Genomic DNA, 207020 nt, shown 5'->3' with positions numbered 1-207020 from the left:
TAAATGCCTATCTACAGATGATTTAAACAAGTAGTTGCAAATAGTAGTGTAGTAGTGTAACAAATAAAACGCTTCCCTGTCTGGTTTACCAAGGGCCCTTAGAATAGATTAGAAACCGAGACAAAGATTTAGAGCAGAGCAGATGCTGCTAAACAAGGATTTTCATTGAAGCAAGATAAACCTGAAATACACCTGCTCTTTGTTTGGGGCCCATTCCAAAAATTCTAAGCACACATAAACACTCAAGAACCTGTTAGAGTCGTATGTAACTCACTCAAACAAACAATGACTTGAGTGTCTTAAAACAGTAATCTGTAACAGAAAAAAATACAAACAGACACATTTTTATTTTTCAACACAGAAAATAATTACACACTGAGGTAAATTGAATAATCCAGCTTCAGAAAGATCTCTGTCCTGCAGTGGCACAGAATGACCAAGTATGTCCAATATTTCACATAATGTTTGCAGAAGCTGTGTATAAAAAAAAAAAGGTTTCATGAAGAGGTAAATCCATGTTGTCATCTTCTGTGGTCCATTACAGACCCACTCTCCTATTTAGCACAGTAGCAAATTCAGCACTTTAACAAATATTTGACCTATTTTTCTGACAATAAAATAAAAATATACACCCCTGCAGGTAAACACTCTGGTGTTTCTTTATTTTTAATGTTTTAATCTTTTTTAAACATATGACAGAGAGCATCAACTCCATGTTATCCCTGTTTTTTTTTAGTTTTTTTTTTTGTCCTTTTTTTTTCAAGCGCTACAGTTTTCTGCTGATGAGGACTTAGCCTTGGCACATATTCAGAGGATTATGAGGAAAAGGATGTTTGTAGTCTGGAGGGTCAAAGTGTAGTTTCTCTGCATACACTGATGAGGCTTTGAGGCTGATGATCCGGGGGAGCAGGGGCATCTGTCTGACTGGATCCTCTGGGTGGATGGCGCAAGGATGAGGACGGGGAACTCAAAGCCCCACAGCTCTGTAAATGCAGGTCTTCGTAAGCATGCTTCTTCCGGCTGCCCATGATCTTCTGTGACTGTGTCATCAACTATGTGAAGAATATGAGGAAAAACAAACACCCCCAATGTAATTCAGTTCAGTGATTTTTCACTTTCAACTAAGCATTAGTAAAACTGTGTAAATGTATTTATTTCAGATCATAGGGTGAATACTGTTTTCTACACAAACATATACCAAAATTCACCTGATCAATGATACTGGCACTGAAAATGGCCTCCTCCATGTGTTTCTCATCAGATTTAATAACACATTTAATGCTGTTGACCACCTGCTGGACCTCCGGAGGTAGACTGCAGCTCGAGTGCTCCAGGAACTTTGCCACCAGCACTTTGGTGTCTTTGTAAGTTTTGAGGTCTGCGAGAGACTGCGGCCTTTCTGTAGACATTGAGTGAGGGATGTGAGGTTTGAGTTGGATGTCCTCCTTTCCACAGTCCTTCTGCTTCTTGCCCCCTTGGCTGCTTTGTTTGGCAGAAGGGTGTTGGGTGCTCTCAGAGAGCTCCATACATGCTGTTAAAAGCAATGCATTAGTGTGTTTATTCTAATAACCATAAGTTTACTTGAGATGAATAACTGTGAAATGGAAAACAGAAAAGAGGTGCAACCTTGATCACAGGGAGTCTGTGGGGAGTCCTCTGGTGGATGGTTAGAAGCAGGAGCACAACGGTCACCTGCAAGTCAAGTCACATGCTCAGTTCTCCAGATTGCTTATGGGTTATTAAGGATTTAATATGAGGCTGCTTTGCAAAGATCATATTTTTCCTTTACCTACTACAAAGCAATGATTATATAAACTGTATGAACAAGTTACATGATATATGTGGTTCTCATAATGAGCTTAATCTGGTTTATTGTATTTTTAAACAAAATTTCCCACTTGTAGTTTTGAGTTTAAGTTATGAAACCATGCACTGAAGAAGCTTCAGTCCTACTTTTGTGGCATTAAGCCTGCATTGCAAAAGGTGTACCGTGTGAAATTATATAGTGTTAGAAATTAATGGCCAGTCCAACCAATAATAAACTGAATAGCACTTGCCTCATTAAATATTTATGCACTTATTCAGTCACAGAAACTTTTGAGAGTTGCATTTTGTTTCAGCATTTGGGGGAAAAATCAAAATGTCAAACAGTGACAGAACAAATCAATTAAATCATTATGGTGCCATTATGTGCCATTATGGTCCAAAAAGTCTACATATTACAAATACAGTCAGGAATACACTGAGTAAAAACAGTAATATTGTGAAATATTGTACTTAAAAATAATAACTAACTAATACTTTTATTTATGTGATGGCAAAGCTGATCCTTTAATGAATAAATCAGAAAAGTTCAAAAGATCAGCATTTATTTGAAATCATTTACTAAACTTGGGGTTTACAAATATACAGTGTGAAACAGAAAAAGCTAAGCTAGGATTCTGTTAACCTAGGGTTTAGAATGAATGAAGTAAAAAAAAATATATATATAGAGCCACTGAGAGAAAAAAGACTCACGTACTTCTAGATATGGAAGTACAGGATATGGGTTCACTAGTGGAACGCACAATCCTCGCCAGCTTCCGATACCCTTTGGTGGCACGGAGTGTGCGGGGCCGCTCACGTTGACTGGGGTTGCTGAGGGCAGAGGTAGCATGGGGCTGAGAGGAAGAGGAGGATGGGGACCAGACACTGAAGCATAGCCGGGTTCCCCGCAGTTGAGCGGTGGGTGACGGAGAGGTGCAGGCGGAGGGGGTCAGAGCAGAAGCTGTGGCGGCAGTGGAAGTCACTGCTGAGTTGGAAGCACACTGGGATGGTGTGCTTGGAGGGAAAAGAAGGATAAGCTTCTTATTGGTTCGTTCTCTGTGTTGCGTGCGAGATGTGGGTTTAACTCCTGTAATCTCCTCCTTCTCAGGCACGTTAACAGCATCGGGGGACAGCTGAGGAGAGTGGGGCTTGGGATCCTGCGTGACAGAGGACTCGCTGTGGTCCAGTCGAGCAAGGGTCTGCCGCCTCAGAGAGGAGTGGGTGCTGTGATCCAGACTTGTGCAGCTACCATCAGTAGGTACGATGCGTAAAGTGCCATATGGAGAGGAATCAGAGCCTTGTACTTCTAGAGAACACAGGTCTTCAGAGGAACAGCTGTGATCAGGGATGTCTGCAGTCTCAGACACCATAAGGGAAGCACTATCAACAGAGGCTATGGAACAAAGACCATATTATTGTCATATACCTATAATGACCGTTTTGTCTGTAGATGTATGAAATAATGTATAAAGAACAACAATCTATGTATGCAACAACACTACCATTCAAAAGTTTGAGGTCTGTCAGATTTTTAGTGTTTTGAAAGAAGCCTCTTACAGTATGCTCTCAAAAGATGTATTTAATGTTTCAAAAACACAGTAATATTATGGAATAGTTTAAATATGAATCAATATGTTAGGCTAGTTAATCTCACTTGTGTTGCAGTTTGTGCATTTACAAAATTGTAAATTTTCCTATTCAGTCACATTACCCAATACCAAAATCTATTACTAAATACTAACATATATTTCCATAGCAAAACCTGGGTCCTGAAGCTTTTATTCCATCAAACATTACAGATTCATTATGCTAGTGTTGAAGGAATAGAAGATTTGAACAAAAATGTCTTTCAATCTATATGCACTACAGAACGGAAAAACCTCTGACTTTGTATTTGTTAACAAATATGATTTGCATCCTCCTCACCCTGAGTGCTAAGGCCAGCTGTGGTGTTTCTTTCACACAGACTGGACTCTGTGACCTGTTGCTCAAGACTGGTGGTAATCTGGATGAGAGAGAGAGAGAAAAAACATTTGAATTAAATTTCTAACAAGCTCCCACCCCCCTTTCTTAGTTTTACTTAAATTAACCATTTCTGAAACATAACTTGTTGTATTGCCATGTATACATGTTTTATATTTTCAACTTCTCTTATTGTGTTACTATCAGAAATAACCTTCATTATATATTTTTTTCATTATATATTTTTATGTTGTCTTTGTTAATGTTTTTCATATGTAAAAGAGATGCAAGTACAATATTGTTGTACTGCACTGTTATATATTGTTACATCTCAATAAACAGTTTAGAAATGCTTTTGAGTGTAACCTTCTGGAGAGGATGGTGATTGAAAACGGTCTTACACCCGAGGATGATAACAAACAAATGCAAAAGGCGGAGAATCAGACATCAGAACATCTGGCACTGAGGAGTCTGCTGCAGCCTGACATCTGGCACCACAGCGGTGCTTTAAAACGACTGTGCCATCTTGTGACCTGCAGGGGGCTCTCTAAGATCACATTTGCACTTTAAACTTCTGCATTGTTGTGACTGCACACTGTGCGGTTTCCATAAAAAAAAAAAAAAAATCCCTCATAACATGATTGATCCAAAACACATAAACGACTATACAGAGAATTTATCCTGTATACAGAGAACTTATTTCACAGCACAGATCGATTTTATAAAATGTGGGAAATAAGCTGCAGGCTACAGTCTATAAATAGCTATAAATAAAGCTGACTATATCAATTTAAAAATATTTCTTCCTGTCTCTTTCTAGTATTGCTGCTTCCAAATCTTCTCAGGCTTGTGCTTCAGGTAAGAAACGGCTCTACTGATTGAAATGCCCCTGCTTTGTTAGCAGATGGTTATCAGTAGCTTCACATGAGAAAGGTCTAAAATCAAGGAAACCTCTTGGGATTTTATCCTTTTTTAATCACAGACTCCTTTAGGTAGCAAACAAATCTTCAAAATAACACGTCATCACGAGCCCAGTCGCTGGAATTGAAAGGTTTTGGTGGTTCTTTGTGCATCTTTTTGCAAAGAGGAGAGCTCTTGTTCCCTTTCATCAGGTGAAGAAGTGAAATTTGATGGGAAATCATTGTTCAAAAACAGGCCCTGCTCTCACTGTAAGAAAGTCAATTTCTTTTAAATGGAATGAAATTCCTGCCTATATTGCTGATGTGTTCCAGAGAAAATTATAATCCATTATACGAAGGCACTTGCATTAATTCCTTTCAGCCCCTCAAGTGCATCGAAGGACCTTTTGACTGTCGAGCTTTACACAGACAAATGAGTGTAACTGAAGAGAAGGAACATTGCTGAATTGGTGGTATGCTAACACATAGAGTCTGCATTCCTTTAAGACTAAAATTCCCCCAAACTACTCGTACAATCTACAATAAACCAGGAACTAACAAAACAGATAAAGGAACAATGATGTGATGCTCATCTATTCATTTATTCAAAATTGTGCAAAACAATGACTTAAATACACCTTGTTTATGATGCGCATGTTTACATTTCTGATTTAAAATTAATTGTGGTGAGAACAAAATTAAATACTTCTCTATCTCTGGAGCTGTGGTGTGCCTACTTTGATGTTTTGTTCTTATTTTTGTGTGATAGAGCAGCCATATTGAGCTTTTATGGCCTAATTGATGTGCACTCTTGGACTGTTTTTTTATTTTATTTAAAATGAATGAAAAATAATTTTTGGAGGGGGGTGGGGTGATTGGGGTGTTAATTGAGACCATTCCCCAGATGACTCCCCAAAATGACTTTAAAGATGCTCACTTTGAAAAAAATCACCTGATATTGTTTTAAATTAAATAGTCATGCAACATCATGCAATAATACAGTAGTATGTAGAAAAGGTGTCAGCTCTTACCTGGCTGGCAGGTGTCTGTCCCACGACAGATTCATAGGGTGGTGGCAGCTCAGATGGATATAAAGCTCCAGGGCTGTTTATAGGCACCCCATAAATAGCACTGAAGGGAGAGTGTGGAAAGTCCAGATGCAACCCTCTAATGGAAAGAGATGATAGTAAAACATGATTACAACACTGAATCAATGCTTCAACAAATTTGGCTGTATTATATTGGTGGGGATGATAGCTGCAAAAAAATATGTGAGGCCATTTAGGAACTGTGGAAAATGAAACCATTTCCTCTTTATCTCAGCCAGTTATACAGCCCATTCTTTTAATTAACCAGACTCCCTCTGTCATAGAGGAATCTATGTTTTTTCATATGTTTCTTTGTGTATTACCACATCCTGACATTGATTGTGCTTTGAAGCAGCCAGTGTATGTTGGACTGCTCTTGCTCTCTATGTATTTACTGCTTTGTTGACACATTAGTGTGGCCGCGGGCTAAACAGCCTCATAAGCACGTTTTTTATGATGGGATGGTGGGCAGAGTGTCTCACAGTGCAAGACAGAGAAATCAATGGTGGATTTACACCAGGCCATGGACACTGGTGCTCCATAATGAGGATTGTCAGAGCAGTTTACATTAAGACCTGCACTTAAACAACATGGCGGTGGATAGGCCTGAATTCCCATAAAAAAAGAAAAAAAAGAATGGATGTTTTGCATAATCATTCCTCAGGGCAAATTCATAAATCTCTGCGAATCAATTTATCTACAAGTGCACCTTTTTCTCAGAGCACAGCAATCTGGGATCAAACTGTTTCTCAGATATAGTGCAAATATTAGGTCATTTCATGTCAGCTGGGATGTGAGCTGTGTGTCTATGTGCGGGTTTACCTCTGGCCCTCCATCACAGGTGTGCAGGTGTACTCTGGGGGGTAGTAGGGAGGAGGGGGGATGGGTGGGATGAACTCGTCGAAATCCAGCGTCTGGTGTAAGATGGTACCATGAGGGGTCATACAGTCCGCGCTCAAGGCACGTGCTCTGTGTGGCATGAACTGATAAAAAGATTTTTAAAAAGTGAGCTTTAAAAAAAAATAAAATAGAAAACACACAACCGTTCAAAAGTTAAGGGTCGGTAAAACTTAAATTTTTTATATTTACTTTTTTTTTCTTTTTTCAAAAGAAGGTTCACCAAGATGCATTCTATTTTATCAAAACTATAGTAAACACAGTAATATTATGAAATATTATTACAATTAAAAATAAAAATTTTATAGCTTAATATATTTTAAAATGTAATTTATTCCTGGGATGCAAAGCTGATTTTCAGCAGCTATTACTCCAGTCTTCACTGTCACATGATCTTTTAGAAATAATTCTAATTTGCTGATTTGAATGGTATTGTATTTGATTACCCTCTAATGATGAACCCATTCACCATATAATTCTGTTCTTTGAAGTCACAGTTACATAATTTTCATTGTGTTTAAATAAGGCAATCTATGCAAATCATTGTGTCCAAAACCAGAAGACTAAAAGTAGGATGTCAGCTGGGTAATAATGTTTTGTAGGTCTGGATCCTTTGCAAGGATATGAGTAAAGTGAAGATAGTTGGGGCCCTTTCTCACCCTGCTGAGACCCTTTGGCTAAAGAGTTTCATTTTATGCAATTTAACCCTCTAATGCATGAATTATTAAAGGGAAAGGAGGATTTTACTTCAAAGCAAAGGATATAATCATTCCAAATCTTCCTTGTCCTTTTTTGATGCATTGAGAGAGTTACATAATGGTCATTATCACTTTCATCAGCCATGTAGAATTTAGGTTATCAGAAAGAGAAAAACATATGATATTAAGAAAAAAGTCATATAGAATGATGAGGAAGGCTCAAAGGTTAGGGATAGTTTACCTGCAAATGAAAGTTCTGTCATCATTTTCTCTCCCTAATGTCATTCCAAAGACATTTTGAAGAATGTGATCACTCACTTCCATTGTATAGACAAAAATGGCTTTTCTCAATATACCCTTATGTTCCACAAAATAAAAAAAAAATTATACAGTTTGGGACGACATGAGTGTGAGTAAATGATGACAGCATTTTCTGGGTGAACTATTCCTTTAAAACTGCTTTTAACGTTCTGTCCATGAATCAGTCGGTGAAAAGTTCAGGTTGGAAGAGTAACTCAGTTTTTGCCATTATTGTGAGTTCAAGGGTAGGTTTAGAGCGTTTTTATGATGACAATGAACTTTCCTGTTGATGTCATTTTAGACTATGTGAAAACACATCACTCAGAAGACATTGAAATCATCCTTGAATAGATCAATCTGATCCTTAAGCTTCATTAAGAGAGGCAGTGACAGTAAATGACAGATCAGTACAGCTAGCACATAAAGGCATTACATCACAAAGCCAAAATCCTGATTCAAAATAACAACATAACACAGAGATAAGATATAAATGATCAGGCTGTGGTGAAATCACTTGATACAGTTGCAAAGGGAAAAGCTCCATGCAGTGCTTCACCTCATCCCTGCCTTCGGGCCTCTGTTGTCTTTGTGCATGGTCTGTGCAGCTGGTAACAGTGCTGATTTCTCGCTTTACCTCTCTGTGCCCCGAGTTGAAACTAATCCCACAACTGCTCCAGCAATTCACATGCTAATATAACTCATCTCAATTCATCTCCCTGTGCCCATGCCTCTGCTGCAGCCATCCATAATGTTGTGCAATTTACTGCAGCGCCCATAAACCGCACAAAGCCCACTCTTAAAGAATATTAAAACTTTATGTTCCACAAGTTTATTTTCTCTCACATAAAACAGGCTGGCTGAAAAAGACAGATCCACCAAAAGGGAGTGATGACAGATCCACGGTTCTCTCCCACTGAGTATTGTAATGTCTGTGGTCTGATCCTCATGTAATCTCACGCTAAAGAAAGGAATAGTATTTCTGAAATATATGCTTGTTGTACAGTCAAATGAGATGAGGACTCTTGTCATAGCATCACTGGCTCAGAGAAAGCTGTTTTATTCTGCATAAAAGAAAAGGTGAAGTCTTTGGATGCAAATTAATCTTGGGTGACAAATGTGCCTGCAAATAGGTTTTTATTATGCCAGTGATAACGTTAGATTTTGTGTGATGTCATTTCCAGGCTGATACAGTAGGTATCAGAACAATGAAAAATTTAATTGACTTTACTTAACCCATAACGTAAGGAAGTCTGTAAGTATACTTAAAGGCCACACAAAAATATAAATCAATTTTATCATCATTTACTCACCCTAGTGTTGTTCCAATCCTGTATGACTTTTTTTTCTCGATGGAATATAAAAGAAGATATTCTGAAGAATGTTGGAAACCAAACAGTTTTGTTTTCATGACTTCCATTATATTGACAAACAGTACAGTGGAAGTCAATGGGAACTGAAACTGTCTGGCTGACAACATTATTCAAAATATCTTGATTTGTGTTCCGCAATAAAAAGAAATTCATACAAGTTTGGAATGACAAGAGGGTTAGAAAACAAAACAGAATTTTCATTTTTGGTTGAGCTATTTCTTTAACTATAGTGAAAATATATCTTCATATTACTTTGAACTGAGGTCTCTGTAACTCAGATACTTCAGATATGCCTGACAAATATTTTCCAGTTTAGCTTATTTACTGTCATATTACAAAAGCAATGGTTTTCCTTACTATAATTAAAGTCAACTTATTTTACAAATACTACATGACTCTCATTGAAGAGAAAGAAACAAAAGAATAGGAAGATCCAAAAATTAACATTCATTTCTAAACTGATTATCTGAAGTAAATCAGGTTTCTCTTGGGAAAGGGTATGAAAATCCATTCGCAATTCATGTCTGAAGACTAAGTCAAAGGATATATTTAATGGTTTGTTCATATTCCTCTGAATTGTGCTTAATGAAAACCATTATTTAGGCCAATATAAGATGCACTTAGTGAAATCTGATTAAATTGCCTTTTCTCTTGATGGTTGTAAGTATATACTATAGACTATTTCTCTGGCATTTCGCTAATTATATTATTACATTTTCACATATCTTGTTCGTCTGATCTTTTCTCTATGATGTAATGTGCATTAACACACTCAGAAAGACGCACACACATTGTGGTATGGATCACACTTACCATCTGTAGTAAATCAGTAGAAACCATTTGCATACAGCACACGGCCGTGGCCAGAGCACACACAATGGTGGAGATAACATTCATTGCACACACGCTGAAAAGCAGCTCCTGGGAGATAGAGAGACAGGGATAAGAAGAGAGAGGACAAGAAGGTGTGAATCAAAGAGAAAGAGACACAGAGGGACAGAAGGAGAGTGAGAGAAAGACAGGAAATAAACACGAGTGGTATTTGTTTCTTTGCAAAAACCTCAGCCTGGCACGAACATTTATTGTTCTGTTTGTCAAAGTGAGAAAGCCATGTAAAAACGGCAGTCAGGAAAGAACAAATGTGTGGAAGAGGGAGAGTGGCTATGACATAATGGATAAGATGGATAATGGTGTCACAAAAGTGGGACTTTTGCATGGCATTATCATTCTGCAAAAGATAACCACAAAAACTGAACTAAGAGGTGGAATGAGGAAAGACTTTGTGCAGCCTTAAAAATCCATTCCCATTCAATGACTGATTTAATTCCCACATTCTGATTCAGTTTGACTTGATCCTGATTCATTTGATCTGATTTGATTCTGTACATTTCAGTTACAATGTCTATTGTTACTTTTCTTTTGATGTACATTTTTACAGGAACTTTCTAACTTAGTACAAAAATATTTATTTAAAAAAATGACAAACTAAATTAAATTTCAAGTGTAAAAATGTTCTATTAAAATGTATGAAAATGTAATAAAATTACACATAACCTTATGAACACTTTGCTTATAAACTAAATATAACATTCCAACTCTTCCACCCATATATAATATATAAGAGCAAAAAATGAGGAATTTGTACATGAATCAGACTACACTGCTTGTGATTTGGTACTGTGTGCAGTCCACAAGGAACTATTACAAGGTGTATTGCAAGAAAACACAGGTACAGAGTAAAAGTAAATCAGTCTTGGGATTTTAAGAATATCAATCCTTAACATATATGTGACAAAAAAAGGTCTTAAGTGTAAAAATTTCGAAATTTAGATTTATACATCGTCAGAAAGCTGAATAAATAAGCTTTCCATTGATGTATGGTTTATTAGGATTGGCCGAGATACAATTACTTGAAAATCTGGAATCTGAGGGTGCAAAAAAATCTAAATACTGAGAAAATCGCCTTTGAATTTGTCCAAATGAATTCTTAACAGTGCATATTACTAATTAAAAATTAACTTTTTATATATTTACGGATACAATATCTTCATGGAACATGATCTTTACTTAATATCCTAATGATTTTTGGCATAAAAGAAAAATCTATAATTTTGACACATACAATGTTTTTTTGGCTATTGCTAAGAATATACCCCAGCGACTTAAGACTGGTTTTGTGGTCCAGGGTCACATATCATATAGCATAACACATTAAAGGGATAGTTCACCCAAAAATGAAAATTCTGTCATTAGCTACTCACCCTCATGTTGTTCCAAACCCATAAGACCTTCGTTCATCTTCGGGACACAAATTAAGATAATTTTGATGAAATCTGAGAGCTCCCTGACCCTTCATAGACATCAAGGGTACTACCACGATCAAGGCACAGAAATATAGTAAGGACATTGTTAAAATGGTCCATGTGACATCAAATGGTCCATGTGACAATTTTATGATGCTACGTGAATACTTTTTGTGCGCAAAGAAAACAAAAATAACGGCATTATTCAACAAGTCTTCTCTCATGAGTTACCGTCTTCCACCATTATTGAGAGTATCATGATGCATACATGTGCTTTCCTGCACATAAACATTCAAGTATTGCTGGACATAAAACACGCATGCGCTGCGCCTTGTTTAAGTGCAAAGGGAAACACATGCATGCATCACGCATTCTGAAGATGAATGAAGGTCTAAACGATTTGGAATGACATGAGGGTGAGTGACAGATTTTCATTTTTGAGTGAACTATCCCTTTAACCTAAGCAGAAGCAGTTGAGGAAAGCAATGACACTAACATAATACAACATGTAGCCACTATGGATAGTGACTCATTAGGAGAAAGAGATCATTGAAACAAGGAATTCACTGGCAATGTTTGAAATTCTACCAGACTGAGTACATTCAGTTTATACGACAGCCCATCACACACACCTGTTATCAGAGCTCTGTCTGATCTCTCGTTGTGACAAGATGGGATGTATGTGACCCAGTGATGTCCTCAAGGAAAAAGTTGAATTCCTAAACATGCACAAGCCCTTAGGTGAAAGGAGCCCATCCTAAGAGGACTGGACAGGCCTAACCACTTCTACATGACTGTACAGTCATCTAACCCTCCCGAAAAGGCCAAGACCCCCTCTTTGGGGGTGAAGGATGTGTTTATACAAATGCACACAAAAATCTCTGGAAAGAAGTTACTGTAATGCATTTTTGTAGTTTTATAATCTAATTTAAATCTTTTTTTATATAATTATTAAAATTCACAGTGTTTTTATCTCACTATATTCTATACAGACATTAAACTCACACTGGGTAAAATATGATTTTTGTTGTTGTGCTGTAGATTCAGTGGCAGTGGCAAAAAGCGGTAAACAAACAGATCAAGGCAATACCTATGAATCTAGACAACAAGCTAATGTTATGACTGGACTAACTCTAGTAGGACGCAGAACTAGCCCGTGTGGTTGTGTTCCAGCAAATCTAACAGAGGTACTAGGTCAGCTCCACCGAGAAACACCTGCTCTTCTCATTTTGAGCCAGCAGTGCTAACACTTGTCTCCCTGACGACAAGCAGAACAAAAAAGAGCGATGAAAGCGCATGCCTGCACCACACCAACTTCATTTTGATAATACATTCCTCCAGTTCTTAAAGCTGATGGGACATGGAACCATTTTTTGCATTCTCGTAATATTGATGAGGGTCTAAACCAGTTACCTGAGTGGTTGCTGTACTGCAAACCGACATGATAGTGACACTGACAAACACCTTAAGGTATTATACCTCAAATGAGCCCTGAAGGAAACAAGTGTGTCATTATGAAACTCACCAGTGGGATATAATAGCCCATACAGTGAGGGAGCCACATGATGTGATATGCCAATGAGTCATAACATTAATTCTACTGATGGTCTTTATAGGCATCTCAGTTGACCTAACTGGCCATGAGAAGACAGGAAACCTTCAGACATCAATAAGAGCATTAAAATGTATAAATCTTATTGATGCTTCACAACTCTATCTGAGTAAGCACTATAGATATCATATAGATCATCAAAAGTCAAATAATACGGGTTTGCCATTTTCTCTGTGTGTGATATTTTTATAATTTGACAATGTTAAAGGCTGGATGAGGAAATCAATTTATATCCTCCAGTGTTGCTATTGTTAATTAAAACTTATGGTTTTAGTAATTAAAATAAAGAAGAAAAACTAACTTAAATGAAAATTAGGAATGTTGCATTGGCAACTGAAAGAAATATGTTTAAGCTGAAGTAGTAAAATAACTAAAATTAAAAGTAAAACAAAAAGAGCTTCATAGAAATATATATATAAAAACTAATAAAAATGACAAAAGCACAACAAAATTATTAAAACTTAAGCTAAATTGAAAGATTATAATAGTATATAATTCTACTGAAATAACACAGATATAATCTCTTTTTACTTTCAATTCATGCAGGAAATTGTGTGTAACCAACTATTTTCACTCTCAGCAAGGTAAAGCTAGTTTCACTGTAATTTACACTGTAGAATTAATCAGCACACTTAAAGAAATACAAATGATCTGAACTGAGACATTAAGTTTATGAAGGCACAAAAACACAAAGACTTACATATACACCATCTGTATAGAAAAAGATGTTTTTCTAAATAAGAAATGATGAAAACATGTAAAGAAGCATTTATAAGCAAGTATTTACAAGCAAGTGTTTTTCTTGATTTCATAAAGAGTGGTAATTGCTTTGTATACGCAAATTTGTGGAAGCCTCATATTACCACAAACCGTTTCAAAAGCTGCCAAATGCGCCGGGATCATGGCTAGCATGAGTGAATTGCTTAGACACTGGAAAGGGAACCAGCGGCGAGCGCTAATTGAAGATGCATAACTAATGATGACTGAGTCTCATCTGCATATTAGAGAGAGACCTACAGTGCAACACGAAGAGATGTGTCCAATAAGGCAGACGTTTGCGGGAAAAGCATGTAATTCTTGCTCTGCTAAATGGTTCAAATACTCTCTGAAAGTCAAACGAAAAAGTGTTTGAAAATGGAGAAATCCCTGGAGGAACCCAGCAAATGTGCAAGGGAGTAGAGCCAAAAAATACTTCTCCAGGCTATGAGTATGATATTTTACAAATGCATTTCTTAAAAATATAATGCAAAAATTCTTAGTTGCTCAAAAAAAACAGTACCAAGGTACAATCCCAAAACCATTAAAAGGTCTCTGTATATACTATAAGAATACCACAATCCCAGAAAAAACTAAATACAAAAACATAATCAAAAACTGTAGGATCGCAATGCGAGCTATGTTAATTTACTAAATGAACACTACATATTCATAGCACTGAAGGCACTTCATCCAAGGTGACTTACAGTGCTGTTTCTGCAGGGACAGTATCATTGGAGTGACTTGGGGTTAAGTGCTTGCCCATAGGTATAATGGTGCCAGAGAAGATTGAGGTCTTAAGATCTCTTTTAGTTTTATATCATCCCTACCTCGGTCTGAACCTGCAGATTTTTACTATAAACACAGATTACTACCAAATCTCCTCTTTTACTCTACAGTGCAATCCATTCCGTTTCTGCTCTCTGTTATTTAGAGTGTGTATACAGTCCTTAATTATACACAGTGTACACTACCATTCAAACACTTGGGGTCAGTCAGAAAATACTTTTATTGTATTAAACTGATCAATTGTGACAGTATATATATATAATTTTACAAAAGATTTCCATTTCAAATAAACACTGTTCTTTGGGACTTTCTATTTATAAAGTACTTTTTTTTTTATTATGTAGCATGGTTTCAACAAAAATATTGATCAGCAGAATTTTCAACATTGATAATAATAAGAAATGTCTCTTATTATTATTAAAGTTTTAATAATATTTCACCAAATTATTGTTGTTACCATATTTTTTCAGCAAATAAATGCAGCCCTGATGAGAATAATGATAATAATAATAATAATAATAATAATTAAAAAAAAAACACACTTACCCCAACCTTTTGAATGGTAATGTACAGTACAGTCCCTAAGAAGGCCCCTTAATTATCAAGATGTTGTCTATATACAGTAAACTTCTCCTTTTAAGGAATATAACTGAGGGGTACTAGACTGTTTTCTCAAGTACACTACCATTTGATTTATTCTTAAATACTTTTTATTGATAATGAGAGTCTTTAATCTGATTTATTAAATAAGATTAGATATTTACACAACAACATATGCATGCTTTCAAATCTAATGAAAATGCTAAAACATTGTGTATCATCAAAATGATGAAATAATCATCATTTACATGTCTAATGTATTTAATTGTCCTCATTTACTTGTCTAATCAAATATTCATTAACTGAGGCAAAATAGAAAAAAAGTCTAATTAGAATGTTAAAAAAAAATCTTAATACTGGAATATCAAATTGATAGAAGAGGCTATTAAAGAATGTACAGAAAATTAGCTGGCTATTTTGAAATCAATTCCAAACATTATATCTCATCTCATTTTCTTTGTTAAAAGATACAGATACCAGGATTTAACAAACACACACAATGATACCTTCAGGCGGAGACGTATGGTGTTGCAGTCCCGCAGCGGGTTAAGTTTAAGCGTATCTCCCAGATTATTACAGGTGGATCTCAGGTGCTCGAGCTCACAGCACACACACACACCATCACTGTCAAATTTGATCTGCAGAAGGACAGAAACAAACTGATTTCAGTTTCATGCAAGTCAAATGTTTATTTCTGCATAAAATGGACAATAAATTGTGTGAATGCTCAAGGAAAAATCAAACACATAGACAGGGCAGGCCAGGGACAATTGTAACATACTAAATCCCTTCCATCACAAGAATGATACAGTGATGACACTTGTTCAGCAGACGTGAAATAGTGTTCCCTGTCTGCCTGAGAGAAACAGGATCATATTACCCCTTCAGAAATTGTCAACAAAAACTAATTTTGTGGCATGTCCAAATTCTTCGGCTGTCTTTGATGCCACTGAATTTAAACATGATGGTTAAAAGTTATCATAGATGACAGACAGCTGGCAGCTAGCAGACAGGGTCATATTTATAAAATACACAAATTAAATTCAAATCTTTTTCGATGTGAACACTTTTAACAATTTTTTTCCAAACAACTATTTTTACACAAAGTAGCTGCATATTGTGATAGCTTAATGTATTAAAAAAGAAAGAGAAATTACTCAAGTCTTCCACATTAATAAGTTTCGTATATTCTTAAACCTAACAGCATTATCCCAGTCAAACTAATGTTTGTTAAGAAAGGACTTAATTAATAAATCCCATACATGGTGGTCCAGCATTATAAATGCTTTTTGTGTTAGACTGAAACGAAGTCGCCATTTGACCTATATTGCACAAAAGCAATGTGTGAACTTCGCAAGCAGGGGTTAATTGAATCGGGGAAACAACTTCATTAATATTTCAGTCATGGCAGGATCATGTCTCTGAGGAGGCGAACGTTCAGTAGGCAGAGAGGAGAAATGCTTAATCCAACATGCTAATCCCTATATCAGGTGGAGAAGAGAGTGTTGGAGACAGAAGTCTGTCTTTAGCCTGGCCTGAACCTGTAGACAAAGAGAGGGATAATTCCGTGACCTGTTTTTGCACAACGGCACCAGGTGAGAAATGCCATTGGGTTCTCAATGTCATGTTTCCATGACGACAGGTGATTAAGACAGTGTTTTGTTTCTGTTTAATTATGGAGAATTACTGGAGGATTATGAAGGGCCTGTTTAAGAAGAGGACAATAGAAAGATCTCCATGTTATTAATTCTTATTATTTTTTTTAAATTAGTATCTTTTGAGACAAACTCCCCACTGTAGATTGAGTGAGACTTCAAATCTAATCACCACTGGCTTCCGCTTGCTTAAAGAGAAAAGAAAAGAGTCATAAAATCAATATATAAATAAATAAATAAAATAAATTGGATAAAAACTGGACCATTTCCCACTGATTCCACATACCACAAAATGTCACAACTAAAGCTTCTTTTCATTGCTAGAAGAAAAAGAGCGATCATTTATATTTGATTACATGAATGTATGATTTCATATCAACCACAGTGAGTTCTTCACAGTAGATAAAATGATTGAAATCACCTGAATATTTCATCTGTACGACATATTCAGTCTACTGAGCTCATGCCACATTGTGATGTGTGTGCTCACTCCTTTGTAAGATGAATCATTACAGCATTTCAGGTTCAGTTTCAAAGAGCCATCAACACTTTCACTGTGCATTCATTTCAAAAACATCTGATCATTATTTATAAAGCAAGGTTTCTTTTTATTTATTTATTTTATTATGAAAGTGTGTTCCAACTGACTGCCCACTACACAAGACAGTTTCTAATTACCTCTAAACTGAATAGACATTATTTAACTCACTGTTGAATCACTCAATTCAAAAATTTAATATAGCTTTGCCATTAAGCTGGATTTCCGTGTTTTAATAAATATAAACATAGACTGCTTTCAGAACAAATTTAAAGCCTCCATCCATAAACTGAAAACCAGTCATGCATTTAATTGTGTTTGAAACAAACAAATAAGAATTACCTGGTGATTAATGTACTGTGTGCAGAAATATGGATGTGGAATAATTAATAACTGTAAGATCTTCAGCTAAACTCCATCAAATGTTCCAGATACAGTGGATTTAGTCCTATGTTTATTTACAAAATCCTAAGAATGTAATGTTCATTTGCCACCAGTTCTAAAACTGTGACTCATCTGATCATTTAGTTATTTATTGCTTCCACACCAGGCAGATAAATGGTCTCAGAGCTGGAGAGGGGTGTCCAGTTCTGGGGGAAGCCGTGCTGAGCTGTTATGCTGCGCTGGGCCAGCACTGAACCCACTGTAGAGTTGATAAATCAACCCCAATAGAAAACACAACAAAGACTGACTGCTGTATTAATCTCTTTTATAAGCCTTCGTTCAAAGAGCACAATGGGCAGTACACAAACATACTGTGCCATTCATTGAGGATATCCTTCAGTATCAAAAACAACAATTTAGAGATATTATGATTTGCCATAAAAAAATGGCTTTTTAGATTTCATATTTTAGCTTTACAATTTACAGTCAATTTACAGCGTTCATATTGATAACTGTACCACAGTAAGAACACAGAATAAACTCAGTCCACGATACTGTACACTCAGTATGTATTCTCATATTCTAAAAACATTTTAAGAATTTGTTCCTCTCTTGCAAAGCCAAAAGTGACCTCATGACAGGGCCTCGTGGCTAATATATGTGATGCTCACCCACTCCCATTCACTCAGCTGCTGCACTTTCAATCACAGGAGGACAGAATCTCTCCCCAGACAATTGATGATTATGATTTTTTTTCCTAGAAAACCCCTGTGAGCTTCGGTAGCCGATCAGACAGCCATTTTATTGAGGACAAAGGTGGTGGGTGTTAATATTTATTTCTGCTCCAACAGAATATTACAGGACGTACAAAATGGGTCCCGACAGACATTCTCATTTTCTCGGCCTTAGCGACTGGTTGTTGAGCTAATTTACTGAGATCTTGACAAGGGCATCGTGTTAATGAATGATGCTCCTGGGAGCTATAATTGCCCAATGGATTGATTCTTTAGTGACATGCTAGTTTTGAGTGACTGATAAAACGACACAGGTTTAGGACTAAGCTATTTTCACTAAGCTATTTTGGACATAAGAATTTATTTGAGGTTTCCTTTACAACAAAGAAGTGATTTCAGACATGGCTCTCTCACCAGCTGACAGTCCTCCAGAGAGTTGACCAACTGGGCATTCTGACAGGAAAGGATGGCTCCTGCGAGGTTCAGCATCACACACACAGCAGACAACAGCATGAAGAAAGTTATCTGTGGAGAAAGGAATGGAATAGACTGTCAGTTTATGTTGGTATATTAAGCCTACTAATAAACAAAAAAACAGTAGGATGCAATTTTTCATCTCATTAAAAAGGCTTCGCACAAAGATTCCACATAAAGGGTTCCCACATATTTTGGCCAACAAAAGTCCATGAATTCAAATATTTTTTGGAAACTGTGATGTTTCAGTATTCTTTGATGAATAGAAAACACTAAAGTACAGCATATATTTTAAATAATTTATAATGGTCTTAATTGTCTTTTGTCTGAAAGAATTGTCCTTACTGTCACTTTTGAACAATTTAATGCATGCTTTCTAAAAAAAAAAAACTTATCTCCAAAATTTTGAACAGTTTTGTATACATGTATGCAAAATAATAAATTTTAAAATTCCCTTATTTTTTCAGGTTTTCCATGTACACGATATCTCTGCAAGATCTCTCTCTTTTACATGTTCACTATGTGATTTGTAAGACATTTTACAAAGTCTTGTTTTTTCAAACTTAACCATTGTGCAGAATGGAAATATCATTACCTGAGTCTGTTTAGATTATCAGACCAAAAATAAACCAATTGTGGTCTATGGGACTTGAAATAGGAGCGTGAAAGATCGAATGTGATTGATCCGAACTATTCATCCATGGGGAAAGCGAAAGGAACAGATGTGACTAATAATTAAAGCACTCAATAATCAATGACTTCAACCAAAACAATTAACGTTGATCTCACCATCTGAGCCCAGACTCATTACTGTGAGAGACGGCCCCTAACAGCTCACATGAATAAATGAATAAAACAAGCGCACTTCAGAGCATCGGGCTATTTTTCTCAGGGTGTTGATATACTACCTCTTCCACAATTCCTTGGTAGACCACGCTGATACATGGCCAGTGACATATGGTCAGCTAGAGAAACCAATCTTTGCGTAATTCCCCCAACCCACATCCTATCAATGTGGCCCCATGCAGCTTGATAGATCTCAAGCGTGGTCATTTTTTCTCTTTTTGCACCACTGGCAGAACCACAACTTCTGGTTCCTCTCCCCCAACTCGCTATTAAAAACAATTCTCTTTATTTCTCAGCTAACACTTCTGGGATTTCAGTCCTGAAGGATGAAATATGTTAAAAATTCCGGCTGCTTTAAATCAAAGTTTGTGCGTGAGAGAATGAAGTTAAAGCTGTCAGGTCTACCCTGGGTTACAGACTAGGACACTGAGCCATATATCAAAAGTAGCCTTACTTCCCCAACACAGTGGTTTACTAATGAGACCCTCCACCTGACGGGACATTAACCTTGCAATACCAGACATGTCAGCAAAGAGAGAGTGATTGGAGCTGAAAGTGAAAGTTGGACAGTCATTTCAAGTCTATCACACAGACACAGATTGACACTTACGATATGTGGGAGGGCTGGTGTGAGGGACGCTGGGAGATATGAATGTGATAAGTGTTTTTCAGGCTACCAGCAAACTGGAAGATTAAGAGACTGATGTACGAGGAGGTTCACAAGCATCCTAGGGCTGTGAAGGTCCTTGGCTCAGGCGCACAGGAAGCCTCACGCTTGATTTCCTCCATACTTAATAAAGTACGGACATTGTAGAGATGACAGTGGTGATCCATTGCAGCTGAATGACTGAACTAGGTTGCGTTCTGTCTTGTGGACCAAAGGACACGGAAAGTTTACGAGCTCAGAGAGGAAACGATGCAAATCTATCTCTCAAAGATGGTATGATAAAAATGCGATTTGAACAGAGCATCACATTTGTTGTTGCTTGCTGTGGGAAACAGACTTCTCTGATTTTCATAATTAATCACTGACAACAACATTCATGTCAGACTGTTTTTCTTGTGCAGGATGACAAATATGAAACCAAACCCGAGCTTCAGGCGGAGAGATGACATCTCTATCACTTTACAGAGAGAAAACACATTATAGCACAAATGATGGCTGAGGACCAGGTTAAAACGCAGGAAATAATGAGTCTGATTTTGTAAAGCAAAAACTGAAAAGATGTTATTCAGAACACGAGTGATAAGGGAAAGCTTAATGGGCCACTCTTCAGCTGTCCTTTCAATGCAAGCTGAGCGTAGCCAATAAAACACACAATTCCTGTTTTCTCTAATTTACTCTGCTGGTAGTACAGAGGAGGGAAAATGGTCCCTTTCAGCAAATGCTTTATAGTTTGCAGTGAGCAATATCAAAAGACAAATTCAGCTGGAGCACTTCAAATCTACAACTGCGACTCAAATTCAATCTTTAACTTTAATTGCAACATGCTGTCTTCACCGATTGCTTCACAGGCTCTCTGTAGGTTGTCTGGGCTTTTGTTTTAGCAGCAGCTTTCTACAACTGTATAAACATGAAATCTGAACCATTTTGCTTTCAATCATGAAGAACAATATTTTTTTATTTTTTATTTTTTTACAGCATTTTAACCTATATGTTAATGTTAACTTCCACACATGCTATAAATACTACAGTTCAAAAGTTTGGGCATGATTTTTAAAAATAAATTAGTACTTTTATTCAGCTATGATGGATTAAAATGATTAACAGTAACAGTGAAAATATTTATAAAGTGACAAAAGAATCAATGAATCCTGAAAACAATGCACCACATTGCCCACAAAATTATTAAGCAGTTTTCAGGACAAATTTAGCATGCACAGGAATAAATTACATTTCAAAATATTATAACAGAAAAGATATGTTTTAAATTGTAAAAATATTTCACAGTATTACTGTTTTTATTGTATTTTTGATCAAAAACAACAACAACAAAAAAATCTTACTGACCAAAAACATTTAAATGGTAGTATTTGAAACATTAAAAAAGTATAATAATAATACTGTACTTTAAAAATCATACTACACTTTTATTTTATATATAAAAAGAGTACAATATGATTCATATTTAAATCTATATTTTACAAATAATAAAATAAAACTGCATTACTATAAATGAACATAAAAAATGAACATAAACCTCAATTAATGCTATAAATACTGTTGTTCATTCTTAGTTTATAATGCGTAAAAAACAGAACCTTACAGACCTTAGCAAGAGACTGTAAGTCCTTCCCTCGCAGCCTCGTTTTCATCCATGTCAAATTCCTAAGGTCTATTCTAAACTGTTAGCATTAAAGCTATATAATAGGTGGTTGTGTCATTCAGCAATCTTAATAAGCATGATGTATGTTAGTTGTCTCTGTCTGGCTAAAATCTCCTTTAGGAGGGTTGACTCCTGAGAGCCCCGGCCCTGACGGACTAATTACTCTGCCTGGCTCCATGCTGCTGTTTTCTAATTAGCGTGTGGGATCACATATCACTGTTTAACAGGTTCTTATTAATTACAGCCCATCTGCCACCTGCATGCCAAGCAGTACGATGAGTCGCCTGGCACGTGCCACTCACCGGCGCCAGCGCTGGGCACGAACGATCATCAGCCATGAAACAATTCACACCTATTGTTAAGCAGTAATTGCTGACAGGTTCCCTATCGAGAAGAACTACTGGAAAGACCACAGTAAGAAAATGGGAGACATTCAATTTAAAAGAGAACAAACTGAAGATCCAGTGTGGGCTGACTAACTGCAGACATATTTATCAATGTTCTCTGACCACCTGGTGGAGATACAAACACATGGACGATTGTGCTCACAGTGACAATAGAACCACCTACCATCCAATCAACACCACCCGCCCCTCATATCAGCAGCTCACACGCAGCCTGGGAGCCAAAGAAATATGGTGTAAACAAGAGGAGGGGCATTAAAACAGAATATCACTGGCAGATTGTGATGAGATACAGCCGGTGCTTATTATAGTTTGCCATCGTCACCATTAATTCAGTGTTGTGTATCTAGGGACACTATTTTATTACGTAAATGGGACAAATACCAAGTTAAGAGAGCAAAGACACTGTATTATCACATATCACAAGCAACAACATCACTACGCCTTATTGACATAAGCAATGTTTTGCCACTGGCACTTCTCTGGATGACTTTTACTACATTACGTTTTTCTTAGAACAACATCTGAGATGTATCACTGTGAACTGCTGAGTTCCTATCTTCAAAAACATGTGCACTCCATATGTGGTGTGAAAATGTACTTCTTACTTACAGGTTGAAAACAGGTGTGAATCGTAATACAGCACCCAGCTTCTCTATTCAGGATCAGTTAAGATTATCCAACTCACTGTTCAGAAGCAGAGCAGTCAAGCATCAACCGCTCAATAAGCTCCCAATAGTTCAGCTTCCTTGAACATAGGTTGATGCAATCTCACAAATAAGACAAACTTACACTCAACCCATTTAACAGTGCGCTATTTCTCCTTAGGGGATATGGGACCTTTTATACTTATTAAACTTTTCAAACAGCAACATTTATCAGGGAAGCAATTTTAAATTCAAAACACTATTAGCTTTAGTCCATGTGTATAGATTTGGGTTTCAAGGCTAGAGAAATGTTCTTACTAAACCAATAGACTACTGAAAAATTCCTACCAAAATATCTAAGGATTAAATAGTGACTGAATGTAATATAAATATTACATGCAATTTACCTAAGTGCAAAATTAGTATATTGCATTTCCTTTTACAAAATAAATGAACAGTTAACTGTCTAAGGGCACTGTATGAGCTTAACATTGTGCATGTGCACCTTAGATAAAATCAAAATGCTTTAAAAACACATTAAAATGTTTTTATACTGTATAAAATGTATTTTCACCAAACTCCAGTGCATTGTTAGGATATTTTTATTTAGTGTATAAAAGGTAGTAGACAAATATATGTATTTAAAAAATCAGACATGAACAGCTGATCAGCAGTGGAGATGTTTGTTTGCTTATTTTACATAGATGAGTGGGTACTGTGTAATTGTGTTAGGCAAATTTGTGATGTGTAAATAAGGAAATTAGTAAAATGTTGTTTGAATTCTGAATTGAAGCCTGTGTTTTGCTAATGTGCTTTTTATTACTTCTTTTTGAGTCATGACATCAAAAAGGAAACTAAATCACAACCAAGAACAGAAAAACATTATTATTGTTTCTAATGGTTCAAGTTCAATTGACACAGTGACAACCAAGATTATACATATATACTGTATATATTTATATTATACACATGTGCACATATACATGGGATAGTTCATCAAAAATTATATTTAAAAAATCCTGTCATCATTGTTCCAAACCTACATCTTTCCACACAAAAGAACCCACTGGGTGGGTGAAAAAAATACTTTCTTTTGTGTTCTGGAGAGAGAAAGTTATAGTACTGTATGAGTGCATATGTTTATACTCCTGAATACTGAATAAAATGTCCCTACCAATGTTAAAACCCAACTGACACCTACACATCGTGACTACAAAACTAACATCACTTGCTAGTTAAGAAAAGACTTGAAGCAGGGACATTTAGCAAAAAGGAAACCCTTCATCATTGACTTCAAAGATGTCTAAACAAAGCCCCAAGAGACACATTCCTAAACAAAATCCACATGCTTCACCAAACTGTAAACACACTGGGTCCTTAGCTACCTCTCTGTCCCATGACTCAATTTATCAATGTCAAATACCTAAGAAAGAAAAAAATCTCACCCTAATCAATCTACAGACAGGGTGATGACTCACACTAAGCACATCTCTGCCTCTCTGTTTGATAGACAGAGATTTTCGGGCAGGTCTCAGACCCCGTCACTGCTCTCAGCTCAGACTAATGTCGGCTGCTAATTGCCCTACTGATGGAGGATTACCTTTCATCGTACCAATCATCTGTCTTTGTCCATCCGGCTCCTCATTACGCTCATTAGCTATGGTGGCTGAGGGAGCGTGTAGCATCAAGAGCACATCACTGAACACTGAAGAAAATGTGAACGTGTCCGTCACAGTCTGTGTACACCGGGTGTGTGAAGAAGATTGGAGGTGTTTCTGCTGTGTAAGATATCGGTGAAATTGATTTTTTAAGTTTATACTAAAAATATTGCAGGTATGTCATGAATATCAAGCGGTCAAGGTTAGCTAGTTAGCATGGGCCAAGTATAGCATCTGCTGAAAGATACTTGGCTTGCTTAGTTGGGCTTTAAAAATCACTTAATATCCAGTAATATTATGGATTTGACTGCACTGAAACTATTGAAAAAGAATAAAACTTGAGAACTGAATTGATGACACTATTGTCTTCCATAGAGCCGCTATATAATGGATCCAGATTTGTTCTATAATTGATTAATTTTGCAACATCGATGACTATTGAACTGTACTTGATAAACATTGAACTGACTTGAGCTGACAATGTCAATGTTGACTTTTGTATCCTGGCTTACAGCTGAATTGAATGAACTTTACACAGTTATTGAACCAAAAACAAAAAACAACAAAATGAAATGAAAAAAAACAATAAACAAATTAAAATTTAAAAGCTAAATTAAAGTGACGAAAGTGAAAGTGAAAAGTGAAAGTGACGTGACATTCAGCCAAGTATGGTGACCCATACTCAGAATTCGTGCTCTGCATTTAACCCATCCGAAGTGCACACACACAGAGCAGTGAACACACACACACACTGTGAACACACACCCGGAGCAGTGGGCAGCCATTTTTATGCTGCGGCGCCCGGGGAGCAGTTGGGGGTTCGATGCCTTGCTCAAGGGCACCTAAGTCATGGTATTGAAGGTGGAGAGAGAACTGTACATGCACTCCCCCCACCCACAATTCCTGCCGGCCCGAGACTCGAACTCACAACCCTTCGATTGGGAGTCCGACTCTCTAACCATTAGGCCACGACTTCCCCAATAAAGCAGAAATTCAATTTGTCTTATATGTGTATTTCTGATTCTGTTTATTACTGTGAAACGGCTCTGAAACAAAGAATCTGTATTGTATAAAGAGCTATATAAATAAAAGGGACTTACTATTCTCATGGGGAAAAAATAATATAAAATCAAAACCATTTAAATATATTAAAAATAGATCATAGTATTTTTATACTGACCATTTTTGGATGGCTGTTAAATGCATGAAATTAACTTGGGGCCTCATAGTGATCATAACTCAATGAGAAAATATGGCAGAAGACTCCTGAGGCCAAGGAGCTGGCACTAAGGTAAACAGGAATGCTCCCTACCAATAGCTTTGTCCATGGATTCTAGACCCCCTGATTACGTTTGATAAGAAAAGTTCATTCTCAGAAAAACTTCTACAATTTAAACACAACCTTCTGACCCTACACCAACTCAAAAAAAACCTCCATTTGACTTGTGACTTTTTGATAAGAGGAAGGAAGAAAGGATAAATAAGCAATTTGGCAGAGCTAACATGTATGGACTCTGAGCTAGCTTAATCTGTGAAATCCGCAAACATCTAAATTGGCCTCGCTGAATTAATGGATAAAAAAAAAAAAAAAAAAAAAAAAAAGATTAGATGGCCAACTCTGAGAAGGCAAGAGGTTAGAGCCTGTTCACATTGCTGACATGCTGGTTTAGCATCCTGCCCGCCTCTGCGGCACAAATTAGTATTTAGTCTGCAGCACCTCTGCGACAACACATCATTTATTTTCAATTATCTCTGCCCGGATGAGATCGGGACAGCGTTGTTTTGATGCGGTCTTTCTCTCTGTCTTCCTTGGAGTTTGTTTACTTCTAGGACATCCATTTTGTTTTGGTTCCTGCCACATCACTTGTACACACCCTGGAATACTCACCTTAAGGGCAGAGAAACATCAATCTACTGACAGTCTAAGGTGGATCCATTTACCTTTGTATCTCTCTCCTCTTTCTCAAACGTTGTCTCTATTTTGCATCACCATTTCTGTCAGTGTTTCCATTCTTGAAAGAAAAAAGGTCTGGACCTCTACTGTCTTCCTCATTTTCTCTCTTGCATTCTGCCTCATGGCATTTTTATGGCTTGTTAAACTAAAAGTAAAAATGACAGGACAATTGCCCAATGACAGCCCATAAATGCACGATAGAATTAACATTCAGTCTGGGTTTGTTAGTCTTCAGAAAAACAAAAGCATGGTGTTTGTTTTGTATTTCGGGTCTTGACTTTCTGCTCTTTTCTCCAAGCAGCTTTGATAAACAGAAAAGAGGAAGGTTAGAGGTTGCTTTACAGCCAGGTGATTTACGGGGGATCTACGGACCACAGAGGGTGATTTACGTATCAGAAGAAAACCCTTCCCTGTCAGCCAGCACAATATGCACAGCCACAGCCGTATCTGATTAAAACCGCACAGCGCCCATTTGTCCTGTCTCGGCACGAATATCTCATAAGTGACTTCTCCACCCTGACCAGACGCTTTGCTCGCACCATCCAAACAAACCCTTGAGGTGTTATTGTTGAGGCTCCAAGGGCAGAGGCAGTCACGGCAATCCCTGTATTCTGTTATTCACAGACGGTGGATCTATTCAGGGGAAAATTTCTTAAACACCAGGAGTAGGTATCACTTACACGTTCATTTGTTACTGTTAGCTGCTAATCCCTGAGAGGATCATAATAAACACACTGATCTACTGTATAGGCCTCGACCGCTGAGGGCAGGCAAGGTTTCTGTCAGAGAATCAAGACAAAGAAAGGCCAATTAGAGAGTTTCCAAAGAGTCACAATCTAAATCCAGCAGCTGTTTCTGGGTAAAATCTTAATAATAAGCTCTTTTTTTTTCCTGAAAAACTTATCTTTAAAGGCCTTTAAAATAAAGTTGTAGAATATAATTGATTATAATAGACTAAAAAACACAAAAAGTACAGTATTATTGGCAACTAGTTGCAGCTTTCACAGTCAACAGATACTGAGTAGGCATGCAAAATAAAGTATTTTATCATAAAATACATACATTTTACAGACTGCATTACAACCAAATACCACAAAAGAAAACACTACAAAAACTTCAAAACACTAGACTACAGTACAGCAAAACACTACAATACCAAACATCAGAAAACACTACAACACAAAACAACACTACTGACTATGCATGCAATGAGTATTTTATCAAATTAGCATTTTTTTTATTTTGTTTCTTTCAGTTAATCTGTTACTTTGTAAAATTTGTTGATTTTTTTTATAGTCTGCATTACAACAAAATACTACAAAACAAAACACTACAAATCAAATCAAACCAAACCAAACCAACATACTACAAAACAACAAAAGAAAACAAACACTACTGATTAGGCATGCAATGAGTATTTCATCAAATTAATGTATTTTAATGTTAATGTTTCCTTGAAATTTTTTAAAAACATTTACAGTCTGCATTACAACAAAACAAAACAAAACAAAACAAAACAAAACAAAACAAAACAAAACAAAACAAAACAAAACAAAACAAAACAAAACAAAACAAAACAAAACAAATCATCACTAAGTTTGAAAATGTTTGTTTAGTTTATAAGATTATGCATGGTTTAGCTCCTCCTCCTCTGTTTGATTTTATTAAATTTAAATCTATTGAAAACAGAGTAACTAGAGGTGCAGCTAAAGCTGACTGCATAATTCCACACAGAAGAACCTCGTTTGGTCAAGCTGTTTTTTCATTCAGAGCATCACATCAGTGGAATTCAATTCCACAACAGAATTCAATAGAAAATGTACATCATTTAAGCATCATTTTAAGAAATGGCTTCTTCATAACCAACAATGTAAACTTTAATATCTTAATAATCAGCTTTCTATTTAATTTTTTAACACATATTTCTTAACTTTCTTATTGTCAGTTTGTATAACTTGTTGTTTAATTTTCGTTGTTATTGTTTTTTTCTTTTTCTTTCTTTTTCTTTTTTTTTGCCCTAATAACATCTGGCAAAGGGACTATCAATGAAAACTAGTCTTTGGGCTAATTTGGGTACATTTACATTCAAAAATGTTGATTAATGTACACTGTGTTTTGTAAAAAAAATTATAAATAAATTGGAAACAGGCAGGGAGGTGTCTGCACTGTGGGCGGAGTAGTCTACTGCACCATCTTAAAGACGCATTGATTAAAATGGACTGAGGGCCACAACAGCTCCCAGCAGGTCAGTCAGTGATTAACCCACACTTTTCAACTTTTAATCAGTCACTGACCTCTAAAGACCAAAACAAAAGGCCCTGGATGGAGCTCCAGCAGAGCAGCCTGTAATGAGGTTCCACTATTATGCCTTTTTTCTTCTTGTAGGTTTGCACCATGATGCTGACATCCAGGGTTGAAAGAGAGAGAAAGAATAAGGTACAGCAAGGTAGAAACCACCACATGACAGAGGAGATCAGAGCATCCTTTGTTAGAGCATTTCAATCAGGTGGCTCGGAAATGGCCATCAGAGGACCCACCGTGCTGCAGCCTGCTCATGAAGGCCACTAGGGCTCGACATCTACATCTACATCTACAGGAGCTTTTCTTTTCTCTCACCCACAACTGCATCACGTCAGATAATTAATCCAGCCATATCAGAGAAAGCTAGCACAAATGACATAGTCTAGGTTGAGGTTTGCCTGCCATTGCATGGTTCCCGTTCAGGAGAGGATGATGTGATTCAAGGCTGTAAGATATATGACACAGACATTAACACATCATGACTTTTATAGGGGCTTCAGTTAAGCTTGTTCTTTACAATTGCTCAGAACACACTAAGACGTCAAACACTAAAAGGACACACACTATAATATAACCCAGCTACTGAATGAAATGAGCAAAAGAAAGCGTTTACTTGCACATGATGGATGCCTCTCATTCTGCTCTGACAGTTACTGTGAACGAATAGTGTCTGCCTGAGCCAGTCACATGACTCTGCTCTTGAACACAGGGCAGAGGCCGGCAGAAAGAGGACGTTCTTTCTCTCTCAAGTAAATGAGGAGAAAACAGCAGGCTGAAAATAGTTGTTTAATATTGTTTGACATTAGCTTCACAATTGGCAAAGAGACCTTGAGTACAAATCATCACGAGGCATCAGATAAGCAGTATAATTCACATTCTAATTAATATGGAAGCATAGCCGAGACTCAGAGGGTCTCCAAAGGGAGGGCACTGCTCATCAGCCTTATCTGAAAATGGGGAAATATCCAAAGCATCATCCCTATGGAATATTACTTCCCATCTCTCTTTCACTTATTCATTCTTGAGTCGCTTTCTCTTGCATGCACACACGCACACAGCCCTAAAAAAGGCAGTTAGTAGGATGCTCCAGGGAAAATGTTCCAACAATAAGGGTTAATGATGGATAAAAGCACATCATAAGCTCTTTTGACCCCTTTTCTAAATTCGCTGCTGTCTTTCATATATTCATAACAACAATAAGCTCATCGTTGCCAAGAAAACAAAGACAATGTCACCTCTTCTGGACGTCTACTACCAACATCCTGGTTTGGAAGTTCTACTACTATTCAAAAGTCTGGGGCCAGAAATAATTTTTTGTTGTTGTTTAAATAGGCTATACATATTTGAAAGTATCACCTTAAGCTCATCAATGCTGCATTTACTGAATAAAGTATAAAAAACATGAATATTGTCATAAAAAAATATCATTACTATTTAAAATAGCTGATTTCTGTTTGTATTTCTGTATTTTTAGCAGATATTTCTTATTATTATCAAAACAGGGTAACACTTTAGTATAGGGACCAGTTCTTACTAATTAGCATGCCTATTATTAACATGTTGGTTGTTTATTAGTACATATAAAGCACATATTCTGCATGATCAAATCCTACATCCCTAACCCAATACCTAAACTTAACAATTACCGCACTAACTATTAATAAGCAGACAATTAGTAGTTTATTGACAAAAAAGTCATAATTAATGGTTTGTTAATAGTGAGAATTGGACCTTACAATAAAGTGTGACTGAAAACGGTTGTGCTTTAATAATTTATATAATTTATAGATTCTTTGATGAATTGAAAATTTAAAATAACAGCATTTATTTAAAACATATCTTTTGCAAAAATGTAAAAGTAATTTAATGAGTTTAATGTGTCCCTACTGAATAAAAGTATTAATTAAAAATAATTACTGACACAAACTATACATTCAGGACTTCAGAGAGAACAGGGAACTCTACAAAACTACATCAGGGAGTGATTATGAGGTCAGGTGACACTGCATTAATAGAACAGCATTTCTTTTGAGTGCATGTGTACAAACCACTAGGCCATTGATCCATTTAAAAAAAAAAAAATGTTGCCATGGATTCGTTTGGTTGACCACAGATGACAGCGTTCTGTCTGTTGTGGGGGCTGATGAAACTGGCAGAAAACACTGTTGTTGGATGCTCAAGGAACAGACTGTAAAAATGTTTTGTTTTGTTGCTTCATTTGAATGTCTAAATAAACTGATTTTATTCAACTCAAAAATATGATTTTACATGACTGAATCAAATCACCAGTGGTGGACAGTAACGGAGTAGCTTTACTTCGTTACTGTACTTAAGTACATTTTTCAAGTATCTGTACTTTACTGGAGTAGTTTTATTTTTAGTAACTTTTACTTTTACTTCACTACATTCCAAAGCATAAGATCGTACTTTTTACTTAACTACATTTCATAAAACATATCGTTACTCCTTATAATAGGCTATATCATATCTTTTGCTATATCTTTTATGGCAAAAATTATTAGGATATTAAGTAAAGATTATGTTCCATGAAGATATTTCTACCATAAATATATCAAAACTTAATTTTTGATTAGTAATATGCATTGCTAAGAACTACATTTAGACAAATTTAAAAGTGATTTTCTCAATGTTTAGATTTTTTTGCACCCTTAGATTCCAGATTTTCAAATAGTTGTATCTCAGCCAAATATCATCCTTTCCTAACAGCTTATTTATTCAGCTTTTGGATGATGCATAAATCTCAATTCGAAAAACTGACCCTTATGACTGGTTTTGTGGTCCAGGGTCACAAATCTGTTTTCTCTCAGGTACATCGCAGTGTATCTTCACAGTGAACATTACTACATCACTCTCATTAGCCTAGTCCATATCAACAACAAAAATATATTTTGACTCCATATATTGGTTATTTTGAGAAAATTCCAGGTATTTTGAGCAGTAGGATTATAAAAAAAATATGTGCTTATATAAAATTAATTTAAGTAAGACTTTCAATAAAATTGCTCAATAAATCTATCTATCACTACTTTTTTACTTAAGTACATAAAAAATCAAGTACTTTTGTACTTTCACTTGAGTTAAATTGAAAAAGGAGTACTTTTACTTTTACTGGAGTATTATTTTATTATACGTATCTGTACTTTTACTCAAGTACATGATTTGTGTACTTCGTCCACCACTGCAAATCACACAGAAATAGCTCTTTAAGGTTGCAACACTGCATTTGCTTTTTCAGTGCAACTGAAACAACCAATTTCTTCACCAATGCAACTTACAAAACCAGAGCTTTTCAAAACATCCAAAATAAAACTGATGTTGCTTCTTGGGGTTTATAAGGTGCACTGTTGAGTCTGAAATGTAAAAGGGATCTTAAAAATGCTGGATTGTTGGAGTGGAAGAACAGGTCTGAGGTCAGTGGATTTAGTCTAGTACAGTTCTAAGCTCAAGAACATATCAAATGTTCTGCATTCAACTAATGTACCCCTAGCCATGCCTCTGACACAGATAAAACTAACCTGACGTGTGCTCAGAGATCAGTACATGCTAAGTTCAGCTCTGACGTAGAAGTGATTTCTTACCAGACCCACTTAGAGGATTTTAGAGTGTCCTGAAGATTAAAGGCAGAGGAACCTCTGGGTTTGTGCATGGATTATTAACATGGATCTTTTTTTTCCTTTTCTTCCTGTGCTTATTTTGCAATGAAATAAACCACAGGAACAGTGAGAGCTCCTCTGACTGATGCTGGGATAATGCACATTGGAATACAAACTGGAAACTTTGACACAAATGTTTATATACAACGAAAAGTAAACAGGGCCAGCCTGTGGGTTTGTGGGGCCCAGAGCGAGATCACGAAAATGGGCCCCGTCAGTATAAAAGTGTCATAAGATAAAAATGTCCACAGAACCACTGCAATACAAAATGTGGTTTCTTTTAAACCGTACATGTCCACTGGCATGCAGTGAGTGGAGCATGAGCGAACAATTCCAATTCATTCTTTATGAGAGTTGAGTGGCAGGCTTGCACCGGGGACTGTGGGATTGACAGCGGAACAAAGCAAGTAGTGAGAGAGTCACAAAAATTGAGAAGTGCTAAATTCGCAAATGAGAGGCGAAAAACCCCTGGTGGCATCCAATCTTTGTGAAGCCAAGGTCTGTCATAAACATTTCAAAATCTGTTTCTGGTGGATTTGGTGCTGTAATCACATTGTAACATATTACTTTATTTAATTTGTATTTCAAATGAAATTTGGATGTTCTCATTGTGGCTTGATTGTGGTCGCATATACACTTTAGGCATACAGAAATACAGTGTGCATTTTTCCAACAACAACAACACATGATAATGTAACTTGGTCAGACACTGAAATCTATAAAAAACTGTGCTAAACTGTAATAAATTTATGCAATAAATAAATAAACCACTGTTAGAATAAGCTAAATGTATAAAATAAGGCTTATGTGTAGATGCAATATCAACAGATGTTTCCCAGCAAAGCACCACAACATGAATAAATTATGCAGATTACAGTTACTGTTTAATGTTTAAATGATTGCTGCTTTTATATATGCTAATTCTTTTGTCTGTTGTCACTTTCAGTACTTTTAAAGGAATTCAGAGGTCGTCTTGTACTTTCATCCGAAGGTGATATCGCTTTTTCCTATCACATCTTGTAGAGAAAATTTTGCTGTTATTTGAGCATCCTAAGCAGGCTGAAACAATAACGTTGGCTCATGGAGTAAGTTTAGAGCGAGACTTTTTTTGACCATCCTTTGTGAAAACAGTTTCTTCAATTCAGTTTGATGACACTAGTGTTAAAATGAAACTATTTATTTAAACATTTAAGTTGCGCAGGCCAAATTAGGACATGTGATGCACAAAATCAGTCAATTACAGAAGATAAAAACAACATTAGATGTAATATGTTGATTTTATGCCCTATATTTCACTCGGTTCTCCTGTACTCTTAAACCACTCAGAGATCACTACGTGCTTCAGTCTGATTCAGCTGATCACAGAGGACTGTTTTCCCTCTTCTCCTTCTCGTCTTGACAGCGACCCCTCAGAGATTCATCTCCAGTCTGAGAAGAGTGGCAGTACTCTCTCCTGTCTCGCCAAACAGCTTTGCTCCAAACAATAACACTATTTAATAGAGGAAAAGGGTGGGGAAAGTGTAGGACACTAGTGTAGCCCCAGAACACCAGGGCTGTCAAAAAGACAGATGTATGTGTGTGCTGGTGAAGAGAGTGTGCTGCAGTCTGAGAAAAAGAGAGAGCGCAATGAAGAGAAGGAGAAAAGTGAGAGAGTGAGTGAAGGAGAGAGTCATTTGTTGGTCTTATGACATTATAAAACCTATAAGACAAGAGCTCTGAGGCATAATAAATAGCTCCTTTCACAGCTCTTTCATTAATGAAAATGACAGAGAGTGGAAGCATCATTTACAGGATTCTAATACCCCAAATGCCTCGTTCACTCAAGCTCCCACAATCCCCTTTGTCAGAATGGATGAACAGAACCATTACTATGACTGTACTTCATGAGCAGAAAAAAAAATGTGAGCCTGTATGACTACATTAAGTAACCGTACATAATGGTTCCTTTGAGAAAGAACAAAACATATGAACATGGAGACTAATTTAAGTGTTTGCTTGGCTTTCCAAGGACTGAACTGTGTTTGGAGGTCATGTTTTCATGTTTCAGATCATTACAGCCTTAATGGATTTGATCTGTATAGTATTTTTAGCTTGATTAGTCTCAATATATATATATATATATATATATATATATATATATATATATATATATATATATATATATATATATATATATATATATATATATATATATATATATATTATACAGAATAAATGTATATATGTGCATCCAGTAAAAATAGTATATTGGCAACTGTAAACTGTAACTTGGTAGAAGTTGCCAAATAAGGCAGATGCCAATATGTACTCATCCTCAAAAACTATGAACAAAACCACACAAGGTAAAAGAAATATTTGGATGAACATGGATTTACTTCATCATGTCCAATATGAAATGTGGGTTCTGAAGCTAAAACCAGATGAGAAGTACTGCACTAAATAATACAGGCGGCAATACAAGTGTGCCAGGATTCCTCCCATGAGATTCTGTCTGCGAGAGAAAGGGGGCAATCCATTATAGAGGGCATTCACACAGTTACACACACACACGGAAATCCATGAGTGACAATGTACCGCGAAACAGCAGTGAAAGCAGCACAGGACCATCTGCCAAGTATGTAATGACACACAACATGACATGAAAACACTGTGGAGACTATGTTTAATGACAAGAAGATGAGTCTCAGTGTCTAAGGATCCTGGGGTTGTGTGCCAGTGTGGTGGCAGCATTAAGCTTTAAGTACACACTAAAATGGATTCAAAATAACTACATCCTTTAAAGGCTCACTGCTTTGTTTGAAATGAACCTCCGGTAGAATAAACACCATCACTGAGACCAAACTCAGCTTGAGTCAGAGACAGAAGAAAGACAGAAAATAGCTGTAGTGAAATGAGTGCTTCTCTGTTTTCTGACTGTATATACTGAGCCTCTAACCCAGGGCTAAATGTTTATGTTGAGGAGACTCACACACTGAAGTAATGTATGGCTCACTGTTACTGAATCCATGTGAGAAACATGTCCAACCCTTATCCATGTCTATCTTATGATGATGAGTAACAGAAGTCAGCTGGGTTATAAACAGCAGGGTGTTGGAACATTAATATTGCAAACAGTAATGAACAATAATACAGCTGGTATTTCAGAGACATGCTCTACTGAATGACACAATAGATTCTGAGTTATTATAACATGGAATCAGAACTGACTTGATTTACTTTCTTAATCAAATATCTCTGGTCTTAATGTGCATGACTCAACATTCTTTGTTATAGAGGATGGAAACTGTTTTTGTTTTGTTTTTTCAAAATCTTTCAATAAACAAAACAATTTTCTGAGCCTCTGAAATTACATTTCTTTTCTGTTGATGAATCCAAGGCAAGATAAGAAGGGGAAGAATCTTACTTATCCTACCAACTTATCCTACCAGTTTTGTTTTGGGTTGTATAAAAATGCCCATACACTAAAAAAAATTGTTCAAAATAAAAATTACAAAAACATGATATATATTATAAATTAAAACACTGTAGAAAATAGAAATGCAATTAAAAAATCTGTTAAATATGTGGTTTAAAAAAAAAAAACAGCTGTGGTTGCCAGGAGTTTACCATAAGAAATATGGAAGCAACATTTTAGATTTTATGGATCTGAACTTCAGTTTAAGAGTTAAAAAAGAAGTACATTTCATTAACCGATATAATGTTAAAATACCAACCTACTAAAGTAGTTTTATAGTACTAAGTACTAAAATCTTTTTTGTACCTTACGTACTGACAACCACCAAAAAGCAGAGGTGGCAATGAGAAAGTCACATAATGAAATCAAAGCTCATCACAAGTAGCTTTTATGCAAGCTGAGATAAATACTAATACTATATTTTAGGAAGAAAAAAAAATCATGGTATACACTACACTAAATAAAATAAAAAAAATAAAATAAAAATAAAAACCTAAAATAAAAACCCACCAAAAAAAAAAAAAAAAAAACTAATAAGAAACGGTTATTTCAATGAAGAAAAAAAAAACATAAAATGTGAGGTATAACGCAAAGAATTCTGGGAATGTTAATTTATGGTTGTTCACTGCAAACTGACTGGTTCTTTTTCACTTCCAGAAACTACTTTAAAATGATTTATTACAGTTTTACCATGCATTTCAGTGCACTTTACTTACTCTTTCACCTACTTCCCAGCTCCCTCACTCATTCTCTCAGTGCTCACTTGAAGTAATGAGTCAGTGAACCGTTATGACCTACCTTCTGACCCCAAAACAGATTTAGTTCAGGGGTCCCTGCTATGATCAATACACCAATCTGGTTCATGTCTTCATGATTGCCTGTGAGATCAATATGCATTGTTTAGGACTTCACGTCTATCCACCTGCCTTTTCTTACCAGTATGTGTGTCTGAGAACAAGAAGTGAGGTTTATATCTGATTTTGACATAAACATGCTTTGATCATATTGACCAAAGGGCTTTTCTGGGTGTTCATAATGATCGATATAACCATAAACACTAAGTATCAGTTGTTGATGGACAGGTATGTCAATGAGCACCAGTGGATGTTTCTGCTGTGTATTCTACATTCTTTCTTTCATAGGTAAATAAAAATTTCCTTTTATCTTTATCTGAAAAAGAAGTAAAAACTGAACTAAAATAACTCCAATGAATAACTTATCAGAAGGACAATCTAGAGGTTATTTGTGAGTTGAGTTTAAAACACAGTGCTGCATTATGTAGCCTACGGGTGTCTTGCAGTGCAAGGTTCTAATCCTATAAGAAATCACATTGTGAATGCTGATCGTCCTCTGGGCTGTTTGCCTTTGACTCTCTGTGATTATAACGCTTTAACACAGCCACTGTAATCAGAACCGCCAGGCTGCCCTCCTCCACCTCCCTCTGCTTAATCAATCTGACCCAGCCCAGATTAGCTAGATCATAATCAACAACCTGCTGTGGCAAAAAAAACTACCGCCCACTCCCTCCGGCACACTGGACACCTTGCGGTCACAGTGACATATGCGGACTGTCCTGCTATCAGGGCCTTCACACACAAACTGTTCACTGAGCTGCAGGGAAATTAAGCTTTATTCACCTTGCATGTAATCAGAGTGGACCAGATACTAATTGCAGCTGTTATGCTGGATGTAAGAGAGCGAGCGGATAGTACAGCACTCTGTTCCAGAGAGGAAACTTGAGGAGGATCTAAAGCCCTTCAGGGTTTTATTTCTCTCTCTGAGTGTTCTAATTAATTTTCTTGGCACTTAAGACAGCGACTTCAGAATATAGCTGTGTGCCAAAAGGTGAACCATCACTTTCTGTGTGTGTGTATACAGTAGAAATGAGAAGTAGTGAGAAACACGAGTGTCTGTGAATGTTTCATGTTACTAATTTAATTTGCAGAATGCACACTGCAAAAGATCATAAGCCATAAATGTATTGTTTATCCAATAATGAACATCATTAAGCTGCTGAAAACCTTCTCAGACAGTGCAGTGCATTCGATCTGATACCAAAATCTTTTCAAGTAATGCTTCTATCTATCTATCTATCTATCTATCTATCTATCTATCTATCTATCTATCTATCTATCTATCTATCTATCTATCTATCTATCTATCTATCTATCCTTAATATCAATAAGTTTTGAATATAGTATATTGTAACATACAGTATTTTATACTATAATGTTAAAGGTGAATTGTTGTTGAATATATATATATTTCATTGCAAAGACACTCGAACGAGCTGTGTTCAACCAGCTCTCTATGTTTCTTGTACAGAACAACCTCCTGGACAGCAACCAATCTGGCTTCAAAAGTGGCCACTCAACTGAGACTGCCCTGCTCTCGGTTACTGAAGCCCTGCGACTGGCAAGAGCAGCTTCAAAATCCTCAGTACTCATTTTGCTGGACCTGTCTGCTGCTTTTGACACCGTTAATCACCAGAAAGGTGGGCATCTCTGGAACCGCACTCCAGTGGCTTAACTCCTACCTTTCTGATAGATCTTTCATGGTGTCTTGGAGGGGTGAAGTTTCTAAGTCACAACAACTTGCTACTGGGGTTCCTCAAGGCCTCAGTACTTGGACCGCTTCTCTTCTCCATCTACATGACGTCATTAGGATCTGTCATTCAGAAGCATGGCTTTTTCCTATCACTGCTACACTGATGACACTCAACTCTACTTCTCATTCCAACCAGATGACCCGACGGTAGTTGCTCGCATTTCAGCCTGTCTGAGTGACATTTCTAGCTGGATGAATGACCATCACCTTCAGCTCAACCTTACTAAGACTGAACTGCTGGTGGTTCCAGCTAACCCATCGTTTCATCACAACTTCTCTATACAGCTGGGTTCGTCAACCATAACTCCTTCCAGGACAGCCAGAAACCTAGGAGTTGTGATGGATCATCAGTTAAGCTTCACAGACCATATCGCTACAACCACCCGGTCCTGCAGATTTGCCTTATACAACATTAGGAAGATTAGACCCTTCCTGTCAGAGCAAGCCACTCAACTTCTTGTCCAAGCTCTTGTTCTCTCCAGACTGGACTATTGCAATGCTCTCCTGGCGGGCCTTCCTGCATGTACTATCAAGCCTCTACAACTGATCCAGAATGCAGCAGTGAGGGTTGTCTTCAATGAGCCAAAAACAGCCCATGTTACTCCTCTCCTCATCAGGTTACACTGGCTACCAGTAGCCGCTCGCATCAAATTCAAGGTACTGATGCTTGCCTACAAGACGAACACTGGCACGGCGCCAACTTACCTAAACTCACTAGTTCATCTTATGCACCCTCCAGAAGTTTGCGCTCTGCAAGTGTGAACGACGCCTTGTGTTGCCATCCCAAAGAGGTTCAAAATCACTCTCACAGACTTTTTCCTGGACTGCTCCCAGCTGGTGGAATGACCTCCCGATCTCAATTCGAACAGCTGAGTCTTTACTCATTTTCAAAAAACCATCTAAAGACTCATCTTTTTCGCCTGCACTTAACCAACTAATACTAGTACTTACCTTTTTCTTTTTCTTGTCTATCATATTCAAAAAAAAAAAAAAAAACCCTGGCTACGTGTTCTGTACTAGACTAACTGAGACTTGTCATAGCACTTGTATACCATTGTTGTTTTCTCGTTGATCTGATTGTTTCTACTGTTCTCATTTGTAAGTCGCTTTGGATAAAAGCGGCTGCTAAATGATTAAATGTAAATGTAAATGTAAATATATATATACACAGTAAGTGACAATGTTAAGATTTACATCAAAGAATCCTGAAAAATATCAGGTTTTCACAAATATATATACCTCTGTTATATAAACACACACACACATACACACACACACAGAATTTAAATATGAAAAAGCAATTTAAACATATAAGATGCTAATACAACTCTCTGTTATAGCTCTTTTTTTTCCTCTCTGGGGCATATGACTCAGGTAGCAGCATGGAGACAGAAAAGCCTTCATGCAAGTGGACGACTTACAAACACCCCACTGTCAGCGTGCTACTTCATTCGTGACAAGTGTCAAAGCACAATGTGGAAGGGCCACCTGCTGCATGAAGATCACATCACTCCATGCCAGGCGGACAGGTGAGAGAGGAGAGTAAAAAAAACTCTTTGTTATCTGTTCTCGTTTAGTAGAACAAAAAGATGAATGACGCTCCCATAAATACAAAAAAAAAAAAGCCTCATTACTGCAATATTCACAAACAAATGATTACCCTAAAGAATGGATAACAAACCTACACTGGTTTAGTATTCAGTTACCAACTACAAATAAATAAGAAGAGAGAAGCAGATAATTGGAGTTTTTAACAGCATACGCAAACCATCATCTGTTATTCTCATTTATAAAAGTCATAATTTGAAGAGGGATTCCAGGAGGCGGAGGAAACGAGCATAAATGAGACAGTATTCCCAGAAGGCTTAGGATGAGCTGTAGTGTTTGGGTAATTATCCAAAGGAGTCTGCTGTTTTTGTTAACAGTTATGAGTGTCTGCTAGCTGCTGTCACATGGAGCAAGAGAGAGACATATTTGACAATAAAGATTTTGACAGTTCATATCCAAACAAGCCAAGCTGAGAGACACCTGACAGTTCTGTAAATATCTATAGGATCACACTACCTCTTATTGTTATGTGTTGTTTACACCGCAAATGCATTCACACTTAGACCAGAAGCATTTGCTTTAATTCAGACGGGCATATGTACACACACACATGAACACACACGCAGGCACAAATAACTTCTCATGTCATGTCAGAAACGTTTACCGACGTGCCATGCACACTGTAATCAGATGCGGATGAGAGGGCTTCCTGTCAGTTTATTTGTGAAGGAGTGAAAGAGTGACGGGTTGAGGTGGAGCGTGAGAAAGAGAGATGGAAGAGGAAAAAAATGAAAAGTCAGAATGAGGCTACGACACGTGTGTCAAACTTTGTCACAGACGAGCTGTGATTGAGGCTTCGAAGCTGCCCTAGATATCCAAACATTCATTTTCAGTGAGCAGCAGAAAGCTGAGGAGTGCAAGCACACACAAGCACATCCAGCACAGTGTTTTTCCAGGTGCTTCAAGCTGATGATCAACCCTTTGCAAGACACTTTGCAAGTGCAAAATGCACTAAAATAGGCATAATTATAATGTAACATTTTCATTTGTTAGCTTTTAGTTTTGATTTTTTAAACAAATTGTTTAAAATAAAATAAACAGAAAAAAATAATGGGAGACATGTTTTAGTCATTTAGAATAGGCCTAGCCTTTCTGCCTCTAAATCATTTTGTGCATCCTTGTTTGATGATATTGGTTGCTAAACATTGCTAAGTTGCTAAGAACCAAGGGTGTGGTTAGCAAAATGGCAGAAGTCAGAAAATGTTTGAAAACTGCTTTAAGCACTATTAAGTGTGTGTATTTGCTGTAGTAGACTATAAAACTGAGTGTGACCATAATGAATCTGAATTAAGGTTCTGTGGTTGGAAGATTCACGACTGCGGTGGGTCCCATCTGGTCTGGGGCTCTCCTGAGACACTAGAACCAGAGAGGAGGACTGAGGTTACACCGCTGTACCGTAAATACAGCTGACACACTCATTTACTGCAGCCATCACTGCTGTTCTCTGTTGGCAATCAGACACACATGCCTCTCAGTGACAATGTTATTTGTTAATGAAAAAAATCCTTCCGGGCTTTGTTCTTTCACTGAAAGAAAACACCAGATATAACTCTCGACCCTCAGAGAAAAACACAAAGGACAATAATTAAATCAATGCTAGTGCAATTTCATCTGTCTCTTAAAAGGGATCCATTTTCAGCCATTTAATAAGCATATTAGATTTAACAAACAGCCAAATGGTCTAAAGTCCAAAGCCAGGCCCGAGGTTTCCTCTTTTATATGGGAGCTCGACCAAACAATAGCTAATGAATGCAGCTTAGCTTACAGACACTTTGCTTGACTGCAGAACAAGGCCACCCTACTGTGCTGCCACACTGAGGCAGGTCTAATACACACGCACAGCCAGCCAAAAGTCCTGGAGTTATGACACAATAAATCTAATGAGAACAGTGAAACACAAACTACACTTCAGTTCCAACAGGAAACACCCAGCACTATTCACCTGTCAATCTCCCACCCAAACTCCTCCCCCCGTGTCCAAGGGCAGCTGGGGGAGAGAGAGGCCTCTGTGACTGTCATCTGTACTGCTCGTTCAAACTGCTAATTACTTCATTTTACTAGTAGTTAGCTGATTAAAATAGGCATTTAAGACCAGTGTCAGGGCTTCCGGAAACCACACGTTATAGAGGCAGGAAGACAGCTGCCGGCTGTAAAAGACACAGGGAAAGACTGTGATTGAAGCAGAGCAGAATGCCAGCAATGTGCTTTTTACGCTACAGAGTGGTAAGATCCGGGGTAATTGACTGTTCAATTATAAAAATTGGATCCCACTGTGAGTTAGATGTCTTAAATAATTCATGAAATACATACACGCCTCCTCATCTGTTCTGTATAAAGAGGTGAGAATTTCAACAATGCTGCAAAATGCTGAACTGAAAGGGGTTTCCAAAGATGTTGCTATTCAGAATACTACAATTAAACAAATCTACCATTTAGGTGATGAATGAAAAAAAAAATAGGAACAGGTGCTTTTAGGTCTTTGATTGAATCACTTTTACAATGACGAGTATCTGGAGCCCCACATATAATATACAGGATTGTTCTGAAATAAAAATTATTTGTTAGGATGGTTTTGCATTAATACTACTGCTGCACTAATGTGTATGTTGCATTTTACTTCTGAATATGTTCAAGGTTATTAAATTTAAAGTTGCCTGCTACATATACTGTTGTGTACTTTAATCTACAACAATGCATTATGTTGTAAAAGACCATATTTTTTATAGCGTTGCTGTCCTGTGAAAAAAAAAAGAAAACTTAGTACTTCATATTTATACCTGTACGAGTATACTTAACTAATGTACTTCCTTACAGTCCACCTCTAATTATTTTGAAAATAAAAAGTATTAACATTTTGTCAGATTATTAAAAATATTTTGCTTACTATATCAAAGGCTGCATCTGAAGAACTCGGACTGGTCAAACAGAGCACTGTTCAGCTGTGACAGCTGCCACTGAACATTGAGCTGTACAATGCTCAAATTAAAAAAAAACCTGGCCTCGGTCTTGGCTAAGCCAACAATGCATTATGTACATCACAGTCTCCTCCATTATGACATAAAACATAAAAACAAAAATGAGCAATTCTGGATGCATCTATCCTGGCAAGATGGCAGCTCTCCTCTAGCAGCGTTGCTATGCGACAGAGCACTAATCGGGAACCTCTGGTGGATCAATTAGGAAATCCTGCGAAGGCGGAGCGTCCTTCATGCACTTTGGAGGCGTGGCCTTTGAAGTGTGTGCACTTTAGTTTGGGACACAGCTTTTGAGAATTAGTGCACTAAAGTATATTTGATTGTGCTGAAGTGGAACTATTGCAAGGATACTTCAGGCACACTTTAAATATCTTGCATTTAAAGACTGACATTATACCTTATATATAGTGACATTAAAACACATATAAGGAATACTGTTAATAAATGTGCATTGTGCAATAAAGAAACTCTCCAAATCTAAAAATAAATAAATATGAATAAATAAATAAATAAAATTACAAATAAAATTTAAAAAATTAAATAATTTGTCTCAAGTGAAATGTCAATGTTAAAGGGGTCATATGACGTTGCTAGAAACATTATTTGGTGTAATGCGATGCGTTTATGTGGTTTAAGGTAAAAAAAAAACATTATTTTCCATATAATGTACATTATTGTATCTCCTCCATGCCCCGCCTTTCTGAAACGCATAGATTTTTACAAGGTGCATTGGGATTGGCTGAATGCCTCAAGCGTGTGACGGAAATGTTACGCGCCTTATCATACTGTGACCGTGTACCTCAGTGTGTGAGCATCCGTCGGTCCCTTTTAGCAGTTCAGTCAATGACGAGGAGTAACCTCAGTTCCAGAGGGAGTGTAAGGCACTGGAGTAATTTCCAGAGACGCGAACCGTTTCAAATGATTCAGTTCGATTTGGTGAACTGGTTCGACCAATTTACTAAGAAGATCCGAGACCAAACCAATAAAACCTATTACAAACAAGGCATTTTTTGCATCCAGTGGGGATATAATTACTGAATATAATGACTTACAGTACACTGTCTTTTTACGCGTTGTGTACCATGCTGCGTAAACATAAAACTATGTCTGCATTAGTGATCGGAGAAACAACAAACAACAAGCGCTACTCTACACTGCTCAAAACTCGCATTTGAATCATCATTGGCAAATTATTTAAATATAAAAAATGTACTTACAGGCTGTGAGTCAGAAGTGTCAGACTGTCCTTGCAAAGTTTGAACTGCCCAACTTCATAGAAACAGCCTTTGTGCCACAGACGCATTGTAGGCTACTGTCAGGAAACAGTCCTCATCCTCCATATAATGTGCTGCACACATCTGAATATTTGGGTTGAACTGTTCTGGAACAGTGTGGTAAATACAACTTAACCTTTTGGAAGGCCAAACAAAGTAGTTTCGTTTTCACAACGAAACACAGCATCTCCATAACATGGCGCTGGCAGCAACAGCCAGAATAAAAGTTATGCCTTCTTTCTTTGCGTGAACATTTGGGCGGCGTGGAGTGGTTGACTCTTAACTTTTACAAAGAATATCTCTTTGGATTTGAGACTTTAGTCTTTGCAACTTAACAGATCTTCTTTATGCACCAAGAGCTCGTAACACTCCAAAGAGAAAGGAAAACTTGAAATCACATCATATGACCCTTTTAATGTTAATTAATTTGAAGTATACTTAGTATGAAATAAATGTATTTTAAATAAATTATGGCATAGTTCTTTTTTTTACTAGGGTCGAACAGTTCCAATACAAGTTATGATGGTAAATGTTCATATGTTCACACTGCTGTCTTAGTGTGATAAGAGAATCTCATCAAACTGACATCCTTCTAACATAACATTAATGGAGGCTCAGGTCAGGTCCTCCACTTGGCCTGGTTATCACACCCTCCTCACCTCCCCATGTTACCCCCTGTGCTTTCACTGGTCACTGCTTCTCAAAAGGCCCCTGAGGTGCTTCTGTGCTAAACCAACCCTGACAAAGCTTCACACTCTACCGTGATAGATGATGCTCGGAGCATTTATCTCAAAATCACAATTTTGAGGCATTTCTCAGCTGCTTCTGAATCCCAGCTGCCAGCTTGACCGTTAGAGAGGCAAAGATACGCTAAAGCCCCATAAGCTCTTGCCTCCAGCTGGACTCTACATTATAAATGCTCTTGACTTCCTGCTGCAGGGTTGCCTTGGAGACGAGGACAAATCTGCACTGGGCACACAGCGATATTCAAATGCTCCCTCTGAAGCAGAAAAAGAGAAACGACTAAATTGTTTCTCTTGACACTCTCACGTTCACGTGTTGCACTTGTGTGAATGGGGTGGAAGGAGAGAGGCACTTTATTCCTGGTTAAGAGGAATAAACAAAGAACAGGAAACATGTTGGCAGATTCCATCACCGCTGTGTTCCATCAAACGAGTGTTCAGCCCAAAACTGTGGTAAACATTCATTGTTTAAACTGCAGAACAGTACTAAGAAAGATATTAGAGTGATACATATGTCATCATGCACCACCATCAAATCATATCAGAACAACCAAATACTATACCACCTAGTTATCAATGTTCACTCTACAGTATATGTTTTCAGCACTGGGCAGACAGCAGTGTCTTTGACTGCAAGCTTGTGGGTTACATAACAATACTATATTTTGAATAAAATATAAATTTTCCTGTTTGAGATAAATCATGCTGCTGCAAGAGCCTCAAAAGTCCCTTGATAGGCCTTTTGCAGATATGAGTATAAACCCTAAAACCCAATATATACACCATAGTAACATTTAGAGGTTTTGTAATCCAGTTCAAAAATCATTTTGCCTTTATTGGTATTTATTTAAAAATATATATTTCTTTAAAAACTAAACTAATACATAAAAAGACGTATAAATAAAGTATATATACTCAACAGCCACTTTATTAGGTCCACCTGTTCAATTGCTTTGTAACACAAATTGCTAATCAGCCAATCACATGGCGACAACTCAATGCATTTAGGCATCTAGATGTGGTGAAGACGTCTTACTGAAGTTCAAACCGAGCATCAGAATGGGGAAGAAAGGGGATTTAAGTGACTTTGAACGTGGAATGGTTGTTGGTGCCAGACGGGCTGGTCTGAGTATTTCAAAAACTGCTGATCTACTGGGATTTTTATGCACAGCCATCTCTAGGGTTTACAGAGAATGGTTCAAAAAAAATATCCGGTGAGTGGCAGTTGTGTGGACGAAAATGCCTTATTGATGTCAGAGGTCAGAGGAGAATGGGCAGACTGGTTAGATGATAGAAAGGCAACAATAACTCAAATAACCACTTGTTACAACCAAGGTATGCAGAATACCTTCTCTGAATGCAAAAAACATTGAACCCTGAAGCAGATGGGCTACAGCAGCAGAAGACCACACCGGGTGACACTTCTGTCAGCTAAGAACAGGAAATGGAGGCTACAATTTGCACAGGCTCACCAAAATTGGACAATAGAAGATTTGAAAAACGTTGCCTGGTCTGATGAGTCTCAATTTCTGCTGCGACATTCAGATGGTAGGGTCAGAGTTTGGCATAAAGAACATGAAAGCATGGATCCATCCTGCCTGGTATCAAAGGTTCAGGCTGCTGGTGGTGGTGTAATGGTGTGGGGGATATTTTCTTGGCACACTTTGGGTCCCTTAGTACCAACTGAGCATCGTTTAAACACCACAGCCTACCTGAGTATTGTTGCTGACCATGTCCATCCCTTTATGACTACAGTGTACCCATCTTCTGATGGCTACTTCCAGCAGGATAATGCACCATGTCACAAAGCTCAAATCATCTCAGACTGGTTTCTGACAATGAGTTCACTTTACTCAAATGTCCTCCACAGTCACCAGATCAATCCAACAGAGCAGCTTTGGGATGTGGTGGAATGGGAGATTCGCATCATGGATGTGCAGCCGACAAATCTGCAGCAACTGCGTGATGCTATCATGTCTATATGGACCAAAATCTCTGAGGAAGGTTTCCAACACCTTGTTGAAAATTCAGCTTAGCCATCTCAGGATTTTTTAAATATATTTGAATAGTACAGAGTTCTTTTAAAGTGTAATAATATTTTAAAATACTATTCATTTTACTGTATTTTTATAAATAAATGCAGCCTGGCTTAGCATGATAGATTCATTGCAAATTAGATATGAATTTGAATATCATTTATATTTTTGTAAATTTCTAGGGTTCTCTTGCCTACAACAGTTTGAAAACTACAGTTGTACACAGTCAATAATGGGATACACTTTAGGGCACTCGTTCTCCTCCCTCAGGATAACACAATCCTGAACTCCAGCAATACACTGACAGAGCGAAGCCAGAGAAAGAGTAGCTCAGAAACTGAACAAACTCAGTCTACCAGGAAACACTCCACTCCTGGGACATATATGCAAACAAAACACACACTCTCTGGCAACGCTCCATAGAACTCATCCTTACAACAACCCCAAACACTATAAAATATTAATCCAGGACCTCAGGTTCAGTTCTCAAAACATCTGAAACAATATCAGACTGAAATATAAAAGAGCTTATTGAATCCCCAAGTCTCACACTGACAGGTAATTCTCCAAACAAAAGACAGGAACTCAGGTGAACAGTCAGAAAAAGCAAACAATTTTCAACCTAGTCAACTGGACCGGCGGGAGGGAGGCAGCTAAAACACCACGCATGGCCTTGAGGAAGATTTAGGGAAATATTAAAGGAATGTTTAGGAGTACAGCATATGTGTGGTGCAGGGTAAATATCACAAGGGTCATGAGGAGTTGAGAGCGGTTGAGGCCGTTCTGAAAGTAATATCACGGCAGTCTCAGAGCAGCCCATAGGCATCAGATTAATCACATGGTTCTCAGAAAGACGCACGTATGTGGCTGGAATCTGTCAGTGGAAAGGTTAATGAATGCAAAAGCAGAGAGGAACATGGGAAAACAGCAAGGAAAAGTCATTTCACAACATGCTTGCTTCATGTTCCTCCCAGCAGTCAGTTTATGAGGTCTATATACATACATACATTCAATTTCATTGACCTCACATAATTGGCCTCACATAAACTTTCATGGCTTCTTGAAGATATCAGTCTATACTGCATTGCATCAGATGGAGACTAGATTTATTACTTCCTATAATCCTACATTAGGAAATCCATGCTTTGAATTATCTAAAGCACATTTGTGTGCACCTGCTTCTATTCTCATATTAGCAAAAAAGCAGAGTGAAGATGATTTACACATTACTTTTAAACCCTCGCAATTCTTCAAAAAATAAACATAAAATTGCTTTTTTATATTAAACAGTGATTTACTGAACAAACTGCTCTTTAAATAAATGTAATTACAATTAGAATTTTCTTAGGGACAAAAATCTACCTCAGCATCTGCTCTATTTTACATTACTATAAGGTTACAATTAACAACACAACCCAAATTTGAATTCAATTAGGCCTACTTTTTATTTTTATATAATAATGAACACTCAAATTAAAATTTTATGCAAACATGTAAATTGCACAAAATTCAGTTTTTAAATTAACTTCTAAATGATAAAATTACTATTAAATTACTATTTGTTGCTGACTATATTCATTTACATGATGGCTGTCATAACTTGTTTCATAACCGATTTATACATACATTAAATAATTAAGACATGACTAACATTTAAAGTTTTAAACATTTAAATATAATGAGTAAAGTCTAATATTTCGCGAAATGCTCTTCATTTTTCTAGTGAACTAATTGCAGCTGTGGACAATGACGACTTGCCTGAAGTAAATGAAATGCTACATGACATTTTGTTTACAAAATGTTTTACTGACGTCTTTTTTCATGGTTAAAACACTGATTGAGATGTTCATTAATGTTTATTTCATGTTAAAACTACAGTCAAGAGAAGGGGGTGATTGTGCTCACTCTGAGGCATTTATACAGTGATCTGTGGCACCACATCAAAGAGGACAGATATACAAGTTATACCATTATATATATTTTCAGTTGTAAAAATCCACCAAATCCAGATATTTCTGATGTAGATGCATTTAAATAGTGTACATTTTGTCCCTCCATTATTATTTTTTTTTTTTCAGCATACTTTGAAAAATGAACCATACCAAAGAAATCAAATTTAATCTAATTACGGCCAAATTTTACAATTCACTAAGACATTTAGAGAAAAAAGCACATATTTACAGCCCTAATGAAAACTAATAATTGATGAGGAGCAGAGTTGGGCCTCTCTACATGCTTTCAGTCCCACTAGTGCGTCATTCTTACCCTCCAAACACACAAAACAAATCTAAATCAATTCAGACGAACAGGACACAAACAAGCTTTAATAATTCATGAACCGGGATCCGGGTTCACTTGAACCACAGTTTTATGGAGATCATTATTGTTGCACATCTGTGCAAAGTCATAGATCCATTCAAGGGCTGTTTTGCTGTTTTCATGGCTCTGTATGTCATTTAGCCGGCATTTCTCTGTAGATTATTTAGAAAATATTGGTTTAATGCCACTATATCTTAAATACTCTTTCAGATAACAAAGACTTGTCAACGCAGACTACAGGGCTGCACACATGAGAATGAATCTCAATCAATGTCCTTTCAAGTTCATTCATCCTGTTTTTTTATTCAAGGTCATCTTTTCATTGGTGTGAGAAATCTCTGACTAGCTGCTGTCCTGCTGCGCCATACTGTGTTGAAGACGAGACAGTAAACCTCAGTCAATATGAATACTGCGTTCTCCTGCCATTTTCATTTCCGCAATAAATTAATGTGGCTACTCACCTGCTCCCTCCCTCTCTGTCAGACACCTTTAAAAGCTGATTAATTCCCCCTCTGCTAGGTACGCAGGAGGAGAGCCTCATCAATCTTTCTCTACCTTGACGGCGTTGGACTGTGCCACGCTTTCCCATGTTACGGGACTGAACGGACAGAGCCCTATTGATGACTCAATCATCATCGCTGGCCCATGTGAATGGAGACACTTGCCACCTCGAGGAAAGACTGTGGAATTCACAGGCTGATCAGTGATCCCCTGAGATCAAGTTCAATGACATTCCCTGAAGTCAAGAGAAAACATTCCAGATGGCACACTTGTCAGTCCTGTACACTTCTTTGCTTTCACTGCTGTAATATGCTACAGCTGGGAGGGATTCCTCTGGATGTCAGCCAGTCTTAATCCCTTTACAAGACCTGTCCGTCAGACCACTTCTACATTTCCTGGACTGCAAGATAGCATTTGTGTGCAAAATGTTTAGCTACATTAACAGCAGAGGCAATGTAGTCAAATAACCAGGCATTCTGAAGTAAAGCCTGGAATTTGAGGATGATTTCCAGAGGATTCCATGCATGTGCACAGTGAGTGTGAGGAAATCATTTGTGCAGATGAACAACAAACTTCTCAAGCGTCCGTTCCCTCGTAAATATGGAGTCTGGGGTCTGCTGCTGAACTACAATACTATATCTCAGCCATAAAATGCCGTGTTTACCTGAATCCCACAGAGAGACATCTCATGCTGTAACTCATCTCATTCTTTGATCTAGACTTGTGTACTACATCTAAGAGTGAGAGAGCCAGAGAGATAAAGGGGATCATACAGAGAAAGAGAGAAAAAGAGACTGATAGAGTGAGAGACAGATAGCGAGAGAGAGAACGATAATCATCTAATGAGATCTTGATCTCCCCAGAGTGATAGTCAAGAGATGAGGAGAAATATGACACTATGTGACTACTATACAAATAATACAACAGAGGAAATAAGTTAAAATAAGTTAAAATATAAAGGGCATAATCATCAGGCTTAGAAGAACAAGTCAGGACAACAGCAAAACATGCCACATCCAAATAGTAAAAACACCAATATTGGTATATTTCTCAGATGGTTTAAAATAATAATGCATCACATCTGAGCAGAGTTAATATGTTGCTCCAACCCTTTGTAAACACTTCTTTGATTTCTAGAGGCAGACGAGAATGTTTAGTCTGAAACAGAGCAGTGCTGGCAATGTTGATGATATGGTGAAAAAAAGTCGTTCAATGGTTAGTTAAAGGTATAGTTCACCACAAAATAAAACTGTGACGAGTGGGGCGGGGCCGAGAGCCGTGGGAACGGAGCGAGGCCGGTGGAGTGATTGGGAAATGAGCGACACCTGCTCCACTCACCGGTCTCTTTTACATAAAATGCACACCATCTTATTCTTTTCCATATAACATTGTTAATGACATGACATTTGAGATCTACAAAAAAAAAAAATACATTCAATGAATAACTAAAAAAAAAATAAAATACACAACACAAATCAAACACACCTATGTTTTTTTATTTTTTATGTTTTGGAGCTTGACACCCCCAGGTCACCATTCACTTTCACTGAAAGGAAAAGAGCAGCATGAACATCCCACTTAACATCTTCTTTTGTGGTCTATGGAACACAGAAAATAATTTCTAATGACATGATGGTGAGTAAAAGATTATTTTCGGCTGAACTATCCTTTTAACATACAGAGCTGTGTCTGCCATTGCGTGAACCGCTGAGAGCATTGTCTGTGTGTGTATGCATTTGTCTTACGTGTGTGATTTTGTGTCAGGGTATGGATTTAACAACATCCCACCCATTTTGCAATCTGTAAACTTGTACGTTGTCTGTTAATGCTCCCTCCGGAGCCAGCCTATCCCACAGAACAAGAGGCATGAAAAATTCAACCAGCGTGCCCAATCCCTGCTGCAATTATGCATGAACAGAACGGCTGGCTGAACAGAGCAAAACCCAATGCATATACTTTACATCCCATTCCCATTCCACTGACTGCCAGGCTGGATCTGTGCATGCTCAGCTCAGACGTTCACACTGTCTACAGAGCACTACATGACAGGCAATCAGAAGCCCTCCAGCTACTTCCTGATAGTGCTCACTGTGATAATTCCTTAGCATCACACAACCGAACAAATCCACTAGAAGATTCAGACAGGACAGAGGGCAAAGACGAAAATTTGCCTATATAAGTCAAACATACATGTGCATGTCACATACTGGTAATGGTATAATACAAATGGAAGAAACAAATCGCTAAAGACCTTATAAAATTTAACATAGAAATGGTTTATGAATCCCAAAAGATGTAACAATATATTCACATCTAGAGGGTTGCTAAATATTATAATTTAAGATTGAACTGGGGATGCACAATATATTTATCACAGTATTGGCCGATATTAGATATATTAGATTTGTTACGGTATTTGATTGCACATGATAATTTCCTCTATTTTTACATTTAGAATTCCTTTGCCATCATGTAATGCTGAGTTAAGGTTTAAATATCTTTAAAAACACTAATAATTTAACAACACTGTTTAATCTAATCTTTAGCAAATCTCAAAATTATTATCCATTCTTCATACTGTAAAATGAATTTTCAGTTTTTTAGCAGTTTAATAATTTATTTAGACAAACTAATTTTAATAAATATTAAAATGATTTCTAAAGGATCATGTGACACTGAAGACCCATCACAGGAATAAATTGCATTGCACCAGAATTTTTATATTTTGCATGGGTAGAATAAACCAGACGTCCAGACGTACATGAAAAAAACACCACATGCTTATTAGTAAACTATACTTCATTTCTTACCACCAAAGAAAGGGGCCTTTTCCATGACACCACTCCGATCAGTCCAGACAAAAGCACCTGAAACAGAAGGAAAACATTTTTTTAGACTAAAGAACAGAGCTGCATGTCTCACTGGGCCAGTTCAATGCCAACAACACTGCCAAACAAAATCACATCTCAAGCATTACAGGAGACAGAAAGAACTGAGCTCCATCACAGGTGAATTTATCAATATTTAATGTGCAAGGAATAATGCGGTCATCAGGATGGCAGGGGGAATTCTGCTGATATAGAGATGTTAAAAAAATTGCGATATCACTTTTATATTCTCTGCAGTACTTGTTCTTTCTTTCTGTTCTGACTTTTTCTCCTTCACCCTTCATTAACCAGCAGCACTCCACTCTGAGGCAGTCTCTCTCTCTCATGCTCCTTCACCCTTTAACCTCTCAAGTCCAGCAGGCCTCTCTCCCTCATTCACACTTTTTACCCATGGGACCTCAACGCTGTGCTACAATCACAGTGCCATCTCGCATAAACCAACAGGAGCAGAGCATTAAATGCAATATGCAGTAAGAATGAAATGTTAGCAATGAAGCTGATGCTGTCAGCAGTTTAGAATGTAAATTCAGGTTATGAATAATGCTCCAGATGGAATTAAAACGCTTAGGTACATATAGTGCTTAATATGTAGAAGGAGGTGAATGCTGAGTAGAGCACATGCTGATTATTTCTCAGTCACTGAAAGGTGTTTGCTGGCAAAAGAGAAAAAGAGATCAGTGAGACTGAGGAGTCGATCGATCTGAAGATTATAGGATTATGCCATCGTGTGCAATCACACACAGCTATGGGATTAACAAGCACCAAGATAAAGGAAAAGTGCAGTAAAACAAAGAAACAGGATCAATGTGTGATTCAAAAAGAAAATAAAAGCAATGAAAAAAAATTAAAGAGAAAGCTTTTGCAAGGTCTTGTTAAACATGATTTGGTCTGCTAATTGATCTGTCCAGGTCTAAATAAATAAAATAAAAAAAATCACCAAAATAACTAACATCATATTAGTGCAGCAACGATAGCAAAACACACTACATACATTAAATACACTGCATTTATAGAAATTATGCATGGGCCATTATTAAGACATTACTTCAACACAAATACATTTCTGTAACAAGTATGACATAAGATTATATTTTATGAGAGAGAGAGAGAGAGAGAGAGAGAGAGTATATGAGAGAGAGATTGAGAGAGAGGAGAGAGAGAGAGAGAGAGAGGAGAGAGAGAGAGAGAGAGAGAGAGAGAGTATATGACATGTTCAGAGAGATGATGTGAGAAACGGTTCACATTGTATTTGCTCTCTTGAATTATTGATCCTCTTTCAGTAGCAATTGAGAGGGAGAAAGACATGGAGCAAACTAAACCAAGAGTGGGGAAAAAAAGATGCTGAGAAAGAGTCAGTTAAAGATAAGATTGAAAGGGAGGAAAGGCCTGGCTGGTGTGTGTGTGTGTGTGGAAAGATCAGCAGCACAAAAGAGCTCACTGAAAGGAATATTCAGTCGTTGTGCAAAATCCTATTCCCTGGCAAAATCACATCCCCCTTTGGGGACCTAAATGATTCTATTGGCTGAAAGATCTTTTGGGGCTTTTCTATTCAGTGTCTGATTAAAAATGACACAATATTGCCTGCTGATGTATATACACTTAAAGTCAAATTAAATTGAAATTAATCATCTATTTTATGAATGCATCTCAATGAACTTAATGCAAACAATTTATCGATGATTTGTTTGAGCCTGTAAATGTCTATTTTTATAAATCTATTTTTGTAAACATCCATTTCATAAAATATATTTTATGAATATTTTGTAAACAATATTGCTTTTTTTGACTATGTAATTTTTAATCAAAATGGCATAACTCAATCTTCGGGCGAAATAACAGACTTCTCTGGGTGATGTACTGTATGCCAGACTTTTTCAATCACATATTCCAGTTTAATTTTGTCCCTTTCTTACAATCGATTGTAAGCTTACTTTCAGATCTGCCTCCATCCAATCAACAACCAACTGATTAAACCAAGTCACCACCCTACAATTATTTTCTTTTTCAATAACAGTGGAGATCAATAACAATAACATCACAACTTCAATCATTTTTTGTTTTTTAAATAAATTAATAAATAAATGGACATTCTAAATATTATCAAGTCACAATGTCCTATCTCATCATGTAATGGAAGTTAAGGTCTAATTTAAAGGGGTGAATTCATACTAATTTTTTTATTATATCGTATATATTAATATATAATGGTAGTAAAGTTTTTGAGGGTGATTTTTGCTGCTGTTCTTCTGATAGTTACATTTACATTTATGCATTTTGCAGATGCTTTTATCCAAAGGTGACTTACATTAAATTCAATGTACACATTTGATCAGTTCTTGGGATTCGAACTAATGACCTGCTAGAGCCATGCTCTATAGTTTGAGCTACAGGAATGCGTATTATAAATAATACAGGCCCTCTATCATCCAAATGTGTTTACCTTTATCTGACTCAGGGTTTTTAAAATGTAAATATATGTACCGAGGGATGAGTCAGAATGTTTGTCTGTTGTAAATAACAGCATGCCACAGATACTGTCAGGCACACAAAAAAAAAAAAAAAAAAAAAAAAAAAAAAAAAAATTCAAACTCACGCACAATGCCTACATTAACACCTGCTACCGTTTGAACCCTCCATGTAATATGAATCCCCATTGACAACTATGCCTTATTATTTTTAATTCTTAGCTCCCTACTGACTCTCAGTACCTTTATAGCACATAGGTTAATAACCCGCTGTAGAGCAAGTTGTACTGCAGAGGGTCAAACTATAGTACTCCATAGGTTTGTTGGACAATGGAGGAGAATTATATAATGGAGTTTAGGATAGAAGTTATGCTGCTCAACCTTTTCTGGCTTTATTTGAAGATGTGTGTGTATGACAGGCATAAAACATCTGCAACCATCAATCCTATATTCCCTACTTTTCCAGAGGTGCATCAGAGCACACATTATGCCCTGGGTGGGAAGTCTTGCCGGTGATTTCCTGCCTGTGCGGTTGAGTCTGCGGAGAAATTGTTTTCTGGAAAGAGGCAACGATAGCAAGCAATAATCAAAGAAGGATTTCACCCTCGGCTGCGCTCTCAACAGGATTAAGACGCACCACTCACTGACATTAGCCACTAAAGCCTTTTAGCTCAGTCAGCAGTGCTATGAGCCCTTCAGTCAATTACCAGGGTACAGCTGCTCCGTCTAATATATGTACATATATACAGCCCATATCGCAAACACCACAAATGACAACTAGACTCTAAGGACCAGATTCAGTTCAAGTCCAGTCTGCTGAAACTGGACTATTAAGAAAAATCTGAGGGAACAAAACTGTCAAACAGTGCGGGATCAAACACAGTGCGCTTTGAGAAATTGCTCTTGGCTGTCAAAATCAAGACTAAACTTGTAGTGGTTTGCATATTGAGTGTGGTCTGCAGAGTGTGAGGGTGCAGTGGGCGACTGCTCTTTAATCACACTCAACTGTTTGCACAGCAGTGATATACAGCCACCCTCCTCCCCAAACACACAGAGAGAGAGAGGCTGAGAGAGAGAGACACAGCATTTCAGCTGAAAACTATAGGAAGAGCCCAGGCAACAAATTTGGGATAAAGAAAATTTGTGTTTTGAAATGTTTCTAAAACACTGAAATGTCCAGTTTTCTTGCTGTAATTATAATGATATTTAAAGGTTACACATGTTTCTTACAGTGTTCTGCTACCTTTATTTTCACCTAAAATATAATGTTATTTGAAGGTTCATTTTTAATATTATAAGAACATTAAAATGCCCAGTTTTCTTGTAATGATTAGAAAGTTATTTAAAGTTACAAACAAAAGTTTCTTAAAATGTTCAAGTACAAATAAAATCAATAAGACATTCTGAGAATGTTGATTTCAGAACTTTTTTTACTCACTGTTATATAAATTAATAAATTATCAGAACTTTCCATAAACATTACTTTAAAAAATTTTGTCCTAACATTTAAATATCTTTAAAAAAGCTGGGAGAGAATTAGTATTTAAGGGCCACCTGGAGAATTGTCCTAAAACAAATAATAATATGCATGTTTGTGTTGAAAAAATAAAAAAATAAAAAAATAAATTATATATATATATATATATATATATATATATATATATATATAGTATATATATGTATATGTATTGTTTGGATCATTAAAAAGAACACACTCAAGAGTAATTTGCTTGGAATAGGTTGGATTATAGATCATGCTGCATGGTTCTGATACACAACAAATGACTGATTTATAAGAGTCATCCATTCAGGAATCAAAATACACTGCTTGTGCTGTATGGTTTTGAATCACTAAAAAGAACCGTCTCACAAGAGTCATTCATTCAGCAGTTGCTCTATAGATTTAGTAGAAGTTTTGGCATCCGATTGAACAGCAGTGCAGAAAACACTCTCACAGAGATTTAGTATTGGCAGAAGAATGCACACACTTTATTTTAAGGTCCAATTCTTGCTATTAACAAACCATTAACTACATTAACTTAACTAAGCAACTAGTCAATAGTAAGAACTTGTCCCTATACTAAAGTGTTACCAAAAGTGTGCAATATTGCGAAGCACACATTTTCAAAAATGATAATAATGAGAAATGTCACTGTACTTGAGCACTAAATCAACATATTAAAATGATTTGTGAAGAATCATGACACTTGAAGACTGGAGTAATGACTGCTAAAAAATCAGCTTTGGCATTACATAAATTACATTTATAATATATTAAAATGGAAAACAGTAATATCTGATTAAATAAATGTATCCTTTGTGAGCAGAAGAGACTTCTTTCAAAATCTTTAAAATATCTTACCAACCCCAAATTTTTTGGAAAAAAATAATAAATTGTGATCGTGTGTGCAAAATGTAAATAAATCAATACACAGACCCACATAATAATTCACTGAGTACACCAAAGTTTAAACAGTCTAATATCAGCAATAAAAAACTGCTACACTGTTCAACATGCCCTTGACGGAAAGACTGAACAAGCAAAACTAGCTAATGCAATCAGATGATCTTCTCGTCTCAGCTCTTTACCGATAATCTGCATGGTCTTCTATTCTCTCAGACTGATGTTTTCTTTTTACGTGATACCCCGGGGGGACAACAAAACTATTCAGAAGCTGAGCATCCAGCACAAGAAAAGACAGAGAGAAGACAGAAGGCCAATGATCAAAACAAAATCAGAAAATACAAGAACACGCACCAGAATCTGTCAAATCACTTCTGCTCGACAGACTCCACTACCCACATCTGTTTAGACAGCTGCTGCTTACTAGTATTGTTCCGGTTGCAGGAAGGACATCAGCAGGCCTCTGGTGATGGCAGCAGCATGGTCAAGAGAGTGAGAAGATTTCAATGGGGTTCAAATATGGCTGAACTGATGTCCATGTTTTGTGTTTGGAGAGAGTCCAAGATTTCTCATTTTTTTCTCCTGACATCCTCATGGAGAACGTAGGGTCCAGTTGCCTCAATTAAGAAGGAAACTGTGATTATGTGCTATTAGATATAAATAGAACGCACTCCCACTGCCCGCTGCAATGCCTGCAAATGACTTCAAGGCATATTTCTCAAGCATAGCTTCCCTCACACACATACTAATGAAGGTGTGTGGCCTATCATCTTGATTTACATACATATTTATGAAGGTGCCTGCATGCTTATGAAAGCATAAAGCGTCATTCATACTCACATATACACTTATGAAGGTTTATGGCTCATCACCTTTATATGAGACTCGAATTCAATATGTGAAACATTTGGATGTATCCATAAACGTGATGATGATGATCATCAAGGCTACGTGAGTGACTGAACGAAGGTCCTGGAATGAGGACACGACACACTTACACATCACTCCCTAAAAGGGAGGGAAAGAAAGAGAGAGATGGAGAGGGACGGATGGGAATGGTGCTTCTGTTGCCTTGGAAACCCCTTTCTGGACACTTTCCAAGCTTTGTAATGATTTCCCATTTACCCCTCAGAGAGGAAGAGAGCGAAGTGACTCCTTCAGTATCAACATGCAACACACACTACGCTGAACAGAGCTTCACTGCAAACCCCTGAAGATACAAACATAAGAACATGTGATGTAAAAAAAAAATGCTACATTCGCAATTTTCACAGGAGGAATTTCTCCATTCATTCTTGAACTTGAACCAAGCGGCAACCTCTCGCTCTCTCTCATGAAGCCAACAAGAAAGTGACTAAAACTGCAATTCATGGACTGGCCGTTAGAGGCTGGCTCCAAAAGGGAGTCAATCCCATAGATTCGTTTTCAATGATAAGAGAGTGACGCGCTGCCAAGATGGTGACAACCTGTTCCGCCCATTTTGAGCTTCAAAAACGCTCTTCAGAAAACTACGGGTGACGTCACGGACACTACGTCCATGTTTTTATACAGTCTATGACTTGAATGTGTAGTAAATTGATTCTGCTCACACTCACTCCAGCGCCAGAGAACTGAAGTCAACCACTGACGTTATCATTGAGCTCCAGATGGTATTCTGAAGCTGAACTCGTGCTGTTTCCCATTTAAAGTGATGACCTGCACCTTGCTGCAGATTGGCTTCTGTCTAATAAAATTACAGAACCATCACTGTCCTTGTCATAGCTATAATCGTGTTACGGGGGCACTCTTATCAGGTTGAACACATCTCTCTGGAACAGCTAGCACATGTCCTAAAAAGGCGTCTTTGTGCAGGTTACAGGGAAGCTCGACTCGGGTCGTGTGTCTGCATGTGTGGGTGCCCACAGTGAGGAATATTATGAAGTCTTATGGCACACATAAATAGAGCTGGGAATAGTGATACATATTTTCGGATTCAATTTTGATTCACTAGCTCTGGATTTGATTGTTCTCATTTTGATTAGTTTGAATTGACTTATTTCTGTTAAAATGTCCATTTCGCATATATGAAAGAAGCACATTCTCAGCAAACACTATACATTATACATTGATGCATTATGAAAATATTTCATTTAGATATTAACAATAGTTATTTTTCGAAATAATCTGATTCTTTTATTCAGTAAGGATGCATTAAAGGGATCATGAACTGAGAAATCTAAATTATTCTGTTTCATAACTCAAAACTTTCTCGTTAGTCTAAAAACAGCTTTTGTTGAAGCCAAATGACAGCTTGTGGAATGTGCCACTTTATGATGTAATAGTGTGGATAAGCACCGCCTCCGCAGAAGAAGATCAATGCCTGCTTCTACGCCCACCGATTCATACACAAGAGCGGGAGAATAAACCTTTTTTTATGAACTTATTTTTAATGAAGTGCCAAACTACGTCAGTAACAACTCATTTGATATGTACTGAGTATTTATTTGCTTCTAAATTATGTTTTTTGGTGTAAAAACATTATAAGTGGACCTCAGGGAACAGAACAAAATAAAAAACAAAGGCAGTTCATGACCCCTTTAAAGTGATCAAAAATGACAGTAAAGACATTTGTAATGTTACAAAACATTGCTGAAATTAATGCTGTTTACTCACAGACTGTTCCTCAAAAAAGCCTGAGGAAAAAAAAAACTCTTTGGCAGTTTCCATTAAGCAGCTTTATTAAGCAGCACAACCATTTGAGCACCAAATCTGCATATTAGAATTATTTCTGAAGAATCATGTGACACTGAAGAGAGGAGTAATGGCCACTAAAAATTAAGCTTTGGCATCACATGAATATGAATGTAAAACTGACATTTTAAATGGTAATAATATTTCACAATATTATTCTTTTAATGCATTTTTGATCATATAAATACAAGAGACTACTTAAAAAAATAATAATAATTACTGACTGCAATTCTAACCAACTCTTCTCATAGGAATAGCAGTTTTTCAGAAAGTACAGTAGTAATTTTGCACAACAGTGCTTTTTTTCTTAAACTCTTTTAGTATCGATCCCTAGAACACCAGTCTACAAATCCAAACCTGAGTGTTTATGGAGGACACACATCCAACTTTGGGACACATCAGGGAGAAACGTGTGCTCCTTCTTAATTAAATTGAACAATCCGGGGATTAAAAGAGTGTCAGTGTAAATCCGCTCCTGAAGACGGTGACATTCGGCAACTCCAGATTTATCACATGGAAAAACTGGCAGCCGAGAAATCCTTCTGGATTGTTTCAAAGCAACCAGATCACATGACTCGCTGTGTTCAATTTAGAAATTGCATTCTGCCATTGCAGGCACACCTCACAAATGAATAAAGCTGTACCTGTACAAACAGTCCCGTGCCAACAGCAGAACATTGCCTGAATTAATTAGAGTCAAGAGTCAACAGCGCTGAAATAAATTTTTTGGACTCAAAATGTGGGATGAGAAAACTAGAGGAATACGGGAATCTTTTGTTGGCTGGGTTGAGCATGTGTCTGTAAGTATAAGACGGAGAGAGAGCGCTTGTGTTTACACCGTGACCTCTCCATCACGTTGGCTTCAGCTCCTTTTGGGCTCTTGAGACACAGATGAGAGCTTCTCTCAAATTAGACTCCACCACCCTCAAACAGCTCTTAAGCTGCAGTTTATTCCAGCACTGACAATGGAGCTCACAGGAGAAGGTCAAGGCCACTGTAATCGGCTGACTTCTTTTAGCTCATTCAAAATGCAATACACACAGACTCATGGTTGCTCTCGTCTGGTCGCTCTACCTCCGTCATTCACCTCCTCTTCCTCACGTTCTCTCATTCCACAAATCATTATTCCCTGTCTAACATCTCACGCGGTTCTGAGCTTAGAACAAACAGCTCATCCTCATCGCCATGGAAACAGTGGGACAACAGCATGTTCCCTGGCGTTACTGGGGGTTGGGCATCTCAATCTTTCCCTCTCTCTCTCTTTCTCTTTCTCTCATGCTGTTATTCACGTTCATCCACTTTCTGCACACAGATCCCCTCTGGAGACCCTGCCAGTATGCACACACTGAGCTCCTCTGATAACTACAACACCGCAATAACCACAGAAACTCTTTGGAGCCTCTGATCTGACCACACCGATTGACTTTAAAGGGGTGATCGGATGCTACATGCACTTTTACAAGATGTTTGAACTGAAATGTGTTTGCAGTGTGTGTACACAACCACCCTATAATGATAAAAATCCACCCAGTGTTTTTTTTTTTATCTACTAAAATCTTTACCCCTTTCTCAAATCGAGCCAATCTTAGATGACCGTCTTTGTGACGTCACACAGACAGGCCCCTCCCACAATAGTTTGATTGACAGTAGCATTTCAGCACAGACTGGACTGGCATCTACCTTAAACCCACCCTGAGTGAGCTGTCATCAGTCCACCAAGGCAGCTAAAGTAAACAGTCCCTCAGAGAGCGGCTCGAAGAGAGGGGCGGGGTCAGCAGAGCTCATTAACATTTAAAGGAGAATGCTACCAAACGGCTTGCACTGAAAAGAGCTGTTTTTGACGGGGTAAAAAATGTGTTTTTAAAAACTACCATTGAGAAATTTAAATTTCTGTGGAGAAAAAAGGCAAAATCTCATAATATTGTTCTTACATCAGCTGGAATGAATATTTTCGGACTTTTCATTTTAAGAAAGGAAAGAAAAGAAAAAGTTAATCACAATCAACGAAAAGCAATGACTTTTTTTGAGGAAAACTTTCCAGGATTTTTCTCCATATAGTGGACTTCGATGGGACTCAAGGGGTTGAAGGTAAAAATTGCAGTTTCAATGTAGCTTCAAAGGGCTTTACACGATTCCAGCTGAGGAATAAGTGTCTTGTCTAGTGAAACAATCTGTAATTTAAACAAAATAAATAAATAAAAATGTGTATACTTTTTTTACCACAAATGCTTGTCCTGCACTATAGCTCTGTGATGTACATCCACAAACAATGCATTATGTAGTCACGGAGAACATTTGTAGTTAAAAAGTATATAATTTATTTATTTTTTTTAGAAAATAACCGATCATTTCACTAGATAAGAACCTTATTCCTTGGCAGGGATCATGTAGAACCCTTTGAAGATAAACTGAAACTGCAATTTGGACCTTCAACCCACTGGTCCACATTGTATTCGGGAACTAATTCTTAAAAAGAAGCAACTGTAGTCTAATTACGAGTATTTTTAAAATGTAATTTTATCTAATTACAAGTACATCATTTTTGAAATCTGATTAATAATCCAGATTCGATGTAATCAGTTACTAATAGAGCTGGGTAATAACTGATTACATGGAATCTAGATTTTTTAATCTGATTCCAAAATTGAAGTACTTGTAATTAGATTAAATTTGTTTTAAATTTGCTTTGTTGTTAAACTTTAGAAGAGTAGGAAGATGTGATTTTAATATTTCAATACCACTATTTTAATATGTTATACACCCACACAAAGGCTGCTGAGCAGAGGAACATATCTGGTGACATTCTCTCAGTGGACAGTGCTGTCCCTCCTCTAATAGGCCTCTCTTGTCCAGCTCTTTGAATAATTGCAGAGCAACAGAAATTGAGACAGCGTTAGATAAACAAAGCCAGCCGAAGCATCCCCCATTACTCCACGTCTCACACTATTACAGCGTAATAGTCAAAACTACACAGTGACATGCCGCGGACTACAGTGGCATTAAGAGAGAAAAAGAGCTTTTCATCAGAGCACTACCTTACATTCAAAACACAGCCACTAATCCTTTTTACATGGTACGAGAAATATGGATCATGAAGCTGATGATGATGGAGGGCGTGAGGAGGAGAACGAGAAAGATGACAAACAAAGACTAATTAGGGAAGTTAAAGGGGGAGAGAGAAAGACTGAGCGAGAGAGATCCTGTGCAGCAGGGACTTTTCCTCAGTAATTGAGATGGATTGTAGTGGGCAGAGAGGCCAGATGTGAAAAGAAGAGACTCTCACTGCTGGAACTATTCCCCCTCTCTCTCTGTCTCATACATTTTGTGCTTTAGAGATGACTTTAGCCAGTTTAATCACTAATGACTTCTAAATTGAATTTAGCTCAAATTAAAAAAGCAAAATCAAATAGGAGACGGAGCGTGCTGTAAGCACTCCTGTGGATCGCTCTCTTAAAACAGCTGAAGCTGGCTTTCTCATTTTTTTTTTTTTTTTAACTAATAAGATGGATTATTGCAGCCTCTTGAAAGGAGGCCATGACAAACAATCTCTATGTAAATTTAAATTACAATTTGATTCATGTTGTATTGCCAAGCTTGAAAGTGCTGATACGCAGAAGTGCCATTTTCAGTCCCAATAGCCCCTTACAGCCTCAGTGTTTCCCAAAAAACAGTCGGCGTTTGATTCAAATGACAGCTAGCGGAAACTTCCCTCAAAAAAATAAATGAAACTGTGTCACTGGCAAAGTCAGTTTAACCTCACAATGGCCACAATGAAGCGATTTCACACAGAGGAAACTCTCTTCTTTTCTTAAAACGCTGAATTATTTCAGGTTGCTTTAAAGCTTAATTAAAAGAAATACATCACATCAACCATGATGTGAACATCTAAAAATTACAATTAGGGCTCATGTGCTTCCATAATGTAATTATCTCGAAATGGCAATGGGTTTCGTCAACACAATATAACGTGAAGACATCTAAACACTGTTTAAAAAAGGCCTCCCAATGACAATGGTGCTCTATTATTCCTAAATTATATCACTGTCCCGTAGGGCAATTTATTGGACCTAATCTACAAAGATGAATACTTACTGGTGGAACAAAACAAGGTATCAAAGCATGTGTTTGTTTGAATATTTACAAGGCAGGATGTTCACATGGCACAGAACAAACATGCGTAAAGGCTCCCATCACAGCTGGCAACCAGAGATGTGCATGGCTACCATTGAAGTTGATGTGCCAGGCTTTAATTCATACACTGGTGGCCAATCAGAGAGCACTGGCCCAGCTTAACCACACACACACACACAGTCAGGATCACAGGAGCCAGTAAGACTCCCTGCAGGCTGGTTAGATCAATGGCAATATAAATACCATTGCTGATTGTTGTAAGACTGAATAAGTGTAAATCCTATTTGAAAATCAATACAGAAAAAGAGCTACAACTGCAAAAATTTCATTGAGATACTTAAACCTGAAACCTGAATAAACCTGAAACTATAAAACACCCAGCTCTAAATTTAAAGGCTACATAAAAATGAAATAACAAAAAACTGTGTTTTCAAACGTGTCATATGTAATTTGAAATCTGGTTATTTATAAAATCCATGGCTAGTTTTGAAACTTTTTAGTCATTCAGTAAATACTACAGTCTATTTTATAGCACAAACCGTTAATTTTTGCTCACTTTTTATTTTTAGAGTTAAATATGTGGCATTCAGTGTGTAGTGACTGGTGACTGCAAGTTCTACAGATTGGATATGAAAACCAAAATTTAGATTTGTGTGTGAACAGCTCCTGTGCCAAAGTATACTGATAGAACCAGGACTGTACTGGCATTGTGTTTTTATTGGCATTGCTTGTCCTAGCACTTGATTGTTATGCACACTCTGGCTATCTGCTGCTCAAAATAAAATGTACACATTTTCTTGGCAGTCAGTTCAATACCAAAGTATCTTCCAAGAAAAAAAAAATACTGAATGTTAATCAGGGAATTGTTCTAGTAAGTAGAGCATTAGTGGATGGAAATGATCAGTAATATGATGGTTATATTCTCTCTTACACATCTGGTTGGATCGCTGGGAGTGCAGTGAGAGAGAGCAGGGCCTTGTGCATCAGGGACTGGAGAAGAAGAGACAGCCCCAGTCACCCACAGGCAGAACCCATCTGAGATAAAGCAGAGCTCTAATGTCTGCTCACAAACACACATTCCACTAACCCATACTGGTTTTAATATATTAGATGCAATGGTTTGAATGATAGGGTTTGGGTTTAGAAAATGAATGTGAATGATTTCATTTTATAACTCAAACCCATAAATCAACCCCCCAAACCTGTTGATATCTTTATATTTAATGCAGAGCAACTGATCAGCCTTTCACATGCCCTCACAAGTAGGTTCCTGACAATATTTTGTTTCATATTATTTGTGAGGATATAAAAAATGGCCCTCAAAAGTATTGCTAAACTGGTCTAGAAAAATTATTGCTTTCAATTCTTACAAGCCATACAAGATTTAATTTCATGAATCGAAACACACACACACACACAAACAGAGAGTGAGAATGTGTGTGAGAGAGAGGGGTCCACTTATTTTTATATATACATATACACACTCATTTATATTTCAACATGCATTTCGGGTTTTTTTTTTAGGTCAGGTATACTTAATGAAAACAAAAACACCTCAGGAACTGACATTGGGTCTTCCATGCAATTTAAATGCAAATCACACACATTAAACAGGAATAAAAAAAAGTGCTACACATAACCCAAAATAAGCACCTGCAGAAAACTGTAGCAATCAAGAACATCACTCTGAGTGTGTGTAGTGATCATTTACAGTTGGAGACACTGGGGCAAGCTGTCATGTCAGTTATTTATCAGTAACTATAATATTCTGTATCCAATATGCTGACAAGCATGAATCTTATGTTCATCAGACTCAAAAGAACTTTTCAAAACAGCATCTACAAATGAATGCATTCTTCCTGTCATTAGTGACTCTGTAGCGAATCCATCTCATCCTGACACTTCAACTACAGACTGATGAAGAGGAGTAACAACCCGTACACACAGAGCATCTGATGATGATATAGTTTGTAATGCTTAATCGCAAGTGTCTTTGGCAGAGGCAGATATGCAGGTAATTAGTAGAAAAAGTCAAATTATGTTCATGCAAATTTCTCTTTTATTTACCACTGTGAAATTCAGGATGATCAGGCTCACACAAAAATGATTGTTTTGGTCTTTAATGAAAACGGTGTAATATTTGTGCTTGATGAAAAATTCATTTTTGATTTTGCAACATTTATTCTTCTCAAGCAATGGAGGAGATGGATGTCTGAATTTGAAATTTTGTCTCTTGTTTAACTAGAACAGAAATAATGACTGCTGGTCTAGCCCAGGTTATTATTTTATGAGGCGCCTTTACTGCACATCATCAAATCTATGAGCTTCTTAACTTGAACTTGCTCCTCTTAAGAAAGGGTATGTATGTGAGACTCCAAGAGAAGCATGAGAAACATGAAGAAGGAGTGTGGGCTTTATGAGTGTTCATCTGGCAGTAGCACTAAGGGCCATATTTCACCTCTCTCTCCCCAGAGGATTATTAATAGAACTATAACAACCCACCTCCTTCCCTGCTGTTAATCTAAAAGCCAACATGTGTTACATACACAAATGCATGATTATACACATCAAAAATCAGTAAGAAATGCGTCTACATTGAAGTGGCTTTCCATTTAGTTTATTGGCAGACACTTCCTGACCAAAGCAAACAACAGCAAACAGAAAATTGGCACTTATTACTTCAGCATATAAAGCCTATACAATATTGGTCAAATGATTTTCATTTAAAAAAAGAAGACATGATTGCCCTTTTGAGATAAGATTGTAATTTTGTTCTATCGATCAGGATTCTGGAAAGATCTGAAATAATCTATGGCACTGTAGATGTAACTTTACAGTGAAATACTGCCAACTGATTATTTTTACCAAGAAAAAAAAAATAGATCTATAATATTTGCCAGATGGTCATTGTTGGAAATGTGTTATTTCTAAACGTTAGAATGTCTGTTTTTATGTCATCTATGGCAGGGTTTGTTCTAAACCTGTTTGTAAGAAAATCACGATTTAGAAAAATCATGATTGAAAATCATACCATGAAAACAGAGAGAGAGTGTTTCAATTAAGGGTCAGCATTTCAGTTTAAGTTTATTATCTACATAATTTATTTACAGGCTTATTACTATTCATTTTGCCTATAATGAAACATCAAAATAAATTGTTTTCCATGAGCAAACAAACCCACATTCATTAAATCTAAATAAGCATTCAATTTCTTTCCAATAAATAATAATTATCCATGTGACACAAACATAAAAAAAAAGAAAAAAGAAAATTAATATGTGGAGGAAACAGAGCTGTGCATAACGCTGGTCTGGAGAAATAAATAAATAAATAAATAAATCTTGTTCAAGGGTTCAAAAGTCCAAAAGGAAATGTGGGGTGTCAGTCAGCATGCACTTTTTCCCCCCAGCTGACCACATAAAAAAAGCTCCAGGTTTCATTTTGCAAAGTTGAGTTCAATTACTTGTGTAATGGGACACATGACCCCTAATTTCACAGATCAAAGGAGGAGTATGCATACGTCAGCATACAAACTGAGTGAGTGAGCAGTCTTTCAATCCTCTCTAAGCCACTTTAAAGACCTTTAAAGAGGCAGTTTGCCATGAAATGCTGCATTGCGAATCAGTTCTAGGCTCACGAGTAAGAAAGTGACAGAATGGCATTAATATTATCTCAGTAAAAAAGGATGAGATAACTGAAAGATCAACCGGAGTAATTCCAAGTCATTACAAACTGTGGGTTTATCTTATAATAATGCAAAAACCCACAAGCAAACGCAGACATGTGGCACAAAGAGCAGTGCTAAAACCCTCTTAACTACAGTAAAATAAGTAAATACTATAAATAAAATAAACCACTATAATTACTACAGCCTCTTGTAGATTATTTATTTTATAAAATTGTGACAACATAAAAAAATTCAATAAACAGTTAAAGGGATAGTTCTTCTCAAACAGACAATTCATTTTGTCAACAATGTCTTTCTTCTGTTGAACACAAAAGAAGATATTTTGACGAATGCTGTTAACTAGTTTCTGGCTCCCATTGATTTCAAATAGCATTTTTCCCATGCTGTGGAAGTCAATGGGGACCAGCTACTGTTTGGTTACCCACATTTTTCAGAATATCTGCTTTTGTATTCAGCAAAATAAAAAACTACACATTTGGCACAACTTAAGGCTGAATAAATGATGACAGAATGTTAATTTTTTTGGGTGAACCATCCCTATACATATTAATATGGTCTGAAAAAAAAAAAAAACGCTTCCAAGACGAGAAAAAAAAATTCTACAACTGAACTGGTTAAAAAATGCAATTAAAAACCAAACAAAAGTGAGCTGGACTACACTATGGCAGCTTTTGTTTCCATCCGGTATTCTTAAAAAGCCATTCAGATGATACATATTGAATATTTTCCATCGTTCTGTCATTTATTCACACTGAATGCAGGATATATGACAAGCAATATTACATTTTGCTATTCAGCCAAACGGCTTTTCTGGATGGATGCCAATGATACTCTCCAGCACCTTCATTTAACGGGAGGATGAGGGAGCATAAAAATAGTCATGTCAAGTTGAAACTCCTCATTGTCACCACCATTAATCAATGGCTACATTTACAAATGGTGTTTACTGTTATCATAGCATTAAGAATCCATTACTACATTTGTTAATGCCGCATGTGTAATCAGCTGTCAACTTCTCCTCTCTCTGCTTTTCTCTATGGCCCTGAGTGCTTCTGGATATCAGCTGGTCTTCATCGCTGCCCCAACGTGGGTGCTAAAGATTTCACAAAGCACAGACACTTTCTGTAAGAAAGAACAGAATCAAAAACTCTACAATAAACCATGACATGTCATTTCCAAAAACAGCACGTTAATGATGCGTCACCACCTCAACAGACCCTAAATCCATCCAAGGACCTTCACAATACAGAGACACTTTCACACAAACAGGCCTATTTGAAGATATTAAAAGACTTTCAAAGAGAATGTCTCTTTTTCATAATACGCAAGCAGACTGTACTTCAACCTGGCAGTATAACAGCACACTTAACACCCTGCTCTGGGTGAAATATATTGTAATTATACACACACCGCATTACTTTAGTTGGCCATTTATCAAAGAGATTTTGCAGGTCCGCAGAATTATTAACGCATTTTGAAGATATAGATATGTCATATATGTGACTCAAGGTAGAATGGACTATATTTACTGCATTTTGAAATAGATACATTGTATCATGTCTGTCAGGACGTATTTTCAAAGAGAAAGCTAGAAAGTTCTGAAAATCCTTGAACAGAAGCCTCTCTTATAGTCTCAGTTACCTAAAGGTTTCATGTTAGAACATGCAGTGGTATAAACTCTCCCCATTTATCTCAACACCAGCCATCCAACATTATCACCATGGCTCCACATGTGGGAAGCACTAAATTGCCAAAAAAGTATTTTTCTCTTGATTTTGCCTCACTAAAAATATCTAAACCTCATTAAAACAAGATAGATTTAATTGAGAAGCAAAATTGTGGTTTAAAAAGAGAAGTCTTGTGTATATCTTAAATGAAGGATGTTTTGGATGCTCTGGATCGGTATATACGACAGCGTGTTCCAGTTCCTGCCAATATCCATCAACTTTGCACAGTCATTGAAGAGGAGTGGACCAACATTCCACAGGTCACAATCAACAACCTGATCAACTCTATGTGAAGGAGATGTGTTGCATTGCGTGAGGAAAATGGTGGTCACACCAGATAATGAGTGGTTTTCGGACCCCCCTGGATCCCCCAATTCAATAAAACTGCACATTGTAGAGTGGCCTTTTATTGTGGCCAGCCTAAGGCACACCTGTGCAATAATCATGCTGTCTAATCAGCATCTTGATATGCCACACCTTTGAGGTGGATGGATTATCTCAGCAAAGGAGAAGTGCTCACTAACACAGATTTAGACAGATTTGTGAACAATATTTGAGAGAAATAAGCCTTTTCTGTACATAGAAAAAGTATTAGATCTTTGAGTTCAGCTCATGAAAAATGGGGGTAAAAACAAAAGAATGAATGGCCAAAACATACACATCTTATGTATGCGGATATGTTGTTTATGTTCAGATCAAAGTGTAAACAAGCTAAACAATATGTTGTTTACGTATGTGATACTCTCCAAAATGGCAGCTATAGGCTGACGCGGAGGAAATGAATTGTTGAATAAAGTCGTTATTTTTGTTTTCTTTGCACACAAAAAGTATTCTCATAGCTTTATAACATTACGGTTGAACCACTGATGTCACATGTTACCGATCTCCTTGCTAAGTTTCTGAGCCTTGATTGTGTAAGGATCTGTCTGTGGAGGGTCAGAGAGCTCTCGGAATGCATAAAAATGATCTTAATTTGTGTTCCGAAGATGAACGGAGGTCTTACGGCTTTGGAACAACATGAGGGTGAGTAATTAATGACAGAATTTTCATTTTTGGGTGAACTAACGCCTTAAACCTTCCCATCCCACCAAACCTGTCCTTAACCTTACCTGTATCCCAACTCAATTGCAGCAAAAGTGTAAAGAATAATTGGTAACACAATGTGTATGTAGGGATTCAGAATATAGAAAATATGAGAAAAGTCTCTACAGTAGCCACAGAAATGGGAAGGATCATTTGCGCAGTTTCAGCACACAGCTTTACCCTGCCAATGACAAGCAAGGAGAGATACATCTCAGGAGAAAAATACAACAGAGAAAGTGGTAGAATGAGATCCATAGAATGGGAGTGTGCACGGGGGTCAATGTGAATGCTAGGACAAACCTTTTTCCTCCCCACAACAGAATAAATGACAGGAGGATGGATGCAGGCTCCAAATAAAGCACAATATTGAGGTATCCATCATCACAGGGCTTCTGTGAACCTCATATATCTGGTGCTACTTCAGGACATACGCTTCTTACCGTATGCTGTGCTACAACAACAAACACTGTTTTTTCCTCATGCCTTTATATAGATTCATTTAGGGGACCCCATCAAAGGCAAAACGCACCATCCTAACTCATCCACTCCCCCTAGCTGGTATAAAACCGCTGTACCTTTGGTGTCCCTTCAGAAGATGCTTCAAGGGAAGCTTTGATGTGTTTTGATGCTATGTGTTTCACATCAAAAGAAATAGCAGCAGATGTGATCAGCAACACTGTGTTGAGAGGACCGTTTACTTGCACTCCCTCTAACGCCAAAAAACACACGAGATAACAGGGATATCTCACTGAGAGACTGGAAGAAAGAGAAGATGGAGAGTCGGCGGTGAGTCTTGCATCACGATAGCAGACACAGTGCTCACACTTTAAATTGTCTAGACTGCGTAATTGAAAATGACTAAAAATGGCTTTTTTGAAGTCAGGCCGCCTTTGGGGATCTCAAATCAAGATATAAATGAATCTTGCTATCCATGCTAACAGAATTACAGCAGTCTTCATGAAGCCGTGGCCACATTGCAGCTGATGAAGGGGATGTGATGGTGTCTGGAAATATACAAATCATTAGTGCCGGATGCAGCTGGATCTGTGGCCTTATGCACACCTGTGCATTTTGTGTGTGTCAGTAATTGAGTTTTTCCCTCTTTCCTTCCTGTGTGGCCATCCTCTCTTCTTCTCCACCATATCTGAATGCTACACACTCTGCTTTCACAGTTATTTGGCATCTCAGGGTTCCCTTGGGCCTCTGCGCTGATCTGCAGTGAGTCCTGTGTTAAGAGCGCAGGGACCCAGGCATTTTCCCATTTTCAAACCAGCAGCTGTCAGGGAGCATATGAGTAACAGCTGAATGACGCACGTCACGAGTGCTGAAGCAGGCCGCTCCTCAGAAGAATTACAATTAGACTCTGGGTGAGTCAACGAGAGAACAAAACACAACCCACAAGAGTATAATGACAAACACCTTGAAATTTTTATTTTTGGGGTTGTTGAGGATACATATATAATAACCAAAGTTATTTTTGTGTTGAAAATGCTTTACCAGAGGGCCTAATTTCTTTTTGAAAGAAAAAAAAAAACTTTTTTTACATAATAAAATTTTCTATCCTAAAAATGTTTAATAATGAAAAGTAAGCTGAATCTTTCAAATGAGGAAAAAAAACAACAACTGACAATATTAGCAGTAATGTTATTGTAGTTAGGTTACCGCAAACTTAAATGAATGTATATTCATTTAACCCACCTGGGGGGTTTGGGGATTTTTCAACTTGTTCAACTTGAAAGAAAAACAAGTTTAGGTAAATCAATGTGAGAAATCCATTGTGTAACTGTAGGGTTCGACCAATAAATTAGCCAAGCACAATTTCCCCGGTATTCATCTTCTGATTGACGGGGCGAGTCCTCCATTAACATTCACAGTTGTGCGTACTCCTGACTCAACTGAAGCACCGCTTGCCCGGTGCTATTAATCAGGCATTAGAAGCAGCAGCACCATCAGCCTCGTCCTCACAGGACAGACAGTGTGAGAGCTCAAGGATGCGAGCTACATGCAGCTCAGCCTCGGGTTAGGAGAAGCAGGTGAGAGTGACAAGCAGACATCAGAGCAGACACATCAGCTGACATCAGAGAGAGGCGACACAGAGACAGGGTCATGCAAGTTACAGGGGAATAAAAATAGTGTTTTATGCTCAATTTACATATGAGGAGGCCCAGACAATGTCTGCAACATCTTCTGTACTGATTTTGAAGGAAATATGGTATATGATGAAATGTTATAGGCAACTGGAATCATTATCAAATTAGTCAAAATATTTCATAAACAAAACAGTGATGGACGGCTGATGTGCAAAACCTTGTGAATGACAGGCCAATTTCAATTCTGTGGAAATCTGCTGAGCTTTCTCTGTTTTTTGGCACAGATGCCGTGTGGGCCTGCTTGTTGTCATTTACAAGGTAATAGAAAATGTGTCCTTTTAAACGCCTTCCTCTCCCATTTTTGCTCCTGTTCCCATTATATCTCTCTCTCACACACACTCCTCTTAGTCTCTTTCCGCCCTCATCTATCTTAATCTCTCCTCCTCATCATTCATCAGACACCCTCAGCAGTTTCCCACTGGTGATTTGGACAGGAAAGGTTTTGGCCAGGTGGTTGGTGCTGTAAAAGGTCAGGGCCGGTGAGGACAGTCCTCTCTTCTAGTTCCTGGCAGTACTGTACGTCCGTGTTTTCAGCCAAGAGACAAAGACCAACAGCATATCTCTGTAGTGCCAGGACCAACTACTCTGTATCATATGTTTTCTTCTCTTTCATGATGAATCTCTTACTTAACTTCTTTATTTAAGATCTCTATGTTTTTTTCTGCATTTATAGAACAACATCCATTATGGATGTGAAATAGAGATTTTAAAACATCCTTACAGTGATGGACAAAGTGTATTGGCAAGATCAAGCACATTTAAAAACAGGTATTGCTAACTAAACTAAAACCTTTAAATAATAATAATAATAATAATAAACATTTTATTTCAGCTAAATGCTGACAACATTTTTTTTAGTTTAATTTGAAGTGCAAATAAATAAACTAAAACTCGTTAAAAATACTATACACATTAAAAACAAACAAACAAAAAAAACTAATAAAAACAGAACAAGAAAAACTTTAAATGGGTCATATGATGCGATTTCAAGTTTTCCTTTCTCTTTGGAGTGTTACAAGCTCTTGGTGCATAAAGAAGATCTGTAAAGTTGCAAAGACTAAAGTCTCAAATCCAAAGAGATATTCTTTATGAAAAGTTAAGAGTCAACCACACCCCCCTGAAATGCCTTGTTTAAACATGCATCCACATGTCTACGTCACGATGGGTGAAGATTTGCATATTGCCACCCAAATGTTCACGCAAAGAAAGAAGGCGTAACTTTTATTCTCTCTGTTGCGGCCGCTGCCATGTTGTGGAGTCGCTATGTATTTTGTTGTTAAAGTGAAACTACTTTGTTTGGCCTTCCAAAAGAGGACACAACTAGAAATCAGTGGTTAAGTTATATTTACCACACTGTTCCAGAACAGTTCAACCCAAATATTCAGATGTGTGCAGCACATTATATGGAGGATGAGGACTGTTTCCTGACAGTAGCCTATAATGCGTCTGTGGCACAAAGGCTGTTTCTATAATGTGAGGCAGTTCAAACTTTGCAAGGACAGTCTGGCATTTCTGACTCACAGCCTGTAAGTACATTTTTTATATTTAAATAATTTGCCAATGATGATTCAAACGTGAGTTCTGAACAGTGTAGAGTAGGCTTGTTGTTTGTTGTTTCTCCGATCACAAATGCAGACATAGTTTTATGTTTACGCAGTGTGATACGCAACGCAACGTGTAAAAAAACAGTATAAGTCATTATAATCAGTAATTATGTCCCCACTGGATGCAGCAAATGCATCGTTTGTAATGGGTTTTATTGTTTTTGTCTCGTCTAGTGATGTCCGGATTGCGAACAAATCTTTCTATTTAACCATATCTTCTTAATGAACCAGTCGAACCAGTTCACCAAATTGAACTGAATGATTTAAAACAGTTACTCCTCCAGTACGCACTAATCCAAATATTACTTACGTTACTTGGTTTATAAACATGCCTGACACTCCCTCTGACGCGAAATAAACCAATATCCCGAGTTATTCAGTTACTCCTAACAGTATATTGACTGAACTGCTAAAAGAGAACCGATGATGGGATGCTCACAAGCAGAGCAGCTGGACTGAGGCTCGTCCTGCTGGGAGACGGCATCACAGTATGGTAAGGCGTTACATTTCCGTCACACGCTTGAGGCATTCGGCCAATCACAACACTGAATAGCTGGCCAATCAGAGCACAACTCGCTTTTTTAGAACGATGAGCTTTGTAAAAAACTACGTGTTTCAGAAAGGCGGGGCATAGAGGAGAAACAATAATGTACATTATGGAAAATGTGTTTTTTGAACCTTAAACCGCATAAACACTTTGCATTACACCAAATAATGTTCTTTTTAGCAATGTCGTATGACCCCTTTAAAACTGAAGTGAAAACAAGAAATATAAATATAAAATCTAATTCAAAATATTAACAAAAACTATAATGTAGATCAATATTTCTAAAATAACCACTGAAAAGCCTCAATTTCATGAATATTAAATCTGAAAGCTTGTTTTTTGTTTGTTTTCTATAAGCAAAAAGTACATTTGGGAAAAAAAAATGACAGTGAAAGCAACAAAGCGTCTTGTCAGCAGAATCTCTTGAACTTTTCTCCTGAAATTAGCATCACTTTTTCTGTCACTTCTGCATTGTAACATTTAATTTTCTTTGCCAGTGCTTTGATGTTGGCATAAAGACGAGGCTTCTTTGATTTTCATGCGAGCATGAGATGTGGAAGGGAAGGCCATGAAAAACATAAAATTGCCACATCAGTCTGATTAATTATACACCACTCCAGAAAATACACTTGAATCACGCTAACTCTAATATAGCTGCCCATCTCCCTGCCAAGCCAAATTTATGGGTGAAATGTGGGAAAAGAAGAGAGAGGTGAGAAGTGCAGAGAGTGGCAGATGCATAATTTGAAAAAAAAGAAGAAAAAAAAAACACCTTAAGCCGATGAGGTTATGCAGAGGATTCCCTGGTGACCTTTTCTTTTTAAATTTAATGTTTTTGCCACATTACTGAAAAAAAAGTAAAGCAGAGATGGAAGAGAGGGGATAGACATGAAGCCTGGTGTTTGACATGTGGAGCACGTATGCTTAGCACTAGACCACAGCTCTGACCCGGGACCTTTTTCTTATTAGGAAGCAATAATGTGTCCGGTCTGTTCCTCCCACCCCATGCTGATGCCACACAGAGCCTTTAATGGGACATCCATCTTGTCTTGTCACATCATTTCCTTCCGCTCTTCCCACCCTGGAGCTAATCTCTTCTTTAGAGAAATTTGAGAAACATGGGTTACCTAAACTGAGTTCACTACAAAACTAAAAAAATCTCTGTTCTTGTTTGTTTGTTTATTACAAATTAATTATGAATGCAGGACATGTGTGCCTCTACAGTCTTCAAGAAGTCATTATTCATCAAAAAAAAAAAACTGTCAATAACCTCAAGTTTAGAATAATTGAAAAGTTGTGATGGCCATTGACCCCTCTTCTCTATATTATTAATGGATAAGTGTTTGACCTCTTGACCCACAGTATGTATCTCCTCAGCCTTTAGGGCTTGAATGCATTCAATGTGTACAATCACTCTCCCCTACTTGACAATCTTTCTCCATCTCTTTCATTACAGCAATCTTTGAATGCTTAAGATGGACTATCCTGCTACAATTTGAATGTTTAGTGCAATGTAAATATTTAAAAAAAAATCAGACACTCACAAAACCGAACAGCTTTGTATTGTGTATCTTTACTTAATTTTCACCACTGTTGTTCTGACATGGCCATACCTCAGTGCACTGCTGGTATTCAGACCACAGGTCACACCCTTTCCCCAACAAGCCCATTTTACTAATCAGAGCACAAAAGAGCGGCATTGATCTGCCTTTGTAAAGGGCCACGCTTGGCTCATAAAGCTTCTTTGTGTCAGAAGGAAGTGGAGTGAAAGTATGGTGGCAGCATATGGAAGGACATCTGATTGTTCACTCATTTGGGATAAATACAGAACACCAGCTGACCCAGGACAGTCCGTTTATGTGGCGTAGGTTACGCTCGCACACAGCACTGACCTATTGACCAGGCCCTGTTCCAGGAGTATCAGCTGTCTAAATGAAGGGATGTCTATTTTGCTGCAAGAATGCCATGTACTTACTGCCAACATATCTATGGCTCAAAAAAAATTATACTAGAAAATATTCTGCTTGTTTAACAAATACACTTCAATACACAAATACACTTTCTAAACTAGACATCATTTACTTGACCTCATTCACCATTTCTAAGCCTATTCTGTTGAGCACATAGTACGATATTGTGAAGAACACTGCACTGTGCAATAGTTTTCATATACTGAAAGCATACTGAACACGGGCTGTCAAGCTCCAAAAGAACAAAAGAGCACCATAAAAGTATCATAAAAATAGTTCATACCTGTACAGTATGACTCATGCATTGCAAGTCTTTTGAAACTATAAGACAGCTTTTTGTGAGGAAAAATTTCAATCTTGCCATTTTCTGTAGACTTAGATCGAATTTACTTATTTAAACTTGGTGTGATGTGCCCGGCTACAAGACCACATAAATCTATCCACCTTATTTTTTATGTAAGAACAGACAAGGCCAATTTTACCTTAAGTGTGTGAAGCTTTGAGTGTCAGCCACTTCCAGTTTTCCAATTTTAGCTGTACAAAAATAGTCTATTATGCTGCTTGGAATTGTAAATTGGTATCAGATTATTTTAATTTATTATCAAAATAACTGGACTGGACTGGACTGGACTGGACTGGTTGGTTTGGACTAGACTGTACTGCAGTGCAAATAGTTTTACCATTTCCTGCACTTCTTCTAAATATTTACTCACAGCAGCTAATGAATCGGAAGTCTTGCACATTGACAGGAAAAATCTTGCTTCCACATTGAAAAATGCCAAGCATTTGGCATCACTGACATCAATCCTGGTGGGACACAAATTTATGGGCTAAGTTTAAATATGCAAAAGCACAAATGAGATTTGAGAGCTGTGGGGGACAAGATCTCCTTTTGTGTTATACAGTTATACAGTCATAATGAATTCAACTCTGCACTAAACTATTGCATAGAATTCCTTTACATAAATAAGAAAAGGAGATGCACCTATACTGTGAAGCATGAACAGACAGAGGAACAATATAACACTCCATCATATTTATATAAAACTTCATGGCACCTTTTCTATGGTGTGAGAGCTAATGGTGTGTAAAAGCTCTCTGACATACACGCAGTCACTCTGACATTTTGTGAACATTTGTTTCCGTATTGCTCATACACCCAACTGCACTCAAATCCCCTTTTTATTTGAAAAAAGAAGTAGTTTTTAAGAACAGCAGCATTTATACTGCAAAAAAATAAAGGTGTATGTCGGTACACTGCTTTTCAAAAGTTTAGGGTCAGTAAGATTGACAAAAAAAATCAATATAAAATAAAAATATATAAATCTAGTTTGACAAGTCAAAGACACTGAAGACTTAGCAATGGCTGCTAAAATTCTGTTTTACTATCACAGGAATAAATTACAATTTAAGATATTGAAATAGAAAACAATAATTTAAAACTGTCATTTATTTTTTTATTTTTTTACAATATAACTGTTTTACTGTATTTTTGCACAAATAAATGCAGAATTGGTATTTCACTTTCAACAATGAGTTTAAGTATTCTTTGTCATCAAAAATCATTGTTCCATTTTTGCCATCCACAGAAAGAGTATGAGACACCAAATACAAAAGGGTGAACACAAGTGGTCATCTTGAAATTCAAATGCACAAATCGTTCACAAACACTGTATGTGTGAGGTCTGCGTTGTGTGCATCTGTGGGGTTTAAGGAGCAGGAGAAAGGGGAGTGTACTCATTAACACATCTGCAGTCCACGACGGGAAAATGTCTTTTATAGCCTACGAGATTTATCACTGCGAAGCTGCAGCACACTACTGCCTCATAACAGCTCTGACTCATCCCCTGAGCTCACATACACACACAATACACAACTCTTTAGATGCTTAGCTTCAATCTTTAACTGCACTGGGAGCAACAAAAGTTTGAAATGGCTTTCCACAACAACAGAATAATGTGTCTGTATTGGCTTTTTTAGAGCAATATTTCTCTTTCTTTGTCTTCAAACACTCCGTTATCTCCAATAAAAGTCTGAGTGTGTGTATGTAAAAGAGATTTCCACACTAATTACAAGTAGTACCTTTCATCACGTCACTCAAGGTCAATATTCAAAGCCACCAGTGATGTAAAAGGAGTGCTGTATGTTGCGTTTGATCATCAGAACCCCAGTGCAGGTGCGCTAGCCAGATCCAAACATGTCTTAATGATGCACGACAGCCTCGGGAACAGATCACTTTGACAGCAGACACTGGATACAATCCTTTAACTCAGATCTGAGAGGCAGTAGGCGTCTGCAAAGAGATCTGAGGTGCATTATCCAAGGCGCAGGCATCCAAAGCACCCACTGCAGACGGTGACGAGCAGCAGATCCTAGCCCTTGGCCTGGTTTTTTGACGGACAGCTCACCAAATGGAAGCTAATACCTCCGGAGTAAGGCTAACCGTAGGAGTTGATCTTATTATGCCAACTTCTCGGTTACGCCTTGGCTGGAGCTCAAGCTTTTTCATGCTAAAGCTCATTAGATTTATATTTATGCCCTTCTGCGTAGATCAGAACACTGTATATCTCTTATTTGTGATCAATATGTCTTATATGGTTTCCAGAGCGAGGTGGGAAGCTTGTAAAATTGTTAATCCTCTTTTTGCCTGCAGGTTTCCTTGCATAAAAATAATATTTTGCCGTTTGTTGGAAATTTATTCAGCATATAATTGAGACTTGCTTGCTTAGATTTTCATCAGTAACACAATAAGGTTCAGTAATTGAACAATGAATAATACTTTTTCAACATTTATTAATCTAGGTTCTAAATGTTAACTTCTACAAACTTTTTTTGGATGACAGAATTTAAATTTTTGGGAAAACTGATCCTTATTGGAAACTATTACACTGTAAAGGAGTGTCTGACAAGCAGGGGCAAGAGTCATGATGGGATGGACAGTCTATGTTACTTTAAGTGACAGAGAGAAAGTAACATAAGCAGATGAGCAATGAGAGACGAATATTAGTGCAGCAAGGATAATCTGAATCCCTGGAGATGAGATGCTCAAATGATAGGAAAAATGAGCCTCCTTATAATAAAGAATTGCACAATGAAAATGAATTACTACTGACCGCCGACACCTGAACAGCTTGCAGGCTCACAGGGGAGCTCGTAACGTGCAGTGATTTCTGGGAGTGCACAAAAAATGAGGTCACCGCAAAAGATTAATGACTAAGGCAGACATTACAAAGCTGCACGATACCCTCAAACAAAATGAAAAAAAAAAAACATGCAAATCCAATCATTGATCGGAATCCATCTAATTAACTGATCTAGCACACTTTGTCAGAGATGGGTAATTTAACTGTGAGTGACGTGAGAGCAAATTCAGTAATGGAGTCTCCAGAGGAAAGTGATTGATCCAAGGAGTGTCCAGTGAATGCAGACATGAGACCAACAACCATGGACCCTTAAGCTCCTGAATGAACTCATCCTTGATCCTTCATACCAAATATGTGACCATGGATCACAAAACCAGTCATAAGGGTCAATTTTTGGAAATTGAGACTTATGCATCATTTGATGGACAATATTTGGCCGAGATACAACTATTTGAAAATCTGAAATCTGAGGGTACAAAAATCAAAATATTGAGAAAAATTGCATTTAAAGTTGTCCAAATGAAGTTCTTAGCAATGCATATTACTAATCCAAAATTAAGTTTTGATGTATTTATGGTAGGAAATTTACAAAATATCTTCATGGAACATGATCTTTACTTAATATCCTAATGATTTTTGGCATAAAAGAAAAGTCGATCATTTTGACCCATACAATGTATTGTTGACTACAAATACACCTGTGACTGGTTTTGTGGTCCATCCCATCCCCCAAAGATTACAGGTTTACGGTTACTGACAATGCAGATTTGTTATCTTTTGTATTCATTTACCCGTTCTGTTCTTTAAAAATGCATTTTATTGGCATTCTGGTTGATCGAATAAAATTATAATAAAAACTATACAGTATTTTTGACTTGAATAATACCATTTACTTCAGAAGTTCATTTTGTTTTACAGAACGAGATTGAAATTTTACTGAAGCAAGCACTTGTGTCAACATTATCCTACACAACATCAAATAAACAAACCCAATACAACAGACATAAATATAAGCTGGGACATTTTGTAAAATGCAATAAAATCAAGAATCTGTGATTTGTTCTTTCTCTTAAACTTTTATGTAATTGACAAAAGTACAAAGAAAAGTTTTCACTGACCAACATAAATATATTTTGTAAATATGAACAAATTTTGATGGCTGCAATACACTCCAAACTCCACTGCCAAAGTTAGGAGAGAGGCATGTTTACCATGGTGTCACATCAACCTTCCTTTTAACTACGTTTCATTGTTTGGGAATTGAGGATACTAACTGTTACATTTTTGTCCAGTCTCGCTTTATAAGACTTTATAAGAAGCTCAGCAGTATGTGATCGTCATTGTCTGATTCTCCTTTTCATGACTAGACATACATTTTCAATTGGAGACAGATCTGGACTGCAAGCAGGCCAGTCTAACACATTCACTCTGCCTTTACGAAACCGTGCTGTTGTAGCATATGCAGAATGAGAGCTGGCATTTCATAAAAACAATAACCATGGACTTCCCATGAAAGACATCATCTTGATGGCAGTATATATCTCAATATATGCCTGCATGTCAATAGTACCTTCGCACATACGCCAGTCACCCATGCCGTTTGCTCTGCTGCACCCCCATACCAAGACAAATGTTTGCTTCTGTTGTTAATGAAAGTCTGGATGGTCCCTTTGGTCTTTGGGACTGAGAACTCAAAATCCATTTTTCCCTGAAACAAGTTGAAATGTGGACTCATCTGAGAACAGCACACATTGTCTTTTTGACTATCTGAAATGAGCTCTGGCCCAAGAACCCAGCAACATTGCTGCATAGAACTGATGTATAGCTTTCTCCTAGAGTAACAGATATTCAAGTTGCACTTCTTGATGCAGCAGCAGACTGTGGAAAAAATCCTGAGCTCACGTTGCTAACACCGCAGCATGACGGTTTCTTATGCAATGCCAACTAAGGGCTCAAGGTCTCCTGCCTTGACCCTCATGTACTGTGCATTCCCTGAATCTTTTCACAATATTATGTATGGTACCTTGTGAAAGACCTAATTTTTTTTTTTTTTTTTTTTCAGTTTTGCATTGCAAAGTGTGATTTTTGCTTTGTTTGACACTTCTCTCATGAAATTTGGCACAAAGTGATGAGCCAGGATCCAGCTTTGCTGGCAAAGACTGAGATGCTCCTTTTATACCCAAACATGAAACCCTGACCTATTACCAATTCACCTGCTTACTGTGAACTGTTTCAAAACAGTTTAAAGTGAATATTCAATAACCTTTTCACTTTTATTTTGCCTTTGTCCCAACTTTTTTGGAATGTGTTGCAGCCGTCAAAAACAATATTTGTTCATATTTACAAAATACATTTACATTGGTCAGTGAAAACTTTGGAAATCTTTTCTTTGTACTTTTGTCACTTAAATAAAAGTAAAAGAGAATGAACAAATCACAGATTCTTGATTTTATTGCATTTTACAAAATGTCCCAGCTTCTCTGGAATTGGGGTTGTATATTCAACAACAAAAACATTGGTCTTATTCCGTGCATCATGCGTCATTACGATTGTTCTACATCATTGCACATTTAAGTTTCGATTTGCAGTTTCGGTTTTCAATCCAATCACATGTTTACATCCTATCTTACTGGTAGGTCTGTCAGGATGGTTTGGGGGGGGGGGTTTCCAAAGCACATCAACTTGTCACTGGGGTTCCTCAGGGATCAGTTCTTGGACCCCTCCTCTTCTCCATATACATGACATACTTCTCCTACCATTGCCATGCTGATGGCACACAGCTCTATCTTTCATTTCAACCAGATGACCCAACAGTAGCTGCACGGATCTCAAGCTGCCTGGTGGACATCTCGGCATGGATGAAAGAATATCACCTACAGCTCAACCTGGCAAAGGCTGAGCTTCTTGTCTTCCCTGCCACTCTACAGTATGATTTCTCCATCCAGCTAGGATCTTCTACAATTTCCCCATCAACTTTGGTCAGAAATCTTGGTGTAACCTTTGATGACCAGCTGACCTTCAAAGACCACATTGCAAAGACTGCTCGATCTTGCAGGTTTGCATTGCACAACATCAGAAAAATCTGGGGTTTCATTGATAAATGTTGCGTACACACAAAATAGGCATAGAAATTGAGTACACAATTTTCCACGCACATATCGGGAGTTATAAATAATAAACTTTAAAATATGTATGCACCTTACGGACATTCTAGACCATGCGTACGCACTCTTTTTTCCTGGTGTAAAAAAAGAAATGAAGTAAACAACGATTTTAAAATCTGTTTTCATTTCGATATACACATTTACATTAAATATTCCACTCTCATTAATGGAGATATGCACTGAAAATACATAAAGTCATTATGCAGAAGTTAAACAAAAATTATATGAATTTAGACATATTTATTGGAATGCGCTTGATCACTTTTCCGGTGGCATTCTGTTTTAATGAGTGCTATAGGTGCCCAAAAATTCATCTTTAAACTAAACTGCAGATCTCATGCTATGCGAAAATATTTTAGTGAGAACAATGATCAATGATGCGCACTTACTTCGATATTATGGCAGACACTGCTGGATTCAGTGGTCGAATGGTCCATTGTCCGATTTGAATAGGTCCAATGATAATAGCTTACTGTACAACCGCAGCTGCATGGAGGTGTCTCCACAACATTATGAAAAATACCACTATATTTGAAGGATACAACTTGAAGAAAATGGTAATTTGGATGTTTTCTTTTTTTTATAAATAGGCTACATTGTCTGTGACGCGCCGAGTCAGACAATTCTATTTACACTGCAATAAATATAGGCTAAAAATAGCTAAAAGGTGTTTGCCTTATCAGCAAAACTGCATAAATTAAATTAGATTTGAATTGTTTAAAAAAACTGAAATACTATTTGGCCAGTGGAAAAGAATGAGACCAACTCTATTCTAAAATATTTATCTGAGAACTATTTTAAACAGTTTTGTCTTTATGGATTATTATTTTTATGTATTTATGCTAAAACATAATAAGGATACTGGATGATTTTAGCAATAAAAATTGTGTATGGCACAAATGGCATTTATAGTCCATATCTCATATTTCCTTAATGTCTTGTACCTTTAACTGTGTTAAATATGGTGTCACATGGATGGGAATGATATGCAGATGAGGTTATGCATACACCTCTCTTTATCTCCTTCCACTGGCTAACGGTTACAGCTCGCATCAAGTTCAAGACATTGATGCTTGCTTATAGAACAGCCACAGGCTCAGCAGACGCATACTTCCACTCACTACTATGAATCTACATCCCCTCCAGAAGTCTCAAATCCGCTAGTGAGCAACGCCTCGTGGTACCATCGCAGAGAGGCACAAAATCACTTTCCAGAACATTCTCGTTCACCATTCCTGGCTGGTGGAATGATCTTCTCATCCCTGTCCGGAATGCGTAATCCCTGACAATTTACAAGCAACAGCTGAAAACTCATTTCTTTCAAAGCTACTTGACTTCATTAGAAAAGAAAAAAAAACTGTCTTTCTCTTTATATATTCCTTTTCTTTAAGAAGAATCGCTCTATGTATCCCCCAATTGTAAGTCACTTTGGACAAAAGCGTCTGCAAAATGACAATCTAAATGTCTAAATGCTACATGTTATATCGAACGGATTAGAAAAGGTTTATCCCACCCATCTTGATTGAAATTTCAATCAGTTTGGATATTTTTATTCTGTTTTAGATGCTTACATGGAGCATTTTCATTCAGATTGGCCTTTTAAACCGACTGTAATGGGAATACAATACTCCATGTAAACACACCTAGTGATGCATTGAAACACTGAAACAAAAATGAAAGTTAAATAAAGTTAAATTTTAAAAAGTTTAAAAAGTTCAAAATAAAGCTAAATTGAGCTACAGTAATGGGATAACTGAACTCGGTACGGTTCAGATTGCAGTGTTTTCAAATGAAAAAAAAAAGTTACAGTAAAGTTCTTGCAACGAGCCATCTTTTGTTATTTTAGACAAACAAATTTTACATATTGCTGTTGTAGCTTGTGTGCATCAGTGCATGTGGAAAAGAAGGCGTTTAACCCCTTAACTGTCACTCACATTTTTGAACATAGACATGAAAGTGCATTGTCCAAACATAAATTTTTATAATTCATGAAAGAAAACATTTTGTAACATGAGTTTGATGTACCATTTTCACGGTACTGCAATGTCTGATTTTAAAATGGTTTTCAAAGGATGAATTTTGAGATTTTAAGTTTTCAATTGATATATAATTTCTGATGATTTCTAAATTGTGATAGAGAAAATGGCAATAAAGAAGACATTTTTTTAACAAAGGTCAAAACTCCTGTTATTATGATGTAGATTTTTGAGGTGCACTCTTGTCATAAATTATTCTATTACTTTTCCAAAAAATTTTTTTAACAAAACATAGTGGTAAAATATCTATTTAAGAGTCTTAGACCTTTCCAACAATATATAGTTTGTCATGATTAGATTAAGATTTAATTGTAAAATAGTGAAGTAAACTGACAGTTAAGAGGTTAAAAAGTACCAGTTTGATATAATGACAACATGTCCTGAAAAACCATTTAAAAACAAAATGAACTGTGGTGACTCGTGTTACACGTCAGTCAAACATCCTCTTACTTCTAAGTGGGCATTTCTACGACAGAAGAAGCTCAAAATGAACTGGTAACATACAGCAGTTAGGTTCCATTCCCTGAAAAAAAGAGATGATCATAGATACAGTCACTGTCTGAACTCACAAGTAACTATCTAATTAGTATTAGTTAGCCTTCTACAGTGAGAATTATTGATGTGTTGGTAGACGTGAGCAAGGAAGCATTATTCTTTCAAGGTTTCGGTTATTGCACTTCCTTTAATGGGCTGCCATTTGCAGGAATTATGGATAACACATGGACTGCCCATGGAAATCTAGTCTAAATATGGCCACCTGCGCCTGAGAAGTTTCATTAAATGAGATCCATCCCACCTCCTCAGTCTTTAATCATGTTTCATATTCAGAAACAATTACGCAAGGCAATTTAGCCAACTCAGGAAATGAACAACTCCCATCCAGGCCTTTTCTCTCAGGCAAACTTGTAATTTACCAATTAGTATGCAAAGAGATTTTAATTCTGCCAGCTCCACACACAAACCACAAAGGCGATTTTTTTCTCTTTAACTCCATGTCTGGACCATTAATCACTAATCAAAGCTTTTAATGACGCAGAGACAGACACTTAAATATGTACACAAGGTTCTACTGCTGGAATTACACTCTTTTAATGTTAAATCCTTATGGATGGAAAAACAACAGCATTGCTATTGCATTATCAAAAGAAGTCCAGATTCAAGAAGAGTGAAATATTTTCCAGTTAGGGCAGAAAATGCAATCTTGAAGTAATGTAACTGCTAAAAATCTACAGACCTTTATTCTGGAACTATGATTTAAAATTAAATAATAGTTCAAATTTGATTGGAATATGAATTCATTTTCCAGTTTTAGCCATAAAATACAACCTGCTAAAGAGAACAAAATCTATCCCATTAAAAGCACTATCACACTGCAAATACAGTGTGTTTCACCCATTTTTTATGTCCACCTCTCTCTTCCTTTCTCATCACATTGTTTCAATGAAACAAGACGATAAGTATGATGTATTGAATGCAATGCATGGGCAAGGATCCAAAATAGTGAGTTGAGACAGCAGAGGCTCCTCCTCTGCAAAGTATGTGATGAATTCTGGCACAGAGTAAACAGTGGTGACCACAATGAAATGAGCTGATTAAACTGAGCTCGGGAGAACTGACAGTGTTTTTATTTGCGGGTATGCTGGCATGAAGAGGAAGGGACAAGGATGGATTAAAAGAGCTGAAAGGAAAAGTTGAAGTTCAGAGCTGGGATGGGAGAGTTCACTCATTTGGGAATTCTGGAAATAAACCCAGTCTCGCACTCATTATCGAATGCTCACATTATTGCATGTAGACACTAAAAACTTAAGCCCTCCTACCCATCATGATTAGCAGTCTAATTTAAACCACACTTTTTTAGTGCCTCGCGAGTGAAACCACGATGCCCACACTACGTACTCACTGGTAAAGAAACATGGTAGAGAAAAGCTTAATGTTTGAAAACAGATCTTTAAATTATGAGCAGTTTTTTTCTAGAAGCAGGAGGCCAGAAGTTTGATGTTTTCCTCCTGTTCTAAGTCTCTACGGCTGTGTTACACAAGTCCGTTCCAATGCTTGACTAATGTGCAGCCCAGATAAGAAGCTGACATCAGACATTTGTGAATCTGGGTTTAATTAATAAAATTATGAACTTCTGTACAGAGCCCTACATGGTATTAGGGGCGAACAGATACTAAGCCAAATATTATGGTTGATGCTGATTCATATTCTGGCCAATAACCCATGAGTCATGTCTGGTGTAGAAACAGTGTTAAGATGACATGCGCTCTTCAAGTGAGTGTTCTTAAAAGTGGTACATTTTTACCAAAATTATAAATGCAACACTTTTGTTTTTGCCCCCATTTTTCATGAGCAGATCTCAAAGATCTAAGACTTTTTCTATGTACACAAAAGGCCTATTTCTCTCAAATATTGTTCACAAATCTGTCTAAATCTGTGTTAGTGAGCACTTCTCCTTTGACGAGATAATCCATCAACCTCACAGGTGTGGCATATCAAGATGCTGATTAGACAGCATGATTATTGGACAGGTGTGCCTTAGGCTGGCCACAATAAAAGGCCACTCTAAAATGTGCAGTTTTATCACACAGCACAATGCCACAGATGTCGCAAGACCACGTGTAACCACACCAGCCCAGGACCTCCACATCCAGCATCTTCACCTCCAGGATCATCTGAGACCAGCCACCTGGACAGCTGCTGCAACAATCGGTTTGCATAACCAAAGAATTTCTGCACAAACTGTCAGAAACCGTCTCAGGGAAGCTCATCTGTATGCTCGTCATCCTCATCGGGGTCTCGACCTGACTGCAGTTTGTCGTAACTGACTTGAGTGGGCAAATACTCGCATTCGATGGTGTCTGGCACTTTGGACAGGTGTTCTCTTTATGAATGAATCCCAGTTTTCACTCGGCAGATGGCAGACAGTGTGTATGGCGTCGTGTGGGTGAGTGGTTTGCTGATGTCAACGTTGTGGATCGGGTGGCCCATGGTGGCGGTGAGGTTATGGTACGGGCAGGCATATGTTATGGACAACGAACACAGGTGCAATTTATTGATGGCATTTTGAATGCACAGAGATATCATGACGAGATCCTGAGGCCCATTGTTGTGCCATTCATCCACGACCATCACCTCATGTTGCAGCTTGATAATGCACGGCTCCATGTTGCAAGGATCTGTACACAATTCCTGGAAGCTGAAAATGTCCCAGTTCTTGCATGGCCAGCATACTCACCTGACATGTCACCCATTGAGCATGTTTGGGATGCTCTGGATCGGCGTATGCGTGTTCCAGTTCCTGCCAATATCCAGCAACTTCGCACAGTCATTGAAGAGTAGTGGACCAACATTCCACAGGTCACAATCAACAACCTGATCAACTCTATGTGAAGGAGATGTGTTGCACTGCGTGAGGCAAATGGTGGTCACACCAGATACTGACTGGTTTAGCCCCCCCCCCCCACTTTTGTGTACATAGAAAAAGTCTTAGATCTTTGAGTTCAGCTCATGAAAAATGGGGGTAAAAACAAAAGTGTTGCGTTTATAATTTTTAGCGACAGATTTTTTTCTTCTGTATTGTGACATGCATCTGAGTGTAATGCTTTATCAAAATAGAAAAAAAGCAGGGCATGGACTTTGTTTTATGGATCAGTCCTTGATTGGGTTTTTTGAAAACAGATAAGATAAACTTGAGCTTGCAGAGACAGGGTCTGTGCGGACTAAATGACTGGAGAAGTAAAGCCCCAGGTGTTTATGAATCCTAGTTTCATGAATCCCACATCATCCTTTTTCTCAGCCTTCTCCTGTAATGCCTTCAGAAGGACTCAGATCTAAAAGTTCTCAGTGATCCAGGGCACATGAATGTGACGGAGGTGCATTCAGAGGACACATTAACACACTACTGCACCCACCTTTGCCAAACAGTAGTACATCTGTTTACACCAGTGTGCCTCTTGTGAGTGTTCATCCTTAACCGTATGCCATGTGTAACTGTCAGTCAGGTTTGCCCTTGTTGCCAACTCCTCTCCAAATGGAGCACTACAATGAATTTCATCCCAGAGTGGCCATCCAGAGCAGCAGGGCTACTTCAGATCGCCTCCACTCTGTGGGGGATAATGGGAAAAAGGGCACCTCTGGACAGCCCTGCCACAGGATTTCCTCTAAGCTGCTAACTGACTCAGGGTTTTTACAGAAAGTGAGGGAAGGTTTTCGGGATGCTTTGCTGGAAATTCACTAAATGCTGTTGCAAACACTACAAACTTCACACATTGAAAAATACAGTATACACTAAGAGACTTTTTACACCGAGTAACTGTTCAAGACACAGAGGCCAACTGCAGTCTGGTTAATGTGCATACATTACAGTTCAAAAGTCTCTTAAACATTCTCATAATCAAAAATATAATAAAAAAAACAGGATTTATTTGAAACAGAAATATTTTGCAACATTATACGTAAATTATATGTAAATGTCTTTAGTGTCACTTTTTTTTAGCAATTTCTTGCATCCTTTCTGAAAAAAATCTTGAAAAAAAAAAGAGATTCTCAATGACCCTAAACTTGTGAATAGTAGTGTACATGCTCAACAAAGCTGAGCTACAATCACATTCTCAAGGTACATTTATCAAGGTCCAAATTAAGGAAAAAAAAAAAAAAGGAGAGCTGACTGTTACCATTTCAGTTGAGCTACAGACTGTAAAGTCATCATGAAACCAAAGCTGTGACAGATTTCACAAACATATTGTGATGTACTTTCAAGTGAATAAAAATAATAAATTGTAGGGTGGCGCTTGATTTTAGCCATCGTTTGATGATTGGACGGCAGCAGAGTCCTTTCACAGGAAGAGCATGTTTTTATGAATTTTGATTAAATATTACAAGGTCAAATTTTTTTTAAATAAACATTAATTTTTAACAAAGACAAGTAGCATGCATTAAAGAAAGCAAGGTTGATTTTAATTTTGGTTTGAAAAAAAGTTTAGACTGACTGAAATTAAACTTTTCAAAGAACATACATACATAACTTACTTAATCAACAACAAACATTTCTTTTTTTTTTTTTTTAGTTCTAGTGTTGCTAGATTCAGCAGGAAACTGTTCAGGTCTGCGTGCAATGTGATATGACAGAGGGTCATTTCTTATAACCCTGTCAGGACTCATTTTTTACCCGAGTGACATGTCTGTTTATGGCTGTCAGAGTTTCAACAACCTTCTGCCATATTCTTACCAACACTGAAAATGTTCCCCTCTAGACCATGATGGGCCATGAATGCAAGGATCTGTGTTTCAACAAAATGGCTTGTTGCATAGCAAAAAGAGGAGAAGCACGAGTTAAATTCTCACATGAAGGTGGATTAACAAAATACTTCTGTGCAGTGTGCACACACACACACACAAATTCAGAGATCTCCTGCTGATCAGGCCTCCCTGCTGTGGTCAGAGACTTGATGCAGGCTCTCTGTGTCTTTCTGATGTTAAAGCAAAGAAAGAGGGATGAAAGATGAGGGGGAGGTGGGGGACATGAGGAGCAGAAAGCTGAGAGAAAAGATGTAGGGTTTCTTAACATGACCTCAACTGTTAACCTGAAGTCTTACCAGAAAAAAAAAAAAGATGTTTTTATCTTTTTCTGCCCCTTGTTCCTCAGCCTCTGCTCTATTCTCTTTTTTAAAAAAAAGTAAAAAAAAATGGACCTTTGCTCCGGTATGTGCTATGTTTAGGGAAAAACTATATTGTCAAATAAAAATAAAGAAAATAAGAATAATCTATCTAACTACAAGCAACAGCACAAATAAATACAATAGAGTTAAGATACAAATAATAAAAACATTTTTTGGTAGGTCATTAATTTTTAGGTACAAAAATTGTAATCAAATGTAAAATAGCATTGCATATTTTACTGTATAAATTAAAGATTAACCTTTATTAAAGTTACAAAAGCTAATTAATCAAGCAGTGAGTGATTTCCTTGTTTCTGTATGATTAATATTAAGAAAGTGCTGTTACTTTAAGAGAATACACTGATAAAGTACATTCAGCCGGCTATGTCTGCAAGGATACTTACCACAACGGGCATTTTGACATAATTTTTTTGTGTGAATTTGTCCATTCAAACACAAGTGCGTCCTCAGGCTCTAAAATGTTTAAACTGGCAAAGTTTAAATGAGTTTAGTTTAAACACAGATATCAGCATGTGCTGTTCAGGTCTAACCTGTGTGCATGCGATATTAGCATGTGATGGAATAAATGACTACTGCTCATATTCCAGCATACGGCATTCACATTTTTTCATCGCTGTTGTTGTAATGTACTGGAAAGCCAAAATGCGCATCCATCAACAGAAACATACATTAGCCAAACCCTGTTTGTTTTACATATTGTTATTTATAACAAACCATATTACAGGTGTGTTGTTAGATTTAAGTTGAACCACGGTAGTGCGTGACGAACCGTGTATGGAGAACCGTACAGTTCGATTTTTTACCGAGAACAGTTCCACCCCTAACCCATAAGATACTAATATGCACCATTTGGGGTTACAAAAAGATACCTTGAGGGTACTGCCCCAGTGCCAACTAGATACAGCTATCGTACATTTTTTTTCTGACTGAAGTTTCATGCCATTTCAAGCCGTGACAGCAATACCCTTACGGTTTAATGTGCTGAACTATACGTTATAAATTAAAACACATGCATTTTAAGACCTTATATTATTATAGAGACATATTATATTTGTACTTAATTATTTTAAAATACCTCAAATTATTTAAGGGAACTGCAAAAAAACAAAAGGTTTATTAAAAATTAAAAATAAAAAACACCGACAACCTGTAGTCTAAAGCTAAAACCTACAACTGACAAAACCATAAAAAAAAGCAAAAAACACGACTGGGCTAGTTTTGCATAGCAATTGGGCTATTTTTGTTCCACAAACCTGGCAACCCTGCAAAAGATAGATCGATATTTATTTTGAAAATAGCCTACTGAAAGCAATATTGGTAAAATAAATAAATAGTATCAGTATTGAAAATATACCAGTTACCAAATATACTAACATACTGGGCATCCTAAAAAGAAAAAGATTAGTGCAATATAATTAGTGCTGTCAAATGATTGATTGATCGCGATTAATCGCATCCAAAATCAAAGTTTTTGTTTTCATAATATATGTATGTGTACTGTGTATATTTATTATTTATATATAAATACACATACAGTATATATTTTGAAAATATTTACATGTACATACATTTATATATTTATATAACTATATTTGATATATATTATATATAAATATATTTAATATATAAACATAACATATTTTTCTTAAATATATACATGCATGTGATTGTATTTATATATACATCATAAATATACACAGTGTACACACATATACTGTATTATGTAAATAAAAACTTATTTTGGATGTGATTAATCGTTTGACAGCACTAAATATAATACATGCAAATAAACAGAAAACTAGTAACTAGTAGTAAAATTGGATAGGTTCTTTATTGGCATATATGGTTCTATAAAGAACATTTAACATCCATGGAACCTATCCAATGCACAAATGTTTCTTCATAGTGGAAAAAATGTTCCTTAAATTTTTAAAACGTTGCTGACACTAAGAAAAAAAAAAGAGCCGTTTATTGAAAGGTTCTCTACAGAACCCAAAATAATTCTTGTAAGGCATGAACCATGGAGTGTAGGAACGTGATGTAAAGAAATGGTGGCATAGTTACATTTCGAACATTTTAAATCATTACATTTCCCCCTTGCACAAGGACGAGCACACATGCTGTTCATCCCCCTGCCCAGCTCACTCAAGACCACACCATTAATCCAGACTCTGATTGGTAAGTAATTCTGCAGCGCTCCATTATGTCCCAGCTGCTCAGCCCACTCCTGTTCACCAGCTCTCTGGTGATATGACCTCAGGCCTGGACACGGTGATCTGCCCCCACCGCAACCCAAAGGTGCAAAATCTATCCCAACACCCTATTAGATATTTAAAACCAGCTAATCCTCCTGCACCTTCAGTATACATCTACATGAAAATCTATGAAACCATACTGTTACAAGAAGCAGCTGAGCTTTCTCACAGTCATCTTTCCTTATCTGCTGCATGCAATACATTTAGTGTCTGGAGAATGATCAGTGAGCCCTGATGTTTGACCTCTGACCCCAAGGCTGGTTATCTTTCCCAACACACGTCCCGTCCCATCTACAGTATATTACATTTTCACAACCATAATTAACACCACTGAGCTTTTACATACGCCTTCTATGGGAAGAAATAAAGAGTGTGTGGCTTCATAAATATTTACTGTACAGCATTACATTTTAAGGTGCTGAAAATACTGTTCTACAAGAGTTCCTTGTACAGTGTCCTGTAAAGATGAATCAGAAGGTTGTGCTTATACTGCTTTGTGAGGAGCAATGTAATTGTTACTGAACACACACATACACACACAATTAAATGTTATTTTGTGCTGAATGACATATGCACTGTAAAAAAAAAAAAAATGTTTACAGTGCATTTGTCATTCAGCACAGAAATAACACAATTTGAGGATGACAAAATGTGGTGTAGCCAAATGGACAAATCCAGACATTTCAGAAAATAACATAAAAAAGGAATTAAAATAATTGGGCTAATCTCCCAAATTTTAGAAGTTCTTTCTGAGTTTTTACTGTTACGATATTATCTCATTCTATTAATCAATAAAAATAAAGCATGCCAAGCACTTGAAATGCAATGAAAGAAGCAGCAGGGTAGAACAAACACATTAACAAAATGGGCAACATGTCTTATAGGTTAAAAATACAACATTTATATTTACATAAAATAAGACAACTAGATGAATTAAAGCTGCAAAGCCATTTCTAAAGTGTGTACTGCGGTCAGACACTGTGGAAAAGACGTGCTCTTATTGTGATTAATGAACAGAATTATTCCTGTCTGAAAATCTAACAAGGATGCATTAATCAATACTAGCCAGAAACGAACAGCCTGTTGAAATACTTTCACACAGAACATCAACAGGCATAAGTGAGGTGCAAATGAATGTGCCTGATCTTCTCAAAGCATCTGGCTTCATTCTGCTGCATTATAAGAGCCAATTCACCAACCCACACAGCATTTCATAGGTGAGCTACCTGAGCCCAAGCAATAAAGCAGCTTCAAAGAGTCCCTCTGCCCCCCGAATTATTTATAGGCTACTTAATTTCGCATTTGGTGAATATTGTACCGCTGGCTCTCGATGATGAGCTGGAGAATTGAATTATAAACTAAGAATGAGCCGCGCGTCATGTGCTTGCTGACTCTGCAGTTGCTGGGGGTCACAAATGGCGCGTAATATCAGCCCTCTGTTCAGGGGAAACTCACAAAAATACATTATCGTTTAACAATAAAGACAACTTACCGAGAATCCAGCCCAAAAGGGACACGAATGTCTCACCCTTGGAGATGTAGTGAGGGCCAAAGCGGCGAAACTGACAGCCAAAATCAGACTCCCGAGCACCATCTGTGAAACTCCCAGAGAAAGCATGATGCGAGTCCGGGTTCGAAACTCCCTCAGCCGCGAGAGGCTGCGGGACAGAGATACCGGGCTCAGAGACCGACCCCTCGGCATTGCGCTGACGGGCATGGTCACGACTAAACTGTTTAAACGAAACCAAAACTTGAGTTAAATCAGTGGGCTTCGGGTTTACAGGACACCTCTGGGTTCAGTCGCTCAGACATACACAGCGTAAAGACGAATTCATAGCGTGTAGTCAAGACGCGCAGACCGTCATCCCGTTACACGAGGAACCTCACGATGTCCTGCTCTCAGTGTAAGTGCGCTGTTTTCAAGCAGGTGTTTCAACTAGCGTTATCCAAAATCATTTAAGTAAGACAATGAGGTCAGCTCTGCGTAAACGCGCGCTGTATGGTCGGTCGCCAGCTTCGAGGAAACGCACGGGATAGGTGATCCATCAAATCCGTTCACAGCCGTGACAGTCCGTTAATGAAATCTCTCACGGCTCTGAACAGAGAACGTCTAAATAATAAAGCTCGTATTCAGAAGAACGAACTTCACATCGATCGCGCGAACGTGACGCGGTTTGAGGTTCCACGACGCGTTCCCAACGTTCGACTCCAGTGTAATAACGTTCGTTCGAATCTTGAACCGCCACAGCAGCAGCAGCCGCAGCCTCGCGCTAGTAGTCTGTCAGTTTGATGTGTGAGCAGGTGCTCGGGTAGAGGAGGAGATGGACTGACGTGCCGCCATATGTAGATTCAGATAGATGGATGCGGGCAATGAACTCAATCGTGGAGCCATAAAAGTCAGAGTCCGTGAATGGATATAATGAGCCTACTCAATCTTACTTATTATTCATATTGTTACTTTTCATTAAACTGGCTTTAAGACTGGGCCTTTGCGTTCGGTTAATATGCCATTTAAGCAATGTCACAAGAGAAAGAGTGCTGCTGTACTGAATGGCTCTTATCAGAATTTCAGTACTGCTGGACCATTGTGATGCTGGTTTTATAAAATTGCTAATTAGCATACGGCAACTTTCGTTTCAGATGAAAATTGGCTAATTTAGTAGGAATATTATTCGCTGCGTCAGAAAGCGCTAAAATGCTGCCTTCAACGGCAGCATTCCAAGACATCAAGGCACATCTGAATCCAAATTCTGCTTTACTTCGTGTCTCCGGAGGTACCTTCTGATCGAATTTTGGACGCAGATGTATCCTTCGCTGCCTTTGATATCCCAGAATCCTGTGCGTTCCATTCCGTGACTGTTGAGCTAAAAAATAAAGATGGCGTCTGAAAGTTGCGTTTGGTTGTCACTTTGTGTGTAAAATGTATATTTCTTACTAACTTCTTGCACTTTTGATGTTATTTCTAGGAATAAATCAGTATTATAGTAATTAAATATTAATTTAGTCATCACCAAAACTCGTTCTATTTTGTTGTAGATCATTAAATGCTGCCTCAGGAGCCTGTCCGAAATCAGTTTCATCAGTGCCTTCGTGCAAAACCGTTGCCTGCAAAGTCACAGCCTAGGCTTTCGGACGCAAGTCTTTGTCTAAAGTCAAAGCTTCTCGTTTCATGTGTCACGTAACGCACACAATGAAAGCCGGTCTGGAACCAAGTATGTGAATGGAACGGAGTGACAGAGATTCTCCCGCCCTAAATCAACTAATTCTTTACTGATTCCGCTGAAACTCCATTCCGGATTTTCATGTTCACTCTTCTAATCTAGAGAGAGAAACCCGTTCAGAGCTACCTGGAGCGAGAAAAAAGCCAACCATTTAACTTTTAAAAACGCGCTCCTCGATATAGTAACATCACCCCGCTTCGATTTGTTAGATAAAATAATTTTTCGACAGAAAAAAAGCAATTGAAAATTGAGTTCTGAGTTCTGAGTTTGTATAAAAAAAAAATAATGTAGGCTAATTTAAACGAGCTCTCTATACATTGAAATGCAGACTGTACTGATTTAATGTGAACATTTTTTTACACGCTAGGAGAAAAGTCACATGACCAGACCTGTTTAATTCCAGTTTGCCCTTCTGAAAGATGGTCTATGCCAAAGCTCCTTGAAAGAAAGGATGTTAAACATGTCCTAATATACGCAGATACAGCTAACATTACCATATTTGGTTCATGTAATGTTTACAAGGCCTATAGTTAATGTATTAAGATAGCTATGTCTCATAAATCATTACATATATAAACAGCAGTCACAGAGGAAAACCCAGAACCCCATTTTTAATAACTGATAAATAAAATTGTAGCTTTCAAAGTATAACGTCATGAAACAAAAGTTCGAAGAATACTACATTTATCATTCCCTTTCTCCCACAATTCCCTCAAAATAATAACACTTTGAAACTTTCTATAGTGTTAAGCAATTCTGACTGTAATGAAACACTTTACTAACTTTTTATTATTTATTGAAACAAGACATGCAGTTTCATTGGGTATTCAATGCGTATATGTTACCACTTAGCTAGGCCTGATTTAACCAATCGATTAAAGCTACAGTTACAGTATCTACTATTTTTTTTAATCGCCAAACGCAATGAACATTCTTTAGGAGTGTGCACAATAAAGCATTTGCTCCATCTGCAGGCCACAGAGTGTCACAACACATCATACTGCAGTGTGCTGTCGCAACGAGACACAATTTCAAAGTCACCTTGCTCCCATATAGCGGGACACTGTAACCTTTATGCAAATGCTTTTTTGTATTGCAGCTACAGCTACAAAAACCTCCAATAAAATAACAACACCGTGTATTTTAAAAATGATTTTTTAATACAGTGGCATACTGGAAATTGTGTTGAAAAGGGAACAACTCTGCCACATGTGAATAGCTAATGACCAGTCAAAGCTGTGTTATATTGTCTAAAGAAAAAGAAATAAAAGTCTTCCGGTGTGCCATAATAAATCGTCTATTAGTACAAAAATACATTTCAGGACACCCAATATAGCATCCAGTATCACAAACAAATGCGTGGGACACATTTCAAGCACACTGTTGAAAAGAAACAGGTTTTGAGAATAGTTTACATCAAGCACTTTCTTTTGTAAATAAAGAATAAAAAGAAGGTTATCATTAAAAACGCATATACTTATTGTGAATCTGTAGAAAATGTGATATTATGACTGCCAAGTACACGTTCCAAGGCTCAAGTGTAGAACCAGAATACAAAGACGATCGTTTTCATTTCATTCATCCTCTTTTATAAATGTCCCCCCCCCCCTTAAGTTTTATACAAAATAAAGACATACAAAAAAAGTCATTTACAAACCAATAATGAAGGCAATATGTCAGCTTTATGTACAGCCAATTGATCTCCTCCCATCTTTTATTTGTATTTCTCTTCAAAGGTCATGTGCATAGCAGATAAAAAGAGAAAACCTGTTCTTATCCTTTACGCTGTTACGCTTGTGTGCAACACCCAGGTTTATTTGTACAGCGGGTTGACAAAAATGGCAGAAAGACAACTTCAGTTTCTTCATAATTTATCATTACAACAACTTAGCAAAAAGAAACCACAAAGGTTTTTGTGTTATTGAAAAAAGTGCCGTTTCAGATAAGGCATCACTGCTTTAGATGGAGAGAGAGAGAGAGAGAGAGAGAGAGAGAGAGAGAGGGGGGAAGAATCTGGGAGAGAAAGAGGGGAAAGGAGAGAGCAGCGTTCTTCACACCTGAGTCAAAGCACGTGCATAGATCTCGACACAGCAGGAATGTTCCAGTGCTCAAGTTCACAGGTCTGTGAGGAGGCTAGTGGTGTCTACAAAGGAGCTATTTAAAAAAGGTGAGCCTTAGGTGACACGTCCTTGGCTAGAAAACTTCATCCTGTATTATTCTTAAGATGCCGAGATTCTCTCTGACACTTACGCACGCAACTAGCACTGATCCTGCACCTTGACATGATAAAAGTCAGGAATTGTGTCAGATGTACACTTCAACTGCTCGATTGAAAAGCCTAGAACTGGAATTCGATGTTCTAGAAAAGTTGCACTATACATGAGAATCGTAACATTTGAGTGTGCATACTATATGAAGTTAAAATACACTTGCAGATTAAATATAGTCTATATGTTAAAGTAGCCTAGACTGAATGGAAGAACCTAATAAAATCCTTTAAAAAACAACTTAATGTGTTGCAAAATATTACAGTTGGCTTGCAGTGTGAGTATTAGTTGGTCAGTGGCACAGAGCATGCAGTCCATCGATGGTTAATGTCTGTTTTTGTTATCCTCGAAAGCCTTTAAAAGCACTTAAAAAAAAGAAGAGGAGGAAGAAGTAAAAATGAAGAGGATGAGGAGGAGATTAAAACAGCACTTCATTGAATGTAACCCTCCCTCCAGTCTCAGAGGTTACCGTAAACAAAGCCAGAGCACAGTCAGGAGACCCTTCATTTAGTGTCGCATATCGTGTGAGTGTGTGTTTATAAAGGGAAGGTCCTCTCTCCTTTAAACTGGTTCCACATTCACTAACGGGACCTGCTGTTGCCGTCCTCAGAAATGGTCAATAAGCACAGACACACAGTTGGCTCCAACCATGTAGTTGGGATCCCCAGGGAGAGATTTGTTCTGCCAACTCTTAGGATCACCTGGATATACAGAGAAAATGTAGATGAATATGATGGACGAATGGAGAGAAAAATTTGGGGGGTTTTTTGTTGTTGTTTTAGTAAGAAATGCATACTTTTATTCAGCAAGGATGCATTCAATTGATCAAAAGTGAATACAGCTTTAAATTTTTTTAAATAAAAGTTTCAACAAAAATATTACACAGAATAACTATTTTTTTCTTTGATAATAATAATAAATGTTCCTTAAGAACCAAATCAGCATATTAGAATGATTTCTGAAGGATCATGTCACACTGAGCACTACACTTTAAAATATATTAAAACAGAAAAAGTTATTTTAAATTGAAATAATATTTCACAATAATACTGTTTTTACTGTATTTTGATCAAATAAATGCAGCCTTGGTGAGCATATGTTCTTTCAAAAACACTTTTGAACAGTAGTGTATTATATGTTAGGTACATGCATAAATGACAGCAAAATGTATTTATTAAAAGTTGAAAAAGGCTGCATGCATGCTTGCTTTCTAGTCAGATCCACTAAAGCCAACAAAACACTACCATAAATCTAACATAAAACAAAACACACATTTAGTGAAACATCTTCATAAAAAATATATATATATTAAGTTACCTCAGATTATTTTATACCATATTTCAACAGCTGTAACAGCATTATATTGTGCTATTATTTTAGCCCTTGGTTTGCATGAGGAAAAGAGAGGAGCGTAGCGGGACGCTTAGATAAGACAGGCTTTCAGCATGCGTTGTTTGTTCTGACAGAGATAATCAACAGAGCCAGAGCAAGAACCAATAAGCTCATAGCCTAAGGTGCTGTAATGCATAAGAACAAAGTTGTTTTTCCATTCATCAAGGTGAAGTGTGTAATTTCAGCACCACCAGCGGCACTAAACAGAAGTGAAAGAAGGTTGGTTGTCAAACACTAACAAACACATTATAGTTCTGTATGGTTTTGTGGTACAGAAATGACACACCTAATTCCTAAGAATTAAAATAATGGTTTCACTTCAGTTGAGCACATACTTGGATGTTTTGTAGTTCATTTATAAATCTATGAGGACCTGAGGATTTCAGTGCCCTTTTATACTCCACCGTGAGCTCCATCAGAACAACATCTTTGTTAAATCAGTTAAGTAAACGCTCTCTTTCCAGGAAAGTGCAGGGAAATTCGCCTTAAGCTATGGATAAACAATAGCCTTGATTTAAAATATGCAGATTAGAGGCAAAGGCCTGGAATTGTTTTGGATGAGGCAGGATTCTCCCATCTCTCCACTGCACAATCAGAACGAGAGGTTCATTAGGAGGCTAATTCAGGGCAGTGCCAGGTTTACCAGTAAGAGTTATACAGAGACGAATGAATGGAAAGAGAGAGAGAGAGAAATTAAGACTTGGGGGAAAACATTTGCTGTTCTCCAAAAGTGGGACGAAGGCAATTCCAGCATCTCTGCATATTTAGACATTTGGGTGGCTGTGTGAGAATCAGTTTAAAGTACAAACAATGTGAGTGAATTATGATTAATAAGTGTGAATTCCCATTCATGAAATCATGAGACCCAAGTGAAGATGTAGTAATGTTCATCTGCAGATCTGTGATTATTCAACTAATCTCAAGGGAGAAATTGAGTGATTCAGTGACCGATCGAGAGAACACGGAGGCCTAAAACATAAATCTACTCAGTGAAAACAGCTTTAGGTTTACTCCAACAGAGCACAATGCGAAATGTGTTGGGCCCTGCAAAATACAAACCATCTGCCAAAACAAATGTACTTTCTTTAATGCAAAATGTCCATTCATTACACTGAAAATTACAATGGATATTTATTTTTTACATTTAGTTTAAAAAATTGTGTATTTATTCCCTAATATACAATACAATACCACTAAAAAGTTTAAAAAACTGTTTTTCAATTAATTTTTTAAAATTTAAAATATAATTAAAAAATGTCATTTATTCCTGTGATAGCAAAGCTTTATTTCCAGCAGCCATTACTCCAGTCTTTAGTGTCACATGATCCTTCAGAAATAGAAAGCTGATCAATAGAAAGTTCAAAAGAACAGCATTTACATGAAATAGAAATCTTTTGTAATATACAGTAAATGTCTTCACTGTCACTTTTGCTCAATTTAATGCATCCTTGCTAAAAACGTCTTACTGACCCCACATTTTTAACTGGTAGGAGAGCAGTTTTATTGTACTTTAAGAGTGATTTGTAACAAAAAAAAATTTTTATTTGATTGTCGAGCTAAAATTGACACTTGTTTTAAATATACCTTAAATAATCCACATAAATACATGAGCAGACTGGAGTGAGTGAGTCAGTGAAATATACTATATGAGTGGAAAATAAAAAGTATGTAAACCAAAATAATTGTGATATGGAGTCGTGAAAATAAGAAAATGCATAATGAAAAAAAGGCCCAAAAGCAAACAAGATGTCACAAAGCCATCCCAAACGACCCCAAAAAGGACAGAGAGAGGACAGCGTACCCGACGAGGAGTCGGAGGATTTTAGAGCAAAAGACCAACCATCAGGGGTCATAGACGCACAGTGAGGTAAGCGGAGCTCCACTGGCTTCAGGAACTTCAGGCCGTGGGGACCACACATCACCAGAGGACTCAGCAGTGTTTCACCTGGAAACAAAAACACTTTCCTTTAGCCTTTACACACAAACGTAACTACATATGAAGTAGAAAACGAACACAGAAACATCCCATCAAGCTATTAATTTAGTACTGATAATCTCACTTGCATTTTGAGTATGGGTTAACTGAAAAAAAGGTGGGGGGGGGGGGTCTGTAACAAACTCGAATCAGTTTAAAACTCTGTATTACCAAGCTTTTTTTCACAGACCAGAGGAGAAAGACAAAAATGTCCGAATCTTCTGACCCTCGAGTTAAAAGATGCGTGACTGACCTTTCTCTTTGTCCAGAGGTGGCAGGATGCTGTTATCCCGACACACTTTGAAGTAGATCTCTTGCTCCACACCGTCAGGAATGGCTCCCTGGGGGATAATGATGCTCACTCCCGTCTCAATGGAGCTCAGGACCCCGCCGTTAGTGTTGAAGATGCCCCGTGCCGTCGCCACCACTGTGTGGCTGTCATCATCATCGTCATCCTCTAAAGCACTCGGGCTGGAAAAAGAAAGAAAAAACAGATTAACCTTATTTTTTGTCTGATTTGCAATTTCAGATTTTCTTTGTTAGAGAAATCTAGCTATAGCAGAAATGTAATATCAGTAGACAAATATGTAGTTCTACTGATTGTGATAATGGATCTTTACAGTACTGGAACTACAGTACGGGTAAAATGTCTACTTACCAAAAAAAACATGTAAGCATGACAATTACGGAGCTAGTTTTTACTATACCTGACAGGTATTGCCTTGGGTACAGCGTTGATGTTGTTCTGCTGGTATTTGGGTTTCTGGTCCATGGTGCGGGTGAAGGTGTCCAGGCCGCTGTCATGGTCTATCGGCTGGGGTGAACTCTGTGGTTTGGTTGTGGTACTGATGGGAGCTTTCACATTATCGGTCTTATTTTGATAGTCATTGGGCAAGAGGTTGTGGTTGAACTTGGGGGTGTCAAACTTGCGCTCAAAGGGTCTTGCAGAGGTTGTGTACGGCTTGGGCACAAAACGGTTGTAGCTGGACGTGGTAGTGCTGTTGGTCTTTGGAGGTTCACCGGTGCCGTTAACAGGAGATTTCTCTGGGAAGCTTTTCTGAGGCAGGTAAGTGCTCTGGACTGTGTCTTCATGATTGGGAGGCTTCACTTTGGGAGATCCGTATGGCTCGAGAGGTGGAGTGACTGTGTGACAGAGTATGTGAAAAAATCTGGGTGAAGTTTCTTTACAGATAGAAAGACACAGAGTTCAGATTTGTTTTCGTCATTATATTCATCTTTTGATGACAATTTAGTCAATATTTCACTTAAAATATTTAAAATATTTTTAAAAACAAATTTATTCCATTACTCCAGTCTTGATTCTCCTTCAGAAATCACTACAATATGCTGATTTGTTGCTCAAGAAACAATTCTTATTTTCATCAAAGTTGAAAACAGTTGTGCTGCTTAATATTTTTTGTGGAAACAAGTATGTATTACGCTGTAGGAAGGAGCATATACAATCATTTTTCCATTAATCACATACCTGAGGGTTTGGGCAGGGTTGGGGGTGGGACAGCTGGGTTAGCTGGAGCAACAGGGTTGATCTTCTCCACTGACTCTGCCCTGTAGCACACAGCAGACAAGGAACAAACCACATACAAAAAAAAAAACACAAAATATTCCACCAAAAAAAATAATACAACAACAAAAAACAAGAAAAAAAAGTCTTATTTAATAAAACGTGACCGTTTACCTAAATGCAAATACACACATTTTACTAAAACCTTGTAAAACAAAAACATAAAGCAGAGTTGCACTAAGTATGATTAAGTATTTGAACACGTACCTGGGGTAGTACCCTGGTTGGGTCTGGGGTTGAGTTGGCTTGATGACAGGTGCCAGCTGTACAGAGGGTTTGCCGTCAAAGCTTCGGCGGTCAAAGTAAGACAGCTGTTTCCTGTAGTAATCCTCATCCTCATCAGGGTCACTGTTATTTGAACGAATGATATCATCTGTTGCTTTAGGCTGGGGCTGTTGTGGCTCTGGAGATCTGACAGAGGAAAGAAGTATGTGTACCTTAAAATGCTTTATGTATAGAATACTGTTGAGGTAATGGCAACCACTAGATGGAGATCTAGGACTAAGTTTATTACTATGGCTAATGGCACAGGGGTCAGTAAGATTTATTTTTTAAAGGTGCCATGTGTAAAAATTGAGGTAAAAATATCCAAAAAATTACCTACACGCATCAAAAGAATGAGAAGATATAAGGGCGATGATGTCATTAAAAAAATGTCAAGTTATAGTGCTGCAGAGATATCAACCTTAATTAGCATTAGCATTACTAGCCACGGCCCGACAGGTGTTGTAATACCAGTTTCGGCCATGGGAGGCGATATGCGGGCAACATAACCACCAGCCAACCTGCAATACACGAATAACTCGCACGGCTTGTGGGCGTACTTGAAGCTGATGTCAAGCAACCGCGCTCGGAATCACAAATCAAATCCGATAAGAAAAGGAGCCGAAACAGAGTAAACATCGGCACTGCTTTCCATCGCTTGAGACAACTGATGGACTTGAAAGAAATGAGCTTCGACTCCGAACTTGCAACATTTCTTTTGGATTGGTAAGTAAGATGCTGTTAGTATTTCGCTAGAAGTTTGTTTTATATGTTTGCGTATTTTTTTCGGAAAGTTATAACATAGAAATGTATCGAAGGCTGTTCGATAAACGTGCTAATGTTAGCGATGGCTAACCGTAGCTGCGTTTGATAGTAAGCTAGCTATAACTTACCCACAGATCCGATCCGGTTTTCACCTGTTATCTACCAAAGCCCGTCTCTACCAAGCTGATGCTAAAATGTAACATTACCTAAGAAGCTTGAAATGTCTTCGATGATAATGAACCTGAGAGAGAGAGAGAGCGCCCCGGCCGCGCGCGCACTCACTCACTATATTCAGAGCGGTCAAGTTTTTGAAAGCGTGTGAAAAGAGTCAATTGCGTGTGTCTCACGGTGAATGCTTGAGAGTTGGCAGCTCTGGTTACGTTGGTTGGTGCTAGCTTGGTCAACATCAGCTGTCTGATGTTGACCAATGATGTTGACAGAATGCTGTCTGTCAAATTAATTTAATTCAAAAAATGTGTATATACAATTCAAAATGTAATATGAACAAAACGAATATGAACATATTCACTGGTAAAGGTGAAGGGGAGTAGCTTGAAGATGTCATGTTTCAAAATCACTTGACATCACCCAACGTTCCTCTGGAGGCAAAACGTCCTTTAGGCTTCGGCTATGGCTCTAGGGTTGTTGTGAAGGTAGGGGCGGAGCATAGAGACTATGCCGTTTCTCGTTTGTTACTCTAGAGTAGACCAATTCACTTTATTGAGGCATACTGCCCCCATCTGGTATGGAATGTGGAGTATGACTTGATTTTTTTGCCAGACATTACACATGGCTCCTTTAACGTTTTTGCACAAAAAAAAGTATGTTATGCTCAGCAAAGCTAAATGTATTTGAGAAAAAAAATACAGTAAAAACAGTAATATTTTAAAAATATAACAATGTAAAATATCTTTACATATATTTTAAAATTAAATTTTTTCCTGTAATGGCAAAGCAGAATTTTCAGCAGTTTTTAAATAGAAATCTTTTGCAACATTACAAATGTATTAAGTCACTTTTGATCATACTGATGCATCCTTGCTGAATAAATTCAAATTCATAAATTTAAACAAAACAAAAAATCTTTAAACTTGTGAATGGTAGTGGGTTAAAAAATACTTTCTTTTTATAGATACAAATACACTGTGCTAATGGCTGGAGATTTGATTTATACTTTATGTGCTAGTTCATTACCTAAAGGCCTTCTCTTGGTCCAGGTTACTTAAAGAATTGGCTTTGGGCACGGAGGCAGCACCAGGTTTAGGCACCATGTCCACAGGCTAAAGAAAGCAGAAAGATTAACAATTAATTAACATGAATAATTCAGCCTGTAGAGTGTATATTTAGATAGTTGAAATACAGACTGTCAACTCACCCTAATACCAGAGTCTGCAGACTCTCTTGCTCTGTCCACAGACACAGATCGCTTGTTCTCAAACATTTTAACCCTCGTGAGCACGGACTGGGGCTTCATGGCTGGGTCATCCTCTGCCTCACCTGGAGGAGGAGGAGGAAGTGCAGGTTCCCCTGGTGGTGAGATGGACTCAGGTTTAGGAGGGGTCACAAAGGCCTCAGAGTTCATGTAGCCCCTCTGTGGAGGTTGAGTATAGGAAGGCCTCTGGGATGGGTCATAGTACTGTTGTTTGGGGGGTTCAGGAGAGCGGGAAGAGGCTTGAGTACGAGGGAGTGCTTCCTGGTCATACTGTGGGCGTGCAGGGGGCGGTTCATCATGTCGGATCGGTCCGGGGCTGGGTTTTCCATAGCGAGGTCGACTGGAGTCATAGCCTGTGTCATTTCGCATCTGAAGGTGACCGTACATGCGGTTCAGACCATCCTCATAGGGCATATGAGGGTCGTATCCAGAGGTTTGGTCATACGGGGCCCACTGCTCATCGTACGGAGGCACGCTGCTGTCAAAATGTAGGTGGGGGTCAAAATTACGAGCCTTTGGTTCCATGTAGCCCCCATCGTAGCGGTAGGGCTGGTGGTCGTAATCTCTGTATGGCTTGTCTTCCTGGTAGAGGGGCTGCTGGGGGTTGTAGTTGGGCTGCATAGGGTTCTGGTTCACCTGCACCGGCTCGTTGTTACGATAGATATCCTTCTTGTACATCTGTTGATAAAGCCAAAGAAGGATACTTATAAACGACTTGTACAAAGAATCATATATAATCTCTAAACCACAGCAATCAATTGAATTGTATGAAACGGCAGAAACCAGAAGTGATTAATATTCGGATTAAAAGTTGAAGAATGAAGCACAGAGTCAGCAGAGAGACCTGCAATAGAGGAAGACTCAGAGTGGGCAGTTATTGAACAGGTCAAAATGGAGGCAGCCATCACACAAATAGTTTCAGAGTTTAAGAGAGATTAAATGATTCATGACACGCCAAGCTGCAAAAACACTGGGGTAAAATCAGACAGAAAAATCCAACTGAAAAAGAAATAAACAAAAACAATTTGCTTTAAACAATAAAAAGTATTTTGAGACGTAGCCTTTCTAGGAACAATAATAGTCTAGTCTCTTAGATGCAGAATCACAACCAAAATCCAATCCAGAATCAATCATTAATTAAAAAAATAAAGTTTTTTTTTTTTTTTTTTTTGTCAATGATAATGAGAAAATAAACATGGCCACAATTAAACTAAAACGAAAGAATGAACTATAATAAAATGTGGCCAAAAAGTTGTGGAAACACATGTCCACAAAATGTAATTTTTTGCATGTCCATTTATTATTATTTTTTTTAATTTTGCACTTTCTTGTCAATGAAATGTTTTGTCAACTAAAATTAGATAGCCATTTTAATCAGAGCAAAACAAACAAACTAATAAAATATGAAAATTTTAATTTAAAGAATGTTTTCGTCAGAAAAAGTATGAATAAAAACTGTAAAAATGAAAACTGGTTAAGCTGTACACGTATGTTGTAAACAACAAGGCTACCTTTCAAAGTTGTAACAGGAGGGGGAAAAGATTCAAAGTTGTAAATATAAGTCAAAATAATTTTTTCGTCACATTCATTGCACCACTAATATTCACTAGCTCTACTTCAACAAGCAAAAACAGAAAATTTAACTCATGCAGAAGTAGGCAAGCAACAGTGGGGACCTGGGCTTGCCTGAAGTTTCATGAACTATGATCTGATGCAGCAGGCCTCTGTCGTACCCACTGTTGTTTATGAACACACGCACACATTCACAGAAGGAGAACGGACGCTCTCTTAAACAGGCACACAGCGCACATGCAAGAGCTAGAGGAAAGCACTGCAGCACACAGGCAGGCTAGACGACGATGAGAGAGGGCACCGGGCTCAGGCGTTAAGTGGGCCGGTTTCAGTCCAGAGCAGGGTGGCTAGCGAGGTACCTTGGACTCTGACCCGGGTTGTCTGGATTGGCTGGAGTCGGGAGACAGGGGTTGGGCTAGCTCAGGGGCAGGTGGGAAGAGAGAGCCAGCCTCTGGGCTGATATCCCCCTGAGTGAGGGTGACCGGGAGATCCTTGGCACTCAGGGCCCCTACATTTACATGAACAGCAGGGGGCGCTGTCTCTGCCAGCGGCTCAGGCTGCCTGGGAAGAGCAGCCTCTGCTTTCTGTGAAGGTGTTCAAAAATGTTTAATACATGTGGTCAAACCTCACCACTGCACTTCAGCTGAGCTTCATGATTCTCTTCTGTCTCACCTCACACCAGTACTTTTCTATTATTAAGGGAATGTTCCAGGCTCACGATGTTAAGCTGTATTGACAGCATTTGGGAAATAATGCTAAATGAAAATAAACATGCACAGTAGTGCAATTTCAGAAAATTCTGGAGGTTTTATTCTGCATTACGATGTACATCCGAGTGAAACTGATTATCAATAAGAAAAAATGTAGTCAGAAAGGGGTGGGGTTTTAACAGACTAAATGATTGAAATGATTATCACATGAGAGAAGATTGAGTTCTCGCATTTAAATTTTAAATTACAAGGTCAAAAAAGATGTACAATAAGATCAATAACAAGCATTTAGAAAACAATTTACATTTAACTGAATTGAATGCCCTTTCATTCGTAATAATAAAGAAATAAATACAATTTAAAAAATAACATTTAATCTAATAAAGTTCAATAAAATACATTGTTATTAATATAGTTTTGCATTTAATTGGCTTTTATATATTTTATATTTTTATGTATGGCTTATATACTTTATTGGCTGTTATTAAATATTTAATTGTGCATGCACATTTCTCCCATTTTTACATTTAAATGTTGCTTATCTAATAACAGCATATCTAAAACATTTACTACCTCTGTTAAACATAATCTTAAAATAATTATCCATTTTTTTTAGTACTGTATATTATGATACCAAAATTACCTTGTAGCATTTACAACAATTTTTAGATTTGGATGTTTAATGAATTGTAATGTCCATCCAATGTTCCCATTTAATATTTACCTATAATAACAATTTATCTTAATACTTAATACAAGCTAAACTGCAATCAGTGCATCTCTTGCGTCTATACTTTTCAAACATTTTAAGTCTTCCCACTTTTTTAAGTGCTTTAACTGCAATATTATACCACAAATGCTGTTCACTGAGCTTAACTTGTATTGAACTAGGAACATCCCACTAACATGCAGAATAGGTTGACTCTGGGAACCATGTCATATAATAATTTGCAGCTGGACAAGGTTCTGTTTTCACGTTAAGTCTGATGTCAGTTTAATTCTACAGTACAGTACAATGTTTTGGCTCTCTTGTAATACAAGAACTAAGACACTTTGGATATCATAGTGGCCACTGGACCCATATAGATAAATACATTCACAGTAATATATTTAACACTGTAAATCCATCATGCACATAATACTTTCTGGTAATGACAGCAAGAGGACAGCTAGACCACAAGGATGGGACAATCATTTCACATACTTAAAGATACAATGTTCTCACTTCCATCTCCACTGTGATCGTACTGAGATAAGAGTCACGGCATCTATGTGAAGTAGAACAGCCAAGCCATATTTGCCACATTCACACACACACACACACACACACACACACACACACACACACACACACAGACTTCCACACAACTACACGCTCACAAATACATATAATAAATACGTGGCAACAATTATAACTTGGTCATTGTCATTTCTCTAGTACTGCAATGATACGGTTTTAAAGCACTCGTCCTTCCACAGCGCCGCTAGAACACTTTTCTCACGCACACCACGGCCTCCAGACAACAGGGAAGGCGAATGGCTCGCAGAAACGCTACCTGCTGAGGTGCAGGGGCCTTGAACCCTGCGGGGTCGATGCGGTTCAGCGGTTCGGGCTGGTACCCTCCGTATCCAGGGGGTTCCTGGATGACGGGCGGGTCCTCACGGACGGGCTCTGAGGAGCGAGTGATGGCTGGTTCAATGGGCGGTCCAACCTCGTCGTTCAGGGTCTCGTCTAGTTCCTGGTCCGTGTAGGCTCCGCCCTCTGTGTCAGTGTCCTCGTAGTCTGAGGTGTGACGGCTGTCCGTGCTGTACATACTGTACTCACTACCAGGGGCAGATACATAGGACAGACGGTCATCGTGAAGATCCAGATCATCGTCAGGTGCGCCATCCGCCTGCAGAGATCGAGAGCACAAGATCCAAAGAATTCAATCAGAGAGAGAGGAAGAGGAGAGAACAACATGTAGAGAGAGATGAAAGGGTGAACAAATAGTGGATACTGGATAGACTCACAAAATTATATTTTGCATGAAAAATAAAGCCTACAATTGAGATTTTTCCACATTTTAACATAATATTCAGGATAACCAAAATTTACTTAGAATATATTTTAACCATCAATTATTAATGTTCTACTGTCTCTATTTATATTTTTTCATGTATGATTATTTCGTGATACTATTGTAATTTCTTACAATATTGGTAAAACAATACTGCTTTAAAAGTAAAGACAGTTCTCCAAATACTTTAATGATTTATAAGTACAATTTAAATCACAGTCTTTTTCTACATTACCATAATAAGAATATGAGAGAGTGTTAATATAGTATAAATAATATAAGTAAAAAAAAAATTTTAAATACTTTTAAATTATAGTTAGCTTTTATATTTTAAGATTATATTTAGCTTTTCAGTTTCAGCTTCAATCATTTTATTATTCTCTCTTTTTAGTAATGTCTTTTTTTCATCAAATATTTTTATTTCAAATAAAACATTAAAGCATTATTTCAATTAAGGCATTATTATAAAAGGATTATTTCAATTAATGGAAACCACTTTTAATAGATTTAGTTAACAGTAACATCACTGTTATATGAATGAGAATCTCTTTTATTTTTTGCTTTACACTATTAAGAATGTGAGACGTTTTTTCTCAATACGACATTAAGAATGGAGGGGGTGTGCTTCATTATTGTGAAAATCATTTTGCAAAAAGCGTCAACACCTAATTTTTTAGAGTGAAATATATCAGGTTTCTGGTAAATATTTCATGAGTTTAACCTCATTATGGTGAAAACTCAGTCCACTGGGAGGAAGAGAGGAAGAACAGATGTTGATCAAATGAACCATGCAGTGGTCAACATAAATGTTGTGACTACAAGAACAGATGCATGGCTAACAAATAATGCTCTGTAAATATAAACATGGAACCAAGAAACCAGACAACCACAAATGAATCCTGTCCCTGAAACCTCAAGCATCCGCTGTGGAAAAGTTTGCTGAAACTCACCTTGCCCTCTGAGACCCACACCAGCTGGTTCTGTTGCTGCTGAATGGTCTCCTTCAGTGCTCCATACCAGCCATCATTCATGTTGTTCATGTTAATGGTTGCTAGAGGACAGTCACAGGAAGGAAGACATCAAATCACTCAAGAGAATCCAGCTGAGTCAGGTTTTTGTAAAAACAACTTTTTCGCTAAAAAGGTAAACAAGTCCGCTGCACACAGCATGCAACATCATTCGTTTATGTGCTCATTAATTCATCAAAAGGTGGATCACTGTTGGATACTTTCACTTTACAACTGAGTGATCTTTCTGCCCTGTTACATTTACATTTATGAGAGGCCTTTATTCAAAGTGATTAACAAATGAGGAATGCTATAAAACAACAGCTATTATAGAGCTCAGCCAGATACAGTGTGCTCGTCTAAATACTTCCATAAAAGTTACGACTAAAACTTGAGATAGCAGCCAGGCTGCTAAATGTGACCCATCATGAAATTTAATGTGATGTATAAGTTATTACTGTGAACCACATTTTTAAATTCACATTAAAGTGGTCACAGTGTGTGTGTGTGTGTGTGTGTGTGTGTGTGTGATGTGGAGTAGTATGTGTTTGATTCATTTTAGCAAACTGGTTCATTTGGAACTCTGGATTCATTTTAACAGACACAAGACACTTCAATCAAAAGAGTTCCCAAAATGTCTTCAATTAAAAGAATGTGAGTGACATTTTAGGTGTTTTTTTATTTTTTATTATTATATTTAAAATAACTAGTTTAGGTATACTAACTAGTTTAACTATTTATCACTGTTCATAAGATACATAAATCATTTTTATGAAACAGATTATACAGTTTGTGTGTGTATATATGTTCTATTTTTCAAGTCACTTACAGTCTATTAATCTTACAAACTCTTTACATTGCTCTTTTGTTTAGCAGAATGTGGCTCATTCTGAGAGCGATTCATTCATGAATCGGACATCACTACTGTGTGTACATGTGCAGAAATGTTGCAAGATGTGGTCAGTGTTGCTGTGTTATTATAAACTGCCTCACTCCTTCATCTCTGGGTCTATAGGTACTATATTTATACCATCAAGCTTTGGGAACAAGGGTCTGCTTTTCATGTGAACCAATCCTCACTGTCTCTCAGTCTTTTCCAATTTTTTTTTTTACAATAAAGAAAACACAACCTTAAAACATCTGTGTTTACCTGTGAATAGGTGGTGGTTGTGCTTTCTCAGTTTAAGTGCACGCTCATGGAGTTTCCTGGCACTCTTCCTAGACTCAGGACACAGTCTGGTTCTCATGTTCTTCACACCCTGCTTACTGTCAGGATTCAGGAACACCACGATAGGATACCACTGAGCATAGTTCAGCCGATCCACTGCGTTAGGAGTAATGTCCAACACTGCATGTTTGTCCTGCAAAACACATACAAAGACACCTCTCAAGTGTCCAGCTATATAACATGCTGTACCACAATCCACCTGCAGGAGGCAGTAGTGCAATTCAGAGATAGTGCGTTCATGCATAGCATTTTGTGCTTTTGTATGTGTGAGTGAGATCTCACCCGGTCGATTATCTGTTTGATAGTGTGAAGGCGTATGATCCCCGAGCTGCGCTGGTCAGTGCCGGCATCTCTGGGTTCACTCTCTACACAAGAGAAAACATAATGCATAGTAGCGCCCTCATATACTTCCTGTGCCCCCTCTCATGCAGCACCTCAGCATCTTCACCCCTCAAAAGCATACAGTGAGGAGGCAATTCAACATGGATGTGCACATGCACCCGCATACACAATATATGAGCACCTGCAGACTGTTCCATATGTGTAACATCAATGTGGTGCGATGCATATTCATTTACTACAGATATCCAAATATGAATATTCATTAAATCAAGTGGAGGAGCATCTGTACACCACAGGTCTGGAATATCTGAAGAACATTTAACATTAAAGAGTGCAACTAGAAGAGGGTAAAGCTAGTGTGTTTTGAACTTTAGGAGCCACTGATGGCCCCTGACATCAATACATTATTGAGACAGTTCACCCAAAAATGAATATTCTAGCATCATTTATTTTTCCTTATATTATTCCAATCAAAAAGAAAATTTCTCTCCTTCTCTCTAAAATCTCTCTAAAGTCAATGGGGACCAATGGTGAGTAAATGATGATAATAGATATTTCATTTTTGGGTGAACGATTCCTGTAAGACAGGATCTGCCTGCATCTGTATCCTTTACTATATCGTGGTTCTAAAATAGCAGCAACTACAGGAAGTCTTTTCAGCAAAAAAGAAACACAAAAAAGCCCAAAGAATCACAAAGTAACACAGGAAGCAGGTGCTTGGGATGGGGGAAATCAATGAGCAATGTGCCTTCATCTCCTTTCAAGCATGACTGAAGGGTTGGGGGGTTGGAGCTGTCGATAGCATGAACACATCTTGGATTTTTTTCATCGTTAACATTCCAAGCCGTGTCGATTTGGTGTAACTAAAATAAGGGATGCCATAATAATGCACAGCCTCTAGTAACTATGGTTACTGATGGAGTGAGCTGATGTGACTACTGTATGCAACGTACTTTCCCTTCCATCTGGGTGCTGTGTCTCTGAAAAGCAAATACAGTCATACAGGAACAATGTTATGTAAATAAAGCCAGTGGCCACTCATGTAATCAGTTTACAAGCTGAATTTTAAATGCACTACTGAAACTGGAGAGCAGGACTGCTCAAGTGTGACTGTTCAAGTATGCTGCACAGGTAGGTGGATTAGAAAATTGAAGTGCTGAGTCTTATCAAGGCATGTGTGTTAACAAATGGACACTCACTTGCAAGCTCAAACAGGTCAGGCACCTCTCTCCCCAGTTTATCTCGTGCCACATCTGCGATCGGCCCGAAGATCACAACAGGTCTCAGGAACCCAGCTACAATGAGAAAAAGACAGCTCTGGTATAGTTTAAACAAAACAGAAATAGCTATTATCAGATTACTGAATGACCGATAGTTAAGTTCTAGGTTACAGTTTATTTTAAGGTGTCCTTGTTCCAGTGTAATTATACATTTAAGTACTGAGTTATATTAATTAATGAGTAATACATGTACTTAGGGTTTGGCTTAGGGTTACTTGCATGTAATAATGAATAATTTTTTGTTATTATAATAGTAAGTACACCTTAAAATGAAGTGTTGTCAAGTTCTATGCTATGTCTAAATAAATTAAAAATAAAACTAATTTAAATGCATTTTAAATATAATTGAATTTAGATGTCAGAATATTATTATATACAGCATGAAAAAATATATATTCTTTTTGAAATTTGTATTATTAAATTATTAGTGTTTTAAATGTAAATTTAAGTGCTCATTAGATAGAGGAAAAGGTCATTTAAATTGTAAAAAAAAGGGGGGAAATTAGCATAAACTATTACATTAACAATATCATTATCAATATGCATCCAATATTGATACCCATAAATTACAAAAAAGCAATAATAAATTAAATTCTCTAATATCGCCTAATAACTGATATATTGTGCATCCTTCTCTAAGATACAGACATACCTTCTCTAAGAACCACCCTCTCATACGCAGGGAACTTGGTCTGAACAGGCTGAGCTGACAGATCTTCTCTGCTCTTCCGCAGGTTCCTCTTTGAACTGCGCAGACCTCTGAACCTCCAGAAGTCAGCTCGGTCACCGCCTGTAGTTTTGGGGAGTGTATACTGTACGCTTGATAACTGCTCCGCCCTGACGAGAAGATGGCAGAACAAGCTTTAGTTAAAAATATATTTAATTTTGATTCTCTCAAGGATTATAGACCTGTATAGAGATAGCCATGCAATACAGAATATTAAAAAAAGGAACATTTATAGTAATCTATATACAGTATGATCTACTAATCTGTATACTCTGAATATAATGTCTACAGCAGGTGTTTGTGTACTGCTGGTGCTTGACTGAGTGATAACCTGTTCTTGTTGGGAATGATGCCTCTTTCCACCTCCTGGTGGTTTTTCCCAATGCGGATGGCCAGCCAGGAGCCCAGTTTGCCGTTGTAGAGGGTGTCTACCACTCTGAACACCTCTCCCTTATTAAAGCTCAGCCCATATGGAGACTCTTTCTCATACTCAAAGTGTGTTCTGATGTAGAAGGAGTCGCCCACATCAGACTCCACTATCCGCCGGTACACTAGAGAACATGGCATAAATTAGATGGTCAACAGGAAGTGATGAGGAATAGCTTTATAATAACATTTTTCTTAGAATGAAAGAATTTTACTTAACTAAACAACAAAGCAAGTTATATAAGAAAGGGATAACACAGTCAGGCTGAAATTATTAAAATAAAGACAGATAAGGTGATCGTGCCCCCAATGTGAAGCAGAAGGGTCTTATATCACCTTTAATAACTGGCGGATAGTGCATTATCCCACTTATTATAGAAGTACTTACCAAATAAATAAAGAAATGGACATAAAATGTCAATTCAAATTGAGGAGGCTGGAGCCCACTAAGGGGCCTCAGCAAAATTCCAAGGGGCCTAATAAAGCAACTGAAGATACACATAAAAACATAAAATAAGACATTAAAACATTCAAATATATAATACGATAAGAATCTTGGAATCAAAAAGAAAAAAATAAACATAGGCAAAAAACACAGGCAAAAAAGACCAATAGGTGAAAAGCGTATGCATCTGCTCACCATCTTTCTTCCTCTGAGCCAGGATGGTGACCTCTTCACCTCTGGGCAGATCGAGCAGGAACAGCACTGCTTCCTCACGAATGATGTTTGCAAAGTCAACATTGTTAACCTATTATCAGGAGGGCGTGCAAGAAGAAAACAGGCTTTAGATCTCTGCGGTGAAATACTTTTAACAATACACTGTTTATTGACAGTGGAAAGAGAAATAAAGAGAAGGAGAGAGAGAGAAAATCCACCTTTTCTGTTTCTACTTTATCTTAAAATCACAATCTAGAGTAGAGGTGAACATGCAGTCACCTCTGACAAAATGGAAAGGGAAAAACAATGAGCTGGGAGTCTCGCTGTGGGGCAGGGCCTGGAATCTGAGGAGTGTGTGTTTGTGCAGCAGGGGCGGGAACTTTCATACACGCGTGTGTACAGTACGCATACTGCTCTGGGACTTGTGTGGGAGAGAAACAAAACTATCCATGTATCATTAAAATGTGCTCAGTGGTAAACAACTCTAAATGAGCCTGACTTAGAGTCTCTGTATTACACATAGCAACTGACAATAGCATAAGACCACTGGAGGCTTGAGTTAAACAATGAACGCCATTGTGCGGCCGAAGGCTAAACAAAGGAAAGCTGGAAACAGAGGAGAGACAGGCACTGAGTCAGAGCAGGAGTGTGTCATGATTATTTTTGCCCACAGCCACAGGGGTCACACAGTGTCTGCATATTTTTCTGAGAAAAAGTGGGATGTTACACCGTGTTACAGCATGGAGATTAGTCAACAGCAGCTGTTCAGTAGAAAAAAAAATAAATAAATTAAAACACATGCTTTCTTAAGATTTCTTTGATATGATTAAGCATGCTACTGTATCTGCTGCAAATGTGATGTTTTCACACAATGAATGTCAATGATTTCAAAATGTAGATTTAAAGGCAACAAATAGAACTGAAAGAATGACAGTTTGGCTCCAAATTGTTTGAAATTTGAGTATATATTATAAAATAAAAGAAAAAAATATTTTTTTTAATGTTAGCTAAATTAATTTACTTTTATGACATTTTGTTATTTTTAACAAAATTCTACACATTTCAGCTTTAACTAGGCAAACACTAGCAGGACAAAATATTGATCCTTACAGGGGCAGTTCATCAAATTGAACACAAATTAATGATATTTTTTATCATAACACAAATTAAGATATTTTTTGATGAAATCCGAGAGCTTTCTGACTAGTGTTAATTTCATAAACAAAGACTATGACGATAAATGTTCGTTGACGAGTTTTTTCCCATGACATAAGACGAGACGAAGATGATAATAAGGTCAATAAATGATAACTAAGACTATATCAATGCAATTTAAATGCAATTCAAAAAGATAAAAACGTTACCAAAAAACAATTTTTTGGTCAAAAAAGGAGACAAAATGTTATTGCGGACTGCTCCCCATGCCTCTACTACGCTAGCGGTTGCCAGATATCAAGAGTTCTAATCCCCGAATCAGAGCTTCACTGTTAAATTGATACATTTTCTGCCCGGTGTTTTACTTATTTTAAGCAAATCTCATTGCGGAAGTGCCCCCGCTGATGATCTGAAAACACGTCAAACAAGCTGGAGTTTAGCGATCTAAATGACAGTGTCACTCAGCCAGTCTGTGTTCTGTCATGAGATCTTCACTGTATTGTTTGCGATTGTTATCACTGAATACATGCACTTACTCAACCACTGTTGTATTAACAGAGAAATTGGCTATTGCCATTTGGAATTACTAATTTCACTGTTATAATATTTTTCATTTGTTTTAGCTGTTTTCATAATGTAGACAGAGAGACTGCATAAGTCTTTGGTATTAAATTACATAATAAAAAGCCTAGCATAAATCAGTACAAAAGAACAATTAATGTGTCCATTGATTTGTGCTAACTTGTGAAAGTGCAATACCTGAAATGCAAAAGTAAATTTCTCAAATGACAAAACATTACGATTATAATTTTGCAATTGTTCTGATGAAACCTGGATGTGCTACACCTTGTTTACAAGCAAAGGAATGTGTTGTGGTACTCTTGAAAACGCACAATGAAGACAGGCATGGAAGAGAAGAAATAGTTGAATAAAGTCATTATTTTGGTTTTCTTAGTGCAAAAAATGTATTGTTGTAGCTTCATAAAATTATGGTTAAACCATTGATGTCACTTGGACTATTTTATCAATGTCTTTACTACCTCTCTGGGCCTTGAAAGAGTGCAGGCTGTGTTGCTGTTTATGCAGGGAAAGAAAGCTCTCAGATTTCATCAAAAATATCTGTGTTTTGAAGATGAACGTAGGTCTTACAGGTCTTAAAACTGATGCTAGATCCATATCGTAAGACCTCACTTTTAAAGCCTTTAAAGATGTTACTTGTATATAGTGGTGAATGTTAAAGACAGTCCTCACCCTGAGTATCTGGTCTCCCTCCTCCAGGCCTTCCTTTGCAGCAGGACTGTCTTCCAGCACACCAGCAACAAAGATCCCCACATCATTTCCTCCTGCCAGCCTCAATCCTACACTTTCACCTTTCTTAAATTTCACCAGCTTCATACTAGGCCTGGTAACAGAGAATAAAACTGGCTTAGTTTTTAATTATCTGTACACATGCATCTGTACAATAATACAGAAATTTTACTTTGCTAGTAAATTCAAGTCACTAGAAAAGGCACTTGGGAGCACAATGCGAGTACAGAATATACAACAACACTGACCGGAGGATGCTGTCATCATGAGTGACACTGGGCACAGGGGCGTCAGAGGGGCTGACTGGCAGGTCAACATCAGGTTGCCCAGGTTGTGCATACACTGGTTTCGGCTCTAAACACACATTTCGGTTAGACTCTGACCATGATGTAATAAACATATTTCAAGAAAAGGCTCTAAACAGGTGATAAATCAGCACAAAAAGAACACGCAGAACCAAACCGAAGTTAGGTCAGATTGAGGCATTCCAGAACAGAATGGAGTAAACAGCAGCACAGTACAGAGAGACAGCTAGAGGAGAGAAGAGGTCTGATTTTGATCAGTGGAAAGGTGGGAGTAGGAGTAGGAACAAGATGGGCGTTTTCCCCAAGGAGGTGAGGAAGAACATTGGCTTACACGCTGTTTTATATACACACAAATATTATGTAAATTACATTATTTTGCCTCACTGTAAAATATAGTTGAACAGTCACATTAAAGAGAGCATTGAATACTCTACCAAATCAAAAATACCTTTCTTTTATGTAAAAAAAAAAAGTCAATCAGTGGAAATTGATGGACATCACAAAAGTTTGTGGAGTTTGTAGTACTATATAAAAGAGGCAAAATTTGTGTCTAATACTGTTGCTATTATTTTATTAGAAATAGGGATGTTCATTTTGTTTATTTCTCCTAAACGAAACTCATTAACCGATTATTAACCGTTAACAGACAAGATTATTTTAAATTTAAATTTAAATAAATTAAAAAGGAAAAGTGTCTGTGACCCGTTAAAAATACTATCATGTGTTTTCCGGGGATTAAATTCACATGGTCATCATATCACATCACACACCTGCAGCGCTTCTGCGAGCAGAGAAAAACATAATAAAGCTAGGCTACATACAGTGCCCTCCACTAATATTGGCACCCTTGGTAAATATGAGCAAAGGCGACTGTGAAAATAAATCTGCATTGCTTATCCTTTTGATTTTTGATCACTTTAGAAACTGTTTAACCGATTGTATAAAATATTCAAAATTCTTATGGTCGGTTAATGGTTAACTGGTTAAAATGAGCATCCCTAATTAGAAGTCATCTAAAAATGTTTAGAAACATGAGAACATGACTTAAACTGTTAACTTAAACATGCAAAAATATTGTAGCATTGGTTGCTTGATCAATGTGCTCGATAAATTGTTTCATGTGCCAATTTAGTAAACAACTCATGGAAAAGAAACATGCATTTACATTGGACTCCAAAAAAAAAAAATAAAACAACAAGGTAAAATTGCCACATCATATAAAAAGTTGCCACACGCCACTGGACTAAGGGAGATGAGTCAAAAGGAGAGCAGAAGTAAAGACAGAAGGACAGTTGAAAGTCTGGAGGTGACAGTCCAACCTGGCAGTGGAGGGATCTGTTTGTCCCCGGGCTGTTCTGTGGGTGGAACCAGAAGGGCATCTTCCGTCATCTTAACTGGAGTGGATACCGCCGCTGGTTTGGAGATGCGCTCTTCCTCGCGACTCCTGTGGCTACAGAAACAAAACAAAAAAAGCACACAGTTACAAACTGAGCCTGGATTTGTCGTAAGTAGTTGACAAATAACATGGACATTAACTTTATTTTACAAAATCAAGATTTTAGGCTACACTGTATAAGGCAAAGATTATTTTTATGTGTGTATTAAATGACCACTTATTTGTAATCACCTTGTTACATGCATAAACAGCTAAAAGATAGGCTAGATACTGAAAAACACTATCAAACACATAAATATTATTTCCTGTTCGGCAAGTTACTAAAGACCTCAAAAACATTGGTTGATAAGATTTTGATCAGCACATATACAAGTTTCTGAGGACAAGTCAGACATTATATTTGTTCTATTTGAATATGAGCGCATCCTGAAGGAAGAGTGTGTAAAAAATAAATGCTGAATAGAAACAAAACAGAAGGATCATGAACACAACAATACTTGAAAACAGCAGAGATAAAGATTGCTCATTAGACAGCACCAGATGGCAGTGCTTTAGGTCAGACTGCTTAATTTTTCTCTTGCTAAAAATTAGGACAGATACTAGAGCTTCTTTTAAAACTGTAAACATGAACACAACTCACAGATATGTAAAATGCTTTGAGGCATCACAACTTCTCTCTGTTGCACATTCTAATTTCTGGATGTGTACAGACACAGAAAGCTGAAGAAGTGTATGATGAGTTTAGGATCAGGACTGCACTCTAGAATTATGGGCAGATTTTAGAGTCACATGGCTGGTACAGTATGACTCAGACAGGAAACAGACCGCACCTGAAATATTAATTTTTCTCTTCAATCAACAATTAGCATTATTGTGCTAGCTGAATCAGTAAAAACAAACAAATTTCTGCCGAGAAATTACATTTTGTCAGAACAAAAAAAAAAAGAGACCTTGTCCTTGTTGCCTAGCAGTGTACTTTATCTTAAATCTCTTATGTCCTGGACATGCGCAATAATACACTGCCGCACACAGACACACGCACACACACAAAGGCCTACATAAATCCCAGGCTCTCCTTTGCTCTGTTGGTTTTCTCTGTACTAACACATCAATCACACACAGGCTAAATCCTCCACTCACATTCTCCTGCGTTTGTTTCTCATGTGACCTGTTACAATCTCACTGAAATGCTTCTATGTGCATTTGTGCATTGAACCTCTATAAAAATAACCCCTTTTAATAGTGTGTATATAAATTATATATATTATGTGTATAAAAACACTTTTTTTCCGAAATGAACACTTTTCTTGTGACTATTTTCTTGAGATTATACAGCAAGAAAAGTCATTAAACTGGTATTTCTAATACAAGTAGGAAAATATTGTTTGTTTTACGTATAATTACAACAGGTGAAGTTATTTTGTAAATATGCAAAATAGAACAGGCTATAAATCTAGAAAACCTATTACATCACCACGTTTGAGTCTGCAAAAAATACAGACTGCTCACTGCAAACACAGTGGTTATTACGCCACACACAGCTGGATCCAGCTTCCAGAATATCTTAAGAACATAAAAAATGGGTTAATCTTTCATTTAAAATTATTCATTAACACATTATTTTAAAATTTAAAATATACACAAAATACTAACGCATACATATACACAAATTAATCCATTGTTTAATTAAAATTTGTCTTATTTTTAGTTTTTCTTTCCTTTTGTTTCTTCTTGATTTTAATTGATTTAATCCATTTAACCGATTCATATAGGTTAATCTTTCTTTCCCCAAGCAGTTTTAAATCATTGAATTTAAGCTGATTACTTCTTATTTTCTACATTACGCTTCTGTAGAGCACTCTGAATTACCATTGTGTATGGGATGTAAATCCAGGCTATATAAATAAACTTGCCTACCCTATAACCTAACACAGAAACAACACTGAATCAACACACTTAAGTACTCTTGAGAAACTTTATGTAGAGGAGATAGATTAAAAAGCTGACAGCTCAGACAGAGGAGAGAGAGTGCATCTCTGTAGCTTGTACAGTGCAGAAAAACTCATCTGGTGATGCAAATTTCAGAGGGAATTGTGTTGTCTCTTGTGTGCCAAGGTTAATGAACACACATGCAGGAAAATGAATTCAGGCCCATTTCTGCATAACAGCCTTGACACCCACTGGCAGTTTCCACAAACACACACACATACATACAGAGCTAGTTGCCTCTGCGCTACCAGCTCAACGTGACAGAATGCATGCTAATTTCACTACAAGCACATTGTAATGCACCACATCAAATGCATTAAAAGTGCATTTTACAAACTAAACTGTCCATATAGAACACAGGACCCACACATTAAAATGACTATGACAAAACTGTACAAAAAACACATTCACAAACAACAAATCAACCTAATATCCATGCACTCAGACTTAATCTACAAAAACTATCCACTGTGTACAGAGCACAGCACTTACAGCGGGAGCATTCTGGTGAGAAAAGAGCCCCTCAGCCTGTGTAGAGACAGAGCAGTTATTCAACAGCGAGTGAGTGATGCATGGCTCTGAGATATTAACCTGGCTCACTGACAAACAGGTTCATCATCCCCCAAAATGCCTCCAAATCCAGCAGTCCAAGTCCAGTAAAATACTTTTGAGACCATCCATTTTTGTAGTGGTGCTGAAGGAGGACCCTAGAGCATTCCCATGTTGCCCAGTCCTGTTAATCATCCAGATAGTGAAGAGAGACGAGCCAGTTTATGTTTATACAATGTGGCTTGATTAAATCAGTTCACATTAATAATTGTTTAGTAATAACTGTATTGCAAGGCTTTTATCAATAATACATTAAAAACAGCAATATTGTGAAATATTTAAACAATAACTTCTATTTAAATATATATTATGAATTGTCTTTGCTGAATTACCAGCCATTATTCCAGTCTTTAGTGTCACATGATCCGTTAGAAATCATTGCAGATTTCATGCTCAAGAAACATTAACATCAACATCAAGAAACATTATCAATGTTGAAAACCTGCAATACATTTTTCAGGATTTTTTGCAGAATAGAAAGCTCAGAAGAACAGCATTTATTTGAACTCTTTTGTACCATCATGAATGTCTTTACTTTCACTTTTGATCAATTTAATGCATCCATTAAAAAAAAATATGTTTAAATATGTGCAAGTCTTAGTTCCATCCAAGGTTTCATACTTATCTTAGGGAGTTTTCCTTGCCATTATCAAGTTTGACTTTACTGGGGGTCTTGCTAGGCACTGTAATCTTTTTTTGTAAATCTGCTTTGGAATTGGAACAATAAGAAATGTGCCATAAAATTAAACTGAAAAATTAAAATAAAAACTGAACTGACTTTAGCTCAAGCATCTTTATATTCAATATCATTCAGTGGAGATCAATGATTCTACAAATATTACAGACACTGTCCACATGTGCAAAGCAGACTATGTACACACTCACACACGCTAGAAATTGCTACAGCTGTGGCAGTTTTCTGAGACTTGAAAGGCATCAGTGTCTTGTTGAGGTGAGAGAGACGATAATGAGGTGTAATCTGAGTTCAGATATTAAGTGAGCTGCTGCTGTAGACAGACAGGTGGAGGATGTGTGGGGACGTGGGGTGTGAAATTTCATTAAAATACAGCCTGCGGCAGTGTGGGGATGTGGGATGTAGCGAGCAGCTGCTTTAATGCCATGAAAAATGGCGTATCCTCTGGGAAAGGACCGGCACCTTGTGACATTATCATCTTTTTCATCCTTGTCTCTTTACATACTCACAGTCTCCTGGAAACACCGTCTCGTGCTCTTTCTGTCTTACTTCCATCTTATCTACAAACATTTCCTTTGGCCCCCATCCACCACTTACAAAAATCAACAACTTAAAAAAAGTACCACGCCAAAAAAACATAACATAAAAAAAACAAAGACATAGTGGAGTAAATACAAAAATAAAACAAATAAAAATAAAGATAACATCCAGTTTTATTTAGGGCTGTCTATCCATTTTAAAATCACATGAATTATGTGAAACTCTGATTAATCAATCAACTTTTAATTGAACAATTAATCACATCAAAATGAAGATAAAGATATTACTGAGACTCAAATCATAAAACAGATAAAAAACAACAACTACTACATATTTTGGTAAAAACTGTGGTTACCACAATAATTTTTGGTAAAGGACTAGTGTTTATGTATGCATATACATTATATTTGTGATGCACCAAGCCAGTTTACCTTACTTCCAGTAAATAAACTTGCCATGTCATGTTCTCAGGTGATAAATTAAACTAGTCACAGTAAAGTTATTTGACAACAAGTTGCCTCTAGATTTTTTTTAACTTAACTAATTTGACACATTTGCTATGCTAAAATTACTCCGCACGCACACACATACATAAACTATATGGTATATGAGACAAGCTTCATATGTCCAAACCTTTGAGATTTTTACTAGTCTATAGCATCATACAACAGATATCCAAACACTGATTCTTGTACTTCATTGTCTCTTATACAAACATACACACAAAGAACACTGAAAGAAATCATCAGACCACTTGCTGTCAACACTTCTCACGTCTACAGTGCTAGAACACATCTACTACGTTAGTTAAGACAGCTACATGAGCTCAGCTCTACTGTTGTGTCAAACTGAGTTAGGGTCAGCCAGCTCACTGCACTATGACCAACACTTACACTCTCCTGTGACTGCAAGCAAAAGAAAACGAAGAGAAAAAAAAAATATATTTCACACAAATACAAATCAGTGACAGTAAGTGTAATATTTCTTAAAGCTGTAAGTGTGCAAATCAATCCTATCTGCTTCACTGATTATTCTGATTCATACGATTAATAATAACATTTAAAGCAGGCTCAGGAGTACCTTAAAATATCTCTTAGGACCAGTAATCAATCAGAGCACTCTTCTGTCATTAGGCAGATCGATGCAGCTTTACTGCTCTAGCTGACATCTGAACCTGCTAGTAGCTGAGATGTGACCAGCAGTGAGACAATCCATAGCGTGACGTTAACCATGGGTGTGAATTAAGGGGCACTAATGGAAAAGTGAAGGGATATTTGAAACTTGAGGAGGTTTTGTTTGGTTAAAGTAAGCATTTCTGATGTCTCTTACCTGCCGTTGCTCATCTGCTGTGGAGAGTGGCTGGAGATGTCGGAGGGCTCTGAGCGTTTGTCGGGGGAACGGGATCGACTGCGACGGGTGCGCTCATGGGAATGATCTGATGTCAGTGAATGAATTTCTGAAATGTCTGTTGAAACAAATCATGATCTCCAAGTTTGAATTTAGTCCAAGTTGACTTACTTTTAGAAAAAGACAAAAAAAGGAAAATAAAAAGGACAAGAAAGCTATGTAATGAACATGATGCAAAATATAAAGTCTTAAATTAATGTCTGACCTTAAATCTAATCTTAGATTCTTTTCAGATGTACATTTTTAACTAGGATTATCTCACCATCTCTGTCTGAATTAGCTGAGGGAATGCTATCGTCCATATCTGGAATGTTTAGGAGTGTCCCCCTCTCATCTCTCTGCACCACCATTTTCAGCTTGCCTTTCGATCGCTCTATAAGCTTCTTTGCGTCTATCAAAGACAGATTCTCAGTCACTGTGCCATTGATCTACATGAAGAGGAGAGGGAGAACAGAAAGAACACCATTTTGTGGATGCACTATGGATACATAAGCCTGCCATTTTGCATAATACATCTTAAAAATGACAAGGGTCTGATCAAATAATATAAGCCAGGTATAAATTATGTTCATAAATTAACCATTTTTAAATTATAATCTCTCCTAGCCCTCTGATTAACCCTGCAGACAGCAACATGCAAATAAACCAACAATATACACTACTGTTCAAAAGTTGTTAATGTCAGCATGATTTTTGTAATTTTTTGGAAAGAAGTCTCTTGTGACTCCTCACTAAGGCTAAATTTATTTTGATTTAAAACACACAAAACATTAATATTAGAAAACACTATTACTGTTTAAAACAAATGTGTTTTTTTTTTATATACTTTAAAATGTAATATAAAAGTGTTATTTATGTGATGCAAAGCTGAATTTTTACCAGCCATTCAGTATCACAGAATCCATCAGAAATCAATCTACTATGATGATTTGGTGCTTATCATTTGATTCTTATAATTATCAAAGATGAAAACAGTGGTGCTGGTGCTACAATGTGAAAACATTTTTTTCAGGATTCTGTGATGAACTGATAAACAAAGTTAAAAGGAATAGAACTGATTTGAAATGCCTCTTTTGAACAGTTTAATGTATCCTTGCTAAATAAAATAATTTCTTTAAAAAAAAAAAAAATGCATGGTACTATATATGCAGCAGCAAAAAAATAATAATAAATAAATAAATATAATAAAACTATGCTGTCCCTGATTTTCCATTTGCAGAGATTTGCAAAAAGTCTTCTGGCTTTGTGCTCTATGCCCTGCAGTCTCACTCCAGTGCTCTCTGGGATACGCTCTGTTCCACTCAGTAAGCTCTAGCCTCATTTAGCTGATGACGGCTCATAAACTCACATGGAAATGTCAAGTAATTTCCCTAATTAAACAATTAATAACTTGGTGTTAGAGATCTTATTCAGCCAAAACTAGTCGGTCAGTTAATACTTTTTATATTCTTTAGTAGAAATTAAACAGTAAATACATAAAGGTAGAAGCTGAAGTATATAATATAATAATATAATGTAAACATTAAAAATGAGGATGAAAGAGGTTTAACAAGTTTAATTTTGAGTGTGCTTAAAGTTACTGTACCTAAAGGTACTGTAAGTGCCTTTATGGAAATATCCCTGAAAGATATAAATACCTAAGCTGCGATATCACACTCATCTGACCTAGTCTTCATGAACAAACAGTGACCACAAGCAACTGTCAGATTCTTCATTCAGCCGATGAGAAGGCACATTCTGCCGGTCAATCATTTTGAACGTTCACAGTGGGCAGTCCATATATGGGAAGCCAAACGCTGAGAACATGATAGATTAACTTTGAGTGGTTTTCATTTAGTTTAGAGGGAGTCAAATGTCCACAATTTCTAATCTGTAAACAATGACTTAAACAGCCAAACATTTTTACAGAAATATCAAGACAAACAACGAAGGGGCAAAAAACACTGGTGAAGCTTTTCAGGCCAAGTAAGGGTACCAGCAACTACCGCTGGCACAGTTCAATCCAGTTCTCTTCTTTTCTTGAAACCATCTCTGATCCATCCCAGACACCACTTCTCATACCTTCAGGACGACGTCTCCCTCTTGTATGTTGCCATCACGGGCTGCAAGGCTCTCGGGAGAAATATCCTTTACAAATATGTGGCTGGCCAGACGCAGGCCGTATTCTGTGCACAACAGAAAGTACACACAAGAATGAACAATAACAGACATAATCCACTTGAATTAATGAGTGACTGATAAATCTGGCTACTGAGTAACTTACTACAGCTTTGTTCTTGTTAAAAGGACCCTGTGGGTATTTCTGCCAGTAGACTAATCATAGCTATTAGCTAATGTACAACAGCCTGCATTACACCTGTTTACACATTCTAATATGTTTGCCAAGCCCTCTTTTGAAGCCATCAGTAGTAATTAAGAGGTTTGTCCTCCAATTTTTAACAACTCCACCCACCTTCATTCTTGCGGGACTTGACAAGTGTGACTTTGGAAGGTCGTGGCGGGACGCTGGATGCAACTGATTGTCTGTCTGAGCGTGCATGTGCTGGTCCCTCATAATCCTCCTCCTCAGTGTCGTCCTCTTCCTCTCGCTCTGACATAGTCTCTCTGTCTCCCCCTCGACTTACAGGAATCTGCACCTTCCGCTTTCTGCGGATAGTCTGAACAGGCAATATATTGACATTTCAACCAGATGAATAAGATTTACATTCTAAAGGTAATAATAGAGTATATTAATATATAAACACACAAGGGCAATAGCCAATCATCTGATATATACCATTATTACACAGCTCTCTAGAATACTTCATTCTGATTGGTCAATGCATTTTGTGATCAAATGAGGCCATTAATTGCACTCAGAGTCCAAAATAAAAACATAATTAATTATATTACATATTCATATGTTTTGGGGGAACATCTGAGTGTGCATATTATTTTTTTCATGTATCTTCATTTAAAGTGTGGATTTATCAATTATGTCAGTATCAGCTGTGAATGTGTGTATCCATATCATTCGTATCACAGAAACCCTGAAGTACCGATCAAACTCTGTGCTAATAAAAATCTAGCTCTAAAGGTCATGCCTCTTCAGAGAGGACAAAAAAAACCAGAAGGTGTCTAGACACTGACTAACAGCTCCTGTACACTCACAAAGACAAATACTCTGCAGTACAGCAGTCTGGCTCCCAGCGTTCCTCATTGCTTAATGTAAAGCTCAGTCATGACTGATCACCTCCACGTCCTGCCTCCCTCAAGTTCTTCCATCCTCCATCACATCCCACTACTCACATCTGTAGCCCAGTTAAGACTCAAGGTTGTACAGGACTGATGCAACGTACGAGGGATGATGCTGTGTTGTTAACTTACAATTTTGGCATTCTTTCCACTTTTTCTCAGCTGCTGAACTGCGTAGGCATGCTCCACATTGTCCATGGAGACACCGTTTACCATCACCACTCTATCATTCTCTCTGCAGACAAACAATATATATTTTTGTGAAGAAAATAAAAATCTAAATGATTTCTTAACATAAATATTTTAACAAATATAGATTTTTTTAAAACTGTTAGTTTAAATCGGTTTAAAATGTTGAATATCCTAAATATTAAATATCTTACTGTAAAAGTCCTTCTGCTGGTCCCCCTTTGAGCACATCTGAGATCACTATAGAGGTCTCTCCACTCTGGAAATGAGGGTTGTCACGGCCCCCTGAGATGGCAATTCCAAACCCGAAACCTGGCGCCTGCAAAGGACATGAACATACACGGTGTAGAGTGAGCACATCTCTGAATAATTACATTACATTAGATGGAACAGAATGATGAAGACCAATATGTAGGTTACTCTGTGTGTGTGTGTGTGTGTGTGTGTGTGTGTGTGTGTGTGTGTGTGTGTGTGTGTGTGTGTGTGTGTGTGTGTGTGTGTGTGTGTGTGTGTGTGTGTGTGTGTTTGTGTGCGCGTGTGTGTTATGCGTTTGCAATGTCTGGCAGCTTTTCAGTCTCCCAGGTGTCTGAAGCTCTGAGCTCTCACTTTTGCACTCAAGCACAATAACAAAGCAATCACAAAGAAAGGAATATGAGACTGAAGATGTAGAGAGTGACAGACAGACTCCAGACAGATGGCCAGAGGGCAGAGCTCTGTTTAGAGCCTTTCCTGATGTCACTGGGCATCCTCACATACACACACTGGTCTGTTCTACCTCTCTCTGCCATCCAAACCATCTGGCCTTCCTTTAAACACAAACAGCTATAAATCATAATAAGAGCCTGAGTAGGTGAGGAGCACATATAATCACAGGGGGAAAGAATACAGCCTTGTTTATTTTGTGGATAGTAACAGAGGCAGCTATGTAATACTGTTAGCCAGGAGCGGTCTGACACAGCTAAAGAGATTCCCAAATAAAAAGCCCCCAGTAAAAGGCTTAGTGCTCGTACACCTGTTATCTTGTCTAGGCTGTTAGTACATCAAAAATCAGGTCACAAGTGGGACTGACTGAACTAAAGTGTTACACAGACATCAGGTTATGAAACCAATCCAAGATGTATGTGAGTGACCACAATACTCCAGCTCTTACAGAAGGAGGGGCTTAATAATACTGTGCCCAACTGACCGTTGCATAATCTCTGTCTCGTTTTCAGACTCTGGTTTTGATAGGTTTTAGCCTAGGAACATGCAGGAAGAGGAAAAGGAACAGGAAGTGGAGCAGAGCAGGCATTTTGTCCTCTCACACACTGCTTCCTGCCATCTGGGCGATCGGCTATTGTGTACACAATGACCACACATCCTGTAACTAGCCATCCCAAAAGAGAAGAGAGAAGAGGGAGGAAAGAAGGACAAATAGAAAGGGATGCACTAATATTAATATTCTGGTTATTACCCATAATACACATACGAGCGAATAATTTCCATGGCCAAAATCAACATAAGATACTACTTAGATGCTACGCATTAGATACAAAAAAACAAACTTATATATATCTCTCACTAAAAACTAAAAATGAATGAATATAGTCATCAGAACATTAGAATAGAAAAAAAGATATTCATTTCAAGATCTACTAAATATGACATTTAAAGCATTGGGTGTTACTAAAGCATTAGATGATGGCACACAATGGCACACAATCTACATGTAAAAAAGAAAACAAAATAAGCATGCACAATTGAATGCTAATATAAAAAAAATCAATATAATATTAAATACAATATATAATATATAAAAATAATAATATAAAAATAACACAAAATACTGTATAATAAAATACATACTATAATAATCAATAAATAATTCAAAGTATTTGTTGATAACTGATATCATACTGTTCCAATATGTTGTTTATCCAAGAAAGAAAGAAAGAAAGAAAGAAAGAAAGAAAGAAAGAAAGAAAGAAAAATAAAGAAAGAACGAACATTGTGGCTACTGGATGAGGAATGGTGACGTAGGAAAATGTAGAGGGGAAGAAAATTGAAGCACCAAGTGTGAAGATGAAAAAGAGACAATGTTGAACACTCACCCTGTGAAGAGTCACCGTGTGCTGTTCCCATATTACAGTTTCCTCCATTGTTGTACTCTGAGAGAGAGACAGAGAGAAAGTGTTCAGTTAGGACAAAGTCTAAGCACAGACGATGAGTTTGTATCAGCAGGTATTTCTCCTCTTTGTCAGGAGGTGATTTTACTCTGACCTCTATGAGCTGCAGGACTTAAGCATATTTACCAAACCAGCTCTCCATGGTAAATCTGTATGTGTGTGTTTGTGTTTGTGTGTGTGTGTGTGTGTGTGTGTGTGTGTGTGTGTGTTGGTCTGAGCAAAGTCTGCCAGAGGGCCAAACAGTACTGCAAAGCTGACTATGACCATGAGCGCCCAAACACACACACGCAGAACTGAAATAACAACACTACAATGACTAGAACAGCCATTATTAAAGGGGTCATATGATGCAATTTCCTTTCTCTTTGGAGTATTACAAGCTGTTTGTGCATAGATTAGATCCCTAAAATTGCAAAGACTAAAGTCTCAAACCCAAAGAGAAATTCTTTATAAAAGTTAAGACTAGTCCATGCCCTCCTAAAACGCCTTGTTTAAACAAGCCCCCACATGTCTACGTCACTGTATGGGAAGATTTGCATAACGCCGCCCAAATGTTCACGCAAAGAAAGGAAGTGTAACTTTGATTCTCGCTGTTGCCACCGGCACCATGTCGTGGAGACGCTGTTTAGTTGTGAAAGCGAAAATACTTTGTTTGGTCTTCCAAAAGCGGACACAACTATAAATCAGTGGTTACATTGTATTTACAACACTGTTCCATTTGAGTGTGTGCAGCGCATTTTACGGAGGACTGTTTCCTGAACCTGGGAGAGTAGCTTACAATGCGTCTGTGCACAAAGGCTGTTTCTATAAATTGGGGCAATTGCAACTTTGCAAGGACAGTCTGGCGCTTCTCACAGCCTGTTACTACATTTTCATATTTAAAGAAATATGAAATACGTGATTGTTTCTCCGAACAGAAATGCAGACATGGTTTTATGTTTACGCCAAGCTAAATGCAATGCAACACAACACGTAAAAATACAGAGTAAGTCATTATAATCAGTAATTATGTCCCCACTGGATGCAACAAATCCCTCGTTTGTAATGGGTTTTATTGTTTTTGTCTCGTCGTTTTGTCATTTTTGTGACCGGTCACACTGGCGCGACCAAAGCATTGTCCAACTCATAAGTGCTGCCATTTTTGTTGCATTTGAGAAACATTAAATGGCAAACGAAACGAAAGCGAAACTAAACCGCGCTACATTTCAGCTGCGCAGCACGGACCGTTTATCAGCTTGGACCGCGACGTAAACAAACTTGTCCGAGCTCAGAACAGCTTTACTCAGGAGCCAAAGTTGATTTTGCGACACTGTTACTGCACAGATGCAACAGTGCTGCGACATCCAGTGAGAAGCGTTTGAATTCGCCGCACAATGACATGGTTGCTGTGAGGTCTAGTGAGAATCATTCAAATTCTGCAAACAATTCTCTGTCATGAACAGCGTTGACATACGTCAGGAAACCAGAAGTGGTAACGCTAACTGTAACCATGGTGTTGTGGTAGAAATAGTCCAATGCATTACATCATTCATTTCAGTGTTTGTACAACCTTTTGAATGAGCAATTCAAGCATTTTTCAGTGACTTTCAAGCATTTGAAACTATAAAAACACCTGCCCAAAAATGCCCTGGGCTACTGAGACATTCAGCTTCTCTTGTCTGACCAATCAAGATGACAGCTGACCCACTCATGTGTCTCTGCTTTCAATGCACACATCATACAAACAAACTGCTACAACATGAACAAGCTGCGCTGGTATAAGTCAGAAGGGATAGATGCAGAGAAAGAGAGAGAGGAATGATCAGCCTTGACAAGGAGAGGAAGAGCAGATGGTATTTATAGCTCTAACCCTGAGCTGAGGTGAATGGTTTGTGCTTCTGCTCCTTCACCCCTGTACTGTAGATGCCAGGCTGGATAAATTATTACAGTAGATCTGAGTGTTTCAAAATAGACTCAAGCACTAATGGTGCACATATTGTGTATGTCTAATTACATGTTAAAAATATTTTTTGTTTTTTTTTCACTAAATGAACAAAGAAAACTATTTATATCTGTAAATGTAAGACTGCAATAAAACTTTTTAATGAGAAAACATTTTATTACACCAGCAAAATCATAAACAAATAAGCAATATTTCCTATACCACCCAGTGTAAACCACACTTAAACATCCAGCATATCTGCACTGAAAACACAGTTTAACCCTCTGACCTGTTTACCACGCTGCTTAGCAAGCATCTCATTCATAGTCCTAATTGGCACAGGGGCAATATTCAGTTCAAGCCCCCATTTCTACCCCTCTGTCTCATGGTCAGGCTTTATTGTGAGAGGATCTGACCTAGTTGAAAGGCATCCACCTCTCACAATCTCACCGTGCCTCGATCCCCTCCTCTGACCCTCATCCACACATTCCTTTAATGTGTCTGTAGGGTCAGAGGTGCTGGATTCATCGGACTGTAAGAGCCGACAGCAGGGGCCCAGACCATGAGAAAAATGCCCATGCAGTGAGCCATGTGACAGACAGAGAGAGAGAGGCCTAGGGGTTCTTGTCCTTGGTGGCGGAAGAACAGTAGACTGTTTAGGCTTCAGAAAAATGGCCCCGTTACGCCTACGTGAAAGCTGAGGCAAGGTCAGGAGTGGAACGATAAAGCAATATAAAACGATAAAAATACACTACATGACTTTTGCACAATTTTTTTTTAGATTTACAGTCTAGATAAGTCAACGCTTAGATGCCAAAAATCAGTGCCAGTTTGAAGATCTGAGTTGACATTTCACAGAAAATTATGTAGTGTAAGATGGGCACAGAGTCCTATTTTTAGCTTCAGACTGTGAATCCATCCAGTTAGAGGATATTTAACATGTTTGATATTTTGAGCTAATTTTAGAACACGTGTTGTTATTTGCCATTCATCTCCTAGCAATGAGGTGCATGTTTCTGCAGGAGTTTGTTCTGAACAACTTGAAAGTCTGGTAGTGTGTGATTCTTAATTTACTGTACAAGGCTCAGTTTTGTACATAACCATGTACATAGTCTGAAAAGTGTATTAAAACCCATTTCAGAGTTGAAAAGCCATGTAGTGTATTCCAGCCTTAAGGAATTTTAATGATTCTGGTTCCACTTGACCATTCCATTAACAAATATTTTAATAATTTTACAGATTAAATATATTAGACAACATTTGAATATATAAAAAAAATCTTGCATTTACTGTCCTTAGTAGCTAGTCGCCAAATAATTTTCAATGACATATCATTCAGCGACGTTCACTCATCATTAACTCTCCCTCATTTTGTTAAAAACCCATAAGACTTCATCTTCAAAACACAAATGAAGATATTGTTTAAAAAAACAGAAAGAACAAAGCTCATTGGTTCACTTGTGCTTCTGTGTACAATTTCTGTATTTACTTACAAATAAAAAAAAAATATGCAAGTAATTACTTATAAATAAAATCCTAAATTAAATCTGTTCAACATGTAAAACGATTGTGTCTCTTCAGAAAACTTGGATTACCACTCAATTCATCTAAATTACAATTGTAATGCCTTTATGAACGTTTTGACATGCCAACGTTTTAGTAAATTGACCTTCAATTAAAAAAAAATCATTTTTGTTTCAAAGATGACCTTTTAACTCCAGGGATCTCATCTCTGCTGAGAAAACATAAGGATATATAGAAGCTGAATGTCAGCCGTGTGTGTGGTCAGGTAACAGTCAGGCAGGAGAGTCACTCCACAGTGCTCGAAGCCATTTATATGAGTCAGGCTAAGCACTTCTGATTCTCTAATCTGATGAGATTATCTTTTAATTCATCACAACAACACAGAGCTCAAAGTAAACACACGGTTCTGAAATCTGAGCACTGTAATGCTCAACAGAGACAAAACCTGACTCCTAAAACACTTCTTAAGAGAAACCTCTGCAGATTTGACCAATCTGATCTTAAAATTCCACTCTATTCCTGCTAAATTATAGATTTAGAATCTATATTCACCCAAAAGTTGTCCAGCCCACACAAATTTATATTCTTTTTGCAGCCAAAAGAAATCTCCTAAAGGCAATTCAAAACATGGTCTCATTTTGCAAAACAAGAGTCAGAAACACAGGGGAGATCTAATAATTCCCCACAAGCAGCAGCAAACAATAAGTCTTTTTGTGCACAAGAATGCCTGGGTATATTTACAGTGTCGTGAAAAGGTTTTTGCCCCCTTCCTGTTTTTTATATGTTTTTGCATATTTGACACACTTAAAAGATTCAGATCAGATCATCAAACAAATTTTAATATTACACAAAGATAACCCGAGTAAATACAAAATACAGTTTTGAAATAATGATTTCATTTATTAAGGGAAAAAAAAAAATCACAAAAACGTGAAAAAGTAATTGCCACATAAGTCTAATAACTGGTTGTGCCACCCTTTGAGCAACAACTGCAATCAAGCATTTGTGATAACTGGCAATGAGTCTTTCACATCGCTGTGGAGGAATTTTGTCCCACTCTTCTTTGCAGAATTGTTTTCTTTCAGCCACATTGGAGGGTTTTCGAGCATGAATGGATTGTTTAAGGTCATGCCACAGCATCTCACTCGGATTTAAGTCAAGACTTTGACTTGACCACTCCAAAACATTAATTTTGTTTTTCTTGAGCCATTCAAAGTTGGACTTGCTGGTGTGTTTGGGATCATTGTCCCGTTGCTTAACCCAAGTGCGCTTGAGCTTGAGGTCACAAACTGACTGCCGGACTTTCTCCTTTAGGATTTTCTGATAGAGCGCAGAATTAATGGTTCCATCAATTATGGCAAGTCGTCCAGGTCCTGAAGCTGCAAAGCAGCCCCAGACCATCACACTTACCACCACCATGTTTGACTGTTGGTATGATGCTCTTTTTATGAAATGCTGTGTTGGTTTTACGACAGATGTTCAAAATTTGGTGCATCAGTCCACAGAATATTTGCCCAAAAGTCTTGGGGATGATAAAGATGTGGCAAATGTGAGGCAAGTCTTTGTGTTCTTTTTTGTCAGCAGTGGATTTTGCCTTGTAACTCTCCCATGCATGCCATTTTGCCCAATCTCTTTCTTATTGCTGAATCATAAACACTGACCTTAACTGAGGCAAGTGAGGCCTGCAGTTCTTTAGATGTTGTTCTGAGTTCTTTTATGACCTCCTGGATGAGTCGTCATTGCGCTCTTGGAGTAATTTTGGTAGGCCGGCCACTCCTGGGAAGGTTCACCACTGTTCCAAGTTTTCTCCATTTGTGGATAATGTCTCTGACCGTGGTTCGCTGGAGTCCCAAAGCCTTAGAAATTACTTAACAACCCTTTCCAGACTGATACATGTCAACTATTGTGTTTCTCATCTGTTCTTGAATTTCTTTAGATCACGCATGATGTGTTGCTCTTTAAGCATGCTTCACTTTGTCAGATGGGTTCTATTTAAGTGATTTCTTGATTCAACAGGTCTGGCAGTAATCAGGCCGGGGTGAAATTTAACTCAGCCTTCTAAAATAATGTGGTTAATCACAATCATGCATTACTTGCATTATCTTTGTGTAATATTAACATTTGTTTGATGATCTGAATATTTTAAGTGTGACAAATATGCAAAAGTTAAAACAAAAATAAAAATAGGAAGGGGGCAAAAACCTTTTCTCAGCACTGTATACATTCACGTTTATTCAAGCTTGAGGCCTAGCTGAAGTAGTGCTGTGCCAAGAAACAAAGGGCAGACACTGGGCAGTCCCGCTCAGAGCCAAAGAATCATTCTTCCACTAAAGAGAGTCTTTGTTTCAAGTAGACCTCAGACCTGCCAGAAAGAGAGCAGGGGTTCAAAGAGCCCAGATAGGCAGCTTATAGTGAGCTCTGACAGCCAGGTGAAACTGAGAGGCTTTCTAGTAGATCAGTGGCCATCTTTTCTGGGCCAACAGCTTCACTAAAACGCTGCACTAATACTCTGAGAGATTTCTCTCTGGATCAATAAAATTGATGCAGAAACCAACTGCTGGTTAGCAGCGCCTTGGATTTTGATAGCGATAAGCAGTTCCAGGGTGTTTGCTAGCGAGCTTCGGCACTCGTAGCTGTTAAATAATGAGTGTCCTGGTCATTAGACCCCTCAGCACACAGTAAAACAGCACAGCTATAATTTACGGTCTAAATAAACGTTTCTGCACAGTGTTTCAAATAATACTGACTGCTTTGCAATGCACTAGGGGGGTCCAGATGTACCCGAGTGTGTTAACTGAACTCTCTCTCAAAGAACATTCCAGCAAACTCATTCTTTGTTACACAACACAGCCTGGCTAGCTTTCCTGTTAAACTTCTCAACTGCTACAACCACTGAAATTAGAGCCATCTCAAGAAAAAAAAAGGAGACTGAGAAGTGTGTTTGTGTGGAGGACATAATAAACAGCAGATGTAAGAGCCGTAACATAGAACTGCGATAGAGTCTTCAACCTGAACCACTAATCTATTATTGATGATGCAAATGTCAGCATGATATAAGCCACACACACACAAATGCCCGTGTTTGTCTATTTTCCACATTAAAGCACAAATGACAAACTTCAAATAAAAATATTAGAGCAAGACATGTTATACAGTACATGAAATCTTAAAAGATTTCATTAAAGAGCAATTTTATGTCTTTGTTTCCCTGCTAAACATTAAAGCTCTTTTCTGCTGAAAATGTCCTGTTGATTAAGGTGCTGACCACGTCCTTTCTGTTTTGAACAGGAAACAATCCATTAGCCTTATTCTGGGACAAACCCACACAGGGTAAAATGTGGCAGAAACAGCTAAACTGATAGCAGCATGTTCACATTTACCTACTTTTTCATTTAGATTTCAAATGCAATTTGTAAATGCATTTTTGTTTCCTGCATTTTCATGTTGTTGAAACTTTAGCCTAAAACAATCTACTGTAGAGATGATTAAGTACAGTCACATGCATCACCTAGAATACGGAATCTGTGTGGCTGTTGTAAAAAAGTTGTGTGTTTAGGAAGGAGCAGTCGACCATTGACACCAGTGTGTGAGCAGAGCATTAATAGGACTGGACAGGACACAACCAAGAGTTGTGCATTATCCAAATACCCACACTTACGGTCTAATTCTATGAAGTGTTCAAGTGAGGATGAAGTTCACAAGTGTGTGTCGAACTTTTCATTACCTGATGGGACACACTTATAGTATTGTAAAAATGCAAGTGCTTACATAGCTTTATTTTAATTTTAAATACTTTGCATTTTAAAATCAATTTCTAAATGTCTGTTCAAGTAGTCCCTATAACATGACATTTTAATTTGTGGTGCTTCTACTTAAGTAATAAAAAGCTGTTCCAAATGTTGTACAAAATAAATATACTAATCTTTGCAGCAATAACACGTGTAGCACTTTAATACCAAATTAATGTAATATCTTATTATTATTAATATTTAACTAACATTGCAAAGGTTTCCGTGACCTCTCGCGCAATCTTGGCAAAAAGTCTCAGGATTTATTTCCAGAACATGATGCATGATGGGATACACTAAGCCTTGAATACTGCTCTGGAGCAGTATTCGAGATCGTGTGGGTTTAGTGTGTGTTAAGGGCACTGCGCTTTGGTGCTTTTAAGATCTGGACAGTCTTGCGCACTTACTTCCTGTCGCGCGCACGCGCTCTCAAGTGGCCAAGACCACAAGTGTGGGTATTTGGACAAGGCACTGGAATTTACTGAAGGAAGCTCCTTCCTGTTTGCAGGGAGTATTTTCGACTTTAAAAGAAAACACCCAAGCCGTTACGGGATCGCCTTGAACTGTCCAACATCACTGAAAACAAAACACAATGCTGTACACATCACAAAAAAATTAAAAAGAAATAAAATAATATAAATAAATACATATGACTAATCAGAATATTAAAAAATGTAACAACCAACATAATGACCAAACACCAAAATACACGCTAACCGATACGTTCAGAGAGATAGCACTTAAATAAACTGATCATATGAACTGCAGAGCAGCAGACGCAAAAACATGTTCACTACGGCCTCTGTCCCATTTGTCTTTTTATGACTCTTAAGGGCATACATGAGTTCCCTTTTGGTATCTGCTATGCTTTTTCTATGTGATATCTATAGTTTCAAAGCATAGGCCTGAAAGAGGGCTGCAAGGGCTTAGGGGGCATTTGGGAAAGGGCCTATGTCAGATATCACTGAGTGCACTAAAGACCAGAGAGGTTTTAGTCCTGAGTTCACTACTGAAGACATTCACTACTGGTATAAAACTGGGCACTGTATGATTTTTAAAAGTTTTTTTAGTGCTCACCAAAGCTGCATTTAAAAAAAAAAAAAAAAAAAAAAAAAAAAATTCCAAAGAAACATTTCTTATAAACTATGATAAAAATGTTGTGCAGCTCATATTTTTGTGGAAACGGTTACAATTTTTCAGAATTCTTAGAGGTATTCTGAAAAAAAGAGATTTCATTAAAATATATCTGTATTGAAATATATTTCATTAAAATAGAAAAAAAAAATGTATTTGCATCCTTGCAGAATAAAAGTATCTATTTCCAAGAGTGTTTATTTTTATCTAGCATCATTAGTTTTTTTTCAGAAGTGTCACTGAATGACCATTTTGCATATTCTTAATATATTAAAAAAAAAAAAAAAAAATAATAATAATAATAATAATAATAATAATAATAATAATGTTTGAATAGATGTATCACCCAACAGATCAAGTAAATCAAGAGAATTAGAGAAATGCTAAGGAGACCAGAAAGGGCTGGACATCCTCACCCCTGAAACAGAATTAACAGGGGCAGCCCAATATCCTAATGCTGCCATCCTGGGATTGCCCTGAATGATTCAAACGTAGAAATTCCACCACATTCCCTTACTTGAGCACCAAGAGCTTTACACCAGAACAAAACTCTCAAATCATGTCGGCTAAAAATGATGAAAAAAAATTACGAGAGATTAAATGCTGATTGTATGGTCAGATATCATATATTATCTAAAAGGGACCACATACATGCTTTTGCTGTGGACACACATGCAACATGATACAACATAAAAAAAAAAAGGTTGACTGTGTAAATCCAGTCTTAGTTACACAACAAGCCACCTTTACTGCAACCCATCCTGCAAAGCCCAAACAGTGATCAGTCCATCTGACGACTTCACATGCCCTGAGACAGCACACAATGCAGATGTTTTAAGGACAATGCTCTAGCATTTGTTTCATTCTCAAATATCACAAACAGATTTATTGTTTTCTAGATTTTTTGATCTAAATCAATTGGGTGTAACAAGAGACAAGAGCATTGTTGCATGTGGGAAATGGCATAATCCTCTCTGCTGCAGAGTGTAACACTCACAGTTCAGCGGGAGATGGTTGAATCAGGTTATAAACAAAAAGATCTGTATGTCTCTCCATGCATTTCTTCGTCTCAGCCAAGATCCATACACACTGCAGGAGTATACTGTGCACTTGCCCGCTTAATGTAAATCCACACAGAAAGAGTCAGGTGGCCAGCGGCAGTGCACAAGCACAGAGCCTGTTCCTCCGGCGTACTAAAGATCCCTCATTAGAATGACAGGCAGGAACTCCACATGTTCTTAGGATGGATGTACACTTGCGTCAGGTAGAGAGAGATAATATCCTGCTTGGTGTAAAGAAAAAAAAATTCCCACTGCAGTAGTAGTTCCTCACAGCTTCTTCCTCTGTACATGTGGTGTGTGTGTGTGTGAGAGAGAGAGAGAGAGAGATTGCAGGAGGGAGGGAGGGAGGGAGAGAGAAACACACCCACAATACGTGGTGGGGGTGTTAGTGATGGGGAAATGAGACACCGTTGCTCATGCTCAGCCCTGGACTGTGTGCAGTCTGCTACCTACAGCTGCAAAACACACACACACACACACACATATAGCTGTAGCTTCTTTACATTCACACTGTCTACTGCAGTGAACTGCAGCATGTGTGTTTATTACAAGGATACACACACACACACACACACACACACACACACACACACACACACACACACACACACGCGCGCGCGCGCAAAAGATCACTTTAAATAAGGCTCTATGGGCACTTATACACCATGTTAGACATAAATCATACCAATTCACTGATTTGAAATGCAAATTTGCAAAAGTGATGCAACTAAAAGTTGCAATACACAGTAATGTAAACCAATAGGACTTTGAGAAATCCAATTTGTTTTGTTTCTGCTTGATTTCAAACTGACCTGGCTTCTCCAATACCTTCAAGATCTTATGCAATCCTATCCATTGCAAATTGCATCATTTTTACTGTAATTTTTACTGATATCACCACTTTCAAGATCACCACTATTAAATTCCTATGATTAATAACCCAGGATTGAGTAAGGAGCCATCTATGATGATCACTTCACTCAATTGCTGTTATTAATCCTTTGTTTCTGGGACATGCCACCATCCTCTTCCACTGCTGTTGAAATCACATGATCAAGGACAACATGAAGCATTACTGCTGTAGATCTCGTTAAAAAGTCAAGGTGTGCTGGTTAGCGGTGCTTTTTAGCCTCTAGAGGTAGTTGTCATTACACCACCATCTGGTTCTAAAAAGCATCTTCTCCGCCGAAGGTCATTCAAAAGTAGCTTTGATAATATGTAATTCAATTACTATAGATGTTTTAACAGCCAATTCTTTTTAAAGAGCTGAAATGTGTAAAAAACAAAAACAAAAAAAAACAAAACAAATTGGAAGCCATCAGCATTGTCAGGTCACTGACACAATAGCACTATGATTCCATGAAATCCTCTAAATACAGATGTTTAGATATTTGTACATCCTTTTGCAATTTGCTGATGTAAGCCTAAATAAAGCATAGCTTCTCTAACCTATATTCACAATGATGGGCCAGCAGGATTATTTTCCATTCTCCTGTGTTATTTTTAAAACATGCTAAGGTCACATGATCTTTTCATATTTTTTCCTCTTTTCCTCACAATCTGCTTTGGTCCCTGGGCTGTGCCCTGAAAAAGCTGTACAAATGCTCTCTCTCTCTTCAAACAGCCACTAGCTTAGACAAGCACACACTCATAACACACTGGCATGCATACACACAGCCCAAATCCATCTTAAACGCAGTAATCCTTTAACAGTTGAATTCAGAGGAGCTCTGTGCATCTGTTCTACAGACCTATGATTCTCTGTGCTGTCGGCTTCCTGCTCATTGTGCCAATGATATAGAATAACATGCCAACAACATAGTGTTAAAATATATGAAAAGTGTAAAAATTTCCACCATAAAAATAGAAAAATTACTAAAACACAATATATGCAAAGACTTCAACACATATTGCATTTCAAGCCATTTACTTCTGAAAAGCTGTTTTCCAGAGAAACAGGAAAGTTAGCTTATGCAAATCTCAGCAAAAATAGCTACCAATGTAGTGCCAAACAGCAAAGAGTTCAAACCTTTAATAAGGACTAGAGCCTGACCAATATATCATTTTGCTGATTTTATCGGCCGATATGAGCCTGTTGCAGATATATCGGTATCGGCAAATATGCGGCAGATATGCAGCCAATATGAATTTGTTGAAATTTGTTGAACACAGATGAAATGAATTTCTGATTAAATAAAGCAGTAAATGATGTCATAAAATCATGAGTATGTTTTGATTTAAAGCTCAGAAGCTATAGCTTACATGAATAAAATTGAAAAAAAAAAAAAAAAGGTCACAAACATGACACTTGTAAATTAAATAATTTTATATATACTGATTTTTTTCATTAATGTGTAATATGTTATATTGGTTCAAACAATTTATGAGCTCTAAAAGATTTTCAGAATTTTTACAACTCTTTTGCTTTAGACCATCTACAAATGTTAAATCTTAAAATAAAATGTTATGGTTACCACTGCATCTTTCTGGGAAATAAATAAATAAAATGCAATAAATCCATGATAGTTTTTTTTTTCTTTTTTCAAAATGCAATAAAACCATTGAATCAATATGAAAGTTATTTCACAACATAGTAAGTTTATCCACATATGACAGGCTCTGAACTATCATGTTCATAATCGAATGCGATTCATCTAATGAACGCGATAATGCGTAGCTTGTTAGTGATCTATGGCTTTGTGTATCAAATTCTGCTCCATCTGAAAGCACGTGATGGAGATTTACCGGTACTATTAAACAGAGAATCGGCTTTACTGACTAGATATGCAAGACAATCACTTGCGATTTATGGTGCAGCCCTTGTTTGTTGATCACAAAGTACAAAGTAGATGAGGAAAACTAGGATGCCGGGTGTATTCAAAGCACCGCCATTACTGTCTAGAGTGTGTGGAATGGTGTGCTGTGATTGGTTGAGCGGATATATCGCATTCTGCAGAGAAGCGAGACAGGCGTTTGTTGCAGTTTGGAAAAAAAGTGAGAAAACGACCTAATAACGGATATCATTTTTTGTGTAAAATTAAAAATTGACTTTTCAATACCGACCAGATACAATACTGATTTTGGCGGAAACTTAACTTTTAATAAACTGACAAATATAGCTCCGTAGACTAGAAGACCCGTCAAAATAAGAGTCCCGCCTTAGTAAAGGAGATCTCATATATATTTAAACTTACAAAAATATTAAAATGTATTCAAAAACAAATTAGAAGATTAATCATAATAAAGTCTATTACAGTAAAGAAGGATTAATATGTATTTCATTTATACAGTGAATTTACTTTCTGTACCTGAAAACTGTTAAACCTACCTTAAAAGCACTGTTTATTTAATATGTCTTTGTTCTGTTGTATTTATGTAGGCCTGCTGAATGTTAAATGGATCCAATCCATGTTCATTAGAAATTATTTGATACAGCAAGTATAATTTAATGCAGGTGTTTTTGAACATTGTTGATTTAAAACACGATCAAAATACTATCTATTTTGATGCCAAAATTTCAAATAAGAGAGGAAGCGACAAATATCGGTATTGGTATCGGCCAATAAGTGTTTGTTAAAATCGGCATTGGCCCCAAAAAAATCCTATCGGTACATCCCTACTGCAGACTCATTCTGGATAATAAAGTTTATTGTTAAATTGTTAAATACCCTGACTCCATTACATATTTTTGTCACATCATTAAGTGTTTGATCACCACATTTGAGTTATCATTGCTAAAAATGTGTTTATGTATATATATTCTGTTTATGTATATACTGTATTCTATATACAGTACCAGTCAAAAGTTTGGACACATAAATGGGAAATGTCTCCAAACTTTTGACTGGTACTGTACTATAATATACACAAAGAATATCGGCCGATATATCGATATGGGACTTTTTTTAGTCCCTAATATCGGTATCGGCCCACCCAAAAAAAAAAAACATATCAGTCGGGCTCTAATAAGGACTATGAGATCATATAAAGACGGTGAATGTGTTCAATCAAATAACATTTTCTTAGAACTATGAGATCATAAAGATGACAAAGGTGTTTGATTTTTAAAAGACTATGAGAGAGTGAACAAGAACAATCATTATTCAATCTCCCATTCTGCAGTTTTCAGCTGATTTTCTTAACCTTCACCAAGTAAAGCACAAGAGAAAACCCACTGTAGTCCATAATTCTAAAGACATGAATTAAATCCTAACAATCTGCCCAATTTCTGTCCTTCCAAACTGACTCTGAATTGTAGGTATCTCAGCTCTGGCCTTAGAGACAATGAGACACTGTTTCAATGGCAGTAGGTAGGAGACATTGGCAGTTGGTTTAAAGGGATGGTTCGTGAAAATTCATTCATCATTTACTCAACCACATGTTATGCCAATCCTGTATGACTCATTTTCTTCTGCAGAATATAAAAGATATTTTGAGAAATATTTCTGTTGTGTCCAAACAAATGGAAGTCATTAGGCACCAAAACTGTTTGGTAGCCAGGATGTTTTGTAATCCACTGAAGAAGGACATACAGGTTTGCAATGACATGAGGAGGAGTAAATGATAAAATTATTTTGGATGAACAATCCCTTAAACGTGCTGCTTCAAATTTTCAGGGTCAAAACAGAGCATTATTGCACCCAAACAATAAAAAAAAATGATATCATGATCAATAGTGAAGTTGAAACAAACTAGCTGAGATGTATCATAATAACCACATGATGCCAAGGGGGAGAAAATGAGAGACAGACAGACAAAGACGTCTAATCTGGTTAAGCAGTTCTTGACAATCAAAGTCTAAAAATAGCCCATGGCAGCCATGAATGAGTGGGAGAGAGAAAGAAAGAGAGAGCGAGACAGTAAACAGAAAGACTGGCCTAAGGGATGGGGGTTGCTGCCACTGCCTCGGTCGTGCTTCAGAAACTTTCGAATTTAAGTATGCAGGATCATCACTGTCAGCCAGTCAGAAGCGGAATGACATGCTAGCAGTGTCCTCATGATGTCATAATAGTAAACGTAACCGTGGCAACAAGGCTATCATCAAGTATCTTCCATTGTCTAGTCTTAAATAAACAAACAAAATCACAATAAATTGTAATATAGTGAATCGCAATAGTTATATAATTGCAATACTCAATTATCGCAATATATACTGAATCGTCACACAAGTATCAGGATAGTATTGAATCGGCAGATTAATGTATCATCCCAGCCCTAATGACCGGGTGTTAACCACATTTTCTACTGATTGAGAGAGGAAATACTGCAGTAGATTTACTTAGAATGCCCTATTTTACTGTCATGATCAATTCCACACTAAATAGTGACTAAACACGACCCATTAATACATGTTAACCAGGACTCTCATTTATAATTGCAACACTAATAATAATAATAATAATAATAATAATCTACACTAAAGAGTGGATATGCAGTGGTGTTGGCCATATTACTTTTTTGTCTCATGCAGTGTAATGCCTGCATCTGAGTAACAAACTTAAAAAAAAAATTAAATAAAAAAAAAAGTGTATAATATTAACAGATGCACTATGCTCATATTTACAATTCCAAACAGTCAGTAAGCGACAGGTGCTAGGAAATGCTGTTTTGTACTCATTTACTGACGAGTCTGCTATGGTATGGCCAGCTGAATGCGCTGCTTCTCTGCCGCTCATTGGACAGAACAGATGCTGAGAGAGGCGACACCGCAACGGGAGAGTCAGACCTCGCGCTTGCAGGGCAGCACTGGCGACATCTTCCAACAGAACTATAGCTAAAGTTTATCCAAAAAAGTTTTGTGTGAGAGACACGGGAGCTGACGGCAGGGGGTGGTGTTTATTTGTGGTGGTCAATGTGGATATTGTTATTATTATTATTTCAAAAACATTAAATAAATCTTACTGACCCCAAACTTTTGAACAGTGGTGAAAACAAGGATATTAAGCACTAATTGCAAGACCATGTTCTCATGTTTGACTAACATGGCAGACAAACTAAATGTTTGATTTGCAAAGAGGAAGTTGAAATAAAAATTTGAAAACCTCTAATCCTGTCAACCTTCTACACTGTGAGTAAATCACTCGCATATGTGACTAAGTCTTCACTCTGGGTGACTAAATGATGTCTAATTTTAGCCAATGGCTAATAAATTCTCAGATTTTACTCGCCAGTGTGTGAGTTGAAGGAGTATAAGTTTAGCACAGATAGATTTTCACTCACAGTACACTCTGCCTGAGCACTTCAGAGTTTCACTCTCCATCAAGCAATCTGTGCTATTTTTCAGTTCATCTCAATGGATGTGCAGCGCACCTGTATTTGGTGTACCGTAAACTTTAGTGTGAAGGCACATGACTCGCCGTCACTGCTTTTTTCTCACACGCAAAAAGAGAGACAGAGCGAGATAGTCTTTACCTATATTGTACTGTGGTACAGTTATGGAGGCGCTTCATAATGCAGAGGTCAACTGCCTGCTCTGCCAATAGTTAGAAATGGCACTATAGTATGCAGTGTTTAATAAACAGCTGTTTTACTAAAATCTGTGGTAAAATTCAGTGCAGTCCTGTATTGTGATACTTATCATATCATGACTTTGCTGGTGATACACAACCGTAATAGATATAGATATAGATATTATATATATATATATATAGATATGTGTGTGTGTGTGTGTATGTGTGTGTGTGTGTGTGTGTGTGTGTGTGTGTGTGTGTGTGTGTGTGTGTGTGTGTGTGTGTGTGTGTATGGATGTTTGCAAAAAACAAAAAATAAAGGTGTCCGTGGAGGGTTGCCTGTGCACTAGCATTAAAAAGTTCATCTCCACCACACTTCTCTTAAAGGTCCTCACAGCCTGAGAAAGACCGTCATCAGCATGAAAAGGCCAGTAACCCCTAACATACAAGTACAGAACAGTGAACTCCATCTCACATCTCATGTGTCTAACATCTTAAGAAGGTTTCCTGACTTGCATAATAACCTAATATTTTTGTAGATCCACTAGCACCTGAGAGTCTCGCTATACACAAAGTGCAAGATCATGAGTTAAAAAAAAAAAATGTCCATTGAGTAACTCAGTTCTCACCTCTTACTGCTATGTGTTTAAACAAACAAGACCGTCTGATAAAACCTTCTTTTTCCCAACATTCAACCATTCAGCATTGAACGTGAACATGCTCACTGACCCTTTAGTGCCACCATGTTTTGCAGGCACCCTTATAGCAAGGTCATCTGAACTCAACCAAACACCTCTGAGCTGACAGTACAGAGGGAGAAAAGTCATAACAGCACATAAACTCTTCAAGCACGTCTTCTTGTATACTCACTAAAGTGTAAGACTTTACCCACCTCTAGAGTCTCCTAGTTCAAAGCATAATGGCAAAGATGTATGTACTGACTGGATTATCTCTCTCTCACTGTGACGCAGACACACACACATTTTATTTTAAGTTTGCAGTGGTAAAGCGCTGGCAGGTCGGAGATGATAACCAGGCCGCAGTTTCTGGCCTTGCCACAGGAGTTTTTAAATCAGCGCTGCACTGACCCAATGAACAGTCACAGAGTTATCTGCTCAGCACACACACACACACACACACACACACACAATTCCACAGGGCAGGAATGTGCTGATAAAAAGCCAAGGCCCTTCACACTCTCTTTCTCTTTCATTCTCTCTCTGACAGAATTGTGATGATGTTTGCTTAAAAACCTGAAGAATTTATAACCATTTTTAATCATTAAATGTTGAAAATTTGGAGTTAAAATACTTCATAGGACAAAGCCATTATGTAAGCATCAAAAGTAAAATAAAAATTCACCTTTAGCTTTGCTACTGACAGACTAAATCTGAACAGTTCCCTTTGACGTTATGTTTGCTGGTTTTGTTCATCTCTGCTTCATAATTTTTTATACATTATTAATGTTTTCTTTTTTTGTTTTTTGACTGACTAAAAAGTGCTAATATATAAAAACACAGAGTCAAAAGTTTGATTTGGTAAGATGTTTTTGAATGACCCACTTTGATAAAACAGTTAAAGGGGTCATATGATGCAATTTCAAGTTTTCCTTTCTCTTTGGAGTATTACAAGCTGTTTGTGCATGAACAAGATCCCTAATGTTGCAAAGACTGAAGTCTCAAACCCAAAGAGATATTCTTTATAAAAGTTAAGAGTTGTCCACCACCTCCTAAAATGCCTTGTTTAAACACGCCCCCACATGTCTACGTCACTGTATGAGAAGATTTGCATAACACCGCCCAAATGTTCACGCAAAGAAAGAAGGCGTAACTTTGATTCTCTCTGTAGTATTATTGCCGCCGCCGTCATGTCGTGGAGATGCTGTGTGTTTCGTTGTGAAAGCGAAAATACTTTGTTTGGCCTTCCAAAATAGGACAGAACTATAAATCAGTGGTTAAGTTGTATTTAGGGATGTAACAATTACCGGTTTGACCACAAATCATGATAAAATTCCCCACGGTTAGTATTACGGTTTAATTTTTTAATTATCATTAAAACCGTTAGATTACCATGATTTGGACAACTCATGATAACTAAATACTGTCCAGCATAAAGCAGTTTTCAGTAACAGTCTCACGTGCGCACAGCATGCAGTGTAGTTTCGTTTCGAGTCAAAACAGGGCAGAAAAGCTGGGAGGTTTTAAAAGAGTGCTAAGGGAATTATTCAAATGAATATATGAATTAATTAATTATATGAATGTACCTCTGAAGGTTCTGACTGTCTTCAGAAACAATTCGATGACATTTTGTTTTCATCTTTGCTCCACGTAAAACCTAAAGCAGCGGTGCTCAATTCCAGTCCTCGCGCCCCCCTGCTCTGCACATTTTGTATGTTTCTCTTATGGCTTCAGACGTTTGTTCTATTCGAACGTAAGTGTCCTGCTGAGTGGACATCACAGGATATTCCACCATGATTCCAGTTCGAAGCAAACATACTGTATATGTTCCATTCAAAGTGCACTGAAGTGTGCGAGACGTGAATTTAAATTGTATTTATTTGGTATATGATGTCACATGTCAAAGTGTGAAGACGTAGCACAGCGCAAATGAATGTTCCGAAGTGAGGTAAATGAATGTTCCGAAGTGAGGTAAATGAATGTTCCGAAGTGAGGTAAATGAATGTTCCGAAGTGAGGTAAATGAATGTTCCAAAGTGAGGTAAACTTCAACAGATTTCCCCTGCTCAGGGAGTAGGGAGCAATGAACACTGTGTAGGGACCATGTCAATGGGAACATAGTTCATGCAGGAAGCTCACTTCTAACAAGTTGATTATCTGAATCAGGTGTGTTAACAAAGAGAGACATGCAAAATGTGCAGAGCAGGGGATCGCAAGGTTACGGGAAACAGCTGTAATTCAGCTTTTCCATAAGCGCCACCTGCTGTCAGAGAGTGGATTTACCGAGACTTATACTTACATTCAGTCCGTGTGCAGCTTCTGTCTGGCCAAAAACGGAACGAATTTGATGAAAAGTTAATGAAAAACAAGCTAATCATTAAAACAAACAATAAAACAAATCAAAAAATATATCTAGAACAAATAAAATACAAGAAATAAAATACATGTAATCATTTATTAAACAATTATCATTTTGACTTTTCTTTATTTAAAGGCTGAAATGTGAGGTTTACCTTTTTATTAAACTTTTTCTAAGCTTTATTTGAACATTTACATTAGAAATCTCAACATGCCATTAAACTGTTGTCAGTCAAGAGGAGCAAAAATAATGTACATTATGTGGAAAATAATGTTTTTTTTTAACCTTAAACCGCATAAACACATTGCATTACACCAAATACACAAAATAATATTCTTTTTAGCAATGTCATATGACCACTTTAAAACAGTAATAATGCAAAAAAATAAAAAAATTAAATTAACTGTTATTCACCTCAATTTATTTTTAAATATCTGATAGGAAAGCTGAATTTTTAGCAGACATTACTTAGTATTTAGTGTCGCATGATCCTTCAGAAATCATTCTTATATGCTGATTTGCTGCTCAAGAAACATTTCTTCTTATTATCAATGCTGAAACAGTTTCAAGATTTTTTGATGAATAGAACAAAAATAGAGCATTTAATTGAAATACTCTTTTGTAACATTATAAATGTCTTTACTGTCCCTGGTCAATTTAATGCATCCTTACTAAATAAAAGCATTGATCTCTTTAAAAGAAATAAAATCTTACCTACCCCAAACTATTGAACAGGAGTTAATGATGTTAAGATGAACAGGAAATATTGAAAACACAGTTAAGTTAAGTCTGTCTACAGGGGGAGGTGGTCTTATTTATTAGATAATGTGCTGTTGTGCAATGTCCATGTTCTTAGCTCTGAGCTAACAACCAAAACGAGGCTGTTCCCACATCTGAATTCCACAGCCAGAATTCCACATACACAAGCACGATGATGTGTAACTGTACAACAACAGCCTCATTCAGCAGGGGGTCCCTTTTTCAGGGTGTGTGTAAGAGAGAGAGACTGAAAGAAAGAGAAACAAAAGAAGGACAGGGGCAAAATGATGAGTGAGAGGGGAAAGTGGGGGATAAATAGGACACCTTGTTTCTGCTTATATCTCAGGACCACAGAATCAGCAGTCACCCCAGACAAGCCTACCAGCCGAGGGTCACGTGACCAGTCCGAGCTTACTCAAAGGAATTCCCAATAGGGCTGAACGATATATCGTTATCGTATCTATATCTAGATATGAACTTTCAAGATATTACTATCGAAAAAAGCAACGATATAGACGATATAGATTTCCCCTCTCCGCGCTCGCCCTGCATACAACTCTGGCAGTCACAACAAACATCAGTTTTACGAGTGCTCTTGAATGCACCGCTAAAGCCAGCGCGCACACACTACCAGGGACGTGGGAACTATATTGTGAGAGGGGCGGCGGCGTTTCCATGGTGACGCGTCATTGCTTGTCACGTGACACACCGCAGCAGCAACAGCGCTGAATAAATGATGATTTGCTTTTATGTCATTTTTCCTTTATTATTTAGAATATTCACAAATGTGTTAGCTATGGCATGAAATATCTGATATTCCGATTGTCAAATACATGCAAGTGGAAGTATATTGTTGTTTAAACACCTTTATAACGATCGCGTTAGTTGAGCTGTATGCGCGATGGGCGCCGCCATGTTAGTTTGTGCCGCAGACGCAGTTCAGAGAATCGGATCTGTTGGATTTACAACCTCTATGTTTACAACATGTGAATTCATCCACTTCTCCCGAAATACTTAAAAGTAAGTGGCTGGTGAACTGGGAATAGAATAGAGTAAACATTGAAGTTAAGTTACTTACACAATGTGTATCTGATATGAATAAAATATAATGGAAAGGATTATTATTACCTCTTCCATAGACATCAGTGTGTATTTTACAAACTCTAAATGTATTGTTTTTTTTTTAGTACTTATGTGAATTTATATGTGTGAAACCTAAAATAAACAGTATGTGGTTGAAAACACATCTTGTGCTTAAAAACAATACATTTTCTGACACAAAATTTTGAAATGTAGGCTTAAATCAAACACATTTTAATTCAGATTCTGTATTTATATATATAAAAATATATATAAATACAAAATTAAATTTTCCTTTTATGAAAACAAAATCTATATACTGTATATCATTACGACTGTCACTTTTCCTTTTATGAAACCAGAATCAAATTACAGAAAACACACGCGCACAACTCACAGCTCATATTTGTGCAAATGAATGAACTGCTTTAAACATTGATAATAAGAAATGAGCACCAAATCAGCATTACAATGATTTCTGAAGGATCATGTGACACTGAGGACTTGAGTAATGTTTGCTGAAAATTCAGCTTTGCAATCATGTTAAAAAAGAAAACAGTTGTTTTACAATTTTAATATTATTTCACAATATTTATGTTTGTACTGTACATTTGATCAAATAAATAAAGCCTAAGTGAGGGTAAGAAACTTATTTCAAAGATATTAAAACATTTTGTAAGTAAAAAGGCAACACAACATACTTAAGGTGTAAACTTTTTTTTAATTACCACTGTGAGAAAAAAGGCACTTAAAAAATTAGAGGGCTATTCCCAGAAACTGATTATCTTAAAACAAGAACTGCAAACATCTGAGGCCAGGGGTGGGATAATTCCTTTAACACAAAAAGTTAGTGAAGTTTGTCTCAACATCTAGTGTCTAGAGTGAAGCAAAACAAAATGACTCTCATTATAATAAACTAAGTTGTGCAAAGTGGATGTGGCCCGATGTGGCGCATGCAATTACTTCCCTGTTTGACTGAAAAAAAAAAATGTAAAAATTAAAAAAAAAAATTATTAAGAATTATGTAATTATTTATTTATGGATATCACATGTGAATATCATTATATAATGTTAAATAGGGCTGTCAAAACCAGGAATAAAGTCTTATTATTTATCTTATAAAGTCTTAAATTTGATTTCTGGCAAGTTCTGTAAGTTACCTGATCATTCAGCTCTCAAATCAATGGAAACATCAGTAGAGCTATAGCCTACCAGATTTCAGTGTTTGAAACCAGCAGAAAGTAAAGTTGCAGAACTTTAGATTTAAGCCAAAATCTATTAATTTATGCTGAAATACACAAGACCATCTTACAATACAAATCTAAAATAGTGATAAAGCTTTAATTAAAATAGCTCAAGAGAAGTCGAAAGACTAAGAACTCTAGAACTGCTGCTTAAAGCTTATAAGGGGCGCAGCAACAGTGAGGAAATTGCTCAAGCGTTATCTTCAAAACAGCCATCTAGAGTTTCCCAGCTTCATAAACACAGAGTAAATCTCAGCTAACCTGCTTTGTGCCGTGGCCACAGCAAAGCTGAGGTCAGTGGACCTGGGTCTGAGAAAACAGGCCTAATGGAAAGCTGGATCGACAACAGACACCAAGAAGCCAAGAAAGACCGCCCGCTAAAAACACAAACTTACTAAGAGAGTTTATACAAGATAATGTGGGTTTTCGTGTGGCAGTGAGCTTGTCAGCTCTAGTATCTTCATAAGAGTGATTGCTCTTTTTCAGAGTGCTGCACTCACATAAACGCCACAAAATCACTAATCCACTGAGTCACACACACTAACCGATCCTCCAAACGAAGACCCTCATTATCCCAACACTCTCACACACTTCATCCTCACAAACACACCAAATCTAGCAGCAATCACTATCATTATGTGCACGCAATACAATAATAACAGACTATTATCAAATAAATACAGCCATCACAGTCTTAGAGGTAAATAAACTCTGTGAGGTCTGTAATCTCTTCAAACTCAGTCTGCATTTAGTCATTGCTTAAACAACAATTATACAGGGGGCAATACTGTTGAAAATAATCCACCTTATCAATGCGACTAACTCCACAGATCTGCTCAGAATACACAGAGCTAGACATGGGCATCACCTGTTTGAAATATTCAGCCAGTTCAAGCTGAGGTAACATGAAGGAATTTGGCATGCTGAGTGTGCGTCTGGGTCACTGTAGCCCACAATCTCCTGTAGGGCTCTGTATTATCATGGTTGAGAGAAGGCTCACTAAAACTCAACATGTGATTCAGATTATAGATAATTTTTTTTTTTGTATGTGCCCCATTCTCTCAGCCAGATTGGTGTATATCAAGTAGCACTGTTAGATGTGATGGGAAATCTTAAAGTTAAAGGGATCAAATTATGATAAATCCAATTTTACTTAATCTTAGTGATAACATAGTTTGGCCTACTATAATAAAAATACAAATTTCAAGATTTGTTCCATACATGCACAATTTACAGACGCCAGACAGATGAAGACGTTAACAAATGATGGACAACATTTACACACAAACAACTGATACATGGTGTCATTTGGAGAAAGAAGAATAGATACTACAACACCACAAAAATAAACAATAAAATATGGGATCTCTAACAAACTTTTCTGACTCCATGTAGCACCTACAGCTCTGCATGTTTGATGGATTAAAAAAAAAGGAGCAGTGGAAGTTACTTTTCAAAAATGTCCCTCATCATTAAAGTCCAGCCTATTTGTTTAGCACATTTAAAAATGGAAAACAGTCATCAAAAAATGTGACATGACCACCTGAAAGGTTTATATATTTATATTATTTTTATACCATTTTTATATTGGTATACAAAAATGGTTTCATTATATATATATTTTTTATATTATAGCAAAATATGGTAGGTGTATACATACAAATCAATTACTGAAAGCCTTTCCTATATCGCACCAATCTGATGTGCTCAAAAAAAATCTTTGAGCTCATGTAAAGCTGATTGTGTTGCCTAAAATTAGCATGTTCTGTTACAGCTGCCCCGCTGAGTACTGGAACACTCTTAATATTCTACAAACTTACTGGCCACTATACAGAAACTGCAGAGATGACACATACAGAGGATCACACAAACACTTCTGTTTTCTCCTGTCACATGCAGTGAAGATTTAAGTTTTGTACAGGCTGCCTCAGACAGTCCCAGAACACTGAAAGCCCAGTGGGGAGGACTGAGGGGGGTGGGCTAATAGTGGGTGACAGTAGAGTACAGCCTAATTAAGTCCTCATTAACTGAGCATTAAACTAAGCAGAAATCTACACACAGATCCGTCACTCTCATAAAACAGGTGACAAAAGAATAAGAGAGGTGAGGAAGTAATACTGACAGACATGCAATATAGGCCCTGTGGTGGAGCTGCACCAGGAGCCCAGTGCTGTTGCTCACCATGGGAACGGCTCAACCTTTCCAACAACACAGGCACACTTGAGTCTGACTGGCTCTGAGCGGCACACAGGACTCTGTAAACAGCACATTACACTGCCAGATTTTGACATTTAGAGTTTTATCTTAAAATTTTTGCAGGAGGCAAAAACAGATATAGACAAAGAAACAAACATTCCCTCTCCAGTAGAGGAAATTGAAACTGCATGCCTTCTTTTTTTCTTATACGTCTGGTACAGCAGTAAAGTGGAGATGTGTTTGTCCTCTGATGATTAAAAAACCTATTCTGCAAGCTCTCAAAGAGGGCCAGAGGCTCCAGCAGTAATTAACATAACCTCTCCAGAACAGAAACGTAGGACAAGAGCTTTCACTCTCTCTCTTTCTGCTTTGACTATGAATACAAGCTCGAGGGGCCTATTTATAGTATTAATACAAATAATTTTCTCTTGCATTTTGTGCATGGGACAGACAGACAGACAGGTGATCAAGGCTGCATGTACTGTTCCATATTATACACCTTCATTTACATTCAAATAGGACATTAGATTAGTTCCCTCTAGGTTGAATTAATATTTTCCCCTTTAGTACAGACTGTTTACTCAAGGGAAAGAATATGGCATGGTATCACTGTCAATCCAGAAAGTCATATGGCAAAAATCATAATCATGATTATTTTGGTCAATATTGTAATCACAATTATTTAACACGATTATGAGGGGGCCACATGACCAAAACTTTATATGAGTGAATTATTTGAAGAAAGTGATACATATCAGTCCTCAAAATTATTGAAAATAATTGAACTGTCAGCAATAAAAAAAGCAAAGGACAAATACAATAGAGTAAAAAGATACAAATGAAACAAACTGTGCTTTAATGTATTTTTTTATGCAAGTCTCAAGCAGTTTACAGCCTACTACAGAAGTGAATAATCAAATGTAAAATAAAACAGCATAGTCTTAACTGTAAGAATCAAACTTTTTTGTTTCTTATTAAAGCTACAAAAATCCTTCACTCAAGAGCAGTGTGATTTTGAATTTGTCTTTTGTAGTTTGATTAATAAGCACACAGTCGCAGCAGTAAAATAGCAAGTTCTCTTTAAAAATATAATACGATAAATCAAGCACGTCCCATTTTGCAAAAGTCACATTACATGATTTTACTGATTTGCATGGGAAATTGGGCTTTTATGGAGGAACGAAAGTGCAGCGCTGCAAAAGGGGGCAGAATGGGGCGCAATAATCGTTTTATCTCGATGGAGGCCAAAATCAAAATAGAATTGCACAGCCCTACTACAGAGAGGGTGTAAGAGTGAGACAGTCCAGTTTAACAAGAAGTTTTCTACACATGAACAAACAGATGTAATCAGTACCAAATGGGGACTTGACTCCCACAACTGTAACAGGATTTGCATTTATTACTGACTAGCTTGATGAATCCAAGGACTATGAATTCTGCTTTGTTAAAACTTTAAAACAGAAAGTATGACTTCACTGTATTTTATTAAGAAATATATTAGGCTATTTCTCAATAAAAAAACTTCTATGATTTCCCTATCAAAGTCATAAATAAGCCCTTAAAGGGTTAGTTCACCCAAAAATGAAAAGTAGCCCATAAATTAAAATGAAACATTCTAGGTGTATATGCAACCCTCTACATTGCGAGTAAATCACTCACATATGGGATTAAATCTTCATTCTGGGCGACTAAATGATGTCTAACATTAGCCAATGGCTAATAAATTCTCAGATTTTAATCGCCAGTGTGTGAGTTGGAGGCTAAGTATAAGTTTAGCACAGACATATTTTCACTCGCTGACCACTCTGACTGAGCGCTTCAGAGTTTCACTCTCCATCAAGCAATCTGTGATATTTTTCAGTTCATCTCAATGGACGCGCAGCGCACCTGCAGTTGACGTACTGTAAACTCTAGTGTATCGGCACAATAAACTCACTCGCTACATTTAAACCATATACATCGATATATTCTCCCATCAAAACAGAATTGACGTGCTACATGTAAACGATATTCTTTGTTGTATTTTCCTGTCAAAATAAAGTTCCTTTGAACTTTTTCAGCTTTTATGAAATGCTGGGTTTTCCGGTGGTGGGCGGAACTAATGCGCAAACGACAATCTCATTGACTGGTGCTCATCTATTATCATTCCTGTATTGATTTCAGCAAATCAGTTCGAGCGAACGCACACAACTTGATAAATATTCATGAATCCAGCAGCTTGTTAATCCTTGGTGCGTTTTATACTGTTCCTATCAGAATTCGTATTATTAGTATTATCTTATCAATATTATTGGTAGGTTTCCCCCTTTTTTTTTTCTTTTTTTTTTTTACAGAGACAATGAATGACCAAAAACGTCCTAAATTCAGTTAAAATGTCTATGCATTCATAAATGGTTACCAAGTTTTAATTCTAATTGCTAAAGTTCTATCATTAAATAATACTTGATTATCCTAATATCATATTATAATGCTTGACTGACTGATGTTAAGAGTGTACTTTCGAGTATTTAAAAAGCTGTGCCATTTTACAAACATATACAGTATTATACAGTATTTATATATCAGTCTGGCGAGTAAACTAACAACAGTTGTACACGGAAGCAGCTCCGGGTTGATGACGTATGAGGTCAGCTAAGTTTCCTTACTTTAGCAAAAGAAAACCAGTCTTCTCTTGGCTTATATCAAAATCCTCCAAAATTCTTCTTTACAAATCCTAGTTTTGTACTTCTAATTAGTGACCATTGTTTTGTTTTGATCTCTCCCCTGCGCTTCTGCGTTCGTCTCTGAGTGGCACATGCGCAAAACCGACCACATGTGTCATCCACTCGGAACTGCTTCCTTGTAAAACAGTGAGCGCAAGTTAGATTAAATTTATTATTAATGTTTTAAATATGGTTGTTTTTCTTACAAAAAATGCATCAATTCCCCCCGGAGCTGTCTGAGACACTTTCTATTAAGGAAGGGTGCTTTTTATTTGACTTCTTTTGGACTTTTGGATGCATGTAACAACCGCTGAGTGCCATTAAACACCTTGAAAGATCAAAGACAATTTTTAATATAACTCCGACTGGATTCGTCTGAAAGAAGAAAGTCATAAACAACTAGGATGACTTGAGGGTGAGTAATTTATGGGCTAATTTTCATTTTTGGGTGAACTAACCCTTTAAGAGTAACTTGGTGAGCATTCGCCATGCAATGCATGTGGTGTCACTGATGACACATAAAGGACTTTTATGGCGCTTTTCCACTGCATGGTACGGCACGGTACGGTTCGGTACGGTTCATTTTTGGGGGGTTCCACCTCAGTTGGGGTTCTAAGTGAACTGTATCATTACCAAAACATGACGTGTAAACTCTGCTGATCACTGATTGGCTGGAGAGAATTGTCACTCATTGAACTTGCGACACAAGACACAGACCCATTAGATTTAAATCAGCACAGCCAGCAAAGATCGAATGTAAATGTTTTGAACGAGCGCACCTTTTTTTTTAACAACCTAAAAATGGCCGTTTCGTTGTCTGTTGAGGAAGTACAGACGTTCCTCTCATTGATAACAGAGGAGCGGATCCAGAGAGAGCTTGATGGGGCAACTATAACGACATGTGAATAATCCCAACCTGTCTAAAGCGGTACTAAACTGCAGTGGAAACGCAAACCGAGCCGAGACATGCCTGTCGTACTGAGCCGTGCCGAGCCGAGTCGTACCACACAGTGGAAATTAAAGTGCCATAAGCTGTCTTAAGGCTTGAGTCACGGGTAGTATCTGGTCTGTTCTGGAACTATTCAGTGATTTTTAAATAACAAACAGTCCCAAAATGAGTATAGAGTATAGTCCTTTCCCCCTTATCCAAAAGACCTAATGAAAAAGTAATCATCCACACTGAGTCTTCATATTTAAAGGTAGGCAGCAGATACAGAAGAGACAGAACAATGTCTCCCAGAGAAAACAAAGACACTGGGGGGGGTTGAGCAAAACTTTACGACACAAAAACAAGGTCACCCAGAGAGATCCACACCTTAAACAGACATGATAAAAATTTCCACCTGGAAAAATAAAGCTGTGTTTTCTCAAGCATAACTTATGTTGTATTATTTTGGGATACACAGTAATAATAACAGTTATTTAAATATATTAAATACATTTTATATAGTTAGGTCAGTAAGATTTAAAGAAAAGATAAAAACAAGAAAAAACAATACTACAAAATATTTATTTTTAAAAAAAAATTTTCTCTTAAAAAAAATCCCCCCTCAAAAAAAAATATAACATATATTATATCATCAAATAAAAAATATAGAAAAAAAAAAGATAGATGTGTTTAATGCTAAATGTGTATAATGTTAATGGTGTAAATTGATATAATGTCAATACACTTGGCATTACATCATCACGCAACCATTTCATTAAGAGAAACTCACCGAACCTGAATGACTGTATGTGCAGTACACATTCCTGTGTTTTCATATGCTTCTCACACAGTACAGTGGAAGAGGAAGCCCACTCAAGATCAGCATAAACACAAACACAATGTGCGCCATTGTACTTCGTGAGCCACCTTACACACGTAACCCACGCAAAAACTCTCCCTGATACAGAACCACAAAACCACAGCTCGTTCTGCTCAGGTCTTTCCCGCCACATGACTTATAGTGTAAACAATCCCAAAGCAAATAGGCAGGCTGAATATAATACAATAACTGAACCAAATCTCCTATATAATTTGAGGCATTTATCTGCATCTGCACAGGCCCGAGTAGTAATTTCCTGCACCTGCAAAATCCTGCCCACATGATTCAGACAAACAGAAACTATTCTGAGGTTGAGATTTCCCTGTGTGTGCATTACCGACTATCCCGAGAGAAAGTTGGTCTACAATCTTGAGTAACACGAGAAAATAGTTACTATAATTAAAGTGCGGTAATTTCACACCACTTTGACATTACAGGTCTTGGAATTTCAGTGCCATTTATAATCAACAGGTAAGTTACATCACGAGTCTCCTCGAGCCTCACTTTGAACGCGTTTTAAATGTCCAAGAATCTTAAAGGGACAGTTCACGCGAAATGTATTCCAAACTCGTATTATTTGTGCGTGCTATACCAATGCAGATGTTAGTCAGAATGGCAGCATTAAAGTGTGTGTCACTTTAATCACACCTTTTCTTCGTGCAATGAAAATGATTTGTGAACTAAGGCTGTCATTTTCCCTTTTTGTTCCATTTAAGTTGAAAAGTTGTACATGTTTAAAATAACATGGGAGTTAGTAAAGGATGAATTATCTTTTCTTTATTATTATTGTTTTCGGTGAACTCTCGATTTAAGATTCTGCCTTTCACGTGGATTATCAGGAAAATGGAAAACAGTCGTGTGGAGAATGAGTCTTTTCCAACATGTATATCTCCTTAAATGGGTCAGGACTCGTATCCCGTCTAATTGTTTTGAAAAGTACCTTCAGTAAAGTCATTTCCTACCTTATTTATTGCAGGCTTGGCAGACATTTTGATATCTTGCTGGCTCCCGGCGAAGCAAGTTTACTGTTGTTGAATATCACTACACCCAAAACACACACACACAAAAATATTCCTCCTTCGTCCTGCCCAGCAGCCGCCGCAGCGCCGGGCAAAGCGGGTTTATTTCTTCTGACCGCACAAAGACATGTCAACACAACTAAAATCCAGCAGTCCAAAGTTCATCATCTATTACTGCGCGTTAACACGCACAAACTTCAAAAGCTACGCGAATACCTCTCTCTTTCTCTTTTTAATAAAGTGAAAACCAACAATAAATCAAGAAAACCTTGCTGTCCTAAAGTCGACCGCGCCACAGAGTTTAATAATATCGATGCGAACCGTCCCACAGCGCTAGAAGTTTCAAAACAGATGAGCTCGATCCTCGCTTGTCTCCTCTCCCAGCAACAATCATGACATGTCTGACTGGAATGGACCATTAGAGTCCTGCGGGGGTGGTTGGGTGGAAACCGGGACAGTGTGAGCTGTATAACCACAATCCCAGAAATGTAATTTTAACTCTTTATGTGTATGCAGCTGTTTAGTGTGTTAGTGTCGCGTGTTATGTGATAAATGTGTCGTCATTTTACATCAAACGATAAATGCAACAATAAAAACTAAAGTTACGCCCCCGTGCCTGACCTTTTTGTTTTGACCGGGGAGCGGATGGGATGGAGAGAGGGAAGCAAGGTGAAGTGGATCAAAGTTGTTGCTCGCTGCTTTGCTGTTGGTAAAGTTTAATAGGGAGAAATAACGAGTTTCTGTATTTTAACGTAAAATATTTTTTCTCACACACGCAAAAAGTAAAAATAATTTTTTTGGACTTTTAACCAAATTTTTAACTAACCAGGCGTTCCTAAACATGGGTCATATTAGGCTATGTTTTCTAATGATCAATAAAATTAAAATAGAAATAGAAAATAATAATTATAATGTAATTTTAAGTAGTTCCATGTGTTCTGATGTTTGTTTAAACATACAGTCACTGTTAAAAAAAAAGTGGTCTGTGCAATGTGTAAATGAGTCTTGGAAACAAAATATGCATTATGTTCAAAATCTAGAAAAGGTAAACTAATTATGCCTACTAATACTTAGACTTTCATTTAGATTGTGTGTAATTTAAATTTTAGATCGAGTTTTGGTCGATAACAAACCACTCAGGAAGCCTAACGGGACATAATTGCTGCAATACAGACCGCTTCCTGTGGTTTCCAGGTCCCCTCCCACAGGACAGGGCCCTAGAATGCTGTTTGTATTGTTTTGAAATCAGCATTATGGGCTGTCCTTTTCACTGTAAAATGTCAACTTATGTTTGCAACTGATGAAATGAAAGAAAAACAGCTTCCCAAAAGCACAAAATATCCCCGACTCCGTGAGAGTAATCAATCATTTAGTTGTCAGCGATAATGCATTCATGCTTTAGGTCCCTTAAGGAGTTCAGCAAACAAGAGACTAAAATGGTTTAATTTACATTCATTAAGCCAACTGTCTGTAACAAAGGAAGTTAACTGTCTCTGATCTCCACAGTCATTAAGATGGTAAAGATGTCATTTCTGAAAACAGCAAAACTCAGGATAAAAAAAAAAAAGATACATTTTAACTTGGTACCACAATTACCAAATTAGATATACACAAAAAAATAATAATAATAATTGCACATCAATCCCGAATAAGACAAGGGTTACTTTGATGCACCATTTAAGTCAAAAAGACAAAACATGAATTGTGATCTAAGAAAACCAATTCTTACACTGAAGACACTGAAGGCTATGTTCTCTATTAAAAGTCCATATCGGCTAATGGTCACAAGGTCTCTGCTTGTAGATGTAATTCCACAAATACCTTGATGATTGACAGACAGGTCCAGGGATATTTTGGATTAGTCAAGCTGCTGGATAAATTCTTGTCATAAACCAGACCAGAGGGTTAAACCCAAAATAACTCAGTGTAAGAGGTCACATACTCTCATAGCTATAGGCTTCAGGAATCATGAAAGGAGGGAAGGAGAGGAAGTGATAGGACAGAGCTATAAAACATTTAAGAAGATAAAGCTTTTCAACGGCCAATATGTTTGCCCAAAAAGCAATAAAAACCCTATACATTTATTACCCAAGACTCTTAGTGTCAGCAAAACATGAAATTTAAACATAAATTTGCTAAATGAAATTAAATGTAATAAGTGATGATAATGAAATATTTGCATTGGAGAAGCCATGTAACAAATTTAACTCAAAATAAACTGAAACACAAACACAATTTCTGCACAGGATGAACCTCAGCAACACAGAAAAAACAACACAAAGAAATAGAATGATAAATACTGCCAACGAGGACAATCGCTCAATCCTCCTCCATCGCATGTTACGATCCGCATCGACCAGCGAGGATATCAGGATATTCAGCATGCTGTTTGCAGGCAAATCTCAAATTCCTGAAAACCTCAGAACATCTCTTTCATGTCTTCAAAAACCCAAGTAAATGACTGAAATGTAAGCCCAAGATGGAGAGGACTGCTAGCTGAAGAGTGAATGGTTGTGATGGAGTAGAGACAGAGAATTAGTGACAGACAAATACGATTGAAGGCTTTGTTGCGCATGGTTACCCTAAACATCTCTCGACACGGAGCAACCTGAGGCTTCGCATCAGCCGAAGAGCTCAGGTGTGCTCATGGAAGAGCAAGCACTTGGAAAACGCTCCCATGGCCTTAGAAAAATCACACACACACACACACACACACACACACACACACACACACACACACACACACACACACACATAGCTCAGTAGGCTTGCCTGCCTGTAGTTAGAGTCTAATGGACAGTGAAAAGTGCAGATCACATGTTCTGCATCACCAATGCTCCTCTGAATGTTATATTTTAGAATTTAAGTGGAATGTAAACACATAAATAAAAAAGCACATATGTACTGTACACATAACCTCCAAAAATTATTAATTTTAAAAGAATAAAATGCTAAAGCAAAACATGTTTTAGCTGAAAAAAAAATGCATTTAACATGTCAATAAATACCAATTTACTCTAAATCACAAATGTAAAAATGTATATTTTTAAAAAAATATATTCATGCTTTGTAATATAATTCACAATCAGTATAAGATTAAAAAGACAATACATGTAGTTTTACAGTACAGTATTGTTGAATGTACACGTATGCTACTACATACATACTGTACATGTTTAGTTCATGTATGTTGCACTGCATTATTTTAGTGTTGTTTGTGTTACCCTGACAATATTGGTTCATGGAATGAACATAAATCCAAAAATCATCTATGCAAATGCCAAAGGCCTTATGAAATGTTGATTTACATCAATTATATACCAGCTGAAGAAGTAGAATGAGGCACCATGGAGAAAGATAAACATAAAAAGAGCTCAGAGCTGCACCTCTGTGAGCAAAAACAACACAGGGAGGTTTGAATCTGAAGCCAGGAACTGCCAACAGATGGATCAGATTCTCTTTTATCTCATTCTTCTCTTGGCTACATTATACTGACTTCACAATTTTCTGTATTTTCTTTTCATCAACAAAAGTTAAAGATGGTCCTACTTTTTTTGGAGAAAAGCATGCTCCAGGTGATCTATATAGGTGAGAGTACTCTCAAAAACAAAATGTACAAATCTGTCACTGGGTACACTAATATGTACCATTTAGGTACTAATATGTACCTTTAAGATACTTTTATGCAGCTATTAGGGGTAAATAAGTCACAAAAGTGTGGCTTTTTAAAAGGTACCACCTCAGTGATAGCTTTTGTACCTCTGAAAGTGTAGTTTGGAAACACTATTGGTGTATTTAATATGGGGGATATAGAGGAAAGGGAGAGCACTAGTGTAGAAAACATAGTGAACCTCAGAGACCTGCAGGAGGGAACAGAGTAGAGGAGAAAATGGTCAAGTTTCACTGTCTGTCTTCATCTGTGCTGAATTAAAAACCAATTGACCATATCTCGTTTCTAGAGGCTTTATTTACTCTGGACGTTCTTGCCTTAAAGTGCCTCTGGAGGTCAAGCAATGGACTCAACTAAGACTGGAGATCCTTCTGAAAACTTTTAGAATTAGACTCCCAAATGCAAACCACTAAATAAATAGTTTCAAAACCGAGATTATTTAGTCAGTAAGGCATGTATGATTAGTTTTATATTCTGACATCCTGCAAACCATATAATTACATGGCATTTCCTTTCAGAAGAGACGCTTGTGGAATGTTACTCTCAAAGCATCACAATCAGAGTCACGGTTAATCTTAGTTCACTGAGCCCCAAGTGACCTGTCTGTTTAAACCTGATGGTGGTCCCAAACATAGCTACTCCACACAGAAAATACCAACACACAGACCAGCCATAAATCAAACATTGGCAGGAAACAAAATTGAGCTTTAGTTCATGGTGTGAGTCACAGTGGGAATGCAGCGCAGAGTAGACTGTTTATTCTGAGATTGAATGACTCTTGATGAATGGAGCAGTGGGATACTGAAATGGTGCTTTGTTCAAAATTAAAACGAGAAAACAGGTGGATTAAAAGTGCATTGCAATTACATTTTAGTCAAGGTCCAGCTGACTTTCTCCAACATTCCCAAACTTCACAGTATAATTTTACTTGCATGTTAGCAAGATTACAAGGCAACATTCTACATTAAAAGACATGATTAAATACAGCAACATGCTGTTAATTTAAAATGAGCCCAACCCAAAGACTATAAAAAGTTAAAATTGTCAAAATTAAGTGTGTATACAGGGAAAAGCCTTTGAAGTTTTAATTCCTTTGTTAGAGAATAGATTCTTTTAATAAATGGAATAACAATACGGGCTACTTTGCGACCTTCAAAACGGCAGCTTAATTGTTTGGTTCTAAAATTAGAAAATTTCAGCTTTTTTCACTCCATCAAGTGCTGTGGTTACAGGCCAGGCTCAGCCCAGAGAGACTAGCTGTCCTCCATTCAACCCACTGGGTCGTGGCCAAATGTGCATGTTCAGAGCTATTAGCCACAGCTACCGCCAGATCAACACACCTACTGGTCTTATCAGTTACCAAAAAGCATAGTTACAAAGCAGACTTCATGTAACTAGGCCCAGACCATATTAGGATGATGCTGCTCCTTTTTTGCCATTTAAAGAGACAGTTCACCCCTTATTCACCAATAAAATAAAATAAAAGTGGAATGAGTGGAATGACACTAAATTGTTTATTTTTTGTTTTTATTTTTTATTTTTTTTTTTTTTCGGTAAACTATTCCTTTAAAAAGTCAGATTTTCAGAGATTTCAGAGATGGACATATGAATTGTTTAGAGTCCATTGTTTTATGGACAAAGAATGGCCAAGATGGCAAACAATGCTCCTTTAATCACACAAAGACATTTATTCAGTGTACCATGACAATCATAAATACATAACCAACAAATAGTCCTTATTCTCAAACTCCAACAAGCATTTATAGTAATGGCATTAACAGGGATAAACAACAGCTTTGTTTTATTTTTGTCCAAGACATTTTTTCTGAATTTACATGTGTAAATATAGACTGTACATTCCAAAACCTTTGCCGTGCTTTGATGAGTGGAGACAGAGCTCAGCGCACCCTGTGCTTCAATAATTCACATCACACACTTGGTTAGATCAGCCTATTTATAAAATCAAAAACAGCTCTTAGATTTCTTCTTATTCTTTTGATAATTTCACAAAGCTTATATTACTACTAAAAAGGCAGGCAATATCAAGGTTGACATTTTGTTCTTAGTATTATCAGACAGTCGCTGTAATTATTGAAATAGTGATGATGTAGATTACAGTAATTAACTTTTGATAAGGGATGAGTGTTTTGCTGTAGTGAACTTACAAACTGCATAATGCATGTTTCCTTTGTTTAGTGCCTATTTCTAGTGTCACTCATTTCCTGGCAAATCACAAATGTGATGTGGACCGCAGAGGGATTCTAGAGAAGAAGCCAAGATTATGTTCATGTAAACATGCAAGCAAACACATACATAATGCATGAAGCACACACTTCACTAAATTAATTGTAACTGTGACGCCAATCACATATGTCTCTGTAGCCCCATCCATTTCCTCCCTCAGCATATAGGCAGCCATAAGAAACTAATCTACATATGGCAGGACCATCATAGCTGCATATGTACAGTACACGTGCAACACACATCATAAGCATAAGCCTACTATTCCTCACAATACTTCTTTTACAGTCACAGCATTGATGTAAACATGCGCTAGATGGACTTGTGTTCACATCTCAGGCCTAAAAACACTCCGTTCATGTTAACAATTTTTTTTTTCAATGCACTAGCTTGTCTCGCAATTTAAATAGGAAAAATCTATCAGGTCTAGTTCACAAGAATACAAAGATATCTTACTGTCATAACTTCTGAAGAGAAATACACTTTCTAGTGTCTATTTGTTCACACATGCTTTCAAATTAAATATAGTTGAAAGGGTATGTGTTTTTTATATGCTAAGAGATTGCATTAAAACTGAAGTATACTTTCAACTTTAGAGTCAGTTCACAAATTCTGGAATGAAAGAGTGTGAATGGTCTTGAGACTTTTTTTAACTTGACACTGCATCTTAAAATACATCACTCTTGCACAAAACACTGAAGAATAGAAGAAGAAGAAGAAGAAGAAGAAGAAGAGGCAAAAAAGGCAGCTCAATACGTCCATCTAGCATGTTTACATTGAAAAACAATTAAAAACCAGTGCTGTGGAATGTAAAACGCATTCTGTGAACCGAGAGGCTTCCCTGATGGTCTCTAAGGCAATATGACATAGGAATTATAGCTAGATTCAGCATGACATATAGAGAGGAGATTAAGTAACTTTTAGAGCTGCACCTCAGCGAGATGAGACCCATGGCTCACTTTAACAGGTTTATGTATTGAAGTGAGAGACTTTTCTATGAGATCAGCAGTTAAGATGTCAGATGTGTGGAGTCTTGCTTCTATAGGAATCTATAATAGGATCGCTGCAGAATGGGAAACCAGGTTACATGTGATAAGTTGTCTTTTTATGTGCATGAAGCCCTAAAGGGTAATTTAAGCAGCACAATGGACAACATGTACATCAGTCAACAAAACTAATCCACGGCTGCTGATATAAATTGCTTAAGAATGAATGGAGGTTTATACATTAACATTAACTCCTGCACATATGTATAGCTGCAAGCTAATGAATCAGATCGCACAGATTGCGTTTTTGCATTTCACTGTGCTGATTTTTAATCATTTTTGAATGGAGCCCCGCACATGGCATGCCGGAAAAATATAGTAGGCTAAATTGTGTGCATGATTTACTATTTCTTTTCCTCGATTTATAAATTGTGCGCACGATTTACTAATTTGTTACCTCGATTTGCTAAATCGTGCACACGATTTATAAATTGAGGGAACAAATTAGTAAATTGTGCGCATGATTTAGCAAATCGAGGGAACACAATAGTAATGGTGTGCATGTTTTAGTACATTGAGGGAACAAATTAGTAAATTAGCCTCATTTGTGTGTGTCACTGTGTGCCATCTGGGTACTTTTTATGAATACTGTGAATTCATAAATACTTCTCTTTTCACTGTTTTAACTAAGTATATAGTAGGGTTAGTATTCATATGTGACCCTGGACCACAAAACCAGTCTTAAGTGTCAATTTTTCAAAATAAGCTGAATAAAAAAACTTTCCATTGATGTATGGTTTGTTAGCATAGGACAATATTTGGCCGAGATACAATTATTTGAATATCTGGAATCTGAGAGTGCAAAAAAAACAAAACAAAAAAAAAAAAAATTCCTGAGAAAATCGCCTTTAAAAATGTCCAAATGAAGTTCTTAGCAATGCATATTACCAATCAAAAATTAAGTTTTGATATATTTACAGTAGGAAATTTACAAAATATTTTCATGGAACATGATCTTTACTTAATATTCTAATGATTTTTGGCATAAAAGAAAAATCTATCATTTTGACCCCTACAATGTACAGTATTTTTGGCTATTGCTACAAATATACCTGTGCGACTTAAGACTGGTTTTGTGGTCCATACATATTTAGATGCAACTCATGTTTCAAGATCCTGCATTCTTAGCCATTCTGAAGTGCTTCCCACTATCTGTTCTAGAAGTAACACACAATTAGTACTGTAACCACTGCTATCATCAAGCAGAACGTGCAGATCAAGGCTGCTCTAGTACACAATATGTTCTACATGCTCACCTCCGCATTGTACCCTGGTTATACTGTAACTTCATTAGCCTATAGCGCTGCTGTAATATCCATTTTACACAGTCTACAGCTCTTGTAAGTCTCCAGTTTTCACCGGTATTCAATTAAAACATGTTAAGGGTCAAATGTTACTTTCACAGGCACTACTCGCATGAATGGGAACACAGTTGTAACTGTTTTGGTTAGTCATGCTTTAAGCCTCTAGCATCTGTGTCATATTTTATCCTAGTATGTAAGAATGTTGACAAATGGTTCAGAATACCAACTGTACTGATGACATTTGCAACAATTGCCATTGTGATGGCTCAATTATGACAACCACGGGTCAAGTTGTGCATTGTACATCACTGTTCATATCGTCTATGAAGAATATCATATTGTAATGATATTGCAGTGTTTACACATAAATGAGATTGGCAATATAAGCATATTTTGTACTTGAATTAAAAAGGAAAGTTCAGCAGTTCAACTGAGGGACAAATGTAGATTTAATATTTTCATATATACTGTATGTGACAATATCTTTCTCACAGCTGTTCTCTATTGAATCTGTCTGAATTTCCCAGAAAAGATACACAACGTCCAGACGCGAGGAAGGAAAATGAGATTTACATGGTCAAGGTCATCTGTGACGTAAACAATGACACATGACTGCAGATGCCCCTCAGCCTTCATCACAAAATCATGATGCAGTCAGCATGAGAGCTGAGGATAACTCACTGCCATCCGCAGTTTATTTTCAATAAAGGTTCTCTGACGCATGCAAGTACAAGCAAAAATTATTTTCGAGGTGAATACAGCAGAAAACATGTAATGGTTTCAACACAGAATAATGTAGTTCACTTATTAATAGGCATTACTTATGATTATTTGTTATATTTAAAATGAGTCCTCCAGTATCAATTCTCAGGAAAACCTCTGTGCATGTTTCAAAGGTATAAAATGAAGTAAAATCTACTTAGTTTTATGAAGCTGCTATTGCTGGCATGCACCAAGGCATGAATAAAATTAATAAAGATGCCTTTTTGTTTAGAATTCATAAACTCATTAGACAAATGATTAGACACAAACTTCCAGTCTGAAGAGCTCAGTGTGTTAAAGAGATCATAAAGCTGGTCTGGCTGAGCCTGGTTCTGTCAGGAAGAGAGGTTGTTCGGGCATTAAGCATGCCAAAGGCAGAGAGTAAACACAGACCTGGCATCATGACAGACAGAGCTCTGCACACATTCAACTGTTAAAAGTCTCAAGCAAATGTAAGCAAACAGGACCAGAGCACCATTCCTCTCTGAGCATGACTGTTTCCTGCTTTAAAATCAATCTGATAGACTAATACGCTCATAACAGGATTAATATCTCTAATCCCATCTCTAAGATTTGCTCTAACATCAAGCCATTTATCATACTATTGCAACTGGAAAGGAATGAAGCTTGTGGTAAAGACAATCAGAGTGAATTAGAAATGACAGAACTCTTCAGTCAGAATCATCTACTCAGCACAGTTGCATGTGCCTGACAAATGTACGTGCAACATACTGTACACATGTACTACCATTCAGAAGTCTGGGCCTGGTAAGATTTTTGAATGCATTTTAACAAAGTCTCTTATACACTCACCAATAACAGAGTAAAAATACAAATATTGCGATTTATTATTACAATTTACAATAATTGTTTTCTGTTTTAATATATTTTAAAATGCAATTTATTCCTGTGATGCAAAGCTGAATTTTTAGCAGACATTACTCAAGTTTTCAGTGTCACATGATCTTTCAGAAAACATTGTAATATGCTGATTTGGTGTTGCTTAAACGTATTAAAAAATCTCTCTGAACCCTAATATTCAAATGGTAGTGCAAGTACACTTATTACCATGACATGAAACGGAGATAAGCAGGGGAGTTAAGGAGGAGGTGAAATTTAGGTTAAGCATGTCAAGTAAAATATAGGACGAGGAAAGGTAACAGGAAGATAAACACTAAAAGAAAGAGAAACAAGAGTAAGATGGACTCGTTAAGAGTTAGAAAATGCCAAGAACATTTTGTGATTTAAAGACTCCTCATCCATTCCACACTGACATCCCAGAGCCATGAGATTCCTCAGTTCGACACTCACACAGTGATCCACAAAGAATTACCCAAATCAAGAAGAACGAGAGTGAGAGGTCTTATAAATTCTCCTCTTTGCAGGTAAATTGCTCCTTAAAGAGGTCACAGTTAGAGTGATTGTGGGCAGATGAGAGCAATGGGACTGCCTGTGTGTGCTGAATTGAGTTATGCTTCAATCAGAGCAGCCTGTGAGGCAGGAGGGTGAGTGCTAAATCTGATTTTGTGCTGTGCGAATGGGACTAGGTAATGTGATTCATGGTGAATGGTGGTAATAATGCTCTGATAATGTCACCGGAGTCAGCAATGATTAAAACCCTACTTTGATCAGACCTGAAGGTACTATCTCAGCAGTTCTGCTGGAAATCTCTCCATGTCAAAGCTAAGATGAAATCAGCCACAAAGGGAGCATTTAAAGAAACAGCCATGTGATTGACAGCTCTTTTGGGAGATAAAGGCTCCATACTGATAGCCCAGAGCTCAACCTTCACTGGCAAGTAGGGGTGCACGATTAATTGAAATGAAATTGAAATTGCGATATGCTGCGATTTAATTAAATAACTATAGCCTGCATGGGCTGTATCCTTCAAAGCGAACACTTGTGATGGTTCGTGACATTCTGATTATAGAGTCTCTAAGTGTTAACGGTTCATAGTAAATGCTGCTCCACACCAAGTTCATTTCTGAGTTTGGCTAGCTTATAATTATCATTCATTTAAAGTCACAATGAAACAGAAGTAGTGACATTTTTCAGACATATATCCTAGTGTAAGAAAAACGGAAAAAAGGAGATTGATGACTTGGTTCTATTCATTTGGTGTTGATTGGAGGGAGACATGAATGCAAACTTGCAGTCGATTATGACAAAATGATTGGAGAAGTTTGGCATATATCACCAGAATGAAGTCTGTCATTTTACCTGAAGATCAATTATGATATTTTGATCAACAATAAAAAAAATATTAAAAAAATCTGTGAAAATAGAATACAATGTATAAATATGAAGGAATTTTCTGTATTGATTCTACAGGTATTTTACCTTTATTTTGAATTTTGCCTTGCATGTCGTGTTTCAGAGTTAAAGAAAATGTCAGTAAAATTAATAGATACAGCATTATCCTTTTTTATAGTGAAGGTCAAAAAAAGAAAAAAGAGAAAGAAAGACAAGCATGGAAAATATTATTATTGTCCTGTAAAATTACAAAAAAAAGTATTATTACTATTAAATGTTAAATTATTATTAAATATTTTGCAGCATTTATTTAGCTTTATTTTTTCTTATTTTGCATGGCATTGCATTGATTTGATACTGTACCTACACTTAAAACTCTATACTTTTAGGATGGATGGATGGGTGGATAGATCTGTCTTGTTGTATCATTTGATGTGTGTGTTTCTTCACATAGACTGATGCTAATAGGTGGAGACTGAAAAGATAACAGGAAGTTCCTCAGATATCAAACTGCTTCTCCATCACAGGAAATATGGTGGCTGGCGCCAGAGCATGCTGGGACATGTTAGTGTGTAAGCCAGGCCACTCTTAGTAATCTGCCCTATAGTGGTGCCAGGATCAAGCTTCATCAGCTTTAGTGTTCAGTGGGAGACCACAAGTCCCACCAGTCAATTCTTACCACTAATGCTTTACACAACAGGTACTAATGCCAAGTGATTACCCTGTGCTGGTTTAGCACATTCACTGCTTGTAGACCACAGCGGCAGTTGATCCACATCTCTCTGAAGGGGGTCAGTCTGATGTGCTCAGCAGAACAGGGATCCCCCAGCTGAAAGCCAGTCTAAACCAGACACAGGGAGATGGGGAGGGACCGCTGCCGTCTGTTGCTGCTTTGGCAAGTGGACGACTGAAATGTAGAGCTCACTAGTCTGGGACAAAAACATTGTATTTTGCAAATACAGAAAACTATAACTAATACTATTTGTGCATTTGTGTCCGGACAAAAGTAAAAGTAAAATATGTAGAAATAGAGTTTGCATTTCCCATGACAGTAGTCACACCTAAAACAATTTACACAATACTGTTCAAAGGTTTAGGGTTGGCAAGATGTTAAAAAAATATTTTTGAAATACGGTTTTCTATTTTATTTTGTAATTTATTCCTTTGAATTATCAGCAGCGAATACTCCAGATATCAGTGTCACATGATCCTAATCATTCTGGCATGCTGATTTGCTGCTCAAGAAACATTTCTGATTATTATCAATGTTATTATCAATGTTATTATCAATGCCTCATATTTTTGTGAAAACTGAGATACATTTTATTTTTCAGGATTCTTGAACAAAAAGTAAAAAAAAAAAAAAAAAAAAAACATTTATTTGAAATGAAAAATCTTTAGTAGTATTATAAATGTCTTTATTGGGACTTAATTCACCCTTGCGGAACAAAATTTCTATTAATTTCTAAAAAAAAAAAAATCTTACCAACACTAAACATTTGAATGGTAGCTTATATTATCATAAAGTAGTTTATTTAGCATTTATATATTCATATACAATTGTAAAACTAGTTATTTCTGTTTTAACATCGTAATAGATATCAATCTATAGACGTGACTAGAGAGCAGACAGTTGTTGTGTCCATCTGATTTATCATTCTCTAGATTTTTTTTTTTCTTTTTTTGGTCTCTGTCAGTCTTTCAGCCTTTGTCATAAATGCACACACACATATCCGCTCTCTCACACACTCAGGCTTATAGGAAGGTCAACAGCTGAGGCTTGAGGGAAAGTCAGCTGCTGTGTGGGAGTTTCACTTTTTTGTCAGTTTTTCTCAAAGTGTGACATTGATTCATTACAGTCCCAAGAGTATGACTACTGACACAGCCATACAGTCCATGTCCACTGGTGCAGAAGAATCCCAGGCAATAATGCTCAAAACTCTAGAAGCCTGTGTCTGTGGATTTATGATGTAAATGTACAGTACATCCTTTATGATTGCTGTCAGCACACACTCAAAATAAATCATTGTACAAAATACTATTCAAAAGTTTGGGGTCAGTAAGATTGTTTATAAAATAGTTTTATTTCAAATAAATGCTTTATGTATGTATGAATGTATGTATTTTTGTTATTTTTTTGAGTACCAAACCAGCACATCAGAATGATTTTTGAAGGACCATGTGACACTGAAGACTGGAGTAATTACTATTGAAAATGCAGCTTTGCCATCACAGGAATAACTTATAAAATTGAAAACAGTTATTTTAAATTGTAATAATACTTCTTTTATCAAACAAATGCAGTCCTTTGAGCAGAAGAGACTTATTTCAAAGAAAAAAAAATCACAAACTGAATGGTAATGTACAGCATGTGTACTCAAATCACTAATAGTTGTGCTGAGGCGTGCTTACTTTTTTTAATGTGAGAGTTCAAGTAAAGTCTTACTGGATGCTGGTGTGTGGAGCAGTACTGTTGGTGGAGCGCTTATGCGCTGCTGAGCAATTATATGATAGACTGGGAGGGAGCAGAATGTGACCGAGAGAGCTACACCACAGCTGTTAAGAGAGAGAGAATCATAATTCTGTCACACACTCAAGTATCCTGTAGCCATTCATTGACATCAGTGATGTCTGAAGTATTACATTGCTTCAGCATGCTAGCCTTTCTTCTCTTTCTCTTACTGTGTATTTTGTTTTTGCCTTACTCTTTAAACCCCTCCATTATTTATTGGAGTGCATGGAGATACTGTCACGTGCAAAGTATATGTAAATATACTAGTGAACTGGTAAACATATATGTACTGTATAGTAAAAATGTATACACTAATAAATATACAAATTCTATAATCCCTTAAGACTGGTTAGATATACATTTTAGATATATTTAGATATATTTTAGAAATAATGTATATAATAACAGTAAAAAAGTCTATTAAAAAAGCAAGTAGTAAGTTTTAAGAAAGGAACAGATAATAAACTTGCAATACTATAAGACAATTCAATTTAAAGTATTAAATTGTAAGTGTGTGCAAATCCTGATAAATAATGTTAAAAACAGCAATAAGTAAAAAAGAAATAAATAAATCTTGTACATTATTACGATCTACTAAAAATAAACAACTTATTCCATGCATTCAAATTGTCCAACACTAAAAATTGAGACTGTTGAGCCATTGTGCATAACTCAGCTCTACCGGACCCGTATTTATTATAGCAGTATGAAGAAATGCTCAGATTACTTAAATGGATATTCAACAAATCTCTCTTTACTCTCTGATCATTTGCTACAGCACAGATTCAAATGCTCAATTAACCATATCATCAAGAGTGACTAATCCTTTCTTAATTCCAAGCATCTTTGGAAATGTATAACATGTTTCTAAAGGAGACTTATATGGATTGAAAGCATTCCCATCTGTTGAAAAGAAATTGTATGCATTCCAAAGGAAAGGAAAATCCATTAACTTTTGGGAATGCGACTGAAATATAGCATGTGAATTAATTACACATTCATGATGTTATTCCACCCACTTGGGCTGCAGTTTTTATGATTCTTGCAAAGAACTGCTGTAAAAGTCAAAAATCTTTTATGTTTTAAGGATGCGAGTCATCATGAGAATAAGTTTCATCATCCCGAGGAACTTAATTAATGTTTCAGGAGAAACAAAACACTGCCTTTTCTGTTTACTCTTTTATAATAAAGAAAAACACATAATGCATATCTAGTGACTGAAAAGGTGTATAAAAATCAGTGAGTCTTTCCTCTTCTATTAATGCATTGACATGTTGTTCTGCCCAGCAACTATAAAGATAGATTGACCCCTGAAGCCCGATGGGTAATGAAGAAGGATACTGGATACAGAGAGTGTGTGTGAGTCAGTTGCATCACAGCATCGCAAATGCACCCTGACATCCACCAAGGCTGTGTCATAATTCAGATGACACCGCGGGTGATTGGCGCAATGGTATCGATTTAAAAACCGGCCACTCTAAAATTAGAGTCTCCTCACATCTGTGACAGGGACACAGGCACAATCAGCAGGGCATTCTGGACCCTGGACTCGTTTGACAGGGCGCTCCGATTGTGGCCTAGTTGAGTGGAAGGGAGACCAGCCATCATAACAGGAACATTTCAAAGCACATTCCTCACAAAGCCTCACCCTTCATTTCATTAGACTGTGTGGAATTTCTAAGCACGCAGGAGGTCTTCATTCTACCCCCGCAGAAAGAAAGAGAGAGAAGCGGAAATGAAAAACACAAAAGGTCTTGCCTGAGCTCTATTGGTCAAGGCACCAGTATACAGTAAATGTACAAGGTAAAAAGACAACATATGCATTTCATATGCTCTCACACGTTCACAAATACATCCAAGCAACTCATTCACAAAAAGCTCTTTGTATAAGGCACAATATTATAGTTCCCATGTTAAAATTTTACTAAGTGTGTGTATATATATATATATATATATATAAACATTAGTAAACAAATATTCTGCTATACAGTGCGTGCATAATTATTATGCAAGTTGATATTCTGATACTATTTTTCTCCAAGCACATTTTACCAATTCCAAACCATATCAATCTTCATAACTAATATTAATTTTGTATTTAATCATTGATAAGTGATATATAATTGTCCATGAAGGCTGGAAGTGAAAAACTCCTTATAATTATTAAGCACGTTTTCTTTTGCAGATAAAATGAGCCAAAGAGATTAACCTCTGACTGAAAAGTCAAACATTATTAAATGCCCATGAGAAGGATGCAATACTAATGCAATACTAGAATTTGTGAAGTTAAGGCATGACCATTGGACAGCAAAATGCTCATTGCTCAGACAGATGACTTTGACCTTTGCGCTTGCATCTCGCCCATTACAAAGAATTCTAAAAACATGGCACTCGAGTTAAAATAAATCCAACAAAAAAGCATATCAGTAAACTTCCTTTTTTACCATTACACTGCCCGCATCTTGGGTTTTTCAATATAAAATTTCCTCCTGCATGAATGGCCCATGCAGCATTTTATTAAAGGCTGTAAGGCTGGAAAAGGGCAGCTTAGATACTGCTCAATACTGATTTGCTCTGTATAACTGAAGACAAACTATGAAAACGAAAAGAGCTACACTATTTTTGACACATAATATCTACGAAAACACACATAAGCAATTTCACAGGCATACAAGCATGCATTTATCCCACATAGCAGAGCTGGACATTTATGAATTGAATATATTATGGGTTAATCTACACTGAGGCAACACATGAAAAGAAAGCACAGGAACATCTGGCTGTCCATGTACATATGTTTCTCTGCATGCATACACACATACATGTGTGAGCGGGATTAAAGGTTCACTAAAGGTGCTCTGGTGTGTTTGGACAGGCCGGTGGGTTCTCAGATGATCAATGACATCATGGATTCACAAGCAGCTGGTCAGAGAGCTTTAATCACCAACATTAATTAGCCTCTCCTTTCATCTTGGCCTGCTGGGCACTAGAACAACACTTTATCTTTTGCGCTCTCCTTTTAACATCTCTGGTTCTTTCTCTCCTCCGGATCCTCCGTATTCTTTCACTCACACCTTTTTCACTTCTTTCTTTATTTCTGTTTTGCAAGATGTTTTCTCTCTTATTAAATCCAGCTGCTGGTGTCATGATACTCTTCATTCCTGATAAGGGTGTAGGCTCAGATATTCCAGTAACGGGGTGGTAGGGTGTATTTTTTTTTCTATTTTGAGATTTTGCACACATCTCAGAAAAACCTCCCTAATACTGTGCAATACAACATCTGGGAATGATTACAAAGGGTTCATAACAAAAACAATGTCATCTCAGACACCTATCCACTTCATGTTGGGATAAAACTGATGAATTTACTCAAAAATAAGTTGGCACGAACAATTTTTATGAGATATAAAGGCTGGTATAGATGTAACAAGGAGAGGGAGAAGACATTTACTGATTAACTGCACAGTACAAGAGCCAGACCCCTTCTCCTTTCCAACAGCAATCAATTCAATCCAATGGTAGCTGTTAAATTTAATAAACAAAAGCTGTAAACTTTACTGATGGCAGACCTAAACCTAAGAGAGAAAAAAATCAATGGACATCTTTCTAAATACACACACACACACACACACACACACACACACACACACACACACACACACACACACACACACAATAAATAATAAAATAATCACAGAAGATGATCCTGGTTATGATTACTCGTTCAAAATGAAATCCAATGAGAGAAAGACCCCTGCATTGTCTGGAAGTCCCTATCTGAGACTGTCACTCTACAACATTAATAATATCTTACCGAATGAAAACAGGGTGAGCAGTGTAGTGTACACTTAATCCCTCAGAACAGCCGAAGCAAACACTCACTCCTGAGGCATTAGCTGAGAGGAAGTCACGAGGGCTGTTGGAACGATACCTGTTTGAGTGAGATAAATTATATAGCATGTAATATTTCCATCCAGAGAATGACCGTTTTTGTGGACCACTTCCTACATTTCACAAGTTTGGGAAGAGAGAGAATAAGAATCTGAAGGAAGAAAGATTCAAACCTAACAGAGCTAATACTTTCTCATTTTATTTCCTGATTTTATAATGCTGACTAGTAATATAACCACATTAACTGTGAAGTTTACTTATTTACATCTGGGTGCAGAGGGATGCCAGGGAAGACGTTTCATTAATTGAAGAAATCGTGTTCACTACTAAAGTAATCTCACTGAAAGCCTGACTCATGAGAAAAATAACTGTACAAATAAATACATACGTCATCCTGCAGTTTGGTGACATACAGGGGACGTTTCTGTCATATATCATAATTAATGAGCCTCTATTTCAGTATTTTGAAGTACCTTGGAAAATTGCAGCACATAAAGCTCAAGGTCACTCACTCAGTTTGGAGGGCTACATAAATCCACATAAATCCACATCATTCTCCATCTTCTTAAAATAGACCAAAGTACAAGGACTTACTCTTCACTTTCTGAGTTGCTATAACTACAGTCTCTCATTTCCCTCTCTCCATACTGTACCAGCAAGTCTCTTTATGAGACAGAAAACAAGAGGTGGCAGTGTATATATACAGAGAGAGAACAATCTCCACTGGTGGCCACTGTAACATCAACTAAGTTAATTAAATTATCTAGCAAGTCCAGGGCAAGCTCAGTTTTGAGGTCCACCCAAGCTTCATTAATGTCACTGCACACTGAGTGCCGTCTTCTTCCCTACATGTCCACCCATCAGGGAACAAGCGCACTTTCACACTGATTTAAAGCACTGTGCTCCACACAGCATGGCGGGACTAATCAAATTAATAGGCTCTTCTTTATTGAGTGTTGCTCTCAAGGCAACTCCAATCAGATCAAAAGACATCACTGCACTCAAATACAGCACTGAGGCACAGTGAGCTGGAGTAAAGGAATGTGTTTTAACTCATATTTATATGGTGTGAGAATATGCTGTGTGCAGTTTGGTCTCAACGGTTTGAGTGTAGATAGAGAATGTGGTAAAACTCTGCCCTCTTCAGGACACTATGAGAAATACAGCCAATTTGAGCATTGGGTCCATACTGTAAAATGCATTACATTTAGTCTGACTAGAGATTACTGTGTGGCATTTATATTCTAATGTTTAACATTTTACGCACAACATTTATCTTATTTCAACATTTGTCTTATCTTGAGCCACTGTGTAAGGAAAATATTACATCGAGCAAATTAGATGAATCGTGGTTAGAATGACCTGAAAACATAGAGTTTACATTTTTTAAATAAATGTAAATGTATTTTAATCTATTATTTTTAGTGTGTAAAAGAAGGAAAGATGTCGTTTGAAGGGACAGTTCACCCAAAAGTGAAAATTCTGTTATCATTTTCTAATCCTTATGTCACTCTAAACTTGTATGACTTTCTTTTTTCTGTGGAACACATAAGATGATATTTTGAAGAATTTTTTAATGGAACCGTTTTGGTTCCCATTGACTACACTGGTACAGTATTTCTGTCCATATAATGGAATTCAATGAGAACTGCAACTGTTACCAACATTCTTCAAAATATCTTCTTTTATGTTACACAGAAAAAGGAAAGTCATACAGGTTTGGACTGACATAAGGGTGAATAAATGATGATAATTTTCATTTTTTTGGGTGAAATATCCCTTTAAGCCATAAAGCTGTAACCTTCCATCTGAGATCATTTACCATCATGGAGTAATTTATGTAAATTTAACAATACACATATATTATGCTGCTATGCTAGAACTAACAAGACATTCTGCAAGTATTTACTCACAAACGTCATTTTTAACCCCCATTTTACTCTTGCTGTTGTGTTAATTTAGAACTCTGGTCAATTTTAAGACTCCAAGCATAATCACAACATTGTTTCTTTAGGAATGTGTTTGATATTCAATAAAAATGCATCCATTTTCAGCACAAAAATGAGGAGCAAAGAGACAAAAAACAGCTGCTTTCTTCTAAAAGCAAAGCACTAAATTCAGTTTTAAATCAGACTCAAATTAACATTTATAGACTCTTTTAACTTAAATGATCTGAGCATTGATCAAGCGATTTCTCAAACCTAAGGGTCATAAATCTGGCCAATAATAAGTGAAGCGGAAATGCTACAGCATCGAATGACCTGTGACCTTCAATGTGACAGCATATTTTTCCACATAATTGCTTTAGCTCATGCTTAAGGGAACAGTCAATATCTGCTTGACTCTATATGGCTTGGAAGAGCAATCTCTCTTAGTCTGTTTTATTTTGTGTTCCTTTGTTGAAATCTCCTCCTACACCTCTTTCTGTGTCTAATTCACTCCCTCTCTCACAGACACACACAGAAGCATACAATGCCGAGCTCTGGCAGGAGATCACAGTGTATTTACTGACTGAAGTAGCTCCAGACAGCAGCCCACTGGTCAGCTCAGCTCAGCCTCTTTAAAAGGTTTCCATTAGACCCCATCACTTCTTTTAAACTCCTCCAGAGCATTCTGTCATAAAGGGACCTTAAACAAACCCTTCCCTTATTTAATGGAATTTGGCCGAGGAGGCATGAAGGCAATGCAGGGAGCATCCCGCCACAGGTAGAGGACAGAAATAGCAGCTCTGATCCTAATGGGGCACAGCAGAGGGGATGGACCATGATGAATCAAGCCTGAGGGTACAGGGCTGCGCTGGGTACAAATCACACAGGTCCAGACAGACAGAAAACACTGTTTGCTCATGAACACTAATACCAACCGAGCACATACAGTACTGTATGAACAACACCCACATGATTAATAGATGATGCCGCAAGAAAATTAGCTGTGCTCTTTCCACATTTCCAAGTGCAAAATGATTCACACTGATGTTTATAAAAGCAGAAACAGAATACATTCCAAATGATCTTCTTTAATCAGGTCACTTTTCTCAAGTATCATCACCCTCTTTTATCTCTCTCATGCTGTGGTCAGCTCTCATGAAACAGGAAACCCCAGGCTTCTGGAAATCAAAAAGAATACACCTCGGATACATCTGAGTAACACAACAGATTAACGTTTAGATGAGTTAATAGCACTTTGATTTCTTTCTAAGAATAATTTATGGTGGAAATTGTAAAGAAAGAAAGAAAGAAAGAAAGAAAGAAAGAACGAAAGAAAGTCTTCATTTTACAGTAAATTCAAAGAATTTTTTTTTTTTTTGCCAAGGTAAAGCATATTTTACACCCAATTATTTTTATTCCCCAATTCTCATTACCATAATGCAAAAAAGCAAAGAAAATAATGATAATAATAATGCTGATTTACATGAGAATTTGGTTGGAAAATGTTCTTGATTGTCAATAAAATAATGTCAATACAAAAAAATGATTAATGATCCTAAAATAAGCTTAATTTTAGGGTTATTATATTTAACTAAAACTTTAACCATAAAACACATTTTCATTACTTGAATAAAATAAAAGTTAACTGAAATTCAGTTGAAATAATCAATTATCTATAACTAAATGAATGAAAACTTCATAATCTATATAAAAAAAATTTTTTTATTAAAATGTAAACAGAAAAAATACAATCAAATTCAAAATATTAACAGAAATGTAATAGTATATAAATGATACTAAAATATCACTGCTGAATTTTCTTGAATTTATTTAGCTTTTGAGTTAAAATATGACCTGGATATGCTACTGTGACCATATTTAAATTCAAGGGGGAAAAATAATCATGAGCAAAGATTTTAGTCATAATGCTGAGGAAAGTCAAACAAATAAATAAATAAATACAATAAAACAACAAACCTCAAAATATTTGCTACATCTACAGCTCACATTTCATTCACCTGCATGGTTGCTTTTTTTAAAATCTCAGAACAGCCCTGTCATCCTCTCCTGGGGTCAGATATCGCCCACACCAGTGGAGGTGTAAAGAGCTCCAAGGAGGAATGAATCTGTGAAGGTAAGTGAAGCAGAATGCTTATTTTTGCTATTTCCTGTAAATAAGACACGCAGCATCCCAGCCCAAAGCTGCTCAACATGGCTTTCGTCCTCTTACTGTAGAACAGCCTTTCTCAGAATTAAACAGCTCAGTTTAATTCAGGACCAAAGCAGAGCTTATATGAATACACATGTACGCCTAAAGACATCCCCGTCTTCAGTTCAAAGCTGGGTGAATGGGAAAGATCTGATCTTGTATAAACAGCGTGTCTACCCGCTCTCTCTCTCCCTTGCTCCCTTTCACCTCTTATATCACTTTATCTACCCCCACCTACTTCAGTCTCTCATTCTCGTATGCTCCCTCCATTAAATAAAGAATTTCCCAAGGATCATTCTTCTTCTCCCCCCTCTGCCATCGGCCAACTGTTTCCATAGCAACAGACTAAAAGACTTGAATCCTCCGGCTCACACAGAATCAGTGGTGGCAGGCGCATTTCAGGGGCGACTGAACCTGTTGGTGTTTGATGTTGCAATGGTGCAGCAAATGCAAGTAAAACTAAACCAATGGGTGCATGTTACCATAATACATCCTAAACGCTGTGTGCATAATGCAACATAATGATATAATACATCATTCTGATAAATGAAACACCAGGGTGGAATTGACAAAGTGGCTTCACTGCTGTTTTCAAAGCATCCTGCAAATGGCTAAATGTGCTTTGTCTATATTAATGAGCTGAGCAGCATTTACTTTGAAAACACATGCTGCGCATGACAATAATCATAGCAATGCAAATTGATGATTTGGAGAATCTATTATGAGAGAAATCAATACACAAGAATGGAGGCAGTACACACACACACAAACATAGTAAAAATACACACTATATGACACAGGTACACATCTAATCCACTCTGCTTGAGCTCATACAGCTCATCGTAAATCAAAATTCCATCAGTTGCCTCTGAGCTTTGATTTCTCCCCTGACCTTCTGCATGTCCATGTAAAATGTATGACGGTTTGGAGCAATGGAATATCCTCAGGCATGTTTCTAAGCTTCGTTTTAAACACTCAAATCCCAATAAATGATCACAAGCTCCACATATATTAAGTCCTGAGGAAATAAAGGCTTTTAATAAAAGCATGTAGCAAGCTACATCTCAAAAGAACAGCATGTTCTACAGAGCAAGAGAAGTGCATTTAATATCCAGCCTTGTTATTCCCCGGCATAAACAAAAGTGTTTGGGCTACAAGGGGTCTAAGCTTAAATATACTTTAAGACTCCGATAGGTAGCATGTCTCAGATCCATCTGACATTTGTGCAGCATTGTGTATGTTTGTGTTTAGTTGCATTTAGGGTTCGTTCTTGTGGCAGACAGGGGTGAAGAAGTAGGTGGTAGAGGGGGAGGGGTGATATCTGGCAGAATGACTGTGTTCCTCCCAGAGAGCAACATCTCACCAGACACAGCAGATATATCACCTGTAACATATGCCTGGCAAAAGTGCATTAGAAGCTAATCTGGTGTGCTGGGAAGATGTTGTTTGTTTTCTTGCTTGTTTACCTTTTGTGCTTATTGCATTACAGCCAATGCAAGGCATCTGTGTGTAAGAGTTTTTGTTCTATTTTCATTGATTTTTGGTTCTGAAGAGGAAATTGGACACAGCTATTGAGATATTAAATATATGCCTGGTCCCAGATACTGAATGAGTGGTTTGTATGCTGTGCCAGCGAGGTCCTAATTCACTGCTGGGAGTCTTTCATAACCAAATCAGCCATCAGACTAAATCAAGCACATTGGAATGAAGAATGAACGTTGTGAGATTTCAAAATAATCAGAACAGATTTTTATTTCCTGGGAATATGACTTGACAGCTGTTGACAGTAAGATAAATATCAGAAAATAAAGAAAAAATTAATTAAATTTTTTTTCAGTTACAGTTTTTCAGTTTGTTTCGCTAACAAAAATAATTTCAAACAAACCTGATAATTTTCATTTCTGGATTAATCAGCGATTATAAATGAATTCATGATTCAGTCATTCACTTGTAAATATAGTGGCTGCATCCAAAAGCACATACAGTTGATCTGCCACCGTCACAGCCCCACTATCAAAGTCCCTTTAAGGCAAGTCATGTCACTCGGCGGCCATCTATGAAACACCTCTCGGGCATGCCAGTGCCTATCTCCTATCTCTTTGAATGGGGAAACATCAAATTCTCCAAAACTGGTCGCCAAGCCTACAAATAAATTGCATATTTGAAATCACCAATGGAATCTGACAACAACTGTATCATAAATGTTGTTTATTTTGCTCAAATAGAGTTATAAAAAGTTTATTTTTCAGGCTAGATCAACAGTGCAAACGCGCAGTCTCAGAACGCTTACTGTTTCTATAGCAACCGGGACTTCTAATGGCAGCTGCAGTGACACGCTAACTTTACCGATTAGGCATTGGCTCTTTTGCTCAGAAGGCGGGGCTTCATTCAATAGAGCGGACATATTGAGCGTTGCATTTTTTCCCCCATTCAAAACTATACGAGTGACACGACTTGGTTATTCTATAGTCATTGATACTATATAGAAGATACTTTTTTAAATGGTCACTAAGTAATTGCTTATTCAAAAGAATTACCTACTGGAAGTAACGCATTCAGCTAATAACGTGTTTCATTCCTGTGAAACCTGTGAGAAAAAAAAAATGGCTGACAGAAGCCAGAGGAGAGCAGGTCAACGATTCATCCTCTCATGTCTCTCAGTGAGCATCCCAACCCGATCTCTTCCTCAGCCACAGCAGGCTGTTCTAAATTATTGATCCGTGTTCTTTTGTCCCACATAATTTAGAAGCTATTTTGCATTTAAAGACAGATGAAGGAGTCTGTGGTTTGCTCTTAATAATTAATCGTGGCCTCTATTTAACAGTCCAGAGCTCTGGATCTCTCCTCAGAGAGCATTTTTTTTCTTTCCTGAAAAAGCTGCTGTAATGGAACAAAAACTGGTGTGTAATGATGCCAGACATTTTTTTTTTAATGGAAACTTTTGCATATAGCATTCATCCACTTAAAATTCTGCAGTCAAAACATCCGCCAACCTCCACAACACCCCACCCCCCAACCTTGACATGAGGGTGGTGATGTGTTGATCCCAACTGGAGGCTGTCTTTGGAAGTGATACATGATTGATGCCACAGTTAGGCTCTGTGAGTTAGATGAGATAGACACGACTACCCATATATTCAAATATTCTTCTTATTTTTATCTTCTTTCTCCGTCTCTTTCTTATACACACACACAAACTAGCAGTCCATTTCTTTCCCACACACATCATCTGTCTTAGCTTCTGACATTTTTTCATCTTCTTCAACTCTCTGATGACCATTTGTAGTTTTATTACCTTTACACATCACTGTCAAATTAACTTGGCACACACATCCCTATTCCTACAAAAGGGAATTTCCCTCTTTTCCATTAAGCTCGGGATATAAGCCAAGAATCCCCACACTTCTAACACAAAAGTGATTTTCTTTCTCGTTAGAAATACTCTATTTGTCTTGAGGGAATACAACAAAGTAAACCATCAGGGGTGGATAAAGTGGAACAGGAATAGATTTAGCCATCAACAGAAGCTAATCAGCTGTTCCCAGCTGAACCTGTGAGGATCTGCCAGTATAAAACTCTTCTTCAAGTGAATTACAAGACTGATCAAAAGTTTGGGGTCTTCAGTGTTACATAATCCAGTAAAAACCATTTTAATATAGTGATTTGGTGCTCAAAAACATTTATTATTATAAATGTTGACAATTGTTATTCTACTTTATATTTCTATAAAAACCATGATGCATTTTTCAGTTGTTTTTGATCAACAGAAAGTTCAAAAGAACAGCTATTTTTTTTACAATGTCAAAGTCTTTCTTTCTTTCTTTTTTTTTTACTGTCACTTTTGACCAATTTAACTCACCCTTGCTGAATAAAAAAATCTTACTGACACCAAACTTTTGAATGATAATGCACAAAAATAAATGATTTATGAAGCAATTTGTGCTAATGGTGTGAGAAACAAAAAGCGGCTGCACAAGCCATTTAACTGATTTGAATTCACGCCTGGAAAATAAAAATCCTATTTCGTCAGAAACTCTATTTCCACACTCATTCATTCTCAGCATGTGTACCATATGCTGCATAATTTATAAGATAATTTAGGGATGTTATGATCATAATAACACAGCTTCCTCTTTTAGTGATTGATCTTTATCAACCAAATAAATACTCCCAGCTAGGCACGTGTGACATATTCCCCATTCCATCGTTAGCTTTATGATCGGTCATCTGTAACTTGAGCAGACCTGGATTAGATGCTAGACAGGCTTTAAATTTCCCTGGCCATCAGCCCCATCTACATCCTTCACATCAATAATGAATTAACTTATGTGAACTGCAGTGAGACCATTTCTAAATTTAGCTACTATACAGTCTCCTCACGTACGGGCCGCCATCAGGCTGTCACAGTAGGGTTACCCCTCTATCAAAATACTTATACACCTGTACAAATACACACACAGCCACATACGGACACACTCTCTCTTGGTCGATGTTGCAATTACATGTCAACAGGGAAAAATTGCTCCAGCAAAGGCAGTGGCAGTTGCTGAAGCTCAGGGGAGGAGAGGTTAATTACTCCACAAATGGCTAAAGCAAATGACTAAAGACTACATCAAGCACCTAGGCAGCCCAAGAGAATAGAAAGAGTGGCCATCTGTAAAAAAGCAATCATATGTACAGGTGTTGGTACACCCTATTAAGGGGGCAGCAATCACCCGTCTTTAATCTTAGACCCTTAAATATCTTAAAAATCTGTGGTTTGTGAGGTCTCTTTTCATGTGTACTAAAAGCAGCGTCTACACTAAGCCATCTGAGGTCAATTCACTCTGAATCCTCTCTTTACCAGTCATAAAAATGTTAAAGTTCATTACATTAAGTATTATCTTTAGGCATATGCTGCTGAGCCACACACAGCTGTTATAAATATCTCTCATCCGAACATTCTCCGTTTCAGTTAAATCACAAAATGAAATGCAACCAAATACACCGTTACTGATACACTGCTACCTAACAATTTATGAATTGGAATTTCAATTGAATTGAAGTTAAATTGGAAAATTAGAATTTGAACTAGAATAAAAGAAAGTGAAATTTACTGAAATTCAACACAGCAAATGCATTCTCTGTCTAGACATCTATCTATCTATCTATCTATCTAGACGTCTATCTAGACATCTATCTATCTATCTATCTATCTATCTAGACATCCAACCAACCAAACAACCAACCAAACAACCTACCAACCAACCAACAAACTATCTATCTATCTATCTATCTATCTATCTATCTATCTATCTATCTATCTATCTATCTATCTAGACATCTGTCTATCTAGACATCTATCTATCTATCTATCTAGACATCTGTCTATCTGTCTGTCTATCTATCTATCTATCTATCTATCTATCTATCTATCTATCTATCTATCTATCTAGACATCTATCTATCTAGACATCTATCTAGACATCTGTCTATCTATCTATCTATCTATCTATCTATCTATCTATCTATCTATCTATCTATCTATCTATCTATCTATCTATCTATCTTTCTATCTAGACATCTAGACATCTATCTATCTAGACATCTGTCTATCTGTCTGTCTATCTATCTAGACATCTGTCTATCTATCTATCTATCTATCTATCTATCTAGACATCTGTCTATCTATCTATCTATCTATCTATCTATCTTTCTATCTAGACATCTATCTATCTAGACATCTGTCTATCTGTCTGTCTATCTATCTAGACATCTATCTATCTATCTATCTATCTATCTATCTATCTAGACACCTGTCTATCCATCTGTCTATCTATCTATCCGTCTGTCTATCTATCTATCTATCTATCTATCTATCTATCTATCTATCTATCTATCTATCTATCTATCTATCTATCTATCTATCTATCTATCTATCTATCTATCTATCTATCTATCTAGACATCTATCTATCTATCTATCTAGACATCTATCTATCTAGACATCTGTCTATCTGTCTATCTAGACAGCCATTTACCTGGACTCCTATCTAGACATCTAGACATCAATAGAGACATTTTTTTCAAACTTTCAAGGCTTTTAGCCAGCATTTTTAAGTTTGTCTTTAAAACGTTGCTTTTCTAGATAAAAAAATACATCCATACAAATTTATTTCAGTTTTAATTGTACATCCTTAAATTCAAATTCGAACAGCAAATCTGCATTCAAAATCAGAAACTGAAAAGACACTCTCAGTTTAATTCTGAATGGAAAATCCTGCCTGGTACTGTGTGTGAGCTGGCGTGTGAATGCCTAAATCTCTGTTGTAAGATAAAAAGTCATTTTGAATCATAAATGTGATTTCAAATTAAAGTCTGTGTCACAGCTCTCTTAAAACACTATATAACATTGCATTAGTGACACATTAGCATGACGTTGGATTTCCGGAACCGGCAGTATTGCTGCCAGAGAGACCTCCCCTTCCCCCACACGGCTCTCTTTTGTGAGTTCACATGAGATGACCGGGGCCAGGCAAGCGGCTTTTAGCTCACCGCTGATTCACGGGGATATCATGGTTTTTAGGGCTTGAATCAAGCGGCTTACCCATTTAATTTGTGAGATTACTCCTCTAATTTCTCACTAAAATAAACCACTCAGCTCCGACATATGGAATGTTTTAAAGTTTTCTCCATGTGAAACCCCACTCGGATCGCATTAAACAATTGTGTTATGCTCTGGGTCACATGTACGACACTTTTACTGGCAACTCATCTGTTAATGGTGAAGGATCTCGCACATCCACACGCACATGCAAATACAGCATGTTCACTAACACATACACGCTGGCATATGCCTCTGGTGCTTAATAGCACCACTCCTCCACATCTCTGACGTCAGTGAGTTTTGCACATGCTCACGTGACTTACACTTTTGCTTTGCACATCACATGATCAAAGGGGTAATCTGATATCATCTGGCAGTGGGGAATATGAATGGGGACATGCCACCTACTGCGCTACTGTCTGTCAGCCTGCGCTTCGGGGCTAAAGCATGTAAAAGAAAATCTGTCCGATGCATTTTTCTCTGCTGCCTAATGAAATTTAAAAAGCCTAATGTGATGCTCTGGGTCTTCGGGACTGTTAGTCTTGATGTCTGTAAACCCCACAGAATCATGATAATGTCTCTGCTAGTAAAGGAAGATAAAGACGATAGCGAATGCACAAAAATCGACACCTAAATACATTTTATGTTATTTAGTACAACAATGCAGTGTTACAAATGAACTCCACTTCACTGAAGTGTTTATTGTTGTCTTGGATCAATAAGAAGGTCTTAAGGTAAGACTAATCGTTACTGATTGGTATGAACATGGTGATGGTCTAATGCTGAATAAAAACTGTTAACTATTCATGGGCAGACCTGATGGACTAGCGCGAGATAGAGTCAGTGAGCTGTGGCCTGTTAATACTAGCGAGGTCAGTACGTTTATGTCCAGAAGCCATTTTCCCCACTGCTCCATTTAATTTGGACATGTAGCCGTAAATTATAGAACGTTGTGGAGCTATGTTATGCTTTGAGTAAAAAATAGCTTGTTTTGATACAAGTGAACATCTCAAATTAAATAAAAAATCTGACATTTGTGTTAAGTAAATCTCTGGAGGGAAGAAGAAGAAGAAAGAATTTCCATCTACATCTATATTTAACAGCACCTTGGGACACGGAAACAGTGAGTACACTGACAATGCAGTCATGATCAAAAAGTTATTTTTAGGTTAATATGGATTATTTTAAGTTTACTTTAAAGAAACAGCTCGCCCAAAAATAAATGTTCTGTCATTATTTACTCACCCCAGTGTTGTTCCAAATCGAATGACTTTCTATTTTCCGCACACAAAAGGAGAAGTATATATGAAACTGCCGCTGAACTGAGGCTTTCAAACTTTAAAAAGGACGCAAAAGCATCATAAAAGAATTATAAAACACACTACATTCAACGTTTTCTGTCCAAGTCACATGACAGCTTTGTGGGACGAACATTATTCACTGAATTCTAAACTGAAATTCTTCTCTTTAGGATGTTCAGTAGCATTGTCTGGTACTTAAAACAAACAAACAAACAAACAAACAAACAAAAACTTGTTTTGAACCAAATTATATAATGAATCAGTTGACCCAGTTCACAGGTTGGATTATTTAGCTCTTAAATTCAACTTGTTGACTCCCATGATCGTTTCACAGGTGTTGACCACAATTACGATGCCTTTGCATACTTCAAAGGGGACATCAGATGCAAAGTAAGTTTTTTCATGGTGTTTGCATATTAATTTTTTTAAATCCCTAAAAAACATAAACAGCCTCAATTATAGAGCTGTTTTGATTTTCTGAGCGGTATAACTCATGATCGCTGATGGACTGTCCCATGTTAGCATATTTCCACACTTTGCCAGTTGAGCGCTGTCCACCATTTATCCTTGCTCATTCAAGCAGCTGTAGCGACAACAATGTCTTGTAAGCAAGCCAGGCGTTTCGTAGTTAAATGTAAAAGTGAACATAAGAGTCTTCATTCTCTACTTAAATCAGATCAACTGAGGACACAGTGGATTAGCTTTGTTTTTGATGGTAATGCCACCAAATACACAAAAAACAGAGGGGGGAGCAGTAGCTTCTTAGCATTTAAAGAGACATGCACTGAAACAGCTCGCTGTTATTGACAAGGTAAAAAAAATTTGTTTTACATGACCATTGAGGAATTTTAACCAAAGTATGTTACAGACATTTAATGAAGAATCATACCAACTTGTAGAAAAATTGTCCCCTTTAAGTTTAAAGGCCTCAGTTCCATTCTTTGTAACTGCCTTTTAGGTTTGGAATGTCATAGGAGCGAGTAAATGATTACAAAATGTGTCTACTTTGAGTGTCACTTTGCCACAATTTAAAGGAAATGTAGCGTTATGTCAAGATTTGACACTGGTGACATTGGCGTGCAGCAAACGATGCATTTGATCTGCATCACAGTATCAGGATTACACACCAGAAAATCAAAAAAACCACAGCTGTGATAGAGACATTTATATAGAGGCAACTGTAAATCATTTTGTTCCCAAAACAGTCAAGCTAAGCTGATGACTCTCTCAGCACATGCTCAAGAGGTGTTCTGAAAAACAAGTGACTGAATGACATCATCTCTGCATGCACTATATTGACTCACATTGCAGTCCAGTAGATCTATACTGTCCAGGCTCTTGCTTCTGTGGATGCGGCCCTTGATCCTGCGCAGTGATGGTTTGCCCTGACTCGCAGCCGCAGCAGGTGGCGTCGCAGCAGAGGCAGCAGAGGCAGCGGGGGCTTCTGAATCAGGTGGCACCCTGCAGTGGAGAGACATTAGCACATAATCATATGGCATGCTGGGATCCTTAATGTCCAGTCAGACCAGATGCTACCAACATTTGCACGCTTTTATCCAAAGTGTCTTAGATTCAAGGTACTGTTAAAAAATGTAGAGTATGTTGTTTTAAAGAAATTTTAAATATTTTGAATTCAGTAAGGATGAATTCACGGACAAATGTGTTTCTTTCATTCGTTCATAACCACCCATACCCCACTTCAATCAGAGTCTCATCTCCCATTCCCTTTAAGAGCCAGTTGCGCTCGTGTCATGGCAGATTTGCTATTTACACGGCGGAATTTGCAAGAGCAAAGACAAAAGGCATCTCCAGAGATGTGGACCTGCCTATACTAATGCGCTCTTTAAATAAAAAAATACAAATAAATAAATACTGTGGCAATGACTTTAGACCATGTTTTTGTTGGTCAATTGCCTTAAAATAGCAAAGCACCAGCAATGCGCTTACACCTTCTTCATTTCTAGACTGACCAGCACGCCCATGAGCGCACAAATGTGCAATTTAAAAACCGTGGCGCAAGACGTGAAAATGACAAATGCGTCGGGCTGAAACTAGCAAAAAACACAGCATTGCACCGGTTCTATGATAGGGCCCACTGTTTCTCAAGTTCTTTCTGTGAGCACGATTAGAGATGGAGTAAAGACAAATGCGTTTCATTCACTCGTTCATAACTACTCAAAACCCAAAACACCCCACCAAAGCCACCCCCCCTCCCCTCCCTGACCGACACAGTTTTGCGTAGGGCCCCCAGAAGTCTAGGATCGGCTCTGCATGTGACACTGAAGTAATGGCTGCTGAAAATTCAGCTTAGTCATCAATGAATACATTACACTATACAACACTAAAAAAAGAAAACTGTAGTTTTAAATTGCAATAATATTCCACAATATGACTGTTTTTACAGTATTTATGATTACATAAATGCAGCCTTGTTGTGCATAAAAAACACTTTTCAAAGTTATTAAAAGCATCTTTCGAACAGGAAATTTTTGAGCAGAATGTATGTTTTATCAGTTCATACATCCCCAGAGAATCTAACCCAGGACTAATTTTTGAGCCACTGCAAGGAACACCTACCTATATTAATTACAAGTTAAATAGTATAGAGTTAGTTTAAGGCAAACACTAATATATTCATAAGATTTCACAGGGTAAATTGGGGACATCTTCTGCAATTTACTTGATGGAGCAAAAATATACACATTAGAGTTTAGGTGTCATCACTCGTCCATGATTACCCTAATCCAAATAAAATCCAAGCTTATCATAAAAGGGTCTTACGTAACTCTACACTCACCACTAGGATAGACTGACTGTTTTTTTGTTAAGATTAGACTTTGTATAATGTGCCTGCATCAAAGATTCCAGAAACGTTTCTCTCGCTTACACCCATATGGATCTCTATTCTCTCACAGGAGGTATCTGCTAGCGTAAATTAGTGCAAGGAGCAATTAAACCCTCGGGATATATTGGCCATGATAGCTTTAATGCTCTCATAAAAATCACAGTCTCCATAATTAGAGGTGCTTTCTAAGGCAAGCATCACTGTTACCATTGCTCACATTTACGGTAAGGGATTTAAACAACCCCTAACCTTAAGTAATTCATTTTGGTGTGTGAAAGCATCCAGCATGAATTGTACTCAGGAGATGAACGATACCCCAAATCATGCATGAGGAGGAGTGTGCCATTACTTTTCAGTGATCTAAAAAAAAAAAAAATCTGTATCTAGAAACCAAATATCACAGAGACTGAGAGTACTAATTCTCTCTTCTACCTTTTCTCCGTTTGGGCCAAAATCCATAGGGCTACTGTAAGCAGGTGATCCCTAGGGAAAATCCAGAGAGGGATTTGTTTTAGTCCTGTCACTGGGTGATTTATGTAACCCCAGTAGCCTTTAGGAATGAGTATCACCTTCCAGTTTGATTTTCCTGCTGCTGTCTCTTGTCAAACTGAAGAGACGAGAGTCTGATGTGCACACCCACAGTGAGAACAGCAGAATCCCATCATGAAATCCTTAAAACCGAATAAGCTCAGAGTAAAGCACTGAAGATCTATCTTGTACAGTAGTCTATAGGTGCCTTGCAGTAAAATAAAAACAAATATTTAGATTGACCCGCTTTCCACTATTTGATGACACACTGAGTAAATTAAATTAAAATATATATATATATATATATATATATACATATATATATGGGAAAAACTAAAAATACATTATATATATATTAAAAAAATAAAAACCAACTTGACTTGCTTTTCAGATGATACACAGAATTAAAAACTAAATAAAATAAAAATAACCCTTGGTCCTGACAGAATCTTTTTAACACACATGACACATCACGTTTTATATATATTGCACATTTTTGTTCATGTGTTTACACAGACAGCTCCACCATTATTTAAATTAACAGCATAATATGTTGATAATATAAAATGTGTTTGGTGACTGAACATGTGTGTCAGAACTTCTATTCCTGTTTAAGAGGGCATTTTTTTGTACAGAAAAAAAAAGTTAAACCCAAGACTAAACCTGACCAAATAGGCCACTCCAAATGTGAATTTGCAGGATCCATCTTCTCCATAGCCAGTTTTTGTTCCCAAAGGGCAGACAGGCTGAGAGACAGTGGCCCTTCTGTCCACTTCCTCTAATTTTTACATGGTGGTCAGTCTGATACACGTGCTCTTTCACTCCCTGGCAGAACACACTCAACAATTCATTCCCCAAACCAGAGAGCAGCCTGGCCAAAGTGAGAGCCTTGGATGCCATTTGCTGCTGTGAATGCCTCTGATTGGCAGGCAGAGCACCAGAGCTGGGCTTCTCTCCTGTGACCTCCACACTGCCCACGATCCCTAGAGGATTTGCACTAAACCCAAGAGCACCGTATTCAATCTGGACTGGCTTCTGTTGCCACCAAACTCTCTCTCCCTTTTCTCATCTCTCTCTCACACACACACACATACACACTGTCTGTTATTCTGGGGACTCATTCACACACTGTACTAAGCAGAAGCTTAAACCCTCTGCAGTATAAGAGTGGAAGAATTTAAATAAACTCATTATGTATTCACATAACACAAGTAGAAAACCAGTCTAACAATAACCTCAAATATTTCTCTAATATTTTAACATATAAATGTTAAATCCTTTATTTTAGGCATATAAAAGCTAATCATTTAATTTTGGAAATATGTTGTCTAGATATGATGCTTACTATTTTTCCACACATTATAAATGGGTCTGCAAAGGGGCTTTTTAATACTTGGGGGTCCCTGGCATAAACAAGTTTGAAATGCCCTGGCTTTCTAAAACCTTTTATCTCTTGTTGCTTTATCATGTCTGGTTAAGACAAGGTATAAAGTAAAAGAAGGCCAGAGAGCAGGTCCCCAAACAGGAGCAGAGATGGGTACAGTTAAAAAAGGGCACAGTAAAATGCTGATCATTTATCACTTTTTCAGGCTCTAGCATTATTGTGCAAAGTGAAAAATGTCTAAGCTGCAGCTAATTTTAGGCCAGGAAAATATTACATGCTGAATTGTCCTTTCCTTAGCCCTTAAGAGTAATGCACTAAAATATTAAGCAGTCTGCCCTGTTTATCCACCCCTCTCAACTTCACAACAAACAAGAGCATTTCCTTCAAAAGGAAAAACACTCCTCACGACTCGTCTAAGAGGTGAGCTTCATGAATGTTACATGAAGTCTTGCCTAGAAATAGCAATTCTTCCAGCTCAGTGTGAGTGTTTTAAGAGGTCACTGGCACTGGGAGATCCTACAAGAACTGATTACTGTACCACACACACATTACACATTTAACAAATCATTTAACTGAAGTGTTAATTTTAGAAATTATTATTACTATTAGATATAAAATAATATAATAAATAGTACATGAATTTATAAAATTAACCTTTCAATTAAATAATTTGTTAAAATGTTATTACTTATATATATGTTATTAAATACAATTTTAATGAATTTGATGTATAATGCATATTTAATATACTACTTTTGTACTATATTTAATATCATAAAAGTAAATAATCTTTTATATTTTAAATATGTAATAATATGTGAATTTATATATAATATATAAACTTCTAAATACGTAAAAGTGTTTTGTTACTAAATGAATCCACGTTTTGGAAAAAGAAAATGAGTACACCAATGATTCAGTGACTAATTCATATAGACAGTCACTTACTTTGTTTCTGAATGAATCAACATTTGAAACATTCAGTTGAATGAATGACTTAATGACTCACTCATTAAGAAAGTGACTTGCTGCCACCTACTGGTAGGGTTTTTAGTTTCATAAAGCATCGTTTCAATTTTCTTAAAACCATTTATCTCATAGCAAAATTCATATAATAATATTTGCGTAAATGCATTCATGCCATCTCAGAACAGTAAGTTTACACACACAAAAAAACTATATTTTCTATTCTCTATTATACTTTTTGTAATGTCTATTCAGTTATTATTATTATTATTATTTTTCCTATTTAACAATAATGACTTGAAGTTATCTTTTGGGGGTTAATTTCTCAACCTAATCTGATATGGGATTATTTAATTAATCAGCACATCATGAAATTAATTAGATTAATATTTTTAATCACTTGACAACCCTAATATAAATAATTATTTAGATAAATCTACATATAATTAGATAGATTAATAACATATTTAAAGAAATAACATTTAAAAAAACAAGAAATCCATTCAGTCTTTTTCTGCCATGAATCAACACAAGATGCTGATATGATGAGGTGAAACTAAATCTGACTGCCTCATTATCAACAGCAATATATTGATACAGAATCACATTTATATCTGTGTATGTTAAAATAGTCCAGTGCTGTCAGTGCCTTTGGCTGCGTGGGCAGTGTGTTGACATCTAGCACTGTTGCACTTCGGGTGTCCCGAGTTCCAGTCCCAGCTCGTGGACCTTTCCTGATCCTATCCCCATCTCTCTCTCTCCCACTTCACTTCCTGTCCACCAACTGTCCTATCTAAATAAAGACATAAAATGCCATAAATAAATCTAAAAAAAAAAAGAAATTGCCTAAAGCCAAGGATGTGTGATCACTCATGCCATGCTCAGCATGCTCTAACAGACGTAATGTGCTCGTGTGAGGGTTCAGCATAAACAGATAGCCCAGCAAGGCCATGCCATATGACATTGCATAGTCGGAGGAGCAGAGACCTTGTGCCGATGTAGATCCATTACTCAGTTCAGTGATTGTGACACTACCTTGTTATGATACATTCATTCAATAGGATGCCAAGGTGAGGGCAAGGAGCTTTGATGTATTCATATCAGTGATGTACACAGCACCTGATAGGAGCGAATATAAGACAGTGCTCGGGTGTGTGCTGATTGCAAGCTGGGATAGTTTTAAGGCTAAACTGCATGACTAAGAGAAGAAAGTGTCCTGAGGATACTACCAGTCATCAAATCTTTCTCAGATGAAAGCAGACAAGTCAGACTCACTCTGAGGGATGTGCTTTGACCAAGACCAGTTTCAGGTCCAAACTGCATTATGTTCTTAGAGCACTAATAAAAATGTTTCTCTACAAATACATTCGCAAATTATCATTACATCACAGAGCCCCCATCCCTTTTTAAGTCTCCATGGGGTCTGGTTTAAAGACCCCTGTTACTGACTGATTTTTTTACGCAATGACCCTGCATTCAAGCTCAGTAACAAGGTGTTTCCAAACAGTCTCATGTGACTTTATGCTCTATAGCCATTCCTGGCACGAAGAGCTGGATGCTTTCTGCAGAGCAATCAAGTGCAACTTACCAAAGACATCAAAGGTCAAACTAAATCTGCAAATACATCCAAATTCTTAAAACTCGACACCTCAGTCTTTGGTGAATCTCCTTTAAAGACTTCAGGAGAAGCAACTCAAGTGGAGGAATCATCTGGGAACTTATATACAGAGTTCATGATGTAAACACAGAAGCAGAGATACAGACGCAACACACGGCTTTAGTCTAAGCCCTTTTGTAATGATTCCTCCTCTTCACTGTAAATAATCTTAACAGTGGACCTTTGACATGAGATGAGAAGAAGCAGAACAGAAAGTGACATGCTGATTAGGTGGGCCAGACAGCTTCGACAGATGGAGAGGGAGATTAGGGATATAGACGTGTATCAGACATGACAGTACAACGGTCACAGGCCCATGCTTAGTGTCTCCCACCGTCCACCCGTACTGACTGCAAGAGCAGTACACAAACATCACCTCACATCCACACACAGAAAAAAACACAAATAACCACAAACAAATACTAAATAAATAACTAAAAAAAAAAAATAAAGACAAACACCTCTGACATGGAGAAAATGTTTTAAATGTTGCCAGATTTTAAAAACCTGCCAGAGTATGGTACAAACTTACAGTATGGTAAAGGTATATTTTTTGTCTCTGGGGATCAAACCCATGCATAATAGAATATTTAAAGGATTCAGTACATGTCTCATGTCACATGTCAGCCCTGTTTCAAAAATGTGGGATCAGTAAGATTTGTTGTTGTTTTGAAAGAAATTAATATATTTATTCAGTAAGGATGCATTGTTCTGTTCTGAATGCTGTTCTTTTAAACTTAGAACTCTGAAAAAAATATCATGGTTTCCACAAAAACACTAAACAGCACAACTATTTTAAGCATTGATTTAAAAAAACAAAAATGTTTCTTGAGCACCAAATCAGCATATCAGTGATGTATCATGTGATACTGAAGACTGGAGTAATGACTGCTGAAAATTCAGCTTTGCCATCACAAGAATACATTAGTTTAAATAATTTAAATTAGAAAACGGTTAGTTTAAATACCAACAATATTTCACAATTTTACCATTTACTGTTTTTTAATCAAATAAGAGCTTCCTTAATGAATGTAAGAGACTTCTTTCAAAAAATTTTTTGAACGGTTGTATACATGCCAGACAGTATTTTAGTCTGACTTCACAAGATTCAGGTAAAATAAAAAGAGTATTACTTTAGTCTGAGTAAAAAAAAAAAAAAAATCACATTTCAAAGTTCATGTAAATGTACTTAGTTTCTGTGGAACATCTTGCATGATAGTCCTGTGGAAGAGTGTTATAGAAACAGGACATTTTCTGCTGTTATGACTAAGCATTGTGTCACACCCTCAGGTTGCAGCTTCAGCTTGGTGACCAATTGCATGTTGTTTTTATCCTGCAGGTCAATATGGTGAGTACTACGAGTCAGCCCGGCTGAAAGCAGATCTGACTCAAGGATCAGAGGGGTCATACTTGTCCAGGCCAGCCCACAAGGAGAAAAAACTCTGAGGCCTTATGTTATCATCCCTCCCTGTGGGCTGTTTTTTTAAAGGAGTCGTGACTAAGAAGATAAGGTACAGGTTTAAAAGTCATAAAGTATGGCACTTTTAGAGGACAGCGTTGTGCTGTAGAGCTAAACAGACTGAAACCATGATTATAACCAAATGGCTAATAGAGAGAAAAATTGTGTTGCATTAACTTTAAACAAATAGTTCACCCAAAAATATAGAGCTTAGTTAGGTTAGATGCTATATTGAATTTAACATGGATAAAAACAAGGCTGTAAGGGATTTACAGTCTTCACAACATCACACACTTTATTATGCTCCTAGAGCAAATAATTTTCACAACTCTTTTATGAAGATTCTGCCTATAGATTTTTTTTTCCCCTAAAAGACTTTCATCAGCTGTACATTTGGCATGCTGTTAACCAACAGTACAATCCATTGAATGTGATCCTTCGCAAACTTCTATCCATCGCAGCCTTGTTTTCATTCCTGTCAAAAAGTAAATATGGCGCTAATGTCTATTGAGTAAATTTTCTGCAAATTTTCATTTTTGGGTATCTATTCCTTTAACTAAACGATCATAATTGGGCACTTGCATTATGTTTAACTTTATTTAATGTTTTCTGAGCAAGATTTGTGTTAATAACTCTCTACATCCAATTCCCAATCTCCACATTTCCCACTTTTTCAACCATTTCAACTTTAAGCAGAATCCCCCCCTACAACCCTCAAACACATAACCCTCCTTAAAAGACGTTCCACACAAGGAGGCTGTGGGGTGGCAGAGGAGCAAGCGTAAGGCAGGGATGAGGCAGTCATGAGTCAGTAAACCCAGGGTAATCTGTCCCCCACAGTGCCATAAAGCATCTGAAAGGAGATTACAATCTCACGGCAGAGTGGAAAACGTGTGTGTCAAAAACAAACAGAGAAACAGAGCTATTTTATCCTGACTACACATCTCCGAGACAATGACAATGCTGAGGACATGGAGAGCAATCAGTGTCAATCAGTGCTTAGATTTCCTCTCTGGTGCCTATAGGAGTAACTGAAGCTCAGCATTGTCAGTTTTGACACTCCGAATCTCTTTTTTAAGTGTTTGCGCACTTTAAAAATTGTATTTCAGTCTGACACAATCAATAAAATGTACTCTACTGTCTGTCTTAGGTTTTTGTGATATCAGACTAACAGACCTCACATAATGTGATTGTAGCACACCTTCATTCAGCATGCACACTGTAAAAAATTTTTTTCAAAGTTACTTGCCACTTCTTTGTAATTATTAGTGAAATATACTAGCAAATATCTGAGTGAAAATTATTTCACAAAATTCTCAGTGTATGTGTGAATCAGACTACAATTTTTCACCACATTGCGCACTTGTTTCAAAAGACAAGTGACACATGACATATCACTTAATTATACTGTTTGACTGAATGTCCAAGAGGAAAACATTTACTTTTGTAACACTGAATAGTCTAGAGCTACATTCACCCGAGCCATAAAAGGGGCTCAGAGGTTCCTTGGACAATAAGGAACTTTGCTTTTGAGTTTCAAGTGACCTGAGGACCGGTAGACGATGGCTGAATCAATTTTAGAATTGGAGACTGTGGTTTCTTGTTTTGGGGTTTCTTTTTGTACCTACAATGATCATGTAATTATTAAAGGCAAAAATATATTTTCTGGAAGTTGCAATTAAAATCCACTCTGCTCAACACTCAGTTTGGGGGTATGATGCTTCTGGGTGAGTTCATGCATCATTAAGCAGGTGGGAGAACAATGGCTTGCAGGAGGCAACAGACAGACATCTGGGAGGGTGCAATACAACGGTTGCATCCCACTGTCAACAGATTCGGTTGCTGCGCTCACGGTGTGAACAGGAACCAGCAGAGAGCCAATAACTGCAGGCTAGCTGGTTGGATGGATGCCTCCATCACGACAATAATGTAACATAATTCTGATGAAAAACCCACCCCCCTTATCAATGCACGTGACTGCTGTGCTGATGGGGAGGTGGTGGTGCCAACACATGATACACTCTTGTGAATCTTTTGAGGAGACCACAAGTGACAAGATAAAAGGTTTATATATTATTTGGACAACAAGAGCTTAAAATGTATATATTATATACAAATCAATTTATTTATTTTAAATATTTTAATCTCTGGAACACTGTAATAAAACTGATTAAATACAGCAAGGACAGCAAGAAAGAAATGCATTTGTATCCCAAATGGAAGCTTTTTATAACTAGGCTATTATCTTCTTCTTCAGATTCACCTCGCTTCCTCAAACATTCATCAATGGAATTCATTTGCTCATTGCATTCCATAACTGATTACATTTTAGCACCATTAAAATACTGAATGATAATGTGGGTCTGCATAACATACAACACATGGTTGAGTCTGAATTCTGAGGACCATGTGTGAGCAATCACAAACCACTGGTTTGGGTGTCAGCAGGTGTTCGGATGGAACAGAAATGTTCTGATTGATCTTTGAATATAACAAGAAAGTACATTTCAAAATAAGGAAGAAAAAAATAGAGAGGTACAGTATGCAATATAATATAAATGTAATATAATAATGTAATAGCCAGCTTCATTCTCCACTCAACCAGCGCACACAAATATCATTAAGATAATGAACACATGCCGCTGTAAAATCAGAGGATGTGGATAATTTTGTTCTTTCATTTGGAAGAATGTTGCGAATGCACTGAGAGGTAATTGTTAAATGGATTTGAGTGGCTGCACCCATGTGATTAATACGCTGTCTGAGTGCATTCAGCGTGGAGGCATGGAGAATAAAAATGAAAAAGTAACGAACTCAAATGCAAATGCAAAATATCATTACAAAAATATTAAATTAATTTTTGTAATAGTCTATTATCGCTAACTCAACTATTCAGGCTCAACAACATTATTTCTTGGTCCATATGTTAGCTTTTATTATACCAGAGAAGAACCAATTCAGTCTGTCACCAGTGTACGAAGAGAGAGAATTACAGCACAACAAAATATCAAAGAGACAAAAACAAAAAAAAATATTAAAAAAAACTAAAAAAAAAAAAATTCTGACATGAGAGATGAAAAAAGGTGGGTTCAAGAGAAGAAAAGAGCCAAAACTCAAACAAAAGGAAGCATAACAGCTCTAATTGTGCTGTTCAAGATTACAATGCAACAGTTTCTCCATCTATTCCTCTGTCCGTCTCTTTTTTCTTGCTTTTTTGTGTTTGATAAAACCTCGGCGCACGTCACAATTCACTCTCCTCCCATTCCACACTCACTCGCTCACTTCTCAAACTGTTCAGTTTCTACTCACCACAGCTGTCTCTTCGGAGGGATGCAGTCGTCTTTGTTGGAAGCTGTCACTCCCATGGCCATCTGCATCACTGTTATGTATTTCTGATACTTCATATTGTCCACCACGAAACCAACATAGGTGAGCTTGTGCGCGTCTATTCCCTGGCATCCGTCTGCGCCGGGTCCACCTCGGTCACTTTCAGAGCGCCATTTCCAGTGCTGAGGGACTGACAAGGAAAACACTCCTCAAGAAGCGCGACAAAAGGTACCATGCCGCTAGGACCATGTCTGTTGTGACTCTGTAATCTCATTAGTGCTCTGAATAGCCAGCTAATCCATTCAGTGTTGGTCAGGAACGGCACATTGTTTCTGCGCGCTCCTCGCGAAGCACTTTCTGTTCTGAAAACAATCAGAGAGAAACTCTGACAGAAGCCAGCGGCAAGTGACAGCGGCTGAGCGTTTGTGTGTGAGGCAGGAGAGAGGAAAAGTGTGCATGTATATACTCGCAAAAAAGAGAGAGACAAGGGAGAGGGAGGGAGAAAGAGAGAGAGAGACGTGCACATGCACGGGAAGAGCAAGAGTGGGGGTGAGAAGCAAAGAGCGAGAGAGACAGACAGCGAGAGAGCATCTCTCAGATGGCACGGAAATAGATTTCAGAGTATCTAAACATAATGTCAGACGATTTACAAAACAACTCGGTTCATCCAGTTCACAAAAACATCTCAATGCAAATCAGATCAAAATAGAATATTCTGTGAATTGAGCTCTGTGACCGGTGTTTACTAATGGCAGAGGGGGATGGGAGACATGCAGGAATAAGAGCGAGGGAGATGTGAAGAAGGGGAGAGAAGGCACAATGAATTTTTTAATCCCCAACACATGCACATAATCATCAGTAAATGAACTGGACAGACAGATTAAGTTTTGCAACCAAACGCATAGGGATGCAACAGTGCTATTTTAATCCATGTAAGCATCATTCTGTCCCAAGCAACAAACCTAAACAAGAGCCATTACAATGACTACCTGCTGAGATTCTTTCAGTCTCAATCTGTTTAAGTAACTCTCATCAGATACCACAGAGGTCTAAAGGGCAGCCGTTGTTAGCCTGACCATTGGATGCCTTAACCAAGTGAAAGCACTGGCTTAATTAGAAAGGGCACTTTGCCATTAGACAAAAGAACATTATTAGTCATATGCTTTCAGGTAACCAGGACATACAATAGGATCAATTGTAAGTGCCTTTGATTTCCTAATTAAGCAATGTTTTTGTCATTCAACAGACACTTTTTACTGGTACCTGCATTTGAGTGCATTGTGTTGGATAGCAATTTCAGTAACCGTTATTCCTTCCTGGGTCCTGCCCACATGGGCCTGAAGGACGCCCAGATCCTTAACCTTTAGGCCTCTGAAACACTAAATGAGATGAGGGATTGGGAGAAGGGGCTCTACACTTAAAAAGGCATGTGATTAAGAAATGGAATTAAGTGATTAGCGAGCCCATTGTAATTGTGTAGAGAGAGATTAATTGATTATTATAATGGACCTCTTGGGTGTGCGGAACAACTATTTGTTGTGCTGTAAAAACAACAAAAGGCATTTTGTGACTCACAAAAAGTAAGCAATTGATCTTTTATGTGTTATAACATTGCAGGAAATACCTAACCACATGCTATACGGAGTAAAATGAAATGTGACCAGGCAGTGGTTTGAGAGCGCACCAGCGCCTCGGTCCCACAGGAGAGCCCATTAACCTTTTTAGATTAAGAATGACTAAGAAAGATGCTCTTCAGTGAGGTCAAACACCAGAACACACACAGAAATATCACTAAGATTATGTGGAGCCTGAGAGTATTGCAATTTGATGGGATTTTTTGCATTACTTTTATATCAAAGAAAATAAGTGCACTAATAACTTTGTCTCAACTCTCAACACATTTATTTTCTAATAGAGCTGAAAGTAATATGAGCACTTTACCCCCAGCAATTATGTGCATCTAAGCTATTGAACTGAGCCTCACTAATGAATCATATCAAGTCATACTAAATTATAGCAACTACAGAACTGATTTAAAATTTTACTCATAGTGTACAAATCTCTGAATGGTATGGCCGCATCTTACCTTTCTGACCAACTGATTGAACATGTTCCCACCAGATCGCTTTGGTCTTCCAACCAGAGACTGTTGGTTATCCCTAGGTCGAAGTATAAGTGTAGAGGTGACCGTGCATTCTCTGTAGTTGCCCTCAGAATGTGGAATGAATTACCTATCACAATCAGACATGCCCCCTCTGTATCTGCTTTAAAATCTTAAAAAATTATTTGTTTGACAAGGCTTATAATCTATATTAACACTTTCCTGCCTTACATTTTATTGTTTTTATTATACTTTGTGTATTTTTAATTAAATGTGTTTTTATGTTTTGATTTTTATTTTGTTGTAAAGCACATTGGACAACCATGGGTTGTAATTAATGGTGCAACAGTATATAAATAAATTTGCCATTGCCATTGCCATTACAATACTGTATAAGTCATACTGAAAGAGGTGTTCAGTACATCAGATACATATTTTAAAGCAAATAAGTTAACAGGAATAATCACTCTCTTTCTTTCTCTCCCTCTCTCTAACTTAAAGGGACAGTAATTTAAAACATAGTGAATTGATGCATTATGTAAGGAAAATATCCATATTTAAAACTTTATAAACCGTAATCTCTAACTTCTGCTAAATGTCGTACTGTACGTGCATTCACAATAGACGTCAGCATAGTGTAAGCACCAGTGAGAAGTGATGAATATGAAAGCACAGAGGATAGAGCAAAACAAAACACTAGTCACATATTAGAAGTACAAAACAAGGATTTGTAAAGAAATTTCAGAGGATTTAGATATAAGCAAAGAGGAGACTAGATTTCCTTTGCAGTAAACAAAACTTCTCATGAGACAAGCATATTCTCACAGGAGTTTACACTACGTCCTACATCATCTGCTGGAACGCCACTCTCTCGTAAACATGCGTACAACAGTCAGTGGAAGCTACAGATTACAGTTTATAAAGTTTTAAATATGGATATTTGTCTTACAAAAATGCCTTGAATCGCTTCAGGAGGCCTTTATAAACCCCCGGGAGCCATGTGGAGTACTTTTTTATGATGGATAGACACACTTTATTGGACTTCTTTTGGACTGCTGAATATAGACAGCCATTATCTGCCATTATAAACCTTGAAAGAGCCAGGACATTTTTTTAATATACCTTCGATTGAATTTGTCTGAAACCAGAAGAAAGTCATATACACCTAGGATGGCTTGAGGATGAGTAAATCATGGGGTAATTTTCATTATTGAGAGAACTATCCCTTTAAATGAAAATGAGAAATGTTGCCATGGCAAATTAAATAATTTACTAAAAAAAAATCTAAAACTGCTAAAACTAAAATAAAAATGAATTCAAGCTGAATAAAACAACAAGCTTGTCAAATCTTGAAGAAATGACTAAAACTTAAATAAAAATTTCTACTAAAAATATACTACTACTACTAATAATAATAATATAGAGAAAGGTGTATAATAATTTTACAACAAAAAAGAATATCAAAGGATAGTGGGAAGTCAGAGGATAACTGCACAGAATCTGAATTTAATATCTATGATGATATGTGACAGCAGAAACAAAACACACCAGTGCATTAAAGGCATGTAGGAATCAC

General features: G+C 37.3%; 2 protein-coding genes across 14 annotated transcripts; both read right to left on the bottom strand.

Annotated features, from left to right (window-relative positions):
- Positions 1-848: 848 nt before the first annotated feature.
- fam189a1 (family with sequence similarity 189 member A1) lies at positions 849-96704 on the bottom strand. The gene is made up of 12 exons (XM_042727655.1): positions 95349-96704; positions 53004-53060; positions 18806-18916; positions 15587-15718; positions 9834-9941; positions 6578-6738; positions 5699-5834; positions 3733-3811; positions 2522-3199; positions 1627-1692; positions 1209-1531; positions 849-1052 (listed from the first exon to the last, which is right to left on the bottom strand). Exons 1-12 carry the CDS (start codon positions 95571-95573, stop codon positions 849-851), a joined length of 2280 nt encoding a protein of 759 aa, XP_042583589.1. The 5' UTR covers positions 95574-96704.
- Positions 96705-98216: 1512 nt separating this feature from the next.
- Positions 98217-203806, bottom strand: tjp1a (tight junction protein 1a). Of its 13 annotated transcripts, none has more exons than XM_042727642.1 (31): positions 203326-203806; positions 192482-192638; positions 131681-131737; positions 129785-129909; positions 129534-129636; positions 128620-128824; positions 128229-128332; positions 126430-126595; positions 126090-126225; positions 123410-123445; positions 120852-120982; positions 119476-119581; positions 119171-119321; positions 116747-116855; positions 116012-116231; positions 115606-115790; positions 114873-114968; positions 114627-114653; positions 113614-113696; positions 113254-113464; positions 112047-112147; positions 110593-110931; positions 108686-108910; positions 106698-107432; positions 106517-106602; positions 104501-104704; positions 104198-104277; positions 103419-103854; positions 102965-103182; positions 102538-102681; positions 98217-100045 (listed from the first exon to the last, which is right to left on the bottom strand). In XM_042727642.1, exons 1-31 carry the CDS (start codon positions 203418-203420, stop codon positions 99951-99953), a joined length of 5166 nt encoding a protein of 1721 aa, XP_042583576.1. In that variant the 5' UTR covers positions 203421-203806; the 3' UTR covers positions 98217-99950. The 13 variants fall into 13 exon arrangements, with proteins under 13 accessions (XP_042583576.1, XP_042583579.1, XP_042583580.1 ...); XM_042727645.1 differs by having other exon boundaries at positions 102577-102681; positions 203326-203805; XM_042727646.1 differs by having other exon boundaries at positions 102598-102681; positions 203326-203805.
- Positions 203807-207020: the final 3214 nt, after the last annotated feature.

This window comes from Cyprinus carpio, chromosome B7 (genome assembly GCF_018340385.1).
Source record: "Cyprinus carpio isolate SPL01 chromosome B7, ASM1834038v1, whole genome shotgun sequence".
Lineage (NCBI taxonomy): Eukaryota > Metazoa > Chordata > Actinopteri > Cypriniformes > Cyprinidae > Cyprinus > Cyprinus carpio.
The sequence above is the reverse complement of the archived record's forward strand: the minus strand, read 5'-3'. Positions and strand labels throughout refer to the sequence as shown.

What these genes read in the sequence shown, in the direction of transcription:
- fam189a1 (XM_042727655.1), bottom strand. Translation starts at nt 95,573, where the DNA reads ATGCCCGTCAGCGCAATGCCGAGGGGTCGGTCTCTGAGCCCGGTATCT. An exon ending in AAAGGCCCCTTTCTTTGGTG is followed by an intron (nt 18,917 to 53,003) that starts GTAAGAAATGAA and finishes CTTTCTCCACAG; the next exon opens with ATAACTTTCTTCATGCTGTT. An exon ending in CTACTGATTTACTACAGATG is followed by an intron (nt 6,739 to 9,833) that starts GTAAGTGTGATC and finishes TCTTTTTATCAG; the next exon opens with TTCATGCCACACAGAGCACG.
- tjp1a (XM_042727642.1), bottom strand. Translation starts at nt 203,420, where the DNA reads ATGAAGTATCAGAAATACATAACAGTGATGCAGATGGCCATGGGAGTG. An exon ending in AGGGAGACGTCGTCCTGAAG is followed by an intron (nt 126,596 to 128,228) that starts GTATGAGAAGTG and finishes CTCTTCATGTAG; the next exon opens with ATCAATGGCACAGTGACTGA. An exon ending in GCACCCAGATGGAAGGGAAA is followed by an intron (nt 113,697 to 114,626) that starts GTACGTTGCATA and finishes TCTCTTGTGTAG; the next exon opens with AGAGTGAACCCAGAGATGCC.